General features: G+C 36.8%; 5 protein-coding genes across 7 annotated transcripts; 4 read left to right on the top strand and 1 right to left on the bottom strand.

Moving 5' to 3' along the window:
* The first annotated feature begins 12831 nt into the window (after positions 1–12831).
* On the top strand, positions 12832–30655 carry LOC149787957 (uncharacterized). Its single transcript, XM_089974223.1, has 2 exons — positions 12832–12855; positions 28989–30655. The coding sequence occupies exon 2, from the start codon at positions 29009–29011 to the stop codon at positions 29972–29974; it is 966 nt and encodes a 321-aa protein (XP_089830349.1). The 5' UTR covers positions 12832–12855; positions 28989–29008; the 3' UTR covers positions 29975–30655.
* A 12005-nt stretch (positions 30656–42660) lies between these two features.
* LOC149787956 (uncharacterized) lies at positions 42661–61681 on the top strand. 3 transcript variants are annotated; one of them, XM_089974222.1, is made up of 2 exons: positions 42661–42733; positions 60037–61681. In XM_089974222.1, the coding sequence occupies exon 2, from the start codon at positions 60057–60059 to the stop codon at positions 61017–61019; it is 963 nt and encodes a 320-aa protein (XP_089830348.1). In that variant the 5' UTR covers positions 42661–42733; positions 60037–60056; the 3' UTR covers positions 61020–61681. The 3 variants fall into 3 exon arrangements, with proteins under 3 accessions (XP_089830348.1, XP_089830346.1, XP_089830345.1); XM_089974220.1 differs by lacking the exon at positions 42661–42733 and adding an exon at positions 52888–53151; XM_089974219.1 differs by lacking the exon at positions 42661–42733 and adding an exon at positions 52888–53332.
* A 17470-nt stretch (positions 61682–79151) lies between these two features.
* LOC149787955 (uncharacterized) lies at positions 79152–102511 on the top strand. The gene is made up of 6 exons (XM_089975690.1): positions 79152–79375; positions 80538–80659; positions 98559–98646; positions 99336–99366; positions 99745–99852; positions 100545–102511. The coding sequence occupies exons 1-6, from the start codon at positions 79219–79221 to the stop codon at positions 100666–100668; spliced, it is 630 nt and encodes a 209-aa protein (XP_089831816.1). The 5' UTR covers positions 79152–79218; the 3' UTR covers positions 100669–102511.
* A 6084-nt stretch (positions 102512–108595) lies between these two features.
* Positions 108596–137792, bottom strand: LOC149787954 (proton myo-inositol cotransporter-like). Its single transcript, XM_089974218.1, has 9 exons — positions 137155–137792; positions 133741–133900; positions 128040–128245; positions 127464–127575; positions 123183–123346; positions 122232–122346; positions 120896–121149; positions 114058–114210; positions 108596–110371 (listed from the first exon to the last, which is right to left on the bottom strand). Exons 1-9 carry the CDS (start codon positions 137672–137674, stop codon positions 110202–110204), a joined length of 1854 nt encoding a protein of 617 aa, XP_089830344.1. The 5' UTR covers positions 137675–137792; the 3' UTR covers positions 108596–110201.
* A 13739-nt stretch (positions 137793–151531) lies between these two features.
* LOC149787953 (proton myo-inositol cotransporter-like) lies at positions 151532–211629 on the top strand. Its single transcript, XM_089974217.1, has 9 exons — positions 151532–152019; positions 188054–188213; positions 189529–189737; positions 198562–198676; positions 200064–200224; positions 201102–201231; positions 202377–202627; positions 205207–205359; positions 209370–211629. Exons 1-9 carry the CDS (start codon positions 151623–151625, stop codon positions 209636–209638), a joined length of 1845 nt encoding a protein of 614 aa, XP_089830343.1. The 5' UTR covers positions 151532–151622; the 3' UTR covers positions 209639–211629.
* The last annotated feature ends 35172 nt before the right edge of the window (positions 211630–246801 follow it).

The raw sequence follows: 246801 nt of genomic DNA, 5'->3' as shown, positions 1-246801 counted from the left end.
TCAATTACACAAATCAAAGAATGCGATTAATTAAATGCCTTAACTACGCTACTTTCAGCGAATACACACATTCAAGTCTTTATCATACGTGTAATCATCTAAGATCGGTGAATACACACCGATTCTCGTAACTCATATCAACTAAAGTAATGCATGAAATCTTAGAATACCCAATTCCAATACAAACAAGATGATAACTTCAACCAGTTTGTCAAACTTATATAAAGAAGATAATTTTACGAATTCAGATGAACTCAAGCACAGTTATACTCATATAAAAAAGTTGTTCTACGAATTTCAGCAAATAAATTCGTGCAAATATAAGCAATAAATTCATGCAAGTCATCATATTGGTATCAACAAATTATATGAAATTGACGCAAATACTTAGTGCTTCACGCTTTTATCGCATATACCGTCAGAAATGTGTCCCTTGACTTTCAAGACATCCGGCCCCTTTGATAAATGTTTTACGAGAGAATTTCTTCCAAAATTACTCGGAGTCTCTTATCGTTTGACTCTTGCAGGAACAATGCAGACTGATTAGATTTTTCGATGGGGTGGGTATATTTAAATCCCAAGGAATTTTGTGTGGGAAACACGCCCCTTTTTTAACGCAACCATTTAGGGTTAAATGCATTTACCGCCTTCTATAACTAGGCGCAAAAATTGGTATCAGCCCGACCTCAACTTTCCCGAATAACTGTTCTGGAGAATTTCAATTTCTAACAGCTCCGATATAAATTCGAAGTTAAACGTCCCCTTTCTAGTCGTCTAACGCCTAAGTCAATGAAGGCTTAATTAAGACTCACCTTCTCTCCCGACACAGACATTAGAAATTATTGCAGTATAGCAATTTAACAAGCACCTGTCCCCATAAATCTAATTAATTGTTCTCTGGCTGAAAGTAGTGTGCTTTTCATAGATCTACAGATATTTGCATCCCCCACATAGTCCCTCCCTTGAAGAGTAAATTTCGGAGATCTAACCTGATTTATTTACACATCCTCAGGTGAACCCTTCACCTCAGACGTCCCTAGTCTACTCAAGCAGTCAGCCTCTACGTTCTCGTTGTCCTTAATTTACTGTACCTGGACTTGGTACTGTTGTAAAAATAATGACCAGCTCATTAATCGTTCATTTGTTAACTTAGCGTGAGCTAAATAGGCGAGTGGTTGGTGGTCAGTTTCTCAAATAAATTTTCGTCCATACAGGTAACGTTGGAATTTAGATATTCCGAAGAAAACTGCCAAGCATTCTTTCTCAGAGACTGCGTAATTGCGTTATGCAGTTGACAATTTCCTGTTACTGTATGCAACTGGGAATATTTTTCCCTCGTGCTCTTGTAATAACACTGCCCCGAACCCTCTATCACAAGCGTCAGTTCGTAAGACAAAATATCGTGTCATATCAGGCAATTTCACTACTGCGTCTGACGTCAGTCTGTCCTTCACGTCTGAAATGCTCGTTCACATGCGTATGTCCATATAACTTTCGTCGGAGCCTTTTTCCGAGTCAAGTCAGTCAATCGGCTAGCAATAGCGCTGAAGTTAGCAACATGTCGAGTATAATACCCTGCCAATCCCCAAAAAGATCGAACTTCCGTCTTAGTGGTCGGTCGTACCTAAGTTTGAACTACCTGGGGTTAACGTGTGTTCGCTGAGGGTATGACCTAGGTAGGTTAGTTTCCTGAACCCTACATGGCACTTAGATGGCTGTGCTGTCAGTCCCGTTTGTCGAAGTCGCTCTAAAATGTTTTCCATCTGTCGCTAAGAGTAAATCGTTCATGCAGTTTGAAACTCCAGTCCCCCTTAACGGTTCAAGTAATTTTTGCACACGCGTGAAGATACTAGGTGCATGCTGGACCCCGAATGGCATGACTACCCACTGGTAGGTCCCATATGGAGTTACGAAAGTAAGTTTTGCTCTGTCTTCATTTCAGACTGGAATTTGCCAGTATCCCTTTGACAGATCAATTTTCGAAAAATACTTCACCCCGGCAAATATGGACTCAGGATCAGGTAAAAGTTCTACCTGGAATTCCGTGATCCAGTTCAACTTCCTGTAATAGACGCAAAATCTGTGGGTACCGTTTTTCTTCTGTACCAACACGACAGGAGAGCTATACGCTACTCAGTAGCTTCTATGACTCCCAAGTCTATCATAGCTGAATTTCATTTCGGACAGTAGCGGATATGGTTTTAACTTCACTGGCTTCTCATCCAGTAACTTCAGGGTGAACTCCTCCAACTCCATCTTGCCAGATTGTTCTGTCAAGATTCTTGAATCATCTTGGAGTAATGACTCCACTTCCATACGTTGCTCTTTGGCGATAATGTCCCGTCAAGGACAACGTCGACGTAGCTATTTCCTCGTCAAACGAAGACTAGGGAGCACTTCCGCCTCTTCTCCGTTGTCATCGAGTTCTTCAGTTACAACCTTAGCAACCAAGAACTCAGTGGCTGTCTCTCTTTCACGATAACGTTTCAGGAGATTTCCGTGGTACATCTTCTCATTGTCTCCTACCCGGACACGGTAGGTCTGCCCACCTTTTTTCTCCGTTACCACGAATGGTCCCTCCATGAGACTTGAAGTTTGTTGTGCTCTAACGGCAGCAACAACAACAACTTGTCAACCACCTCGAAGTGACATTCCTGCGTCATCTTATTGTAATATTTGGCTTGACGCCCCCATGCGTCGTGGAGATTCTCCTGAACCAATTTAGAAACCTCTTCTTTCTTGTTGTGCAGTCAACAATACAGAAATTTGCACTCTCACATAGCCAAATCGATATTAAAGATAATGAAAAAGCAGGTAGCCCTGCTAAATTTATTTCATCCCTTGTTTTTTGTTTTTGTTTTTGTTGGCATTCGTTAGTCTCGAGAGACGATGGAAGTGCGCCTATGACATGTCCCGGTTGGGGGTTGTGCAGCGTCTGCTGTGGCTATGAAGCCCAACACGGGAGTGGCAGTCCTTGCTTCACTTGCTGCACTTGAAGGTTGAGTCTGGTGTGGGTTGGAGCTGCTTCTTCTTCCTCTGCGATCGCTGTTCATCAACTGGCAATCGTAGCTTGTCCTCGCCGACTTTCAGACAAGTGATCAGAGCATGTCGCCAGCTGAACCTGTCTAGAGCGAGCTCTTCCCAGGTGTTGACATGGATGTCAGGGGCTTTCATGTCGCGCTTGCAGACATTCTTGAAACGGAGACGTGGCTGTCTGATCGAAAATTTCGAATAAAGAATGTCTTTGGAGATCCGTCCGTCATCCATCCGACGTACATGGCCTATCCATCTGATGTGGTGTTGGCGGATGAGAGTGACCATGCTGAGAATCTTGGCACGTTCAAGCACCTCGTTGTTTGTTACTCGATCGCTCCAGGTGATCCCGAGTATGCGTCGGAGGCATCGCATGTGAAAGGCGCTAATTGTTTTCTCTTGTGAGGCGTACAGAGTCCAGGTTTCACTGGAGAGTGCTTAGAACGCAGGCACGGTACACGCAGATCTTAGTGTTCAGGGTCAGCACACTCTCTGCAACATCCTGGAGAGAGTTGTTGATGCCTTTCCAATCCGCTTGTTGAGCTCATCGAGCGAGAGGTTTCTGTTGATGGTAGAGCCGAGGTTCGTAGTTGTTGATGATGATGCTTGGGGGGTCTGCGTACGGAACCATCACGTTTGTTTTCTTTAGGCTGATGGTCAACCCAAACTCATCGCATGCTTTAGCAAAGAGGTCTATCAGGCGCTGTAGCTCAACTTCTGTGTGAGTGGCTAGAGCAGCATTGTCTGCAAAGAGCATGTCCCTGATGGTTGCCTCACGCACTTTGCTCTTTGCCTTCAGTCGTGCCAGATTGAACAGTCTGCAGTCTGATGGCCTGGGCAGGTAAATCCCTTCTGTGGACGTCCCAAAGGCGTGCTTAAGCAGGACTCCGAAGAAGATGCCGAAGAGCGTGGGGGCAAGGACGCAGCCCTGTTTTACTCTACTGCGGATGTCAAATGGGACGGAGGGATATCAGTCTTCCATTTTCTTGTTGGCAGGGTTCTATCATCCCCAGCAGAGTGTTCCTGACAGCGAATCCAACACCAAACTCTCTGGCTTCGTCGGCGATCTGTCCTTGGCAGAAGAACGTATAGTTCTTTTCTCTGAGGGACCCGGAATCTGGTAGTCGTGTCTCCTGTAGCGAGGCGATGTTGACCTGGATTCTTGCAAGTTCGTCGTTGTTGACTGAAGTCTTTCGAACATCACTGATTGTCTAGAGATCATCTGAAAGCCCAGTCATCATGGTCCGGACATTCCATGTACCTAGCTTGAGGATTGAAGGTTTCCTTGTTGTTTTCTTTTGTTATTTCTTGGTGAAGTTGTTGCAATCCGCTTGTCAAGTACTCACGTGCCTTACGCCGTACGCACCCAGTAAGGCAGGCGAACTGTGGCAGGACGGCACCTTATTGGCTGGGGGCTGCCCAGTTTGGGGCGGACGGTAGCTGTTCAGTGAAACCTGTTGGTCTCTCACACCGTCAGAAACAACCCCAGGCGTCTGGCTCTACGCCAATCGAGCGGTGACTTATAACTTGTAAACTGCTGCTTCCCGTGTTGTGTCGACGCTGTAGAGCGAAGCTGGCGTGTCCTCTCCATGACGCAAGCCTAGGCAGGGTGATATGGAGAATCAACTGTTGCCCATGCAGCTGATCCTCCTCTTGACGCAGCTGATGGATCCAAAGGAAAGGACAAGCCGATAGGTCATGGCACCACCTGCGTCGCAGGAGTTGCCGAGATGACACTGAAAGCAATGCCAAGTCAACTTAGGGACTCCGTCTCCGGATTTTCTGTTGGGATTTATTCCCTTAGCCTTTCACATGAGAGGGTATAGTCGCAAGGCAGCGAAGGTTTGAAATTGGAGTTCGCCTTCACCCAAGATTAACGAGCCCCATCTGCCCGAAGCGTCTGGTTTTGAGGCGCCAGAAACTTGCCTGTCATCCCTTCTCCAGTCAATTTAAACAGGTTCTACCACTCGTGAAGGTCTGGAGCTGGATTTGGTTGTCAATTGCTTTATCAGACGCAAGCCATTGTGGGATTTCCAAGGGAAGTGTGTGCTTATCTCCCACATCCGCTCCCGGCGATGACATCCCTTGGAACCCACTTTATATCTAGAACCATCTGATTTTAAAATGCCATACACTGATTTATAAACCAAGGATGAAAAAGTCTTTTCCTGACAAGCGGCAGTCGTCATGGAATGATACAGTGAATAGCAAACTGCATGCGATTAAACCAATCCAAGGCGATTGGACTACTTCCTACAGAACCATCCGTAGGGACGAGGTAGTCATTGCAAGAAATAGAATTGGTCATACTTATATAACCCACACCTACTTACTGAACGAAGATGACCCGGATGACTGCGTTTCTTGCAATGAACTCTTCACTGTGAGGTACTTTTTGACAGACTATTTCAATCTCCAAACTCTACGCGATTGTTACTACAAGGTTCAACACATGAAATAACCTTGTAATACAATGAATGTGTCATGCATTTTAATATTCCTGAAAGAAGCAAATATCTATTCTAAGAGAAAATTTCTTAGAGTATTTTCAACCGAGTATATGTACTGTTGTTCATCTCAAGTACCTTTAGTTATTTAATTATTCATCGTCACACATCATTTACATGCGACGTTTATTGGAAAACCTCACATATTACCCTTGCCATCTCATCGTTTTGGTTTTAATTGATTCATTTTATTTTCGCTTTTCGATAATTAACCTTTTTTCAAGTGTAAATGATATAACATACAACCTTTTCTGTGACGCTAAATAGCCTTGCAGTGCTGCTGCTTTTCCTCTACAAATCAGAGGAAAACAATATTTGTTCAAGCTTTAATAGGGTCAAAAGTTGTCCAAACTAATCCCAGTCGCCCCATCCTCCCGTTTTAGATGTAAGTCCCTTAAAATTGATAAAAGAAACTGTGTGTGCTAAGAATGGACCAACAGGAATATTTTCAGATGCTTTATCTCCTCTGCTTTGCTGCTATATGGGTGAATGTATATATCAGATTTTAAGATTCAGTTCAGAAGGAGTGAGTGCGAATGCGGAAAGGTAAAATTACCCCTTTCGATCATGACAGTGGTATTCTACATTTCCATGGTCCAACATCATCGATCAGATTTAATTCCTAGACATTTTTAACAACGATAACTTTCGAAACATTCTTTAACTACATTTCATTAATAGATTTGAGTCTAAGAACTTCTGATACCTGAGTCTCAGGGAAGTATCCCATCAATACATTGTTTTCGCACATTTTCGTCTATTAGATCGTCAAATCTCTCCATCTGTGCCTTGAAACAAGACCACTTTTATTTCATTTTTCCTAAGTGCCAACATACTGCCAGTGACTCTTATTTTGTTCACAGGAATTTTCTGTGTACATGTTACACCAGATGCATACGACATTCAGTCTACGGACCTGACAACACCAGTAATTTAAAACTCCCACTATATGGACACTAATAGTCCTTAAACGTAAACTTAGCCATGAATAGATCTTCCATTACAAAACCATGTGAGTCAGGAAATATCTTCCGTGCTTAAGTTTTCTTCTCAACATCGGCTCATAGAACCATCAAGTTTTCGTGTACTATTTGCCATCAAGGTTGATGGTGGAATTAGGCAGCAATCTGTTGCAATAAACCAAACACATGGTTACATAGTAGCTGCATGAATATAAAAAATGTGTTTAATATACAAGTCTTGACACTTCCTTTACATGCCGTAAATTTGGCCTACCAAACAGTTCCAGTTGCCTTTTGAGAAGTATTAGAAGACTCAGCTGAAATACTTCTCGCACCTTCAAGGCTTGGATACTAATGCTAAGTCGGTGGATAGGAGTAATTTATCAAAATCAATTGGTAGTAGCTTCACTAGTTCAGACTGTACTCAGACGTATCTAGAATTTCCAACGTCACCGATACCAGTTATGCCAATCTTCAAAGAAACCATCGACCGATCCCAATGTTTTCAAGCCCAATGAAGAAAAATCTCACACAGCCACTGGCAAAAATCAGATTGTCGTTCCTATATGTCCAGATTGATATAACTGCTACACTAAAAGAAACGCAAGTTTTTAAAATGCTTTCGATAATTTTCGCGCCGACATATGTCGGTGATTGTGAAACTTGACTTAACGTCTTTACTAGAGATTGCGAATATATACATATATTAGCAATCTCTGGTAAAGGCGTTAAGTCAAGTTTCACTATATATATATATATATATATATATATATATATATATATATATATATATATATATATATATATATATATATATATATATATATATATATATATATATATATATATATATATATATATATATATATATATATATATATAAAGTGGTGATCTCAATACTTTCACATTTATGACCCAGGTGTCAAGTCCTAGATGTGATAGATAGAGAACCTGTTACATCATATAGTGGTCGTAGTCTGACGTTAGACAGAGTTTAAAGCGCTCGCCTTTACCGACTGATGCCTCATCTCTATCCGCGTGGGTTCGATTCTCGATGACGGCCAATGTGTGTATGTGAGAAAACTTGCCAGTAGCTTTTCGTAGGTCTGTAGTTCTTCCGAGGCTTTCCCTAGTTGTTCTTCCACGAAATATACTGGACGCCATGTATGGTTATTATGTGCTACCCTTACAAACTAGCCCCAGCCCCTCGGGCGAGATCAAACTTCCAAAATGTGTTGGCACAATCAATACCTATAGGCCTATCATGGTGCTTTTGTCCCATTTATGTAGAATTCATCTTTATACTGGATACTGTACTCATATCCGAATAGTAGTGACTAAATAGAACTTGCATGCTGACTAATACATGAAACTAAGGCCCGGCCAAATTCATGATTTAATTTAATATAATGTTATAATGTTATGTTCTTTGAATCTTTGTGACTTTATGTTTTCTTTATTGCAAACATTGTAAAGTTATTTTGGTAAAAAATGAATAAGAAAATAATTTTAAAATTATGATGTTCATATCTCTTCTGTTCTGATTTCAGCTCCAAATTTACGAGAAATAGTCCGATTACATATGGTGAGTCGACCGGTATTGTAAGAAATATTTTACGTAAATTTATGAGCTGAAAATCCACTTTTCACATTCTCTAAGTACATCTGCAAAAACAGGAATAACTGCTGAACTAAAACTGGTACGTGTGCACCATTTGTTTTCTTTCATATAAAATATTTCTCGTGGTCCGAATCAACCAGCACTCATTTGTGCAATGTATGGTACAAATCGATTTTGGCAATGCAGATAGTTGGGGCAAGTCCCACAAAAATAAGCGCCAAACGTAAGGAACGTATCCTTGAGTAAGTTTTCTTTAGAGAAGACGGTTACAATAATTGCACATAAACCCTTAAAATGAAGGAGCTTGCGGGATTCCGTCCCACAAACAGCTCGCCTATTTGTTTAGGCTTCCTCTAGGATTCCCTCTAACGATATTTATAGATCTGCTCCTTTAAATGATCGAGGAATTTAAAACACGATAGAAAAATATTCATAAATTTAGCATTCAACATCATGAACGAGAGATGACAAGGTTACATGAAAATGCCGTATTAATGGGAAGTAACTGTGAAACAATTCGTCTCTGTAAGGATTATGCCCCTTTTTTAATTTATTATTAACATGACTCATATGGCAGTGTTTTGCGCCGATTGTAATCCAGATGCGTGTGATTTACATTTTAACGTATCTTTAACGATTTTTTGTCATATAGCTACCATGTCTGCAGTGTAGCAGTTTATAGTGATGTCTATCTAGTACTGGGACATCATGCTACAGACATGTAGCACTATGTCCCACCCAGTCACTTTATCTTGACACCAGACCGAAGAAGTCCTAACACTAACCTCTTAATGCTGTACGCCTAGCGACGGAGCCGCTAGTACTATTTTGTAAGTCTTTGGTATGACTGAGCCGCGGTTCGAACCCGCGACCTCCAGTATGCAAGGCTCCAACCATTGTAATCTAGCAACCAATTTAAAAAATATATAAGTTTAAGTTCCTTTTATATTGTATCATTTACCAAGCCCATCTTTGAAGTTATCAGTTAAATGACATAGTACTAACACTTATACGTTTTAATTAGATGATTAATTTTCTTAAACGTTAAATCCCAATATATGCAAATTAATTATGAAAAAAATAAATAGTGTTGTATGCTCAGTATTATTTTTAATGCTGTATTAATTCCTCATAGTAAAAATTTAAATGAATACAGGATTTTGTCGTAATTTTAGATAGTTGTAATGAACTCATGAGGGGTAAAATATCAGCAAATTTTAAATCAATTTGATATGCCATGCATTTTCGAAGGGATAAAAAAATGCTTGGCTGTGCGATTTTTAATCAGTGATGGTTATTTCATTCTACTACTGCATGCATTTTGTGCTCGCATATCGTTTAAAAACAACGAGACCTATACATTCAATGGGAGATGACCTCCGCTGAAGACATTTTTCGACCTAAATTGTGTATTACGTAATGAGTTATGTAATGTTAAGCATGTGGCATACGCAACGCATGTGTAATACAACATTAGCACGAACCATCCGTGATGGCATATCTAGTTCACGCTGTTACAGTCTTGCAGTTCGTCTTAGAAGTTCTACAGAAGTGCGATTCACATCCTGACAGGAGAGTAAATTTGCCTTAAATAGGTACCACTAGACCTGCTGAAGTTAAATTCAAAATCAGAGGTAAGTTTCTATGCAAAATATAATTTTTCCTATTTTCTGTTCTGTTCTGTCTATTTCGCTTTATGCAAGTATAATTTTGGGATTATGACAGATGGATTCTAACAAAAATTAAATTAACGTGTGCATATGTATGCGTGTGGGTGTGTTCATTTTTGGTAATTAGGTCAAATCTTGGCACTGAATGTAATGATCGAGTCGATCAATTACTTTTGCTTTTGCATTAATTATGATGGTTTTTTGTCACCATACCACCACCACCACTACTATTGCTACTGATTCTGCTTAATTATACAACAATAATTTGTTCATAATCGTTGTTATTGTTGTTGCTGATTCCTATTGGTGAACATTATTTCCTTCAAAGCGAATATCCTGACGGTTGTAACATTTTCATTCCAGCACAAATAGAAAACAAAGTTGACGGTACGCTACCGTTCGGGGCCCCGAGTGGCCGAGTGGTCTACAGCGCTCATCGTTACGGATCACTGCCATCTCACCTCTGTCTGCGTGAGTTCGAGTCTCAGGCTCGGCTAACGTGGGTACGTGAGAAAGCCTGCCAGTAGCTTCTCGTGGGTCGGTGGTTCTTCCCGGGGTTTTCCGGGGTTCTTCCTCCACCAATTATACTGGCCGCCATGTATAGCCTATCTTGTGCTGAAAAATGGCGTTAAACCATACAACAACAACAACAACGCTACCGTTCCTCTTCCAACATGTGTTTTGCGGACAATTTTATGTTTTGTACATTGTTATTTATTTATTTATTCATTTATTATTACTATCGTCATCGTCGTCAGTCGTCATCATCGTCGTCGTCATCGTCGTCATCATCACAATTATCACCACCATTATTATTATTATTATTATTATTATTATTATTATTATTATTATTATTATTTATTGATGATATTTTGTTCTCGCTGGCTTCGTTAATTTTGTCGCCGTTATTGAAATGATGGTTGCGGGTGGTGTATGGTTAAAAAACAATTGCACACGAAAATAATAGTACAGCTTTGCAGCAGTTTTTCGCTCGAAAACAACAGAATGCAAGAAAATATATCACCTGCTCATTAACCTTTCAACCTTAACAACAATAACAAACTAGAGTTACTTCCATGACTCGTTATAACAAATCATCAACGCTAACTTCATGGCGTGGTCCTTATCCCATCTTATGCCCCAACCCCTGCCTTCTGCTGGACCGTGACCCAAGGGTTCTGACTCAACATTCGTTGCATATCTTTGTATCATCAAAGCACACAATTATGCGTAACGTTCGGTTGAAAAAAGAGTTAAAATGTGACTGTGCTCGCAATTTGTGGATATTTTCCTTTCTTGGCTGCTCCAAGGGTAAGGTTCGAACATTATGCACAACTTGTATTTCGGTTACTATATTCGTACACGTGTACTATGATGATTAACGAACTTCTGCTAATCCGTTTAGGTGGAGCCGAGTTACGGATAATCGGAGCCAAACACACACAAGCATAGGGACAAAAATATATCTAACAGTTGAATATCGTGTCTAAACCAGACACTTTGAGTCTAGGTTGCTAACGTCATTAAAGCGCATTTACGTATGCGGTCTTTCAGTTACTTGCTAAATATGGAATAAACATTGAAAAATAGGATGTAGGATGTAATTATGATTGCTTAAATAAAGTGGATAATGTCACTTATCTCACTTGCTCGGAAGGCATACTTCCCGCCTGTATAGTACGGCAGGAATATCTATCTATCTATGTCTCTATCTATTCATCTATCTATCTATCTATCTATCTATCTATCTATCTATCTATCTATCTATCTATCTATCTATCTGTCTGTCTGTCTGTCTGTCTGTCTGTCTGTCTACCTGTCTGTCTGTCTGTTAAAATTACGTTAAAATTTTAAATTACACACACTGTCTGGCTGGCTGGCTGGCTACCCACCCATCCATCCATCTATCTTTTAATTTCTTTCCTAGGCGTCGATTTTATGATCTGGAGTCTGCGAGTTGTTTGATTAAATTAGTTGTAAACACATACTTGTAAAAGCTTTGCATCACATCTTTAATTTACTAGAATTATGAGTTTGTAAACAATATATCATCGCGCTTCCCCGTTTTTGGGGGGTGGGGTGGGGTGGGGTTGGGAGGGTGGTCTTGCACCAAACATTTGATCCCCTTAAAAATTATCCCAACGGAAAATGAAAATGTCAGTTGCAACTGGATTTGAACATTTTCATGCCCAATACATGTGCACGTGGTTATATGGTGGAGTCTCAATAACTTCCAAGTTATGGCCAAAGATTTAAGTGAATTGGGGATTTGGGGTGGATCCCAGGGGCCACTGTCAGTTGCACGTGTGTATATATATATATATATATATATATATATATATATATATATATATATATATATATATATATATATACCGACTGATACCTCATCTCTATCCGCGTGGGTTCGATTCTCGATGACGGCCAATGTGGGCAACAACAACAACTTTTCTTGTAGTAGTATCTAGGACTTTTAAATAAAGTTACTTGTACTATATAACACAGCTACTTACTAAATATTCCGCAATTTTTTTTAAAAAATAGGATGTATGATGTAACTTTATTTATATTTCTTAATGGCATGTATCTCACGTGCTCATAAGACAGGATTCCAAAGAGTCATTCAGGCTAATCCGTATAACATCAACTTCTTTCGTTTTCGCTGTCTTTAGTAATGGTGGTGGTGTGGTATGTAATTACATTAATTGTATAGACAGATTACTTACAATAGCTTTTCATCGCACCGTTACGTATAGCATTTACAGATTAAATTGTTCAAGAAAGTGCACGTTCGAGGCGATAAAGAAAAGAAAAAGGGAAAAAATCGGAAAAAGAATGCCTATCCAACATCCTGTTTTTATTTCAATATAATGCACTTAACTAGTTTGGGTATTAAACCGGCTTAATTAAAGCCAGTTGTGCGATATGGTTCAATTACTTGCTGAATAGTCCTAAAATCGGGACAAATAGGATGTTGGTTGAAATTGTTGCTACTTTATTTAGAATCATTAAATTCACTTCTCTCATTTGATCAGAAGGCAGGCTACTAGCAACAGCAACAGGTATGTATGTATGTATGTATGTATGTATGTATGTATGTATGTATGTATGTATGCGTGTGTGTGTGTGTGTGTGTGTGTGTGTGTGTGTGTGTGTGTGTGCGTGCGTGCGTGCATGCATGCATTTATGTATGTGCCGGGGCCCAGAGCGGCCGAGTGGTCTAAAGCGCACTCTGTTACGGATCACTGCCATCTCACCTCTGTCTGCGCCGGTTCGAGTCTCGGATTCAGCCAATGTTGGTATGTGAGAATGCTTGCCAGTAGCTTCTCGTGGGTCGGTGGTTCTTTCAGGGGTTTTCCCGCGTTCTTCCTCCACCATTAATACTGGCCGCCATGTATAGCCTATCGTGTGCTGAAAAATGGCGTTAAACCCCACAACAACATCTTTGTATGTATTTATTTATGTATGTATGGGTGTATACGCGTTTAATGTCTGATCTCTTTATCGATTTGTTTATCAAGTATTTACTTATTTTATCATGGCATTCTTCATTGCAAAACACCAATCGACCCCCTATGCAATATACTTCAATACTGCAACATTTTATAGTATGCATTCAGAAATTAAATGTATTGACACATGAAAGCATATTCTCTTATTCCCATTTCCTGAATAGACTTAGTATCACCTTACTTTTCTTAAAAATACACAAAAATGTAATTTTAAAAAGTATTTCATACAGCAGATTTCAACAATTTAAAGTTACTGTGAGTAAAGATCTGGACAGAATAGTATTTTTTAAAAATTGCTAATGGGTTTTTTAAACAAGGAATATAGCTTCAAAAACACATGTTAAGAGAATATAAATTGTTTATCCATATAAATAATTGGACGGCCTATAGTCAAACAATCTGTGCTCCTCCTTACAAGAGGCCAAATGCCTCAGGTCAAAACATAGCTGCATCCCTTCTTATAGTATTTTGTTATATAATATGTCAAGAACCCATATTGATAAGCACCCACTATTCCGTCCCCGTTTTCTATTGATATACCTTTACAAAATAGAACTCGTGCCCTCTCAACTGTTTAGACTTTTCAGATTGTGTTTTTCGCAGGTTATGCTGTTTAAATTAGTGGACTTTTCGACTAGTATTGTGGTCACCAAGATAATTCCGTGCCATTTTTTTTTTTTTTTTTTTTTTTTTTTTGAGGGGGGGTCATAGTTATATGCACACAAAAAAGAATTTACCTTAAAACTACAATATACAAGACAGTGTAGTCATATATATATATATATATATATATATATATATATATATATATATATATATATATATATATATATATATATATATATATATACATACATGGGGGGGGAAGACTTCAGATATTATTTGACTCCTCCTTGGACTGCTTGAAAATCGTCTTGTCGTTTGTTTGGGGTTTTCTTCTGTTTAACTGCTTCAAATCTCAATCAGCTCTTTAGCCAATACAAGTTAATCCAATTTCTGGGATATTGTCAGCAATAATCCTTTCTGAACGAAATGTCTTACGTAAGAATGTAATTGATATTTTGTTACAGTATGCTAAGTACGTTTCCCACCTGCGTAATACTCCATGACGTCAACAAGTGACAAGTATGTTGTTGACAAACTAATCCATTGTATGGTACAATTGAGATAGTGTACGTGACTTGTTTTAAAACAATGTTTGGAACTCCGTTTGGTGCCGGTGTGTAGATTAGGACTGATTAGTCTTGTTTAGTGTTTTACCGTACAGCAACACATTTCCCAAGGATACACCACCGCAGTGCCCGACTCGGGGTGATCTGACGGTGGATTTGAAACCGCACCCTTTCGATCGCAATTCCGACGCGCTAACCACGGACCCACGATGGCTCCTGTCTCTGTTATTATTATTCTCCTTTTATAATATGCAGGAGGGTGCACCTGGCCGATTTTACATCTCGAGCTTGCAGGTCAGGTGGGTGTGATTAAGATCGAGAAGATGAAATGTGCTTAAGTGTAGTGACGTTGTATAGGGTGGGTGCAATCGGTTGTTTAATACTTCGACGGCCTCACTGTGGAATAGTTTCAGCACGGTGAACACCGTAAACCACAAAACAAACTAATTACGCAATCGAAATGTTGTACCTTAGTTTTAAAGTAACCGACGATATTTTCTTATGCAACATTACATTTTGACAAGATTTTTCCCCAGGGGCTCTATGCCTTTCCAGACTTTTCGACGTAGTTATGCAATAAATAATCAACGCTCTAAAGTCCAATATGAAACCCTTTGTCTTTTTCCCCTTACGCTTAGATTCCTTGATAAAACTGGCTTTTTATGAGGGTTCGTTTAACATTTTACTTTTAGTTGTAGTGTCATCGATGTGCTTTTCACGGGGAAGAGCCCTTTACGGCATTGTGTGCCTGCTGGCTTTATTTTTGTTTGTATTGCTTTCTTGTTTTGTTTTACAAAATGAGAGCAGTGTGTCTTGCCATAACATATAATATGTTAGGTGACCAGGCCTGCGATTCGAACCCGGTATTCCATCAAATTAGGCAGTAGATTTATGGGAGTGACGTCCGAGGCGTTAAAGAGGAGCGCCTGGCTGTAGTCACTAGAGTAAATAATTTATTCTGATATGAATGCACAAATCCATGCTGTTAGTACAGGCTCACAAGAAGCTATCTTTCTCTCTCTCTCTCTTTGTCTTAATGCAGTAATATCCCAAGGACTGAACAAACTGCACTGTTTTAGATCCGTATAATTGGCCGGCTATAAAGACTGGTTCACAAACTGTTTAAGAACTGTATCATTAACAGTCTTTAAAGGTCCAAGTATCGTTGGTAGACTTGAAAGGTTGTGGTTAACTGAATGCTTGAAGGAGGTACCATTAGCAGACTTGATGATTTGGTTTGTGGGTTTGCCGCAATATTTAGCACATGATAGGTTATTCATGGCGGTCATAATACATGGTGGAAAAAAAACCGAGAAAATCTCAGAGAAGAATAACCGACCCACGGGAAGCTACTAGTAAGCTTTCTCACATACCCAGGTTGGCCAAGCCGAGATTCATACCCACGCACGTAGAGGTGAGATGTCGGTGATCTGTAAAGGCGAGCGATTTAGATGACTCGGCCATCCAGTGCGCTTTTTAACCGACTTGAAAGGTCGTGGTTTATAAACTGATTGAGAGCACTATTATTTCCCAGCTTGAACTGTTGTGGTTATGTCAAGATGAAGATATAAGTACCGCATAATGAGCTAACAGAATAAACAGTTTTCATTGTACCCACACACCTACGTGTACAGCATGCATGTTGTTTGTGTGCATATCATTAGGATTGTCTATCATTCCGTCTGCTTGCCATCTGTTCAAACTACGACTGTGGTTTCAGTGAACATAAATTTGTAAAACATTATTTAGAATAACTGTTTTTGAACTACCAAATTTGGTTATGATGACTCGTTGCTTACAGAAAAAATACCTATCGAAATTAGAAACAGATAGTTCGAATTTACTCGCAGACACAAAAAGTATATATTAATATACACTAATATACCGGCTGCCTGATCTCACCCTAATTGTTTGCTTTAAATGAAGAAGTAAAATTAAAATAAGATAACGAAAACTCTTACTTTTGCAGAGCTAAATAAATTATTGGTGCATATTGAAAATCCAAAACGAACTTGATGAGAAAATGTTGAAGTTTTTGCAACCATGCTCTTTTATGATCCTTGTTATTGAAATTATATATGATTGACACGAAACTGTCGCCTTTGTTGGCAACCCAACGACTACGATTTTAACGTCATGCATTTTAAACACGTTACATTTTTTAAATCCAAACGAATTAAATAAAGACTGACTATATACTTTTATGTTGGAATGTAAAACATTGTCTTTTCTACCTTATGGGAAAGTAGCTGTGGATGACCCGATTATACTAGGGGCGAATGGAAAGTTATCATCATGATGTTGATGAATAGTGGACATTGTCAATTTCGTTGCACGCATTACAGGCGATTACATTTTCTCTAATCGTTTTTAACTAAGCATAAATATATATTCATGACCGATTCCAACAGCAACTAAAACCCATCTTCTTGTACAGAATGGCTGTTGGGAGAGTGCAGGCCCGGCCCTAAAGGCAATGCGAACGAGGCAACCGCCTTAGGCCCCGCGCATTCAGGAAATCGACTCCACCATGCAATTTTTTTGCTTGGCGCCCCGCGCTCATCGCTTGCTGCATTGGTCCCCGCACATCCTAGGGCCGGGCCTTGGATAATGGATAGGATCAAAAGAAAGAAAAAAGGTATCAGATAAAGAAAAGAAGGTCGCGCCCATCTATGCGGGTAGAAAACAAGAGCACATTTATTTATTTTGTTTGATCAAAATTCGGATGGACTTGTCGTAAGTCAGTTATGTCGGAAAACTCGATTTTAATTAGATTCCAATAATTTATTTTATGTTTGGTTTACCATATGACTGCGGAGATATAAACCAGCGGCAATTATTTATTATAACAGTGTGAAAGATCACTGGTTGAAATATATTATGCTACAGTAATATGTTCTCTCTTAAATACACGCCACCTTTTAAGGAATTCATTAGCTTTTTTTAAATTTGGACAGAATAGTATTTTTTAAAATAGTTTGTGCTTCTCTTTTGGACTAACAGAAAGTCCATAAAGCAAACTCGATCAATGCCGAGATTTCACTACAGCACAGCAGATTTTGCCTTTGATGGTTTAGCAGCGTCAAGGTTGACAACATTTGGAATTTAAGACTGTTCCATCATTGCACTCAAATAACTCGTTTTGTTGTAATCTTTCGCGAATATCCAGTACTATTTACTCTGATATAGCGAGTTTAGCGTTCACACAGACACGTCACTTCTTCACGATTATCAGGAGGGGGTAAATTCTCTTCCAACTTTAGAGGGCTTAAAACGGGTTTATACGTTTTTAAAATTTAAAAACACTTTCAAACGGAAACCTCCATAATTTACCTTGAAAGTAACTGATTTGACATTGACATCGGTTTAGTTATACTTTTAAGGGGGAGGAGGATGCATATCCTTTCGCATTATAAGGCGACGGCTTCACAAACGCTTTGGTTGATCATTGTTGCGTGTTCGCGCGTGTCCAACAAGGGCAAAGGGAACTGTTCATTCACTTAAAACATAATTGCAACGCTGTGTGTGTGTGTGTGTGTGTGTGTGTGTGTGTGTGTGATTTAGCTTTATAACGTAGCTTTAACAATTTGCCAGCCATATCGCTACGATGTCTGCAGTGTGGCAGTTTGTCGTGATTTCGAGCACTGGAGCATCATGCCGCAGACACGTGACCTCATGTCCCACCCAATCACACGTGACCTCCTGTCCCACCCAGTCACATCATCCTGACACCAGTCCGACCAGTCCTAACACTAACCTCTTAATGCTGAGCGCCTAGCGAGGCAGATGTTAATACCATTTTTGTAAGTCTTTGGTATGACTCGGCCGGGGATCGAACCCACGACCTCCCGCATCCGAAGGCTTTGAATCTAATCGTACTCAAAGAAAGGAGGGGGGTGAAAGAGAACTACAAGAAGAGATATGGTAAAGTTTTATATTCCCTTATTAAAATTGCATTTGACATTATTAACTCTTGATAGTTTTCAGCTACTGAAGCTATTTTAAAAATATTAACACAAATCATTATTTTTTTTATGCACCTTTAAATTACTATTGATCCCTTATTTTGTCAAAATTAATTTTGTGTAAATTTTCGTTTTAATTACAGCAAGTATTATTATGACCTGTGCTAACTATGTAAGCAAGGTGTTTTATTTACAAGAAAATACTTTATATGCCGTTTACTAAAACATTGAGTGGGAGAAAGAAAAAGTGAAAAATATCATGAAATAAACACGAATTTTCCGCCCTTCTGAACGGACTGAATTTTACAAACTGCATTAACTTTTCCATGATTTTTGGAAAAGGTCTCCACACTGCCATAGGCATACCAGTATCATTTGGTTCCTTGTTATTTGTGTCATGATTATATAGTGACAGTAACCAAAGTGTGAGAGCAGATCCGAACAGTTCTCATTGAGGTTACGATTTCTCGATTACTCTAGCGTACAGCTACATAAGACGTTGCAAGAAAAACAAAACAATGAGTTGGTGCTTTGAAAAAGCAAAAGGCCTTACTCAGTATTACGCAATAAATTACTGGAGAACTCGTAATCGTCAATCACCTATATAGCATCAAGTTTAGTAACCTAATTGAGCGGAACTGTGTTGATATATCATATCCTATAGCTGACCAGCACGCGAATCATGGGTGCTAATAGGAAAGTATGACCCAGATATTCAAAGAAATTACAAAGCTTAACTATCATGCTTTTTGTAGTTGTTAATTTTTATAGAGAAAGAAATGTAGTAATAGTTGAATGTTTGGGTGTCTCATCAAAATACGTTTAAACTGCATCTTGAAAAAACATTTACCTTTAAGTGACTCAAGAAAACGTAGATCGGACTTATAGGTCTAAAAAATATTGTAAAAGCATAAATAATGATTCCAAAATCGAGTTTAAATATTTTTAAACATTTTTTTTATATTCCAAGATTTTTTCTTTATTCTTTGTATCCCCCCCCCCAATCAAAATTACCATTGTGACCTGTGTACAGTGTTGCATAAATTACACTGTAAAGGTCATGAATTAAATTACAATTACTATAAAAATTGTAGTAGTTATTTACAATTCAAATTACTCGGTTACACTGAAGTACTCAATTACAACTACTCTTTTTATTTGGGTGATAAGATCTACCATGCTTCTTTTCACTCTGTCACAAGTCGCAGTTCTTTGGTTAATTTACATTTTGCACGGAACAATGTTTTCCGCATTAAAAGAGTTCAGCATAAAATTTTGAATACAATACTATATAAATATTTTTTTTCTAAATTGTAAAGATTTTTTTCTTTCTTACAATAGAACAGTTTCTAAAATGTATAACTATATCAAAACAAATTAAAAATTAGCAAAGTATTTGCTTTGCCGGAAGAGTAATAGTTTCTCAAATGTGTCATTATCCAGTGTATTGCAACGTTATACAGAATAATGGATCCGGCACTGAAAAGGTTCTCTATTGCTGCATTTTGAAGGAAGTATCGTCTTGTATCGGATGAAAAGTACTTTATCATTGGATAATGATGCATTATTTTAATGAATACTGTACATGTGTCACAGTCAATACTGGTCCTCGCAATTTGTCGCAGATTTCTCAACTATTCTTGCTAATTGTTGTTGTTATTGTTGTAGTGGGGTTTAACGCCATTTTTCAGCACACGATTTTCTATGCATGGAGGCCAGCATTAATGGTGGAGGAAGAACCCGGGAAAAACCCAGGAAGAACCACCGACCCACAAGAAGCTACTGGCAAGCTTTCTCACATACCCACATTCTAGACTCGAACCCACGCAGGCAGTTCTTGCTAATTGCCACCTACGTTTGTTGTATTGAGGTACTCACCAACATCTTAGATTTCTAACAGAATGCCAAATATAAATTGCAATTAAAAGTAATTAGATTCTTGCGTTACTTTTCCAGAATTTGTAATGAATTGCAATTACTGATTACTTTTTCATGCAGGAATTGATTACAGTTACATTTTTATATTTCAAGTAAGCAATTACCTAATTTTAGGGGTAAACGATTCGGCAGCGATATATCATTGCATCGATAGATACTTTTACTGTAACGATTCACATATCGACACACTAGCGATTAGATGGAGAATGGATACAAAACGATCCTTACCGATTGCAAGTTATTTTAGTCTTCAGTTGCAATGCATAATTATTATTTGTTTGCTTTGTTATTTTTTTAAATAATATAATTCATCTGAAACAGCATTTGCAATCCTAGACACTCATTTTTGTTAGTAAAAACTATTGAGAATACTCTCTCGCCGTCTTCAAATGAATACAAAGTGACACGTTTCGTAAGCTGCCCCCACCCCTTCATTCCATGCTAATTATCTTAACCCAGCAGCATGTTCAACATATACTACACATTCCAAATGTGGTCCACATGTATAATGAGGCACTCATCATTTAATAACCGTTTTTAAGCGAAGTTTTTGCCTTGAATCGTATCTTGTCTGCTTTGGTTGATTGGAAAGCTACACTACCGGTGTGTCACACGGTGAAGTATGCTACACTGAAATCTCATTAGTGGTTATTGCTTGTTCCGGTCCAGGTTAGATAATAGCTACCAATCAGAAATTAGCGAAGATTATTCCCTATGTGACAAACAGGAATTACTGAAAAAGCAGCAGAGAAACTTCGCGCAAAGTCATTAATTGATATGTAAACATGTAAAGTACTTAGGCAGAGATGCTGTTGGGGTGTGCGATTGCATGAATGGTGCAAAATTTGTACTAATTCGCATACTTGGAAAACAGTTGTTGTTGTTGTTGTTGTGGGGTTTAACGCCATTTTTCAGCACACGATTGGCTATGCATGGCGGCCAGTATTAATGGTGGAGGAAGAACCCGGGAAAACCCCGAGAAGAACCACCGACCCACGAGAAGCTACTGGCAAGCTTTCTCACATATCCACATTGGCCGAATCCTGGACTCGAACCCACGCAGACAGAGGTGAGATGGCAGTGATCCGTAACGGAGAGCGCTTTAGACCACTCGGCCACTCGGGGCCCCTACTTGGAGAACAGAGATGCGCAAAAACTCTGCAAATTTGTTGAAAGTCCCTCATATGAAAGTTCTTGTCGCGACATCTGTTTGGCGGGTAGGGAACTATTTACACATCTGGGCTCTTCAAGAATAACATAAATGGTTGTTAAACTAAATTTGATTTGCACATTGTGCCCTGGAATAAGCATTATGGCGTAGTTTGAAACTTCCATGAAAGAAGTTTTACATATGCGTGTTTAAAATTCGGTCTAACTTGAAAACCCAAAATGTCTGATTCCTGGTGTGGTTCATTACGTTTTCGTTCGGCATATACTGACTGATAATAGTGATGATCACAATAGCTTTTAAAATTATGAAGTATATCGGATTATTGGAGCTGGGAAGTTGTTAATGGAGATACCAGTGCGTGGTTTTGAGCCAGATAATACGAGTCTGATATACATATTGGATGGATAAAAATAGACGACATGACGGTCAATCTCCCTTTCAGCGGTATTTAGAAATTAAACATAGAAAGGACAAGATAATGAGCCTATTAAAAATACAGACAATTTAAAAGTATAATAAAATTTTCATTTTTATATAAATCAATTTAGTCCTGCGGATCATATGCTACAAAATGGAGACAACCCATCCATCCATACATTATATAATTCTATTTTGGAGTGGAGTCTGGCCATCAGAACTTGCCTATTTTAGAAATAATGCATTTCAATGCGTGAAATGTTGGTAAAGAGAAACATCTATGTAGAGTATTTTCGAGTGAAATTGTTTTGCTTTTTTGCATAGCCTGGACTTAGTTTAGGACTATAATTGTATTTTAATTCAAGTCACAAAAGTGATTCTAGTCTCAGACTTGACAGCCCTGCATATATGTACCTTCTATTTGCGTCCCACCTTCTGTCGCAAGGATTTGTGTAACGCTATTGCACAACCTTTGTTCCTATTTCTATGCTGTTCAAGGTCAAGGTTTACAACGGGGCGTTTGCGTAATAGTTGTTGATCTTGCGAAACGTTATGTGACATCGCATTACCTAATTCAATTCAGTCTTTTTTAAACTGAGACTGAAATCGACAATTAGAATAGTATCGGATACCGGGTAATCACAATAGCCATTTCATGGATCTACTGTCGAAAAGTCCGAAGGTATGGACAGGACATTTTAATAATTACACAATGGTTGCTGACCAACATTCTGTCAGTGCATGACGAGTTGTATTAGGTAACCCTTACACTCTTAATTAAAGGCAGTGTTTTGTAAAGGTTAGCTTAGGCGTAGTAGTTGTTTAAATTCAGGGATTGACTTTCAAAACAACAAACGGAGTCACTTAAAATCGAACAGACACATAAATACTAAAACACTTTTAATACGTTTAGTTTATAAAATCTCTCTCTCTCTCTCTCTCTCTCTCTCTCTCTCTCTGTAAACACGAGTGTTTAAGCAAGTATCGACGATTCCAACATACATAAATGCACCGTATTAGAATCTGTTGAACACATTATACATATACCGTTTTTATAGTATTCGACATTTATAAAAGAGTAAATATTGGGGTGGGGTGGGATGATGGTATTTTTTTAAAACAAGAATTATACTTATATTTCCACCATATTTTCCAAATCTGCATAACCTAATGTAAAACGTACACTTTACATAAGAATTCGACTAGAGTTTATGCAAACCGCGTGGACCAGAAACACGTTTCCATGTTTGTCTGTGAATCGAACGTGCATCTCTGTAGCGTAACACAGGTGAACGGACAACTTTATAACACCTGTTTCGTATTATGATAGATACACATATATATATATATATATATATATATATATATATATATATATATATATATATATATATATATATATATATATATATATAGATAGATAGATAGGGAGATGGATGCATAAAGCTTCATACATATTTTTAGCCCACCTCAATAAGACTGGCAGGTTATTGTACTAACTCCCTACCCTCGCCACCCACCCACACCCTGCCCCCACCCCCGGCGTTGCCACACAGATAAAAACACGTACATATGTACACCTTCGCTAAATCTCATTCATTCTTCCTAGATCCAATGTAACAATCTGGAGTGTGTTTTCATAGCACCTACCCCCTGGGGCGGGGACTGAGGGGGCTAACTTTCACTGACATGTACATTGCTTGCATAGATAATGAAAACTTTTATTTTCGTTTTTTATTTTACCTCGAAAAACGCGTTCTTTTACGTTTTTTATTTTTTTTGCGTTTTTTATATTTGGTACTTCCATTTTTTTTATCATCGGCCATACAGGCGGTCCTCTGTCATACTCTAGATCACTGCTCTAGATAACAAATATCGATCAATAATGAATCTATAATGCTAGCCTACGATACTTTACGTAAACATGCTACAACATAGTGCTGATATCTGGTAGTGTAGGCCAGGCGTGGTCAAATCAGACAGATGGTGATAACGACATTTAGTGAAAAAAAATTTCAATGTTATCTGGACTACGGTTTAAAACTTTTGACATTTTTTCATATTTGTATCACTGAAACTTTAAAACTGGTATGTAGTGTGTAAATAAGTAAAATATTGATTTTTGTGTTGCCTAAAAACTACTGGAACGTTTTTTTTTTTTTTCGTTTTTTATTTATTGAGAAAAAAATGCGTTTTATTACGTTTTTTTTAAAAATTTTAACGTTTTTAACATCTATGATTGCTTGCACCTGTTTGGCTAAGTTGTGTTTATCTCGAGTCTTTTTGCATACTGTATAAGTGCAGTTCTACCCGGAATCATGGAACTTGGTTATGGGACGCGTTCTCAGTCCTTATTACAAACGTAGGCCACTGATTTGCATTTAACTGGTATTGGTCAATTGTTGGGTTTTCAGTTTATGAGAAAGTTTTGTTATTTTATCATTAACGAGTATTTTAATAATACATTATCTTTTTAAAAAATTGTCCGGATTACTCTTGTTTGTTATTGTTTATTTTGACTATATTTATATCAGTTGTGTAGCCTGGGAGGCCGAGTGGTCTAAAGCGCTCGCCTTTACCGATCGCTGCCATCTCACCTCTGTCCGCGTGGGTTCGAGTCTCGGTGCTCGGCCAATGTTAACATGTGAGAAAGCTGCCATTAGGTTCCCGTGGATAGGTGGTACTTACCGCGGGTTTTCCCGGGTTCTTCCTCCACCACTTACGCTGGTCGCCATATATAGCCGATATTGCGCTGAGAAATGGCGTTAAACGCATAACAACAACATCAGTTATGTTCGATATTTGTCATTTGCAAAGTTAAACATACTGACGTGCTATGTAGCACGTCAGTTAACGATTAGTGGTGATGAATACAGTTTAGCATATGAAACTGTTTTTGTCCATTTTTTGTACAGTTTGTCGGATGGTTATTATATGTCGTCACACGATGTAACTGTTACGCTGTATAATGCGTGTCATGCATCACGTATAGAGTATCAAGTCTATCACGTAATTACGTCATATATGGTACACGTGATGGGTCTGATGGATCCGAATGTACCTGGGTGTTAAGACTTTCAGAGAACAAAATAAAACTGCGTCACGTTCGAAGTATATTATCACGCTTCTAATTATCATTTCATATGAAAGTTTGAGACACTTTAAATAATTGACATGAGAGTTTTATGTTAGTTCTTTTGAATGGAGACTAATTTTCTGATGGATTGAAGCTTCAAAACAGCTCGACACGTAAGCTTGATCAGGTGTCACTTTTTAACTGATAACATCTGTTTGACAAATAAGGGATTGCCAAATTGCTTCGGTGATGTTATGTTAATATGGTTTCAAATTTCGCTTGACTTATATTTGTGCATTCTTTGTGATAACAGGCACGTATTACCAACTCTCTTTAACGTAATATACCTTTTGTTGGTTTGTTTACTTGGACTGTAAGTCATATTGACTCTATCTTAGTTTTGTGGGTTTTTTTTGTGTGGCTGAAACAAGGGACAAATGCTGTTCTGAAATATCTATTTTGGAATAGAACCCCGTTTACATAAGGTAAAATTATTCGGTATGCTCATATTTGATCTTAAAAATTATAAAATTATGTAACATAGTATAATTTCTTAAAATAATCATGGAAATCCTTCGCAAATTAATGGTTAGGTTCTAACTTTGATACGTATTTGTAACCTAAGCAATACTTGTACTCTAAACAATACTGGTGATTACGTACTTTTTTTCTCTCTCGATGCAAATCATTTGATCCTTAAACGATACCGACGTTGTAGAAGGACTGCATTTGTCATCCAGGTCAATGACCTATACTGATACACATAAAATACATTACCTGTTCCAATAATTAAGGTTTGTGTCCCTTTCTGGTCATTAAGCAGTGTCTTTTCGCCGAATAACTTTTAAAAAAAGCATATAAGAAATTATAAATTATAAATTTCACGTGATGGGAGTACTTGATTATAAATAGGTAAGATTTAATCAACCTGCATTATAAACAATTTAATTTCTTCAAATTTAGATTTATAGTCATTTTAATTGGCACTTTAAATTTCCATTTAAAGTCCTTTTAATTAACACTTCAAATTTCCATATAAAGTCATTTTATTTGACACTTCAAATTTACATATAAAGTCATTTTAATTGACACTTCGAATCTCCATATAAAGTCATTTTAATTGACACTTCGAATTTCCATATAAAGTCATTTTAATTGACACTTCGAATTTCCATATAAAGTCATTTTATTTGACACTTTGAACATATATGTGCAATGTTGAGCTTGCTCATCCGTGACCAATATATTTGAAACACGACCATAATGGTGTCGCTACGTAAATTAGAGGAGTTGTTTCAGAACGGTTTTAAGATGTTTTTGGCTTGTGAAGTCTTAGAAACTACTACAGTATTCGATTGTTTATTCTAGATGGAGTTGATTAAATACGTCTACCTATTTGTAATTATGGTAATGTAGCCATGGTATTCCTATAACTTAGAATTGATTAAACTTACTAGTTTGTAATTAAATGAAATAGTTTGTACTGTGCTCACTTGAAGTCATATACAGAAAAATAAACGATGACCAAACCAGGAGGCAGACGTTTTAAGGCGAAGCTATCGAATAGCGATTTTAATCAGACCACACACCACTACGTTGTAGAGAAAAGCAGTAGTACCTCGGGTGTCAACGTAGGGCGAAGGTATCAACACTCATAAAATCAAACACATAACGTCTCTGCTTCTCAGCCAACAGTTAGGAGCAAGTATCAAAACACCTTTCCTCTGTGAAGTGTGTGTGTGTGTGTGATTTAGATTTTTAAAGTAGCTTTAACAATTTTCGAGTAATATCGCTACGATGTCTGCAGTGAGGCAGTTTAAAGCGATGTCTTGCACTGGGGCATCATGCCGCAGACATGTAACATGATGTCCCACCCAGTTACATTATCCTGACACCAGGTCCCGCATCCGGGGCGGACCCTCCTGTGAAGAGTGCTAAGGGGCTAATTTTGTTTTACATATTTATACATTCTTTGTACATTTATTTAGGAATCTAATTTTAGTTTACCTCGTGTTTTTTTTATAAACCCTGTATACATACTGTTATACGTGGAATCACAAACCAATGTGAGGTTGTATATTTTGAGAACTACTACATTTTTATCACAAAAGTAGATCGCTGTGGCCGATATTTAACTGACTTTTGCTCAAAGTTTGTGTTCTACGTTTATTTATTAAGCATAGTTCCTTTAGAATCATCAAACTAGATGATTAGATTAATCTCCACTAGCACTACACCCTCACAACCAAAGATAGATCACTGTGACGTCCGTTTCTAGTTTTACTGGTTTAGATTATGTTTTTCCGTTTAGATCATGACCACAGATTTGTTTTGCAGCTTATATAGACAGTTATACCAGGAACGATGCAGCTTGAGGAATACTGCACACCTCCATCACAAACGTATGTCACTGTGACCGATGTGTTACGTTGCTTTAACTGTTCAATCTACAATCATTAAACCAGATAATTATCAATTATTGACACGCACCCAAAAAATGTCACTGTAACCTGAATTTCATAGTTAACCGGCTTAGGCGTAGTTTTCTGCATTTCTGGTAAGGGTTACATCCTTGTGAGACTACTCCCTTGTTGGAAAAGTATGTAATTATACCATGTATTTTTACATTGGTTGACTTTTTATGTTTCATTTTTCGCTTGATATTCATCTCTCGGACATTTTTCATACTAGAATATTGGAATTGATGGCGATATTCAAATATGTTAGCACCAAACTGCAGAAACAAAATATATTCAAAGTGATCTATATTTTTCTAGGTTTAGATGTTGTTGTTTTTTCTCTCGCTCAGCACGTGACCAATTGATGTTTTGTGATGTCAGAATCACGAACCTTCATGATGGGATTCATTTTGATAAGTACTACACCATTGTAGGAAAAAGAAGTCTTTGTGACATATATTCATGATTCAGAGACTTCGTTGGATGTTTATCGTGTGTCGTTTATATTAGAAGAAGTAATCTTGATAACCCTGTACTTAGGTCTACTGTCCATCTTTACAAGCAAAGGTCATTAAATATGACTTGCATGGTATGCCCTAATAATTTCGATTCCGTTTTTGTGCTTTGCTTTTGATTATAGATTTTACTATACAATAGGCAAACTATCATACACAGAAGGTTGTTTCTGACCATTGTAGTTGCAGGTAGGAATAAACTTTTGCTTGTCGTACGTGGCGTCAGTGGGTAATCAATGTAATTGCCCATTATGAACTATGCGTCTGATACTTGTTGTCACTCGAGGTTTACTAAAATATGACTTTTATCCTCGATAAAATATGGCTTTTAGGAGTGGACAATGATAATAGTTCTGAAATAAATTTTAAGAACAATGATTTAAAAGAAAAAAAAACGCAATCAATCCATGACTTTAACCAACTCGTTATATCCGTCTTCTTTAAAATAATAGAAAATCATTATATATATATATATATATATATATATATATATATATATATATATATATATATATATATATATATATATATATATTGATCTGATATTGATGCAATGTATGTATGCATGTATGTATGCCTGCATGCCTGTCTGTCTGTCTGTCTGTATGTATGTATGTATGTATGACGTGTATATGATTTAACGGTAAACGAGAGCAATACTTCCAATATAGCATCAACTAAAAGTAATGTTCTGAAAAATGTAATGACAAAAAATGCATAAAAAAGGAAAAAAGAAATGGTGCAAACATACTGTTGTCAGAACTACCTTGTTCCGAATTTATTTTCGGCATGATAACTGGTGCTTACAATGTCTGTTGGGACAGCTAAAAGACAGTAGAGCGTTGATTACATTCTGGTTTGATTCCTTGATGCCACTAGGGTAAAATTATGAAAAGTATCATGTAATCATACAACTTGCGAATATTACGGCATTTGCTTCACCAATGTTCTCTTTCTCTCTTTCTCTCAGATCAAATTAAGAAAGACAGCATGTATCAAACATTTGTGCCGAATTCCAAGGCCTCTTTTCCAAACGGAGTAGACACGTCTTGCTTAAGGACCCATGCGTATGCTATTAACCAAAGGCGTGCCAAAAGGAACATCCCTAACAACCAGAAGGACGAACTGTACTGGGAGAGACGGAAAAGAAATAATATCGCTGCCAAGAAATCTCGCGAAAACAAACGTAAACTTGATCAAATTAAACGGGACAAGCTTGCAATTTTAGAGGAAGAAAACGCATTATTACGCAAGGAAATTGGTGTTTTGAAAGCGCGGTATGGAATCCCAACAGATATAAGTATCCTTACGGACGAAGAGCGCGAAAACTGCTTGATGATTAACAGAGTTTCTATGCAGGATAAAAACAAAGCTTTCTATGATGTGAACAATAAAGAAGAAGTAGTTGACAATAATTCCCCAGAACATTGTAGAGTAGATAGCACGAATGGATACGCTGATTCCGAAAACAGTCGAAATGGAAAGGCCGAATTGGATGCTGGACAGGGAGTAAGTGTGTACACACCGTTTGGGGGTGGTGTGTTGGCAATACCTTCGCATGTAGATTCCTTAGAGCAACATCCTTCTGCACATCCGGGCTACTTTGATGCTATGCCAAGTGCGATATCTTTAGGTAGACAACTTCCGGTAGCTTACCAGTCTAAGCATGTGAAGCCAGATTCTCCGTGCAGCACTGAAAGTTCGGATAGTGATTTGACCCATCAGGAACCTTTTGACTTATCGATAAATGGTAGCAAGAAGTATAAACCTAATGGAAGAAGTGTCCCCCAGTCATCTGAGTTGAACAAGTACGATATTTCACACGATCTTGTCAGTGATGAGAATCGTCAGCTTAAGAATGAAAACGACGAAATTAGAAAGAAACTGAAACAACTTTCTGAGCAGGTTTCCAGGATGCAGCAGTTAATTTATACCAAGCAAGAACATTCAAAATAAGGGTGCTAAACAAAACATAAAAGCCAAAGATTCGCTGCAGATGACATTTTCTGTACACCTCTTCGAAGATGAAAAGCCCGTGATTTTTTTTACTTGAGTTGTTTTGAGTGCAAGGCCAAACCAAAATATTTTGTTAGGTTGTCTTGCACGTAAATAACCACAGCTAGAAAATCTTGGCAATGAACATTTGAGTTGAAAAAGAAGAATATATTATATACATGACTCTCATTCGACCTTGGAACGTTAAGAATCTCTCTCTCTCTCTCTCTCTCTCCTTGCAACGATCATGCGTAGTAGAAAAAGTAAACAGGAGGGGAAACTATATATATATATATATATATATATATATATATATATATATATATATATATATATATATATATATATATATATATATATATATATGTGTGTGTGTGTGTGTGTGTGTGTGTGTGTGTGTGTGGTCCCTTATCCTTCTGTGTGACACTGACTTGTAGAATAACAGCAATTGTTCAAAGGGAGAATGTTCAATTACACGCATTCCTTTGTTATGTTCGTGTAACTCATATAGAGTTGTTTGAAGTAAGTAACTTTGATCTTATTTTCTTACTGGATTGAACTGGATTTTTATTTTTGTTCAAACGATCGGTCTCACTATATCGCATAATTCGGTATAACAATAAAGTTACTTTTAATAATGAATATGTCTTGATTTACAGCATAGCATAACATTGAAAGAAGTCAAGTTTGTTACATTTCAAAATTTTCTCGTCCTGCTCAGATGTTTGTGTTTCCATATATGAAACCACACAGGGACATTAGGCAGACTATGGGTATGCTCTATCAAGAGTGCTCCCCTCCCATATTAAGTATATTTAGCGGTCATAACAAAGCAGTTACTAGTATAATTCGGCAAAATACGGTAGTTTTCACATATATCTCGGTTTTCTAGACGCTGCTTCACGATGTCACGGATCATAGTCACGCTTCAAGTTAGAAAAAATGTCACAAGAAAAAAGTCGTAAATTAAATATGGATGAGATAAATTAACCATTGTAATACAAAATAGACGAATGCATAATTAGCTATGGATAGATAATAGATTATTCAAGCCGTTGGAAAACTTTATGTTCTTGTGAAATATAAGACCTTAGTATATATCTTCATCTACAACATCAATATTAACATTGCTCATCTTAATTTACATGTATGCTTTTTTGAACCAAATACAATAAGTTGTGTGTTTCTCTCTATTGGTTGTAAGTTTCCAGTTATCGCAATATCTATAAAACATATCAAGAGTACATTGCATGGCAGGAGGATTATCTGCAACAAGTACAGTGCCATCAGCCACCCCATACGACTCGAGTCGGACTCTTAAGTAGGAACTATACAAGGTCAGTATGTTCAGAAGGTACAGAAGCTACATCCATTTACAAAAAACAAAAAAAGAAAAGATAAAGATACCAAGTCAATTAGGAATAAAGAGAACAATATTGGAGATAGATTATCCCCATGTCTTACGCCCTATTTTTACACTAAGAAAAAAAAACCCACGAAAATTCATTATTTACAGACACATGATTTGATATCATTAAAAATCTTTAAAATAACATTAAAGTATTTCCCTCTGATGCCTACTGAGTACAATGTATGCCATAATCCAACTCTCTATACATTATCAAATGCACTTTTAAAATCAACAAACGTGCAAACAGTTACTTTTTGCATTTTCTATTAAATTCAGGAAGGCTTATGCAAAAGAAAAATAGTGTCTATTGTGGAATAGCCATTGTTGAATCCACCTTGAGTCTCGTATGATAACTTGCTATCGTCAAAAAATCTAGACTCTTCAGTGTTGCTGTAAACAATTTACCAAACCAACTTACTAAAGTAATGTCAATAATCCGACATATACAATGGCACAAAAACACCTTTAGTCCAACTGTCTGGTACATAGCCAAAATTCAAAATGGTATTAAAAAGTTGTACATGCACAATTAGCATTACAGCAATCGAGCGTTTTATATTTTCATTTAGTATATTATTGATTAAACCTTCTTTACTATTTTTAGATTGCTAACGATTGTAATATTTCTTAGCTGTAATTGGGTCATTCAAACAAGAATTATCGACAACATCACGCAATAAATGAACACTTAAACATAAAGTATAAGAAAAAGAATAATGACACATTGATCACAGAGACCACATTTTGCAGCAAGGACGTAGTACTTATCGAGTGCATCCCATCACCAAGTTTAAATACGAAAGCTTAAAAAGTCACAGTATGCTTCTTCTGTTATGGTAATAACGGATGCGAATCAACATCAGTTTCACGGATTTAGTATTAACAGTGTCTGAGATGTGAATATCGCAAACACAATTTAATTCAAGTCAATCAAGCGTAAAATATGAGGCATATTAACCTACTTCTGCAAAGAGGGTCACTAGGTTCCATGATTTTAGATCTGATAGTATGTTCATAAAAAAACTTGACTGACCACGAGTAAGCTCAAAATCTTAATCAAAGCCTGGAATATGTCAAATGTATGACATAATGACCAATTTTGCATGGGTGTGGTTCTAATAGATATGTCGAGATCAAGGTTGAAGATTATCGCATGAACAGTATTAGAGAAATGAACTTAATACACAAAGTGAAGCCCTTCAAACAATCCCGAAGCTGTGTCCAGTTATAAAATTTTGGCATGAGGATTGTGTACTTGTTATGATCCACCCCTTCATTAAATTTTCTGATTCTATGTGTAACGGTTTGCATACGTGATGCACAAGAACCAAATGCAAAAAAAAAGAGAAATCAATCTAGAAAAATGTTAAATGTACGTCACCTTGATCCATTTGTTATAATGTGCGGTATTAACAGAGGCGCACTCAGTCATCTCGATTGATAATTTCTGCATGAACAGAGATGCCGAATGAGCCATATTTTTTTCTAAATCCAACAAAATCAGTGGTGCGGGAAATATGTACCACAATGATCTATTTTTGTGATGAGGGCATGGTACGTGTGAAGATGCATCTCTTCACCAGGTTTCATAATTCCATCCGTAAACTATGTATACAGGGTGCAAAAATAACAAAACTAGCTTTACTCAAGAACTTAACCAAGAATGCTCGACTAATGTACATGGATGTACAAAGCTATCCTCTTCAGCCCCCACCCTAGAGAGAAGATGCTATAAGGCCAGTTCCAAACTGCTGCCTATGACCTAGGAAGAAAGAACTTTTAAGATGCAGAGAGGTGTTGGGGTTGACAGGATAACACAGTCGCTTGTCTCTACTTATTAAAGTATACTTGGAGTATACATTGCCAGTATTCATTGAAAAAGGAACGTTTGTTTTGAATATATTATCTTTCAGCCTTTCACCTGTGCAACAGAATCGTTTTGATGTGAGCTAATTTGATAAACTGTTTGACAATGCAACACCAAAAGGGACTCTGAAGGAGTTCTATTTTTACAATACATTTTGACTGTAAACGGTAAGACTTCGAAATGTTTTACAAGCATTTGTTTCATTTTCATTCAGTGGTGTAATATAGCCGCACAGTGCTGGTGCGCCGTAAAAACTAAAAATCTACAACCAACCAATCGTTTTATATATGTTAAAATATTTAAAATGTTTTACAGTTGATCGTTTTTTATTTTCTACGTTTATTTGAAAGGAATCATTTTCCAAATGTTTTTTTGTTGTTGTTGGAAGTGGGTGGGTGTGAAGGTGAGGTGGCGGGGGATTACCTTAATTTTATATTTTTAATCTTATATTAGATTTAATCTGCATTCTGTAGTCATATATATGATGAAGTGCCGTTAAACCCTGTACCTGTACATATTTAAAGTATTAAAAAACCGTTCAATTTGGGTAGGACAACGTATTTATTTAGTGTTATTTAATATTTTAAACGAAATATTATTTAAAAAAAACCTCACCAGAGGCCCGTTTGACAACTTCAAAAATAGAGACAACATATGCATATGTAGTGAGAATATATATTGTTTAACAGTTTATCGACGCATTTAAAGAGAACGCCATGGTATAAAAGTAGCACTGACTTAACTGTACAATCGCTTTTATTTTAAATCTATTTTTATACCAAAAAATTCTTTTTTGTGTTCTAATTATAACAGAACTGTCTTCAAAGAGTGAAACTCGTTTTATATATTTACATATAAAGTATGCAGTGTCGTATGCGGTGTCTTTGAAGCTGGAATGTTCAATTATTGGCGTCTCTTCATTGTGATAAATTAATAATGTAGATTCTTTTCTTCAAAATTTAAAGTTAATGGATGTTTGTTGTACACTATGATAACGCAAATAAAAAGGTCCTTGACAAAAGCCAGTGCATAGAGGTATTGCTTGACAGGTAAAATAATTGGGATGAGATTTAATGCAATTAGATAGATGAGTTAAGTATTAAAAAACAGCGCGAGTCTTTATTATCCTAAATTATAGTCATATAAAATTGGAGCAGAAAATAGTATTTTGATCGTTGTCTCTAGGATTAAAACTGTCTTGTGGATGCCTACGTTACGTCATTTAACAACGGCTTTTTCTAATAAAATACATCGACAAGAAAGAAAAAGATTTTAAGCATATGCTGTTTATAAAGTACGTATGCACAACAAAATTCTGAGCTTAGGGTTTCTACGTTTATCCTGAAGTCAAGTTCTTCGTAATCGCCTGACGATTCCAAAACAGTTCATTTTATCAGCTAGTAGAAAATTTCGGAGCCACCAGACTTCGTTTATCTTAGGAAAATCTACGAACTTAGATTTTTTTATAGCTAGTAATGATAATATGCTAAATTCCAGTAGACTCTTTAAGAAAAGTTCCGCAGAACGTTACTCTCGTTATAAAAGTCCTTGCATAAGATATTATGCATTTTAGAGTCTAAAGATCCAAAGAGATACTGGAATATGACAAATAATGTCGGCAAGGAAAAAAACCATTCCAGAATCTTCCAATTCAAGCAATTTTTTAAAAATGTTTTAAAGAAACAAACTCAGTGAACACTGTTACTGACGATCGTATAATCCCATAGCTGGAATTCGGTTGGAAAACCAGTCTAATTCAGTTGGAACTTCATACGTTTGGACTTGTGATATAACTTTTAGAACTATTTGGGATTTGATTCATAATGCTATAAAGTATTTTAAAATTTTTCATTTTATATTCTTGGGAAACAAATTAATTGCTGAATTTAAATTTTAAAAAACTTGTTGGTTTTGCGCTCCTTTCTGTTACGTAGTTTAATACGGTAGATTCGTCACAATATTAATGACAATAACATTATGACTGGTTACCGACAACAGGTTAAATGTATTTTATTTCATGAGTGGTCTGCATAAATTTCATGTGAGGCCTCATCAGTAGTGGCTGATCAGGGTAGTTACCGAGGCATGAGCTTCTTAAAGTTACCATGATAGCTGTCACTCACAGGCTACTCAAAACAGGTGATTTGTACCCGGGTAATTCTGCCTTCTAGTGGTTGACAATGAAAAAAAGTTTTTACAATGAAAATAGTTTTTAAACCAAATTTTATGAACAGGGAGTTAAGGAAAAAAGAAAGATTTGTCTACTTTGATATAATGGAGAGGAATGTTTTTATTGCTTTTTGTCTTTTTTGCCCTTTCACAGGGTCACCTCTTCGTTTTCACCTTCATATTAGTCTGAATTTGTTTTCTGCAAGATAACTAATATCAGCAATGACAAATGGAGCCAGGTGATTACTTCAAAGAGGTGAGCGATGTAATTGTTGATTACACTCGGACTGGTAAAGTTACAACCCTTACGTCTTGTAGCTGTATGTAGTGTATGATAGAATCTTTTGAACGCAACTCATATTCTCACATCATCCCGTTTGTCTGCACCCGCCTACCGATTATAAATAGAGAAGTCATGAAGGTTATAAAAATGTACAAAATTAATAATTTTGTTCATTGATTTAAAAGTTTTTTTTTACCTGATTGTCGCCAGGTTGTCTCAATCACTGTGCATTTATTGGCGTTCCGAATCGTACGGGGTTTTCTTTAGCAACACCATCGCCATATATGCCTGGGTCAGTCTGTTTTCACGTAACAGATTTGATGCAGTTCACCGTCTTTAAAAATCTCAATATTTCCGTAAATTTTGGATTTACATTTCTTTGAACACATGTAAACAAGAGTTCATCCTATTTATTTGTTCAATTTGTTTTAGAAATATTACAACCAGTTATTGCAAACATTGGACCAAGACGACGCAGTTTTCACTGAAATAGACTATTCGAGAAGCCATAAATGAACAGCGAGCAGTTCTAATGGTTAAAATTTTTTAAAGATATTTTCTCAGTACATTTTGTCATATTCAGCGTGACACTTTATCATTAATACTAAAGGATGGGCTAGGGTCGCAATAAAATGGAAGCTTGCGATGGTTAACGTCTCTTTTTTGGAAGCAATATTGTATATTATTTAAGGACATGCTAGAATAACGCGCCGACAGGTAAGATTGCATCAAGTGAAATGCAAAACAAAAAGTACAAAAAAAAAAAACAAAAAAAAACAACAAAGCAATGATAGTGACAATAATAACACGAAGATAGCACATACTCATTAGGGGCAAAACAAAATCTGTTTGAAGTCCGGTGTATTCAAAATGGTGGTAAATCAAGCAATAATGTACTTCACTTTAAAACAAATTTGGAAGAAAAAGAATATTATTACTTAGAAGGGGCCCCAGGTGGCCGAGTAGTCTAAAGCGATCTCCTTCGTTAATTACTGCATCTCACCTCTATCAGCGTGGGTTCGAGTTTCGAGCTCGGCCAATGTTGTTATGTGAGAATGCGTGCCAGAAGCTTCCCGTTGGCTGCAACGTATAGCCTCTCATGTGCCAAAATAAAAAAATGGGTTAAAGCTACAACAAGTACTTTAGAAATGTACCAAGTGAGGGCGCAAGTTCGAGGCATGTAAAACAAGTTGCAACTGACGTTAGTTTGCATGAAATATGTAAAAATGAGGAATTTAGCTGTTTGTTGCACACACACACACACACACACACACACACACACACACATATATATATATATATATATATATATATATATATATATATATATATATATATATATATATATATATATATACACATATATATATATATATATATATATATATATATATATATATATATATATATATATATATATATATATATATATATATATATATATATATATATATTTTTTTTATTTGCTAGGTTGTTTTGAAATGTAGCTTTGAGCAAATTACTTTGTATATGAAGTGTTGTCACCGACTGATATTTGGTAGCTCATGAACGAAAGAATCAAATACAGAAGAGTACGATATGGATCATGTTCTGGTGGCCTTTGAATTAACCAATGGAAATGCGGCTTTCAGAAATTTGAAAGTGAATCAATCGTTCCGCACACGTGGATGCTCTTTGCGATACTGCTCGGTCTCCCAAACGCGAAGGTATACGTCTTCATCTGACTGGATAATAAAATTAGCGATTATAGTAATAACATAGGTCACCTGAGCATGAACCCTAAGCGGTCGCTGTCAGATCTTCACGCAGGACAGCGGAGATCTGATTTTAATCAGATTGGTTCTCTAGAATATGAGCATTATGGTGTTGTTAAGTGCCCCCCCCCCCCTACGGAATTATTACCAAAACAATATTAAAAGATTAAATAGCTCAGAGACCCCAGTCAGCAAGGCCGACGGTCTATATGTATAAAATATAAAAATGTTGTTGTTGTGGGGTTTAACGCCATTTTTCAGCACACGATAAGCTATGCATGGCAGCCAGTGTTAATGGTGGAGGAAGAACCGCCGACCCACGAGAAGCTACTGGCAAGCTTTCTCACATAACCACATTGCCGAATCCTAGACTCGAACCCACGCAGAGAGAGGTGAGATGGCAGTGATCCGTAACGGAAAGCGCTTTAGACCACTCGGCCACTCATTGCGTGGGTTCGAGTCTAGGATTCGGCAATATAAAAATATTAAGATGAAAGTTATAACAGCTTAATAGTATATATCACGGTGGTCAACAGTTACCGGAATTTTTTTCAACGTGATTTCTTCCAATCACTACAAAGACATATTCAAACTGCCAGCTATGTCATCACACGAAACTAAAAGTGAGTGTGTTTCTTTCCCGTGTCCTTTTTATGTTAGTCATCTGTAACTTCCGCCTTGCATCCCGTTCGGTACTTTCGGTACCCTTGTTTCCGTCTCCAACCCTGCGCCTTCGCACAACTGCTTATTCTTCCAACCCTGCGCCTTTGCACAACTGCTTATTCTCTCGGCCCTGCGCCTTCGCAAAACTGCCTTTTCTCGCGTGCTCCCCACGTCTTCTCTCTCTAATCTTTGGGTGGCGTACTATTCGACCTGGAAAGCTTCCAGTGGTAGAAGGGACGTGCAGTTTTGTCTCCTTCATCGACCACACGAGAATTAGTACACTCTCACAGATCTTTCATCAGCATAATGGCAATTAAATCATTAGGTCAATTCATACACTCACATCTAAATATTCCATACACGCTTGTTCTATAATAAAGACTATAAGAACGCCAATAATATCACGACTTCTGATACATACACGCATATCCCTAATTCTCCATATAGTCAACTATCAAAATCAACAATATTCCTACACATTTCCTACCTTACAAATTATAAAGACACATACAAATATAAAAATGCATAATTATACGTGCACAAGGCCAGCAAGGCCTAACTCTGCATAATCCACAACAATATATTTAAATTAAAACAAGTACAAGTTCTATAAATTCAGTTATGCACCACTATACACCATCCACTACGATTCTATCCTAACAACTACATACATTAACCTAGAATATTATTAATTCGCTATAAGCTACATTACGACATGTTGATAATTCAGCTATACATAGAACATGAAATTTATACTATATTAAATGCACATACTAACGTATAAATCTTACAAAGCATTGCTAGGAAGAGAGATATATTCGGGCGAAGAAATTTTAACTCGAAAGCCTTTGTACCAAATCTCGTCCGAATTTCCTAGAACTCCTTTTCCCGCTCCCTTTTTTACGAGTGCCCAATTTACTCTCGGATTACATGATATTTCTTTAGTCACATCAAAACTGTACTGACACTTTCAAAATTAATGTAACAGATAATGTCTGGCTGCGTGAGAAACCCGCCCAAAATTTGACTATCTTAGTTCTGATAGGATACCGGTGGTCTCATTGAAAACTCATATATTCTGAGTACGAATATTTTGGACTGCTATCCATAATTTCTCTTGGGAGTATTTTTCTCTTTTAGATTTGACAGATAATCTGAAACACGATCGTCAAACTATATCAGGTACACTGCTAAAATGTTACTCAGTATATAACTCAGTGACAAAGCCGCTTACAAATTATTTATATGATTAAGATTATTTCGATAAATAAGTCATAAGCTGCGTTGTCATTCCCCCTGCTATACAAACATGCGTAGAGTTTGGTGGAATATTTTCAAATGTCAATATAATTGCATTTGTTTACTATTTGGGGTTTGAGGTTCAAACCGGTGACGTCACTAGGGGGATGCGGACCGCACAGGGTGAAACAATCAGAGTAGTTGACACCAAAATGACTGTCTATAAAATTGTTGAATGTTTGTGCAAGAAACAGGTCCATGGGTGGGTGAGTGACACCATGAATTACCGCACTGGGTGACACCAACCCTAGTGACGCCACTGGTTCAAACATCATACCCTTCTCTGTAATTGTTATAGCATTGGTAAGCTATGTATCACGTTTAAAGAACTTCCACAAAGCCATTTTCGGGCAAAGACATACGGACAGACAGACAGAGGGAACTGATCCCCAATGTGTGGGGATACAGATCTATCTAACATTCACTTATCATTTCCGAATCCTCTTAGCTTCTAGGGGCATTTACGTTATTAAAGCATACTTACGTGTGATATATATTCGAGTTACTTGCTAAATATACAATAACTTGCAAAAATAGGATGTAGGATGTAATTAGGATTGCTTAATTAAAGTGTTTAATGTCGCTTATCTCAATTACAAGAGAGGCAGGCTTCAACTTTTAGCCTTCCGCCTGATCAGCGCAACAGGAATCTCTATATGTCTATCTTATCTATCTGTCTTATCTATCTATCTATCTATCTATCTATCTATCTATCTATCTATCTATCTATCTTATCTTATCTTATCTTATCTTATCTATCTATCTATCTATCTATCAGTCTGTCAGTCTGTCGATCAGTAAATAAATATATAAATAGTTGTGTATATAAATGTGTGTGTGATTTGGATTTTTAACGTAGCTTTCAATTTTTTCAGTCATATCGCTACGATGTATGCAGTTTTGTAGTTTATAGTGATGTCTAGCACTGGGGCATCATGCCGCAGACATGTAGCATGATGTCCACCCAGTTAAATTATCCTGACACCAGGCCAACCAGTCCTAGAACTAACCTCTTAATGCTGAGCGTCAAGCAAGGCAGCTGTTTTGTACCATTTTTGTAAGTCTTTGATATAACTCAGCTTGGGATCGAACCCACGCACCCGAGGCGGACGCTCTAACCACTAGGTCACCGGAGCGGTCCACACCTGAGATTATCAAGTACACATGTTTAATCTAACGATCGGTGTATCATGGATTTAATGACGTCACACACGTATGTATGCACTTACTTGGGGACTGTATAACAAACTCTTCTGAGCTACTTAATTTATATATATATACAAAAGGCCACGTTAAAACGAGGTTGGAAACAAAGGAAAAAGTAAATGTAAAACCCTCCCCTACAGTCTGTTTTCATTTAAATACAAGTTACTTTGCTTGTGTGGTTATTGAGATCGTGAAGTAAAGTGACATGTTCCTTATAATTAAGCTACAAAATGCTCCGCAAATGTTGAAAAACAGGATTCATGATCTGTTTCAAATTTATTTATCTTGTCATCCCACATGTTCAGAAGACATGACTAAAAGTCATTTGGAATATCCTTGTCTCTTTCCGATGCGAGTTAAATAACGTTGACCCTCTGAAAGAGACTCGGGGGTAATCGTAGTGATACTTTTCGAATTGGAAAGTTTTTTTTATAGGACAAACATCTTTATATATATGCGAGGAACATATTCTTATAAGTTAATAGGCAATGAAAATAAGACTCTAACACGTTTCAACAATCAATTAAATACCTGCACTTTTATTTTTAGTGTCATTTCTGCAAGTTTGAAATGAAGAAATCGAACAAGTCGTTCGGTTGCAATAGCCTGAAACCGTTGTTTACGTTGCTTTATTAAATACATGTCATTTTGTCCTTGTGACGTCAGTGAAGTTTTATTGAAATAACGACGACCACGGGCTAAAGCAGAGGTCTCAACACGCGGTCCGCGGGCCGCATGCATTGTATGCTGTGGCCGCAAAATGATTGTCGTCACAACGTGTCAGGTTAGATAACAAAGGTGGTGCGCCTTTGGGTCATCAAAAATGTCCGCCTTTGGGCCATCAAAAATGTCCTCATGCGACCCTCAGGGTGGTTTGAGTTTGAGACCCCTGATCTAAACGATCTGAAAAATGGTCAAGATTCGTTTTATATGTCTTACTAATTCATCCTCATTCTTTCCTCTGTCAATGCAAACGTGGTTTATTATGATTCAGACTGCCGCTATGTTGTCGGATCTTTTCTCCTTGCCGGGAAGAGCGGACTGCAATTCACCAGATAGACCAGGGGTATTAAACACGCGGCCTGTATCATGTTGCCCGCAAATTGATTGGCATCGCAAGGTGTCTGGAGAAATAATAAAAGTGATGTGGCGCTTTGGACATCGAAAATGACCTCGTGCGGTCCTCATGGTTGTTTGAGTTTGAGACCCTGGGTTGGGTCGGTGGTTCTCTCCGGCGTTTTCCCGGGTTCTTCCTCCACCATTAATACTGGCCGCCATGTATAGCCTATCGCGTGCTGAAAAATGGCGTTAAACCCCACAACAACAACAACAAGACCCCTGGGCTAAAGAATAGTTAAAAAAACAACATACTAGCATGCGATAGAAAAGACCGAGGACATAAGGCCATGAAAAAAATGTGTGTGTTTCCTAGTGCAATGTTTTTAAAATTAGAGTAGGTAAGTCAATTTAAAAAGAAACGAACAAATGGACAAAACAACAACAAAAACAAAAACATACCAATAAATATCTCAAGTCGTCTTTGTAATTTTCTTTTACCATGGAGATAAACGTGCTGGGGTCTGCAATGAAAAACAGGAGCGGTCGGCTGACCGGAAACATATTTTTTGGGTGACCTGGTCCGTATTACGGGAAGGGTTCCTTATCCATCGTTGGTACCGCTGTTGTATAGTTTCTCTAATGGTGGTGATTCAGTTAATTTTAGCACAGATTACAATTTCCATAGAAAAGGCAACATGTAAATGAAGAAAGAAAGAACAGAGAAATGTCACAATGACAAAAATAAAGAAAGAATACCTATCAAACGGCCTGTTCTTATTTGAATATAATGTGCTTCAGTAGTATGAGTAATACTATCGCCTAACTAAAGCCAGTTGTGCGATATGCTTCAATTACTTGCTGAATAATCCTAAATTTGGACAAATAGGATGTTGAATGTATTTGTTATTACGTTATTTAGAATGTTTAAAGTCACTTATCTCACATCATCAGAAGGCAGGCTACGAGATATATCCTTCCGCCTGAACAGAACTACAAAAAGCTGGAAAAGGTATATATTTTCATCATTTATTTCTTAATTTATTTGTTTAATTTTTGTCATAATATTGGTTTTTGTGCAAAACATCAATAATAACATTGCAACATTGATGCAAGGCGAAAAGATAAATCACATTTACTAACACATAATAGTACATTTTCATTTATTGAATCGACTACATTTTTAAGGTTAAATAAGAAATAATATTCGTCCAGCGTGAAAAATACGTAACAGATATCATAGAGAGGGAACACGTGACATTTTATAATTATTTTTTCTTGTAAAATTTTTTATCTTGTATTTTGTTATACAGGTTTTAAAGAATTACAACCGATTGTTGTAGAATCTATACGGACGTGTACATTAATAATTTCACCATTAATACTGGCCGCCATGTATAGCCTATCGTGTGCTGAAAAATGGCGTTAAACCCTACAACAACAACAACAATAACATTAATAATTTTAGTGATACTTCCTTCGTCTTTTTCATCTGTTATTCCATTCTTTCTTTATTATTTCCTTTCATGTTCAAAAAATAAAACAACAGAAACACAATAGATGTATGTAACAGTCTCATCTGATGTAGTGGTCGACTTTACACCCGCATACCTGGGATGACCATAACTTTTAAGGACTCCTTAATTTTTAAGGACTGCAAGCATGTATGAAGACATAAAACGTGGTTTCAATGAATAAATAAGTGAACTGTCTCTATCTCTCTTTTTCAAAATGGAAACTAGTTGATTACTGAAAAACTAGCGGATTCTTTTTGATACGATCGCAGGATTTTTAAATTTTTTAAAAAGGGTTTGATATCGATTGAATATAGAGATATACATGAAATAAGATAAAATTCCAAAGGACTTTGAGATCATCATAAAGTGGAACGCTTACCTCCGCCTTATTGATGTGTTGTGTATAAACTGAATATCCTTTTTGCCTATGTAAATCTTATTTACCTGGATTCAGGACTGTCAGAAGTGAATATTCCCGTTACCTGGATCAATAGTTTCTGGTCATGGACTCTGTTTTCAAAACCAGGTCTATAGTACCCGATAAACAAACACTGATGTATTGTTTTTTATTGGTCTGTTAGTGATTTTTATCGATGTCGAATTTGACCGCTTTAATTTATTTTTCTTCGAAATCATATTGGGAGCCCAGAAATTATTGAGATCCATCAAAATATATGAATTACAAAATTGATAATGTTTAGGTATTTTGAAAATGTGGGAAGTGTAAATCGATTGGTTTCCAGAAAATATAATAATTCAATGTTTGTACGTTACTTGGTATTAATTATAGTATAGTATTTTCTCATACCGCCATTCACAGAAAAGATATACATCTCTCTCTCTCTCTCTCTCTCTCTCTCTCTCTCTGGTACAGCATTTGTCTGTTTCCTAACAGCAAGTTCTTATTGGTCACTTCTTCTTCTTCTTTACATCTGTAATTCACGTATCGATTTTGCCTTGTCGAAAATGTAAACTTTTAGTAGCGTTCTGGAGGGGAACATGTCAGGTTGTCCAACATCCAGGTAAATTGAGAATAGAATCACCTGCTGATGCAAAGGGTCTATTTATTCTAACAAGAATGGTCGTAATTAAATTGGTTTTCTTTAGTACTTTATAGCACAGCAACACAAGCAGGTTATTTAATGCCTAGACAATGGCAGTCAAGCTCCTTGCCCAAGGACACCCGCGGTAGCTGACCCAGGCTAGACCAATAATAGGATTAGAACCCTTACCCTTTCGGTCGTAAGTCCGTCACGCTAAGGATGTAGCCGACTCGGTTCCCAGAACATAATTATAAAGATTCTTTCAAATATTTACACTCCACAGACTACTCCTGATTGTGATAAAAAAAAAGATGTCATTATTTTCGATGCTAAATACCAAAGCAGTTCAATTTATACTGGTGACCAAGAAAGACAAATAATTCATAGTGACTTGACCCTCGGATTGTTCAGAAAGTTTCCACAAAGCTGTCAGATTTGCAAAGAAATTGAAAACTGTGCAGATATCTTGTAGGTTTTACATGAAAATTACAAGGATATTGATTAACGAGAAGAACGTTGCCTCTTGCTCCTGTTTATCCATGTCATTCAGTGCGAAATACCCTCAGTTTTGGTTTAATTTTGTTTTGTGTTCATATAGTAACTGCATGTGCGAAATCTCGCCAATAGCTTCCCTTGGTCATCGGATCTTCTCAAGATGTTTTCGGGATCTCCATCGACCGGATATACTTGTCTCCGTGTACAGCCTACCAAGTGCTGAGAAATGGGGTTAAACCCATCACCACCACCACCACAACAGCAATAACAATATTCATTGTTCTCTGCACACAGTAACACATCTTTGTGTCGGCATAAAGTGAGTCATTTGATTGTTCAACAATCTTGGTCAGCTCTTAACAATACCAGAGAAATTGATGCATTTATCCCTTAAGCAATATTGACCTCCCAGCTATTTGGCTTGAGTAAGACCGTAATTCTATTAAAGTAGCTCTTCATTTGCGTAATATTTCATAATACCAGCAAATAATAATCACGAATTATCCCCTAAATTACGGGATACTGTACACTTGAAACATATTGTGTTTATACTAACTATTGTATGTATTTCATTGTCCACGCATCAAATGGTGGATAAATTATGCAACTCTCTGAATATGAAAAGGGTTTTGTGTTGACAAGAAGCCATACAACGTGTCTCGAGATGGATTAGTACTTCTGAGTTTGTCTAAATACAATTCTCTAAGATGCTGATATTGTTTACAAAAAAAAAATGCTTGATATTTATCTTCTACCGTCGACTTATTAAACTATACTCAAAAGTATGCAAAACGATATGAAGTAATTGCACCATCATGTCTAACAGTCTCTTTAAGAAGATTATGACAAGAACATTTGAATCTCGAGAAAGCTTATGACCAAGACATCTGAATCTCGAGAAAGCTTTATGGACATACATTTATAATCCAGTGGAAGTTACTTCTCAACATTGAACAGTGTTTTAACATTTTGATAACATATATTTTGACGACTATGTGGTAGGATAATGCAAATTTTTCCTCATGCAACCATTCACTGTTTGAGAAAATGCTGTTACAAATATGCCGACATTTAACATACTCAGTGTAATGTGTATCATACAACGGTAGTCTGCCACATTCTTCAGGGGCAACATATTCACACGACGTCAAACACATATTTTGTTTACAGAAGGGGCTGCGAATACTTTCAGTACATTCTGAATAAGTGTAGCTCCAGATTTCAGAGCACAACTTAATATAGGTTTCATCTTTGTATCGACCGCTTCGGTGGCCTTAGTGATTATAGCGTCAGCCTCGGATGCCAGTGGTTGCGGGTTTGAACCCCGGCCGAGTCATAACAAAAACTTTTAAAATGGTACTAACTGCTGACATACTTGGCGCTCATCATTAAGAGGCTAGTTTTAAGTCTGGTTGGCCTGGTGTCAGGATAATGTGACATGATGCCCCAGTACCAGTCATCACTATAAATTGCCTCACTGCAGACATCATAGCGATATGTCTGAACATTTATTTAACGCTGCATTACAAATCCAAATCAGTAACACCCACACCTTAGTATCAACTATTTTAAAGGCATCTTCATAACTAATGAAATCAAATATCCTATGGTTAACAGTTATACATAACATAGTTGATACTCTGCACAACTAATATTTCTTTAGTCTTTGTACAAGATAATTTGCGTTTAAACACATGATCCTTTAAGTTGTAAAAATAAACAGTACCAGTTTGTGCCTTAAATAACATTTTATAATATCGCAAGAGTCTTCCATTGCGAAACACTCTCACTGTTTCTTATTCAAGTAAACAGCGGTTCCACTGGCATTATAAACTAGTTCCTTTATGTGTATGTGTTGTTGCATTGCAATTGTTATATCAACTTTTCCCAATCAATGTGATCCGAGTTTTGTGTACCATACATTGACAACTCCGGTAGCGTTTATATATAGTGAATATATGAGCTAGAGAAAGAACCGTGCCTAGTACGTTGTTTTTTCTCTTTCTTTTTTTAAAAAATGTTCAAATTATATGAAAGAAAAACAAACCAGTAAACGTAATGATAGACTACGTTATTTTTGTTGGCGGCACAACAGTCTTGAAACATCTTCGAGGAGGGTATCCGGTTGCCGAGTGGTCTTTACAACTCGCTAGGGTTCGAGTCTCGGTCTCGGCTAACGTGGGTATGTGAGAAAACTTGCCAGTAACTTCCCATGGGTCGCTGGTTCTTCGTGGGTTTTTCCTGGTTCTCCCTCCATCGAATATACTGGCCGCCATGTATAACCTAACATGTGCTGAAAATTGGCCTTAAATCAATAACATCTTCGAGGAAAATATTAAAGCAATTATTGCGTTATGGAATTATCATGGATATGAATTTTACAGTATTACGATTGGTGTGATCTTGCTATAAACATTTACATGAATGGCCAGTATATGACTTTTTTAAAAAAAAATCCATTAACAATATTGATCAATGTAGGGAGTTCTCGTAAACAGATTTACTCACGTATGATTCGCTTTATCGCAGATAAGAGGGCCAGATCGGATGCAACCTATACATCCTATAGCAATCTGTCATGAAACCTTTTGATAAAATGCGACTCTGAGCAATACATCAGTTATCGGTCGTGATCGCTGTATGATCAATTTATCGCTCCTGATCAATGCCGGTCGGAACACTCTCAACCTTTTCCATCGCATGCTAGAAAAAATTATTGGATTCGCATCGGAAAGATGCGGGGAGGTTCCGAATGGATCAATAGATGACACAATTATTGCATCTGAACGTTAGATCGGAGTACAGTTATCGCGCCTGATCATTCTGTAACAGCTATATGTGTTGCCGAATTTCAGATTTTGTTTTATCACGATAAGTTTAATATGCGCGCTTTAATTAATTTTTCGTGTCACTTTATTTTAACCAGAGATCATATATAACATCAGCTTGCTTTTGATATCGACTTTCTAAATTGATGACAAGTCAAAAATGAAAATTCTTCGGCTAGGAAGTGTCTGTTCTGCAAAGTATTATTTCCAAGTATTGTTCCCATATACTGTCAGCGGATTATAGCAAAATTAAATGAAATGTCTGGCATCTTCATGATATGTGAGTTTAATTACGATTATTATTGTTAGCTTGTGACAAATGACCTAGGGCGAAAACGTTTACTCATAAACTTCAGTTCCCCAAATCAGCGTTCTTTTCGTGGATCGAATCATATCAAGAACAGGTTATTATGAACATTTTGTTTACCTGATTTGACACAGGGTTGTAAAATCCGGGCACTTTACTTCACAAAATTTGATCGTAAGTTAATTTTAATTGTCTATTACCCTTTCAAACTTATAAGTTATAAGCTGTCTCTTATTTGTTTTTCTCTTCTTTTCTAAAATGTGTATTAATACAAATAGGGCCAGATGGGATGATTACGAGATGGGATACTTTTCTAAAATGTGTATTAATACAAATAGGGCCAGATCGGATGATTACGAGATGGGATACTTTTCTAAAATGTGTATTAATACAAATAGGGCCAGATCGGATGATTTCGAGATGGGATACTAATGTATTGTCATGTAATTCAAAGATGGTATACAATTGTAAAAATACTTTGATTCTAAGATGGGATACAACTGTGTAATACTTTGATTCCAAGATATAATACAGGATAATTCTTTGAGTACAAGATAGACTACGACTGTATCAATTTTTTTTATTCAAAGATAGACTACAGCTGTATAAAACGTCGATTCCAAGACCGACAAAACTACGTCATACTTTGATTCCAAGACTGGATAGAACTGTATAATATTTTTATTCCAAAACCAAACTACAGCTGTATAATACGTTTATTCCAAGACAGGCAACTGCCTCGTACTTTGATTAAAGACAAATTAAAGCTATATAATACTTTCATTCCAAGACAGACTAAAGTTGTATAATACTTTGATTCCAAGATGGGTTGTAACGATGTAATAATACTCCGATTCCATGACGGGATAGAACTATCATACTATAAGCAAAGAGTGCAAGAAAAATGTTTCAGGCCATGCATCCGGATGATGTAGAAAGGAAAGACGAGAGACCGGACAGAAAAACTCAACGAAAGTAAATTACGTCAACTTCAGTCTATGATCACGCGTTCACGTGACATTCATCTGTGTAATTCGTGGATTTCATGTAAGCCATTAATGAGCTGGTTACAGGACGAGTTCATTAGCCAGCACATCATTTCATATCCTTCTTTGTTTGTGAGCTCTGTACTTGATATACTGATGAAGTGGGCCATTGTATATTACATCCAGTAAAAGTGAGCGTTGTTTCAATAGGTCCGTCTTTACGATTAAAATATATATGGCTTCAGAGGCGTAGCTGGGGGGGAGAGGGGGCAGGGGGGTACATATGTCCCCGGGCGCCAAGGTACAGGGGCGCCAAAATGAGGCTTACAACGTTACATTATAATAAGTAAACAAGGATAATATTCAAAAATGTGATTAAACGGGGAGGGGGCTGGGGCGCCAATTTTATAGTTCGTCCCCGGGCGCAAAATATCATAGCTACGCCTCTGTATGGCTTTTATTCTTGTTCAAAAGACGTTTCTTGGCCTGTCGAAGATAATGTGACACCATACCATTGTTTCACCAGGTCCTTGCTGATCAACACCCGCTGTAGGCAAATATCTACATGTTCAGGCCCGGCCCTTGGGCAAGGCGAACGACCCCCGCGCTTTCAGGAAATCAACTCCAAAATGCAATTTTGTTTTGCTTGGGGCCCACGCTCATCGCTTGCTGCCTTGAATCCTGCATGCTGCCTTGGGCCCCTCACATCCTAGGGTCGGGCCTGTACATGTTTTTGCGGTATTTAGCATTAGGTTCAAGTCACTATGCAGCAATCTGCATAGATTGCAAAATTAACTTTACATTGCAGCATCGACTTACGGCACAGTCTGAACGAAGACCTTGGAAAAGGCGTAGAATAATTACTCGTTTGTCAGATTTCGAAATTTTCTTATTGTGTAAACTATATTATTATACCTAATATTTTAAAAGCAGTTTTGAAGTGTATATTTAACGTTGTTCATTTGGGCATAATTAATGACTTTCTGTGGAATATCGGCATTAATGATTCATGCGTACTCTATGGTGCATGTTATCACGTTGAAATCACACAAAGAGCTGTCGATATTTGCAAAGATGGTATTTAAATCACACTTTTATGCAAAATTCCTTACAAATACAATTGTGTTGACCGCTTCACTTTGCAACAACTTGCAGAAGAACTGTCGTGCGTTTATTCGTCGTAATGGAACATAAATACAATACATTAATGTTGCAGTAAAGTAGGGTTGACGCATCCTGAAAGTAACTCTGAGGAAGTACTTTCCAAATCCATGTGTATGTTCTTATCCTTACTTATGGAACATTTTTATTAAGCTTTCTCTACTATTACTACTATTACGAAGAGGACGACTGTAGCGGCGGCGACTACTAATATTTAACTACTTCGACTACTACTACTACAACAGCTAATACCACTACTACGATTACTACTACCACGACTATGACTACTGCTACTAAGAATACTAATACTGCTACTACTTCGACTACTACTACTATGACTACTACTACTATATACATCATTTTGTATATATGCTTTTTATACCATTTAGTCTATATATTTCTAATGCACATACACTCTCTAGTTATCCTTTCAGAGAGACTGCCAAGAAATGTAGATTATAAAATATTGAGTCTGGAACACAACACAAAAAAACAACAAATATACACAAAAGACTGCTAAGCTTGGTACTGCTTAAAACAAATCTTCCTCTCAACTTATAAAATGCACGTGTGCATAAACGTAAATAATATGACAAGATTTCAAGTATTATATTTTAGGATGAACAGAATATAGGTTTACACATGCTGTATGGTCGTCTTCATATTTTGGAATGCTCGTCTTATTTGTGGATTGAAAGTGTGTTGGGGAGAGTGGCGGGTAATAACATTTATGCAGATTTCTGTGAGGTATGGACAGTGATAGTTTCACTATCCCTTCTTAGCAGGGGTGTAGTGCTGTGGGAACGGAGTTCCCTAACTTTTTTCACGTTCCCTTACCTTTTTTCACTCGCCATTGTCCCCACCCCCACATCTGAGAAACATGCGTTCCCTCGCTTCTGCATTGCGTTCTCTCACTTCTTTATTTAGTACCACACCGCTAATTCTAAGTACAATGATAAACATATTTATTTCCGCTATAAATGCTAAAAAGAAAAAAAAACGACAACAAATAAACAACTTTTCGTTCTCTCACTTCTTTATTTAGTACCACACCGCTAATTCTAAGTACAATTAGAAACATTTATTTCCGCTATTAATGCTAGAAAGAAAAAGAAAAACAAAACAACTTTTGATTCTTAAAATCAGACGAATACAAGAATTCTGATATTTGTATCTGCCCTATAGTAATGAAACTACTTCAGCAAAGTATATTAAAATTTGCCAGAATCTTACAAGAAGAAAAAGATGTTTTATATCATTTTGTTCGGAATTAATTAGAATAATGTCTCCTTTCCATGATCTTGTTTCTTTGTTTCTCTATACATATGCACATTTTCTAAACAAATAGATAAATAAATAAATAAATAAATAAATAAATAATCATGCGACGATTCGATTGGCTATAAAATATTTAGACGAATCAATTGGTTACAAAATATTCGGACGATTTGATTTGTTTTGAAAATATTCGAACGATCGATGCGATCGGTTATAAAATACTCCGGACGTTTACAATCTCGGATTCGGCCAATGTAGGTACGTGAGAAAGCTTGCCAGTAGCTTCTCGTGGGTCGGTGGTTCTTTCTGGGGTTTTCCCGGGTTCTTCCTCCACCATTAATACTGGCCACCATGTATAGCCTATCGTGTGCTGAAAAATGGCATTAAATCCTACAACAACAACAACAACAAAAACAACAGCGATACCTGACTTTATTACGGAACCTTTCATGCATAACGTATAAAATAGGGGTTGCTGGCATTTTTTTTTTATAAATAAAATTACATGGCTCAATCGAGCTATATCATTATCAGTTATTTAGCCATCTCACCCACTGTCAGTCTATGATGAGGACAATAAAGAAATTAATTAGGATATGATATCGTATCCCTCTTTCTGGAGTATAATCTGACCCTTGTTACTTCTCTAAAAAAATAACGCATTTCGACGAGTAAAATTCTGAGTATGTGAAATATTTATGTAGAGTATTTAATAGCATTTTTTTGCAAGGAAATTCTTTTCGATATAATATCTCAGTTTTTCTTGGAATTAAACTTACTGTGTAATTCTAGTCCCACAGAGTAATTCCTGTTTCACGCGTTACATGTTTTACGTGTGTCTTTTGTGTGGACACCTTGAGACCTTTAGCTGTTGAAAAATTAGCAGACCTGTGAGCTGACTACCCAGCTTACACCCCCCCCCCGCATTGTTCTTAATTTAAAATGATTTTGTTTATCCCCCAAACACCACTCCCTCCACCGACCTGTGTTTGTGGGTTTCTTTTGAAGCAAAAAAAAAAAAAAAAAAAAAAAAAAAAAAACGAAAAAACAGCATTTCAAGTGTAAAAAAATATTAAAAATGCTTTTGATTGGGATTCTTTTTTGTAGGGATGTACATGTTCGGTTATCCGTTTCAAGGTTTCCAATAGTTCCTCCCCCAGATCTCAAGCTGATAAATTCAGTGACTATTTTGTAATGGTCCTCCTCAGACATTACATGATAACACCTTACGGCAAATTTCCTAACCCGTTACGAAACCTAGCAGTGATCCTTTACCTTGGATAGACTCTTTGTCCGTTTCATGTTTTGTGTTGAGTGTGCTATAATTATTGTGAAAATTTTAGTTAGCCCTTGCTCTATATACGTGTCTACGATGGCATTTACAGAGATCAGATTTATTACGAGATGTTTATTAATCGTACTATCAAAAAGAGATAGAGAACCCATCCCTACACACATTGTTTTAAGTGTATCTTTAATCTGTTACTGACGCTTTACCCCATCCCTGATTTAACACGTGGCCAAACCCACTGTTTAAACGATTGTCACAAGGATTTTTGTAACACTATTGCATGAGATCTCCCACTTCTATTTATATGTTGTCCAGGGTCACGGTGTACAACGAAGCGTTAGCGCATTTGCGCAATAGTTTTTGGCCTTACGAAACGTTTATGTAACACATCGTCTGCTTATGTAACTCTACAATTTAAATCTATTCAGCAACAAACGAAATCGCCTGTAGTACAATCGTAGTGGACACTGGGAAATCACCAAATCTTAGCAAGTCCATAGGTCGACTATGGAGCGAATCAGAAGGTATGGATATCATGTTGGAATATTACATAATGGTTACTGACCAACGGTCCGTCAGTGCGTAATGGCAGACACTCAGCTTTTAGTGTAAAACGGTATTTCTTAAATGTAAACACCGACGTAGTAGTTGCTAAAATTCAAGGATTTGCCTCTGAAATGGAGTCATTTAAAACTGGATTGACAGGTAGAAAGAATTACTTTCTTTTCAAAAACTCTCACATTGTATTGCTAAATTCTCTCTCTCTCTCTCTCTCTCTCTCTCTCTCTCTCTCTCTCTCTCTCCGGTGGCCTAAATGGTTAGAGCGTTTGCCTCGGTTGCAGGAGGTCATGGGTTAGAACTCCGGCCGAGACATACCAAAGACTTATAAAAATGGTACAAATTGCTGCCGCGCTTCGTGCTCAGCAACAAGAGGTTATTGTTCGGACTGATTGGCCTGGTGTCAGAACAATGTAACTGGGTGGGACATCATGCTGCATGTGTGCGGCGTGATGCCCCAGTGATAGACATCACCATTAAGCTGCCACACCGCAAACATCGTAGCGATATAACTGAAAAATTGTTAAAGCTACGTTAAAAATCCAAATCACATTCACACGCTCTCTCTCTCTCTCTCTCTCTCTCTCTCTCTCTCTCTCTCTCTCTCCAAGCAAATATTATTGCATACATTCATACAGGTAGGTATAAACGGATAGGAAGAAGAACAAATGAGCCATGTATCTCTCTGTGTGTGTGTGATTAGGATTTTTGAGGTAGCTTTAAAAAAAATCAGTCATATCGCTACGATGTCTGCAGTGTGACAGTGTATAGTGATGTCTAGCACTGGGACATCATGCCTCAGACATGTAGTATGATGTCCTACCCAGTCACATTATCCTGACACCAGGCCGACCAGTCCTAACACTAACCTCTTAACGCTGAGCACCTAGCGAGGCAGCTGTTAGTACCATTTTTGTAAGTCTTTGGTATGACTCGACCGGGGTTCGAACCCATGACCTCCCGCTTCAGAGACGGACGCTCTAACCACTGGGCCACCGGAGCGGTCGTGCCATGTATCTAGTTAGTCCTTAAGCATGTATGTTACAAATAATATTTACCTAGTTATTGTTGAATATATTCTACATATAAACCCGTTTCGTTATTTTAAGACATTTATTAATGATTTCCACCAACATAAAAGGTCCCCTCCACAACTATATGCAATACCGACTAGACTTTGCATGTAGACCAGAAAGTCTTTCTCATGTTTGTCTCTTTAGTACGACATACATAAATGGATGGCCATCATTTACTGTATAGCACAGGTTTCGTGTTTCTGTATTTAGATAGAAAGGAAGGAAGATGAGTGCATACAGCTTAATACATATTTTTATCTTTTCGTCATCCGACTATCAGCATCCTCTTTCAGAATATAAATAAATAAATACGAATATACTTTACCACCTTCTTTTCAACGGCCATACAACTATTCTGTTTGAAAACACGTACCCCCCTCTCTCTCTCTTTCCTTTACCACCTTTTCACAGTCCATAAAATTGTTAGACACGTTTCACCTCTCCCTCTCTCTTCTTTACCACATTATTTTCACAGGTCATACAATTTGAAGTAAACAAAATCGTCATCTCTCTCTCTCTCTCTCTCTCTCTCTCTCTGTAATCATGTATAACTCTTTCGTTGAAGATAGAATAAGAATTGAGCATAAATGAAAGAGAGAAACCGAATGTTCATACGATTGGGTAATATCCAGTGTGCGTTCAATGCACGCAATCTTGCATCCATTACGTTGCCTGTCATCGGCTCTAGCAACCTCACACTGACGAGGAGCTTTCAAATATAACTAAAATATATTTGCCCCTTGTTTTATTTTGTTATTTATTATCAATGCTCCAAGCTAATATGTCCAACACAGAAAAGTTAAGTTTCTAAGAGAATTACTTACCAAAGCGTAGCATCTCTTTCTCTCGCTGTATATACACTTTCTATACGAAACATAATGCTTAACTCTCTCTCTCTCTCTCTCTCTCTCGCATATATGGGACAGAAGGTGCAGGTGTATAGCTTGTTTTGTTTGACTATCAACCCATATTTTTGAAGTTTAAGGCCGTTTGTGACGTATGAAGATGTTTCAACTCGCTAACTGTTGTTTACATGTTGAAAAGTTGTGAGGTTTGTACGACTGTAGTGGAATCATACCTGATTATTTTAAATAATACGTTTTCTTCAAAACAAATGGAAAGAATATTTTATTTTTAAATCGATCCTTGTTAACGGAAACATTGTACGTTGGTTGATAGCGTATTTTGGTCTTACTTGCATATCGTTCAATTTAAATTATCGTTCAATTGAAATTTGGCATTTGTAAAGCTGAACCTGTATTCAGTGGTTGTATGCTGTGTAGCACGTGAACGATTTTCGATGAGTAGCTGTAACTATTTTTACCCATGATTCATCTGAGTCTTTATTCATCGGCAGCGTCTTGTATACATTAAGTCGGCTGACGATTAAACGTCATATAATGTAACCTTAATTACATTTTATAACCTGTTCATGCTTGAATGTATCAGGACTTATGCTACATCACGACGTCACATATAGAGCATGCAAAAATGTAGGATGTGTCCAAAGGTATTGTATTGTTTAGTCGTTAAAAGAACAAAATAAAATTGTCAGATTAGAAGTATAATATAGCGTTGTTTATTTTCATTTCAGATGAAAATATTAGACTCGTCAAATAATTGACCTTTCAAAGGAGACATTTTTATTTGGTGAATTGAAACTTCAAAAGCTTTACACGTGAGGTAGATCAGGTATCACTTGTTTAAAAAAAACAACACTAATATCGACGATTTGTCATGAACTGCCTCTCGGGTTTGTTTGGTGCTACTACGTACATTTGGTTTCATATTTCGCTTGATGAAATGTGATCACCGTGATGTGATGTGGTTCTTCGTGATAACAGGCACGGTCACTCTTTATGTAGTATGTTCTGTTTGTTTATCAGGACGGTAGACCCTATTGGACCTTAGTTTTCTTGTCTGTTAGTTGTTGTTGAGTTTAATTATAGTAGCGTTCGAACAATTGTGCATGTGCCACTTTTTTCTGACTGCACCGCAGCCTGCTAGTTGTTCCTGGGGAAGGGGATGGTGCCACCTCCCCCAGGCTTTTATGGATTCAAGGAACCCTGATAGTTTGGCCTCATTCTGTGGGTCCATAAAGGTCCCTACAGTTGAATGGCTGGCTGTCATTGGTGGGAAAGAGACTGTTAGTTGTTTTTATCTCCATGAGTTTCTCGATTTTATATTTTATTGCTGAAACAACGGACAGTTTTGAAATGTTGATATTATGAACTTAATGTGAACGTATCACTAATTTAAACACGCGGGCTAGAGCCATGTTTCCATTTGGTATATTTATTATACTCTAATTTTATCGTAAATTCTGTTTCGAAATTCTCAAAATCTTATACATCGTAAAAAATTTATGTTGTAAAATCAAGTCTAATGAATACTTACGTCCATTTTTTAAAATACTTATTTGCTCCTTAAACAATACTTACTTTCGCGTTCCTGTTTTGTTATTCATACACAATTTGTTCCGCAGACAATATCTTTCGATTGTCTCTCAAGTCAAGGACCTGAGTAGGCAAAACACCATGCTATTATCAATTTTCTGCTTGCTTTTGCTAAGCAGACGAGGGCTGTACTATTATGTTGCTCTTTGGCGACCGCACATATAAAAACTATGTCTTCCCAGTGCAACAGTTTGGAATCGTTAACCATTTGGGAAGAGGCAAACTTTGAAAATAAATATACATTAGTTCCACATTTTTGGTTTTGTGTGTGTGTTAACCGCTCCGGTGGCCTAGTGGTTAGAGCGTCAGCCTCGGATGCGGGAGGTCGTGGGTTCGATCCCCGGCCGAGAATTACCAAAGACTTACAAAAATGGTGCTGACAGCTGCCTCGCTTGGCGTTCAGCATTAAGAGGTTAGTGTTAGGACTGGTTGGCCTGGTGTCAGGATAATGTGACTGGGTGGGACATCATGCTACATGTCTGCGGCATGATGTCCCAGTGCTAGACATCACTATACACTGCCACACTGCAGACATCGTAGCGATATGACTGATTTTTTTTAAAGCTATCTCAAAAATCCTAATCACAGACACACACACACAGATACATGGCTCATTTGTTCTTCTTCCTGTCCGTTTACCTACCTGTATGTATTTATGCAGTAATATTTGCTTGGATGCCCCAGTGCTAGACATCACTATAAACTGCCACATTGCAGACATCGTAGCGATATGACTGAAAAATTGTTAAAGCTACGTTAAAAATTAAAATCACATCACATCACATTGGTTATGTGTTTGCGTTTAACTAATTCTCACTGATGTATCCTGTATAATACTGTAATACTAAATGATCCGTATTGGTGATGGGATGCATCGTAATGAATACTACCACCTCAACACAAAAGTGGGTAGTGACTCGCGACAGCTCAGTTGTTCATGCAGTGGACTCGTAATTCAAGGGACTTGCTCCGACTTTCTCGTCATGATATAGCCAATAGCTTGCTCAAGTGCCGTTACAGCCCCACCCCACCCCGCTGACACTAACAAATGCGAGTCACTGTGACCCATATTACCCACCACTAACGTTTGTTCTGTTGTATTTTAATATTATTTCTCAATCTCCGTTCACGCTGGTATCTTAGAACTTGATGGTTGTATGCTTCTCATTAGAATAAAATCTGTACAATAAAATGTCAGTTACCTTCATTTCATTGTTTTAAAGACTGACTTGGGTTAGATTTTTGCATTTAGCTAAAAGCCATGTAGGTTATTTTTGCATCTTATATACACAGTGTTATGCCTCAAATCGTGACACTTGGTGAGTGGATGCATCTTTTATATACTACACTTCACCACATCACAAAAGTAGATCACTGTGACCCATGATGAACGCATAGCTAATTTTTGTTAAATTTTGTTTTATCTGTTAAGAATCATTAAACTACATTATTATATACATCTATGTTAATATTAACACTTCACCAGAAGGTCACCGTGACCAACAAACATCTCAGTTTGTTTCCTATTTGCACGCCATGTACACACTACCATATCTAGAATCATAACACTTGATTAGGGCATGCTTTTTGATGACTACTACTCAATCATCGCAGAAGTAGGTCATTATGGCACATATTTTACGCTTCGTTGACTTTTATTAAATTAAGTATTAGATGGCCATTTTCACAAGCACTGATTATGTTAGATTCATTAAATAGCTGATCATGCATCTCTGTTAGTATGAAACTTATCCCCCCAACCCCCCCCCCCCCCAACCTCGTTGTGATCTATATTTCACCCTTTGCTGGTTTAAGTTCACGTCCTGTTCATGTCCATATAACGTTATGGCATGCTATATGCGTACCATCCTACCTAGACTAATAAAACTCAGCGAGGGGATGCATCTTGATGAGGAATAAACATTTATTGGAAAAAGAGGTACGTGTAACCTCTATTTGACACTTAAGTAAATTTGCTACAATTTATTTTTATAAGTTCATTTAAACTGTAATTTTTATCTGAAGCTAAAACGTGATAATTGCCTGCTAGTACCAAACCCTCGCAAGCAAAGAAAGTCACTGACTTGCATTTTTATGTTGTACTACCATAGGTGCAGTATCTGTGTTCAGCTCTTGACCACATAATTTTTCATGTTATATACACCCTAGCCTACTTAGAAGGCCCTTGCTGACCAGTGCATTGGGATGTAGGAATTTTAAGAATAAATATGTTTATTCAGTGGTCAACTTTCCATATGAGACTTATGAGTGGCTATATATTGCGTGCTGCTACAGGTTAACTGTATTGTATTATACATGTTAGTGGCTATATGAATTAGATGAGTGGACAGCATGCGTTGCACGTGTGGACACGTATCTGTTGCCGCTGATAAAATTCGTGTATGAAATATGTATGTACTAATTGCTATCACTTGCCGTCACTGCAAGATGACCCAAGCCTGTGACTTTCACCCATACTGCGCGTCGATAATGACAATAGCTTCTGAAATCGATTTTAATAACAATAACTAGAATAATTTATCAGTTACAACTTGAAAAGAAGTTTTTTGTTGTTGTTGTCATTGTATGTATGTCACTTTTATGGCTTGTCAATGTATGTATGTATGTATGTGTGTGTGTGTGTGTGTGCGTGTGCGTGCATGTACGTACATACGTACATATGTGGTTTAATGGCATGTCAGTACTATATTGGTCATATAGTCCCGACTTGTTTAGTGATATCTAAAAATTTAAAGGTAAAAGTTACCACCAAAACAAATCAATAAGGACGCAAATGTTTTGTTGTTAAGATAACTTGATTCTGAATTTATTTTCTGCATGATAATTAATGTCAGCAAGGTCCACTGGATACTACTAAAAGCTTCTGTGAGATGAGCTTTGTAATGGTGGATTACATTCTAGCTGGGGCCCTGAGTGGCTGAGTGGTCTAAAGCGCTCTCCGTTACGGATCACTGCCATCTCACCTCTGTCTGCGTGGGTTCAAGTCTCGGATTCGGCTAATGTGGGTATGTGAGAAAGCTTGCCAGTAGCTTCTCGAGGGTCGGTGGTTCTTTCTGGGGATTTCCCGGGTTCTTCCTCCACCATTAATACTGACCGCCATGTATAGCCTATCGTGTGCTGAAAAATGGCGTTAAACCCTACAACAACTACAACAACATTCTAGCTAGATTCCTTCAGTGCCAGTGATGACATTAGGATAAACTTATTGACTATGTAAGCGAAAGAAGAAACCATAAAAAGTTAAACCAAAAATGTGATATTTACGTCATCGCTATTCTCCCTCTCATTTTTCTTTCAGATCAAAATAAGAAACACACCATGGACCATACGTTTGTGCGGAATTTAGAGCCCTCTTTTCCAAATGGAGTAGACATGGCTTGGGTAATGACGGATACATATTCCGGTAATCAAAGACGTGCCAAAAGGCCAATTCCTGACAACCAGAAAGACGAAATGTACTGGGAGAGACGGAAGAAAAATAATGTCGCTGCCAAAAAATCACGCGAGAACAAGCGTAAACTTGATTTAGTCATCAGGGACAGGCTGGCAATTTTAGAGGAAGAGAACGCATTATTACGCAGAGAAATGTGTGTGCTGAAAGTGAGGTACGGAATTCCAGCAAATATATCCATCCTTACAGATGAAGAGCGCGAAAACTGCTTGACGAGTGTAAGAATTTCCATGCAGAATGCATACGCAGCTGTTGATGACGTGAACATTAAGAAAGAAATAGATGGCGACCAGTCTCCAGAACATCGTACAATAGTCAGCTCGAATGGATACACTGAAAACAGTCCAAATGGAAAGGCTAATTTTGAGGCAGGACAGGGAGTAACTATGTACACACCGTTTGGTGGTGTAGTGTTAGCAACGTCTCATCCGCACGCGCAGTCCTTAGAAAAATATCCTTCCGAGTATCAGAGTTACTGTGACGCTATGCCGGACGCAGTATCTTCCTATACACAACTTCCAGTAACTTATCAATCGAGGCATGTGATGCAGCACTCTCCTTGCAGCACTGTAAGTTCAGATAGTGATTCGACCCATCAGGAACCTTTTGACTTATCCATAAATGGTAAAAATAGGTATGATTCTGACGGAGGAAGTATCTCCCAGTCACCTGAATCGAACAGAGGTAATATTTCACCTGATGTTACAAATGATGAGACTCGTCAGCTCAAGAATGAAAACGACGAAATTAGAAACAAGCTGCAACAGCTTTCAGAGCAGGTCTCGAGGATGCAGCACTTAATCTGTACCAAACAAGAACATCCAAAGTAAGACGGACCTATGCGGAAAAAGATAACAATTAATTTTGGATTTAAGATCTGATGTGTCCATTTCAACGGCAAAGCAAAATAATTCATTTGGATGGTTCTATTGCATGAAAACAGCCTCAACTGGAAAATAATGGCAGATAATGCTTAAGGAGAAAAGAAAGATTATGAAATGCGTGAAACTATTAGAAACTATTGATTTCGCTAGGGGGCGTGGATATTTCTATATCTGAACACTTGCACCACTCATGTGTAAACAAAAGGAAGTAAACATGACAGAGCAACAAAGCAATCCTAATAAACTCGAGATTTCCGACATTAATGTATCTTAAATATAATCTGATGGCGAGAAACGTTTATGTTGTGATTTTTATACTAAAAAGAGTCTCAGTTTGGTTGGACAATACAACTTTGACGTGTGGTACGACAACAAAGATTGAACGGGAGACTGTTCAGTTACTTGCATTCCTTTCCATGTTCATATATATCATTCACATCTAGTTATGTAGTGCTATTTAAAAGTAAGGCATACTCGATTTTACTACGGGTAATAATTCTGATTTGTATCCGTTTTTTTTTTTATATGTATAATTTATTTGTTTATTTGTTTCAATATATTTCGTTTCTTGTATAATAATAAAGAGCAATAAAATCGATTATAATGCATTTGTTTGTTGCCTCAGGCATATTTTAAGATAGTAAGAAGCTCTGAGCTTGTTACATTCACATTTGACATTATATATAGATTGAAACGTTCATGTTTTCATGACTTATGTTAATGTTTTCGTAGTGGTACGATTTTTGTTACAGTACTAGTCAGACTAGAACGCTGAGAAAGACAAGAATATATCATATAGATGCACTCATAAACATAGTACACATTTAGGTAGTCCGAGTTTCCTCGGACCCTTGCCACCCCATTTTTGATATTTGGATGTTTATGTTGGGGTGTAGCAAACTTTAATGAACTTTCACCGAGATATACCTGCATGGAATCGATAGGAATATGATTTATTTTCTCAGATATTGCGAGTAGAGCATTTGTTATATCTTTAATCGCAGACAGACTAGCACGAACAATAGCGTTGATGAAATTTGACCTGGAACTAGCCATTTGCATTCCGAGTCACATGACTACAGAAATCTCGCGACATACATGTCAATGATATCAGAGCTCAAATAGTCACATTTAGGAGTTTTCTCTTCTATTTTATGAGATCAAAATCTGATTGGATGTGCGAAAAGGTCAAACTGTCTGATTTTGATAAAAACTATTTTTTGGGGTTAATTTTTTTCTTTTTTTCTGTGAACATTTAGCAATCGTACTGGGCTTTTTTGCACAGTTTAAGACGATTTACTGCAAAGAAGGAAATACTGTTGTTATCAGACTATCAAAACATTGGCAGGAGACTGATAGTCATTCCCAAATATCACAAACGTTATTAAACCTTCGATAAAGTGGCGATTGACGAGACGATTGGCCAACCAGCATCGAACATGGGCTGATCGAAGTGGAATCATAAGCACAAGATAATCACTTGTGACTCAGACATTGTCTGCAAGTTTGTGTCTGGATGGGTTTAGGATTCGTGGCTGAGAATAATGGTGTTTGGATTTACTTGGGAATATCATCGTTTTTCTATTTGTGTGGATTTATGTTTAAAAACACCGTTATTACATGTGTTTTTTCACAAAACAGTTTCATCATAAAACCATGACTAAAATGCACGTTTGTTATCTCCAAAAGTATTTTATTTAGGCTTGTTAAAAGCGTTTTTAAATTGTACAATGAAACACAACCTATAAAAAATATCTTAAGTTTTTAGTCAACGCATCTAATTGTGTGTAAATATTTTCCCTGTCAAGCTGTAGCAAATGTCTGTATACGTTGGCTTTGGTTCTTTTCAAGTCATTTTTTTAAAATTTTCATAAGCGTATACATGCCCGCAGAGTACATGATGCAGTATTGCCTGGTTATTGAAAGCGATATCTCCAACGTTAAATACGAAAAAATATCATCAACGAAAGCTGCAATGGACAGATATAACTATATAACAAATTACAAATAATAAATAATATCGAGCGTATTTTAAATGCTTCATAAACAAATTTAACCTGTGAATGTATTGTTCTTATTAACTGAATGTACATATAAAATGCTTGTTTATTCCATAAATTAGTTTTGATTGAGCTGTTTTATTGGACATCTTCAGTGTCATGGTTGTCACATAACTTGGATAGTTTTCACTTCTATTCCGTGGTTACATATCTCCTATGTCCAATTTTCAAATGACGAGAAGACAATCGAAGTTTTGTCAAAGCTGATCTATGTTTATGGATAGACAGGAATTGATATAATCTTCGAGGCCGAAATAAGTTTGTATATTTTCATACAAAGACGATTTGTCAGAATTCTAAAATTTATTATTCCGGTCTGATAGAAAAGAATATGTAACCCACTGTTCAAAAACTGAAATAAACTTTGGACAATTTACAGACTCTTGACGCATCCAAACTCCACCACATTATGATTGCTTAAAGTATCTTTGGAAAATCAACACAGTTAAGACCATTATTTTTTTTACTGACATTCAACAAATTATTGCATATATGCAGTACCGTAATCTGTATAATATTTTTACAGAAATTTTAACCCTTAGCCAATATTTAACTAACATTGGTCATTTTAAAAATATAAGTGGGATTCTTCCATTAACGTATTCATTGTTTGATTTACATCATCAAAGTGTAAAAAAAGTAACACCCATTAACTTCCAGTTTATCACAATGATGACAAGTTAATTATTTAATTAACCCATCTTAACAGGAACTGTCTACTTTTTATCAGTATTAACAATGAATTTCACTCTTTGAAGTCAGTTCTGTTATACGTGGGCGAGAAAGAAGTCAACAGCTAAGGAAAAGCAGTGACACAGCTCAGCTAATCCTGATTTTATGTACCGCCCCGTTTTGCAACATCTTTGTAAACTGCCGAACAATCTATCTACGTGGGCCACATAGCGAAGCATGATCTACATTGCACTGTATAAACGTTAAGCCTGTTATAAACGTATTAATATACAAATTTAGTTAACACTACGGTGAAGTAATGACCGGCACATCTTAACAAGATGATATGTAAGTAAGTCTCGCGCAGCGTAATTGAAAATGCAGTAGTACGAACCATAAACAGAACTTGAGACGTATGTGTCAAAATATGAATTACTATGATTTTATACTCTATGTTAATTACTACAAATAAACAATAAAAAAACCCCACAAAAACCGGAGAGTAGAAAGAAAAAGGAAAATACAACAACAACACAAAACAAAACAAAAACAATTAGCGATAAAAAATAAGTGAGTACATTATCCGGAACTGAAGCAGTTAAAACAACAAATGTACAAATATAAATATCATCTTTTTTTAGTACTTGGTTTGGACTGCTTGAAAAATTGTACTTTGTATTAACGATATGATTGATAGATTATCGTGCGGAGTTCAGCAATTCATTTTGAGTGGCGCAAAGATCTTAACATAACAATTCTAAAATATATTATAATCTTCTTATCATGAAATAAAAGCAGGCTAACACGTTTGTATTTGGATCTCTCATGTAATATATTTCATGTAACGCTGACATTCTAATATAAATTGAAATTCGTCCTACACCATTTTGCAAAAAACGACATTTTATATTTTTTCATATGCTCTCAAATTAGTTAGTGCTGTTCTAAAATTCTCAATAGAAAGGATGATATTCTTTAAGAGAATATAGTTTTGTTCTGCTAGAATTCTCAAATCTAAACTTCATTTATTTAACCAATTTATCTTTCAGTGTTGCTTTACTACTTGTAGGAACGCACATTGTTGCAACCATAGTTGTCCTCACCCCAACTCACTAAAATGGGCACGAAATCAAACAGAACGTTTCCAGGAGTAAATTTTATCTACAGTCAGATGGATAAAATACAACTATGTTCTGGAAACACTTCAAGTGCAAGAGCTTCTGGGGATTTTGCCCCCTTCGCCCCCAGGGGTTTCATTTCACTGTCCTCTTGCCTACCATCTGACGCCCCCTCTCGCCCAAACGATAATGCTTGAATTGCCCCTCCCCTGGGTTTTTAACGTATTTTAATTCTTACTATCCATGAAATTTTATTTCCGCTTACTGTACAATGTAAATTCTTTATATTAAGTTGTATTTCCGGTTACTGAACTTTATAAATTCTGTAAAATAAATTTTATTTCCGCTTACTGTACATTATAAATTATGTATGTAAAATGCCATACATAATATTTTATATTTCCTGCTACTGGTGCTAAACTTTTTTTGACAAATATTTACTATTTCTAAAGTTCTAAATTCTAATAGGAACTCTTCTCTATTCACTATGTACAATATCATTCTTTGTTGATTATTCAACATTTAAAATATTTGTCGGTGCTTATCTAAAACATTTTTATTATAATGCATACATTAACTTTATCGACTTTTTGTGTATTGTGATGTTATGTATGTAATACACATAAACACAGAGCTGACCTTAGAGTACCAATTAAATGCAATAAAACGATGGAAAGACAAAAACAAGCCAACCCCGACCCCCACCCCCTAAAAAATTCCGGAAGATAATCCCTTCAAAATAAAATCAAAACGTCCACGAAGTTAAACGATCAAAATGTTAAATATTTTAAACATACGTAAAATGAAACAAAGATTATTATAGAATTCTTACTTTATAAGGTCAGATATATTACATAAACAGCACTCGACGACTCACTCTAGGGTTATATCATTAAAAGCTTTTAAAGTTAATTCAAATGAAAGTACTTTTGTCACGCAGGGTGAAAGCGATCCATTAGACACGAATCAGTTCCCCAGTCGGTTGACATTTGTTGGATACTTTTCCTAGCTAATTTTTGATGTTTAAAAGGAAACACGAGTCCGATATAGGTGTGTACTATATGCAGCCTTGTAAATGTCCCATCATATATATATATATATATATATATATATATATATATATATATATATATATATATATATATATATATATATATATATATATATATATATATATATATATATATATATAATCGTTCTATATGAGGATGCCGCTCTCCATTAGTTTGATGTTCCAAAGCTAGTTTGTGGAGTTTGCATTCAAATTATTTTGCAAAGTATATACATAATGCTGATTTGTATAATCTATTAAGTCACAATTTATAATCTTCCATTCAGAAACGGATGACTGACGGATTCTTTAGCTACTTTATTTTTCCTAGTGTTACCCTTTATTCCGACGTGACAAGGCAACCAGCAGTTTAGGGTAACCCCACCCCCTCCACGGTTTTATGAACAGGTCGCGTTTGTCTTTGATTTGAGATATTACCGGATTGTCAGATTTCGGGCTTTCATTTTGGAAGGGGAATCTGAAACGATACTGACATTTATTTTTGAGAGATTTAGCTGTAATTTCTGCAGTAAAAATGTTTAGCTTATCCATTAACCAGCTCAAGATGGAACCGTTGGCTGGTTACATAGCAGCTGCTGCATCCATGTTTCAGTCTTTTGAACCGTATGACCATGATGGGAGAATATAACTTGATTTGAAAAATGGGAGGGTTGGTAGTCGATTTTTTGTAATGGAAAATATCCATGCTACTTTTTTGGGATGGGGAGGGTAATAACAAATGTGGTCTTTTTGGAATGAATAATCTGGCAGCATTGGCACGATTAAAATTTGCTGCTCATAGTAATGTTACATCTTGTATCATTTGTATGAAGATATTGATGTAATTATGTACTTTTCCTTTTAAAAAGATAAGACAGTTTGTATCCCATGTTTAGCAATGTTTCATTTGAGGTTGCGTACATTTTCTGTTTTAAATAAAAATGACAGTATTTATATTGTGTATGTCTCGTGAATATTGTTATGTTCTTCATGTATCGTATTTTATATCCCCAACTCTAAATATAGAATCATACACCTCAAATATTGCACTTATTTTTACCAGTTTTAAACAGTGATTTTATTTCTCTATCATTAGGTGCATTAATCTGTCTGTCAAACAGAATTCATTCCTATAGAGTAACATACCCGCCTATGTTCAAAATTGTTTAGGACCCTAAAGTGACCTGTTCGTACTGTTAAATTCCCATTGGACCCCCATCTTTGCTAGGCAAGGTTCCAATGTGATAACCCTATCTACACCTTGGCGTATCGAGCAGATATTTCTGTGCTTCGGGTCTTAGAATTTCATTGGATGCGGCGGCAAGCCATCGCATCCAATCAAAATTAAGTTGTTCAGATTTGAACACTGTTCCTACATGATCGAGAAAAGGGGAACACACAGCTTGAATGGACTGATATGTAAGTAATTTTCACAGTGCTAGTGTTTGTGAAAATACATTTTACTCATATACATCTGTAATAGCTTCCCTCTGGTAAATAGTCACACTTTATATGCTAAACTTCCAAAGTGCCCTTTATATATCAATTACCTCCACCATTTTCGGTCGATGTACAATGCACCACGCTATTGGCTAGTTGATATTAAATACTAAGGGAACCAACTCATGAAATCCAATAGGTGTCCTTAGGACAAAGTACTAATATATATGTTCGATCCGCCAATGTGTAGATAGGATTATCATATCAGGACCTTATCTAGCGAAGATGATTAGACCCCATAATTCCAAACGTAATGTTAAAAATCAGTTGTTTCCATAGTACGTCGAGCTCTCCAAATTTCTTCCCATTCTGACCCAAATATTACGCTCTCCCAGCACTTCGATTCTTCCAGGCTTTTTAAAACTTACTTCCATAGTGGTCCATGTTTCTTCAGCCCCATCACCTCCAACCTTTCCTTTACGCCCAATCAGGGTGACTGTGTATGTGTCTTCAGTAGGGCCGTGAAAGATCATTAGAAGAAATCATACCGTAAGCCTGAGGGTCATGCTGATGGCCGATTTAGGGTTGCAGCCAAAAATGGGTAGGAACCAGTGCCCTATATTATTTACATGTCATGGTCAGTATCTGAAGATGCGCGTAGTAATAACTCACGGTGCTGTAGAGTTCTTGTTTATGTGGTCCTGAAGATGGCTGCAGCGTTAGACAGAACCTTCTGAGCTAAACTTGTCATGCTATTGGCATGTTTTGTCACATACCAACACTGGTATTGATGTGAATATTAGTGCATACTATGGTCGTCATCAGAAGATATGCCCGCTTGTTGCAGTCACACTATTTTCGGAAGAGTTATATTTTTCTTTTACAAAATCTAACAGACTCGTCTTCATCATTGAGGTAGTAGTGAAGTGCTGTGGATTTTGATTGTATACAGTGGCTTGCCGCCGCATCCATTGAAATTCACAGACCCGATACATAGTAATATCTGCTCTATACGCCAAGGTATAGATAAATTTAACATATCGGAACCTTGGCTAGCGAAGATGAGGATACCAATTTTAGATCTTACTTAATTTTCAATTAACTCAAAGAATTATTGTTATCAATAATGTTTGAAAATAATTAACATATCAGACGACGACAAAATAATTTCTCTAAGAGTGTGAACGGAAGTATTGAACATCTCTAATGTGATAGTGATATTACTTCAATTTTCGGGGTACTGTTTTATTAAACATTTTGTATCCTGTTGCATGTTGTATACTTACTCAGAAAAGATATATTGTAGATGACAGTCACATCCGGGTTCTGAAAGTGAAAACTGGAAGAAAAATATTAACGGCACATTGCATTACCGACTTTGCCTGACAGATCGAAAAGCCCGACACACGTCTAAATACGCTGATCGGCATGATTTGAAAAAAAAATTGTTTTCATTTATTATAAGATATTGTAACTATTTTCATATCATTCAGTCAATCATTTTATAAAGTTTTGTTATTTTGTAGATAGATATACAGAAAGAGAGAGAGAGAGAGAGAGAAAGAGAGAGAGAGAGGATAATCTAAGTTGGGTAGCATTATACATGTATTTACCTAGGCATTTTAAAGTTGTTAACTCTTACATTTTTAATAATTTTAGTAACTTATACATGATATTCAACAGTAGCTTTTGTCAATATGTTATAACAACAGGGGTTAATTGTCATTTGCAATAAACACGAGGACCATTGCTATCAACATAAAACACAGTCTGAGAGAGAGAGAGAGAGAGAGAGAGAGAGAGAGAGAGAGAGTTTAAACATAAATAGGATATGTGATATATGTATAGAGCAGACATACATTCATAAGAGCCCGCCTTTACAACTGATATTAGCGTTTACTGATTTCCACACACCTTCTTACATAGCGCATGTAAGGCATATCTAGTGTTTTGAGAAGATACAACGAAATATTTCACGAGTGAAGTTTCAGACATTGTATTTTCACCCGTAGCGAAGCCACAAGTGACAATACAGAATGTTTCCATTTTACTCGTGAAATATTTTCAGATCTTTACTAACAAAAGCATATGATAAATTTATTTTATATTTGTAAGTCAAAAACCGTCGATTTGCATAATTTGTTTCTGCATTATGTGACAGTGCGATTGACGGCTGCATTATTACAGCGCTAGAAAGAAGTTCCTAAATGTACAATAATGTTAGGACAGAGACCTTTGACAAGTTTAGCTTGCACAGATAATGCTTCAAAATGTGCCTTTTGTCAAATTAATGGCTGGTTTCAAATGGAATTTAGGAAATTTTTATTTCGAGCGCGGATTGATACAGCGAACATTGTTGGGGTGGAAATATGGAAGAAACATCACAGAACGATCACATCTGACAGATTTCGTGAAAATAGTTGTATTGATTTTTTTTAGGTTTCTTAATTTCTTCATTTTGTGGCTTGGCAATCTTGCAGTCTAGTTTAGGAACCGACTCTGCATCAAAAATTCGATTCTCACTTAATTTCGGTTTGCAATCAACATCCATCAAAACCCGATTTTTCTATTGCTATCAAACATGATTACGACTGCGTTGAGAGTTAGAATCGTTACTTAAACACATTTTATTACTATATGTAACCTCATGTATTTTCTAAAATTCTGTCCGTTTGTCGTAGAGGGAAAAGGGCATACGATACTGTGTGGGAGACAGAATATCGAACAGCTCATGTGAGATCAGACACAAACAATTTGCAAGATTCAACAGGAAATCTAATTTAAACAAGTTAAAACTTGAAGCATACATTTTATTGCTTGGTGTTCGTTGTTAGGCAATTTTGATGGTGCCTGCTTATTGCCTAAATAAATTTGTACTAGACGGTCATCTGTCTTGACACATTTTAAAATCTGTTCATCCTAATGGATGGAGAGAGAGAAGGGTGAGGGAGAGAGAAAAAAATCATAAATACGGAATAATAGATTTGAATAACATACATAAGGATATATATATTTCATAAATGGGAAAAGAAGTAGTTTGAAAGATGATATCGCCACTGTGGTGATAAAAGTGGTATCGCTGCTGTGGCGATATCACTTTGCTCCCACTGATATATTTAATTACCTATTTATGAAATATACAATAAAAGGGAATGATTGGCCAATAACTTTATGATCCGACGTGTTTATAAAATAAGGCAAACCACGTATATATATATATATATATATATATATATATATATATATATATATATATATATATATATATATATATATATATATATATATATGGTGAGTGTTTTTAGCGCTAAATAGTCTAGCCCAAGTCTCACGAAAATCTCAGAATTTTATAATTAGTGAGGTTCTCCAAATTTAAACATTTTATTTTATTTCCATTTGGGTGGATACTCTGTAATCTTAGTTTGTGGAGTTTCGTCTAATTACTCAGCTAAAATTGTCAATGCCTTCTAGAAAAACACCTTTAAAGCAGGCTGAACCCCAACAAAAGAAAATGCTGGTGTGCGTCTCTGATGTACAAAAACAAATTGTCAATGGGTCCGTGAAAAACGGGACATTTCACTTCAATACATTTATTCATAGGTAAATTTAAAATTTCGGTTACCGTTTCAAGGTTGTAATATACGTGCTATTTGCTCTTCTTGTTTCAGCCATCTGTATAAATGTCTTTCGCGTACACTGCATTGGTTGATTGAAAGTCCTGGGAAATTTTTCGCTATCGTGGTGGGCCAGTCCGACTATACGTGTAAGTATAGTTTTGTGTGGGACGTGATACATTGTCGTATTTAACACCTGCATTCGAAACTTCCAGACTGCTTTGTCTGTGAATAGAGATGACGATCTCATTCACTTCATTAAGAAATTGTTATCATTGACGTCGTTTTTTTCTGGGTGTAACTGAAACTCGTGTAAAATGATTTATATATGTTCCACAGCAGTTCTTACCGTAAATTAATCAGTCTTAATTTGTCACTATATTTGTAATTGTATGCAACAAGTTCATTCATTTCATATATATATTGTGACAACTACTAATTATATGAATAAAAATGTGTACCATTCGCACGGGAGGGTGCATTTAGAGACATTGTCTGTTATCCGATCACGATCAACGTGTGTAATAAATAAATTTTAAAAACAGAGGTTGACTTCATTGCAGAAGTCAAGATTTCTGGTCGGGGTAAAAACAACATGAAATAAAATACAACTGTTCTTCATACGTTGCCTGAATTTATAGTACAAACATAATATGATTGCTTTCAAAGGCAGGATGAGTGAAGTCCCGAGTCTAGCTTCAGAGAACGCCAAAGTTCAGTCACAATTTGCAAATGAAAATGAACACGACATCTGCATATTTCATATGCGTATAAACATAGTTTCAATATTATAAAATAATCTGGTAAATTTTATGTACTTTTGTCTCAATGTCAGCTTTTTAAGACACATCAAGTGTGATTAATTAATTGACCTTTGAATCTATGTCATATAATTGATCCGACTGTTTGATTTTTATCTGTGTTTTGAGGAGTTAGATCGGAGATACGAGACTGTTCACAGAAAACTACATTGAAATCAGGTTGTCTGGAATGTTGAGACTAACTTAAATGAAGTTCCAAGTCCAAGATGAACTACAACTACATAATACTTTCAGGAAAATTTTTAAGCAGACGCAAGAACTTTCCGAATAAGTCGATGGATCTGTCATATTCAATTAATTGTTGGTTCGGACACAAGAAAACATTAAGAAAAAAAAAGAGGTCAGACAATCTACTGGGATTACTTACTGCTATCAATAGGTGACAGTGATCGACTTTTTATGTTCTAGTGATGAATGTAGGCATACTCGAGCAGGACTGGTTAATACAATCGGAAGTTCCCTCCCTTACACGTGTTGAACGGGCATGTATATTGATCTTAAACTTTTGTATCCCCCTTTTAACTTATCCCATCTCATCCCGTCCAATCGGCTGGGTCCGCCAAAACTATTATGGAACAATTTTCTGCCAGTACCACAGACCGCAGACCACCAAACAGGACCAACGAAAGTATTGCGGGCAAGGTGGGTCCAAAACCTTAGTAACTTTAAAAGTGGTGTGCTGTAAAAGCCAGCTAACATCCCCCTCGCCACATACATTATTAAGACATATATTAGCTGGCTAGTGCTTGTTAACGGACCGCTTACTGAATAAATGTGGAGTATTTTCAGTTTCAAAAGGGATCAATGTGTATGTGGGAAGTAAAGGCTGTCTTTTACGTAGACATATATTACGTGGTGGTTCGATTGGTTCTCGTTACCTAGATCGACCACGGTGCTATTGTCTGGATGGAGTAAATTATAAAATAAAATATGAAATTAATGGATAGAATAAACAGAGGTCTGAGCAGATGTATACAACAACACGAGCCCCCGTATATAAAATATAACAATTGAATCAAATACTAAACAAAATGAAATTGAACATGAAACTTGAAGTATGCACTTCTCTTGGAAATAGTTGCTAAATTTATATTTTAAAAAAGCAAGTTAGCCGTCCGTTCTGTTGCTGTCGAAGCAATCATATAATGCACTGATAGGATGGGAACCACATGGGCCCAGAATCCTCACGGCAATGTTTAGGACCAAGAAGGAGAACATAAAGATGAACTTCATACCGTGTTACGCTCCAACAACAACAGACTACAGAACATAGTAGAGAACTTTCCAGACAAAAACATCAGCATCCTCATGGATGACTTAAGTGCCAAAGTTGGGTCAGACAACACCAGATATGAACAAGCCATAGGGATCCACGGCCTGGGCGAGATGAACGAAAATGGAGAGAGATTCGCAGATCTTTGTGCACTGAACAACCTGGTCATCGGGGGTATCATCTTTCCTCACGTGAGAATCCACAAGAACACATTGATATCACCAGACCTTGTGACATGACCACATCTGCATAGCCAAGAAGTTCAGAAGATCCCTGAAATATGTGAGGGTGAAGAGGGGATCAGATATGGCATTTGGCCACTTAGTTGTCGCAAGGCTGAAACTTAAGATGAAGAAGAACTGGATGGGGACAAAAGAGAAGAAAACAAAGTACAACATCAGACGGTTGAAAGATGCAAAAACTAAAGAAGAATACAGACTGACGCTTAACAACAAGTACCAAGTGCTACAAGAGCTTCTTGAAGATGAGGAAGACAGTGCGAACAAAAGATGGCAGAAAGTTAAGGAGGCATTAAAATCAACATGCCAAGAAGTACCAGGCCCCATGACACCAGCAGAAAGAATCGATTAAAGCCGAAACATTGCTCAAAATCCAGGAGCGGAAAGATAAAAAATCAGCAGTAAATAGCAGTAGGACAAGAACAACTAAAAATGTAAAGTTACCAAAAGAGTACACTGACGCCCACAGAGAAGTGAATAGAAGCATCAAGATAGACAAGAAAAACTACGTTGAAGGACTGGCAGCAGAGGCAGAAGAAGCCTCCTGAAGTGGAAACATGAAGAAGCTGTACGACATCACCAATAAGCTGTCAGGCATGTACGGCAAAACAGAGAGGACAAGCATGGAAAGACCATAGCACGTACATAGCACCAAATTAATAGATGGGCAGAACATTTTGAAGACCCGTTGAATAGGCCAGCACCACTAAATCCCCCAGAAATCCACATAGCCAACGCAGATCTCCCAATAAGCGGTGTGAATCCCACCAGAGACGAGATCAGGAAAGTCATCACCCAGCTGAAGAACGGCAATGCAGTTGGACCTGATGATATCGCAGCAGAAGCCCTCAGAGCAGACCTAAATGTTTCAGTGGAAATGCTATACCCCCTCTTTGAGAAGATCTGAGAGGAAGAAGAAATACCGACTGACTGAAAGGAGGGAGACCTCATCAAGATCCCAAAGAAAGGCGACATCAGCAACTGCTTGAACTACAGAGGAATAGCAGTCTTGACAGTACCAGGGAAAGTCTTCAACCGGGTCCTCTTGGAGAGGATGAAGGAGACCGTCGACCCACAGGATGAAGGAGACCGTCGAGATGAGCAAGCGGGCTTCCGGCAGAACAGATCGTGTACGGACCAAATAGCTACTGTTCATAGTCGAGCAATCGTTGGAGTGGAATTCTTCGCTCTACATCAAATCTCTCGAAGTGGACCGAGAGGCACCCTGGAAACTTCATCGCCACTATGGCAACCAAACCAAGCTGGTGAACCTGATCAAGAACACTTATAACGGAATGTCATGTAAAGTCATTCATGCAGGACAGCACACAGACATCTTTTGTACGGACTGGCGACTGGATTATGAAGACGCCCACCAATGGGCGGAGAAATGGGATCCAATAGACATTGTGGAGTCAACTTTAGGACCTGAACTTTGCCGATGACCTAGCGCTATTGTCCCATAGTCAGTTGCAAATACAGGACAAAATCGACGTACTGGCAGCCACATCAGTACAGGTTGGCCTCAACATCCACAAAGACAAGACCAAGATCCTCAAGATCAATTATGTCAGTAACAACAATTCACACTGCAGGAAAGTCCCCTGGACTAGATGGAGTCCTTCACGTACCTAGGCAACATTATCAACTAGCAGGTTGGTACAGACGCAAACGTCAAGGCAAGGATCGGAAAGGCGAGAGCAGCTTTCAAACAGCTCAAGAATATCTGGATCTCCAAAGAAATTTTCTTAGCTACCAAGATCAGACTGTTCAACTCCAACGTGAAGGCAGTCCTACTGTATGGAACAGAGACCTGGAGAACCACTAAGTCGACCGTAAAAGACCTTCATCAACAGCTGCATAAGAAGGATTCTCCAGATCCGCTGGCCAGACATCATCAGCAACACCAACCCGTGGCAGAGAACCTCCCAGCTTCCGGTAGAGGACAAGGTAAAGAAGATAATATGGGGTTGGATAGGACACACCCTACGTAAGCCGCCAACCAAAATTACCAGATAGACATTGAGGTGGAAACCTAAAGGCAAGCGGAGAAGGGGCCGACCAAGAAACACCTGGAGACGCGACCTCGAGGCAGACGTCACTAAGATGGGCCACACCTGGAGTCAGCTCGAGGGGATGGCAGATGACAGAAGCCTGTGGCGATCTTTTGTGGGCGGCCTATACCCCGGCAGGGGTGACGGGCAAAAGTGACTGAACTGCGTTGCGGTCGGTGGGTGAGGCTGTGTTGTTTGTAACCAAGATAAGCGATCGTCCACACTAATGCGATGAGAGTAAACAAGTTGTTGTTTGAGCTGTTCATTAGTTTCCGATGTTTCTGTTGTTTCGACGAACACCACATAGCTAAACAATCGAGGTGGCTTACAGGCAATAGGGTGGTGATGTCAAATAAAATTTAAGTTTCCTTAATTTCTTTTGGTCCGGAAATGTCATGTTCGTCACCAGTACATCCAGCAACACCCTTGCCAAGAGTAATAACTACCATGCCTTCTCTTTTGCAAGGTTTTTGACTGCGTTTTTTTCCCCAACCGATCACTGTAATGCGACAAAACATTTTCGAATATAACTCTGTTTTCGTCAGAAGAGCCATATACTAGAAGGCGTTACGTATCCCAAAGGAAAGGTTCTACCGAGAACGCTTAACTAAAAAATATTATCATTGTAGTAGCTAAGTGGTTTGGGACTTTGTTTCGGTTTCAGTGAAAGCACAGCTTCCCCTAGCTGTGCACAGGTTGGTTCAGGATCCGCTGGTTGGTCCTTATGCTCAGTTACTGTTTGGTCTTGCATCCTCATTCCATATGAATGTGAACCTGGCCATGTCAATCCCTTGTTGGTACAGATACTCTTCCACAAGAAGTATGTGTTCCCTGTCGACGTAAGGCACTTATTTTGTAAGCTGCTTAAATACTCCATCAAGGCCCGCTAACGTGCGAGTGTCAGCTTTTCCAGCTGGCACGAATAATTTATATTCCCCGTCTATGCTTGGTTGCTTCCCAGTGGCTTGCCAAGGCCTGCATATGCAGGGCCGGCTTAGGCCGATTGAACCTAGCTGGGCCAATCGGACAAGGCACTCACATTGGCCCCTCGCGTTAGCACTTGTTAAAAATATGTATATGGTGAGAATGCCATTTTAAAGCGATGGAAGAAAATTAAGTTCAATATCACATAAAACTTTTTTAAAAGTTTGTTTCAAAAAGCTGTGCTCACAAGGGGCCCCGCGCATAAATCTAGGGGACCCCGCGAAAATGATCAAAAACTGGGCTCTTGTCGGTACTGTACACATGCTATTCTAGAGCAAATAACAAAATTGTCAGTCGTTAAAATTCTGTTGGCTGTGCATTGATGTTGAGACCCTCACACTTAATGGTGTTTCTGACGGCAAACTTAGACACTGTGCAGCACCTTCCAGAAGAACTCTTCTGCTGTTATCCCCAACGCTCAGTTTCGAAGGAAGATAACTGAATACGCTGGTTAAAGGGACATAACTTCAGCAGTTTGAGAATAATTGGAAGACAACCCGAACAATATGATTATTATTCGAAGGTGGCTTGTCGCCTTAAAGTACTATTTTAAATCGGACACATGTCTTCATATTGCTTTTAATAAAAACCTAGAATACTGATGTCCATTCAAATCTAGAAGCATCATGCATGTCATGTAAATTTACAGTATTCCATCCTGTTATTTATATTTTTTTTTTTGTATGTAAAGAAAAGATATAAACAAATAAAATTACAGACTTTTATAGAATACAAATTTCTGATACTTTTGGGAACAATCATAAAAAGTATCCCCAAGCGATGAAACCATAATTTAAATATAATTCAAATCAAGAAGGTATCGAAAATTATACAGAAGTGTAGATCATGCTAATATCATTCATCTTTCACGCCTAGATAAGTGTAAAAGTTATTTACGTAACGTTGATTGCATAACGTGGTCTCTTAGCTTGTTCGACGCCCTTACAATGGCGTAATGTGGTTTCAGGATTGGAGAAGACCAGATAATTAGGATGGGCGACTATATAATCGTGCATATGGCGAAACCAGGGACAAAACCTGGTAACTCGTAAATGCCAAGCAATCATGCTATCATTCCATTTTCCTGACCTTAGCTCAGCTTTAGATTTGAGACCACGCTATCAGTCAAGGTGTATCAGGCTTAGTAGAGATTATCGGGCTAGTATAGCCCATTTCACACCGAATTTAACCGAGTTGCTCCGTAATTATCCGAATAATCTCCCGAGTTACTTTATACTCCAGCCAATCAAACGCTGGTGGGCTCATGTACATAACAAAATGGCGTCCATTGTTGTTTAGAAATATTTCAGAAATAAAATTAATTAAATGATTGAAATTTATATGTAAATTATCCACAGACTTTCAAAAACAAATCTGATAAACTCATATGAAACACATTTCATTACAGTGATGTTTCGTATGCACAGAAATAGTTTGAATAACTTGCTCTTTGATTGTCAGGATTAAATTTGTTTGCTTCGACACCGTTTCCTTACTTACATGTACATGTCCAGATGTAAACAACTCAAAGCTACGCTCTCGTATGGGTTTGAAATCCGCCCTGGCTTCCAGAAAATAAGACATGATGGTTCCAATATTAAATTTCGTCAATATCTGCGGCAGCATCGCTGTTGAATATGCATTTTTCAACTCGATAAACGATGTTGAAGTAGTTACAGAAGTTGATGCTGATGCTGAAGCGTCCGCCATATTTTGCCCACCACCTATCGAGTGACTATTACGGTCAGCTGCCCACCCGCCACGTGATCAAAATTCCGAGCAAATTACGAAGTTCACCGAAGTCTGCATGAAATAGGCTATTTATCGATGCCAGCCATAGCACTTACTGTGGATTAATTTACCCATTATAATTAAGGTCGTATGAAATGGTATACCATTCTAGGCACACATACTAGGTTTCATCAATATCGGTCAGATCCATAATATCTCTAACTACATGTAACAAAATATCAACTTTATCCCGATTAGGAATAAATTGCAAGAGACAGTATGTTATTGCTGTTTATTACCACATCTTAACGAAAGAGGCACAAGACGTAGACGTAGTAGAAACAGTAGTAGCAGAATAACGGAAAGAGGATATAAGTCTAACTGTCGCGGTCGATAGTCGAATCCGGTTTGTCTGTCTCTATCAAGTGCACACTATACTAAAAGGTCTGGACCAGTTTCCTATTCCATCCCGTTACATCTGGAGCTCCTCTGCATCTTAGTAGCTGGTAGCTAGGTTGAGTATGGATTTCGACCGCTAAAAAAGGTTAGTAAGCATGTCAAAGTGTGTGTGTAGGTAGGTAGGTGTATGACGCCATTTACCAACCAGCTTCGCTGGTCTCGACATTTTAGACTGGTGGTACGTGTGTCCGACTTCTGGTTAGACGAACCAGGTTTGATTCCTGAGGACCACAGTTAGGCTTTATATTTGTAGTATAAGACGTATTAATGAAAGAAAGACGAAGAACAACACAAACAGCGGTCATTAACGTGGGGAATACATTATGCACAGATAAAACCCACCTGAAATTGATTGACATAATTTGCCCTAGGTTGTGGTGGTGATAGTAATAAAATCCAGGTATAAGTTTGTGTAACGCTGGTTTTTACTACTGGAAAACGAATTATTCGGCTCTTTCATACCTCTTTTAGGTAATCAGTACCACTGTACTAGCTGACCAGTCATCGCCTGACATATCTTATCAAAAATTGGTAATAAGTTACAGTTAGAATAGATAAGCGACACTATGAAGACACAATAACAAAGTTAGTTAGAATAGATAAGCGACACTATGAAGACACAATAACATATGAACATTCACTTCAAGAAGATGAAACAATTTGCAATTGTCCTTATTTTGGGGCTTTTATGCCACCACCCAGGGGAGGCTGCACACATTTCCGAGTCTTTACATCAAGGTCTTTGCCTGTGTACAAATGAGCCGAATGTCGTTGTCATCAAAAATCGTGAGTAATGTCTAGAAAACTACATGTATAGTGGATAGCATTTATCGTTCTGAATGTAAATGAATGCATTTTTACCCCGTGGACAGGGGCTAACTCCAGCAAGGTCTAGTAATATTGACTGCCGTCAGAGACATCAATATTTCAATGTATGTTACACATTTATTTTTCAGTCCAAATGGATATAATGGGCGCCCCTTCCCCCATGGATTTCACCTCTAAATATATTTTGGCCTACATCCATAAAACTTAATAGCTGGTCACTATATGTTGGCCCCCTTCCCCTGAAAATAATTCTTCGGGCGCCCCTGATGGTTAAGATGTTAGCCTGAAATGCCCTTTGAGTTGTAGGAAACCCGGAAGCCCCCGGAAGGAATCGCTGATGTTTGGTCGATGACCACCTAAATTCGGAAGTACCAGAACCTGGGATCGAACCCAGGACCGCATAGATGCAAAGCGAGCTTGGCACAGTTGTTATCCGGGGCCAGTCATGGGTTGAAGCTTAAAGGTCTGTTCAAACAGTCTCGTGATTCAAATCGGCATAAAATACCATAATCATTTTATTGTTTGTGTTTGTGTTTCTACCTTTGACTATGCAGGTCTAGAGCTGTTGTTATTGTAAGAACTTGATTTTTAAATACTGTAAGAAGTGGGTGGGGGTGGGGGTCAGTGCATCTCTGACATTGTAATATAACTCACCCCAGCTGGGTTCTGTTTTTCGCAATCATTATACCCCATTTTAATAGCGTAAAATATATGTACCGCTCTCGTGGCCTTTGATACTGCACCGAGTTTGCGCATTTGATATTTGTTTACGGGAAACAGGACTGGCAGCGTACTCTCTTGATTAAACAAAGTTTGACTACAATAGTAATACTTAGCAGATAAACGAAGTAGAATTAAAAGCGGGATATCTGAGAAATGCATATGTAAATTTATTTTAGAAATCAGTCGAGACCGTTATTTTCTGCCTCTCATCAGAGCTGTGTTTCCGTTAGATGAAAGTTTAATCGGTCCTCATTCTGTTCCCGCCATTAAGTTTCCTACTATGGTGATTTCTAAATTGTTTTAATAAATATCGATAAACCATGGAAAGTAATTAGTGCCTGCTTTGCTCAGAGAAATTTTTTGACACTGATGTAATAGACAAAATCTTTCCCTACAGCCGGTCTGAGAGACTCCGTTATCGGCACTCTGGACAGCGGCAAATGTTACGTCACCAATGGTGGGGTTCTACACGTGGATGGCAACACGTGGTACGAGTTAAGAGCTGTTGGAGGAGCGCAAGTAAGGAGAGCAATACGAAAATCTCACATTTACGACAAGTCCTTTTTTGTATACACGCATTAGAAAATACAGAGTTTCTAATTCGACCATACTGTTATATTAGAAAATCAGTTATGAATATTAGATAATGGGCTTATTTTCTTATATCAGATAATAATAATAATAATAATAATAATAATAATGATGATGATGATGATGATGATGATGATGATGATTTCGTACAGCGTCTAATTTTAGAGGCTTTAAGCGCTTTGCAATAGTAGATAACACATAAACACATATACCACGACATGTTTACAAAACAAACACCATGAATTACAAAAGAAAACAATGCTGACAGTTGTTAGTAAATAAACATGAAGTCCTTAAGTCTGTTCTTGTAATCGCAATAAGTGAGTTTTAAGAGCACTCTTGATCGAGATCACCGTGTCCTTGTGTCTAAGATCAATGGGTAATTCGTTCCACGTAGCTGGATCATGGTACGCAATTGAATGTTATCCGTATGACTTCGTCATTGTGGGAACAACAGTGACGTAAGAGGAGCGAAAGTTTCTAGATGAGATATATAAGTGGGTGAGGTCAGGTAGGTATATTAGAATGGAGCCAGTCAACGAAATGTAGCCTGGTGAACCGCTTTTGTGTTTGATTCTGGATCGAACGGGTAGCCAGTGAAGCTTGGAGAGCAGACGGAGGTGTGCTCAGTTCTTTGTACTCCAAGGATGATCCTAGCAGCCGTGTTTTGATACTTTTTTAAAAAAGTTTTTGTAATAAATACAGAGAATAACCAGATAGTTTAAGTGAATTACAATAGTACAGTCTTTAAAGTACTGACGTACACAGAGTGTTAGTGGCATCAACCGAAGGAAATTGCGAATGGAGCTGTTGCGTCACAGCTCCAGACATGCAGCCTTGCGTATGTTTATTACAGGCTGGTGCTTCATTACATGTTTGTATAATAAGAGTGTACTTTCGAGAGTGACTCCTAGCTTTCGTACTGACTGTAAAAATAATGTTGGCATTGCTGATACTTACTGTTCGAGGTAAACAATATGAAAGAGAAGTCTTTGCGTTTTAATCAGATCGCTTCAGTTTTATCATCATTCATCTGTTACTTGTCATCAATAACTTCACATCGGACATACACCTCTCTACGCCTTGGATGGTAGCTTCAGATTCAGCTGGGCAGGTTTTTTATATTTGAGTGTCGTCACTGTACCAATGGTGAGACACTGGATGCCGATCTATGACACTTGAGAGCGGCTGAAGGTATAGAATGAAGACAAAAGGGGCCGAAAACAGAGCCTTGTGGAACACCCAAAACATAGATCAGCTGGGCCAGTATGTTTTCCATTTAAGGACACAGTTTGTTTCCTGTTGACCAAGTAGGACTTGAGCCACAGTAAGGATGTATCGTGAATACCAAATACATACTGGAGACGGTGAAGTAATATAGCCTAGTCTATTGTGTCAACTGTCCCAGGCAAGTCAAAAAGGGTGAGGTCTGTAATCTTTCCACTATCCAAAGCACAGAGAAGGTCATTAACTATTCTCAAAAGGGCAGTTTCAGTGCTATGGTGAGGGCAATATCTAGACTGTACATTGCGAAAAAGACTATTCGAATTCATGAGATTCAAGTTGGGACAGAACAACCTTTGCTAAGATTTTTGAACTGAATCAGACGTTAGAAACAGGTGGGTAGGTCATTAAATCGTTCTGGTCAACTGTCAGTCTCTTCAACAATGGCTTAACTATGGCAGTTTTGAGTAAGATGGAATTCCCATCGGTTAACAAAGGCAATATTGAAATCTAAGCACTCAGCTAGCAATGATGTCGGAATCGGATCGAGTTAACATGAGCTTGGGACGCTCTTTATCACAATCCATTGAAACACGTTCAATGCTGTTTAAGGGTGACGTACACATTCTGTATCACAAGTATATGGTGACGATGAGTCAACTGACATTGTGTTCTAAGGCTTATTTCTAATAGATTGAAGTTTGTCACGGAAGAAATTTGCAAACAGGTCAGGAAGATCGACCGGAGAGAAGGTCGTTGGAAGTGAATAAAGTGAAACCCATCTTCTATATTTCCACAAAAAGAGCACAACCTTTCAACACGGGGTGTGGGGTGTGGGACATTTTCAAACCTAACAATATTTCCGTGAAAGGTTCCGATTCTGGATATACATACTGAGATAACACAGACAGTATACAAAATGATTTAATATATTCCTCAATCTATAGAGTGCTTTCACTGCTTGTGCTACTAGTATTTTTTGACATAAACCACAAGTTTGTTTTAGAAGACAATACACAACCAAGAGTGTTTTTACAAGATACCGCCTCTATCAGGGAATCACCAAACTACCAACTTTTATATACTCTCAGATAGGATTATTTGTAAGACTACAAGTTTATGTTGTTTTTCTTCTTTTTCCCATGTTATCTTTAGCTTCTATGAAGTACAACTAACGATAGTATTAAAAGCTTTTTTTAATATATAAAAATGACACAGATCCTTACATTGTTGTACACATTAAATACAAAATACACATTAGGATCTTAAATGAATCCTTTTATTCGTAGAACATTATTTCAGTCAAATGCAGCGCTCTTTCACTGGTAAATTTAATCGCATCTTACCTGTCTATATCTTAAGAACTAACTGTTCATTATTTGGGTAAGTCATGTCCATTCACATTGTTAATGTACTGAACGTAGCGATATGACTGACACACACACACACACACACACACACACACACACACACACAAAACTTGATATGGTAAAATGTATGGTTTGCCTATCGTGTACATATATCTTAAAGTCACGAGTCAAACCGTAGTCTATAGGCACCATTACTTTCAGCGCAGAATTGTGCACTGATGTATATACATGTTGATCATTTAATCACTTAGTAATTTATGTATCATCCAAATTCAAGGAGTTAAAGATCTTGTTATTTGAAAATAGTTATTACTGAGGTGCATTACTAACATCCTCAATTCCTCTTCCCAAGAGTTTATCCAAACAGATTATGTACGGCGAAGGGGTGAAAAGGTTAATTTAAAATATTCTGCTATTATAATTTAGCAGAATAATACCGTAATTAAAACGTTGATTTATACAAAGATGATAACAAAATCACTTTACTTTCCAATAACCAGAGTCTCTGGTCTGAACAGAGTTTTAGGCCGAGGAGTTCTGGACTCTTTACTCGTAGTACTCGTGGAGCTCAGGTTTCCCCGACCTATTTCTGAGGGTCCCAGAGCATAAACTCAAGATTCCCTTACTTTTTCAAGGCTAGAAAGGAAAAGGAAAAAGTGCACCAATTCTTATTATATATCTGGAAAAAATTTATTATTCAGTAATTGTCCACATTTTTTTATATCATACTGCACTCGATCATCTGCAAAACTAGTTTTTCAAATGAGTTAGTCTCTTCACATTTTATAAATTTTATAACTTTTATAATAATAATATAATAATAATTTTATAATTTTTATAATAATTTACATTTTTCAAATGAGTTAGTTTCTTCACAGGTATAAGTAGTGAATAGGGGCACCCTAGCGTCAAGGGGAATCAGCATTACAGACCGCCCCTGGGCAACTCTAGCGTCAAGGGAAATTTAACATGGGAAAAAATCATGGGCAACTCTAGCGTCAAGGGAAATTGAACATGGGAAAAAATCATGGGCAACTCTAGCCTCAAGGGGAATGGAACATGGGAAAAAAGTCTTGGGCCACTCTAGCCTCAAGGGAATTTAACATGGGAAAAAGTCTTGGGTCACTCTAGCCTCAAGGGGAATTGAACATGGAAAAAAAAATCTTGGGTCTGTTGAGCAACAAGGGAAAATGGAACAGGGTTGGGACCCTATTTTAATACGGTCCCGACCTGATGGGTCTATGGAAATGGAACAGGGGAGAGGGATAGAAGACACACACACACACACACACACACACACACACACACTATAAAATAGATAAAATTAGTAACTACTTACAATATCAACTTCTGTGACGATCGTGGATAAACACCCATGTATCTATTTATAGTTATAATCAGCTTAAATTCCTATGAAAGCTCACTATCTATTTAAAGCTACAACTTGTGGGTTATTCCTTTGGAAAATCCCACTATCTTTTTATAGCCTCAGCTTGAGTGACGTTCCTGTTTATGAACTCTAATACATATGTATAGCTACAACCTGTGGAAATCCCCAAGTCAATATTTATAGTCTCAAAATTTCCAGCGTCAGTGACGTCACTGTACTGAACACTAGGGGATAAATGACAACAGTGTTGCAAGTGGCTGACCTGAATACGCGCTACTGTAGATAGGTAGCTAGAGTGTATTTGAAAGGGATAAAGTGAGTTTTATAGGAACAAACAGAGACCAATACATACATCCACACAAACAAACACACACACACACACACACACACACACTATAAAATAGATAAAATTAGTAACTACTTACAATATCAACTTGTGTGACGATGGTGGATAAACACACACACACACACACACACACACACACACACACACACAGAGGGAAGAAGAAAAAACAAACCCCAAATATATTATCCATACGACGTCGCTAACGCGTACAAACCCCAAATATACTATCCACACTCGGGAGAAAGAAGAAAAAAAAAACAACCAAATATACGATCTACACAACGTACGCGAACACACACACACACACACACACACACACACACACACACACACCACAGAGGGAAGAAGAAAACCATTATACACTATCCACACGGAGTGAAGAAATAACCCTTTATATATACTATCAACAGAGAGTGAAGAAAATAACCCATTATATTCCATCAACACAGAGTGAAGAAGAAAAAGTTTTTTGAAAGCACCTAAGCCCTCACCTGCAATGACCAACTCTGCCAAACACCTACACCCCACCCCCACCCCCAACACTACAAAACCCATTTAACCCGTTATTTTATGGCATCAGTGTGTGATTTAGGAAACATCAAGACACAAAATGATGGATGAATAGACTGACTATTGTTTACGGACTTGCATGCCTAAAGAGCGTGCGTGAAGGAAAACATCCTTCCATTTCAATTCTAACTAAAACATGATCCAGAGGGATAGAGAGAGGTGAAAGAGCATAATTTCATAAAGTGTGAGTAAAAACAAAACACGCCATCCTTATTATACAATGTCAAGACCAAGAGACACTTACGTTTTCTTTCTGGTCTATTCTCTTTTAGAAGTTAGTATGAAATTTCACATCAGGGCCAACGCATCGGCTCACATTGTCAATTTTTCCATTTCCATGTCTTCACTGGCACAAGTTCTTCCTCATCTTCAATTTCTTCTTCTTCTGAATCCCTCTTCTCTTTTTCGTCTTGTTTCTGTTTCTTCTCTTTTCTCTTAGGGCACTCTGAATCCCAGTGTCCTTTCTCCTGACAACGATATTAGGTATCTTGACTTTTGTCTCTCTTTCTTAGACGAAGCAGGTATTCTGGAGACAAATACCCATTTACCTTTGCAGATATAGCAAACTTCATCAGCACTTACACACTTTCGTATGACTCTCATCAAATCAACGACCAAAAGAGTAAGTTTTGTTGCCACTTTCGCCTGTGAATTACGCTTCCGTATGACTTTTAGCATATATTTGACCAGCAGGTCGATCTGTGCTGACTCTTCCATCTTCTTGATCGTTTGAGAGTGGAATGAATAATCTGACGCTAAGACACTCTCCCTATATACAGGGACCTGCTGTTTATGAAACCTAGTCAAATTTAATTTTGCAATAAGATCAAACGATTTCATTGAGAAAATAAAAGGCAATGACGTGCCGTGTCTATTCACACAAGACCTGAAGTGTTAGCTCAAATCCGTGTCAGCGATTTCGAAGACGACATAACTGAGCTTTAATCAATGCTCTCCAATTATGCCACAAAACCACGAGTCCTGATTCACGCCAAAAGAAATTTCGTTCGGTCCATAAAAAATAGTATCACATCTGAGAAACGCAAAAACGAACTTCCAGAAAACTGAGAACGACGGCTTACACCTACAACGTGAAATGTATGAGTTCAAGTAGTGCGTAAAACTTAGTCAAATGAAATTTTTATAGTCAAGACGAAACGATCTCTTTTCGAAGAAGAAAGCAGACACCAAGCGACAATGGCGATCCGTGTCACACAACACTTTTCAAAATGTGTATTATTAGAGGTTTGTTCTAGCGATCTGAACGGTTAAATTAAATGTTGATGTATTTTGCAATAAGACGGACACAATTTCCATGGGATCGCCCATGGTACCATTGTTCGTGCATTAGTTTAATTTTTTTAAATATTTTTTTATATAAATTGCCTTTAGGATAGACAAAGTAAAGCATGGCCATTCTCGTCACTGTGTGAATAGCTACTCAAGTCAATTCAAAGTGAACGCGGTAAGAAAATAAGTATAGCCAATGAAATGGATTACAACGGGTGATGCATTGTTTTGTTCTAAGACTGTGTGGCACAATAATCCCTACGCTCTTGCGTTGTTACCATTACAGTGCAGACAGACTGGAATGTGAACTTACAAGCCCTCTTTGTGTATTGTACCATTTCTTCTTACCACATCAAAATACTGAGCGTCACAGTATTGGTTCGCGTTTTCAAGCTGACCATTTTGTTATATCTCATTTAAACATTTTAACATAAACACTCACACTCACATCGGTAGAGTCAGAACAGACGTGTTACAGTATTGAGGGCATGTTATCTTTTTTTCTTCAAACTAATAAATTTGGGGTTTGTATGAAGTAAAGAACCGAAAGTACAGTGAACCTCAAGGATGATGACCCAATCTGTCTGTCTATTGACGCGTGTATTTACTTAAGAAGAAATATGACCTCTAAAACACAAAAAGATACGGCAAGCATGATTAGAATGAACACAACGATGTTTTCCTTCACGCCCGTGTAATTTAGAGTTTCAATCGTCTTTGAAGACAAACTTGGACTCCTTTTGTAGGGCTTGAAATAAAAAAAAAATGAAAAATCTTAAGCACTTTGCTATAGATAATTTCATCAACAGACTAAACAACATAAATACCGTTACAACACCAGAAAGCCTTAAATCTTCTATCAAAAAGAAATGCATAAAAAAATTAAAGATTAACGATAACTAACCAATGAAACCGAATTTAACAAAGGCAATGACATGCGAAGAAATGCCTCTCACTTTGGAAAGGTAGGCGAATGTAATCTGTCATGCACCATCAACTTGAAAAAAATTATAAACAGAGAGAAATCTGAATTCAAAATTCATTTTTTTTAAAAAGAAATTGTTTCGTTTCTTTTTTCTTTTTTGGAACAAATCTAAGCACTAATATAGAGTGGAAAAGGGAAAATGCACATAAAAGCTTTGATAGTTCTGAAAAAACGAGGGGATATTCCTAACGTTCATAATCACCTATATATGCTTGGACTTGACTGTGACTTGTCCACAAAACAAGATGTACATATTTCTGGTCAAGCTGCAAGTGTGTACGTGATTTGGAAAATGGTAAAAATTGGATATACAATTTTCTCGTGACACTTATAAAGTGAAGAGTCTGTGCAAGTGTCAAAAGCCAAAGTCATATAAGTTTTGTATTTTGTACGGCGTGTAAAGATTTCCACTTTAGAAAATGTGAAGTATCACAAGTTATTATCACAAACAGAAGTGGAACATAGGGGCTTGCAAGAAAGAAAATAACCCAGACAGTTGGTGTCATCAAGATTGCTAGAGACGGTACCCGAACTTGCTTGCTTGCTTGCTTGAATTAAAGTGACTTTCGCTCTAATGGAGCATGTATCGCTGGTTTAATAACGCAACGCGTGATTTTTAATTACTCCTAGGGGAAGCAAAGAGAGCCTCATCCCCCAGGCTTTTATGTACTCACAGACTACTTTTAAATTTAGCCACTCAGGTGTAGGACTGACTAGTCCTTAACAACCTGACTGAAAGGCTTAAACATGAGTGGGAATAGTCTCACCACACACTCATTTTTCTGCCCGAGCGTGGTAAAGGAGGATAAAGGTGATCAGCAAGACAGCCATGGGTGTTAAGTACTGAACAAAACGCTAGCCCGTACTTATTTCAAGTCAAGTCCCGTTTTTGCCAATGGACAATAAAAAGTACCAATAATGTGTTAACCACCTGTGCAATTAGTTCAAATCTAACGATTCTGTTAAATTTCCTACTTCCTAACATATCTATCTAATATTAGTACTTAGTGTACATAAAAATAGCCATACTGATCTTATTTAAATTATTATGTCTAAGCGACATATACCAGTTTGGTCACTGTTAGGTTTAAAAAGTTAAATTTGTTGCGGTGTTCCAATGGGTCAAGTTTGTTTCGAGAATAGTTTAGTCAAGGAGGGATACCAAGCCAAATATGGTTCCTTATTTAATAAAAGGCAATCTTTTGGAGCCCTAGAAAAGGCTGTTTTTTCTGTTAGAAGGTAACACGTCTCTCTTTTGCTTTCACTTTCTTTCCCCCACTCCTAGTCTCATGATTTTTGATATCAGGAAATGCGTAGCCATGATGGGCGCAATGTAAGCAGCGGCTTCTACCAGTTGACTGAGGGGGTATCCAGTGTAGGCTTGTCTGTAGAATTTGAGGAGAACTCTGACCCATAATCCCCATTGAGAAGGTCTTGGTTTAAAGGTGTCTAGAGATTTGTAGGCAACGTACTGTATGGCTCTTATACACTGTCTTGCTTTGTTGACGTCATACAATGCTTGATCTAGCCCCATTTCGGTGTACTTCTCAACGAGGGTCAGCGTCCCTTCCTCCTCCTCAACCGCATATATTTCCTCTTCTGATTATGATACTAATTCTTCAGTTGAGGTAGATAGTTTCAAATCCGCTGCGATGGTGTCTGTCGCTGTTATTGTTGTTATGGTTGTTATTTCAGCTGGGATTGCCTGTAGTATCGGAGTGAGAGAAGAACGTAGTGCCTTCGATAATTGAGTCTGAGTTTGCCATACCGTTTGTCTAACATAATTGGCCCTTTGTTCTGCCACCACTCTTTCCGGGGTGGGTTGTTTGTTAGGTATAGTCGGCTGTTGACTAGATGTTATTTGTGGTCTCGAGGTGAGTGGAGTGCTAACTGTCTGGGTCTGCATTTCTTGCTCCCGCTGCTGTTGCGTATATTTCTTCCCTCCACACCGAGTTCTGGGTCTAATTATTTTAATTTTGTTGTACCCGAACTTACATTATCCATATTATCACAAAAAAACAAAAAAAACCGCACAGACCTAAAAGAAACATTCACTCACTTTTTACTGACCATCACTATTTTAAAAATTTTGATAGGCGACGGAAACGAAGGGCTTAGAGTCACACTTGCTAACCAATATAAAGAAATCATGTGCTTATAGACTCACTTCTGTTTTTTTATTTCTAACTGACTAACATATTATAGGCAATGGAATGTTATTTCTTTTCGAGAGTATGGGGTAGCCCTGAAAAGTTTTTTTGTTTTTATTTTTTTTTTTAATTTTTTTTTTGGGAACTTGAAGCTATGGCGATCTTTTAGGTTATAAGATTGCGGCCTCCTTTGACGATAGGCTTTCTCGCAGGATAAGGTCTGCTTCTTCGGAAAGAGAAGAAGAACTCTTTGGTATCGATACGACAGTCGACAAAGCCTCTGTCAGGTTCATGCTGCTGCTGCTGTTGCTGCTCTCTCTGCTGTTTATGAAGTCTGTACTTCTCCGTCCATTCTTCTTTCTCCTTCTTGATTTCCTCCTTGAAGAGCTCTTCTTTCAGGTCTTCAGTGACTTTCAACATTCTCACATTCTCTATCTCTTCAGGTCGCGATATCAGACTTGTCATGACCCTATGCAAATTCACATAGGTTTCGTTCAACTTAGCTAGTCTGGAGTACATCTTCGTAGGAAGATGAGTCGACAATGGATGGGCATACTGGAGACTGCTCCGTTTTTATGGTCAAAGCGCGGACGCGAAGGAAAACATCCCTACACGGTTTTCGAGTCGGAACGTTCAATGAGTGTCATGAGAGGGATAGTAAGAAGTCAAAGAGCATGAATCAGGATACCTATAGCCAAACAAATCACAAAGGCATTTTTTCTTTATTCAAAACACAACATTTTTTATTCAAAATCACTTAACACTAACAATATTTAAACAATATAACATCAAACATTTTTTTTTCAAATCACAAACATTTTTTCTCAACTAACACATTATTTTGGACAGGGCTGACAACGTTGTGAATGAAATTGTGATTTCCACTGTTGGAAGTCGTTAGGCCATTGATGGACACTACCTTTCCTACCTTGAGACAAAAGATAAGCATAATTGTCACAAAATCATTTATCTACTTTCACATCGTTTCTAGAAGAACGAGGATCAAAATGAGTCACTAAATGTTCTAAGGAATAGCCCAGGCTGCGATGATGCAGAAAATACACACAATATTGTCCACACACCAAGGAATCTGTGCCTTGTAATTTCACATTATTGAATCGGATGGTCTGAGCATTTCTTCTCATAAAGTCGATGATATCGTCTTCCAAAGGAGGCAATCCATAGGAATCGAAATATTCCACACATCCTTCTTGAGGAAAGTAGACGGCTACCCAGTGAGTTCCTGGGAGATGACTGTCGTCCGTGTTGATCACATAAGCTTGATGGTCTTGAGGTTTGCGATGAGGGAGTTCATCTTTTGCACAGACGACAGGATTCCAAGAAGCCGTGTACGAGCTGTGGTTCAAAAGGTAATAAAGTTCCCAGGTATCCATGTTTTTTTCTTCTTCACAGGTAATGATAAGTGATCAATTCGATCCTGACTTTTTGCTTGAAAATGTCTGACAAGGAACCGTTTAATCGCCTCGTCTCCCAACTCTGATCCAAGAGAGCTTCGATGCGATGGATCTCTTGAGTGGTTAATGGAGGAAAAGAACATTCACGCAAGCCTTTATACCACTGTTGCAACACGTCTTCTTCCGAGATGAGACTCCAAGCTTCGTCCAGATATTCGTCCAATTTTTCTTCTTGATTCAACATCAGGCATTTATCGTGTTGAATTTGACTGGGATGATCGTTATGACATCCACAGCAATCTTTCTTGATCAATTCCTTCATTTTTTTCTGCCAAGACTACAGCATAACAGGAAACTAAATGGGCTTCTTGTTCTGGCCATCTAGACTTCATCATGGTGACTTCTTCGTCTTTGTCTTGGGTTTCTCCTTCCTCGGGATCTTCACATTCCATGTCCAAAGAATCCCTACTATATAAACATTGATAAAAGATTTCCATGACTTCTAATAGTCTAGAATGACTTCTCTCAAACTGTTGATTTCTATCGCATTGTCAAATTCAGCATACAGGATGACGTTCACCATATTATCTGCGCTTAGATTTTCTGCAAACTGAATTTCCACACGAATCTGGCCGGATTTTATAGGGTGGAAATGTCCCTCGTCGCTGTCTTGACTTACAATTCGTTAGAGAACCGTTTTCGAAAATGGAGTTTCACTGTAACTTTCCCTTTGGTGAATGGAATATTTTGTCCCAGATCTCCTTTTATAGCAATGTTGACAGTGTCCAAATACGACTTACTGACGGGCAAATAATGAGGATGTACAAATTCCCGGTGTACGTGATAGGTGTTTCCATCTTCCTGGTCACTGGTCGTGGCACTATCCACTTTGAAAGGAATGACACGCAGTAACGGTACGGAGGTGTGTCCCACCACGTTGTACTCCACCACATCGGAATACACAAAGATCAAATTCAGTCCTTGGTTCAGTTCTATCGGGTTTCCAAAAGCTCTGTAAAAATCCATATTACTGTTGATCTTGGGGCTCAAATTGTTTGCGACGATTTCTGCATGTCCAGCCAAAATTTCAAACAAACTACCATTGAACCTGAGGGACAATGTGTCCGTATCTTGAAATTTGATCATGAGACGATGAGCCACTTTATGGTATTCAATCTTCACACTTTTTTGGCTCTGTTCAGTGCTTTGCCAAAGGCTAAGTTGAACCTGTCCGCAATAGTGTCCACCAAATGTTCACCACTAAAATAATAACCTGAAGGAATTTTCAAGGTGTAGATAATGAAGGCTGGATTGCTGGCTGGTCTTGTGTCCCCTAAAAACCCGATTTGATTGATTTCTTCTTCCAATTGGGCATTCAGGATTTCCACCTGGAAAGTGTTTTGCTTTTTGGTGATGTTTTTCATTTGTGTTGGGTGAATGATTTCCACCAAAGCCACTTCCCAATGGGCTTCGTGATCTAATTGGATGGTTTGAGGTAACTTGACCGTGTAACAGCACAAAGTGTTGTTGGGAAACACCTCCATAGAACTGTCACTGGGTAAGGTTAAGTAAAATTGGTTGTTATTGTTCATAATTCCAGAGGTCTGTGACTGTCCGAGGGGTTACTGGAAGTCAGGGAGTGCCTCCGCCCAAAATGGGTTGTTGTTGTTGTTAGAGTGGTGACTGACACTGGGCGCAAGATTCCCGTTGTTCCCGTTCGAGGAGAATTTCAGGGAGGGATTGGGAAGCAGGTAACCGATGCAACTGCTCAATAAAATGGTCCACAATTGTTTGTCCCCTTGTTGCAAACTCAAATTGGCAATGGCTGCCCCGATGACACAATACACCACGAAGATTTAGCAGAAAAAGACGATTTGCGTTTTAGGCACACGTTCTCCACACCACACCCACAAGGGTTGTTTTTGCAAATCTTGCAGAGAAGAATTGGGTGAAGGAGTGATCGCAGTAGCTGAATCTGTGCGAAAGGGCATGATGGTCACTTCTTTTTTATAGTCGATGACTTGCGAAGCGTCGATCCAAGAATCAAAGCTGGGTGAATATCCTTTCCAACGTACTTTGACTTCTTTGACACGTCGTTTGCCCACTTTACGGGTTCTGCGTTCGAGAATGCCTTCGATATCATACACGTCTTCTTTTTTGGTGACACGACTTGATTTGAAATAAGTACGGGCTGGCGTTTTGGGGAGTACTTAACATCCATCGCTGGCTTGCTGAGCACCTTTTTTCCTCCTTTACCACGCTCGGACATCGTACACGTGGCAGAATGTGGAACGATTTCCACCTGCCACACGCCCATGTGTCCTAATGTGACGTCATCGCTACCGACCAACCGTAGCGGGCTTTACATACTGCTTGGGTTGACACCTGAGGCTTTTCAAACCAACTAAGAAAAATGAGTGTGTGGTGAGACTATTCCCACTCATGTTTAAAGCCTTTCCGTCAGGTTGTTAAGGACTAGTCAGTCCTACACCTGAATGGCTAAATTTAAAAGTAGTCTGTGAGTACATAAAAGCCTGGGGGATGAGGCCCTCTTTCCTTCCCCAGGAGTAATTAAAAATCACGCGGTGCGTTATTAAACCAGTGATACATGCTCCATTGGAGCGAAAATCACTTTAATTCAAGTAAGCAAGCAAGCAAGTTCGGGTACCGTCTCTAACACTCTTGATGACACCAACTGTCTGGGTTATTTTCTTTCTTGCAAGCCCCTATGTTCCACTTCTGTTTGTGATAATAACTTGTGATACTTCACATTTTCTAAAGTGGAAATCTTTACACGCCGTACAAAATACAAAACTTATATGACTTTGGCTTTTGACACTTGCACAGACTCTTCACTTTATAAGTGTCACGAGAAAATTGTATATCCAATTTTTACCATTTTCCAAATCACGCACACACTTGCAGCTTGACCAGAAATATGTACATCTTGTTTTGTGGACAAGTCACAGACAAGTCCAAGCATATATAGGTGATTATGAACGTTAGGAATATCCCCTCATTTTTTCAGAACTATCAAAGCTTATATGTGCATTTTCCCTTTTCCACTCTATATTAGTGCTTAGATTTGTTCCAAAAAAGAAAAAAGAAACGAAACAATTTTTTTAAAAAAAATGAATTTTGAATTCAGATTTCTCTCTGTTTATAATTTTTTTCAAGTTGATGGTGAATGACAGAGTACATTCGCCTACCTTTCCAAAGTGAGAGGCATTTCTTCGCATGTCATTGCCTTTGTTAAATTCGGTTTCATTGGTTAGTTATCGTTAATCTTTAATTTTTTTATGCATTTCTTTTTGATAGAAGATTTAAGGCTTTCTGGTGTTGTAACGGTATTTATGTTGTTTAGTCTGTTGATGAAATTATCTATAGCAAAGTGCTTAAGATTTTTCATTTTTTTTATTTGAAGCCCTACAAAAGGAGACCAAGTTTGTCTTCAAAGACGATTGAAACTCTAAATTACACGGGCGTGAAGGAAAACATCGTTGTGTTCATTCTAATCATGCTTGCCGTATCTCTTTGTGTTTTAGAGGTCATATTTCTCCTTAAGTAAATACACGCATCAATAGACAGACAGATTGGGTCATCATCCTTGAGGTTCACTGTACTTTCGGTTCTTTACTTCATACAAACCCCAAATTTATTAGTTTGAAGAAAAAAAGATAACATGCCCTCAATACTGTAACACGTCTGTTCTGACTCTACCGATGTGAGTGTGAGTGTTTATGTTAAAATGTTTAAATGAGATATAAAAAAATGGTCAGCTTGAAAACGCGAACCAATACTGTGACGCTCAGTATTTTGATGTGGTAAGAAGAAATGGTATAATACACAAAGAGGGCTTGTAAGTTCACATTCCAGTCTGTCTGCACTGTAATGGTAACAACGCAAGAGCGTAGGGATTATTGTGCCACACAGTCTTAGAACAAAACAATGCATCACCCGTTGTAATCCATTTCATTGGCTATACTTATTTTCTTACCGCGTTCGCTTCGAATTGACTTGAGTAGCTATTCACACAGTGACGAGAATGGCCATGCTTTACTTTGTCTATCCTAAAGGCAATTTATATAAAAAAATATTTAAAAAAATTAAACTAATGCACGAACAATGGTACCATGGGCGATCCCATGGAAATTGTGTCCGTCTTATTGCAAAATACATCAACATTTAATTTAACCGTTCAGATCGCTAGAACAAACCTCTAATAATACACATTTTGAAAAGTGTTGTGTGACACGGATCGCCATTGTCGCTTGGTGTCTGCTTTCTTCTTCGAAAAGAGATCGTTTCGTCTTGACTATAAAAATTTCATTTGACTAAGTTTTACGCACTACTTGAACTCATACATTTCACGTTTTAGGTGTAAGCCGTCGTTCTCAGTTTTCTGGAAGTTCGTTTTTGCGTTTCTCAGATGTGATACTATTTTTTATGGACCGAACGAAATTTCTTTTGGCGTGAATCAGGACTCGTGGTTTTGTGGCATAATTGGAGAGCATTGATTAAAGCTCAGTTATGTCGTCTTCGAAATCGCTGACACGGATTTGAGCTAACACTTCAGGTCTTGTGTGAATAGACACGGCACGTCATTGCCTTTTATTTTCTCAATGAAATCGTTTGATCTTATTGCAAAATTACATTTGACTAGGTTTCATAAACAGCAGGTCCCTGTATATAGGGAGAGTGTCTTAGCGTCAGATTATTCATTCCACTCTCAAACGATCAAGAAGATGGAAGAGTCAGCACAGATCGACCTGCTGGTCAAATATATGCTAAAAGTCATACGGAAGCGTAATTCACAGGCGAAAGTGGCAACAAAACTTACTCTTTTGGTCGTTGATTTGATGAGAGTCATACGAAAGTGTGTAAGTGCTGATGAAGTTTGCTATATCTGCAAAGGTAAATGGGTATTTGTCTCCAGAATACCTGCTTCGTCTAAGAAAGAGAGACAAAAGTCAAGATACCTAATATCGTTGTCAGGAGAAAGGACACTGGGATTCAGAGTGCCCTAAGAGAAAAGAGAAGAAACAGAAACAAGACGAAAAAGAGAAGAGGGATTCAGAAGAAGAAGAAATTGAAGATGTGGAAGAACTTGTGCCAGTGAAGACATGGAAATGGAAAAATTGACAATGTGAGCCGATGCGTTGGCCCTGATGTGAAATTTCATACTAACTTCTAAAAGAGAATAGACCAGAAAGAAAACGTAAGTGTCTCTTGGTCTTGACATTGTATAATAAGGATGGCGTGTTTTGTTTTTACTCACACTTTATGAAATTATGCTCTTTCACCTCTCTCTATCCCTCTGGATCATGTTTTAGTTAGAATTGAAATGGAAGGATGTTTTCCTTCACGCACGCTCTTTAGGCATGCAAGTCAGTAAACAATAGTCAGTCTATTCATCCATCATTTTGTGTCTTGATGTTTCCTAAATCACACACTGATGCCATAAAATAACGGGTTAAATGGGTTTTGTAGTGTTGGGGGTGGGGGTGGGGTGTAGGTGTTTGGCAGAGTTGGTCATTGCAGGTGAGGGCTTAGGTGCTTTCAAAAAACTTTTTCTTCTTTACTCTGTGTTGATGGAATATAATGGGTTATTTTCTTCACTCTCTGTTGATAGTATATATAAAGGGTTATTTCTTCATTCCGTGTGGATAGTGTATAATGGTTTTCTTCTTCCCTCTGTGGTGTGTGTGTGTGTGTGTGTGTGTGTGTGTGTGTTCGCGTACGTTGTGTAGATCGTATATATGGTTGTTTTTTTTCTTCTTCCTCCCGAGTGTGGATAGTGTATTTGGAGTTTGTATGCGTTAGCGACGTTGTGTGGATAGTATATTTGGGGTTTTTATGCGTTAGCGACGTTGTGTGGATAGTATATTTGGGGTTTGTACGCGTTAGCGACGTTGTATGGATACTATATTTGGGGTTTGTTTTTTCTTCTTCCCTCTGTGTGTGTGTGTGTGTGTTTATCCACGATCGTCACACAAGTTGATATTTTAAGTAGTTACTAATTTTATCTATTTTATAGTGTGTGTGTGTGTGTGTGTGTGGATGTATGTATTGGTCTCTGTTCCTATAAAACTCACTTTATCCCTATCAAATACACTCTACCTACCTACCTACAGTAGCGCGTATTCAGGTCAGCCACTTGCAACACTGTTGTCATTTATCCCCTAGTGTTCAGTACAGTGACGTCACTGACGCTGGAAATTTTGAGACTATAAATATGGACTTGACTTGGGGATTTCCACAGGTTGTAGCTATACATATGTATTAGAGTTCATAAACAGGAACGTCACTCAAGCTGAGGCTATAAAAAGATAGTGGGATTTTCCAAAGGAATAACCCACAAGTTGTAGCTTTAAATAGATAGTGAGCTTTCATAGGAATTTAAGCTGATTATAACTATAAATAGATACATGGGTGTTTATCCACGATCGTCACACAAGTTGATATTGTAAGTAGTTACTAATTTTATCTATTTTATAGTGTGTGTCTTCTATCCCTCTCCCCTGTTCCATTTCCATAGACCCATCAGGTCGGGACCATATTAAAATAGGGTCCCGACCCTGTTCCATTTTCCCTTGTCGCTCAAAAGACCCAAGATTTTTTTTTCCATGTTCAATTCCCCTTGAGGCTAGAGTGACCCAAGACGTTTTCCCCATGTTCAATTCCCTTGAGGCTAGAGTGGCCCAAGGCTTTTTTCCCATGTTCAATTCCCCTTGAGGCTAGAGTTGCCCATGATTTTTTCCCATGTTCAATTTCCCTTGACGCTAGAGTTGCCCGGGGGGGTCTGTAATGCTAATTCCCCTTGACGCTAGGGTGCCCATATTCACTACTTGTATATATTGCGTTCTAATCACTGAAGTCTTCGAGTTCAATATTTCTTATTATCCAGATTTTATCAATGTTATTAATTGAGCGCAGCCATGAATTCAGTTACTTGAGTTTTTATTTTGTGTTTAAACAAATACCCGTCATTCGTAATTTTATTGGTTTTTGTTGCATTTGTGTAAAAGCGAGTTCCATTTTGAACATCACAATAACAGAATTCTAATTAATTGCCATTTTATTTCAGCTGGCTTGGGTTGACGGCTTCTATATGACTTTATCCGACATAAAAACATGTAATCCCAACCTCAATTTCACAAGCCCTATTAATACAGGTAACTCAGGTGTACTTTATTCTCTACTGTATTACTCTACATGTAATATAGGTAATTAAAGTGTACTCTGTTCTCTCCTGTAATACTCTACATGTAATATAGGCAACTCAAGTGTACATTATTCTCTACTGTAATAATATACATGTAATACAGGTAACTCAAGTGTACTTTATTCTCTACTGTAATACTCTACATGTAATATAGGTAACTCAAGTGTACTCTATTCTCTACTGATAAATCATAGTCCGAATTTACCTTCCCTGAATCAGTATAATATGTTAAGATGTCGCAAGAAGATGTTACTTGGGAATTAGATTTGAAACGAGCCACCCAAGTTTTCATCTAAAGGTTTTTATTGTTTTTCTTCTTCTAATGTGATGCTTGTAGACTATGCCTATAAAAGCTCAGAAAGAGAAACAAATTATGAGCAATAAATACCAATGACACAGAGGGAAGGCATATGACACAGATTGTAAATAATTTTAAGAAATACTAATAGACAATGATTTCAAATCAATAAAGTTAATCTAAATGTTTGCATCATGTTCGTTACTTAACATCAAATTTTGTCATTATCAGGTGTACATTACGCACACTCGCGTCTGTATATGCAGAATTAATAACATTTTGACATGACGATAAAGACATTGATTGTTCATCATTTATAAAGATTTTAATTTTATTCATAGGTTCAAGAAACAGATGCATTATTTATGGAAAGTAAGTAGAATCTACCTATTTCTTCCTTGTTGTTTTTGTTTTATGGAAAGGGGTAATGACTGAAACATATTAAGCTGTAAAGGCTTGCATTTTGTCATCGGCAGTTATAAGATATATATATATATATATATATATATATATATATATATATATATATATATATATATATATATATATATATATATATTAAACGTGTAAACTTAATGAATAATTTTTGTTGATACCACCATGAACAGGAGTTAAAAATATAAAAGGCTTTGTGTGTGTGTCTAATATATATATATATATATATATATATATATATATATATATATATATATATATATATAAAGAATTTGACTAAAGTAATCATCTAATTTTAATCGCATTGACTTCCAGCACATTTATACATGGGCAAAAATTTCAAGTGCATGGTCTGTTCTGTACGTGCGATAACGGATTACCAGCATGCTCGTTCACCGGACACCACTGCGAATCAGGAGGAGGGTAATGTACTCTCTCCCTCTCTCTGAATGTTTGCATGTACATAAGCCCTATCAATAATTTTCCTTGTAATTTTAAACTAAATGCCAAATAACAACAGAACCTGAACGTATTGATGTTATGCTGTAGCAGTGGATGCACTTTGAAATCAATTATTTCGATTTAAACAGTTTGGAAAGTGAATGTGTTTTAAGTGTCAGCTCCAATGGCTCAGCTGGTTGAAACGACCATCTTGTCGAGTACACGTTTCCAGATGTTATCTACTGTCCGTCTGCGCATATTTTTCTTTCACCTATAACAGTGTTATTAAACTGTTTGCTCCATCCAAGGTTAGACATGAAGCAAACTAAGTTATGTACATGTATTTTTAAGCGGTTTACAAACGTATTTTAAGACTTCTTTTTATAAAAAGCAACAAAAAGGAAGAAAATCAGATCAGTGTTGTTATGATGTTATTTAATTATGGAGCTTTTCTTCAGAATTGTTACTTGTCATTCAGAGGAAAAAAAATTGTCGGAGACATATTTTCATCTCATCTTACAAAAGGAAGTTGGGATATAATTCTATTCACAGAAAGAATCAATTGCCAAGTAAACAACCATAACACTGTTTTCGCTCGTTCTAAAGTACCCGTCGAACAAAATAATTGCAACATTCGTACACCAGTTAATAACATCTTGTTAATTTATCTTCAGCTTTTATCCAGATCGATCGACATTTGTGTCAAATGGTCAAGTCTGTACATGCGCAAACGGAACTGCCACTTGCAAGAGTTTGGATCCGAGTTCTGGAACCCACCCCGGAGACTTGGTGGGCTAAGTCTTCAAATGACACCCAGTGTGGACTTGACTGGCTAAAATTTTACATGTTATAAAACGTTTTCAGTCTTTATGTAAACATATCTTGGCGGCAACTTTAAAAGTTTCATAGTCTTCTATAACAAGTCCATGCCTCTGTATTTTAACTATTTCCTGGGCATAATTTTAACGATGTAACTATATGGAAAAGTTAGTATAGTAAACGTTCCGATTGTTTCGAGTTCATATGAATGATCAGTCTCCCATTTCACCATTTTGCAGAATTACAGCCCTTGATTGTCAGACCTACCCACCTTCTTTCCTGCATAATGACTACTTTAAATATTTCAACCCAATTTTACAATGAGGCTCGATCTGGAGTTGACCTAGGCCGAGTTTGATTGGCAGCATGATACATCGTCATCGTTTAGCGGAGTTACAGATCCTGACTGACAGACCCAGACCCACTATAATTTCCATAAAACAAATTTATTGGATTTCAATTAAATCTGGTAGATAATTTTGTACTGATACGATCATGCCTGAGGTTGATTATCAGCATTCTACGTCGTTATTTAATGGAGTTATATCATTTTTCTGGCCAGTTCACTTTCTTATCTTCACAATAAGGTAATTAAAACTGGATTTCAAACCAGTTGGGTCTGCAGCTTGATATAGATGATACAGTTGTCAGCATTATATGTCAGAGGCGTCCAACCTCTACTGGTTGCAGGCCAAAACAGAAGAAAAAAATGCTTAACGTCATGGGCCACATGAGCAAGATAATTATGTATAATAATTAAAATGCATATTTTTCAAAAGGACTGCCTACATGGTCACGGTCCACTCAATGCGAAGGACTGGACTGCATGCAGCCCGCAGGTTGGATATGCATATTTAACGCCAATTAGCAGAGTTATGTCCCTGATTATCAGTCTCTGCCACTTTCGTTTCTGTACATGATTGGATCTTAAACAAATTTAGTATTTAGTAGGCAGTTTGATATTAGTATGTCCTTTTCTGAGACTGACTGTCAGTGTTGCTTTGGATAATGTTCAACAATAAGCAGCAATATCGATTTTCCATCAAACGACCTGCATAATCGTTTAGCAGTCTCACTCTTTTCACGTTCACTTTGACAGTAAAGACCTATTTTCCAGTGACAACGTGAGTCAGGCAATGAGAATGTGTCTTATGCACTTTTAAGTTCACATTTATTAAAACAACTGGCAAACTTCTAATCATTTAACCATAAATTTTGAGTTATTTACCGCCGTAGCAAACATATGTAAGCAAGTAGGCTGTTCATCAGCAGCCCAAATTACGCATTTGATATCCAATGCTAATCTAGCTGTGACAGGCAGTCACCAAACAAGCCATCCCATTTTCAAGCCTAACTCAATGTAAACCAAATTGCCGATTTTGTTTCTGTGTGAACTTACAAGCAAAAAGCTCTAGCTTTTCAGGCTAATGCATTTTACCTTAAAAATTTTGGAGGATGTTAAAATACGAACTATCCAGTGAGACCCTGTTCCTCCCTTGCTCAATCATAATACACTCACATTGGGTTACCTCCCTTCATTAGGATAACACTTCTGCAACAATGGAAATTTGGTTGTAACATACAACCTGGAGAAAAGCAATGTTTTGATAACTGCACCATATTTAATTTAAACTGCATTTGCTGCAACATTTTGTCTACAATGGCTTTAGAACAGATTGGGAAGATTTTGCATAATATGTTGGAGGGAAAGGTAAAGAATTCCTTGTAATTATGGAGCACCAGATTCTTTATGTTACAAGGCAATATGTGGCACAGGTCACAATATACTCATGACGACACAATAAAAAGCCTCGAAACACAACCTGTTTTTTTCTGCCATGATTTTGTAAGGATTTCAATCTGTGAAAATATACACAAGGTAGGATCCTATCAATGTATTAATACAGAAAGTCCATACACTAGGGTTTAGAAGACCCTCTGGGTTTAAAACAGCAATATATTCAGAAAGAGTATTACCTGTGAGATGCATGATGATCAATGATCAAAAACAGTAGACAAGAACAATAATTCAGGATATATAATACAAGATGAATCATGAGCAGGCTAAGTTGATTATTATCAGTTATATAATTAACATGGCCACTACAGATTGCTCTCATATCATATTTCCTTAATACACATATCTGGTAATAATAATAATAATAATGTTAAATATTTAATAAATGCATACTAATATGTTCAGGGCAAATGCTGACAAACTCTTCAAGGATGTTGTAACCACAGCTACTCTGCCAAGTTTTGTTCGATATCATACCGCTGATATTTTGTAATTCATTTAAGTATTATTAATATTTCTTCAAAAATAATGAATGGAACCTAAATTATAACATTTACAACTGAATTTAAAAAAAATGTCTTGTAAGATTTATATAAATAGTGAACTCCATAAAAATAGTATCTTTCACAGCTATCACTGATGCCTGAAACTGAAATGCCAGCAACATGAACTTAAGAAATTAGCATAAATAATGGGTCTCAGTCATTGTTTCTTTAAAATGTATCTTCTTTTATCTTTCATTTGCTGCAGAGATATTAGATCCAAGCCTAATAAATGACATAAAATGACACAGGTTAACAGCTATACCAATTGTTTATTTTACAATGAATCTCTGGAAAAAGCAAACGAACTGAAACTTTCAGAAAATTCATGATTGTAAGCAGCTTAACATAGAGATTTTTTGTAATTGCGGTATGATGTTTAAAATATTAATATATATATCTACCTATGTGAGTAAAGATTGAACACATGAACATATATGCATGTGTAATGAAACCTAAACCATAGTATCCCCATTCCTCAGTGTACCGTATATACAAGCACTCATTTATAAGTAAAGTCCAACTGCACCAGACCCAGATCTATCATCACGTACTGTGCCAGTAGATTTGAGTCTATGCAGTTTGTTTTGAAGTAAAGAGTAGAATAAACAACATAGACCTTGATCTGGTGCCACATTATGCTTTTAGTGAAAACATGATGTTCATATGACTATCCATTTGATCTTCAAGTGGAACTATTTTTATTTTCAACAACTAGACTTTATGTTGAGTATTCTGGTGAAAACCTGGATTCATTATGAATTTTCATTCAGAAGGAGTGGTGACAATTTCTAGAAATCTACTCTGGTGGCCATATATCGGTAAGCTGCAATCTGCCAAGACTTGACAGAACAACTAGAGTAGCCATAGCATGTTTGACCTGTTTCACAGCAGTGCTGCTCAGAAAGATTATTGTCAATGCTTAGAAAAATTTAAGTAGACGTTTGGGAAAGTTTAAACAGTACCGTCATAGCGACATATGTAGTTCGGACAAGAAACTGAATAATTAATGGATGAATTGATAGTCAAATGGATAAAAATGTAAAATGAAATACTGAAACTGAAGATTTCCTAATAGCAAAAGGCCATTAATTTAATATATGTATAAAGTTTTACTGAGATATCTAAAATGTTTCTGAAGTTTTACATTGTACAGAAAAGAGTAAATGATGGATAATGAACAAACAGATAAAAAAAAGCATTAAAAAGACTGAAACTCAAGAATTCTGAACAGCAAAAGGCATATTTATTGCACTCGACAAACAAATGAACAAAATCTCAAAGTAATATCTTTACCAGTTTTGGAGTTCACCCTGGATACAAAATCCTGGATGATGGATGGACTGATGAAAAGACAAATGGACATCAACAATAAAAGTATCAGAAATGAAGAAATGAGTAGTAAAAGGCATATAGACCACATATCTAACATCTCAAGCAGTATTGGAGTTATACTCCGGAAACAAGTGTGTGAATGATGGATGGATGGATGAACTGACAGATGAAAACATTAGAAATATTAGGTAGTATGTGTTGTTGTTGTTGTAGCATTTAACGCCATTTTACAGCACATGATAGGCTATACATGGCGGCCAATAATATTGGTGGAGGAAGAACCAGAAACCCCCCGGAAAGAACCACCGACCCATGAGAAACTACTGGCAAGCTTTCTCACATACCCACATCGGCTGAATCCAGGTAGCATGTGTACCAAATGTCACAGAAATGTCTTAAACAATTTAGCAGTTTTGCCCTATTATAGAATTATGCATAATAGATGAAAAGATGGAAAGACAAATGGACAAAGGCATTACAATTATTAAAACTAAACAACTGTCAATAGCAACTACATCAGGACCATTTATCTAACAGGTATACCAAATTTCACAAGGATATTATTGGGTATGACTGGTTTCTGAGTTATGCTCTCGAAACAAAAATGTGATATATGGACTACTTCTACTTCACTTTGTTTCTATGATGTTTTCATGGTAACATAAAAAATGTTGAAGGGGAACAAGTTCCATGTCTACGTTTCAAAAGGCATTAAAGGTAGAGAGCAGAAAAGGAAAGAATTGATAGTGTCTTTGACTTCAGAGATAAAAGCTGGATTACAATACATGAAATTAAACAGAAACATTTGTGTACCAAGGTTCATCACTGAACCTCTATAGTCTGATAATACAAATCCGTTTTTTGTACCCACCTACCGATTTAAATAACAGAAACCTTTAATGTGATAAAAAGTGCAAGGAACTTAGTCAATTCATTCACTGATTTATAGTTTCTAACCTGACTCTGAGTAGAGTGGCCCTAACACTGTCATCTTATGTGCGTTTCATGCTTAACGGAAGTTTTCAGTGTAATAGACGGACATGCTCGGATCCATTTCCAGTTTATGGACAAGTCCATTTTCAGCAAAGGGATGTATCATGACTACAGATGTGCATACATAAGTTGTCTGCTTCCGATATTTACAATGTCGAATCAAGCAAAGGAAAATAGTGACAACTACAAATTTGCTTTTCATGTGGATTTAACAAGCAGTTTCATTTCTATGTTCATATATGCAGAGGGATATAATTCCAAATTCTCAACGTTATGTAATTTACGCAATTATTCAGCAGTTACCAAACAGGATGAACTATGTCATTATGTTGTCTGATGGAAATAAACTAGCCTATAGTGTATGCAATATGGCGCCATGTTAGTATGGAAAGTCTGTTAAGCATGAAATGGTGCTGGGGATGCCAGCATTAGTGCCATTCTGGTCACAGTCAGATTAGAAATTATAAATGAATGATTCAATTGACTTAGTTCTGTGCACTTTTTATCACATTAAACGTTCTCGTTTTTGAAATCGGTAGGGGGGGTACAAACGGGTATGTAGAATCAGAATATAACAGATTTTAGGATACACAGCACAAAACTAATGCAACAAAGAAACACATATCTGTGGAATGCAACACGTCCTCTAGCGACAGCCAAGTGTACATTTGTCTTAAACAACTTACAAGTTAAGAAGCTGATGGACAAATGATACTAAAATCTAAAATATTTCCCTGTGACCTTGACCCTGAAGGTAGGACCCCCCACAAGATAAATATACCAAGTTTCATCCTTTAATTTCAAATGGCTCAAAAGTTATCAAATGGAAAGCATGAAGGAAACCTTGAAATGCTGGCCAGTGATCTAAGTCTTGAAAATTGGACTCCACAAGTGACAGACCAGCTAATGATGATGTATACCTAGTTTTTATCTCTTAATCTCAAATGGCACTTAAGTTCTAGACAGGAAAGGAAAGTGTTTTGAAGAACTTAAACTGCTGACCCATGACCTTGACCATACAGACTGGAACCCAATGTGGTACAAGAAACACTTTATGATGATAATGTATAATGATAACAAAATTCATCCCTAAAGCTATTAGGGCCTTAAATTTAAACAGCAGAAAAGTGAGGAAAACTTAACACATTGACCCGTGACCTTAACCATGAAGACAGAACACACAATGTGGTATACAGCACACATTCAAATAATGACGTATAAGTGTACCAACTTTCACACCATAAGTTCAAACAGCTTTAAAGTTAGAAATGGGAAAGGACAGTGCAATGAATTTTTTAAAATATATATTAAGAATGATCATTATCTTGAAAACTGTTGCTTACAACACACCTTTTAAAATGACATTAAAAAATACTAGATTTCATCCTTTAACCTAAAACAGATCTAAAGCTATAAAGCATACTGGAAAATGTGATAGAATACTTTAAAATTGACACATGACCTTGACTTTAAAGATAGGATCTCAAGTGAGGTAAATAACACCTTCTCCTGATCATATATATATATATACAGAGTTTAATCTATTAATCTCAAATGGATTTAAAGTTACTGAGGAGAAACAAAAATGTGATTGACAGTTGAATAGACAGATGTAATTATGGATACCATGTTCCCCTGCTTTTCTGAAAAATGCATGGGACAAAACATTAAATACATAACAGACCTGCCAACCCTAACATGATCATCTCAGTAAGGCAGCAGATTCTTTTTAGCAAGCTTGACCAGTTTTCAGTAAGGAGAAATGAAATAATGATGTACTGCTATTATCAAGTTGGAAAACATGTATTTAAAAAGTTCGGTATTCCAAACTGATGCATCGATGGTAAGAGTTATGTTCATCTGAAAAGTTTGTAAAGTACACGTACACCTTATTAACCTCTATTCAAGTTGCACAAACTTCAGTTCTAAACCCTATGCTGCTCAATGGCTGGTTTCCATCTCTCACCTTGACATAATTCTTTTCTACATTACACACTATGGCAATAGTAACTCTCCCCATGTGATATAATCAAAACGACATGTGAACAATATGAATATTCCTTTAGCTGTGATTAGTGCATTATGTAAGAGTTGCACTTTCTATTAGGCTTTTAAAAAAAAAAAATTCAGCCTCTTGACAATATGTGAAATTATGTTAATTCATATCTAGATCACATTTTGTATTTTTTAGGATTTTGTTAAAATGTGGTACACGTGACTGAAAATGTGTCTCTTTTGACTGAATGACTCTTACCCATCTGGTTCCAGCAGAACCATCTCTTTTAAATGCAGTGGAGTACCTGGTTTTGTCCTTGTCATATTGACAATCTAACATTGTTCTCTATGTGAGTTTGTGACATGCATGATGAGGTAGGATAGAAAATATATTTATTGCACAAAATATCAGCAATGAGGTCAATGGAAAAGCAATTGGTACCGTGATACCTTAACATGTATCGGTAGCTGTATCCCATTAAAAAATTATTTTATAATCAACATGGAAAAATATTTGCCGTTTAGGGGCTTCTGAGGTACAACTATAAAGCTAGTCTGGTTCTCTAACTCCATTAAAGATAATGTGAAACTCAGATCCAAATCAAATACAGACATGCCAATTATCTGGATTTTACCTCAACAATCATATTTCTGTAGTTTTTCCTTTAATTCGTTAAGTCCATATTTTAAGGGTAATTTTTACGAGACTTACAGCAAAATTGTAAGGCTTGTCAGGTCGGACATAGTAATCAAAAGTTAAAGGGGTAAAACATATTCCTTTCTTTCCGAAAGAATGTGACTAGTAAAGCAATTATTTTGCAGTGAAAAATTGTGTGCTTGTAACCATATGTTTTCGTTTTGTTGTGTTTAAAATGTGTGCTGCTGTTCTCCATTATATACTATTATTAATAACATATTAACATTTTATTATTAATAACATATTAATAATATTATTCTAATATTATTAATAACATATCAATAATTCTATTATAATACTATAATACTGTTATTAACATATTCATCAGCTTGGAATTTTTCTCCAAGTTTCATGTGGTTTTAGTTTTGTTGAAGACTGCTGAATTGTGAATTTAGCAAAACCAAAACCCTATGTAATCAACATCAATATAATGAATTAAATGTTTTAAATAAAAGCATTTATGACAAGTCTTGAAAAAATAAGCATTCCTATTAACTTCCAAGAAAAATTTATTTATATATGTCATTAAAGAACCACAACACACAATGTAATTTCAGACAGAATGCTTTTATATCAAAATTAATATATATGGTATAGTATGGTTTACATCATTTCTTTTTCTCATATTTTAAACATATAATAGCCATATGAATGAATAAACACACCATTAAGAAAACTGTTCCCACCATTTGTACCACAAACCACAGTTACTAATAATTCCTATAAACTTTGTAGCAAGATACATCAGTTACCAACAGAATGTAAAAATATTTGTTAAAATATACTTCATCTTTTATTTGAAATTGTACATACAAAATCTAAATATGATAAAATAAATAACTCTGTAACATTTAATGAAACCTGAAGTAACAATTGCACTTTACCCCAATTTAGTAAAAATTAAAAAATATATATGCCTCCTTATTTTTATACCCATGATTACATAACATACCACTAACAGTGGTATCATTTCATAACATTTAATGCATTCCTACTATTATCATTACCACCGGAAATGAAAATTACTGACAAAATGTTTCTTCCTCAAATTAAAATGTAGATGAGGTCTCTGAACCTTCTACATGTGTCTAATTTAAACTTTTTTCTAATCGAATAAAATTCTTCTGTTGAGAAGGGAGAGAACTTATTTTACACACAAGCATTGACAAGGCCATAACAAAGTCATTGCAGCTAAGGGAGGTAAGCAAATATCATTTCTCATAATTGGGAGTTTTACTATATTTTTGCAGGTATCCAATACAAAACTGTCTTTGATGGTTATCAGAAATTCATATCTGCATGTTACTTGTTTGGGTAAGTGATTTTTATTATAAAATTAATCTCATGTCTTTGTTCCTTGTTTGTGTTACATAGCAAATGTGCCACCACTGTTACATAATACCTGAACTTCATATCTTAATGGATCGATTACATCAAGAAGCTTGAAAACTGTACACAAACTGCATGAACAGCTGTACAAAACTGAAGACTTTTTAAGCTTAGCGTGTAACAGAATTTTACGCTTCATGACTTCAAGAATCCTGTCAAATATGAAATTCAGTGCTTATACAATTAATTACAAATAGAAAAAGAATAATAAATTTCAAGAAATAAAATAACAGAACTATATTTTAAATATTGCTTTGTAAGTATTGACTTTGCTAGCATGATGAATCTAATCTATTGAAATTAATGATATACAAATACTATAAAATTAATAACTTGTCTAATGAATGTATTCTTTGGATTAGATAAAATGTTTTTAGTTATAGGACATATCTGCAGTTGAAACAGCTATAAAAATAGTCAGACTAGTTTTAACTAGTGCAGCCTGTCTTAACCAGTCAAACCTGTTTTAAGCAACCACCAATGGAAAGTGCTGAAGTTGATCCCTGAAGACTGGTGATTGTTTAAATGAGATTTATGACCACAACTATTTCTTTTACAGGACATTGTCAAAGTGACTGGGAAAGACAAGTGATTGATTAATAAAGATGACCTTGAAGGCATGTTAGACTGTATTGACTTTCGTATAAAAACAATCTTTTGTTAAGATTTGACAAGGAGTAGACTGGGTTCTGATTGGATAGGTTTCAATGGACAGAAAATTGATGGCATGATCTTGAAATGAACTTTTTCCTTGATCTTAACATCACTTAGTGATGTCAACACTTCTGGAATTTCTTCCAAAATCACACTTGCACCAGGGTTCCTCAAAGAGGGATTCCACTTCTTCCAATTTCTTCCCTTTTGTCTCTGGCATTGTCATCCCAATGAACAAAAGTCCCAGTATTACTATGCCCACAAACAGCCAGTATGTACCTGGTATGTTATAAAAGAAGAAAAATGTGGAGAATTTATTAAATCTAAAAAACTTCATAAGCATATGTGCCCCACCCCAGTGCCGGAACACTTACATTATCACCAAACCTAACTGGATTTAGCTTGTGTCCTGTATATATTTGCTTAGAAGTTTTATCTGAATGCAAACTGCACAGACCCAGATCTATCATTGCATAATGCACCACACACCTGGATCTAAACAGTCTGTTTGGAGTAATCAGTAGAACAAACAACATGAACCTGTATCTGCAGGTACATTATGCAACAGCAGATCAGGGTCTATGCTGTATGCATGGACTCAACGTACACACGAGTATGTATGATATACTGGGATATGGATATAGGCAGCACTGTATGTTACTAACACATTATAGTGAAACACATAAATAAACCATGATGTTAATACCAAGAATACATCTAAAGCAAAACATGATACTATAAAATATAAATAAATAACAAACAAAAAAGCAGATACTTCTCCACTGCAATAAATCTGACCTGATGACAATTTGATCTTCTGACTTATGTGCACAGTCTGATACAAACTTGACACTGCAATGTCTCACACTTTTGTCAAGGTTATGTGCACAGTCTGATACAAACTTGACACTGCAATGACTCACACTTTTGTCAAGGTTATGTGCACAGTCTGATACAAACTTGACACTGCAATGTATCACACTTTTGTCAAGGTTATGTGCACAGTCTGATACAAACTTGACACTGCAATGTCTCACACTTTTGTCAAGGTTATGTGCACAGTCTGATACAAACTTGACACTGCAGTGTCTCACACTTTTGTCAAGGTTATGTGCACAGTCTGATACAAACTTGACACTGCAATGTCTCATACTTTTGTCAAGGTTATCTAATTCCTTTTAAAGTGCACAAATCTACATCAAAACATTATACAAATTTCTCTGCATAAAAATATAAAAATAATTTTTGCTTTTTCATGAATTTAGAGCATGTGGAATATTAGAAGGTAGTTAAAAAAACCCAATAATATAGTCTATCTATTGGACTTAAAAATTAATTCCACCCAAAGTTTATACCAAATGGAACTGGATGAATTTGTGCCAACCTGTTTTGACATTTCTTTCATTCCTTAGATTTATGATAAAGTGGCATTCAGGTCTATTAATTTTAAATTTTCTTCCTATCAAAATCAAAGAAAGGAAAACCTTCCCAATTAGACCATTTATCAGAGTGGGAAAATGTGGAAAAAGATGTCTCAGCTGTGAGGAATTCTGGTCCCAATCTCATTATGATAGGTCTCAAAGTTACGACATTTCAGTGTCAGTGTTAAGTCAGACTTTCATTTCTGTAAATGAGGAATGTGGATTCTAAACATAAGCTTCACCCCAAACTCAAGTTATTTTGTGTGAAAACAAAACCCGATTTCTCTTTTACAGCATCAATAGGAAGAACCAAACATGGTTGCTATTAGGAAACGTTCATACAGCAGAATGAGAATGGAAGTGGAGGTGGTGGGGGTGGGGGTGAGAATAGTTTAGGTGGGAGGAAGGTTTGTGATTATTTATGAATGTTTTTCTGTATTTGCTCAGCATATTTTTATAAGAGCCTTTTCTACATTTAATTATGTTTATTATTTGATTCCCTGAAGGACAAATGAAAAATAAGATTTTCATGTGATATCAAGGTTCCACATAAATATTTGCTTAATGACTTTTATGGAATTGTATTACATATGGGTGTGTGCCATGCACTGGTTAATGCAGGACAATATGCAACAGCAGATAACCTGGGTCAATGCCAATGATGGCTGTGTGTGTGCCACACACTGGTTAATGCAGGACAATATTCAATAGCAGATAACCTGGGTCAGTGCCAATGATGGTTGGGTGTGTGCCATACACAGGTTAATGCAGGACAATATTCAATAGCAGATAACCTGGGTCAGTGCCAATGATGGTTGGGTGTGTGCCATACACAGGTTAATGCAGGACAATATTCAATAGCAGATAACCTGGGTCAGTGCCACACCAGTTGGGTGTGTTATATACAAAACAAGATGCAAAAAAATGAAAATCTGGGTAAGTATTATTTGCTGTTGGGTGTGTGTTATATACAGCTGAATACTCAACAATATTCAACAATGGATACTGTGGATCAGTACTATTGCTGTTGGGTGTGTTATACACTGCTATATAATGGACAATATCCACCAACAGATAATGTGATGTGGATCATTGTTATTTGCAGTTGGGGGTGTATTATACAAAGCTAACAATACAAAGCAATATGCCATGGCAGATAACCTCATCTGTCCCATCTGATGCTGAATGTTAAGTTAAACACAACTAAACACAGTATATGTTAGACATTCAAGCTCAGGGATTTTCTCCACTAAACAAAGTACATGTTAGACATTCAAGCTCAGGGTGTTTCTCCACAAACACAGTATATGTTAGCCATTCAAGATCAGGTTTTTTCTCCACTAAGCACAGTATATGTTAGACATTCAAGATCAGGGTTTTTCTCCACAAACACAGTATATGTTAGACATTCAAGATCAGGGTTTTTCTCCACTAAACACAGTAAATGTTAGACATTGAAGATCAGGGTTTTTCTCCATTAAACACAGTATATGTTAGACATTCAAGATCAGCTTATTTCTCCATGAACACAGTATGTGTTAGACATTCAAGATCAGGGTTTTTCTCCACTAAACACAGTAAATGTTAGACATTCAAGATCAGGGTTTTTCTCCACAAACACAGTATATGTTAAACATTCAAGATCAGGGTTTTTCTCCACAAACACAGTATATGTTAAACATTCAAGATCAGGGTTTTTCTCCACAAACATAGTATATGTTAGACATTCAAGATCAGGGTTTTTCTCCATTAAACACAGTAAATGTTAGACATTCAAGATCAGAGTTTTTCTCCACAAACATAGTATATGTTAGACATTCAAGATCAGGGTTTTTCTCCACAAACACAGTATATGTTAGACATTCAAGATCAGGGTTTTTCTCCATGAACACAGTATATGTTAGACATTCAAGATCAGGGTTTTTCTCCACAAACACAATATATGTTAGACATTCAAGATCAGGGTTTTACTCCACAAACATAGTATATGTTAGACATTCAAGATCAGGGTTTTTCTCCACAAACACAGTATATGTTAGACATTCAAGATCAGGGTTTTTCTCCAATAAACACAGTAAATGTTAGACATTCAAGATCAGAGTTTTTCTCCAGGACATCAGGTTAACACCAAAACAATATAACACTTCTATGCTGTCAAGAATATTATACATTTTGGTTCAAAATTAAATAGGATATAAAAAATTCAGACATGCACATTTTTTTGGAAGAAAGTGTAAAAATTCTTGTAACTGAGAATTTACATTTTTCCTTCTTTAATAAAGCTGTTTATCAATCTTTAAATGACTGCAACCTTTGCAAAAAGAAGGACTGCCAAATGTGCTATTACTAAATTTGGGTGTAAAAATCTTGAATACCGAAGGATGTGTCCATTAAGCTCTTTATAACCTATATGAAAATGTAACAATACACATCAATATTTGTAGGTCCTGATTTGTATTTTGTTACCTGCCAGTTACATTTCCTTAAATATTCAAGTCATAAAACATAAAGACTTTCAAAACCTCACTATATCTCTGCACTTACCATATTTGGTAATGGTCTCCGTAAGTGTGAGGAATGTCATGGAAACCAGTAAATTACTGATCCAGTTGGTTGCAGTTGCTACAGAATTACAAGTACTTCTTGCCCACAGTGGGTAAATTTCTGAGTTCACAGTCCATGGCATAGGGCCCATGCCTGCAGTATAAGTACAATATTAACATGCATTGAGTAATAACAAATTTGTAACAACATTCATTAAGAGATAATATATCCACTAGGCCCCCCACTTATACTACACCCCATTGATCAGAATTCTTAATTTATACACTGCATATGATAACTTTGTTCCAGAACTCTTCATTTATACACTAATAATGCTTCATTTTGTTTCCATGGTAACATAAATTTAAGGAATGCAGAGAATTCTAGGCATCAAACAGTACCTCTACATAGCTGACCTGACATTTGTACAAAGTTTGTCTGAAATACTCTGAATGAATTGAGACTTGTGCTTCAGAAATTAAAATGTTAATGGACAGAGGGACTTTGGACATAAAAATATGGCCACAGCAATAGTGGTAGTCCCATGTTACATGCCAGGGGGATCATAACTTCCTATATTCATTCCATAATCATCATTCTGTATTTTTTCAATGAAAAAGGCTATTTTCCAACCATCAACCAATATTTTTAACTACTACAATTCATCTAATGTTTTGTACATCATCTATCTATAATAAATTATAATTAATTAAATAATTACATATAACTTTGTATTTTTAATGAAATCCTTTACATTTTCTAACAAAAAAGTTTGAATGAGAAGATTTGATTCAATAATTAATTTATACACTGAATGAAATGAGACAAGAATGTGTTTCTGCTAATACTGCAGCAAAGACTTTCTTATTACTTCACAACTGCTCCAGTGATTTAGTGGTTAGAGAGTCCACCTTGCATGCAGGAGGTCGTGGGTTCGATCCCTGGCTGAGTCATACCAAAAACTTACAAAAATTGCACTAACAGCTGCCTCGCTTGTCGCTCAGCATTAAGAGGTTAGTGTTAGGACTGGTCGGCCTGGTGTCAGGATAATGTGACTGGGTGGGTCATCATGCTACATGTCTGTGGCATGATGCCCCAGTGCTAGACATCACTATAAACTGCCACACTGCAGATATCGCAGTGATATGACTGAAAAATTGTTAAAGCTACTTTAAAAATCCAAATCACACACACTTATTACTTCATCCTTCTTGTCATCATCATCATCATCATCATCCTAGTTACTACTAATGTTATCATGCAAGACACTATTTTTCTACCTTATTCATCCTCACCATCCACTTGAAGTTTATTGCTATTATATTTTACTTATACTGTCTATATGTAAAGTGAACTTAAATATAATCTGTGCCCACTGAAATATTTTAAATCCTTAAATTTTCCAGAATTCAACCATGCATTTTGACAGACACACATGAATCTGTAATACATATTTATGTTTTTTTTTTTTTAAAAACTAAACTGTTTCAACCTTTCTATCATAATTATGAAGTCATGGACTCTGTTAAATTGATTTGCATATATACATATACTATCTTTTAAGTGCTTGTTCTGTTTTGACTTCGATATAATCAAAATTTTATTGCAAATCTATTCTATGATATACCCCTCTATTATTTTATTGGTGAGTTTGAATAACAAGTAATGCACATGATCACTTGTCCTTAAAACGACAGATTTTCATTTCCCTAAAGAGAGCCTCATATCCCTACTGGCAGCCGCACTGATTTGACCTCTTCTGTCGATTCTTGCACTCAATATGGTATCAACTGGAATAACGAAAGCACTAAGCATGTATAATTACCGTGTAAATAACACTGCATAGCCATGTGGTTGTTGTGACAATGTACATCATAATTAATACAAGAATGAATTGTTGATTTAACGGCATTTGTTGATGATGGAATATAGAAGGGTCGTAATACACGAGGATTATCACAATCATAAGGTAACAGTCTTTTTTCTCTTTGCAAAAGATACAAATAAAAACCATGCTGAATAAATATGGTCTTGTACACTGACAACAATTTGTTTCATCCTTCTCTCGCTCTCTCTCACACACATGTGTGCACGCTTGCACGCATTAACTAAAACGTGATTTCAAGTTCTTTTTTTATATTGCAATTTGATAATGAGATTATTGTTGCTGTAAAAATACAAGTTACACTTAATTTCTTGACAATATGATCTCATATCATTGCATACTAATAAATAATACCCATAAATAATACATGTCCAAACCATAAATAATACATGTCCAACATTACACAACATAACAGCTACATATGCTCAAAATGCAGATGAGCTTGCACACTGAGACATAATTCTCTCTTTCTTTTGTTTACTATTAACAACAAAATTCTTTGAGTACTTTTATTTTTATTGTAATTAGATTTTTGTGTTGATAGCAGAATGAGACTGAAAATATACGTTTACTTTGCACAGTTGTACCATTAAGTTTTTGAGTAGCGTGTGTTCCATAGAACTTGTTCAGGTATGATCCCTTTATTTTTTGTACACTCTCAGTACCATCAAATGATAATTATTTATTTTACATTTAATTTTTTGTACACTGAAATTAATAATATGGTACATGTGTCTCTTTTTTTTATTTTATCAGCTGTCAGCCATTAAATGTTGATGTTGTGGGGTTTAATGCCATTTTTCAGCATACGATAGGCTATACATGGCGGCCAGTATTAATGGTGGAGGAAGAACCCAGGAAAACCATGGAAAGAACCACCGACCCACGAGAAGCTATTGGCAAACTTTTTCACATACCCACATTGGCTGAATCCGAGACTCGAACCGGTGCAGACAGAGGTGAGATGGCAGTGATCTGTAATGGAGAGTGCTTTAGACCACTCAGCCACTCTGGGCCCCCGCCATTAAATGCATTAACCGCATATATATATATATATATATATATATATATATATATATATATATATATATATATATATATATATATATATATATAATTTAATTTCTACTATATGTCAATTCAAACCTGGGTCTGCAATAATTAAATGGCATCCAAAGCCTTGCCTGTATGCACCAACTCTAATACCATCTTGACCATGCATACATACCGCATGTGTGTATTATTAATAGCAAATATCAAATTAAAAGCTTATTTTCATTTCCCTGCCAACAGTTTCACTAAACTGATCTCATCTGTAGACCTCTTGCATTAATTCTGGATATGAATAGAATTACCCTGACAAGTAATCTGGTCTCAACCAAACCTCTATTCATATTTAATTAGCACATAAAAGCCATTTGGTTTTTGGCATTATGTGACATGTGCTCTCACTATTTAAATGGGGAAAAAAATGCTTTTTTCTTTTCAGTGGTGTCAAATTGAAAATGGAATATAACCTGTTACTGACTTAGTAGTGCCCTTCAACATGAGGAAGATCAGTCCTGATCTAAATGAACAAAGATTACAATTGCCATATAACCCCGCCATTGCCAACATAACAAACTATAACAGCTTCAAACAAATACTGCTTTGAATACACATGATCTTATGCATTGGCATAATATTACAGTTTCATTCATTTCTATCTCTCTCACACATATCCACTCATAACAAGAAAAGTCTTTTTGACTTACGTTTTTTAAAACTGTAATTAGATTCATGAAATTTATACTACTGTAGAAATACAAGTTGCACCTAACCGTATCCAACCTGTTGTTGATGGGACAAATGGAGGAAGTATCTGTGTGCAATAAACAGAAGTTTCTTCTTCTTATTAATCATTAATGATTTATTACTTATTACTAAAACACCTGTTACCAAAGGGAATAGCGGTGTGTATGAGCAAAATGAGACAAAAAGTGAACCAGTTTTTTTTCTTTATGTTAATATAAGTAGCCTGGAAAGTATTGCAAGTCAAAAAGATCTTTTTCAGGTCCAATCCCTATATTTATTGCACAAGGCCAGCACCCCCCCCACCAAATATTATATAGTTAGTACCAAAATTTTCTCTTTAATTAATATCAAAGTAACTGACATAAACAGAACATGAAAATTTTCTAAAACTACATTACCTGTGCTTTACCAATGCAAGAAACTTACAAGTATTACAACTGATCGAAATCTTTTTTTTTTTGAGAATAATTTTGCTGTTTCTTTTTTTTACCCTAAATCTTTCTGCAATCAAAATTTTAATTTATTAAATGCATCTTGTTTTAGCAATTTTGAAAACTGTTAAGTCACCTTACAATTGCCAAATTTTCATTATAGTTCTATTCACATTATTTATGCTCACCTCATCTGCCCCCCTCAACATGAAATCACATATATATTTTATACATCTAAAGCTATTGCTCTGTAATGTACAAGAGTAACCTACAAATGACATATTTTTCTGGTCCCCCGGTTGAATAAAGATTCCTTCTGAAAATATCCTCTGTAAAGTAGGTTTTGTAATTATGCTTATGTCTCATGGTCTGGACCATGCTGGCACTCTCAATTTTATATGGGGGCCCCTAGTGGCTGAGTGATCTAAAGCGCTCTCCGTTACGGATCACTGCCATCTCACCTCTGTCTACGTGGGTTCGAGTCTCGGATCCAGCCAATGTGGGTATGTGAGAAAGCTTGCCAGTAGCTTCTCGTGGGTCATGGTTCTTTCCTCGGTTTTCCTGGGTTCTTCCTCCACCATTAATACTGGCCGCCATGTATAGCCTATCATGTGCTGAAAAATGGCGTTAAACCATACAACGACAATTTTATATGACTTATGCTAGCATTCCATGGTTCAGCACTCTCACTTTTATACTATTTATACTAGCATTCTATGGTTCAGCACTCAATTTTATGCTACTTATGCTAGTTTCTCATGGTACAGCACTCTCAATTTTATTTTACTACTTATGCTAGCATCCCCAAGGTTCAGCTCTCAATTTAATACTACTTTTGGTAGTGTCCCATGGTTCAGCACCTTCAATTTATATACTACTTTTGATAAACTTTCTTTCCATGGTAACATAACCTGAATTGGGAAAATTCTAAGTAGCAAAGGGCACTTCTATGCAGCATGCTTGATGTGGGCCAAGTTTGGTTTAAATAACTTGACTGATAAACAAAGCAATAGTTTTATTGTATTACATATTTGTGAGATAAGGTTTGTCCAATCATGTTTTAATTGGTCAAATGTACATGCAAGTTTTCAATTTTTTGGATTAATCATGGTTAATTGATGGCAAATTAATGAATGGTCTTAAACAACACTTATTTCTTCCACAGTTCATCATGATTTAGTCCATTAATTATCACAGACCTGCAAGTGAAACAAGGTGCCATCTGTATCGCCAACACCCAAATGATAATAATCCTAAACATTTCTCAGTAGTAAAGGTCACATCTAGATTACTATTCTGATATATATGAGTGTTGTTGTTGTAATGGGGTTTAACGTCATTTTTCAGCACAAGATAGGCTATACATGGTGGCCAGTATTAATGGTGGAGGAAGAACCTAGGAAAGAACCACTGACCCACAAGAACCTACCGGCAAGCTTGCTCACATACACACATTAGACAAGCCCAATAATCGAACACATGCAGAGGTGAGATGGCACTGATCCGTAACGGTGAGCGCTTTAGACCACTCGGGGCCCTTTGATATATATAAGTGAATGACATGGATGCATAGACAGGCCAATGGACAAAAAAAAAGCAGCATTCCTACTGAAAAATTCCAAGCAGCAAAAGGCAAATCTATACCAAAAGACTAATATGTGTATATAATTTCAATGTGATATCTTGAATAATTTTTAAGTTTTGCCTGGAAAATGAAAGTGTGAATGATGGATGGATAGATAGATGAACTGAGAAATGGATGAAAAACATTACCAATATGGAAACTGAAGAAATGATTACAGCAAATGACATGTACACCACTTGTCTAATATGTTTACCAAACTTCAAAGAAAGTTTGGCCCTGGAAAGTGCAGATAATGGATGGATGGAAAGACAAAAGTACAAAAGCAATAAATATGTGGAAACTAAGGAATGATGAACAGAAATGACACACCTACACCTCTGGACTAAGATGTTTAGCAAGCTGCACAAAAATATCTTGAACAATCTGAGAGTTATTCTCCTTTAAAGAAAATGTTTACTGACAGGTGGATTACATACAGACAGTTGGACAGACAAAGCAATTGCAATATTGTTCCATATTAATACCAGTGACACAAGTATGCATTTGACTGCATGTTTTCCCCATGATGCAATTGTTGGTTTTTTATGAAGGAAGAGTTAGATGATTTTTCAAACACTTTACACCTTCAAATGGCATAGGATTATTACTGACATTCTGGTTCCCCATTTCATAAATTCTGCTAATGATTAAAACCATATAAAGGAAAGAACCAGTCTAGAAATCCTTGCTATGCTCATGCGATCTAGCATGAAAAGAGTGATTAGTTCCACTACAACAAAATTCAAGGAGTGTATACCAATGCAGCTGCTACTATAAAATATTGGGGCCCCAGCGTGGCCGAGTGGTCTAAAGCGCTCTCCGTTATGGATCACTGCCATCTCACCTCTGTCTGTGTGGGTTCGAGTCTAGGATTCGGCTAATGTGGGTATGTGAGAAAGCTTGCCAGTAGCTTCTTGTGGGTCGTGGTTCTTCCTCCACCATTAATACTGGCCGCCATGCATAGCCTATTGTGTGCTGAAAAATGGCGTTAAACCCCACAACAACAACTATAAATTATTGGTGTTCTTTAAAAAGTTAAACAAAGGAATCTAAGTATTTTCGCCCCATAAAATGTAATAATGTCATCTTCTTAATGTGACTTACCAGGAGCAAAGAACATCAGATAAAGAGCAAGCCCCATTACAGCCATCCAGGAGTAGTCAGTGGGGCAATACCCATAGGCCCATATAAGGTCTCCCCCCTCATATATAACTGAGGATGAGTTACATCTCCCATACAAGGCATGACTAGAATCTTCTTCTGATGACACATGAAGGCAAGAGCCATTAACAGCTCCATTTCCAAAGTTATTAAAACAGAATCCACAATCCTTTTTTTTTATACAGCTTTCACAAATACTGAAAAAAAAGAGCTATGAAAAACAGCCTGTTACTTGAATAAGAGTCCTCCTTACAATATTATATCTCACCTGATGACAACAAAATCAATATCTCACCTGATTACTATAAAATCAATATCTCACCTGATGACTACCATATAAAAGGGGAGAGTTAAAAAATAATAAATATAATCAGTCAAGGCCAAGAAGATGCTTGCTTTTCCTGATTTGACATCATCAAAGTGCCTGCTGAACAAAGATTCAATCTCCATAAAAAATAGCTATAAATGTTTAGGTACTTTTACATACATTCAGTCATGATCAGGAGTGCATGTCATATGCCTATAATAAAGTGGGGAAAGCACATGCTTTACTTTTGGCTAGGTAAAGAATGCAGAAGGAAGGATGGGGAGAAAATGAGAAAAAAAATGTTTTTGACAAACTATTGCAGTTTAATTATGCAGAAGGAACGGTGGGGAGAATGGCTTAAAACAGAGACTAGCTGATGTTCATAGATACAATATATGAACGACAAAAGTTCTGATCGGCATGTTGAAATTTTGCTTACAGTTTGACCTGTAAACATGAGAAAAAGCCACATGAACATGAAATACAACCTGAATACAAGATCCATGTTGTGAAATATATTAAATATATACTGAAAGTGAGTCTACTTTCTCCTATCATTGTAAGAAAAAATCTAATTTATTTATTATATGCAACAGTTTCAGCACATATATAACATTTTAAAGAATATTCATTTCATTTAAACAAACATAAATATATTGCAATGGTTCAGTATTAGCATCAGTATCCTTAAATTAGATTAGAAAGATTTTATTTGCTTTGAGAACAGTCTTCACATACAATACTTGTAATATGAATTCTTGAAAATTAAATAATAAGATGAAAAAATGTTGAAGTTATAATTATTTTATTTTTGTATTTTAAAATGTCAATTACATGGGATGAGCAAACATTAGATCTGAATGCAGATTTTATGCCATTACATATGGACTCCAGCCAGCAATATTTTTGTCTAATGAAACAATTTATTGATGTTGATAATAGGTCAGTTACTTGCATCAATTGTGATCATACCTGTAATTACTGCACACATTTGCACTACTTTTGTCTTCATGTACTGTGACTGGGGGTGAGTTGATGGCAGCCAGCTGGAATCCAATGGCAAGTACAACCAGACTTAATAAAACTCCTGCAAAGACAGTGTATTATTTTGAGTAAGCTATTTTACCTCTTCAAGTTATGGGGAGGGTGGGGGTATGGTATGGTATGGTATGGTAAAGATGGGGTGATTTGGTGATAGTGGAATGCAACCTTCTTTTAAAATCACAAAACAAAAAACAAAATGGTGCAAGATGCCTAGTTACATCCCTGGTTAACCCACAGACCAATCCCCCAATTTTGTCTATTGTCTTTCCATCCTGTGAGAAATTCAAATTGAATAAGTTATATATAATCTGGGGGAAAATATATGTTTTTATAACATAATACGGTTAAATAATCTTAAGCATTTAAATAAAGGACACAAAACAAGTCAATGAAATTTACCGTTTGGAAGCATGCATCCCTTATATACAGGTTAAAAATCCAAATGAAATTACAAAAAGGGTTTTTCTTGGCGGAACAGGTGTTCTCTATGTAGTCATGTGATAAAATACCATGTCAGGAGTATTTTCCTAAAATATAGCACATTAGTCATCTGATAAAAATACCAAGTCAGGAGTATTTACATAAAAAGTACATTAGTCATGTGATAAAAATACCACGTCAGGAGTAGAATTATCTAAGCAACACATCAATCAAGTGATTAAAATACCATATCAGGAGTATTTACCTAAATAGTACATTAGCCACGTGACAAAAATACCACATTAGGATTATTTACATAAATAGTACATTAGTCACATCATAGCAGGAGTATCTACTTAAATACAGAAATAGTGCATTAGTCTTGGTCAAAAATACCATGTCAGGAGTATTTACCTAAACAGCACAGTAGTCATGTGATAAAATTTAATTGTTAATTACCTCCTAAACTGCCCATAATGAGTTTCTTTCTGCCAATTCTCTCCACCAGCCATACCCCAATTAGGGTGAAGAAAAAATTTATGAATGCTGTCCCTGCAGCAAGCCAGATGGCATCACTCTGTTTACGAATCCCTGACATTTTTATAATGGTGGCACTATAATACCTAAATAACAAAGATAATAATAATAATAATAAGAAGAAGAAGAAGAAGAAACAACTATTATATGTTAACATTTTATTTTACACATTTTTATTCTTAAAAAATCCCAGCAAAAATGTAATAATAATAATAGTTAGAAAGGTCAGCACCATTTTCATTTAAGACCAACTATAACATCATAAGAAGTCATTTAGTGAAAAGTCCATAATGAAGTGACCATCCATTCAACTGGAGTAGGGATAGCAAGATAATGAAGATGGCCACTGCGGTAGCCATACTAGATGTCAAGTCAGCACCATTTAACTTAGGACCAGCTTGATGTCTTTGGTGAAAACCCCATTTTGATATGATCCTGATGTTCTGGAAAGAAGTGATAAAGTTTCAAGATGGTGCCATGATTTCAATTTCATTTAGGACCAGCATGACTTCATAAGCAGGAACTGCAAGAGCTCAGTGTCCAAGGGTTGTGGCTTTGATAGTCATACAGAACAGATCAGCCCATGTTAGCTAAAACGGCATTTGGCTCCCATTTCACAGGCATGATATTGATATTGATGTGCTTAAAGTGCCATTAAAACCCACAAAAAGAAACAAATAATAAAGGCTTTTAGTTACAATCCCATGCTGATATAACTTTCATTTAGGAGCTGTGGCAATTATAAGATTTTCCAGATGGCTGCTATGGTGGCAATACTGGACGTGAGATTGATACCATTTTCATTTAGTACCATTCAGACATCATAGTAAGTCTTCTGGTAGATATTACTTTCCATCTAGAAGGAACAGCAGTAAGATTTTCAAGATGGCTACTAAAGCGGTCAAATTGGATGTCAAACTGGCACCATTTTCACCTAGGACTAACTATACATCATAATAAGTCTTTTAGTGAAAACCCCTTATTCAAAAGACCACCCATTCAGGAGAAGCAGTGATAACAAGATTGTCAAGATGGCTGCTGTGGTGGCCATATTCGACATCTGAGTATTGCCATTGTCATTCAGGACCAACTAAACCTTATGATGAATGTGTGTATAGAAAGAATGTCAAGTAATTTAGGAGGACTTCATGCTAACAGACAGACCAGTGTTGGACTTCAGACAACAGACCATCCCATGATCTCTGTCAACAGCAGATTTTAAAAAAATACAAAGACTTTTATGAAACAAATTTATCTATACATACATTCATGTTTCCTTAAAAGATTTTTGTAAGTTGAAAGGAATCTATCTTTTTCTGAGTACTGTCTCTCTGATTGTCCAGTAATAACAAAAGGCACAATAATGCTCAGCAGACTGAGCAATCAGGGGGAATAACTCTTCCACATCAAACCATGTGCTGTTTGAAGCAGACAGCTGAGAAAATGATCGATTCTGAGTGCTGAATAAGTATATTAATGTTATCTGTCAATGAAATACATAAATGAATTTTAAAATGTGACATTAAGTGCACTTAAGACATTTTAAAATATAAAAAAAATTAAAAAAGTGATAGGTTGTTTTGTTCTTTAAATAATTTACCTAAAAAGTCCATGGGGTAAAAACTGCCATGAAGAGCTAACAATCTTCTATAAAATGCACATCAAAAATCAAGCCTAGCTGTGAAATCTTAAACCCAAATCAACCCTATCATTTAGATGTCAAAATAAAGAAAATGGAAGATTCATTCAACTTCAACTGGGATATACACATTAATATTGAACAAAAAGGATTAACAGTGTTAATTCCCAGACCCCATGCAGAAGGACATTATTCTACCATATGGCTTCTAGGTATGTCTTAGGCTTGCTAAGTTATGCTGGTTACAAATAACATCCCATTTGAAGATCTCAAGTTAACTTTCAAGGGACATAACTCTATCCAAAATGGCGCTATGATGACAAAACTAATAAAAGGCAAAGCTAGGTCTATCAAACAACGTGAATGCCATACTGCATCAGAATATTCTAGATGGTTTGCAAGCTAGAATGGGTACATGGATATGCTATAGAGATGCATTAATGATAGGAAAGGGGTAGAGTTATTCAAATTAATTGAATTACTTTAGCATCACTTGTTTAACCAGTTCAATTGATCAATTGAGAATAAATTTTCATGATTGAGTTTCCTTATGGTAACGATAATTTTATTAAATTATTATTACTACTGAGTTGGAATAACCTCAAAATATATAAATTTAATAATACAGTAATAGAAATGATAGTATAGACTATGCTAAATTAATGACAACACAAAAAATATTTTGTTTGATTCATGCTTTTCATCCATTTTTTAAACATAATTTAGCCATAACATAAGAGCATGGCAACATGGCAAGCAACATTGGAAGCAACGATCAAAAGTGTGGGTTTACTTTGGGTTCCAGAAAAAGGGAGATGGTAAGACAATCTAAACCGGACAAAAGTGATTGATGTGGATGTGTTGGTGTTTCTCCATACGAATATGAAGTTTTGCAGTCTTACTCCGAATGCTGAATGACTCAGTTATACTTACATGTTTTACCAGTACCTTAGTCAACATGTTTAAGACTCTTCAGTGCAGAGTTCAAAATTCTAGAATTTCTAGTTAAAATACTACTGGTAATGTTAATTAAGTTCATCATCTAATTATAATCATGATTAAAGGTTTCTAGTCATGTATCTACTATCTAGTCATTACATCATTTACATGACAAATTATTTTACCTGCTCAACTGTTCTTAATTTTTTGTTCTAAACAAATAAACACAATTTTGATATAAAAAAGTATTAACTTGTTCTTGTTATAAAGAAATGAACACAATTTTGATAATTTCTTTCTACTTAAAGAAATATAATAAACAACAATCCTAAATAATTAAGTCCTATTACAAAATTCTGATTATATCTCAGTTAGACCCTAGCTAAATTTGATGCACTACTTTTATCATTTCAGTCAATTGGCAGCCATATTTAATTAATAAATGATCATCGATTGGTTGGTGTAACTGATGATCTACATGAAATTTCAACTGATTTCCAACATTAGAGAATGGCAATAACTCCATCAAAATTTGATCTAAAAAGGCAAATCAATATGCCACAAGTAATGGTATTGATCTATGTGCATGGGTTACAGACCTAGACTGTTGGTTACAACCATAAACCAATACACAAACACATATGGAGGCATTTGTTTTTTTGGGGGGAGAGAGGTGCAGAAAAATACTGATTTAGTCATACAGGGATTGTCATTAAGATCTATGATCATACTGTTTATCATGAGAAAAAAAGGTAAAATATACAAGGAGGGATGGGCATCTTATTTACCATCTTCATAACTACAGTGTATTCTCCAAGAGTTGCAGCAAGTACTTTTGACAACAAAAAGTTTTTTGATGCACTCATTTTCTCTTTGTGACTTACATGATATAATGGTTTGAAACTATATACAACCCATAATACTGTGTATTTTCCTCCCAGTAATTTCATCATTTAATTTTTACTACACATTGCTAATTATATTGATTGCATGTATAGCATTAGTCACTTTAAGTTCCTTAATTAAACTAACTTTTTGTTCCAAAGACTGTTGAAAGAATCTCATACTAACATAATCTCTATTCTAGTGATTTCGCTGTTCCTCTGATTTGTCATTGCCACTCGCATATCAGAGGAGGTAATGCCTGCTTTAACAATAGCGAAGTTAACAATTCTAAAAGAATAGATTACATATAATGCAACAGAATTTATAAGAACCAACTTTTTTTTATAGGATCTGAGGCATGTAGAATTGAATAAGAAATCAAACCAGAAATGTCCATATTTAAAGTTATACTGCACCAAGGCAACTGGAGTAGTGACTTGTACAAAGAAACCCTAAGGTAGAAGACCTGGGCTGATATTATGGGGGCTTCAAAATCTGCACTTTTTGGTAATGATGACAGAATACCAACCAATGAGATTCCACAGATCCTTAAAAAAAGTCTGTGCACATGTCTCAGATTAAGAATCTAAACTATCAATTATGTGCAGACAATAAACACTACATAATATGTTTAAGACTGGGTCCAACTTTAGAAAACAGTAACTTTACTTTAAACAGCACAGAGTTTTTAACATTAAACATATATAGGAATGTATTGAAGTAATGCAATAGTTCCTTACATGACTGTGTTGATGCCACTCAGCTGCTGAAACAACTGGAGACCACAGCCAACCGCAAGTGCCCTACGCACTGTCGGAGTCTTCAATACCCTCATAATATTTAGGCCTGACCCTGCAACATGAAGATGTAAATTATAGGAAAGAATCACAGAACATTTGCGAACCAAAAGCAAGTTGCAAAAAATGTAAAGTCATTGTCATTTTGCATTTAAGGTATAAGAGATATAAAGAGATAGCACTAGATGCGAAGGGGAGAGCAGGCAAGAAAATGTGAAAGAAATTGAGAAAGAGGGAAAAAGACAAAAGCAAACTAACTGAAAGATTGATAGATATTGGGGTAACAGACATGCATATAGAAGCTGAGAAAACTGAAGCAGAGAGAAAAAACAGATGGACATACAACACAAAAGAAAAGAACAACACAAAAGAAAAGAGACAAACTGATATAAAGGTGAATAAAGGTGGGGATGAAACCGAGACAGGCAAACAGAAATAGATGCATAGCTTCAAACACGATGTGAGAAAAAATAGACACATCACAAGACAGCAAAGCAACAAATTGATATATGTAAATACCATCAATTCCTTCTTCTTGTTTTACCAAAGAAAAGTTTACTTCTTCTAGTTCTTTATTTACATCTTTTGTCCCCCTAATCCTCATCAAGACCTCCTTTGCACGATCATTACGACCCTTTTTGATCAACCATCGAGGGCTCTCTGGCAAAAACAGAAAGCCAACAAACTGTATTGCTGATGGTATTCCTGCTAAACCCAACATGTACCTGAAGAAAAATAGTAATAAAACTTGAGAACTGCAAGTACAGTATTTTCTGTCTGATATTATGGGTAAGTCCACTGTCACAGACTGGACATTTTTTAGTCCTTTCTAATATCTCCCTCCTTAAATAGTTCAGGCAAAATATGTTTGGAAGGATTAACCCATAGAATGCTTCAATGGAAGCATACTGTATGTATTGCTTACAATTTCTGTTAAATATGGGATTCTGAAAAATTTGGTGTATTTTTGCCAAGTTTCACTTAATTCAAATCACCAATAAATCTAATATGCAAATTACAAAAAGGAAAACAAAATGAGAAACCACAGCCATCAGAATCAAATTTACTCTGAAAAATTCTGCCTTATGTTGGAACAGAAGTTTAATGTTCCTGTGGTGACCCTTTTTGTCACAGATAGGACAACATTCATCACAGATCAGAATCTTTATTTAAAGTGTTACTATTCTATGGTTATAAACTAAGTAACAGAAAGAAGCAAACCAACAAGTTTGGTAAAACTTCACAAATAATTTAATTATCAAAGTCATACATGAAAATGTGAGAGAAACTTAAAATATCATGAAGTACTCATGAAAGAGTTATATTACAGTCTAAAAGAAAGAAAAGTTCTATATAAACTTCAAAATTGTAATGTACTGGTCCACCAGGAATTGTGACATTGTCAAAGTAGCATTCTTCAGAACTCCTTTGAACAATTTGCAATAGTTCCAAAATAATATTATAGTCCAAAAAATGAGTATGAAAATGTACTGATGTCATTTATGTGCTTTATAGTTATAATTAAATTTGTGATGAAAGTGAAATGAAGAGTTGAATGAAAATTTTGTTCAGCAAACTTTGGTATATGCCTTTTCAAAACCATTTTGTATCTGTAACAGAGGAATAAAACTTCTATAGGTGTATTCTACAGGCATTAACAAATGGTGTTTCAACAACGTAACAGAAAAAGTGATAACCACTAAGTTTTGTAAAATTCAACAAATAAATTATGTCCCTAGAATAATACAAGCTAAAATTTAAAAAGGAACTTTATGTACTATGGAAGCAAATCCCAAAACAGTCATAAAAAAGTTCTATTGCAAGTCCAAAAAGTATAAAGCATTTTGAATTAATTCCAGTGGTGTTCCTAATTAATTCCAATCTTGAATATGTTGATGTGCTAGTAGCCTTAAATTGGCTAATGTACCAAGTCTTGATGTATCATGATATAACCCAGAATGTCCTTGAATGTGAACGAATTCAAAATAATTCCAAAACAGAGATTTTGTCCTAACAGCAATGAGCAATTTATAATTCCAATAAATCATTTAAATAAATAAATCTTCTCACATTATACTTGAAGACAATTAAAATCGATTCCAAGGACTGATGTTAAGATATGGAATGGGTAATTCTGAAGTAAACAACCTTTATATAAAAACTAAAGACACACTTGGAGGACCAGGATGAGGGTCAAAAGTTTGTTAACAGAACATTCAAGTTCTAAACAGGGTCAGGTCTTTTACTTAAATTTAAGTCAAGAACATGATAAACATCTGGTAGACCATACATTTGTGAGGGGAAAACCAATGACCCGAACTCAAACCCAAGTAAAAGTTAAAAACAATATAGTTACTGAATCAGTGGAAAAGAACAACTGGTTTTTTTTTTTATCTGTAATGCACCAAGGTCAATTTTCAGTACTGATCTCCTGTAATGATCAACCCCAAAAAGGTGAACCTCTACCTGCACCATGGTGCACAACATTCTTCAGTGATCATTAAATCCTCATAAAACCTCATCAAAAGTTTAGGTTCTCTGTTGGATTTTGAAAATGGAAGCTGAGACAACAAGAATGTACAATGTGTACTGCTTGTATCAGACATGCCAGCTTTGAAAACGGAATAATACATTAAAACTATGAAGTGGAAAAGAAATCTTGAACACTTAGTTGTGTTGTAAGTTGATGTTAAATACGGTTCTGGATTTCAACTAAATAAAATTTGGGTAGATTGGTCAGGATAATGTTTATGCTTTTAGTCATCCCTCAATCCATTAACCAAAAATGAACCATGTTTTCATGACCTAATTTGATTCCTTTGAGAAATCAAGGTTATACATTAGATATGTACTCTCTCTCTATATGATTATTTAAATAATTTATGTTTAATAAAACTAAGCTTTAATCAACCATACTATGAAAAGGGAGATACTGTTGAATTATCCATCTAGTCCAATGAATTATGCTTCTTAATTAGGTGCCCCTCAAAAAACTTGAGGAGAAATTGAAATGTGATTTTGTCACAACCTTCAGAACAAGGAGACTCCTTTATTGGGTTTTTTTATTAGTCAGAAAACTGCTATGGTCAACATCGGGAAAAAAGGAAGTGTTTCAGGAGAAAAGCATTTTGTTTATTGATGCTTTGCTTTATTATATTATAAACTAAAAATTAAAAATGAATTTTTTCTCTCACAAATAGTAACTATGATGAGTGACCAAATAATGCATATGCAGTGATCTCAAAAACGCTTAATTACGCGTATTTGGATGCCAATTTTTGATCTGGGATGCAGAAAATCTTGGAGGCAGGACTCATCTGTATGCATGTAATAGGTGTGCGGCAAAATTCAAAGACTTGCTAATCCTGCTTCAGCCACCTGCAATGTGGGAAAATTAGCTGTGCTGATATTTACAATGACAGAATTCACTGACTGAAAGACCTTTTGATATATACATCATTACATGTTGCCATTTTATAAGAGTACATGAAAAAAAACATGATGCAATAGCTGGGCGGCAAGTTCAAAGGCTTTTACTGGTGGCCAGATGGCAAATATAGATATTTACAGTGATTGAATTAAGAGGCAGAAAGACCCAGAGATGTACATGTGGTCATTTATAAAAGTACATCAAATAAACAACTTTAGCTTTAGTTATTGTGTTAATTTCCGAATGCAGCAGAATAAGCAGTGCACATGACCTCATAATCAAAACGTGTTGAGACTTAAACAAAATGCCATTTGTAAGTGGGTAACAAGTCGCCTAAAAATGTAAACTTCGCCCTATGCTAGGAAAGAGCAAATGACTTTGCCCTGTGATTATTTAAAGGTATATTGACTGACCATACCATATTTTTTTTTTAAATGCCCCTCGCCTTATTCAAGGTTAATTCAAGTATTTTAGCTTAGCTATAGTGTTGTAGCTAAATGTATTCATCAAGGCATCAGTAGCTAGGCCTAGTTTTTATATCAATTACGTTGACAAACAAACTCTTGCCCATTCACAAGCATTATGTTTTGATAGCTAATTGACCATTAACCCTTTTCCGAGAAAGGGAAGCAGCTATCAATTTCCTGCTATCCTTTGATGATAAAACATACAAAACATACAAACTTGTGTTTTATGATCAGAATGGGTGATCTGGATATATATTAACTGCCTCTAATACACTATTTCGTCATAAAATTAGTTTGAAACTGTAAGTGAACCAGTAGGCCTAATGGGAAATAATGGCGGACTTTGCTAGGTCTGGGATGTACCAGTTTATTAGATTGTCTGTTTTCTTAAATCATCGGGCAGATATATTCAGAACATATATACAAATCATTGCAACCAAAGCCTAGGTATTATTTTATTAAAGATTTAACTTTAAAATGCAAATCATGTAGGTCAGAAATGTATGGGACAATGCTATGTTGTGAAATTCGCAAGATGCGCTTTAAAGTCTAAACTGTCTTCTGACTTGACACAGGAAAAAACAGCAAATCAGATACTATTTATTTACCTAAAATTACTACAAGTACGTATACAAATAAATAAACCATAAATTTGGGATCCTGTCAATGGACTGTTGTAATGAAACTATATTATAATGAGTGATTACATTACAAAAACCTCTCCATAAAAAATAGATGAACTCACGTTTGTGTTGATTCTGTAGGAAAGAAGGAACTGCAACTTTTGATGGTGGAAAATGGGAGTCCTGGACTCCTATTTTTTAAATCCTAGCGAGACCTCTGATATGCATGTGATGATAAAAAAACAATTATTATATGCTTTTTTTTGTCCTCTCCATTACCTTTACATTGTCAGAATTGTGCAGTACCGGTATTACCCGATACGGAATCTGCATGCCAATACACATATAGCATTCATGTGTATAAAGGAACTACTTTCTATTGTAAACAAACACTGGACGCAGATGTCAGCACTTTTGATTTGGAAACAAATCATGTACACTCACGTAAGAGGCGCTTTACGTTGTGGTTGTTTAAATTTGTTTCTGAATGAACTAAAACATGTTTCGTGGACTGCCACATACCAGCTGCTATGGCACATTCCGCGTTGATACAATGTTTTGGATTTTGGCTAGCTACAGTATACAAGAGACACAAGAAAATGTCCTTACAAATAACATACAGGTGACAAGTTATATACTGTCTTCTTTAGCTGGTGATAAGAATGGCCAAAAAAAATATACTTACAGTTTTACATCCTGAATTTCCTCAAAATGTACTTTCTTAGTTCTGCAAATCCGAATTACATGTGCCATGTCATAGGTTCTCAATCTTGATTACACATTTCGAAATTGTACTGTAATTTCAATGACAAGTGCAATTAAATCCTCCTTACTGCACTCAAAATGAAATAAGCATTAAATTCCATAGCGTCTTTTTGATAATTGCAATTGAAAGACTTCATATTTTCCCCACATTATTATTTCAAACATTCAATGACAGAAACAGAAACATATCTGCAGATGTCAACACACTTCTCCCTAGCTTATTCAATCCCTTGTATTTCATGTGGGAATTGTCACACACAAATCCAGTCCATAATCACGAAATTTCGAAGAAATGAAAAAAATACCTAAATCTATTCATTCCAGATAAAATGGAAAAGTTGTTGCAATGCACATTCATTCACAATACAACTCCAAATTTCAATTTTAACTAGACACGACAATTTCTTTCGAAAGTTATGTTGAGCATGCGACTACATTCAAATTTATCTGGCCGGAGTTATGTGCGCAGCAATAATGTTGGTGTTGTGTAGTGATGAATATGCGCTTGTGTATTTAGTTTGCAATGTGTCATACATTCATTTACATTGTTTCTTGTAGTGTATTTTGTTTATATAATTAAGCCTTAGGTAGAATAAAAAAAAGAAGCATATAATAAAAAGGTTACTGCATTTGTATGATAAAATATGAATTTGTTTTGTCGGATGGATATAATGCACTCCCAAGGTCGTCCAGTATTCCATCCAAAAAACTCGTTTATATTTTCCCATACAAATGCAGTAACCTATAAATATTTGAGACATTTTAATACAATAACAACATTTTAAGAGTTTTAGTGGTGTTCATATCTTTAGGGTTATGAATGTGTCTTGTCAGGAGTGATCAGTAGAACAACAACATAGGGTTTGATCTGCCAGCACATGCGATAGCAGAGTAGGGTCTGTGTTGTTTGCAGTAGTACTCAACTATGTATTTACCTCCAACCATCTGTTGTGTCATAGCTGAATGCTCCAGCCAGAACACTGGCAACAAACTGACCACCAGTGATAAATAAGTTGTTGACAGTTACCAGTCTGCCACGTAAGTGAAGCGGTGCACATTCTGCGATATACACTGGCACTGTCATAGAAGCCAAACCTGTGGTTCAAATAGAAATTAACATCAATATACAGTAATGATGAATATCAGATTCACAGTAAAATCCTACTCTTGAATACTACATGCATTTTATTCATGTACCAGGGGCAAACATCTCCTAGCCTAGAACTTCATCATCTTCACTAGCCAAGGTTCTGATAACCCTATTTACACCTTGGCATATTGAGAAGATATTTGTGAGCTCCGAGTCTGTGAATTTCATTGGATGAAATGCAAGCCACAACATCCAATCAAAATTAAGTTGATCAAATTTGAACACTGTTCCTATGTGTCAGTCCGTGTTTGCAGAAATATCTTTCACCTGTAATGGCTTCCCTCTGGTACAATGCTATGCTTACAAAAAATCCTTTTTAGGTCAATTGCAACTGCTGTTTTTGGAGGATGTACAATGCACATCACTACTGGTTGGCATTATATACTAAGGGAGGCAACAACAACAGATGTCGCTAGGACAAAGCACCAATATAGCTGTTGGATCTGCCAAGGTGTAGATATGGTTATTGGAATCTTGGCTCAAAGGTGCTAGAATTTAGGCTATAATAAAATCATAAAAAAATTAAAACTATTTTCTTTAATATTGCATATAAATATTTGGGCAAGTGAACTAAGTTTTATCTATCAAGCAAAATAAAATGTTAATTAATTTGTCCTGACAACCAATCCTAATCTGATCACATGCATAATTAAACATGAGAACATCTTTCATGGACACATATCTAGATTTAATTCATAAAAAGTGTCAACTTCGGATTGAGAAGTTGATGGGTTTGATCCCCGGCCAAGTCATACCAAAGACTTATAAAAATGATACAGGCAGCTGCCTCACTTGGCACTCAGCATTAAGAGGTCAGTGTTTGGATTGGCTGCCTTGGTGCCAGGATAATGTGACTAGGTGGGACATGATGCTATACGTCTGTGGCATGATGGCTCCTAGTGCTAAACATCACCATAAACTGCCACACTGCAGACATCAAAGCGATTGGACTACAATTATTAAAGCTATGTTAAAAATCCAAAAATACATGCACACAATTCAATGAAAGTTTATCAAATATAACTATGATGGAAACATTCCATACCAGTTTTCCAATTAGCAAATCATGGGTGCAACATATGTGTATTAATATTATAATTATTTCCATCTGCGGGGTGGGGTGGGGTATTGCCTAGCAGAAGAAAACAACAGATTTACTAGATCACATGAATGTCAGCAAATTGCATCAGTACCTGCTGGAATAGGTACAATTCCCATAGTCAAGAATGGCACCGCAGAGATAAGAGGAAATGCATACTGTTCAGAAGCACATACAGAAAATAAGTCAAAATTAACCATATAAAACCCTCTGACTAACCTGTCTTACCTGAATATTGGTCCCAACAAAAGGAACATGTTTATAATTTTATATAAAACATGTTTTCATGTTTAGACCAGAAAAAAACTTGCCATTTGCAACTATCGGTACTCAACATCGGTATTTAATAAAACTGCAAAAATATTAAATGTTGCCTTTTATATCCTGTGCAGTAAAACCTAATGTAGAAGTCACCTATGTTAAACACTGTTCAATCGTAACAGACATCTTTACGTATACTAATATAACAAACAAATTTACAAGCCCACTTTTGCTACATCCATGAGTTGCATGAATAAGATAGGTCTGACTGAGCTAAAATGTTCTTATCCAGGAAATTATTAAATTAATAATTATTATCCTTCACTGTCAAACAAAAGTTTTTCAACCCTACAAGTAGGATGACACCACCATTTTGTCTAGAGTTTTATAAAATAATCTGCATCAAGAGATAACCAATGGGCAAAGCTGTTTACGATAGTTCAAATAATCAAGGTACCTGCAATTTTCATGGAATTTAGCCACAATTCATGACACTGCTGGTAATATTTTCAGTTTCAAAGATTTTATTTGTTTCCAACACAGCTCAACCTGGTTTAAAGGTCACTTCTGTTCAGCAACTACAAGTCTTAACCACATTTTCAAGGTCCCTTTAGAAAAAATCAACCTGCATTAAGCACTATCCAACTGCAGAGGCCACTTTTTTCATCAAATTTAAGGTGTCTGATAAACACAGGTATTGCTGCATGCTGCAGAAGAAGAAAATTAGGAAAAAAAATAAAGTTTAAAAAAATTAAGTTTAACAGTATGTTTTACTTGGATTGTGAACAACAAAAGTATAGCAGACTTAGATCTTTGTTTATACATGTATACTGGAGTGTCTGCAACTGCACCAAGAAAGCTCTATGATAGGAAACAAAATCAGTGCATGAGTAATCTCTGTAAACAAAAATGTTTATTTATTTTCAATACTGGCTTTAGGCTTACATCTAGCATGCCAATGCTCACTATTATCTTTTGAAAGAAATATTTATATCTCCCCAGCCATCACCCATACCTCTCTGCTAAAATTCACTTTACAAAAATTAGGAAATACAAATATGGTAAGTCCTAGATCATGGGGAACAAACAAGCTCATCTGCTTTACAACTTGTACTAATATCTTGCAAACACTGATTTAAGCCAAACAGTTTGTGCCAACTGTATATGCATCACATATAAATCAGTATATAACACAGAGGAATACAATTTATGAATACCAACATCTGAACCTTTTTTCATTAGCTCTCTGAAACAATGGTTTTGTGGATCAAATATTATTTTGCAAAAATAACAGAAAGCTAAAATAATTTCACATTACATACAATTAACACATTCTTTTATATAATGATGGCAATTCATTCAGCAATAAACATATGCAATGAACATTCTATGTACTCCCAGAACTGAATCACTGAGCAAGCAGGACTACATAAAAATTTACAGAAGGACTGAATAGGTACTAGGCATTGCAAATTAAAACAAAAGCCTATATGGAAAATTCCAAGGCAAATATTTGATAACAACCTTACAGATTTGATACTACTTTAGTGCTTTAAATAAATTTCAAACACTGAAGTTTAAGTAGAATTGGGCACTATTGCTAGTATTAGTTTTTTTGTTTAAATGTATACTTTTGAAACTTTCAAAAATGTTTTTTAAAATTTTTTTTTGCTGCACAAACATTATTAAATGACATTTGCTGTTTCAATGACAATGAAGTAACCCCTTAAGGGATTTTGACTAAGGGTTACTTTTTAAAATAAAACTAATAAAAAAAATACAATCCCGAGTGAATGTCCCTTAGTGTATCACATGAAAATGGTATGCAGATAAACTTACCAATCCCAATTCCTAATATACTTCTTCCAATAATCAGCATTGCAACATTTTTTGCAAAGGCTAAAACAAATGCACCGGCAGTAAAAACAACACTTGCTATCAATGTTGTCGCTTTTCGACCAAAAAAGTCATTTAGAAATCCGCCAACCAGTGCAAATATAAATGCAAATCCAATTGTCACGCTTACAATGATTTCCTCTTGTAAAGATGAGAGGTTGAAGTAATCTTTCAAGAGCAGCATCGCTCCTGATACCACCCCCGTATCATATCCAAACAGAAAACCCCCAATAGCTGAGAAAATTGAGAGGGTGTAAACAAAGCATGGTGTCCTTCTCGTTCCGGCTCTACTATCCAATTCAGGCCCCATGCTAACGTTGTCATCTTCAGAAGTGTATTGGACTCGTCTTTCCATGTTGCCAGGCCGGTCCGCTCCTGACGCATTATTAACCAAAAGTGTACGTTCATCACTCATTGAGACGGTATCTAATTCGAACTCTTCTTCACTATCAGATGTTATCATAATACGTACATGTATGCTTTATCAATATACACTGCTGATTTTATCTCTCAAATATCATTGAAGTCTAAACACAAGGATACTCCGAATGAAGTGCTTGTGGTCTCGTTCAATAAGTGTCGCGTGCCCAAATGAGATCTCCACCAATCGGGAGATCTCGAGGCTTTAACCGGTCTACATATAGACTGGTTTCCAGCCTCTACAAAAAGTTGTACATATGTACAAGTTCTATAGGGGACCGATCAAGTCTACAGACAACTCATACCATACTCCTCTCAGAGGGTTACATCCCTTTTATAAAGGAAACTGTCACGGTGACGTAAATTGGTTGTTTTAAAGAAAACTGCATAATTTTGATAACTTTACCATACTGTTTTCTGTTATATTTTCTGTACAATGGTTTTGATACGAAACGTTTAGATTGTACATTACGGGAAAGATGTCAGACATTATTTACGTGCAGAGACGGAGCACGTTTGACGTATAACAATGTAGCACGTGCTAGACGCCATAAATTTCTTCGGTCCCGCATTCGTTCACATTGTATGGTTAAACAAACGTCATAATACAGCACAGTATCAATTGCTTCTTATACATACATCAATACATTCCGTCACTTCAGTACATATTCCTAGTCCCGTTATACTAAACAATATCACTTATCAGACGCATTTCTTTACCTTACAACTCAAATAAAGTACGCAAATATTCAAATATCCATGCTCTGGTAATTGCAAACGTCCATATAAATAATCGTACAGACTTCAACCAGGTTTTCAAATTCACAATTCAAGCATGGTTAAATTCTAACATACCGCATTAATAAATGCACTGGTTTCCTACGAAGTTTCCTAATAGCGAATTACAATATGGATTGTGACCACAAGCTAACAAACTACTTAATTCCGCCTCGCATCTAATAATTCTCTACGTAAGCTCAAGCCCATTTCTCAAATACGCATGCAAATGAAACACTACAAAGGTAATTATACATACTAAACGATCCTAGTAATTAAGTGTTGATACCACAAATAATTACAATTATGATTCCGTAATATTCTGAAAAAATCGAGCAAATAAGGTACTGAACTATCGATGCATTGTCTTTCCTTAGAATCTACCTCTAAGTTTTGCCGCCAAATTACGAGTGGCTCTTTCTCGGAGTAAACCCTATTGATCTGCAATCCTTCCAGGCGAAAACTAAATTTTCTCTTACGAGTTGGGAAAGTATCATTCGGATCTGAGTTAATTACACTCTCTATCTCAATTTCGATTGGATATCGCTGTGAATCAATCCAATCAAACTTAGCGAACAATGTCCCTCTTGCTGTATGTCAACGTGGGGACGGATATGAACGTGCCCCGTTCAACCCGTGGACTTTCCTTTTGATCCTTGAAATAACCTTTAATATATAGGTGTGATAACGGCAAACCTTTGTTAAGTGATGCGATCTATAGCCGCCTTTGCAGATTCAAGTTTGCGGTCTCTGGCTGGTCCTGGTAACCTTGCGTAAGAGTTCAACACTATCCCCGCGGAAATCTTTAGACTTTTAAAATTGTTAAAGCTACGTTAAAAATCCAAATCACACATACACGCATGTTTTAAATGCGATAAAATATTTTACAAATAATGATGAGAAGACTCTATTGTTTTGACGAAATGCATTATTGATTATTTAATCTAATTCATTACAATGTTGAGTGCAAATAGATATTTAAAGGGAAAAAAGATCAACACATGGGAAACGTAAACATTTATAGTTCTTATAAATTTATTTTTATAGAATTTTTATCAACAATAAATACTTTTCTCTATTGTCAGCTTAAAATGTATATGTGCCATCTTTGCTTTGTATTTGCGCTTCTTCCCGGTGTTTAGTATGACAGAATGTCTGGGAGGGAGACATTATTATTCAACAATATTGTCTAAATGAGACATGGAGATATACGCTGAATGGAGAGGTCTCTAGTTCTATTACAGAGTTCGTTAATTCTGTTATAGGGTCTTCATAAAATTATAGAGGTCCAAAAATAAGACAAAATGCTGAGGTATATACATGAATTAAAGAGGTACATACTTGAAATATAGAGCTCTCTATTTAAATTTAAACCTTTCTAATTTTAATTAGATACCTCTCTCTAAATAAATATTTCACAATAAAGCCAATCTGAACATCCTTTCATAGTCTCGTTGTTTATGCTCGTTTTTGATTGCATTTCAAACCCGTAATCACACATTAAAAGTAAGGATTCAGTCAAAATATATGTGTATTAATGATCAAAGACGATGTACTTTGATTTAGTCGACCCATGCTTTAATGACAGCGATAAATTCCGACAGAGTATGGCCTGTTACTAATGTGGACTCAAACTCCGATCGGCACATCGTTTGGCCATTTCTATCAAGTCGAGAAATAATAACAAGTTGCAACAAGAATTACAATTGTTGATAGATCACTCTGGTTTCTAAGACACAAAAAAAAACAACCTCAACAGTCGGGTCAAGTACTGCAGCGTATTCAACTCTTTTACTAGAAAACTTCAGATGACAAGAGCTAAACCACTTCTGAGATATTTCAAGACGATACAAAGCGACCCCCCCCCCAACCCCCACCAGGCACAGTACGAGAATTGAAGAAGAATAAGACATACAAGAAGTGTTTCAATTTTCGTCTGCTCCAGTACCAAGTTAGATTCTGCTTCCTTGTTGACATTCTCCCTTTCTCTCAGATGAGAAGAAATAAAAGTTTGGGTAAATAAGATGATGTTTACACTTTTATCTGCTGAAAAAAGAGAAAGGAAGACAGAAGTGTTGAAAAGACAAAAAGACAAAAGTCACCACTACACAACAGGCTCTTCATTTGCTTGTCGGACACATCAAGCCTCATCCCAATCAATACCACACGAATCTAAGGGCAGTTTCGAACCGTGTGTCATTTATTGAGAAGCACCAACAACGATAGTTTGCCCCCCTTCATGGAGTCACCCTTAAGCAACATTTACTACAGCCTCCACATGATGCTATTTACGAAAAAGTTTTTAACAAATTTTTTAGAGCTGCGAAAACAAAACTTAAATATATACGATTACCAGATGTGCGACAATGTTTACAAGAACAATCAACGTATACATTACACAAACCCTTTCGGCGTCAGACTAAAGTGGCAGGCATTGATGATCAATGCCAATCATATTTAGCTGAGGTCTCTTAGCCAACAGTTGTAGTTACATATATTTGTTTTTCGTCATTAACGTTTTCAAAATGATCATTGGTAGTACCTTTGATTTCTAAAAGAAGTTCCTAGTTAATGAGAGGCTTGAACCTGGTTTTGAAACAAAGTGGTCGTCACACTCTGTGATGGTAAACGGACAAAGGCACGGAATTTCTCAGCTATGGTTTTTGAAAATAATTGAAAGCAGACAGCATAATTTTTTTCATCATTTAAAATTCTGCAACAAAAGTCAGATTCGTGGAAAAATTATAAATAAATCTGAAAGAACTTATATGGAAATATTTCACACATTAACACATTTGCAAGTAAACTGACGTGTTACCACGTTTCATTGAAATATACAATATTAGTATCAGATGTGACCCCTAAGATGTAACCCCTGACAACGAAGTTTGTTTGGAGCGTTCACCTACAACACCGAAAAAAGAAAGAGTGTTGAAGAGTAGAGATTGAGATCGTATTGGAAAAACTAATCGCAAATTTGACAATGGATATTAACTAACTGGATAATCAAATTGTTTGTTGTCGCTGGACAAGTACGTAGACGTGATCCTCATGTCTATAAATTAGAAGGCATCAACATAGTAGTGTTAAGTTGAATTTTTTACTTGCCTTAGTTACAGCTAGGGGCCAGAAAAGAAAGGCTACCTGTACGATCTCGAAAGCAATCTCAATCGAATAACACAAAAGTGGGAAAACGTCCATTTGAAGAAATGAACTTACGTTGGAAGGATATCCTCCTAGTTTTGATTCTTGGAATGCCGCTTCACAAATCATCAACTGTGAAAAGAAGGTATAACAAAGCAGCTACATCTCCTTCTCAAAGCTTCGTTCTCCAAGAACTACAAAACAGTCTCAGGGTGTGGCGTGGCGAAAGTGTTCTTAAAAACCAGATCGTGTCTTTCTCTTAAACTTGATGGTTTATTGGATCATCGGAGCAGCGATTAACAATTTGCAACAAGAGACAAATAACTGTGGACAAGTTTAGTCATCAGTTTTATTGGTTGTCTTTATCCCAGTCCTTCCTTGAAATATACTACCGACAGTAACAACATCGATAGCTTTTTAACCAACGACAGTTATCACCATTGCAGTTCTCGCAATCGCAACATTAACAGTGGCAAACCTCTTTTGTAACATGTGGAAAACTATTCACCTCTGACACTGAGTATCGGAAACAGAACCATGGGACTGTGAACAATAATTTGATTTAGACTCACCAAGTGACGGTTTTATGGATGTGTTTTCCACACGATACCTTATTTTGTTTCACAGCCAAATTATCTCAAGCGATAGAGTTGCATCACGAATCTCATTGGTAGATCGCTTTTGGTAGAATCATTCATCCTACGTATTCCTTCAGTGTCATGGTGCAAACACTTTCGTCGTCGAGATCCTAAACGAACAAGTTCAATAACTGTTTGATACAAATTATACTCTAACTTATAAACACCAGTCAGCCCTCAGTTCACTACCACCTTACTACCTATACCAGGAGAATTCCTGTTGGGTATTATTTTAATGCTCAACATTATTGCTACTAATTTTAACAATCTGATTGTCAAAGCCCTAGAGAAAGTTCACAAATAGTACTTAGCGAGTACCATAAAATTGCTCACCGTCTTATAATGCATTTTTCAAACGGTAGCATAATATCCGTTTGTTTTCTATTCTTGGTGCTCTCGTTCCTACAAAAGGCGTTTATACCAACAATTGATTCTGTAACCATTTTCGTTACAAAGTGGAATTGAACCAAGGACTAAAAATATTGTTGTGTTATCGATATCGTCGAGTTCAACGTGGTGGGAACACAGCCGCTCCGTTAATCAGAAGCATTCATTTCAAAGTGGATTCTACCATATCCACTTACGAGGAAGGTGGGAAACTCTATCAAGCTCACCGTGGATTTATAATCCTCATGATCTTATCTGTGAATCGTATTATAACAGTGTCAACATTATTATAAAAGGAGATCTTGGATACAATATTCTATTATCCGAAAGGAAAAGTCGCTGTGAAACTATATTTTTGAAAACAGTTTTCTAGGTGTACCCTGTGTACCACAGAGTCGCTCGACAAGGAAGGCATATTTTAGGTGATATATTAAAAATCTGCGTTTCGTCGGGTAGCACCCAGGATAATGATATTGCAAGAATCCCGATGGGTTGAATTTCATCCAGTGTCGTCTTTCACAACTTCGGCCCATATCGAATTTGAAATCAAAGGACAAACTGATAGCAGTCAGTTGTCCTTGAAAAGCAAAGAATCAAAGTTCTTACAGTGGATAACACCAATCCAGGGGAAGATGCCACAGTAGCTTCCGTCAACAATGTCATACATTCATTGTTCAGAAAATGGTAGTTGTACTTGAATTACACAGAAGTCAGCAACAGCATGGAATCTTACCCTTACCGAGCATACCAGAAAATCTCTTTGACGTAAGAATAGAAGTGAAGAACACATATCTGGATGCCACCGTAGACTGGAAACCTGACACGTTAGACTGTCTTCAAAGATACAGAGTTGATACAAGCTAAGATCCTCGCAATGTTGGATTTAACGACCGTGGAAAATAATCAAACAAGGACGCAGTTTCTAACTGATCGATAGTTTGCATTTGGACTTTGTGAACAAGACCGTCTGAACCGAACTTTGCCCAGAAAAACTGAGTTCTTTCTTTACAATGTTTGAAGCCAAATGGCAGTTAGCCATCAAAATCAGCCACGGTATTTCATACGACGACTATGCAGAAGATGTGCTTTGTTCACTCCAGACTGAGGCAGCGACAAAAGGACATTTCCACCTCATGAAATCGGACCAACATCGTACGGAACTTCAATTTGCATTTGATCTTGCCAAGAATTAGTGATATTACCAAAGAACAAAGTTATAGACGCCAAATGGACTATCCTTGTCAGAAACAACACGATAAATGTATGATGATGAGCCAGGAAGAAAACTTAGATTCATATCTGGAGGCATGGCCGACAGGAGGGGTGGGGGCCACCGAGAATATATCCATGAGGTTTGGACCCGTAAGGTTGTCCGGGCCGAAGAACACTTTTAAATTATACAAGAATTTTTTTAAAAACAAGAACTGGGAGAGACGCGTGTGTTTCTTACCCCAGGGCCCGTGATAGCTCTCTATGGCCCTGTCTGGAAGAGGTACAGACTGTCATCTCAGAAGAGTCTGAGAAAGTGGTATAAAGACTTGCGTGACCGTTCCATACCACCAGTGACTTCTCTGGAGTCCGAACGTATTGAAACTTTCTTGCTACAGAATGTATGGGTGGACGGTAAATTGACAGTCATGTTTGACTCCACAACATTATCAACCTTGTAAATACGCATATATTTAATATTGTTTGTTTGTAGTCATCTTTTGTGCCAGAGAAGCTTGGCATTATTAGTTTTTCTTTCGCGTTTCCTTAGCGAATACAAAGGAATGAAGATCTTCGCGTGCATGCTTTTCTCATGTAAAGCGGTGCGTTCGGCGGATTTTCCATCCACCATCACTTTTTGTGACAGTGTATGCATATTTGATACCTTAGTTTACATCCTACCACTCTTCTGTAGTAGTAGGTTTGTTCGTATGCAAGTTGAATGTGTGTAAAGCTCTCTTATCCTTTTTGTTGATTAGTATGTGTAATAGATCTTGATCACTTCAACATTGTGTTGGATAGTAATGAAAAGGTGGCTGTTGGATAGTAGGTTGCGCATCAAACAGAATATGTGATGAGTTGGATAGTAACCTAAAAGTGGCTGCTGGATAGTACTGCAAGACATTCTAGTTAAATATTAAAATGTCCAAAGATTGCTCTTCCTCAATTTGTTGCTCTCTTGCAGTGTTGGTTGGACAGGCAAAAGGCTAATCGATAGAGACACAGAGGGATGGACAATAAAAAGGAACATCTTATGGTAAGTCTCCCCCCCCCACCTACTTCGTTCTCTCTGTCTCCTAAACCATCGCTACTAGCTACAGAATTTCGCTTATTACATGCGACTGTGTCTCTGGATTTGTGAATGATGTTTAATTTTATAGACACGAAAGCCAACGTAAAGGGATAATAGATAGATGATAAAAGCAATCTTATGGTAAGTAGCAATGTTAATTCAAACGTAATAATGACTTAGATCAACTGTAAATAAATTTAAATGTTAGAATTACCTGCTCTTGTTTCTTCGTTTCGTTCAGTCTATAATCCCTGAATGGCTGCTCCTTCAGTGTTCAAGAAACCAACCATATAGTGTTTATAATGCGCGACGTCGTTTAAATCAGATCTCACGTTTAAACCATCAATATGTCTTTTATTTATGTAATCAGTATGAACGTGTATCAATATTATCTGTGTTATTTTTCATGATTATAGATATTAAGGGTCATTTAGTAACTGACATAATAATTAACTAATTTCTTCATGATCGTAGGTTTGTATTTTAAAAATGAGGCCATTTTTACCTTCGAAGCTGTAGAATAAACCTTGTTGATAAATTTGACCCGAGTTGTGTTCAGGTCATCGGTTTATCCCTTGGAAAACCAGGCTGATCTAATTTATGATTATCTATCTGCTAAAGTATTTGACCCTGTTAATATAGTTAGAATGTCCTGAAATGAATATTCGACACCCCCCCCCATTCGTTGCTGATACTGCGTCAGTCTTAGTGGTATAGGGCTTGATGCGGACAGACCAGGCGATATGTACCGTTAACCCGCGGACCATGGTTCGAATCTCAGTAGAGAATTACAAATTTTTTAACCTATACGATAACGAATATGCCCTCTACCTTCTGTTTGGTATATATCTGTTGCTATTAAAACTGTATACAGTTTTATACAATGCCGTAGTTTTATGGCCATTGGAGCACAAAGTATCTAACCAATGAAACCAGGAACTTTCTGTAATCAATCTGTTCATCTCGCCATGAACAATGGCGATTGATGTTAAATAAATATTACGCAAAGAGTTATTATTTGTATTAAAATATATTGAAATATAGCGGAAATTGAAAATCCGTACACATTTTTGCTAAGAAAACGGAGATTATTCATTGTTCATTCGTTTAGCAACTTGTTGAAGTGTTTGTCCAACACAATGCGTTTTTGTTTTGCAGTTTAGCACATCAATTGATATGTGAGTGTTTTAAAGTAGAGTGAACACGTAGGTACCATTTGATATGACGTGGTCAGCACAGGAATATGCACGATCATGTCTGATTTAGCGATGTCCAGAACTCCAGTACCAACCATTGGTTCTCACAATCCTTTGCGGTCGCGTGTATAAGGTTGTTATTTTAGTTTAACGCCATCTGTCAGCACATTATAGGCTATACATTGTACCAGTATATCTGGCGGAGGTATTACGAACGCTATGGTCTTAAACATAAGTAAAAAAGAAAAGCGAAACCACACTATTTTTAATATAAATTTAAGAAATAATCAAATTATTTTACAACGTAAATTTAAGAAGAACATTTATTATTGAGAATTTTCTCCAAAATAACCCTAAAAGTTCTCTCACAGGTAGAAAACAATAGAATGTTCCAAATGTATTCCATATCTTGATGTGCTGATGTACCAATAACCCTGAATGTGTTGAAGTGCCAACAGTCTTGATGTATCACAATGGCATGGTGCAGAACGTATTTCTATGAATTCTCCTTCATCCCAAAATGTTGTTTAACCCAAACAGTCATATGAGCATTTTGTAATTCTAATAAATAATTAAAAAAAAATGATTCCTTTCTTTCATTTTTAAAATAAACACAACATTAACTTCTTTTGCAGCCTGAACATAAAATAAGAAGAATAATAGGAATAGGAACAACAAATTGTTCACTTTTTCCTGTTTATATAAATCACCAAGACTCTGTTACGACTCTTTGTTGTAATACGTTACCGCTTGATCTACTTTGCAATACTCAACAATCGAGTCGGAGAATTACCCTAAACTATAAACATGTTCATGATCAAGGCTGAGTTTAAAATTAAAAGCTAAGTAAGCAACCATCTTATGTATCTAAAAATAGAATCAATACTTATATAAAAAAAGTGTATGAAGAACCCTGAAAATCGCGGAAAGGACCATAGACCAGAAGGGAACTACTGCAAGCTTTCTCACATTTAAGCTGGCCAAGCCGGCTGACTCGAACTCACGCGGGAAGAGGTCAGATATCGGTGATGTGTAAAGACGAGCGCCTTAGATCACTTCGCCACCCGAGGCCTAAATGTAAAAAGTTAAACGAATTTGACGATGTAGGCACGTGATAAGGCGATGACTGGAAGAGGATCAACCTTAAGGAACACATCCTTATTTCTTTACCTTGACATAGAGGGATTACCAGCTTATCCCCAGTGTGACAGATTGCATAAAACAGGTTTGCTTGTGGGAGTATAAACTGACTACGTACCACAAAGTAGACTAAAACGCATAGACAATATAATAACTCTGATCATGGGTAACTCAAACAGCATTTCATAGAGTTTGTTAAAATAAGCTTATATGTATTTAATGTAATAAGTCTCATTCATTACTTTTAATTATTTTCCTCCAATTAATACAACTTTTCTTGAGTGGGTGAGCCGACCATCCAGCAAACATTGGAAGTACGAAGAGACTATGTTGAATTCTTCCATAATCATTCCCTAACCAAATGTCATTATCAAGATATGAAGCCAAACATTTTTGGGACAGTTTATCCATATAATAGCCTTTAAGTAGAATGGCTGTTGGGATCCACACAAGGGGAATGTAGTTTCAACTTTAATGTTGGGATGACATTGATAATGAGGAAACGATTGAGGGATGACATTGAGGTTTCCGCAGGCGAGGGGAACTGGAACTGTCCAAATCTGCTTGACCCAAACACAACTAGATCAGCTTAATGTGGTCGAACAAACTAACACCTCGGTGAAAATAAAGTTATCCTAGTCAGAGGCGACGCAACTGCAAAAGACTGGTGCAATATTTCCATATCTTGCGGCAGTTCCAGCGTTGTTAGCAGCTATAAGCTCACTCGCTTGCAAAAGCGACTGCGTTAGGGGCCGTTGGAGTACCATCTGGGATGGGTCTGAAAAAGGCGATCGGTGGTAAAAATGTCCGCATAGCACACTGTAAACGAATAGAAAAGGAAAATGTCTTCGATTATGTGGACTGACACCCAGAATACCCACAAATATTTGGCTACATAGTAACGCTCGCAAAAGGCCTCTCCCGATGATTACCGCAGTGCATCCATTAACCTATCTTGTTTTACTCGCAATGGCAAAATCAGTTAAACGTTTTAGAGGGTCCTTATGCGGAATTAACTTGCATCGACGATCACACGCACAGATGACCCCTGGATTATTAACTTGGATTTGACAACAAGACCTGACACTTATTGGGTTGCATACATAGTAACGCGTTGACATCTTGTGTATTTTAAATCACACGGTCTTGCGTGAAGTTGATTACTCAATCCAAGCCGCTGTCACTGGTCGACCGCTGTCGTTTTCAACGCTGCTTTGGCAACCTCGACTGGATGGCCCGATACGTGGTCATCCTTTGCTGAAGCTTTGCATGCAATCGATCATTCACCAACAACTTGCGGATTTCACTTTGTCACTTAGAAAGTACACTTGAAAATATATTGAATACGCAGTAACATTTATGGTACGCGACTCAATCCGACGCGGCCTGACTAGATTTGCTACCAAAGCGTACTGAGTTTACCAGCCAGGTTATTGTTGACGTCGATCCTAGTAAGCGTGTCCAAGATCAATATCTAACGTGGACACTGAAGACGCTTTTTTTTATTTATAAAAGCTGTGAGGTGCCGCAGCAAAAATACGTGGCCGAAATAAATGTATCAGAGACACTGGTGTCTCGACAACGTTTATTAAAGATTGCGTTGATGTAGCCGAGACTGCAATAAGACAACGCATGGATACAAAGATTGCAGAGTTGCCTCCACCAACCAGGCGCAGTAACAGCATTTGGCGTATTAGTGCGTGGGAGGTGGATCTTAACTACCAATGGATCCTTATTACCTCTCTTTGGACTGGGTAAGAATGACATAGCAAGTGGTAGACTCACAGTCGATGTTTGTGTGAATGGTTTGATAGGCCTATATTATATTTATTTATCATAGTGGTTGAGATACAATGGCAATAATTACCAGAGTGAGAGACCATATATTATCCATGCTATGAGATGTGATAATGCTAAAACTCTTTTACGTATGCAGCATCCGTAAAATAGTTGCCGGAGATGAAATTCTGTTTGAAGAAGTCCACTTTATTTTGATGGATAGTTAAGCATCTTAGGCGTTTGTGTTTAAAATTAGATTTATAAGCACATATAAGTGATGAAGCTGTGGAATTTGCTGGCGGAGTATTAGATCGGCTGATCAGTGATGCCATCATCGATACTGATTTTGTTCCACTTGTCGATTGTTATCTGCCTGAAAACGGTGTTAACCAGCCATCGTATACACTAAAATATAATCTTGTCAATAATCAGAAAGAAACAAAATATTTGAGACCTCTGGTATGCAAGTGCCAATGCCTAGCCACAGAATGTACGGCCAGGAATGAAAACGCTCAGTGATTACTTTTTCAACGACAAAGTGGAGTGCACCGACAAATCCACCATGGTTACATCCCTCTTCATTATATTACACCATCATTTACTCGACCAAGAAAAGAAAGATCTCGAGGGTCATTCAGCAAGGACGCACTTATCCATTTTAATGTTCTTTGGAGCGGAAAAACAACTGAGAGATGAAATAATCAAGTGAACCGCGCTACTCGTGAAGTACAAATGCGTGTGTGTGGTTGTAGATGCTATTTGTGGAATCGCCATTGTTGGTCATGGTGTGGCAAAAAACGCCAGCACAGCGACTATTGTAGGCACACCAGTCGGAATTGTTGCTGGAGCCATATCAATAGTAACCGATGTGACTGGCTACGCAGGTAAAATAGTATTTTTTTACGGTTACGTTCGCGAATATGTGTCTATTCAGAAATTCTCACGGCACCACAAAACAATCTCATTGTCTCATTACAATCAGTAAAATGTATTCAGTAGATATCGAGGATAATATAATTACCATGGCGATGTTCGAGACAATGTTGTCTGAAATAATAAAAAAAAAACCACGAAGGACTTCGTGCCAAAATACAGAACAGAGCCGTTAGCGTCCCGAAATAGGTGATTGATTAATATGCCGTTAAAATCGACTATTTGCTAGTGTATGTAAATCTGCCTAGTAGTGTATTGGCCTGGCTGTGACACATGCTATAGTAACTTCGTTTGTGTGTATCTACGGGAAAAGCCCATCATGTGTTCATGTAAATTATGCACTCGCTTGTGATTCAAGGGTTAAGTCATGGGGTATAAGAGCCTTTGACCAAAATCATCAATAAAATCCAAAAGTCCCATAACGATACTACTCCAGACGATAAACTGAGAAGTAACTGTATCCACCCACCTTTAGATCAAAGTCAAAGGTATTAGCACTTTATCGTAATCAGATAATATGATGAAACTTGACACTCCACTATCATTAACAGGTGGCGTGTTTGCGATGAAGCATTAAGACCAAATTCATTCATTTATCGTGTGCAATTTAACCCTCAATTTCGATCTAATATCTGGACATTTCGAGTCAGTAACATTAAAATTATAGATTTTAACTCGACATTTCTTATTAGCTCGAAGTTTCTAACTGGCTTCTTTGCGGGAAAATTTATTTGGAACAAATGCTCTCGAGTACACGTTGCATGCTAAATATTAGTTGAATTTTGACGTTTTGTACACATATTGTCGTGACTTTGAAAGTTTAATATCTTGTGCTGGAGGGGATGTAAATATTCTTGTAATTAATTGTAAATCCCACTCCTTGTCACTTTTCAAGAAATAAGCTCAGTATCTCTTGAAGGTTCCAATTTTTTGTATCACGCAAAGTAAATTGTTATCGTTATTTTCTTTTACATAGTCCGACTCATGATCGGAATGGAGAAACAGTGTCTGTAAAAACTCTTCAAAGATGACATGAAAAATGTAATTTATAATTCATGGTTATGTTTCTGTATGATAGCAATGCTCATAAATTCGAGAAATTTAGTATTTACTTTTTAAAATGGTCTTTACTAAAAGTTAAGTATTTGGTACAGATGTGAAAATTGAATCTCTAGATATATTACAATTTTCAACTTTACCATTCCATACGGCACCCAAACTAAAAATGTAATGTAAAAATAGGTAATGTGTTATTGTAAAGTTGCGTCCAAATTGTAAATATGGGTAAATTTCATATAACGAGTTTATCAATTTCTCCATAGCGAAAATATGTATGCTCGAACATAAATACTGAATTGAAAAGTATGATATAGCCAAATATGTATATTAATGCAGAGTAACTCAAAAGGAATTTTTTTTTTATCTAAATAAACTCAAGTCATACATTTGTCTCACTGTGCGTATTTATATGGAAAAATATTGCATGATGATATGACGGTGATACTGGGCGATCGGGTACTTTATTGGCAAACTCCTATCAAAAGATCCTAGGACATGTAACAACTTCTTGTCCTATATTAAAACTGTACTTTGGGTTGAAGTAATTTTGCTTAATCAGTCGCTCCGTAATCAGTCCTCACCAGATTGCTCGGTATACAGATCACCGTGCCCTGACCGACCAGGAACTCGCAGTATTCTGGACTGACTGAGACAGCTATGGGGGAGAAAGCTAAGAAAAATGGCTCCACCAAGTACGATGGTGAAATCGCGGAAGAGGAAAAAGGTTCCTCGTTCTATGTTTATTATCTTACATGTTTTGCTACAATTGGTGGACTGTTATTTGGCTATGATACGGGGATCATCTCTGGCTCCCTTCTGCTCATTGGGGAACTCTGGAAACTGGAAACTGTCTGGAAAGAAGCCATTGTGAGTGCCACCATAGGGGCCGCTGCAGTATTTGCTCTTCTTGCCGGGTACTTGACAGATTTGTTGGGAAGGAAAAAAGTTATAATGTTGGCTAGCTTTGTCTTCACCGCTGGTGCGATAGTTATGGCAGTAGCTAATGAGATAATAGTGCTTCTCGTCGGCCGTCTGATTGTCGGCATAGGAATCGGTGAGTATCTCAGAAATCGTCCCTTCAGTATTTTCTTTTGGAATTCTATGTGTGATGGCAAATTAATCGCTTTCAGACCCCTAAATAACAGATTCAATACTTCATGCAGGAATGGGTAAGATCTTGATGTTCCCACATTTTCTCAACACCTTACATTGTTGTTTTTGCGTTCGCATTCAAAAACGTACCCATGAAGGTGGTTGCATTTACGATCAGTTTCTGATATTAAGTGTTATATTAATCGGCGTCTATTTGGCAACCCACCCACCTATCCTCCAAAAAACAAATACTCTACAGAAAAGCTTCAGAACATCAATCTTATTAGTGAAGAATGGCATCCTTCGTAGACTGTTCTAAAACGGTTTGTAAGATCGCGGCCATGTTCGTGTCATGTGACATTTGGTCGTTATGATAATACTATGCCAAGAGCTTGGTACTATAGAAACTGTATTCGTACGTAGTTACCATGAATATCCTTTATTTTCACATCTATTTAACTGTAAAGGGAAATAAATCAATAAGAAAAGATCTGCAGATAATAAAAATACTTCTGGTCCCAACATGTATATAATACACACACTCTCTCTCTCTCTCTGTGCTTGTTTCTAAAAATCAAAATCCAGTATATATATTTAATTATTCTTCGTAATTAAGATCAGAATTTACTTATCATAAGCATCATCAGGATCTATATAAGGCGTTGGAAGTGGGTCGGCCACTTAGGATATGGGTTCCGTTATAAATCTACAAATACACTCTGAAAGCAGTCCTTAAACTGTCTTTTTTATATGTTTGTACAAATTATAGCTATATGAGGCTGTGTATTAGAAGTCTGAGTGCGTTCCTTGCCAGTGTCCATTGACAGTGCGTTCCTTGTCAGCGTCCATTGACAGTGCGTTATTTGCCAGTGTCCATTGACAGTGAAGCACATTCCTGTCAAGTGCATCGACTGCTATCCTATGAGATATATATTTGTTATTTTTACTTGTGACACACGGATTAAACGAGTCTGTAACATCAGGCAAAAGGTTTCGACTTTGTAAGAGGCTGTAATTCATATTACAAATTTTGTCCTTGTATTTTACTTAGTTTTCTTTTTTTTCACTTTTATAGAATTTTTGATAATTGTAACGTTCTTAAAGTTTTGCTCTACTGGCCATACCACGAAAAAGCGTATGTGGTCTTTGCTTCGTCTGTCGGTACGTTAGTACAAGTTTGTTATTTCTACTCCTCCTATACTACTTTGAGGATTGTCATGAAACTTTACAAACAAATTCATCCCATAGCCTAGCTGGTCCTAAATGAAAAAAATGATCGGGATAAAAATGGTGCCCATCTGACATTCAACATAGCTGCCAAAGCAGCCATCATGAATATATCTTGTTATCGCATCTCTTCCTAAATAGAACGTCAAATTTACATGATGTTCAGGGATTTCTAATGATGTCAAGTCGGTCTTCAAAAGACTGATCTAACATACATCATCTTCTAAAATCTTCTTGTTGTTGCACCTCCTGAATAGATGTCTTATCAACCTAAGGTATTCTCTCAATGGTTCTTACATTTTGTTGGTTTTAAATGATGCCAATCTGACGTCCAATATGATTGCCCAATTTGCCATCTGAAATATCTTGTTGTCGCTACCTCCCCTGAACGGAATGTCATTCTGACAAGGGGTTTTCACCAAAGACTTCTTATAATGTCTAGGCGGTCCTAAATGAATATGGCGCCGATATTATGTCTAATATGGCTGCCACAATCGCCAAATTAAATGTCTTGTTATAACTACTTCTCCTGAATGAATTATCAACTCAGCACGAACGTTTTCAATATAAGAATCGGTATAATATTTTCTTGATCCTAAATTAAAATGGTATTGATCTGATGTCCAGTATGTGACTATCTTCAAAACCGTATTTTCTCTACTCTTAACTGGAAAGTAATTTTTATATGGGTTTTTCATCATCAGATGAAAATACTTCCTAACTGACACTTGGCTAATTTGAAACTCTTGCTCCCACTGACGAATATCAGATTGTTGCAACACTGAAGAGTTAAGACCATGGTCTGATCCAGAATTACTTTTTGCCGAAAAGGCGTCAGTTCCTTCGTCAGTGGTTGTTGCAGTGGTTGTTGAGTCCGCCCACAAGCTTTGGTAAAACGTTGTTCCACACATCATACATCATAATTTATCCACACACCAAGTAAGATTATTCTTTGGTCAAGTGTACCGTAGAAACTGACCAAACATTTTAAAATTTAAGTTATTCTAGGGCGTCGAATGACGGGCACGCATACTGATGCCAAGTGGTCACATTGTTGAGCTTATGTCAAGGCGAAAGTGACAAAAACTAACATAATTTTATTTAATACCGCTTCCCGTTTATACAGTATGAAACCAGGTTTGCGTTGGATCTAACGTGGACCCTCAACGGTTTCGTAAATAAGATGTTTGTACATAATGTAATTGAACGAAGAATGAATCTGATAAAATACTCGTGTGCATGAAGTCCAACAATGGATTTAACAGAGTAATACACAAAGAGTTCAGTAACGGATATAAGAAAATGATATCGTTCCTAAAAGAAACTAATAAGAACACGTAACTTCAGCAGGTAATCAAACGAGGAACAACGTATGTAGCTCATAAATAAATATGATTGGCATATGGTTCTATCACCATGGATGTTCAATGTAGTGTTTGTATATGTACGTGTGTGATTTGGATTATTAATGCCGATCTTACAAATCATTTCAGTCATATCACTACCATGTCTGTAGTGTGGCAGTTTATAGTGATGTCTAGCACTGGGGCATCATGCCGCAGTCATGTAACATGATGTCCCACCCAGTCACATTATCCTGACACCAGGCCGACCAGTCCTAACGCTAACCTCTTAACGCTCAGCCCCAAGCAAGGCAGCTGTTAGTACCGTTTTAATAAGTCTTTGGTATGTCCCAGCCATGGTCCGAACCCACGACCTACTGGCGATGATCAATGTAAAGAATCTATAGAAAAAAATAACAAAGGAATTATCAACAACACGATGCATGTTTAATTGATTTTCATTCGAATAGCGATATTGGATTATATTTTCATTCATATAGTGGTTTTCAATAATATTGTTTAAAAAATGGAACATAATATATCTCATGGCATCTAGTCGACGATCATGATGTATTTTCGGCCCCACACCTCTCGTCAAATGGTGAAGGAGCAACCACGCATGGCCCGCTCTTCACAGTCTGCCGAAAGATACATGGGGATCCTTCTTATTCTCTGAGCCTTTTGGTTACGAAGCTTTGGTTCCCTTACTGCGAGTAATCCAATACCGTCCTTCGAACCAACGTCCTCATCGACTGCAGCATCCGTGTTGTACCAAAACCCAGAGTTCTACGACTCCCTGTGAGACCCTGTGAGTCATGTAGTCCACTATACACGGTTAAGGGTGTTGTGACGTGACGGGTTATTATGCCTTCGCTGCGATGGGTGTGTTATGGTTGGGGAGGGGTACCCCCAATATTGTATTTAAATTGTTATAGAAGTCACACCCAGGCTCGATTTTGGTTGGAAGTTAAATTATTGAAAGATAGATGTAAATGTCCGAGCCCCCAGTCAGCAATGCCGACGGTTAAATGATTGAATATACAAAAAAAAGTGAAATTCAACGAATAACAATTTAATGACAATTCAATAGTCAAATCATTAAAACGTCCCAAATACACTCCTTCCGCTCGACCCTGTGATAACCTATTGCATCATTTGATTAGTAGTGTGAGAAAGCTGTCCATCTGTCCTTGTATTCTACTCATATGTGTATTTTTCTCTCCTATCCCTCCAATTCCTTCTCCTCTTCCTCGCCTCCTCCTTCTCCACTTTCTCCTCCTCGACTACTTTACCTCCTCCTCTTCGACTCCCTCCCCGACTAGACTTGTCGACTTCGATTGCTCTGCTAGTCTCATTTCCGTCTCCCCTCTTAGAGACTCGGGACTTAACTGAACCGGAAGATCTGTCCCCCCAAAACCTTCCTGTGAAAACACAAGGACGGTACAATATTTTCCTTAGAATCTCCTCTCTAAGTTTTTACCGCCAAATTACGAGTGGATTCCTCGGAGTAACCCTATATTGCTCAACAATCTTCCTAGGCGAGACTGAATTTTCGCCTTGTTGTTAGAAGATATAATTTGGATCGAAATTGTTATCACACCCTCCGACTAAATTCTGATTGGATGTCGCTTTGACCCGATACAATCAAATTTAGCGGACAATGTCCTTCTCGCTGTCTGTCCACTTGGGGACAGATTTAGAACACGCCCCGTTTCCTTGCGGGTTCCTCTGATCTTAGCACTAAGCTGTAACACATAGGTGGGAAGTCACTCGATCTAACGCCTGTGCTTATCCAAGATGCCGGGTCTTCTCTCTGGTCACGGTAATCTTGCGTAAGAGATTAACTCTAGCCTGCGGCAATGTTCAGACATCAAACCATGGCTTGTAATAATACCTTAGTTTATACACGACTTACGAACTGGGGTTGAGCAAACGTGACAGGTGCCTGAAACATTCGGAGGTGGATAATTCGGAGCGGACTATAACGGAGAAGGACAATTCCGAGACAGACAATTCGGAGACTGACCATTCGGAGTAGGGGCAATTCACAAGGATATGACAATATTATGACTGTGCATGTGTGTTTAACTGTTACGAGTGTTGTTATAGTTTTTAAACTTATTCCTAATCCTGATTATGTCACTGAATAAAAGTAACTGATCTGCAATACTTACGTAACCCACATAATTATGTGATGTCTCAACGTGCGACATAATCATTTTGATATTCAGCTGAAAATACGGTGTGAAATGATCAACAGTCAGTATAGACCATTCTTAATGAGATCCTCATGAATATTAATATATCGCGAAAACGAGGCTCAGATAGGCAGATTGAGAGAATCGAGTAACGATCTGAGCTGTGTGCCAGATATTTCTTTTACATTCGTTGAGAATTTCATCACGGGTGTCACTTCCAAAATGTTGTTATCCACCTTCTCTGCAATTGGTTGTCTCACTACAGGTGGTTTTCTTGCTTTCCCTTCAGTTGTCCAAGTAAAAATTGATGGAATAGCATCTCGTTTTAAGCAACGTCTGTTGGGTGTCCATCTATTGTCCTGTTGCTTAAAGTGTCTAGAACAGACAACTGTATGTGTGACAATCTAACAAAAGAAAAAATAAACCATGAGTTAATTGCAATAATTAGTTGTAAAAAAACCCAGTTATTTCAGCACAGGCCGTTGAAATTATTTCACTAGTAAATAAAAATGCCAGAATATGAAGACAAAAGGGAGGGAAAAAATCACACACACACACAGACATATATATATATATATATATATATATATATATATATATATATATATATATATATATATATATATATATATATATATGCTTCCCTTTGGAGGGAGATTCTCTGACATTAACTTACTACAATGATAGAATTTCAATGGCCTGTGATTTAAGTGTGCGTTTTTCCTTACGTTTACACACATCAATATGTTTTATCAAGAGTTTCATTAATTCTTATCCTCTCTCTCTCTCTCTCTCTCTCTCTCTCTCTCTCTCTCTCGTAATTTCATTCAACTTGTACTCTCATCATTTTCATTGTACTGGTGCTATCTCTCTTCTCTATCGTGGTCATTTTCATTCTACTTTCTATTTTTTTTAACGAGGTAATAAAGTTCACTTTTTCTGTACTTACTGCTCCTACGTAAATTCATAATTTCTTATATAAATGCTCTGCGTGGAGGTACGCCCAGTTTTCGATGACCCCGTTATGTGGAATGGGACTAGGGGTAACATTTTTAGAAACCTGTCATTATAAAACACACATACATACAATCAGTTGCTTCACCGACAGAATCTATTTTGCGTTTGGATTTCTCTTTCTTACATCATCCAGTTGCAAGAAAATATAAACACACCAACAATCATCCAGTTTCTTACCTTAACATTCGGCCCCTCATTACGACGTATTGCAACAATCCATTTTCTACGAATCTCCATCTTCTTCACTGATGGAATATGGTGGAAGCTTAAATCTTTGTGAATTCTAGCATTCCCATTGCACAACGGAACACAACAATAATTGTCACGATTTTTTCCGTTGCCGGTATCAACTGTAGCAGCCATGGTTGCGAGGTAAAATGAAGCGCCTTCTTAGCAATTACTAAATAAGACCATTATTTTATGTAAGCGCTGTTGCTATTTTCTTAAGTTAAAGTTTTTTTTTGTAATCCATCCGCCGAGTGGTCTAAAGCGCTCTCCGTTACGGATCACTGCCATCTCATCTCTCTCTGCGTGTGTTCGAGTCTCAGATTCAGCCAATGTGGGTATGTGAGAAAGCTTGCCAGTAGTTTCTCGTTGGTCGGTGGTTCTTTCCGGGGGTTTTCCCGGATTCTTCCTCCACCATTAATACTGGCCGCCATGTATAGCCTATCGTGTGCTGAAACTTGGCGTTAAACCCTATAACAACAACAACAACAACAACTTCATTAGCTACGGTCAATTGAAGATATAATATCTCAAACTTAACGACTACACAGTATTACTAGTCTGTCGACCCCCACTAGCCACACTACATTATACAGATAGTAATTTTGTATTCTTGACTCGTAAGTCAGAATGCATTAGTAGATTTAACTCAAGTTTTTAATTTAGCTTACTTTAAGCTGAATTAGTAAGCATGTACAATATCATAATTTTAATTCAGTAATGAAAGATTTTATGATAAACATGAGAGCGGCCAGAGTCTAGAGCAAATAATCCCATTATACTGGATCACATAGTACAATGTACATTAGACATATTGGAATATTGTTGAATGGCCACACATGACTACAATGCAAACCCATTATCATCATTCGGAACAGCATTGTATTATTCCGTATTTTGTTAGACAGATTTTATGTCAGTGGTATATATTTTGGATTTTCTTTCAAAAGAGGTCAAAAGTATATATGTTTATAAGAGCGCTTTGGGAAAAAATATGCTACAGATCTTTAATCAACAATTCACGTCTAAATGGCTTCGGAAAAGATTTCTGGAAAAATCCCAAGAAACCGTTGAACAGTAAGACCATACTGAACATTTGGCATATTTTCATTTCAAGTATGAAAAATTCTTTACATCCTAGGTTGTATTTTAACCCCACCCCACCACTTTCATTACTCAGAATGGGAAATGGTTCGGTTGGAGATAGAGTGGGATGAGGAAATTTCGTTTCACATATTAGGCTTATGTATAGGGAAAAGGTATTACAAAAAATGCTATACATATTCACCTTACTGGTTTCAAATGGAGGTACAGCAAAAGTCAATTTTTGTTGTGGTGGTGGTTCTTTTTTTTACCACATATCCGACTCAGTCTGATACAAAGGTGGGATTCGGACACGTTCTCTTCTGGTCACGATACGAAGGCCTTAAGCACTTAAACACCGCGTCTCCAGGGTAGACATTAAAGGTGTCCTCCTTGACCTACTTTCTATGTATATACTACAAACAGATAATCCAGTATTTTCGTATCCATGCTTTGCTACTGATTTGTGTTGGCGACAGATTGGTGTAAATGACTCTTTCAGATAACAGAGATAATGTGTACGGCTCGGACTTAAAGTTTTTATCTCCTGTAGCTATTACATGTGTGTGTGTGTGTGTGTGTGTGTGTGTGTGTGTGAGCGAGAGAGAGAGAGATAGAGAGAGAGAGGGGGTGGGTGGGTGGAGGTGACTGCATTGTAAATATTAGTTGTAAAGCTGTATAACGGTACTTGTGTTAGGATTATTACTATAAAATCATTATACGAAAGGACATTATAATTCTACGTAAGTGATAGTATATGGTAATGTTGTGTTTTCTTTCTTGCCACATACCTTATATCTATAAATTTTAAAGCACAAGCTTCCTAATTATGTTGAATTTTTTATACTGAATTCCATATTAACTGTTTACCACATTACAATCTAATTTCACACCCTAAAAGTTTTATATATGATTAAACAACCATTATAAAAGACAGAAATCATCGAGGTTACCATTGGATAAACCCATTTAAACCCAGCTACATGTTTCCATCCTTGAAGTTAAGAACGATCCTTAAAAAAAAGGACAAAAAAAAGAAGAAGAAAAACCCCAACAACATAAAGACTCTACGGCTTTTAAAGTAACTAGGCAAGATAATCAAATCATAGTTAAATCGAAGTGTAAATAAAGCTGATTGTTATTCAACGAGATCGCTCAGTTATTTACTCACGTGGTTATGAGGTTAAGTGAGTTTACTGTGTATGGCCCTACTTCGGTTCTTCGTCATCTGTCTTGCTTCCTTCAACAATTGCTTATTGCCACTCTGGAGTCCATATTTCTGATCCAGTTATGATAAAACTTAGAATATGGACTTTCACCAACATGGCCTTCCTGTATTTGGCTGTTTTTGGCTGAAGAGGTTGAACCTCAAGCAGACGAAATACGTGTGAGAAAGTGACATTTTATGAAAACTGTGGAGTATGGAGCGTAACCCGAATTTAATATAACTCTGGTACTCATATTTCTGATCCGAATTTAATCAAAGTTGGAATATAGGCTTAATGCATCAAGATCTTAGAGGATTTCAATAAGGATCAAGGTACATGAATAGTAATGAAGGTGATCTTGTATTTGAGTGCAGACTGGGCCTGTTACCACTTTATTATTCATCCAGTTTTTGGTCAGACTTGAAATGTGGGGTTATATCATGAAGGGGTATGATTGTTTGGAATATGAGTGACATCGGCTCATAATAATGAGGTGATTTTGCATCTTACTGGATGAGCTTGTTCTCGATCTGGATGCCATACTGCTAATTCGACTTTGATCACACTTGAAATATTAGTTTATATGATAAAAGTAGAAAGTGCTTGTGATTGGTTGAATTTGCTACCACTGAAAAGACTGTATTCTCATCTGTCTTTGACCAAACTTTTTAAACTGGTTAAAATCGTCAGGATTTCTGAAGAGTGCGGTTAGGACCGATATCCACGCATATTAATGAGGCGATAATGCATCTGCGTGTTCTAGGTTGTGAACACTTTATCAAATGCATTTCTGATCAGATTTCTTATTAAATTTGATAAATTGGCTTATATCATCAAGAACTAGATTACGTTGTATCTAATTGTCTGAGATTCTTACGAGTTGGAAAAGAGTATTTCGGACCCGATGTTTAATAAAAATTTATTGGAAAAGCTGTTTTTCTATTGAACTAGACCTATACATTTTCATCAGGTGACCTTGAATCTGATTGGCTGGGTTTTTAAAAAACAACATTCTTTTCTTTTTCACTGAAGAGACTGTATCTTTTATGTGATTTTAATAAAACTTGGTAAATAGGCTTATATCATTAATATCTCGGTTGTGTTAAATTTTGTGCGAGATCAACGCATATTAATGACGTGGTCTTGCATCAGATTGGCTGAGTTTGCAACTATTTCTCATCAGAATTTGATCAAACTTGTTAAATATATTATCAAGATGTTGGAGGAAATTGGTTATATGCAGGATCTACGCAAATTCATTTTGTATACTTGTGTCAGAGTGGCTGAGCTAGTTACTATGGAGATCTCGTTCAATCGACCTTTTTGTCCTTTACATATTCTATAATAAGTTAGATCTGCACATAATAATGAGATATGATGTTGCATGTGACTGGCTGACCTTATTACCTTTCTGAATCTAGAGATTATATCTCTCAGTCAGTTTAGATAATACTTAGTGAATAGATTTATATAGTATAAAGACCTCAGATGAATTCAATTATGAGCACGAGACAATGGATATAAATTATGCTCATTTCTTTGGAAATATAGATTATAAAATCTTGAAGATATATCGTTTGGGAGGTAATTTTAATAGATTGTGTTTTTACAACACTACAGCACCTTAAATGGTTAACTGTTAAGTTACGCAAGCTATTTGCGTCATATCAGGTCCACTTGTGCAGCTTGTTCTCATTCACAGAGAAATGCGGGAAGGCCGAAAGCTTAAATTGCAATGTTTACAATGTTGTTTGCTTCTCCGTTTGAATAAAATCCCAATAATACGATTACATTTCAATGTCGATATTATTTTCAATAAAATGCTACACGAAACATAAGGATAAAGGCAGATAGGCCACTGGTTCCATGACCAAAGAACAAGAGTCATAGTCGGAAGCCGAGGGAGACAATACGCAACGGTCTTGTATCGCCCGTGTCTGGCTGTGAGAAGATTTCGTCATATTTCATGCGTTCGCGTGCAGTTTTGATTCGAAATTTGCAATAGTTACATCAGCATATGTTCTTAAGACAATCCATATAATTTTGGATGAACTTTTCTCAATGGCTTAGTTTACAAAACTGTAAACATTTGCGATTTTCGAGTGTGTCTGAGAAGCACAAATACATATACCAGCGAATCTATAGCATCAGTTTTGGTGATGTGTGCATAGTCGAAATGGAATAGGGGTTGCTGTGTGCAAGAAATGGATGGGTCCCGTAACCCATGGACCAGGGTTCGAATATCGAAGGAGTGCGAATTCAAAATTTTCGAACCTGTATGATAGTAATATTTATTAGTGTTGTTTCGACGAGAAGGGTGAGGGTTTGGTCATTTAGTATTATTCCCAATCATGTTACGTATAAAATGGTAGAATCAGAAAGTAATAAATCAACTTTGTAAATGGAATAGAAACTAATCGTGACGTATATATACTTGAACACAACCTATAGTTTTGCAGAAAAATATATACCGGACATTTCATTTTTTAAGTACGTATAAAATCGCAACCAAATTACATCACCCTTATTTCTTCCCTCGCCTACTAGTTCAATACTTACCATTACATTATAAGTCGCCAGATGTGAAGAATTTTGTTTTGCTGTTTTGGTGTTTAACGCCATTTCTTAACTCAAGAATGTTTATGTATATTTGATTTAATTTATATTTGATTTAATTTAATTGTTTGTAAGTTTTAAAATCTTTTTAGTTTTAATTTCATTACATGTCAATGTAATATAGTTTTGTTTACTAGGAACTCGATATTTTTTCAGAAAATAGTTTGACGTTGACTCTTCCGTTGTAAACACCTAAAGCTGATCTAGTTCCTGATCTTAATTCAAAATTAGTAACAGCCATATGAACAAGTACTTTTTTTATTTATTTTTATTGTGGGAATAACAAGGGCGAGATCGAGATTGTATTAGATACGTGACCCTAGACTTGTAAATAGTTTTAGTGAAGTAAATAACTTTTTAAAAATTTTATTCTCGGAGTAAAATCATTGGTTTTTATCAAGGTCATACTGGGGCTACGTGATTTTTTTATATATAAACAGCCTCCATTTCGCAATTCTGGGATTTCCGAAATTGCGCTTTAGTTAGTTTTAATAGTGATGCTGAGAGAGAGAGAGAGAGAGAGAGAGAGAGAGATCTCAGTCTGGGCTTAAAACACTTGATGTCAATTTGTTTCTTCTGTTATAGCCAGTTTTCGAGTTATATGTTATTTTTTCTTCAGATTATTTGGATTCTAAAAGATTATTTCGTTTATCTGAAAAATTTTAGTGCTCATGCGGAATTGTTAGAAATCTTATTCGGATTTCCAACACCGGAGTGTTATTTCTTGTGTTTCTACAAGGAACTGTAGACAACAACACGGTACAATATACAGCGTACGTCATCGCCTTCCATCTTGGATTCTTCGTCGGTTCTCGAATTGAATTCATTAGAACATTTCATTATTAGGACTTCTAAAATTTTATTCGTAGATTATTCTTGAGTTATTTTTGGACTTGATTCTTAAAACCGTAAATTCTTATTTTTTATTATTTGTACAGTGTTTTCTCCAGGGAGATGTATTATTTTTTACGTTTTCAAAGCTTTTTTTATTATCATCTTTTGTTACTGTTTATTCGAGCCTAAACAATTAACATAAGATGGGCTATATATGGCGGCCAGTATAATTGGCGAAGGAAGAACCCGTGAAAACCCCTGTAAGAACCACAGACCCACTGAAAGCTACTGGTAGCTTTCTTACATATACACAATGGCCGAGCCCGGGACGTGAACAGACTCAGACAGAGGTGAGATGGCAGTGATCGGTCAAGACAACTACTTTACACCACTCGGCCACTCGTGGCCCCTAAGTTACAAAGACGTGAATTCTAGTGATATTTGAAGTGGTCTAAACTGAAAGGAAACTCGACAGGTACACAATGAAACTTTCAAACTCCTGATATGTTTGAACGTCCAGTTTACCTATATGTCGATTAGTAAGGGTGTGGTGGGTGGAGCCTTCGGCTATGCTGATAGCTTTCTACGATGCACTCGATTTGGTGCATTGTTTTACGCCTGGGGACACGTAACTATGTGTTTTTTAATAAATTCCCGTCACATGATTGGTACCCCATATCTTTCATGCTCAGTTCATGAATAGGTCCAGAATTAGGAATTTAATTTTTTTCTTTTTACTTCGAGACGAGTATTCTCTTGCAGTTAAAACTATATTGACTAGATTTGAGACTGTATCATATGCTTTGACAAACATAGGTTTACATAACGATTTACACTGTCCACTCAGGGTCGTTCCAAGCTTTCATCTTTAATAATTTTAATCAGCTCCTTTTTCATTTTAACATTTTTTTTAAACCCTAAATGTTTACAAATGGGATCGGGATATAAGTTCCCACAACTTAGAATAAGCCTTTCCCCAACAGTCAAAAGGAAATTTACATGGATAGTGGCAGTAAATCAAAATGATTTCATACAGTGATAAGAACAAATACATGATTCAGTTAAGATAGTTGTGTGTGTTTATGTGACAGACAGACATACATATAAACAGACAGATACAGAAAAGTTAATACATTGATCAATTAATGATCGTGGCAGACGCTGGGCAACAGTACATACACCAAAATGAATTTATTCGCTCAAATTAAGAATATTATGTCAACATTAAGATTAGCTGTAACTAATAGCGTAGAGAAATCAAACTGTGAATACTCCTTAATTAATAATCGCGTTTTTAATGTATGCTTGGAACAAGTCAAGTAAATTGTAATTAACATTCGCTGTAAAGTCAGATGATCCGGATAATAAATTATTAGTGGTCGCTGGTAGATGGAGACGATTTAGATTCTGAACCAATTTCCAACTCTGTTCAACATAGTATTTGCAAATAAATGTGTAATGATATGCATTTTTTATATCATCTCCACTCGCACTCAATGGATTATCTCTCAAATGATTGGCATATAAATTAGTTATGTAAATCACTACAATTATTTCTAATTTTAAATTAAGCAGGAATTTATATACTACCCTGTTTCCAAAAAAAAAAAAAAAAAAAAAAATGGGCAGGCATTTGTGTCATCTTAGTCTCTATGTTATTTCGGAAGAAAAAGAGTTACTTTCACGTTTTAATGAGTCTGGAAGTGAGTTCTATATATGTATAGAAGAGTGTAAGAAATGAACTTTTGCTTATTTCAAGTCTGCCATTAATGTGATTAAAATTATTCCTATTTCTAAGGGTATACCTGTTTGTCTTACCAACCAGTGGTGGTAATTGACCAGCAAGATAAGAGAGAGAGAGAGAGAGAGAGAGAGAGAGTCTCCGTATATAAATTTATGAAAGTATCATAGTTTATGGAAATTTCGTCTATTTAGAATCGGGTCACAAATAATTTTACTATATATTATCTACATTTGTTTCTGAGTACTGAAATTTCCATTGTGTCAAAATGATAACAAATCATATCTTATTCTAAAGAACCTTCAAAGATGAACTCACATTGAAGTGTTCTTGTCACAGGTTATTCGACATTTTTTGAGAAGCTGGACTATAAACAAATCACTATACATTGGGTCACATATTTCACTACCGGGTCATCATCAATGCCTCATTACTCACTGTGCACTGTCGCCAAAATGCACACAGACAAACACACCATAATGCGCAAATTCTAAAGAATAAACAATTACCTTTAAATCAACACCAATAATGCCTAAATCCAACTCTTGTATCACCACCAAAAGTACTCAGGACAAAATGCTCTAAAAATAGACTTGGACAACATTCGTGGGTACTGAACCGGAACTAATAATTGTGATCTGATTCCATTTGCCAGGGTAGATCAACCAGTTTCTTCATAAAGCTTATCTCATGTGACACTTCTCGTAAGCCCAGTTACAATTTTCCCTGCTTCTAATCGTAGTAATTTCTAATATGAGGGAGTTTCTGGCCGAACAACAATCCCATACACCATCAGCGTATTGTAATAAGAGGCGGATGTATGTAATATATATCCTTTCTAAAGCCTTTCCGCTAAATTTATATTTAAGTCTTTTTAGGGCAGTTATCCTTGTTGAGGATGACATAAATATATGATATATATGTTTGGACTATTTTCCTATACTAATGAATGTTACGCTGATATGTTTGTGGAACTCAACAAAAGAGATGATTTCGTTTTTGAATTTTAGTTCAGGGAAAACTGGTTCCAGATTACGCGAGAATAACATTGCTTCTGTTTTGGTTGGATTAAAGTCAACTGACCACTGTCTTGACCATTAGTCAACCATTTGTAAATATGTGGTCAGTATATATTTTATGTCATATGTATCATTAGGTGAATACGCCAGTTAATTATAATCAACAAAGAGTCTCGTTGCACTCAAGAGGTCATCGCCTATATCGTTTATATACATAATAAATAATAATGGACCTAAAACAGACCCCTGTGGTAACCCAGCCGGAACATAACTGTCTATTTGATTCGGCACTATTTATAAAAACTTCTTTGAAGTCTATTTGATAAGTAGTCAGGGAACCAATCAATACGAGAGTTATAACTGCCATTGCACTTTAATTGATGTATGAAACCTTTGTGCCAAACCCACTCGAATACTTTAGATACATCGAGAAAATACATGTCACCTTGTTATCAAGCGCAGTACATATACTTTGGTACATATCTATGAGCTGAAATACTGTAGATCTTTAGGGAAGAAAACGGGATTGATCTTTAAAAATAGTATCGCTAGAGTGTGGGTGGTTATAGATATGCTTAAAATAATTATTTCCATAACAACACAATTTAATGATGAAGTCGGCATGTAATCTGAAGGATCAATGGCAGTACTTTCACGGTTTAACAATAAATATGGGAACACGTTCGTTGTAAGGGACATATTGAATTGGATATAGAGTGGTTTTAACTATGAATGCGATGGTTTCTTTGAGCATATGGTGACTTACTGTATACGTGTTACATGATGTGTGGGTTGTTAAAATGTTGATTACATCATAAACGTCTTGTTCTGTTATTAATATATTAATATTAATATATTAATATATAAAAATACTTTCTGTTTCTTTCGACATCTGAAAACGCTACATGCAGATATCCATCCTCATTAATGCTTTTAATGGAGGTATTGATGTTGAAAACTTGACGCACACAATTTTTCAAGTTTACACCAATACAATAAATATTCTCCAAGCTACGAATACATTTTCCTTGCTCTTTTTTCTAGTTACTGATTTTATTGCGTGATTTTATTATGTTCTCCGATGACTTGGATTATTACTTTTGATAGCTATTTTCCCATGCGGCCGCACTTCCTGCTTTTTCTGCAAAATGTTCTGTCGTACCAGCATTTGTCCCTCGTCCAAACGGTTACTGTGCGAAGAGGTAAACAGTCTTTAGCAAACTGAATATATGACGATGTAAATGCTGCAACGGAATCATTTACATCACCGCAAGCTTCTAACGCAGTTGAGCAGTCGATACCTGATATAAGGTTATTAAACTTGTGGAAATCCACCTTACTGTGAAGCCATACTTTCTCTTATAGTTGATGGTACATTTATAATGCAATCTAGTAATTAGGAACGATGCCTCGTGATCACTTTTTTTGCATCCACAGAAATTATTCCAGAATGAAGAATATATATGGTTGGAGATATGGTAATAGGATCTAACAGAGTTCCAAAGGTATCTGTGACTCCATTCGGCTTAATTGTTATATTTTGCAAGTCATTTAGCCCTAGCCCCTCTCTGAGACTTCTGGATTCAGCATTGAGTAGGTCATCGTTTATATCACCCATAATTATCATATTATCACAGACACTGAAGCCCTGCTAGTAGTAAGGTGGGGCACTAGAGCCTCAATGGGAATTAGCATTACAGAGACCCCTGGGCAAATATAGCCTCAATGGAAATTTAACATGGAGAAAAATCGTGGGCAAATATAGCCTCAAGGGGAATTTAACATGGGAAATAGTCTTGGGCCACTATAGCCTCAAGGGGAATTGAATATGGGAAAAAAGTCTTGGGCCACTATAGCCTCAAGGGAATTGAACATGGGTTTTTGTTTTTAAATTTTTTTAAATTTAAATTTAAATTTAAAAAAGGGGTAGGCAATTGAAAGGCTATCTCTTTTCGAGAAATATGGCTGGCCCTGAAAAGGGCCTTTGGGTTTTCTTCTTCTTCTTCTTCTTCTGCTTCTAATTTCTTCTTTTTCTCCACCAAGTTCTTATTTTATCTCCTACACTCTTTCTCTTCTTCTCTTTCTTTTTTTTTCTCCTGCTCTTCTTTCTTCTTCTCTTCCTCCTCTTCTTTCTTCCTCTTCTCATTTTCTTCTTCTTTTTCAATTTTTTCGTTCCATTTGCTTATTCTTATTCTTTCCTCTTCATCCTCCTTCTCCTCCTTTATCTCTTTCATGACACCACTAATCTTGTCCTTTACCTTTTTTAAGTTATTAATTTCCATCTTTACACGATGGGGACTATAAGAATAATGGTCTTCAACGAGTCTTATTAACATCTGTTCCATCATTCCTAAGTTGTCTAAAACGTCTTGCAATGTTTGTATTTTGTCCATTTGGTTAGAAGCCGTCTTCTTTGTAGAATGGTTTGAACGACGAATACTGTGGGTTCTTATAGTGAAAGCGCGGACGTGAAGGAAAACATCCCCTAAAACATAAAATTGATCTTACCTAGATCATGACCAAAGAAACAGCAACGCGCGGACGTGAAGGAAAACATCCCCCTACTTTTCTCATTTCATATAATAAAACCCAAACCATACTCTCCACCTACTCTAAGAAACCCATAATCTACTATTCACACAAACTTACGTGAACAGTTACTAACACAAACACACAAACACATACACTCCCACTATTAATAAAGAGTTAGTGTTTATATTCACACTACTCTACCTACACACATTGGCAAATCGATCGTTATTTCTTTTCTAGAGTATTGGGTAGCCCTGAAAAGGGCTGTTTTTTTTTTGAACTTCATGGACACCTGGTTAATGGTGACACCTTCCAGGCCTGGTGCCACATGCACATCTCGTCCCCCAGTTACTTTTTACCTTTTTGGGGAAGAGAGTAGAGGCAGGATATGTGGCTTCAGAATCCCAATTTTCGGTTTCTGGGATTCTGAAATTTTTTCTTCTTCTCTCCTTTTCCTCCTCCTCTTCTTTGTATCTTCTCTCCTCCTCTTTGTATCTTCTTTCCTCTTCTTCTTTATATCTTCTCTCCTCTTCTTTATTTCTTCTTTCCTCCTCCTCTCTCATCCTTCCGTCTTCCACAATGGCTTCCGCGGCCAGTTCATTCAACAGGCGCCTGGCATATTCCAGATGCACATGAAGTTCCAACAGTTTAGACAGTCTCGTGTTCATTTTTGGTGTTGATCAATCAACAAGGGTAGCTAGACTGCCCAGCGAGTTTCAATTTATAGTGAAAGCGCAGACGTGAAGGAAAACAACCCCCTAAGAAACATAAAATTGATCTTACCTAGATCATGACCAAAAGAAACAACGCGCGGACCTAAAAGAAACACACACTTTTTTATGCTACCCATCACTATTTTAAATTTTTTTATAAATCACTTCAATAGCCTATTTACATACGCAAAGCAATCCAATCTAACCCCAAATCTACACCTCAAACACCGAAAAAAAAAAAGACATCATTTTAATCTACTATCCATACCAACTTACTTAAGCACTTACAAACACAAACACACAAACACATACCCTCACATTTTTAAAAAAAAAGAGTTAGTGTTTATTTTCACACTACTCTACCTACACACATTGGCAAATCGATCGTTATTTCTTTTCTAGAGTATTGGGGTAGCCCTGAAAAGGGCTGTTTTTTTTGTTTGCTATGGCATTCTTTTTTTAGTTTCTAAGAATGCGATGTCCTCTGAGGATAGACTTTCTGGCGATAGGTCTGCTTCTTCGGAAAGAGAAGAAGAACTCTTTGGTGTCGATACGACAATCGACAAAGCCTCTGTCAGCTTCACATTGCTGCTGCTGTTGTTGTTGTTGTTGCTGCTGTTGCTGCTGTCTCTGAAGTCTGTACTTCTCTGTCCATTCTTCTTTTTCCCTGTTCATTTCTTCTCTGAAGAGCTCTTCTATCAGGTCTTCAGTGATTTTTAACATTCTCACATTCTCTATTTCTTCTGGCTTCGGTATCAGACTGTGTCTGACCCTATGCAAATTCACGTAGGCTTCGTTGAGCTTAGCTAGTTTGGAGCACATCTTCGTAGGAGGATGAGTCGACAATGGATGGTTAGACTGGAAACAACCCCGGTTCTTAAAGTCAAAGCGCGGACGTGAAGGAAAACATCCCCCACACGGTTTTCGAGCCGCAACGTTCAGTGAGTGTCATGCGAGGGATAGTAAGAAATGAAAGAGCATCAATCCAACATTCTTATAGCTAAACAAACCACAAAGGCATTTTTTTCAAAACACAACATTTTTTATTAAAAAATCACTTAACACTAAGCAACAACTCTAACATTTTTAACAATAATCCAACATAATAACATCAAACAATTTTTTTCAAAACACAACATTTTTTCCACAGTCTCCTCACATTCCATCTTTAAAGTTTCTCCACTAGGTAAAGAGGGATAACAGTCTTCCATGGTTTCTAGTAATCTAGGATGACTTCTCTCAAACTGTTGATTTCTATCGTATTATCGAATTCTGCATACAGGATGACGTTCACCGTTTCATCAGGGTCTCGGTCTTTAAACTGAATTTCCACACGAATCTGGCCGGATTTTATAGGGTGGAAATGTCCCTCGTCGCTGCCTTGGTCTGGAGTGAAATCAAAAGTCCACAAAGCGTAGCCTCCTGCATAATCCTCTTACGTAATACCGTGACTGGTATTGGTTCCTAACTGTCCGGTGGCTTCGTACAGGGACAAGTACGATCTCAAGTAATTCTTCTTGGTAAAGTCAGGTTCGAAAGGTCGGGTACAAAAGGTCTTGCCATCGCGACTGACTTCGATTTTGGACACGCCAAAGTGTTGAAAGTAGAAAGGATTTTTTTCGGCAGCTCCGTTGAAGGCTGTATTCTCGACGATACCAACGATCAAACGTTTGGGTAACTGTCCTTGGAACAGATGATCTTCGATCAAAGATCGCTGTCCCTTGGGAATGGTGAAGGTTTTCACTTCCACGCGTCGTATGGGATACTTGGCGGTCGTTCTACTCAACGTCTGACTGATGTCGTTTCCCACTTTAGGTAACACTTCCACACGGCGTACGTAGAGCCTGGCTTCTTGGATTTTGGTTTTGTAACCGTCACTATCAGCCAATAAATGGAAAGCGGTACTGCTACGATTCAGTCTCAGGCGGACATCCACCCCGTTCAGCAAATATTTTTCTTGCAACCACATGTCCAAATGCAAACGATCCATCAGTTCTAAACTTGTGTCGGCTCCCGTGATTCTCTTTCTTCGTTCTAGAAATCCATCATTGTTGTCTTTCTTTTCATCAGTTTCCAATATTTCAAACTTGGTAGGTTCGTCAGCTTCCCATACCACACAGGCATTGAGATGAGTGTTCTTGGCATCTATTCCGTACGTCAAGAGATTTTCCAGGTAGGCACGATAAGGGTAAGTATCCATGCTGCTACTGACCAGTTTGTTATTCAAGTACAAGTCCACTCCACTGAACAAGGAATGCATGAAATTGTTGACGGGAGCTACTGCTTCATCGTCTATAGCACCTCCAGTCTTATCTAGAATTTTGACTTTCAGGTACAAGTAACTGCTTTTCAGATCGATGTAATCTTCGGGCTGTCCTTTGATTTCAAACTCGATGGGAGCGGAATCCGTCAGTGAGGAGACGGGGTGAAATTCCACCCACTGGGATTCTTGCATGGTCATCATGGTAGGGGGCATGGCAAACAGATCCAGTTCCGACTTGGAACAAGCGCAAGACTCTCGGTGCATCATTTTTTTGTTCTTTCTCAATAATCGAAAACGTCTAAGTCTCGAACGGTTCTTCTTTTCTTCGCCTTTCTCGCTTGAAGTCTGGTGAAAGGTTGTTTTCTTCGTCGTCTCTTTCTACCTTGTCCTTGCTGAATGCTTGACTCGGTAGCGTGCAGGGCATTTATAGGTGTGTCTTGTCGGCCCAAAATGTCTTTGCCCGTTTGCAGCAAGACATTTTTGCCTGCCCTCATGAAGGCTTCTTTAGGGTTTTGTTTGTCGATGATGACATTTTGGAGAAATTCTTTGCCTTGCGTCAGTGCCGCATCTTTCAAGGCGTGCAATCCGCGTGTCACCATCGGTTTCAACACTGGGGCCACCGAACGAAAGTCCGATTTTAACATGTCTCCTAAACCGTGTCCTCGCTATCGAGCAACCCCTCGGTACACTGGATACATGACTTACTTACGAGTCGTGAGAGAACCGTTTTCGAAAATGGAGTTTCACCGTGACTTTTCCTTTGGTGAATGGAATATTTTGTCCCAAATCTCCTTTTATAGCAATGTTGACCGTGTCCAAATACGACTTGCTGACCGGCAAATAGTGAGGATGGACAAATTCGCGGTGGACGTGGTAAGTGTTTCCACCTTCCTCGTCAGCGTTCGTGACAGAATCTACTTTGAAAGGAATGACACGCAGTAACGGTACGGAGGTGTGTCCCACCACGTTGTACTCCACCACATCGGAATACACAAACATCAAATTCAGTCCTTGGTTCAGTTCTACCGGGGCACGAAATAACTTGCTAAAAGACTCGTTGTCGTAAACGATGGGTAATTCGTTTTTCTTGATCATGGTCTTTCTCATGTCCATGTCTCCGCCCAACATGTCATACAATTCAGGACAAAATAAAATGGACATGATTTTACTCCGTTCAGATTTCATCAAGAAGCGACGAGCTGCTTTGTAGTACTCCATGGTGACATTTCTGTTGACATGCTCCAAAGCTTTCAGAAACACGACATTAAACCTGGAGGTTATGGTGCTGACCAAATGTTGACCACTAAAATAATAGCCTGGGGGAATGAACAAGTGATAGGTAGTGTACTTTTGATTTTGTGTACGGGTTTTCTTGTCATATTTGACATTGCTATCCATCCACTGTTGCATTTGCTCGTCATGAACTTCCACATCAAAAAAATTTTGATTGGGAAGGACATTGAGGACTTGTGTGGGGTGAATCATTTCTACTAAAGCCACTTCCCAATGGGCTTCGTGATCTAACTGGATGGCTTGAGGTAATTTGGCCGTGTAACAGCACAACGTGTTCTTGGGAAACACCTCCATGGAACTGTCACTGGGTAAGGTTAAGTAAAATTGGTTTTGGTGACTCATAATTCCAGAGTTCTGTGGCTGTCCGAGGGGTTACTGGACGTCAGATGCGTGTCTCCGCCCAAAATGGGTTCTGGTTGTGGTTGGAGTGGTGACTGGCACTGGCACTGGATACAAGGTTCCCGTGGTTCCCGTTCGAGGTGAATTTCAGGGAGGGATTAGGAAGCAGGTAACCGATGCAACTGCTCAATAAAATGGTCCACAATTGTTTGTCTCCTTGTTGCAAACTCAAATTGGCGATGGCTGCCCCGATGACACAATACACCACGAAGATTTGGCAGAAAAAGACGATTTGCGTTTTAGGCACACGTTCTCCACACCACACCCACAAGGGTTGTTTTTGTAAATCTCGCACAGAAGAACTGGGTGAAGGAGGAGTGGTCGACGTAGCTGCGTCTGCTGTGTGAAAGGGCATGATGGTCACTTCTTTTTATAGTCGATGACTTGCGAAGCGTCGATCCAAGAATCAAAACTGGGTGGATATCCTTTCCAACGTACTTTGACTTCTTTGACACGTCGTTTGCCCACTTTACGGGTTCTGCGTTCGAGAATGCTTTCGATGTCGTAGACGTCGTCTTCTTTTTGGTGACACGTTGTAACTCGGGCAAATAAAACGTTCCTTTGAGCACTTCTCCGTTCATGTCTTCCAATTTATAGACGGCAGGATGACGGCCATGCACTCGTCCAGTGACGCGAAACAGTTCGGTCGTCCAGTTAGGTAAGTAACCTTTGTCAAAAGTGCGTTTGGTTTTGCCAATGCGCACCCAATCTCCTACGGCCAACTCTCCACTTTTCTTGGGGACAGCCCTCGTCGGGGACGTACCAAACAGACGCTCGAACACCAGCACTTCGTTGTCGGGAGTCACGTCTTGCGGGGCACGTCCGATGCTTCGATGGTAAGATTGGTTGTACGCTTGCACCAGGTGCGGTAAGATGTCGATGTACTTCAGAGTGTGGTGATGCGTAAAATATTTCCACATGCGTTCTTTCAAAGTGCGTTGAAAACGTTCCACGATGCTGGCTTTAGTTTCAGGATTCTCGGTGGTAAAAAAATGAATGTCACGTTTCTTTAATTCTTTTTGGAAAGCTTGGTTCAGAAATTCGGTGCCTTTGTCCGTTTGCCATCGAAGAGGGTGACGACCGCTTTGTTTCAACACTCGTTGCAGGGCTCGCACTAACTCGCTGCTGGATTTGGAAGTCAAGGGCACGACCCAGGCAAATTTGGAAAAGACGTCGATGACACAAAACAAATATTTGTAGCCGCGATTGTAGCTGGCCAAATGAGAGACATCGGCTAAATCGGCTTGCCATTGATGATCGATGCCTTCCACTCGGGTGCGACTTCTGGCAAACTTGCGTCGAATGGGTTTGTGTAAAGTGTAGGTAGCTTGTTCTTGTAACCATCGTTGCACTTGAGGTAAACGGAGACTTTTCAGTCGCGTTTTGGCAGCACGATACAATTTTTGAACTCCTGCGTAACCTGCAGGATGCGAGGGATCGTAGTAAATGCTGGCTAAGACTTTTTCCATTTTTTTGTGTTGATTGGTGTGTTAATAAGGCACCCACTCTTGGAAGAGGCTACTCTTTTTCTCTTGAGGTATTTTTTTGGATTGCAACGCTTTGCGTGTGCGACCGGCAATAGGTGTTGAAGAGGAGGAGGATGTCTGAGCGGGGGATATCGGTTCTTGTTTCACTTCTGTCTTCACTTCTGTCTTCACTTTCTTTTTCTCTTGTGAGGAAGAAGGGGTGGCCATCATCTTTTTAATCCATCCAGTTCTGGAGGTAGGTGGTGTTGTTAACTTGCGTATTTTTTCGGATGGAGTTTGAAACCTTTCTTCTTCTTCTTCTTCTTCTGTCTTGGTCACGGGTACTGGTGGTACTGGTACTGGTGATGGTGCTGGACTTTTCATCAAGCTCTTAAAATCTTTCAGAGTGGGTAGAGCTGTTTCGTCTAAAGCTTTCTGGTGAAAGAGTTGCAGTCGTTGCAAGAGTTGACCGTACTTTTGCGATTTTTCTGTTTCGGACAAATCTTGGCGATCCATTAAGGACTGCAATTCGTGTTGTAACTGGGACATCTCGCTCAAATGGGGATTGGGAGGTAAATGCGGGGTGCGTTGTTCTTGCCACCGATGGTATTCCATCCATCGTTTGTAAGGCACTAAAGCTAGTTTTCGTCCTTCCATGGGGTTGTCAGGGGTCGATTCTGAGATCTTGGGACTTCCGAGGGCCTTTTTATCTTGCTCCCACCAGTCCTCCCAACATGGTTCCCAAGACTCCTTTCAGTAAGGGGCCTAACAAGAGAGGCAAAATGCCTCCACGTTGGACCAACATCTTCTTCTTTTGACGAATGGGAATTTTCTTTTGAACCATTTGGCGAAGAACGTGACGATGTTTGCCTAAGCATTGTTTCTGGTGTTTGGACAAAGGGATCGTGCCTTTCAAAACGTTCAAACAACATTCGCACACGGTATCGATGACCTCTTCGGAGGCCGTTTGAATGAGTTTTTTTCGTAGGGTGGAGAAGCTTTGGACAGGACAGATAACATGTCCCCACGTTTGACTAAACGAGGAGGCAGTCCTTTCCTTTTCTTTCCTTGGGGTTTTCTGGAGGGTGACATCTCTGAGTCTTCAGGAGCACCAAAACACTGATACCCCGACTTGGTCACAGGCCTTTTTTATACTGGAACGCGTCGCCACTGATTGTCTTTACGTCGTATCAACTTCATGACAGGCATGACACGTCGTGCAGGGGTACGCAACGGACTAAATCGAGCCAGTTCTTGCTTGGACAAATCCAGTAAACTTTGTAACATGCCCGATCTTTCTTGGACTTTGATTTTGGGAGAAGGTACTTTGTGAGCAGCAGCCACTGCCACTAAATTGGAGGGTCCTGCCACTGGGGAAGTTCTTTTGGGGGTCATCAACGGAGATGTTCTTGGTATAATCAACGTCTCCAAGTACTCTTCAGTTCTGGGTGTCATTAACGGAGAAGTGGATGAACGTGAGGATGCCGGAGACGCAGTCACTGCCGTGGCAGATCGTGGTTTGCGAGTGTAAGGTTGCGTCCTGGCCGAAGTGCCTCTCTTGCGACTAGTTTTCTTCTGTGGACTTTTCTTTTTCTGGGGACTTTTTCTCTGTTTCTTTTTCTGGGGGCTTCTTTTCTTTTTCCGGGGTGGTGGTGTCTGGTCAGAGGAGGATCCTGCCACTGGAGAAGTTCTTCTCTTTGGGGACCTGGTCTTTTTCTTCTTCTTGGGACTTCGTTGGACTTTTGTCTTGGGGATAACTTTGGGGGCATTAGGATCCCATCTTAAAAGTGAGCGAATGATGACCCCTCCTAGAGTACCGCTCCCTCCAGGTTTCAAAATGATTTGTTTTTTGGTTTGAGTGTCGATGCGGGGATCGGCCAGTTGGACCAAAGCGACTTTGTTTCGATCGAAAAAGCGTTTGGTTTGATGAGGAATCTGAATGATTCCTTGGAGTAATTGACGTGCCGTCACCGTGAACCATCGTAAGACTTCTTTGAGACTAGCTTCTAAGACACGAGCTCGTGTTTGTGGATTTTTTTCTCGACTGATGCCATACAATGCACGAATCAATTTGACGGGAAGATGCGACTGAAGGGACGTCATGTTCACACTGTGTGAGACAGACGAAAAAGGGTCTGAGGTTTTTATAGATTTTTTATGTGGAGTGAAATGAAGTCGAGGACGGAGACGTGTACAGGACAGGCCCTCCGTCTTGGCACCAGTGGTGAAACAAGTGGGTACGAAATCGCAAATCCTCGGGAGTCGTAGGTTTCAAATCGACGAGTAAATAGGCGTGTGGCGTTTGAGTGGCATCGTCGTACGCCTGAGTCAGCCAAGGCGTTCCTAACTGTTTGGCTAAGACTTGCACTTGCGATTTATCTCGAGGGCTTTTAAACAAGACCACGCAATGCGCATTGAGACTGATGGTGCGATGGGCTTTACTTTGTTGAAACAAATTTTGGGTGATGTAAACGACACTGGCATTACGGTGATGCCCTTTGCGCGTGAACCACAGTTTAATTTCTTCTTCGTCTTCTCCTAACATGTCGTCGAAAATGACCAAATGGGTTTGACGGGAGTCAGAGACGATGCCGTCGTCTTCTTTAGGAATGCCTTCCACAAACACGATGGAATCGCCTTGACTTTCTCGCAAGAGGTTGTACGCCGATTGCCACTCTTTGTAACACCACACGATCCGTTGAGGTGGCCGATCGATCAAATGATGTTTATGTTCGATCAAACGTTTGACGAATTCGGTTTTGCCTGAACCGCTAGGTCCAGCAATGAGCATGTTAAAGGGATGGCGAAGATACAAAGCCTCCCAACTGGCACGATCTAAGTGTTCGTCGATGACTTTGACAGTAGAGGAAGAGGGAGCAGAGACAGCAGAGGTAGCCATTGTGTGAGAAATGTCACTTGTGACACGAAAAAACAAACAAGACAAGAGTTTATATACTTTTTCAGAACAAGTTTATTGAATGTTTTTTTTTCAAACATGAATACGAAAGACAAAAATACATAAAAGCCAAAGGCTTAAGTACAAGAATAAAAGACACATGATAACCATGAACGTGGAATAAACACAAGTGTCTGTACAACATGTTTTGGGTAAAGTTCTAACCAGTTCTATAGTAGGGGGTAAGGTCACACAAGTGTCCTCCCGAAAGGGTCTTTCAGGCCTGTCCACGACAGTCCCGTCCTGGGTGACGGGTTCTTCTGGCACCGTCACTAACACGGGTTGAAAAGTAACTCTCGTGCATACTGGGCCACCTCTTGGGTCCAAGCCAAACCAATCTGGTTTCTTCTTCGTCAACGACATGGTAAGTTACTTCAATGAACAATGAACTATCGATCTTGCCTAGGGTTCCTTTTTATATACAGACCAATACCGACGTGACCGTACGGCAACGTAAAGTGTTTGGGAAGTCGCACTCGCTTCTGGTATACAATTTGATAGACTTTTACCAAGGGTCGACTGACGATGTGGTGAGTGGGTAAACGTACGATCTTGTTCGGTTGATAGGTGGTCACTTTAAAGTTTCCATCCTCTCCCGATTGCAAGGCTTCTTTCAATACCCCAAAGTTGACCACTCGACTGGTACGATGATTCAGAGTCAGTCCTTTCACTTTGCACGTCGTGTGCACTTCTTCTTGTTTGTCCCGGTATTCGTAGCCGTAATTTTTGGGACCGCCACTGACGAAACTTAGAATCTTGTCGTCGGGATGCTCGTCTGTCCAGGCTCCTAAACGGTCTCCTTCGATGTCAGGGTGATGTTGAATCGGGTGATGGATGTAAATGCAACTGTCCGTGTCAAAGTACAGGACGCGTTCCCCTAACAGTTCTAAAGCTTCGTACAATTTTAAGCGAGCATGGGCTGTCACGTAAGCCGCAATGATGACATTTCCAAAAGGGTCGTCTTGTACAAAGTCCAGATCTTCTTCGTAATTGACCAAGATCAAATCCTCTCGAACGACGTCCACGTGTTTCATGTATTTGGTTTTGTCGTGAATCATCTGGAAGTAGCGGGAAGGTTCTGTCAAATATTCCGTCTTGGGTAAACACGGTCGTTGTGCCATTTTACCCCACAAGCAATTTAACATCACTTTGGCAAACGATCGCCTGCCTTCGTTTTTTTCGATGTGGTCTAAAGAGATGCCTTCTTGTTCGTGGTATTTCTCTTTGAATTGTATTTGGTCTTCGGGAGTGTGACACCAGGAAGGATAGCCGCTGGCTTCTTGTTTCAGTTTCAAAAAGGCATCCATGTAGTCGGCGAAAATGCCTTTCTGAGTAGGGTCACCCTTGTGGTACTGTTGTGTCTTGGGAAAGTGGCAAATTTCGTACACTTCTAACAGTTGGTATCCCATGTCCAGAGCTTTGAACAATTCCACACTGACCCAGGTTCCCGTCAAGGCACGTTCTTCCTGGCTGTGATGGCAAGGTTGGTCCTGGTTGCACGTTTCGGCACAAGTACGGCACAAGGGAAACATCAGTTTGCCTTGACAATGGTGAGGTAAGACGGGATGGTATAGATTCGTGGGAGGCAAAACTTTACACTTGATCAAGCCTTCGTATTGTCGAATGTTTTTCAGGTCGATGTGTTCCGTCAGCAATTGCGGGTGCCCCACGGGAAAGCGACAATATTTGCATACGTAGGGATACAGCGAACACACGTCCAAGTATTTGATTTCTTCTCCTTTCTCTTCGTCGGCTTGGTACAGAAAACAGGTGGCATTGGTCCTTCCTCCGTACAAATTATCCCTCGGGTTCAGTGGGTCCATGAACTGGTAACTTTCCACGAGGCGTTTAAACTCGGGATCGGTTTTCATACGGTGATCGTACTCGTGTTTCCACATTTCCACCACTTGGTATCTTTGCTGTTCTAACTTTAGGCGCCGCTGACAAGTGTCCTGGTACAGGTCTTCCATGGTTCGTTGTAAAAACTGATTTTTAGTGCTACGGTCAGGGTAACAGACGGGACATCCGTGAAATAAGCAACCGTTAAACTCGTACACGATCTTGGGGTTTTCTAAGTCCCAGCCATCGACCGAATACGTTCCGATGGTCTTTTCACCCCCTCGTTGCGGGCATGCTGAATCCATTTGTCTTCCTTGTCGCACAAGTAATGTAACCAGCGTAGGGCTTTGACCGAGTATTGACGCTTGACATAGTGGGTCGTTTGAGGGCTGATGACAGCTACGGTGTTTTCAGGCATGAATCGTTGTCGGTACACTAAGGAACACGCTTTGGCAATGGTGCAAGCTTCTTTCAAAGGATCGACCCCTCCGTGTTCCATGAACAGTTCTCGAAATTTTCCACAGCAACGTCGTAAAATGTCCACGTCGGAACGACAATACTTTAGCATTTCTTCCTGAAAGTCGAAAGGGTCTGAGGCGTGAGCCTGGTACCAAGCGTAGAAAGCTTCTCGTTGTTCGGTACGCATGTTGTCGGGGTCGTAATAGTGATCCTCAGGCAAATGGGGTAGAACGGCGTGTTGATTGGCTTCCGTATTGAAAAAGTGTGGAAAGTACCCTTTAGCCATTTCTGTCATTCCAAACGTTTTAGGCATTCGACTCAAAGCCATGGCCAAATAGCTCATCGAATCTTTAAACTGCACTTGTCCCACTTGCATGAAAATGATTTTGGCTCCGTTCAAAGTGACTTTAGGACGTTCGGTGCCTTGTTCCGTATAGTATATCAGAAGAAACTGTCCATCGTATCCGGAGAAATTGTGAGCCATCACCGTGGCATGACGATGACAATCTCCGTAACGTTCGATGTCCTCTTGGCTCCACGTCTTGTCCATGGGGTCTAAGACCCATTGGGCAAAATCGGCTAACGTGTTCGGTCCCCGAAAGATTTTTTCACGTCCTCCAGGAATCTTGCTGCAGTGAGGGCAATGACTGAAGATAGGTTCTTGAATGCACTTCTCGCACGCTCGATGAGCCACGCAAAAATTAGGAATGTGAATGCCGGTCTCTTGCATGCATTCGAAATCGAAAAAGATGAAATTGCCTTTCTTCTTGTGACCGTCCTCTTTCTCTGGTGGGGGTTGGTATTTTTGCACGTAGCATTGGTGTTCCAAGTCGACGATGTGGTGACAAATGTGACATTTTTTCTTTCCTCGACATACGTGTGCCTTGGCATTATTGGTAAGTATGCCTTGTCCACAGGTAGGGCACAATCTCAGCAGTTGACAAGCACATTTCTTCTGTGAACCTTGTGTTTTCAAATGTTGTTGGTAACAGGTAGGGCTGACAAACGTGCGCAGACAAGTCGAACAAGGCACTGGTCCTTCGCTCAGACAGGGTGGAGAGGCCAAACATCCTGGGCATTTCCATCCACAATGCTCGTGTTGCTCTCGATTATTATGGCCATAGTCACATTTCTCACAGTAATAACTGTATCCCAGGAATCCGGTGATACTGGTAATGGTATCGAAATGGTCATCGTGATAATAGACATGAATGTATTTTCCGTCCTTAAAGTCTTGGCCTCGAAACAACAGAGGTCCGCGCACTTCTTGAGGGTGCACTTTCAAGGTGTATCGTGGAGCTAGGGCATCTTGCAATTTTTGCATCTCAGGAATGCCACAGGGTGTGTCTTTGGACAGTCCGGCTTGTTGCAACAGGAGTTCTGCTTCGTTTCGTTGTTTGGCTCGGTCCGATTATCGAATAGTTTTTCCAAGCTCTTTTCCATTCTGCCGTGTCGTTCTTGTTGGCATAGGTTCGTCCCACCACGATGGCTCGAGCTAAACACATCTGGTCTTGAGGATTGTGAATTTGGACAAGGCTACGCTTAATGCTGCGAAGCTCGTTCACCAATAACATCTTTTTGCGTCCAGTCCCTTGAGGAAGAGAGACGTGAGCCATTTTCAGTGTGGCTTTACCATCGGTGATGTCAAACTGGTCATTAGATTGTTGTACGTGTTGAATCTTGTCCATGATTTTGGAAGGGGTTAGTTCTGCGGGTATGCTAAACTCGATCCAAACAGGGGATTTCAAACCGTCGTGATCTATGGATAGTGTCAAGCGATCGTCTTCTTTGGGTTGACATTGTCGCTTGAGTGCGGTGAGCAAAGAATCCCACATCTCGGTGATAAACCCTTCTGCTTTCTCCAATGGTACGTCGGCCTTGAAATCTTTAAACTTCACCGTGTAGGTGTAAGCCGTGGTTCTAAATTTTCTAGAGGAGCGCTTTTCCGTCTCTCGAATGGAATAGTATTTTTCAGGGTTGACTAAGGGTGACGAACTTAGTTTAGAGGTTTCAAATTCTGGTTCACTCATGTGCTCTTCAAAATCACTGGCATGAATTTGTGCCAAGATTTCAGCTCTGGTACGAGGCGATAGATCACGTTTCTGCCTCTTACTTTCTTCTTCTTCTTTCTTCTCGAATGAATGGGATCGTTTCATCTTGAGTGCAAAACGTCAAATGACTCAAGTGTAAACACCATAGACTAATTTATAGTCATGGCAGACCAGCGTATATAAAAGGGTGTGTTTCTTGTTCTTTCACTATTCATTTCACTCTCAAGCCGAGCACAACGATGGAAGAGACTACCCAGATGGAACGTTTCGTCAGAGCTTTGCGAGGGGTCATTAGAAAATTCTCTTCAGACCAGCCGACGGACTACTCTCCTTCCTTTCGAGATAAAAGTCAAGATACTTGCTATATCTGTCAGAAGAAAGGGCATTGGTCTTCAGAGTGTCCAGACCGTCAAAAAAGAAAAAAAAAACAGGGGCTAAAAAAGACAAAAGTCAAGATACCTGTTATTATTGTAAAGAAAAAGGACATTGGTCTCCAGATTGCCCAAAAAAGAAACAAGAGGAGTCAGAAGAAAAGAAGGATTCTTCAGAAGAAGAGAGGGATTCTTCGGAAGAAGAGAGGGATTCTTCAGAGGAAGAAGAGGAAGAAAGAAGACAATTCTATTTAAAAGAAGCAAAGAAACAGGAGAAGAAAAGAAGAAGGGAAGAAAATGAGGAAAAAATGGTGAAGAAATTCAAAAAACAGAGAGACTAAACAACGAAGGTTCCGGAACAAATTCTTGCGAGGTAAGAAAATCCACAAAATCCCAGTGTACCTCTTCTGAAAGTAAGTCCGGGTTCCCTTGGGCAGTCTCCCCTGCTGGTGCACCCCAATGGATCGTTTTCTGAGTTTCCGTCATGTTGAATCACTGTCGCATAGATTGACTGCACACAAGCGCTAACGAATCTATATAGACCACGTGACGTCACAGACTGCTCTCTTCGGATTGGATGCGAGTTGACTGAATTTTGTAACGCGTGTTCGGATTGGTGAATGAATTCAATCCGTTTCAATCCTTCCTGTACCTATAAATAAGCGCAGTTCACTGCATTGATTCACCTATTCTCGTCGCTTCAAGATGTGGACCACAGTTGAGTCATCCACCCTTGTGTCTTCCATGATGTTTAGGACGGACATGCTCATGTATGTCAGGTCCAAGTGGACTGTTGTTGATAGGACAGATACTAGTCAATGGATGAGGAGAGTTTACATAGAAAGACAAGGATGTCTCAAGAGGGTACTTGTGTATGGACCGGCAGTTAGAAGGAGTTTAAGAAGAAGAAGAAGAAGATGTGACAGATGCCATCTATGTTAATATTAATATTAACATAAACCCAAAGGCCCTTTTCAGGGCCAGCCATATTTCTCGAAAAGAGATAGCCTTTCAATTGCCTACCCCTTTTTTAAATTTAAATTTAAATTTAAAAAAATTTTAAAAAATAAATTAAAAAAATCCCATGTTCAATTCCCTTGAGGCTATAGTGGCCCAGGACTTTTTTTCCCATATTCAATTCCCCTTGAGGCTATAGTGGCCCAAGACTATTTCCCATGTTAAATTCCCCTTGAGGCTATATTGACCCACGATTTTTCTCCATGTTAAATTTCCATTGAGGCTATATTTGCCTAGGGGTCTCTGTAATGCTAATTCCCATTGAGGCTCTAGTGCCCCACCTTACTACTCCTGCTCAATGGTGATATTGAACGAGTCCCAGAAGTGTGGCGATGCAGCTGGGGGCGATAGATCGCAAATAATTGGCATTTCACACCTTATACACATATATATGTCCCTGTCCTTCAAGGTTGCGTATCAGTAGATCCTTACATGATCTGAAAATCAAATTTTCTGAAATATAGACCATTACGAACCCCCCCCCCAATGGTTTGTTCGATCACACCTAATTGGTTTATGGTAATCTAACTTTAGCTCATCACCAGCAATGTTGTTACCCAGATGAGTCTCCGTAGGTGCAACAATGTCAAAATCATCAAAATATGTAGCAACGAAATCTAATTTAATTCGAACAGATCTAATATTTAAATTTACAAACGAACGTAATATCCGTTGATGAAGTAATTAAATCAGTACATAAGAATTCTTCATCACATAGTCGGTACACTTTGCCTACATTGTGTGCAGTTTCATAGTTTTGATATTATGCATGTGAACATATCACTTGATCTGATTCTGATTGATCCACCCTATATACAAGCTTGGTTTAAATGTGAACTCACTAAGTAAATAAACTCACCTTTGTTCACAGAATAATGCAGACATAAACCGGTTTTCCCAACTGACAGAACTTTATCCAACCAGAGCATATGTACGCGGTAAATATGTGATGCATGACCGACTCAAAAAGAGATGTGTTTACGTCTTCTGCACAATTTAATGTTCAAAAAAACCCCCCGGCAAATATCCGGTCACAAATACATTACAGGAAATATGTATATTTCTGCATCCAGTAATCTTGTTTTCACAAAAATATCGCAACAATATAATGTTTAGATATGATTTGGAATTTCAGCGTAAACACCGTCACTGTGTTGTGTTGGCCAAATTAAACCGTACTGTGCACCGTATCAAATAATGTGACATCACACGCATTGGAGCTTATGCTCGCCAAGGCTCACAAAATCTGGGCATTATTCAACTCACTTCATAAATTCGATATTAAATCATTACACATTTGAGATCTTCTAAATATCTTACTACTTGCATTGGCATTCTACCCTTCTCATTATAGATAAAAGCGTCTGGGGTGTATTTTCTGATACTAATAATATATTTACGTATGTACAGCTTTAGTGTCATTTGCTTTGTAGAAACCCCAGACTTCCAACTCATAATTAAAATTTGGTGCTATTTTATTATCAAATGTTTGGAATAGATTTTTTGTTGACAGTTTACCAAACCGATTTAAGTCCAGTCTTCAAACAATAAAGTGCCCTTGCCGCTTGTGCTGCTAGCGTTTTTTGTCACATATGCCATGAGTTTTAGAAGAGAATACACATCAATAATATTAGTGATGATGATGATGATGATGATGATAACAACAACAACAATAATAATAGTCTTCTTCTTCTTCTTCTTCTTCTTCTTCGTATTATTATTATTATTATTATTAATATATTATATTATGATAAACATTGAAATTAATACAAGGAAGCATCACACATACATAAAATATATTGTTATTATTATTATTTTGATTGGTTGATTGATTGATTGATTGATTGATTGATTTGATGGAGTTGTAATTATATTTTTCATGACGATTAATAACAATCTGATTCGCCATGGCCTTCTGAATATTTTTTATTTATACCTGTAAGAATGGAAGAAAAATAATAATTTAACCCCGCCCCTTCCGACATTAGCAGTGAATGACATGTAAAATGTTTGCAAGCTTCAATGACATAATAGTGATTCATACAAAGAGGTAAGGAAAAATAGAAATTCGACCTATATACCGATACCCCTCGAAAATGTATAACTTAAACTTGATCGACCACAAATGGAGAGAGAGAGGAGTCCGGGAAAATTCTCATCCAAGTAACATATTGACATGCATATTTAACATTATAACATCTTGAAAAGTCAAGGTGGATCGAGTGTTCACGATTATATTAGTAAATGATATTGTTTTTAAAAAAGTGTAGAAATAGTGAACTTTATTCGGTTCAGTTAATTCAGAACATTTATTATTTCTTGCAATAATTTATTCATGGAAATAAAAAATATAGCATTTATAAACATTTGAATATATGTGATTGTGTTTTTTAAAACATAAAATCGACTAGTTAGTTTTGTTTAGTGTTTTACAGCACATCAACACAATTAGGTTATTTAGTCGTGGCAATTTTTAGTAATGTGCCTTGTCCAGTGGCACACAACGGTATCTGACCTAGGCTGACCCAATAATAATAATAATAATAATGTGGACTTTGTATAGCACCTAATCTTTACAAGCTCTAAGCACTTTACAACATTAGACAACACCTATTAGATAAAAAAACATATAATGATATGGTTACAAAAGCAAACACCATGTAATTAGAAAACATTAAAAAAAACATGCTGAGAATATTTAAGGCAGGAAACATTATTAAGTCTTTAAGTTTGTTCTTGCAGTCGAAATAAGTGAGTTTTGAGAGCACTTTTGAATGTGATTACTGTGTCTTTGTGTCTAAGTTCAGTGGGCAGTTCATTCCACGTTGCTGGGCCCTAGTATGCAAAAGAACGCTGTCCATATGACTTTGTTTTCATAGTGGGAATAATGAGTATACGATTGTCAGAAGAGGAGCGTAAGTATCTTGCTGGTGTGTACACATTGGTGGGGTCGGCTAGGTATGTTGGACTAGAGTCCGACAGTGAAACGTAGCACAGAGAACAAATTTTGTGTTTGATTCTGGATCGAATGGACAGCCAGTGTAGGGTACAGAGCAGCAGGGAGGTGTGCTATGGTAATGTACTCTAAGTATGATCCGAGCAGCTGTGTTTTGAACTTTTTGAAGTTTCTGGAGCAGATATTGAGATGAACCAGACAGAATTGAGTTACAATAATCCAGTCTTGAAAGTACTAATGAACACATAAGTGTTTTAGTGACATCAGCTGAAAGATATTTGCGAACTGAGCTGATGCATCTCAGCTCAAGATATGCAGCTTTGCATATGTTCAATAAACTACCGCGGATCTTTCCAGTAGCTGAGGCTATTAGTGATTTGACCTATAAGAGTTTGTGGTCCAATTGTTTAAATGCATTTAAAAAGTGACCAGTTGGTTATAAAATATAATATTTTTATTTAATGCAAGTTTTATATATTACAAATTTAGACCAAATGCATTATAATCTCTTTTCTTTGACAATGACTAACATTACAAAAATAATAATTTGATATAGAAGTCGATGTGATTTTCTAATGTGGGAAATTATTTGTGGTCACGTAGTTAAATTTTTAATTTTATCCAGACTAAAATTCAAGTCTAGAACCAAGCAGTCTGAAAAGATGACGTTTAAGGATCATCTGTGTATAACCAATACTAGTTCTTAAAGTGTAGACTAAACCTCAGTTATGCTGGTACATCTTTACCATCACATATAACTCCTTGACTCCAACTAACACATTACCCTTGTCTGCTACTGGATGGCGTGAAAATAACATGTATAGTCTAGATTGGTTTTCTGCTTCAGTAGTGTTTTGCTTATAAGCAAATTTTCTTAACTAGTGAACAAAATGGTCCTAATACATATAGTCCGGCTACAAAAGTACGTGTGTTTGAGTTCCTGACTATAATTAACTATTGACTAAGATAGGAATGATAATGAACGTATTTTAATGTAAAGTCGTTTAAATATTAATCTACGAAAATAAAAATGATGATATTAAGTAAAAGTTAAAAAAATTAAGAAGCGAACTGTTTCTTTTTATTGATATGTGGCAAATTTACAAAGTCACATCATGATGTCCAACATCTCTTGAATGTTGAATTGTAAATGTTGCTTTCGTTTTCTAGGATTTGCATCCATGACCATTCCCGTTTACGTAGCTGAGGCGTCGCCGAGCAACATCCGAGGACGGTTGGTGACCTTGAACCAGTTGTCCATTACAATAGGTATCCTTATTTCCAGTATTGTGGGCGGACTTTTTAGTACTGACAAAGAAAACGGGTGGAGGTAAAGATCTATCATGTTTTGTACGTATTCATTTTAATTTCAGCTAGTGTATGAAAAATAATAAGAACAAGATCTAGGTGATCATCTCGAGAAGGAAACGGAATCCTAACTGGAAAAAATATTTAATTTTTTGTGTGCAGAAATACTAATTCATGAACAAATAAACCAACGAAATATAAGAGGTAATTAGACTTCTGTAAGGTTTAAAGTTTTATGAATCACATATGAGTTGAAAATAATTTAAATTATAACTTTCAACGACTTAAACAGATAAATTATATTATCCGTATCCTCATCCACAAACAAAATAAAAATAGATAATTTTTGTCGAATAAAATAAAACAATAATATTTAAAAGAAAATCTCGAATTGTTAATTTCTTTATAGTTTTGGATTTCTTACCTGACAATCTCCTATAATTACCCGCAGTAACTTTTTTTCGAGATATCGTAATATTAATGTCGATCTGTCCTTTCCAATGTTTGTAAAGAGCTACCATAACTTAAGTTTGCTTTAGTTATATGTCACAAAATTCTAGCTTATATTTTATTTTCATTTGTTCATGTGCACTTTTTAAGCTGTCGTTTGCATGCACTTTTATTCAAATACTATCCCAGCAATTCTTTGTGATAAAATTGTAACACTGAGATTATAAGATAGTGTAATATAATTGTAATACTGACATTATACAATGTTGTAATGTCGGGATACAATTGTAATACTGACATTATACAATGTTGTAATGTCGGGATACAATTGTAATAATGACATTATACAATGTTGTAATGACCTAGAACTCCTCCTACGCCACTAAAACTAAACACGCACACAGCAGACAGCGCCAACACTAGATTTATGTAGTTAGTCGCTGTTGGTTTGGCGTTAGGGCAGGCATGATTTTACATTAATGGCAAGTGACTTCTGATTTATTTGTCAGGCATGTCTGAGAATTGGCACATATGATCAGTGACCCAAGTATCGTTACATGTCAGACTGGAACTGGTGGTCTTTTTTGGCTATCAAGAATCAATAACGCATCAATTATTGAGATAACCATCATATTACAACATATACACGTACAGGGCATGAAAATACGAATTATATATGCATCCGACGTTGGCCGAGTGGTCAATTTCTAACTCGTATGGGCATGGCTTGTAGGTCATAACTCGTACTTTGTCGAAATCGCCGCATTGTCACGATATATGCACTTACTGGTCATAAAAGACAAGAATTCGTGTTTTATTTGTTATTTTTCTTAAACAAAATATGGTTTCTTTCTTGTAAATTATACTTTACTTTTAAATTTTCCCAGATACATGCTTGGTTTGGCAGGAGTGCCCAGCACCATTCAGTTTGTTGGGTTTTTTTTCCTACCAGAGAGCCCACGATGGCTTGTCAGTAAGAACCGCCAGGAACAAGCAAGGAAAGCTCTGTGTAAAATAAGGGCTTTGAATAATGTTGACACAGAATTGAATGAAATCATATTGTCAGTGGAAGAGGACAGGAAAATACAAGCAGCGAGTGGGTCTCTCTCTCTCTCTCTCTCTCTCTCTCTCGCACTCTAGTGACTAATGTGTACTGCCATGTCAATGTGTGCACATCGTCTACCTGAAATTCTTCTTAGTGTTATAATGAATAATAGCCGGAAGAAAGAAGGTTATACGCATTCTGACAACAATTTGCGAAGCATGTTCTATGACGTATACATAGATTATAATATATATTGAATTATATCCCTACAACGACCAATTCTACCAGATCCAGAATTAGGTTTCCCATCAGACAGCCGGTATACACCTATATGAAGACTTTGCAGTGTGGCCGGAATATTTTTCTTTAAACTGAAGACCATGTAAAAACTTGGTCATTATTTCATACATTAATACTTGGAATCGAATTTGATCCATCTAAGAAGATGGTTGCAGCCTGGTTTCAGCTTCGAAACCTATTTTAGACGTTATAGTTTTAGTTATAAGCATATAACTTGGTAATAGTTAGAAATAATTTATCCTTGGAGAGGAGTGTTTTGAAGTGCAAGTGGGACGCATCCAAGAAAGTCACAAACGCATCGAAGGTAGAGTAGATATATGTAAATACAAAAATTAGATTATGAAGATCTTTTAGAAGCAAGAATTTAAAAATAATAATATCAGCAGCCCCAACAACAAAGATAACGCAACAAATGTTATAAATAACACACAAGCCTTATTTGCTATTTGAAAAATTCTGCATCAAAATTTTGAAATAATGATATTTTGTCTGCATGCAATGGACAAGTCTCGAATACAAAACGCAGCGGATAAAAACAAACACAAGCACACATATCCAACTAGTTGTTATCATTAAAAAGGTACAGGACTCACATTTTCACCGCAAATCTGATTATCTTATTTGACCCTCTAACGACCAAACGCTCGAGAATTATTATTTTGTTGGGTGCTAACCCAGATGTTTCGTGGAAAAACTTTAATTCAGACATACAAAAACACCATACGGTATGTGCACCCGAATTTGAAACAGAATTTAGTCTTGGGACTTCTAAACGTAATCTTGTGTCTAAATTTGAAGACATTTGTTTGAGCAACTTGAACAAAATAATATTTTTGCAGATGATATTAGGATTACGCTGATGAAAGGGAATGGAGGCAGAGGCAAAATATGCCCATGGGAGAATGCATAATTTCTTTAAAATAGATGCTAACTCTGAACACTTATAGTCATTTTACCAGTACGCATACTGCATGTTACATTACTATCGCATTTATATTTTGTAAACACATTGCAATTGATTACAATGATGAATTGAAGAACGGCATATTTGTACTCGAAAAATACACTTGTAGACAATCTTTTTCTTGAATGTTTTGTTTACCTACGTACCTACCTAACTTAACATTTATCTATACATGCATCTTTCCATATTCATTTATGGCTATATAGATTTCAATGATTTAAGCAATATAGTGTATCATAAATACAAAACATATAAGTATCTTGGAATGCCGGTTCGATTCTAATGTTCTAACACTGATGTGTTACTTTTTTAGATATAGACGCATTTTGCGTTCTTAAACACAGTAAGCAATATGCTATACTTTTAAACATAAATCCATCATAAATGTACTATGCTTTAAGTTCAAGTAACAACCGACCTAAGCAAATTTAGAAGCGCTATAACGTTAGTTCTGAAAATCTAAGAATGAATTTTTTTTTTTAAAACCACCAGGATCAAAAACCACAAAACGAAAGTTTATTTTCTATGCCTCCGCCATCATAATTTTCAGAATCAGAAACCACTCCTAAGAAACATACATAAATGTATTCAGACTCAGAAAAAAAATTGTTTGTATGTACGACCAAGGACAGCGATCATCGTAAAACAATTAAATATGGAGTTTAAAAGAATTAAAGCATGCAAAACTTGTGATTTAGTTTATTTAGAAACATTATCATACACTTCAGTATAACGTTCCTGTTAACATAGATATCACACAATGGTATAAAGTGATAACAGTCTAGTAAAACAAAACACTATCTTTCAGATATTAACCAATAAACATTGATGGTAACTACGTTTTGAAATGGATCAGAGATGGTTACATAGTACTGTGTGCCATGTACTGTTGGCGCAGTCAGTTAAACGAGGCAGTATAGGTGAAAATAGCTGAGTGCGAAATATCGCATTAGCATCTAATAGAGCTGGTAAAATCAGTACACAGGTTTCACGTCTACATTCAAGTTAGTAAACTGTTATTTGGATGCCGTTCCCTGATGAACAAGTTTATACATGCAACCAACAACAATATAGAGCTGAATCAGTTTTACTTAATTGGGGCTTGTGTTTTGTAAAGTGCAGGAGAGTTGCGAACAGCTCTCTTCGTAGTGTCGAGAAGAGTTATTCACTCTCCTCAAATTTTTGTATGCATAGGCGCAAAGGAACAGTGATAGCTGTTAACATAAATGTCAGCAAAGTAAAATTGTGCGTTCAAAAATATAAACAATGGTTTGATATTATGATTCACCAAATAATCTAAATTGTTAGGAATAATGATTGAATCAAACATCATATCTGCTTTGGTATACCTTTTGGGTCTTAAAGTTAAAAACAGCGCATATACTTGACAACCCGTTTCATTTGTTCAGAATGTGTTAAGAGTTATTTGAGAAATTAAGTTTAGGAAAATAGGGCGATACAGATTCAGTTATACTGTCCGCCACGTATAGTAGTATATCGTGTGCTGAAAAATGGCGTTTAACCCACAACAACAGCAACAACAGCCATCAATTAATATTACATAAACTTTAATATTTCGTAAACTTAAGGGGTTGTATTGTAAGATAAAGTATTCAGTTGAACTAATTCCTGAAAATGGTTTCAAAAGCCAATTTAAAGATTGCAATGCAGACTGGGCTATTAACGGACAATACAAATACATAAACAATGTGTATGAGGATCCGGAATCCATGTTAAAACAATGCACAGAGAATATGAACCAGAGTTGAGAGAGGAAAACATATTGCAATGAAACGTGTTATCAGTGCTTGCATGAAAAAGCAGAGTTTGTGAATAATATATCAATAAATGCTGCTAAAATAAATTTAACAAAGGAAGCTTTTGTTTTAAAAAACAAACTTAATTCGCCCTAGAGACATCTTGTTTGTGAAAGTAAAACTGAATATGAAGAGCGGAATAATAAAGTAAGAGATTATAGTCATTGAACTGGTAAGTATACATGCCCATAATAAATGCAATTTATATTACAAATATAAAAATACATTCCTCTTTAAATTTACAGTGTCAGTCTTTATAAAAGTATGATTCAGGAAATGAAATATAATTATTACCAAATATTGTCGAAAATTCTACGTAAGTTTAAGGAACCTCGTTATGATACTCCCCACCACCTATGCTAACGTCATTTACTTAACGTGAAAAACATGTTACAGGCATACAGTGAAATTCACCTTTAATATTAATATTTAGTTCGTGTATGGTACCTCTTTGCAACTGTTTGTAAGACAATTATCGTTGTACGAGACAAAGCCGTCATGAAAAACATTTCCTACAGGTAGAAAATTTGGCAGATATGAATATTAACCGTTAGAGTAATTTTGGCTGTTTTTCTTCTGATCAAAGAAAATATTTACATTTTAGGTCTAAAAAGACTGTGTCCAATTAGTTAGATGCCTAAATAGTTTCGCTATGCTAATCTGTAGATCCGTAATTGGTTATATTCACTGTGTATTTATTGAATTTAATGACTAGAACTACCGAATTGTATTTAATGTACTCTGTACCACAGCTTTCTTCATTCACGTCGTACATGTAATAAGATATGTTTCTCAGTAAGTTGGAAATATTTAATAGCTAACAGCTAAATCCATTCTCTGTAATTAAAGTGATAGCTTACTATCTCAATTATCAATTCCATTTGTAAAACATATATTTTTCATAAGTTGTTTTATATCGAAATATGTATTCTGATTTATTTCGAGTCAATTAAAACAGCTAAGAGTCATAGATTTCTGTGCATTGCACTAATTTTGTTACATACACTTTCACAATAAGTTTAATTTGTTAAAGTCTTTCCTTGAACTTTCTTCCCACACATGTATTGTTTAGCTCTTCAGTGCTTAGATTCTGTTTTGTTTGTTTTATTCCCAATCTCTTTCGTTATATCCTTGTATATATTGTATTCGTTAAATAAAAAATACGTTTCTCATAGCTAAATTCATTTTAGCATAGTGTCTTACTCACCACATTACTGATTCTTTTTAATTTACTCATTTAAAAATGTGTCTCACCATGTTTCATAACTGTGCTGTACATCAACCTTTCAATTTACGCTTTTGCTGTAAACCCCCTGTAAAGTTACAGCAAACACACCAGTGATAGAGGGATAATACATCAGGTGATTTCTGCGACTCATACATGAGCAGAAGCTACACCATTTCTACCTTTAAAGGTAGCTATATCAAATTCCACCCAGTCTTGAAAAAGAAACAAGTTTATATTCTGTTTTGTTTTTATTTCTGGCACTGCTGTAATGTTCAATATCTCTAATCAAATAATTTTAAATTCAATTAATCATTTCGAACCAAACATTAGTACCACCATCAGCCAGAAGTGTATCTGCTGCCTCTCCTACTGATAGGTATGAAAATAAGCACTTATGGGTGTTCAGCATACTTTGTTGGCTATATTTAATGATAGGTTCCATTTTACTATCATGAAGCCAAATGTAAACCGGTTAAATAAAAATTTATAAAGTTTCATCAAATTCAAATCTATTCGGTGAGCGTATGAACATGTCAAACATCTTTTACAAAAGCACGCTGTATGTAAATATATTAGCTGGGTCATTGCCGGTATGCTTTTGTGTACTGCCTTAATATGGATTCAAAATACTCATGGAATATGTTTAGGTGTTTGTATTTTTGTATTTTCCACTAATGATGACCATCTTCATTGCAACCTTTCATTTGCTTAGCAATACTGTCTAAATCGCCATTTATTGCAAATTTTAACGTTTAACTTATGATTATTCTTCCTAATGCCTCAATATAAGTCCATTTTTAGGAATTATGCCAAAGGAATAATTTACATTATAGCACAATCCCTTAAGGTCGTGTAAAATTATTGATTGTTGTTGTTGTTGTGGGTTTAACGCCGTTTTCAGCACATGATAGGATATACATGGTGGCCAGTATAACTGGCGGAAGAAAATCGCTGGAAAATCCCGTTAAGGATCACCGAACCATGGAAAGCAACTGGCAAGCTTTCTCATTTATGCACATTTGTCGAACCAGAGTCTCAAACCCACGCATATTAACTTATGGCAAAAATTATTTAAACACTTTTACAAACTATATTTAGGCTGAGTTTTCCTTATCTGAGATTACATCTACTTTGAAAAATCATTTACCCACAGTAATAATTTTGTATGTCAAATAAAGTCGGCATGTTAACTCGGGAGTCAGTTTCTCTTTCTAGAATTTTAGCCAGTCTTGTTTCTCTCGTAACCTCCTCCTTTTACTCATGTATCATTTCATAAACATTTAGGCAGATATTAAATTATTCTCAAGTATATTAATATATTTTATCGGTTTTGAGCCACTGTTAATTTAGCTTTTGCAATGTTATATTTTGATAATGTGTGTTTGTTTCCTGTTAGAGAGGAAATAACTAATTAAATGGCATTCAAAACCTTGTAGACATCAATAGTTTTAATTTTAAGGCGTTTTTTTATATATTTGTCTGGGCATTCTATATATGATATTCCTCAAGTAGCTACGTCTAATGCTGCGTAATCTGCTTTACCACCTACCCAGTTTGTATCTACACTTTTTTCTGTCCACATTTGTATTCATCAAACATTACATTAAGTCGCTTGTTTCAATCTGACTTATCTTTCTATATAAAAGTATTGCATTCTTTGATAGCAGTTTTTAGTGAATGATACACGTGCTCCTGTTGTTCATGGACGTTTTTATTGTTGCAGAGAACCCTAAATGAATGTGTAAGGAACCAAACTTTCTCATCCTTATATTTATTATCTTCTTAAGAGTGGTTTAATTCCACCAAAAAGTTAATACGAATCTTGACTGTTTCCTGCATTTAAAAACAGTTAATCACTTTTTAAATTAATCCTTAAGCTTAATTGCAATTTTTTTAATTATCATTATACCCTCTATGTTTTAATTAATTAGGTACCATAGCTTTTATAACCGTAAAAAATGAACCTTTGCTTGTAGTGCGATATCTCTTGCATTTTTATAAATACATTTGAAATTGAAATTACACTCTAAATTACATTATGATCCTGAAAGTCTAGTTGCTTGAGCACATATGAATCAATTATGGAAGAAAACAAGTGATAAGGATATTACCCCTAAAAAAGGTTAATGTATTTAACATTGATTGTCAGTGTTAGGAAGATGTAGTTGATTTGAAAACATATGAAAAAGATCACAGGGGTATAGATACATTTTGTCTGTGATATATATTTTCTCCAATGCATGGGCTTAAACAAAATCAGAAAATGTTGATGCTAAATGTGAGGTCTTTAAGAGTATATTTAAAAGAAAACATCAAGAGAAGAGAGAACAGTAAAATAGTTTAGATGTACTCTAAAACAAAAGTCGTTATAATATAAAGATATAACAGAACTTTGAACACTAGAATGTCAAAATGTTTTACACAAATTGAAAGTAGATGTATTGCCAAAACTGATTGTGGGATGTAGCATATCATGGATCCATAACATAACTCCAGTAAAAAAAAAGCAAAGAAATATCAAACCAATCTAAGAACTGCATCAATTTATTCAGATATCTGACAACTAACACGATTAATAATAACGTTTAAATAATTACAGTTTCAAATGAAAATCTATATTGATATGGGGTTACCATCATAGTTTGATGGTGGAGAGTTTTGAAGTGAGAAATGTGATAATAAGTGATGCAGTTGTCTATAAAATGGAAGTGAGACAATATTCATGGTATATTTTAGGAGTTTTCTATCCACGACAGATAAGATGGCTTGGTCAAAGCTGAATAAAATTTAGAAATGACTGGCAGAACGAACATATTTGTACAATGGAAAGAATCTCCTGATTGTTTTAGCAGCAAAGAGCCATCTGAAAATACTGTGCTGTTTAAATAAAATAAAACTTTGCTCAGTTTATTCTAAATTTGTTCTGGCAAATTATTTTCGTTCTTTGCAAATTGCCTACCTGATCTATAGCTTAGACAAGAGCTCGTAAATTCATCCGTTGTAACATGATAGCAGCTTCACTGTCACATTTATTACATTCTAAATCAAGTAGTTCAATTTTTGAAAGAAACAGAACATTAATAATAACTAAAATTATAATCATATTAAATGATACACCTGTATATAAATTTGAAGTGATAAAATATTCATTGAATATTTTAGAGCGAGTGTTCTATCCACTACAGAAAGACGGAAATGACAAGTATAAAATATGTATTTGTACAATGTAAAGAATCTGATTCTTTTAGCAGCGAGGTACCATCTAAAAACATTGTTCTGTTTAAATAAATTAAACGTTTATTCAGTTTATTCCACCATTTTCTGGCAAATTTTCTTCGATGTTTGCATAGTTGATCTGCAGCTTGAGCATAAACTCTTTGAATCGTCTGCCTAACATGGCAGCAGACTGACTGGCATCGCTATTGTATTCTGATTCAAGTCGTTCAGTCTCTTAAACAAACAAAACATTAAATCATAACTGAACTCCTAATCGTGACTTCAATCTGCAAACAGTGACGAAACTGCTCAACTTAAATTACCATTCTTGAGTTCCGTTTGTGTTCTACTTTTCAGCGCAAACAGAGACCATACACGCAATTTAGAGTCTATGTACGAGTTCGATTTGAGGCCTAGGCAGCAGTATACCTCAAATCTGACGAAATTCTAAACTAAAAATCACAACCGTAACCAAGATTAAAATGCGCGTACTAAGTTAACAGACAAACTCGCGGATGTAAGGTTCTGTCAATGGGTTCCATTTTCTTTCTACGTCACAGTTCACAAAAACATTTTTACTTGATATCCGATAGTTCAAATACGATCTTATATATCTGACGAATAAGTAAAGAAAACCTGAACATTGCTGTATTTACGAATTTGAACTTGAAATTCCCTTTTGTGAAAGAGTTATGAAAATTATTCCTTAATCGAATAAGAAGGTAAGTTTTGTTGTACATAATAATTTAAAGGTGAAAAATCCCGCAATAACTTTAAATACCTTTTTTCAAGTTTACTTGTTTATATAATTACGTCACGTGCATATTTAAGTCTAAATCAACAAGGTAGAGCGTGACACGTTAGCATGGTTTACTTAACTGTGTTTTAGTGCTAAGTTATTTGTCCATTATGTATTTGCTCCATATATCTTACTTTGTTTGTACTCGTCGTGCTTAGAGGATGTTTTTATGTATATATTTTAATTGCTTTGCGCAACCAAACATGGTCGGGCATTAGTCATAAATATAAACTCTTTTAACCAATTGTCTTTGTCCTTTTTATTAGTTTTTTCGAGTACTTTTTGCAGGTAGAAAATGCAGTGCTGGTGGCTCAGAAAGAAATATTCATTCTGTGGTTTTATTCATGGTGGCATATACATATTTTGTCATTTGTATCTCTACAAAGTACCATTACTTACACGCAAAAACATGCTTGACAGCTCATATGGGTTGGCCGTGAGTTGTGCCTTAAATAATAATCCTAAATTTATGATGTTCGAATTAAGTATTAAAGTTTGTGTTTATGATGAACATATAATTTACGTGATTCCTTTCCTTTTAAATTTCAAAGCCGGTGATCGATTAGCCATCGTTCGAGTTTTTACTACACAGCCAGTTAGACGAGCCTTGGTTCTCGGATGTACTCTACAGCTAATTCAACAGCTTTGTGGAATCAATACTGTCATGTAAGAAAACAATATTGTAGCTAATTTATTAAGATTTATGATCAGTTGAGAGAATTGCAAGACACAGTCAATAATGACACAAAGACATCATGTGAAACAATTTTAATACGAGATATTTCCTTAGCAATCAAGCTAACATTGGAAAAGTTTATATTACTATTTAAAAATCTGGATGGTACGATGGTTAGTACAGTTGTTTCGCACCACTTCGGTTCTGCTATTTGGTTCTCAGCGGTCGCCCAAAGACAGCCGGTAGTTTTCTTTGCGTTCTCCAGTTCTTTTCACTTCAAAGACCCCGTGAAACCACTATATGTGAAGTCCAGAGTTAGCTCTTTACATGCAAAGCATACAAATAATAATTTACTTTGTACGGTTTATATAAAGAAGAAACACGAAATCAGAACAGTAAACATCAAATAATTTGAAAGTTGCTTTCATTAACTTAGCATTTTTAGTGCATCTGTCTTAACTATGTAAAACTGCTGATGTGGGAGGGTGGGTGGGTTAAATAACTTTTTCTATTTACAATATAACAACCAAAGCAGTGACAATCGAGCACAGTTGAGGTGATTAGTCGCCCATCTAACCAGTTTACTTCAGTTAAAATAAGTTAATTAACGGGCTGGAGAACAAAGATCATCGCCTTTGTGTAAAAAGCACAGAGAAACATAAAATGATGTAAATAGATACATAAATATTTGAATTTTCTTTGATCATCATAACATTATATGAACCGATCGAGTCGTCAGATCTTCAAGGTTAATGTCAACATAAGGCCAACATAAATGGCTCTTCCTGTGTTCACAATAATTCTCAAAATGTGCACGTTGTAAGGACGAAACATAAATGACACCCATATAACCGTTCTAATTTGTGCCAGATGCCAAATTCATGTACCTATTGAAAAGGTAACAGTAACGAAATTGCACGTACGTAGATTACGACGTCATTACCATTACTAGAAATTTGTAGATTCTGACCTCAGCACCAGAGCTGTAAAGCACGTTTGGATAATACAACAAACGTATTCCACGTATTCATCATCAGATTCAAAGATCAAAATGTTACCTTTTGACAGTTTAGGTCAAGGTTACATATTTGCTCTTGTGCTTGCTTCTTACGTTTGTAGAGCTCATCTGGTATACTTTGGGTTAATATCTGAAACCTCAGAAAAAATGTGGCATGCAGTTTATGTTCTAGAACTTCACAGCAGTAAAAAGTAAGGTCAAGTGATCGAGGTTTCTTATTGTTTTGATATCCATATATATTCAGCCCCAGTTTCTGTTGATTTTGTTTCTTCAGCTTCGATCTTTGGAATTTTCAGGCAATTGCCGTCAGATATGAAATGATAATAACATTGAAAAGAACTTTCTGTTTTCTCGTCCAGTTACTACAGTGCAAGTATCCTAAAGCTGGCTGGGTTCCCTACGGATCTGGCTATCTGGTTGGTGTGTGTGCCGAATGCTGTCAACTGCTTGGCCACTTTCATCGGTATTGGTTCGGTAGAGAAAAGGGGCCGCAGGATACTGACCCTTATCAGTTTGTTAGGTATGTGTCTATGTGGGTAAAAAAGACAAAGGAAATCATAAGAGCATTTTAACGTAAAGGCGAAATCCGTGTATATATTCTAATTCTTTCCCAAACGGTCCAGGAAATATATTAACTCTTAAAGCCGTATATAAACAATATTTATACAAAATCAACGAACTTGGGAATTAATATTTAACAATAACCGTCACCAAACTGATATGTTGTTAATTCTTTATTACTATATGTGATATAGAAACTTTACAATTATAGTACCCTGTTTGCAGAACTAACCCAAGGTTTTTTGGCCCATCGTGCGATTCATAAATATTTAACCGTTGTGTGTTTGACTATCATTTTAAGACCTTTGCCTTTTATCTCGATTGACCAAATATCCACGATTGTTTGGAGACGCTTAAGTATTACAACATTGTTTTTCGCTAGTTTTCCCGTATATTATTAGAACTAAACTTTTAATGGCACAATATAGCCAGACTTGTGCTAAAATACCGTTAAACACTATGCATCGAATTGCCTGTAAGGTGGGATGAGGCATATCGAGTAAATATGTTCCTAGTTATGAAAGGAACCACTGTGACTCATTAGTTTTAATGCTGGGATTACAATTAGGGGTTTGCTGGTTTAAATCACCGTGTGTCAGTTGTCATGATGTATTACTTACTCTTAGCTCTAAACAGTCTCTCAGGTACTGAAGTATCTTGTAACACCAGTCAGTCATCGTTATTTGTTTCAAGTTCTAACCCACGGTCGAATGAAAGCTACACAAACCTGGATGCACAGCGCAGATTCTTACTTTTTAACTCAACGTCTCCTAATTAGGTGGCCGTATTGTAAGATGGTTTTACACGCATTACCATTCTTTTGATCTATATTTCAGGTGTAATGATAGCCCTAGTTGTGCTTGCCGTTGGTTTCCAGCTTTCATCAATCCACACTCCGTCTATCAATACCACGGCCATCGATATCCTAGATGACAACGCTTCCAACGAAACTTGTGCCAAATACACGTAAATAGATCAATATACAATTTTACTATTGCATTATCTCATGAGAAATATCATTGTCCCTTCTCTTTAGATGTCAACGGTTCTTACGCAAGCAGCAGAGTATTTATGTTTGTCTGTCTGTCCAGAGATGCTGGTTAACAAGACTGCACAAAAAGTACTAAATGTAAACTCGGACTGGGAGATTTGTACCAATATGACCTGATTGGATTTTCAGGCCATTGCAGCGATTTTTAAATGTTTCAAACATATTTCTGAACCTTTTGTTTTCACTTTTTTTTACAAGAAGCTTATTAGCATCATCAAGAAACACCACTTGAGATATCCAAAAAATAAATTTGTGAAGCTGATATGTATTGTTATGTAGATAACCTGATTAGATTTTCAGACCATTATAAACATTTTTTCGGCATACATTTGTGAGAGTTTGGGATTTAGACTTCTTTTGCATATATATATATATATATATATATATATATATATATATATATATATATATATATATATAGAGAGAGAGAGAGAGAGAGAGAGAGAGAGAGAGAGAGAGAGAGAGATAGATAGATAACGACCTGATTAGCTTTTCATGCCAGTATAGTCATTTTTACGAGTTTTCCAAAATTATGAACGGTTGGAATTAGAATTCTTTGTCTGCACTCCGAGAAAAGAGGTTTTAGAAACAGCAATCTAGTTTTTAGTTTCCCTATTACCCCAAAATTACAGAGTTTACGGCTACGGATCATTCAAACAACTCTGTGAACTCAACATTTGTTAAATTTATGACGTTGCTGTTGCTTTACACTTGTGCTCGTTCAGGGCCGTGACGTAAGTAGTCTTAGGCGCTCGCTTCAACAGACTTCTGGAACACATCTCACCTCTGTCTGTGATTTCTATTCTCATTTGTTTGTTACTCAATCAAAGAATGAATTCATTTTTATTTATATGATAATTTTTGTCTCATCTGGTATAGAATGCGTTAAAGAAATCACTTATCTTTTGGTAAAGGTGTTGAAGGTCACATAACGTATATAAAGGCACTGTTTTGCAGTCAAATGTGTGTTATTGCGTTGACTTTACACAAAATATATTGCTTTGACTGCAAATAGAGCGCATAATAATTCTTTATTTCATAATTATAATATCTTTCACAGCAAATGTGAGATGTGTGTCGACGACTCGGGTTGTGGATTTTGCTATAAAGTAGGAGAGGAACTAACGACGGGAACATGCTTAAACGTGGACGAAAAGCATCCAGAGAAGTATGCTAATTTGTCAACGTCTCGTTGCAATGCTACCAATCTTGCTTTAAAGACATTCCATTGGGCTGATTCCTATTGTCCCACTGACTACTCGTGGATGGCTGTATTAGGCCTGGCTCTATTTGTACTCGGATTTGCACCGGGTAAATATTATTCTATTAAATGTGTGTTTTAATGCTGGCCTTGCTTCTAACCAACCATCAAATATGCACAGCAACATACCATTTTTGATAGGGATAAGAACGTTTTTAAGGTCATTTGACTTGTGGCTCTGGTTAACGTTTGTTGGGCAACGAGAGTAAAGTTTTGCCTAAGGATACAGTACGGCAGCCGGACTGGTCGGGAAATTAAACCCAGCGCAGCACACTGACCACTCAATTACCGACCCCCTTACCCCGCGATAATGAAAAGAGATATTAACTCGATAATGGACAGCACAATACTGAGATTATGTGTCATAATCCGTTGATAACTGGCTTGGACCTGCTTGAAGTTTAAGACTGCATTGTTAAAGAATATTACAACGTCGAACAATAATTAGCATTACAAAGAGGCATACTTTAAGATCAAACTTCTGAGATATTTTTTGTACATCACTACAATATTTGCTGCGTCACCAGGTTCAGATGTACACGCATTACTTTCTGTTAACGTTTTTATTTTATGACAATATTGGTTGATACATTTCAAGAAAAGGGACAAGGGCATCAGATCTTAATTGACACTGACACTGAGGGAAAACATTCTGCTCTAATCGGAAAAATAAGCCCGAGTTACGTTTCCCTCTGGCAAAGAAACACTTTTTACCCTTTCGAAAAAATCTAGATTAGAATTTCAGTGGCGAATATTTTGTGGGAATCGCACGTGGGATGGGCTAGGGATGTTCTATATAAGATCTTTACAGAAAATTTGTTCACGAACTATTTGTGATAAATGTTTGTCCCAAAAGCATCAAGAGGTTAGTGTTAGGACTGGTTGGCCTGGTGTCAGGATAATGTGATTGGGTGGAACATGATGATTTATGTCTGCGGCATGATGCCCCAGTGCAGGACATCACTATGAACTGCCACACTGCAGACATCATAGCGAGATATGACTTGACAATTGTTAAATCTACGTTCGAAATCCAAATCACACGCTTTTCCCAGAATGGAATGTCGTTGTGAATAGATGGTTTATATAGCTATGAAAAGTTCCCTTAGTAAAATCATTAACTCCAAACACATGAATTAAAATGGCGGCTGATAATAAGCTAGATCACACTGGTGATACAGTGACATAAATGATGGATTGTCCGAGCAAAGGACTCAGAAATTGTTTCAATAAAAATTCCACTTTTGTGATATATATATATATATATATATATATATATATATATATATATATATATATATATATATATATATACTGAAATTTTCATGAAAATTGAAGAAGAAATTTTGAAGTTATGACTATTTGAATTTCTATTTGTTTTAAAGAGATTGTCTCCAAGGTGTCGGAACTGCTCGAGTTAAGAAGCTCTTGACGAAGCTGTCATAACCTAATCACACACACATCAGTAGCATGGCTCAGCGAACCGTTTGTAGTTGTTAACCTTGTACTAACACATGGACGTTCAGCTACTGATTAATCAAATTACGGCGGAAATTATGCAGTTATGCGGTAAACTTGCCCCTCCCCACCAAAAAAAATATTAAAGAAAAGATTACATTATACACTTTTATGACTGTCAGGGACACACATGTGACAGTCAGAAATAAACTTCAAAACTAAAATTGAAATCATGCCGAGAATCATTTCACTCCAAATCCCCCCGTTCCCAAAACTAAATCGAACTGAATTTTCTTAATATCGGCTAAATCGTCATTCCTTGGATCAGAGGTACGAGGATCAAGGTAATGGTACCACACAGCGGAACCTCTCCTGATTTAATTATTCTGGATTAAGAGTGTATTTCTCTGGAAAAGTATTGCATTATTTTGAATTAAATAGAAAGCTAGTTCAGAACGTTGATCATTCTCGTATGCCTTCTAGCCTTACCTTACTTGCAAGCTTAGAACTCCATCTGAGATGCCTCATCTAGTTTTTTATCTGTACTTTTGAAATATGATAATCACCTACTATTCATGGTCTCTGCTTAATAAAATCAGGTAGGTCAAATACCATTTTGAGTAATGGTGATAACAGCTTTATTATATTTACTAAAAGTCTTAAATTTAATTGATAACTGTAATACGTTAATTTTTCTGAAATTTATGTAAATGTCAAGAAGGAAAATTCAAAATCAGCACACGGTATTGAGAATATATGGATTAAACAAGAATTGCAAAAACCATATTGCTGTGATATGAGGAAAGATTTTAATCTAATGGCCTTCCACCATATTGACCTAGATTTTTTATATTGCACGCATTGCATGTCTTCGGAGGAGCAGGTGCTACACAGCCAAATGTTTAAAGGGTTTCTTAAATCCTGATGCTTTGAAATCAGCACACGATACCCCTCCCCCGCACAAAAAATGAAAGAGATGTATTCACATATCACTGAAATAAAGATATTTAAAACGCCACAATCTTCAATCTGACATTAATTGTGTTCTAGTCGCAAGTGAAATTCGGATTTTCTTTCTTCTAACATAATTGACTGCGCAAAGGTGAATACTACAAACCAACGGAACTGGGCATGGTAATGGAGTAATTAACTTTAATTTGCCATTTTGTAGGTTTAGGGCCAATGCCATGGACGATTAATTCCGAGATTTATCCACTTTGGGCCAGGAGCACCTGTGTATCATTAGCGACTGTGACCAACTGGGTTTTCAACTTGATTGTATCTCTGACCTTCCTGACTCTGACAGAAACCATTACCAAATATGGTGAGTATTCTTTGGTGAAATAAAAATTGGAAGCTGGGTTCTTGTCACAAGAATTCTTGTTGGTACATTGACAGGAAAACTGTGAGGAACCTTTATTTTCTTTAGGGACAATTACTACCAACGTCTTCTGACAATTTGTATTTATTCCTACATTGCAATATCTGAGCAACACTTTATATAACTTAACATTACATTATTTATAGCAATTTTCAATCTTTATTGTTGCTTATATTTAAAAATATTATTATATATAATAAATATATGTTATGGTTCTTTTGATTTTATTGAAAATAAGTTACTGTTATTTGTAAATGTGTAATTATATTTTTTTTAAGAATAGAGGTAATATGAACCGTCCTCTTTCAACACAAACAAGACTGGTTATATGTTTTAAACATATTATCCAAAGAAACAAAATTTAAAAATGTATAAAACGGGTATCCAATTGGAAGACTATTTAACTTAAAATTGTACTTACCTATGTTGAAATTCTGGTCGTCAGACCATAAATTACCTGTTGAAACTGGTTGATAGAATATAATTATATATGAAGAAAGAGAATGTACCGATTATGAGAATGGCAAGAATGGCATTTTGGGTGATGAATTCCATTACCTCGATATTACATGTTATACCCCAAACATAAACACACACTCTCTCCGTCTCTCTGATCTTTCTGTCACTTTGCTTTACGCTCTTGTCCCTCATATTTATAGTACACAATGACGTCTTCTAGTATAATAGAACTCTGATTGTACTTCGCCCATAAATATTTAGCCATGTGGAAAATAACACAGTATATCCATACCCTTAAATAATAAGAATAAGGATAACAGTAGAAGTAATAGTAACAGTAGTTGTAGTAGGATCCACGTAAAATGATGACTGAGTAATGAAAGAGTTTCGGTCATAGTTTTATACCAAGGAAGTGCGGATAAAGTACCTTTGTTTAGATTTAACAGACTGACGATCCAAGTGTGACATAAAAAGATCACAGTAATTTAATACAAACAAAATAAACCACATTTCCTGTTATCTGGTTTATTCTAACATTTGGGTTCTATTTTAGTGAACAGTGATTGTTTCATCTGCTCCATGTTTCTAACATTGTATTTGAATAACATATGATATAAATTTTGCAATTTATAACTTAAATAAGTTATCAATCTATCAATTCTCATTCATAAAACGGGGGCTTGCTCAGTTCGGTTCGTAAGAGAAAGCTAGCAAAAAGCATAAGATATCTGAATCGGCTGAGTGGAATATGGGACAAATATAGCGTACGGGAATAGAAGATGGGACAAATATGGCGCACGGGATGTGGGAACAAATCATGTTAAGGAGACTTGATTTTGTGGGTTTAATGCCATTTTTCAGCACATGGTAGACCACACATGGCTGCCAATATATTCGGAGGAGGAAGAACCCGGGGAAAACCCGGAGAGAACCACCGACGCACAGGAAGCTACGGCAAGCTTACTCACACACCCATGTTGGCCAAGCCAAGACTCGAATGTACGCGAACAGAGGTGAGACTTGTGATTGATCTGTAAAGACGAGCACAAAAGACCACTCGGACACTCTGAAGTGGGGGGGGGGGAGTGTTTAAGAAGAATTCATTATTTTATATTGAAAAATGTAGGTTATATAACTAGGTGAAATTTGCAATAACTACAGCTGTTGGATGACACAAGAGATTTTCACTGTTTAATTTTGTTATTTAGGGCTGAACCGCCTGAGGCCGAAATGACAAAATCCGCGTGTCCTCCAAGAAAAGGCTTAAGAAACACAAAGTACTGAATAGGTGCCTTCGTTATGGAAACTTTTAAAAGCTGCTGAAAGTTGAAAATATTTCTTGCTGGGTTTATGTAAAAATACCAATCATACATGTTTTGTCTAGCTGGGTTGAAACTCTTGCTGTTTGGGCTCGGGATTCGCCGACGTTGATACTGAAACCAACAACAAAAATCAAATATCTGTGGTCGCTTTATTGTATGACGTTTCACTTTGGGTCAATCTGCAACATTCGCTGTAGGTTAAACAAAGGTCCAATAAAGGAACTGATGTTTTAATTGACAGCGTAAACCAGAGGGAAAATTCCAGCTCCACTTTAACAGTATATGATTTGCATGACGCACCCAAATTTGATGACACAGTCCAAAAAGGAAAATCTCATGAATGAACAAAGCTCCACGGTTTAAGTATGACTGTTCAGTGAACGAAATGTCCAGAGCCGAAAAGTCCTGTGGGCAAAAGGGCCTGTTCCAACGTTTGTGCTCGTTGGTTCAAGGCATATAAATAAGCAAATAGATAAATAGCAAAATCGATAAATTATAATAAGATCTAATGGATTTTCAAAGACTTTGCAGTGTATAATGTATTTGTTTGATATATTTATATGCTATCAAAAATGAAGCAAATACAAACACGGAAGAAGAAACCAAACGATAACTAAATAAGGAAAAGAAATAAATACTTATAGTGATATTTGTAAAACTAAATTAAAATATAGATATATATTTTTTAAAAACTTATAAATAAAGGAAAAGCTAAACTTCCTTACAAATATATAATATGGACAAGAATAAATTAATATTTACCTCCTTTAACTTCGAAAAAGACATTTGATTCTGTTTCTTTTAGATTGTTCATAAAATGTTGTCTTAATAATACATTTGGTCCTATGACTAATAATTGGAATAAAATAGTTACACAAATATTTCGTCAGCAGTGTTACAAAATGGATTTCTTCTTGAATTTTTTAAAAAATGACATGAGGTTATAGCAAGGTAGTGTATCTCTCCCTAGTTGTTTCTTTTATGCGCATCAATTTATTTTGTAATTTTGTTAATAAATGAGAAGAAAGTAAAGGGAATATTAAATATTGAAAATACGGAGTATTAATATAATAATTTGTGGCTGACACAACATTAATTCCAGATGGCACTTACTTTTCTACTGATTCAAGTTTAGAAATGTTCTGATAAACATGTACTTTATGGTCTCAAATCAAGCACTGCCAAAAGTAACCCTGTATAGATAGGCAGTAGAAAGTTTAGTGCTGACATATTCCATCAAAGATTTAAAATACAATAGGTAACATTATTACATTATTTGGAATGAAACTCTGTTAACTTGGAGAGGAAATTGTTTCTCTCCAAAATCAACCGGATCAAATAATACACAAACTGACAAAGTTTGAAACGAAATATTAACCCTTATTAAAAAAAGCAACAAAAGCTTAATTTCGTGAAGAAACAAAGTTATATGACTATCTGTAAAATTGACCAACTTAATTGGTAGGTAATTGGTACTAGCAAAGGTATAATCGTTTTTTGACCATGAGAAGCATAGTGGTTTGCGAGAGCAATTTCATCATCAAATATATCTAAGTCTCACTTAATTTCCAATAGTCACAGTCAGTCTATGCAAAAGAAGCATTTAACTTTATGTTGATTTACTTCACATATATGGGTACCTAGTGAACAGAACTTTAGGTCTTTTAGTTTATGGTTCAAAATAGTAAGTTACAACAATGCGATAGCACTGCAACCGGCGTCCAAGAAATGCGGTCCGAAGCGTGTAGATTTATCATTAGAATTTCGATCCCAGTGCTGTTTACATTATTTTAGACTCGATCCTTTTTGCTTGTTATTCATTAACCGAAAAAGTATTGACGAAGGCGATACATTAATAGAATCGACGGTTCATCTGTCTTTAATTACTAAAGGCTGGAAATCACTCGCTATTGCTAGATGGCACTGCAGACAGTGTCAACTCTCGTCGATTTTGAGGTATATTGTCGATTTGGGGTTACGTCGTCAAAAACTTAGATCTTTCCTTGATGTCTCAATACTTTCACTTTAGTCATTCCACTGCAGTGCATGTTTATTTGTCTACTTGTATTCTTATATATGAGGGCTTCAGAAGAGAATAGTCTTGGACAAATTTAGTCACCTACTCTAATTATATTATTATTATTATTATTATTATTATTATTATTATTATAGGTACATTCTGGCTTTTCTGCGGGATCAGCTTACTTGGATTCATCTGGCTCTTCTTCATGCTTCCTGAGACTAAGAACAAAACGCTGGAAGAAGTGGAGGAACTCTTTATGTCTGAAGAGTACAAAAAGTCGCATAAGCGGGACAAGAATCACGATGGAACTAAAGGCACAACTAAACAGGCCCATTCTACTTACGACGTTGTCAGCGGCTCACTAAAACAGGATCATCAATACAGTGTTATGTCAAACCCAGCTATTACAAAGTTTTAATGCATGTTGAAACTTTGATGTTTAATACCATTTAGCAATGAACACACACACACACACACACACACACACACACACACACACACACACAGAGTTCCTTTTGAAGAATATCTACTTAAGTGCAAAGATAGTACATATACGGTAATAATTGCTAGTATTTATTGATAATTTTTAAGTTCTGGCTCGGAAGAACATACATTATTTGGATAGTATTTTACATCAAATTTTCAATAGATTGGTTTTAGTTTCTTCCATTTTTGCAATAAAACTTTTCATTCCCACTTACAAGTTTTGTGTATATCAGCTGACATTTTTAAGTCAAATAGGGCTAGGTATATTTTAGCTATTGAATCTTTTTAGAGCACTTAGTAAAGAACAAGTTTTTGAAACTTGATGCATAAATAAAAAAAGAATTAATTTCAGTTTTCATTGTGAATCAGTACCATTTGCCATTCTTTCTTAACTATTTCAGTGCAAAACATGTTTTATTACTTTATTTTTATTTGGCAAATTCCTGTATTATCGATTGTCGACACGAGGACCTCCTACAAACAGAAACTGCACATTATTATATAAGTATCATCGCATATTCATTTATACTTTTTTACAGTATGTGAATGCCTCTATTTTCGTCTCGTCCTTTTACGTGAAACATCAGAGTCATTGCAAGCAAAATGTCATTCGTCCATGTCGTTTGCAGTGGTATCAACTCGAAGACTGTCTTAAAGCATTTATGGAGTATCATAGCTCAGAAAAAAGGTCATACCCAACTTTTATTAAATCGCACTTAGCATAATATAAACAAACTATTTTGCACGTGTAAATATTTAGGGGAGTTCGTGGGAAGACCACGTCCGCGAAGTAACGAGAAATGACAAAATAATTGATGTATAATTACTTTGATAACATTCAGTTCCTGCACAGATTTCGTTCTTGTGAATTGTCATTGGGATGATGGCATTAGTGCTTTATGTGTACAAATGTTCAAATTTTCTATAAATACAATGTTAGTTAACTATTAAGAAAACATTGTCATTACATATAAAAACAAACATTTCAATTCTAAATCCGTCTTCTGTTTTTATATTGACAATGTAGGGTTTTTAAGAATATAAAAAATGTAATATCAGATTTTGACATCAGGAAACTTTAAATTATTTTTACTAATTATTTTGATACATGTTTTCAAAATAAGCACATAGAGAGAATTTACAATTTTATCTTGCATATTAGTTTATTTATATTTTTATAAGTTTTCTACAAATAATAAATAAAATTATGAAATTTGAATTCCATCGCTATGATTTACACTGTTCATATATAATGTTAGAATTTAAACTTTATGAGACAAGTTTTACTGAATACACATCAGTAGTAAAAAGAAAGTATCCCTGATAAATAAAAATGAACAAAAGCCTTGTTGGCATAAATACTTTATAGTCGATTCACCCCAAGCAGTTTTTGAATGTGCGTTTCTGAGACACTCAGATTGTAGACAGATGGTATCCAGTCGTTGTAACAGACGTTATTTTTCCGAATTAAGAATGCATACTGCCTTAACTGTAAAATTTTGTAAATTATGGAAACCGGCATTAAGTGTTTGGAGACATGAGATTACAACGATGGATCGTCACAATTATTTATGTCAAGTGTATATTCGTTCGAGAATTTAGATACTTGCGCATGGCTTTGTGCAACAAATTTACTTTTGCACCCAAACAAATAACTTTAGAAATTGACCAGTTAGTATCATAACACACCGTAAATGTTTCGTTGATATTGCTACTGATATAATAAATATTTTCATAAATGTAAGAGCAGTGCAACTATCAGAAACTATTATACTAAATTGATAAGCTGTGACTATTGAACATTTAAAAATAGTAACTAATTTAGTATTGAAATATGCTAAAACTGTGAAATCGGATGTCGAAAACAATATGTTCTACTCTCCATTTATATTTGTCATACTTAATAAATATAATTAAGTTTCACCTTCGCCTCCTATGTTTATTTATGCTTATGTACATATATTAAGATCTTCCATTCAGGTTTATTTCAACACTGTCTTCCTTATGGAATATGTATAAACCTACAAGGCAACGTAGGCAATTGTTCACTAACCGTTCTGTACTTATATTTTCCCCATATGTATGCTTCTAGTATACTCTTCTTTCTGCAGATATAAAACTTTCTCCTAGTTTGTGCCAAATAAGGGACTTTTCTGTACAATATAAAATAGTTTCATGAATTCTCATTAAAATACATATTGAAAATTACCCTTAAAAATATACCACGCAATAAAATGGTATATGCAACAAACAAATTAAATTCCTTCCTTTTGCATAGTATCCTCAATCACAACCTTGTTGCATGCTATTACTCTTGGGTCCTTTCTTTGTACTTTTGAAAATTACCAATCTTATTCTTGTAATGTTTTTATTTTGTTAATTTAAAATATAACCATGATTATGCTAACAATCCTGATTATGATGGTGTAATCCAGACTATGTTTATACTTGCAATCCTGATTCTGATGGATCAAATCCAGACTTTGATTATGTTGACAATCCTGATTCTGATGGCTCAAATCCAGATTTTGATTAAGCTGAAAGTCCTGAGTCTGATGGTTCAAATCGAGGCTCTAATAATAATGATACGATGAAACTTCGGATGAACTTCCATTTCAAAAAAGGATAAATCTTCTTAGTTAGCACTGTCTGATGATCATGACTAATATAGGGGTTATTCTTAGGGGCATACAAATAACTGCTATCACCCTGAAAATTTTATTCTGGCACAAGTTTCTGACTATGCACATAGAGATATATAATTTACTGACAAAAATGTTTAATTGAGAGACGAAAATCGCAAGCATTTAAAATTATATGACTTTCACAGTAGCTGTATTATGTCTTTAGCTTCTGGTAAAAATAGGTCACTTTAATAGCAATAATAGATTACTACTTCTATTGCATTGCTTTCCTTTCCTTCATCTAAACTACACGACTGCATAAACCAATTAGTATTGGAAGGTTCTAGAACTGAAAAGAACAGGATCTCGGTCCGACTCCTGCATCACAGACCCCATATGAAATATTCCGTCTTCTCCTTGAATGACATAATTGATAGACGTGTCCATTATCGCTCGGTACAAATTGCCTTCATTCATTGAAAAACAATATTTGGTATTCCACCTATCTTTTTTGATCAAGTATTAGTCTCCATAGTCCTTTTTATAATTTAGTCTTATCGTTGCCTTTTTTCGAAAACTGAAGTTATTTGTGTTCTGCTTGATGAGTAGTGCTTTAGTTAATTGTATCACCCTTCATTGTTAATGTGGTAGGGTATTTATAGTCTAGCAGGTTTTGTTTCTTATTTTGAATTTATTTTACTTGTTTAAATTCTCAATACCAGAAAATGTTTAATCAGCATAGGAGACAAAATTACCATGGAGGCAAGAAGCCGAGTTTCTCCGCCTTCAAGCCTCCTAATAACAACCGTTGACATGTTAACTCCACCTCCCGTAGCCAGCCTACCGGCGAACAGCCATCTCCAACATTTTTACTCTCACTAGATCACCATTTTTCTTCAAGACGACTGGGTGATCCAAGTCGTTTAAGAAGGCCTTCCCCTTTCTTCTTCATCCCTTCTCACGCAAATACCATCAGATGACAGATGTTCTTTTGCAGCAGGAGATACGTTCACTTATCTTAAAGAGGCCATGGAGATTGTGCAAAAACCACGGTCTCAGGGGTTTTATTCAAGGATTATGTTCTTATTCAGAGTGATGATTGACCTGAGTCGTGAAATTTTCATTCTACCCCCGAAATTTAAGGTGAAGCGAGGTCAATTCGCCTCTTCACCGGGACAGACGTGTATGTTGTTAATCTCGATCAGAACGACGCCTATTTTCACGTCCCAATCTCCAGCGTCACGATAATTCCTTCGGTTTTCTTAGCGGGACGAAGTTTCTCAGTTCAAAGTCCTAAATTTCAGCCTCAATATCAATCCTTGGGCTTATACCAAGATTATTGATTGCGTCGTCACCTTGTTCCTGTCGACTTCATCTGCTACGAAGACATTGTATTTGGACGACATTTGCCACAAATATATAGTACATTCAATTCAACTCCAAGGCTCCTTTCACTTTAACATAACCTAGGATTTTCTTTTATCAAATCCGACCATCATCCATCGCAGAGTTATGTCCACCTGGGAACGGATTAAAGGTTTTCATTCAGTCTGGAAAGATACTCTTACAACAGCATCAGGCTCGGACCTTTCGTTGCTACCGCAGTTAGCGTTGGCCTGGGAGATTACACAGACATTTTCCCGGGTACACGAATTTGACAGGCATCAGTATGGAATTTCTCAGTCACCTCAAACGGGTACGACTTCCACGCGATCGTGTAACCGGGACCGTAGTCAGTTTCTAACATGACTCGGATTTCAGCATGAGAATTCTTGCTCCTCGACAGTGCGGGAGCGGAGTTGATTCCGCTCAGCCGTGTTTTTATGCGCTTCGTACAGATGACATTGTTAGCTGAGTGGCGACTATTCTCTAATTCTCTTTAACAATAAGTCACGATCACATCTGCAGTACGATCATTCTGCAGTCAATGGCTCAGACGGGATTGACTGATGTCGAGGTCTCTCTGGAGAAGACACACACATGATGGTGTGTACTGATGTCAGTAAAAATGGTAGGGATGCCCACCTGATGCTGGATGTTGCTACAGACGGCGGCACGTAAGGCGCCTGGGGATCGGAAACTCCACATCAAACTTCTAGAAATTAAAGTTATTATCAACGCCTTCCAATGCTAGAAGGATCGTCTCTCAAGAAAAAAACGATTTCATCATGTTGGACAACTCGGTACTGATGACCTACCTCCTCAGACAAGGGGTCACCAAATCACCCGACCTGTGTGTTTTGATTTGGCATTTCTTTGTCGGTGCAAAGAACGCAACATCAATGTACAAATCCAACATATTTTCGGCATATACAGTATCTATAAAGGGTTAAGTCATTCGCACAGAATGGTCTCTACTCTCATAAGTCTTTCTTCGGATCTGCATACTTTTAGGGCTACCGACCTTTGACCTTTCTGCGACAAGATGGAACCACAAATTGCCCACCTTTGTCCCCCAAGTTCCAGACCCAGAAGCGAGGACCGTTTGCTCGTTGTCAAGAAGATGCAAGGGTTATATTCCTTTGCTTATCCTCCTACTGTCTCGATATCGAAAACAGTCAAGGCATTACGTTGTCAGGATCGCAAAGTGATTCTGAAATCCCCCCCCCCCCCAGATAGCACAAGTCCTGGGCCACATATCTATTAGATCTAGCCATAGACGACTACCCATGAATATTTCACTCAAGTAGAATATTCTCAAAAATCACGGTCGCATGTGCTCCACGCCTGTTCGGAACGTCTTATTCTTCACTAATGACTCTTATCCGGATATCCTTGTGTAACAAACAAGCCTTGTATTGTAGAGAGAATATCACTAGTAAGAAGCCCCCCCCCCCCCCACTCTGAAGTTTATGAGAGATAATGGCAGGTGTTCTTGGAATGGTGCCAATTAATTGCATTGTCTCTCTGAGTGCCTCAATTGCCCAACTCGCCAACTTTTTCTCTTGATTTTGGAGGATGAAAGGTTGGCTCCAGTTACTATCAAAGGCTACCGCTCAATTATCTCTAAACATTATGTCAGACACTGTATTGGTCATGAAAAGACCTATTAGATTTGCTAGCTAATTTGGATTGTCAGCGCCTTCAGTTAAGATCAGATGGCTCGATAGATCTCTTGACACAACCAAGATTTATAGCCATGAATATAGTACCAGCGTCCTCTGAAATATCACAAGATCAGTCGTGTCTCGTGAAAATTTGATCATATATTATTGAAGCGGTCTCTTCAAATGCAGTGTTTCGATCCGATACATAGTAGAAGAGGTTGGATGGTATGCAGAGTCAACAATTTGTCTCAGAGATTTGGCTTCGCAGAGACAAACTCTAGACCTGGTGGATCATGTCCATCAGAACCTGTTAATAGGTAGCACAGCCTATTAGCTTCCTTGGATTCGCTAGTGACATTTTGTAGGTAACAAGATATCAATTCTCAGGATTTTAATTGCATAGATGTGCAATCATGTGACCTTAGGCTGTGCTGTTCATTAATTAGGAGAAAGGGTTATGATTCACTTGGGGAATCCAGGTATATTTCTCTGGAAATCTGGAAGGACACTCGAGTTAGATTCAGGCACATTTCTACCGAAGGATACTCGAGATAGAGGTCGATGCTCAACATCCCCTCCTCCTATTACCTGTTTTTCTAAGGAAATGTGATTGGGAAAAGTATTTAAAGGAGAAAGCAAATTTTAAATACATTATGCTTCTCCGAGAATATTCGCCCAATCACATTACTTAAAACCTTCCCAATCACCCCGCCATGAGGAAATCCGTGTCCACATCTCGCTCAACTTAAAACTAGCGACACTTTGCGGTGGAAAGGGGAGGTAATGGGCAAGAACTATTGCCCTTTGTCTATATGAAGCAGACGGAAACAGCCTATTTTCGTCTTTTGTAGTACGGCTGGATTCGGGAGGTAGCAAACTTATATCTTAACGTATGTGACTGGATAAATATTCTCGGAGAAGCAAATCATTTTAGAAAATGATTTCTAACGTGACAAGTTGTTGCTGCGGTTTTGGGTTATGCACTATTTTTCAGTAGATGATAGGCTCTATATGGAAGCCAGTATATCGGGAGGAGGAAGAACCCGTGAAAGCTCGGTAAGATCCATCGAAGCTATTGACAAACTTTCTCACATACCCACGATGGCCGAGCCACAAAATCGAACCCATGTGAACAGAAGTAAGACGCCAGTGTTCTGTAAAATTGAGAGCTTTAGACAACTCGGCTAACCGGGGCCCCAACATCACGTAGAACACAATCTGAACTACTGTTGTAGATACAGCTATGTTAATCGAGGAGGCTTCATTATCGAGTCATCAGGGTTATTGATATGCTTTCAAGATTCTTATTTTCCTAAATAGCTTCACCGTTCGTTTTCTTTTGTAGTGTTACATCTGTTATTTAAATCTATCTTATTATTTAAATAGATTCGTCCTGTAATATTTGAAAAAAGCATGCAAGCCGTTTCAAGACTTTAGCAAGGAAAACACAGTCAAGTATGCTTTTCATTTGTATTTTGGAAGCCAGTATTATAAGACTTTGTTGGGATTTTAAAAAAAAACAATAACTATATCCTTCTGCCCACCAAAAACGAAACAAACAATTGGTTCATTTTAAGAGAAATGGAAGTAACTCATAGTAGTATAGCCTACACACTCTAAGAATTATCTTCCATTGACCTTTCTTTAGGTTTTCAGGAACTCGGGTGTTTGTTGTTACATGTATTTAAAAATTTTACAAATGTGACAAATACATTCTCATTGTTTCCTTGGAACATCGTCATTTCGCAGTGACAGAAGAACTTTGCTTAGCATATGTTTATGGGCGAAAATAATATAAAGATTTTGGGAAAAAGTACGCTTTTTTTGTTATGATCTGATTCCTGTACACAAGATGGTAATATATATATTTGGAAAAAGTTCAAGGTGTGTGTACACTGTCTGTCAGATAAATACTACTATTATGGGTTTTTCCAATTTTAAGAGCATTTTGGAGAGACAGACAGACCGAGAACATTTCCAGCGAAAATTTAGAATTCCAATATATTAAGGTGTATTCGTTTTTTTAAATGGTTATATTTTCCTTCTCAATAGACATCTATTAATGCAGAAAATTGAGTGCATTGGGATTGTAATTACGGTTGCTGCACTTTCTTCATTGCAAATCAACCCTGAAATAGTCTTGTTTTGCATAAATGTCAAAATATTATATGGCATCATATGGATTTTAAGACTGACCATGCATTTTGTTCAAATGTTTGTGAAAAAGTTTAAAAGTTTTAAAATCCTAAAGCAAAATTAAATTTGCATTTCGTTTATGGTTTTGTTAGAATCACATAAACAAAACAAGTATAGACATTTGTTTTAGTTGGTGGTAAAATCATGTAACAAAACAAATATACATATTTGTTATAATGAATATTATGTACCATCAACAGTAAACCAATTATGAAAATAATTATATCACCAATTTTCTGTACCTATGTGTCTTGATTCCAGTTTAGTTTATCATTGCTTTATGAATGTTTGGATATAGGGAATACTATTGAGAGGATTCTTTTTATTCTTGTAATATGCAGTCTTGTGCAATCTTAGGTAGAAAACGACTTTGCCGCATAAAATTCTTGTAGATATGTTAACTCGAGCCAGTAGGACTGGAATTGATCAGGGGAGACAGATGTCGTATGACTTTTCAATATAGAATAGACTTGTGTCCCTTGAAAGACATCCTACACTTCTACTAATACTACTTTAAGTTTGTTTTGCTGTCTGGAAATCATAGAAGTTCATCAGATGAAGTCTTATAAATTGTGACATTTGAAGAGAAATATATGGAGTCAGTCATCACACACATTAACAGAATAGTATAGGTGTGAGAAAGGAGAGAATTATACTCATCAAATGACCACAGTCTATATTAGTAAAAGTGAGTTATGCAAACAGCAAATATACTAATTCGATGACCACACACAAGTTAGTAAGAAAGAGGCAATATTTGGTGAGAAAACATCACCAAAGATAACCCAAATGAAGCCGTTTAACTGCAGTGCATCCCAATGTCAAGGGAACTTCTTTACCTTTATACAACTGGCTTGGAAAACAAATCTTCTCAGAGGACTGGAACTACATGTTGAATTTATAGGTATTTTAAACTCATGAAAATGTATTATAGATGAAATATGTAAGTAAAGAAATGACTAATGTTAGAATAGTACGATAACAATTGAAGTTCTTCATTTAAGTAGAGAGTTTCAGTTCAATTTAACTATATGTATCTTAAAACTCGTTAACTACAGAAGCGGATTAAATCTAAAATTTAAATAAAAATCATGGCTTTTTCTATCGACTCTGAAACAAGACCATTACCTGCTACTCAGTGCCATAAACACACAATGAATTTGGATTTTAAACATTCCGTAGTCTCATTTTTGGAGCGCGTGCTTCCTGGCTCCCGATTCGAACATTCTCCGGCCTTAAATACCGTATTCTTAGAATTTAGCTAGAAAACCGATAATAGTTGGAAGACTGTTGGAAACGTGTTGGAGTCTTGAGAACTTGAACAATTTAACAAGTTTCGTGAATTGATCTTATGTCTATCTATGAACAGACATCAGTATAGGGTAACATAATAACATCTTGCACTCAATATTTATCATAAACAAATCCTGTCATAAAAGCAAACTGTTTCAGACGCTATGCTTGTGTCACTCTTCTATAAATCTACAATCTATAAATATACTTTCGACCTGAAGTATCGTCTAAAATTTTGCAAACAAACCTTACTCTCATTTCTTATTGTAAATCAGATGGTATTTTTATCTGGTTTGCACGACAGAAAACTCACATAAACATGTTGTTGTTGTAGGGTTTAACGCCCTTTTTCAGAATTAATGGTGGAGGAAGAACTCGGGAAAACCCGGGAAAGAACCACCGACCCACGAGAAGCTACTGGCAAGCTTTCTCACATACCCACATTAGCCGAATCCGAGACTCGAACCCACGCAGACAGAGGTAAGATGGCAATGATCCGTAACGGAGAGCACTTTAGACCAATCGGCCACTCGGGGCCCCTCACATGAACATGTACTCTGTAACACTGCTCATGGAAACTTAGGGCATGACTTGCATTTTTGAGGGTTACCTAATACAGAGGCATGTTCCAGCCGGGATTAGCATTAAATAGATATACATATTCTTATCTGCTTCAACAAATATAAATAGATATATCAAGCCAATGTGGCTTCCAGGCAATTGACACATTACCTTACTGTACCATATTGGATCCTTTTTTCTTCCTTTCGTTCTGTACTTCTTTATTTATTTGTAAAGAGCATACAAGTAGTTTTACCTCGCTAAAAGAGATGAAAATGTACTGCTGGCATTTATTTTTATAGTTTTATTCACGACTTGTGAAGAAAGTCAAATGAAGAAATTAATAAACATTTTGCTCAGCAAACATTTGTATATATCTCTTCTAAACCACTTTGATCCTTCTGTATCTGTAAGACAGGTGTATATAGACGAACACGTGTAATACAGTTGTATATAGACGAACAGGTGTAATACAAGGGTGTATAGACGAACAGGTGTAATACAGGTGTATATAGATGAACAGGTATAATACAGGGGTATATAGACGAACAGGTGTAATAAAGGTGTATATAGACGAACAGGTGTAATACATGTGTATACAGAAGAACACATGTAATACAGGTGTATATAGACGAACAGGTGTATATAGACGAACCCGTGTAATACAGGTGTATAGACGAACATGTGTAATATGGGTGTATATAGAGGAACACCTGTAATAAAGGTGCATTCTACTGGCATTAGCAAATGTAATGATATTACTATTATTTCGATAGTTGTTCACTTTAATTAATTTTTCTCATTAAAAATGTAACAACTCAGTTAGAGGCCATGATGATAAAATTTGATTTCTTGTTGAAGACCTATTTTCAAACACAAATTGTTGAAAATTATACCAATTAGTAAGTATTTAAAGAGTTTGCGGTTCTGCTGATGCAGCTTAAGTTACTTTTAATCTTTTGTGATATAAAAAAGTAAGCGAAACAATAATCACGCCAAATTTCACCTTTATACCCCCCCCCCCCCCCCCGCGAGGTAATACAGAACCATGTAAATAGTCTCATGGCTTACGTGCCATGCTGTTCCATTGACGGCTCTTGTGCTTAAACTCTAATGACAAGAGGCATCATTTGTACCTGGCACATCAAAATGTAGTCAGACACGGGTTCATAAAGTTCTTCAATATGGTTCCTTGCGTAACTCTAATCCGAGTTGCCAGCATGCATATGTACATACTGTATATTAGGACAGAACTTTGATCATGAATAATGGTGCCACTCTGCATAATTATGATCTACGGAACAGACTCGCACCGAAACTCTTGCGACCATCAGACTTCACGCCGTCCAGCTGTGCTACATCAACTCCGGAACGACTGGATAACTTTTTTTGTGATTTTAGTACTTTTTGCCCACAAGAAGGTTCTATTCTGAAACATCAGCAATGGGTTCATCACAACGGCAACAAACCCAATTACTGAGACGATTTTCAGCATAAAATGTATACATCGCCGGTGAGAATTTTTCGTGCAGTAACAGCTGAAATTCCAGACATGTCAGATGCATACTATGCCCATTCCAGCCATGAATTTGGGCTACCTATACCCCAGGCTGAAATACATCTATCCATCCATAAACATATTTCCATGGATCCAACAGCGACATCACCGCCAGGTCCCAAGTCAACGACAACCGCATTGACAGACTCCTCTCCAGTGATAGTGACTTTAACTGTACAATTTGAACTCGTGCTGTGTTACAGACAGTACGTGTATTGTTTACTATTCAATTAACATAAAATTCGTTCATAGGAAGAATATATCTGGACTGTGGTAATTCTCACATATGTATGTTTTTGCTATACCATATATTGTTTCTTGAAGTATAAAATTCAAGGTTAGTGCATTAATTTCAAAATATTTCCAAAAACGTATCAAATTTATGCTACATTTAATTTCTTATTTAGTAACAATAACTTTTTTTTATATACCTACTTCAGTAAAATTCATCGCACTTGCTAAGGTCTTACTACAGAGAGTGTGAATGAACCTACTGACTTTAACATGCATTCCATAGATTAAGGTTTTACATCAAACCTGTTCGTACTGAAATTTGAAACCAGTGTATACATGTTTTGCTACCTAAACACATAACAGGGACTTACCGTATTTGCCTGTCTTAGGGAGAATTGTAATTTCCGCCTAGCCATCTCAAACATATTGATGCAGATGATTATTTTGTCAGCCCAGTGGGGTTCGATAATGTTACTGAGGTTTCTCTCTCATTTTTTCACACCAATCGTATGAATGTGTACCTTATGGTATCGGGTCTCAGCGAGAACGCCGTAGAAACGGTTCTAATGCTTTCAAACCAGTCAGAAGAGGTGCTTCCTTCTCTCGTTTGGCTACATCAACTGATGTTGTCGTGTTGTTCAGGTCTCACTGGATAGTTTCGTATTTTGACAACCCCCTAATTTTAAGGTAGAAGGCATGAACCTAATTATCACAAGCCTAGCATTTATAAATTCACACATAAGCTAAATCTATAATGTGGTTCAGATTTACTTTGAGTTAGGCTTGGAAATAGGTTGGCTTGTTGGTGACTGCCTGTCACAGTTAGATTTGCATTGGAGATCAAATGCGTAACTTGGGCTGCAAATGAGCTGTCGACTTGGCTTACGTATTTATGTGTGTCTGCTACAGAGGTAAATATCTAAAAATCTAGATGGTTGAGGGGTGATGAAAAGTATGCTAATTTGTTATAGTACTAGTGAACTTTATTCATGCATAAGGCACATACTGATTCTTTTAGCTGCCTTGTCACAGAAAAATATTCAAAATGGCTATTTCTTGTCAAAAATGAATGTAAAATTTAGGGGTTGGTGGCAGTGTTGGTTCAGTATAAAAACCACCAGTTGCATCAGGAATTAACCTGATTACTGCAGTCAAAATCTCACATGTATGCTTTATACAAAAATCATTAGTATTTTTTTTATTTGTATCTTCAGTGTAAAATTATTCTCATTTTTCTGTAATTGGTCATCGCCGGATGAAAATTCACCAGATAAACTGTCCAGTGAGACCTCATTATTGTATATATGTATGCTGAAATGCAAAATTAGTCAAAGTGTCGGAGCGATTGCTCGACACCGGGTTTTCCATGTTGCATAGCTCTCATAAGACATTGGCCGACATACGGAGAACTTCTAAGTCAAATTTGTTTGAGACCATAACGGCGATACATTCTCTTTTACTCGTCAAAGGTAAGGTAACGTCGGTACTACACGTCCATTTCAAAGTTGCACTGGACGTCACCGAACCAGTTTTACGATTATAATGATATTTTCACTTATTACTCTTTGGTTGGTTTTAATGCGATTTCTATTTCATCCACCCTTGGGTCAACGTTTGATTGCAAGTGAACAGACGTCATTGTTATTAGAGTAGGACTAACACAACACTCAAAATTCCACTTTCCTTACTCTTGGTTAATACCAAATTCTTACGCCATTCTCTTCGCACATATTTTTACTTCAGTGTCGCTGGTATCTCATTGTTGATAGTATGTATGCAATAGGAAGATAAACTCAAAATTGGCTCACTAGTAATATCAAGAAGAATGAGAATTCATTTCACCACACTTTGCTGAAGCAAAATAATTACAGTAGTCACCCATAAATATGTTCTCAAAAACGTTAATAAAAGAGTAAGCTAAAATGTAAAAAGAAAAATAAAGAAAACAAGAACTGCATGTTACTATTAGTGTTATAATTATATAAGATAACTAGTCGTAAATGTAGATAACGTAGAATTTTATTGGAAAATGTAAAAACATTTTTTTGGTCATTGTATTGTTTCAATTTTTATGTAGTGTTGTGCCATGCTTTTTCCTTGTAATTTTGAATTTTATTGAATCTCGTGAAGTGTTCTTTTCATTCTATTTTTATTTGAATGTTACTGTTGCATTATACTGAGTATTTTGCAGTTTTCTCGTTGTATTTTTGAACTTCACTAAATGTCTGGCAATTTTGTTTCATTGTATATTTTGAATTTTACCGACTGTTTCAATTATTATTGTATTTCTGATATTTCACCTTCATGAATGTAACTTTTATTTCCTCTATCGAGCCTCGAGGACTCGGTTCAAATGACCCTGAGGGTATTATTAGGATAAAACTTTTAAGTAAAAATATTAAGATTGAAATTTTCTCCAAATTGTATTAAAAGTAATTTTTTCATTAAATTATATTGAGATTAGTTTTCCACTAAAACATATTGAGATAAATTGTGTCTATTTGTGTAATATAACTGTATGCTATTTTATAAAGATCGCTCTTTACGAGCAGGTGCAGAATTCCATGAAATACATTTCGCTTGTATCTCAATGTCAGCAATTGTCAGCATAAAATACATTTCGCTTGTATCTAAATGTCAGCAATTTTCAGCATAAATAATTTCGCTAATTTCGCTTGTATCTCAATATCAGCAATTGTCGGCATAAATACATTTCGCTCATTTCGCTCGTATCTCAATGTCAGCAATTGTCAGCATAAACTACATTTCGCTTGTATCTCAATGTCAACAATCTTCAGCATAAAATACATTTCGCTTGTATCTCAATATCAGCAATTGTCAGCATAAATACATTTCGCTTGTATCTCAATGTCAGCAATTATCAGCATAAAATACATTTTGGTTGTATCTCAATATCAGCAATTGTCAGCATAAACAACATTTCGCTTGTATCTCAATGTCAGCAATTTTCAGCATAAATACATTTCGCTCATTTCGCTTGTATCTCAATGTCAGCAATTGTCAGCATAACACGCATTTCGCTTGTATCTCAATATCAGCAATTGTCAGCATAAATACATTTCGCTTGTATCTCAATATCAGCAATTGTCAGCATAAATACATTTCGCTTGTATCTAAATCTCAGCAATTGTCAGCATAAATACATTTCGCTTGTATCTAAATGTCAGCAATTGTCAGCATAAAATACATTTCGCACGTATCTCAATGTCAGCAATTGTCAGCATAAATACATTTCGTTTGTATCTAAATGACAGCAATTGTCAGCATAAAATACATTTTGCTCGTATCTCAATGTCAGCAATTTAGATTTAGGGGGAATCTGCTGAAAAGGCAAATTTTTCAATTAATAATGGATGAGTTACGCAGATGATTCACACGGTGTCCCTGGGAAAGGTCGAGATCCTTGTTTTGACTGGACTGAGCGAAGGCAAAACCTGTATAAATAGAGAAGCGGGCTTACGAAGGGTTAGTTCGTTCCTCGAGTCAGAACAGCTCTGTCTTTTCCTTATAGGTAATAATCGTCTGTGTTCGCAAACATTTTTAAAGAATGTGAAATTTTTATATTTGAGACTTTTACGGTAAAGTTTATATTTTCCCAACATTTTTGTGAGATCTTTCTATTTTATATTATACTATAATGGAATGTCTAATTGTATTTATGGTATGTATTATTTTAAAAGATGAATGCGCTACCAGCTTCATGTTTAGATTTAATTTGGAAATAAAAGATTCTTAAAGTAATAATGAGTTATGTTTAGTAACCTATTCCAAATTAGTATTCTAATTTAAATATAGTAAAATACATTTCTTCAAAATGATTCTTGCATTAATCGCAACTATTGAATTTTATACTCATTGGATATCATGAATTTAATCGAGATTTAACTACCTGTATTACATTCTAAAAGGCAGAAATTATACAAATGAAGTTGGTAAGCTCGATGGGAAAAGTGTAATTTTATATGTATTTCTTGTATTATAAATATAAAGGATTTATAAATATATCTTTAAAATATAGCATTATATATATATATATATATATATATATATATATATATATATATATATATATATATATAAACGGTTCGTTCCTCGCGTGCTTTGTTTTCTGCTTACAGCGATTACGTACCTATTCCCCAAGATGTAGCCGTATCTACATGGTTATTGGTGACACCCTTGTTAGAGAGCCTGAACTCCTTGTTCTCTCTCTCTCTCTCTTTCTCTCTCTCTGACCATGAACAAAGACATTTCTCAACGTATGAGTAATCCCTTCTCATAGCAAGAGATGAGAAGAAGGTTATGATTAAAAATAACTTATCATAACACTCTACACAAAAACGCAAATAAGTAGGATAATAGATATTCTGAGTAAATAGTAGTGCTCAATGATTATAAAACACTATTTGGTAATGTATCTTTAGAGATTGTTGGGGCAGCAGGAGACAGAGTGGCTAAAGATGCTTGCCCTTACCGGTCACTCACATCTCACCTCTGTCCACGTAGGTTTGTGTCTCGTTTACGCCTACACGGGTATGTAAGAAAGCTTGCCGGTATATTACGACGGGTCTGAAGTTCTTCCCGGTTTTTGTCCAGGTTCTTCTTCCACTAAAATATACTGGCCACCAAGTACAGCAAATTATGTGCTGAAAAACGTCATCAAAGCCATAAAACCAAACCTTTTTATTGTGTCTGTCTGTCCATTACATGAAACCATTTTGGCATTACAATACCGTTCATCAGTAAAAACAGCTCATATAGAGCTAGTGTTTTAAAGCTATTAACACACCAACATTAAATCAAGTTTATCGTACATTGTTTCTGGTGAAAAGAAAAATAATAGTTTTGTCAATATTGTTGCTTGTCTTGCTTTTATTACAATTTATCATTTTAGTCATTTAATTCATTGAAGAATTCCATTGATTGAATTAAAATCCTTTGCTGGTACTTAAGTTTTGCAGTGAGTTTTTAAAAAAGTATATTCTTCGAAATTCACAAAAAGGTGTCTTCATACTTTTGACACAGAAGAACATAAGAAAATATGAAATCATTCAATAAAATAAATTACTTATTTTTCCTCTTGCTGCAAAGGATGTATTACACGCCCATCATTATAAAATGTTCCCGAAGATTGATTTAAAACTTTGTATCAGAAAATACATCCAACAACGATTTTCATTTCTGTCAAAAATTATATCACCTAACGGGTGGAATAACAGTTCTGCTCTCTCTCTCTCTCTCTCTCTCTCTCTCTCTCTCTCTCTCTCTCTCTCTATATATATATATATATATATATATATATATATATATATATATATATATATATATATATATATATGGAAAAACAGATATATTGAATGAAATTTAAAGAACAACAACATAAACTTGACGCACATCATTTTTCTATGGTCACTAAAGCCTCATAAAACCTGCTCAAAAGTCAGAGGTTTTGTTGGGTATGGAAAATGGAGTGAAGGACCATCATCATCATCATCATCATCATCAGTCTCATGACCTAGTGTGGTCGTCGAGGCACTGTGCTGCTGAACATCTGGCCAGTGAAGGACCTAGTGGTTCCAACAAGGCGTACTCTGTGTGTCTGATACTGCTTGCATGAGGCATGGTAATTTCTGAAAGCGAATTAATACATGTGAAAATATGCTTTATTCCCTACCGGTCACCCTGAAATGCTGACAGAAACCATCAGCGTGGAAATCATTAGCCAGTACAATGGAATCTCTAAATGCAAGGTCTTACCTCCTATCCGGGGACCCTGAGTGGCCGGGTGGTCTAAAGCGCTCTCCGTTACGGATCACTGCCATCTCACCTCTGTCTGCGTGGGTTCGAGTCTGGGATTCGGCTAATGTGGGTATGTGAGAAAGCTAGCAAGTAGCTTCTCGTGGGTCGGTGGTTCTTTCCGGGGTTTTCCCGGGTTCTTCCTCCACCATTAATGCTGGCCGCCATGTATAGCCTTTCGTGTGCTGAAAAATGGCGTTAAACCCTACAACAACAACAACAACAACAACAACATGTTCATGTGAGTTTTCTGTCATCAAAACCAGGATAAAAATACCATCTGATTTACAATAAGAAACGCGAGTAAGGTTTGTTTGTAAAATTTTAGACGATACTTCAGGTCGAAAGTATATTTATAGATTGTAGATTTATAGAAGAGTGACACAAGCATAGCGTCTGAAACAGTTTGCTTTTATGACAGGATTTGTTTATGATAAATACTGAGTGTAAGATGTTATTATGTTACCCTATACTGTTGTTTGTTCATATATACACATACGAACAATTCACGAAACTTGGTCTAAAGCGCTCTCCTTTACGGATCACTGCCATCTCACCTCTGTCTGCGTGGGTTCGAGTCTCAGATTTGGCCAATGTGGGTATGCGAGAAAGCATGCCGGTAAATTCTCGTGGGTCGGTGGTTGTTTCCGGGGTTTTCCCGGGTTCTTCCTCCACCATTAATACCGGCCGCCATGTATACCCTATCGTGTGCTGAAAAATGGTGTTAAACCCTACAGAACTACAACAACAGCATCAACCTTATATCCGTTTGTACTATCTTATCCTAATACGTCACTGCCAAGGAAAACCTTATGTGTACTGAAACATGTTTCCGAAACCAGCTTTGTTGCCATAAGGTTGAAGATTGCGCTTTGACAGAAATTGTGGGTAAGTCTAGAATTGTTTCATGCTCTGTATAGTGATAACAGCTTTTAAAAGTATACGAAAATGTAGCATTTTCATATCACTTCCCAATGCTGTAAAGACAACTCCAATCCAATCCAGGGATTTTCTTGTGCTGTGTCTATGAATGTCTCGAATTGAAACAAGAACCTAGTGGCTACCCATCATCGTGCCAGGTTCGATAACACAAAGAGACATTCAAAGAATGGTACCGATCCTTAGAAAACATTACTTTGGCACATGTGGAAAAGAACGAAGGGAGACGATAGTTTGCTAAAGTGCTATTAAATTGTTTGTGGTAAAAATTGACATATATCCAATATTACCCAAGACGGCATACTCGGCTGATAAAAGTCGCTACGATAAGATATTCCATGAACATCGGATCTTTGTCAATTACGAAGAAACGACGTAGTTTGCACCCCACCCTCAATTCCGACACTTTTGAAAATATCATCATCGCATCATCGCTGCATGCGTGATAGCCAATGCTCGAGTGTAATTGTATGATGTCTTACAGCTTTTAGGACCTGGAGTCCTCTACTTTGACACCACAAGTTTTAGAGACATAACATTTTGATGGCCATCAACCAAACCATTGAAGGGGGCCTGTTAAGTGCATGGACGGACGTGAATACAGAAGACGCCCCTGGCAATTTAGATAGCGAAGGCTCTAACATATTACGGATGCCAATACCGAGGCTGAGAAGCAGAAGCTCATACCAAATGCAAAGTCAAAGGAGAGACACTCAAATATCCAGTCAAGTAGTCAACTTTGACGTCCTGAAAGAAGCTTTACAGTTCGGGCATGATCAAGAAAACATTAGATCCACAAATTTTTCTTTACGTTGACACCCTCCCTTGCTCCCAGACGAGAAGAAATTAACGCTTCGGTTAATAAGAAGACGTAGGTACCAGATGAATAAAAAAAGAAAGGAAGACATAAGTAAAAAAAACAATACATCAAGAAAAGGTCACCACTCCACAAATAGCTCTAACTCATATTGCTCGTCTGACACGTCAAGCATCATACAAATCATGAATCAAAGAGTAGTATCGAACAATGGGTCACTTAATGAGGAGCAAAATCAACTACAGTTAACCACTATCATGAGGACAATTTTAGCCAGCATTCACCACAAACCTACAGATGCTGATGGTTATGGAGGAGTTAAAAATTGTATGTATTGTCATCAATGTCTTTCCAGAATCGGCTTCGATAATTCCTGTGACTTCTAAAACAAGTTACGAGTAAGTGCGATCTTTAAACTTGGTTTGAAAGCAAAGTCGTCGTTACCCTCTACGAAGACAAACGACAAAGGCATCACATTTCCAAACCGAGGTTTTCACAAAGAATTGAAAAATACATTTTTTTAACCACGAAAACTCCTGAAACTAACTTCAGTGTCGAGGAATATTTATAGCGATCTCTGAAAGAACGTATTTGGAGATATGTTCCACATCAACACACTCTCAAGTATACCGACGTTTACCACGTCTCGTCCAAAATCAAGACCAACCGTACTATCGTAGCATCAGATGTATACCCAAAGAAGTTACCCGTATAAACAAAAATGATGGTGTTTGATCAACTGTTCGGAACATACCATTCTACCTAAAAGAAAGAAGGGGTGTTAAAGACTGGATATTGTGTTTGCATTAGAAAAAAATCAAACTCACTTTTGAGAAAGGTTATTTACATAACTATTCAACGGAATTGTTTCGCCTGGTTGTACAAGTACGTGGAAGTGATAAACTTAGAAGTGCTAATGGAACGTTTTAATGGCCTCAGTTACAATGAGTGTCCATAAAACGACGAGTACGATTTACAAAGCATTCTCCACGAAGTAGGCACACATAGACTTGAAGCGAACCTGCGTTGAAAAGGATATCCACCTAGGTTTGATTCCTGGATTGCCGCCTCACAATTTATCGAAATAAAAACAAGATGTAACCTGCATACCGTTAAACACAGCAGCTTTCTCTCCCTCTCAAAGTTCATATTTTAAAGAACTATAAAAACATCATCTGTAGGCGTGGTGTTGAGAAAGTGGAAGTCTCTTGAAGGACGGAACAGAAGCAAAGAACATACATCTAGGTGCCTCCGTAGTATGGAAACCTGGCATCTCGGATGTTTTCAACGATAAAGATTTCACTGAAGCTGACGATCCTCAAAATGCTGGGTCTAAGGATCGTAGAAAAAATGAAACAAGGATGCACTTTATAATTGACAGATCGTTTGCATTTGGATATGTGGTTGCGAGACAAGCATTTGTTAAATGGAGTGGATGTACCCTGAGGCTAGATCTAAGCAGTACCGTCCTTCATTTGATGGCCAAAGCTAACAAATACAAATCCACCATCGCAGAAGCCAGACGTTACGTGCTAAGTGTGGAAGTGTTACCTAAAGTGGGCAACGACATCACATTTTGAGTTAAACGACAATCAAGTATCCAATATCACGAGTGGAAGTTAATACCTTTACCATTGCTCTGAACTCAGATCCAAGAACAAAGATCATGTTTTCCAGGAACAGCTATCCAAACGTTTGCTCACTGGTATCATAAACATGATCTAAACTCTTTCAATTCCATCAGTTCAATGTGTCCAAGGTAGAAGTCACTCGAGATGACCAAACTTTGTGTCCCGGAAATATTGCATGAGATATTATTTGATACTGTTTGAAGCCACATGACATTTAGGTACTAACAGCAGCTATTATTTTGTACGACGATTATGCAGGGAAATATGATGTGCATGTATTTGATTTCACTCCAGACCAGGTCACCGACGATGGACGATTCCATCCTTTAAAAGTAGGCCAACTTCGTATGCAACTTCAGTTTGCGTTGGCTCTGGACAACACAGACAACGTCATCTTGTTCGCATAATTTGACAATGCCCTGGAAATCAAGTCTGAAAGAACTGATCATAGATAAGTATGACAAAATATGGGACACAAACAATCTATGAAGACAGGCAATCAGGATGGTTTTGATCTGGAACAGGAAGGTAAAAATGCGGTCATGATATCAAGATAGTTGAAGAAGAAGACCGTATAGTTTCCACTTTTGTTCAGGAATTGGGTGCAAAAATTACAGGCCTGACCAAAGACTTTTGTTGTAGCTGTCAAATCGATCATCCTTGACAGGACCAACACGACAAATTATAACGATGGTGCAGGACGAAACGTTGGACGACTATCAGGAAGAGGCATGGACTCTCATCTCACAAGAATTTCCTTTGAAAGTGATATAAAGACTTTTATGACTATAACAAACGTCCAATGTCTTCTCTGGAGACCAAATGTATCTAAACTCTTATAACAGAGTCAGGAGGCTACTTGGGGTTAATCTACTAATTTGACAGAACTTTGCAAGGAAAAGGTCCGGCGTGAATTGACAACTTATCATTATCTGTGACAACAGAAAAGAATAAAGGAAGAATATCTGGTATTACCTTCTGACACAGTCCGTACTCACCTTCGTGGGATCCTGTGGTGTGTACTAACTTGCTTAACACAAACCTGTAGACGTTGAAAGTTATGTCATCAACACAGAAGGCAGTCATCGACCAGGAACTCACTGGGTAGACGTTTACTTTCCTGATATATTTCGATTCCTCCGTATTACCTCCTGTGGAAGACATCATTGACTTTACGAGACAAAATGCTGTGTCGACACAATGTAATAAATGTGAGACAACATTGATCAGATCCCATTGTTGTATTGAGAATATTTTGTGTAATTTCTTCATCAATGTGGTCTTGGATTTCCCTTAGAACACTTAATGATTTTTTTATGATCATAGGTATTCTACAAGGGCATGCAATAGAAATATGTTTTAGCGATAAATGTGGTGATCTCCTGTCTTTATTCCAGAAACATCGAAGTTTGCATCGATGACAAATTGGCATTGCCTTCAATATTTGGAAGTCAAATTTGACTCAAGAACTTTGTCAACCTTCTAAATAAGTTTATTTTTAATATTTGCTTTTTTCTTGTTGTATTCAACTTTTGTGTTAAGAAAGCTCCTTATTAAACATGTTGATTTTGGCGAAAATGATGTGTCTTGCTTTTAATTGATTGAAAACAAATTCTAGTGATATGCACTTTCATACTTCTATATTGATCTCAATCGCGTTTTCTTTCAAGTCCGTGTACCGAATCTATGTGATGGTTTTCTTCTTGTGCGTACTATTTTCATATAAAGCGAAACGTTCGGAAGATTTGCCTTCCACCCACTCTTCTTTGTAATAGCGCGTGTATATTTCATACCTCCTTTTACATCCAACCACTCTTTAATGATAGTAGGTTAGTATGTATATTAGTATAATGTGTGCAAAATATTCATACCCTGTTTTTTGGTTTGCAAGTGTTGGGGAATTTTGAGCTCTTCAACAGCGTATTAGATAGTGATCACAATGTGGTTGTCTGATAGTAATCAAAATGTGCGTGTTGGATTTAACTCGAAAAGTGATTACTTTTGGATAGTAAGTTTGTGAGATTTGATCCATTTTTTAAATCATACCCTTTCCGTCTGATAGTAGTTTTTATATACTATTTGAGGCGTTTCAAATAATATGTATAAAAGTGGGTATTGGATAGTAATCAAAAAGTGGGTGTTTTGATAATATTCCAAAAGGTTGTTGTTGGCCAGTACTCAAAATATGAATCCAGGATAGTACTAAAGATGAGTGTTGGATAGTCGGCGTGTGTGTTCGAATTGTAATTAAATAGTGGCTACTGGATAGTGTCGGTTCTGTGTTGGATTGATTACATACCTTTTAACATTACCATTCGCGTTGTTCCATAAACGTTCAACTCTTTTGTTTCCATTTCAACATTGCCGATACCGATTGTTCCCATAAACACTTTGTCTACATAATGTCCCATGTTAAATATTTGGACCATTTTAACATGATTTCCCGTGAATCTTTAAGGGATCCATAAGTCTTTGGCCATGGAACATAGGCTTTTATGTTTGTCCCGAAGTGACCCTCGCAGTTATCGTATGGGCTAATTTATATTCTCATACGCACTCCAATACAATTACTCTCTTTTTTCCTGAAAATGATAGTTTTTAATCTATATGTTTACTTAATTTCGTGACACACACACACACACACACACACACCACTTTCACTGCCATATTAAAATTGTCACGAGTTTTAAAAAGAGAAGATGAAGAAAAGAAAACAAAAACAGAAGTACATGTAATAATAAACCCGTAAAACTCGTGAAGAGGAAGGTGGATACCGCAGCATGCGGTTTGTGGAACAGGAACAGCGCAATATAAATATGAAAACCCCAAATTTAAATTTTTAGAAGAAAAAAAAGGATGAGGATGTTGAGAGAGATTAAATTTGTTAAAAATATTTGATAAATGCCTCACTCTTGAAATTGTTTTCATTTATATTTTGTCTTTCGAAACTTGTTTTGGTTATTTCAACACAACAATAAGCTGTATTAGTGGAACAGAAACAACGGGCAATACAAATAAAATATTGTAGATATTTAAGACAGATAAATTTGAATTCAAATATTGTATAATATTTTCCTTTGGAGTGGCCAAGAAAATGAAAGTATATGTCTGTCCTACTATCTGACTGCCTTTCAACTCCGAACATTCAAAAAGAATATCATGAAAGACAGATACACTCTTTTAAGTTTTCTACAACTTATAAAGTATTATGACTATGCTGTTTCCGTTGTCGTCATTATTAAAATGGATTGACATCGCACTGAATTCGTTTCAATTGAAGATTGAATGATTTCTTTTTATTAAGATAGTATGAATTAGATGAAGTCATAGAAGATCAATTGGTTACAAGTCACAAAAGAGAAAACCCTATATCGGTCGACAATAAATGTCGCTGATGAAGCTGCGATGGTCTTTCCGTGATCTCGGAGAGGACGGAAGCCCCTGATAGAAAGCACTAAATCCAGACTGCACCAGATTTAATAAGGTCATAGGGTGTTTTAATCGGCTAATGTCACTTCACCTTAAACTAATAATTAGGTAACATGTACTCTCACACAGAGGCAGACACATAGACACAATATTTGATACACAAGTTGAAATCTTTAAATGTTATGGCAAATGAAGTTTAACACAGAAAGCAGTCAGTGTCATATCATAATAACAGACGATACCTTTACGGGAACATATAATATTCCTTGCATATACAAAAATACATTACTAATTCCATGCCCTAATTCCCTACAGCAGGGATGTGCAACTTTTTCCAGGGCGCGGGCTGGATAAGCGATTCTTAAAGCCATACCCTATGATGTAAAGAAGTGGATGAAATCGGGTCACGGTACGTAGATTGTACATGTCTGCTCTACAGAAACCCAGTTCAGAATTCGAGATTGATAGATCAACACCCTACCCGCCAGCCAAGAGGCGCTATAGAAAAAGTGCCATGGCCAAGCGATAAGAGCATTATTAAAGTTAGACCCCATTTTTGCAAAACTGAAATGGAGACGAAGATAAAGGAAACAGTGAGCACAGTTCTTTCTGCACTAATTCTGTTTGGTTACTTTGTGTTTGTATATATAAAAATGAAAATAAAATTCTAAAATGTAGAAGAAAACATTTTTCGTGCTCACGTACAAATATAAATAGGTATTTTCATTTACACTAATATACATGTGTGTGTATTCATAAACATTTAGAACAGTGATCTTATTGGTTGGTGAATTACTATATTATCCTTATGATCGCACAACAACTGCAAACTGCATAGATAATGATCAGCCAGTGCATTAAGCATAGACCGAAATCTACTATCGCATAACTCACACGTAGATCAGGGTCAATGTTATTCGTTGTACGAGACGGCCACTTGAGCAATATATATATATATATATATATATATATATATATATATATATATATATATATATATATATATATATATATATATATATATATATATATATGTGTGTGTGTGTGTGTGTGTGTGTGTGTGTGTGTGTGTGTGTGTAGAAACATGTTGTGGGGTTGAAAGGATTGGACTGATCTAAAACAATCTGATTAAAATCAGATCTCCACTATCCTGTGAGAAGACCTGACAGCGACCGATTAGCGATCATGTTCTCGCGACCAATTTTATTTCAATAATCGCTAATTGTATCAGACTGTCAGACGAAGTCTTATATTTTCGCAGTTGGGAGACGGTGTAGTATTGCTGAAGAGTATCAATTGTGAAGAATGACCCGATTCACTTTCAGATTCCTGAAACGTGCATTTACATTGGTTAATTCAAAGGTCACTAGAACATTATCCATTCGCGGCCGCTACCCGATCTTCAGGTATGACAGTGGAGATCTGATTATAATCAGATTGTGTCTGAAAAGGACATATATTAAATCTGCGGTCAAGGATTGCGTGGAGTTGACAAGAACGTATTGTATCTGGTTCCAATGTCTTATTGGAAAATGAATCAATCGCCAAAGTCAGTCATAACATAAACATGTACTCGTATGCGACCAGTTAGTACTGTCGCTGGATATGATGTGTGGCATTACCTGATGACAGATACGCTCTTGTCGTACTTTCAAGCCTGTTGTCTGTATACGTGTACCAATTCAGACTGTCATAACTTTAAACATTTCATGAAACATTCACAGTACGTTCAAAATTAATACCCGCTCCTGTTGGCAGTCTATATTTTACACCAAAAATAATCATCTAATATGACGAACTTAGCAAAGAGAGTATGCGTGATTATCTCTGATTTGGCGATATGTTATATAAGGACCAGTATGAAGAACACCATGCCTTGGTTACCAAAAATCTTCGTTGACAATGAAGGCATATGATAAGACGGGGTATGGAACGAGGTCAAACTTACCCATCAAGTCTTTAAATTCCATTACCCTGACTTAGCAGGATAACCAGTTTTTCCCTGGTGTGGCTGATGTGTATAACACAGGTGCGCATGTGGGAGTATAAACTGACAACGTACCACAAAGTACCACAAAAGAGATTAAAGCACAGAGAGTAAACAACTCTGGAATTCAGTAACTCAACATTCTTACTTAAGTTAAGCCTATTTATACTTAAAGCAATGTGTCTCTTAAGCTTAAGGTTTTGCTCTCCTAGTTAATACAGATTTAATTTGCAAACGAGGGTCAGCTAATCTTCGCTAGCCAAGGTTCCGATAGCCCTATGTACACCTTGGCGGATCGAACAGCTAAATTGGTGCTTTGTCCTTGCGACATCTATTGGATTTCATGTGTTGCCTCCCTTAGTATGTAATACCAACTAACCAATAGCGTGGTGCAACCCTAAATGTAAGACTTTGGGTCATGAAACATAGGCTTTTTCTTTTGTCCCCAAGTGACCCTCGCATGTTAACATATTGATTAATTTATGTTCCCATACACCCCCCAAGTGACCCATACAATTACTCTCTTTATTCCTGAAAATGATCTATATGTTTACCTAATTTCGTGACACTACACTACATCGGCCGAAAACGGTGGTGGCAATTGACTTAAAAAGGTTATTTTATAAGTTTATAAGTTTAACATCGAAAGTATGACTATGTACAAGAGCGAAGCTATTACAGGAGTACTTAAGTGAAAGGTGTGCAAATACGGACCGGCGCTGGAAACTTGTTTATTTATCAGCCCATTTAAGTTGTGTGCTTCCCTTGTCTTAATCACGTAGGAGCACTGTTCAAATTTGAACAACTTAATTTTGATTGGATGCGATGTCTTGAAGTCGCATCCAATGAAATTCACTGACCCAAAGCACATAAATCGGCTCGATTTGCAAAGTATGAGGCGCCGTAGCGGTCAAAAGCTGGTCCAATCAGAACGTTGCTGTTTAAATAATGTCATATGCTCAGAATTCCAATTTCACGTGTTGTCTAAAAAAAATTCTTGTCCTTAAAGTTCCATTTTCTAGGTCGAGATTTTAGATTGTATCTGTTGAATTAAACAGCAGTGACTGAAAATTATATTTTCTATGTCGAGGTTTCAAAGCATGTCTTTCGAATTATACGGCAGTGGTTGAAATTTTAATGTCATACGTCGAGAATTCCTAATTTACAAATTGGTTAAAAGAGTTTATGTTGAAAGTTCCAATTCATATGTTGAGTATTTAGATTTCATCTGTGAATTACACGGCACCGGCTGAAAATTCGCTGTCCAATGTCGAGTTTTTAGATTGCATTTTCTGAATTACAAGGCGGTTGTTGAAATTTGAATGTCATATGTCGAGAGTTTCAATTTTATTTGTTGAATCACATTGATTGTACTGAAAGTTCCATTTCGTACGTTGAGTTTTGAGATTGTATCTGTTGAATTACACAGCGGTGTTTGGACATTTTATTGTGCTTGTCCAAATTGTTATTTTTATATGGTGAAATGATGTGTTGATGTTAAAAGTAACATTACACAATGTCCACTTTAACAATTCAAAATAATATCGAGTATTAAGATACATCATTCGTGTATTCAATTATGAGGTGCCATTACATTTCATGCATTTACAGTTTGAAAGCTACCATTCACAGGTCGAGAATTACTATGAATTTCTTCGCTAGAGGTCGCTCTCGTGAACGCATCGAGTTATATTTAAACAAGGAGGCTGCTTCTCGTTGCTGTGAAATTCAAGAGATGAAATCTAAATACTCGCCATAGGAATTGTAACTTTCATCACAAACAGTTGCATGCATTTCAACTACCGCTAATTCAAAATATACACTGTAAAACGTCAACATGGGAAGTATAACTTTAAACCACCACTGTATAATTCAACATATAAAATCTAAAATCTCGATCTAGAAAATGGAACTTTAAAGACATGCGATTTGATCCAACACGTAATATTGGATTTCTCGACATAGGACATCGAAATTTCAACTGCAGTTTTCTCATTGGTCCAGCTATTGTCCGCTACGGCGCCTCATATCAAAGGTGTAAATATGGCTTTCAGAACCTTGGCTAGAGAAGATAGGGTCAGTGGGGCATAGCGCAAATATTGGAAGTTCGAAGAGACTACGTTGAATTCTGTGATCATTCCCTAATTAAATTCCATTAGCAAGATGTGCAGCCAAATGTTTTGCTTACGGCTGTTCAGTAGCACATAAGGACTGTTGGGATCCGCGTAAATAGACTTAAGTATCAATTTATATTAATACAGTTTACAACGGTACTTATCGTGTAGATTATTTTAAATGTGTAATTCGTGACACTTTTGTGAAATTTCGTTCAAGGTACATTTGTGATTGTTACGACTGGTTAATATAGTTATCTATATAATAATTAAGCACACAAAAACTTGCTCAAATTGTATCTTTTGATTCTAATTTGATAGATCTTTTGCCTATAAAATAAATGGAATAGATTAAAGTGGTTGAATTCCGTAATTCTTGTCAACTATATCACTCACAAACACGAATTCATTCGATATATTTCATTTAATTGATATGCATAATATGGATAATAAATCATATTTGAAAATGTATGTGACAAATTTGATTTGAAGTAAAAGAATCGCTCTGAAATATTACAATGTATTAATTTGGTTGAACTTCATTGTTTCTTGTTAAGTATAGATCACAAAACATAAAAGCATTCGATTAAACTTCATTCCACTTTGAATGAAAGAAAATATATTAGGTATTAATATATTTATCACTGTCCATCAAGTTTCTCGCCTGGATTTTTATTTCCGCCGGAACTGTGTAGCATACTATAACATCGGGATGTGTCGGCTTAGGAAATTGTTTTCTCTTTCATGAATCTCAACCGGGGAGAGGTATGTCTCTAAATGTAGTAAAACATGACTCAGGAGTAAAATACTAACAAATCAACAACATTTACCCATTACTCACTAACTTATTAGCACGAAACAAACAGCCGCCTAGCTAGCTATCTTGGTGCTAGCCAGAGACACTGCTATCCAGATGACCACTCAACAAAGTTTCAATGTCAACGGAAAAGGTAACTGTTTTTATTGGCCGATCTCTACTATGAAATGAGGGCGAAGTTAAGAATGCGTGGAAAGATCAACGTATACATTTACATATCACGGATAGCCCTCTCCACTCTGTCTGGTGTATATGTTTAATTTCCTGTATAAACTTTCTTTCCTATGGCTTGATTTCTGACAGATGAATCCAGAGTGTCTGAATATGAGGATCAAATTTAAATATTGAGAAGAAAAAAAGCCTGGGCTGGAAGTAGAAGAATTAGTAATATTAAATACTACTCAGAGCACCAATTAGACTGGGATTCATCTGAATTTATTTACCTTGGCATAACATTTTGAACAGAGCTAAACAATATGGTTAATTAAACTATGATAACGATATGAATTAACTAAAAGGATACTATGGCAGTGGTCAAAGAGATAACGAACATATTTGTGGTCAAATTACTGTTATAATAAGTTTGGCATTATCAAAACTTACTCAACTACTAATGAGTTTACCAGATCCCCACACAGAGTACTCCAAGAACTAGATTCCCGTTTTAACACGTTTGTTTTGAGTGGGGCAGGAGACACAGCTAACAGAAAAATAATTATTTAAGGATGTTCTTAGAATGATTGATGTCAATATATTCATGCGTTTAATTAAGATAGCCTGGATCAAAAGAATAATTACGCTTGAGGAGTCTGTATCAAATGTGTCATTACTCTTGAGCCTGGATCTAAAGAATGAGTACTCTTGAGCATAGATCAAGAGAATCGTTACTTTTGAGCCTGAATGGAAGAAAAAAAAAACATCTTACTAACTCATCTCCCAAACACAGAAAAAAATTCCTTTTTGGAATAGCTATTTTGTTTTTACAAAAAAATATAATAAATGGGTGAATAACTTTTGAATATATATATATATATATATATATATATATATATATATATATATATATATATATATATATATATATATATATATATATATATATATATATATATTCAGCGTATATACAGTTTTGTAATAAGTGTTTTTCTTAAAAACAAGGAATTCATTGAAACACTACAATGAATGAATCCAAATATCATTATTAGAAATTCCAGTGTAGGATACAAACACTGGTTTGAAAAAGGAGTCTTCTGGCTTAATGACTAAGTAAATGACGATGGTCCGTGGATCAATCTCTATTAATTTCTTGATAAATGTAGATTCCATGTGAAGTACGTAGAATTTCCGAAACTTTTTAATGCCATCAAAACATTTTAAAAGTACATTTTTATGTAAGTATCGATTCAATATTTAAAAGTGTATGAATAGATAGATACAAGTATGTATGTATGTATGTATATATGTATGTATGTATGTATGTATGTATGTATGCATGCATGCATGCATGTATGCATGTATGTATGTATGTATGTATGTATGTATGTTTCAGCATAACAAAGGATATACATGACGGCCTGTATAACTGGTGGAGAAAGAACCAGGGAAAACGTTAGAAAGAACCACCGACCCACGGGAATATACTAGCAAGTTTTCTCACGTAACAACATTGGCCGAGCCAGATATTCAAACCCACGCAGAGGTGAGACGGTAGTGATCCGTAACGTTGAATGCTTTATACCACTCAGCCACCCGGGGCCCCATGTATGTATGTATGTATGTTACTGTTGTTGTTGTTGTTGTAGTTGTTGTTGAGTTTAATGCCATTTTTCAGCACAAGATAGGGTAGATATGGCTGCCAGTATAAATGGTGGAGGAAGAATCCGCGAAAACCCTGGAAAAAACCCACCGACCCATAAGAAGCTAATGGCAAGCTTTCTCAGTATGTATGTATCAATGTAAGAATGTAAGTATGTATATATGTATGTATGTATGTATGTATGTATGTCGGCATGCGTATATGGGTATTTTTATGTATATAATTATACATATGTATGTGGTTTTATGCTGAACGCATGGATACATGTAGTGTATTTCTCCACAGATTTATGCAAAAATATATTTGTGCATACATGGGTGGTAGGATGGATAACGTAAACCACTGAGCGGAAATGTTAGAATAGGAAAGTACTACCATGTAATATGTTTTTACGACTTGTCTCTTTCTAGATCTATGTATGGATAGTGCTCTGAGTGATCATGATGATGATGATTATCATTATCATAATTAGCATTACTAGTATTAGTATTATTAGTATTAGTATAATCTTACACAACTCAGTAAGTTCATCTTACTCTGAAAACAGTCTGAACAACCCTTCCCCATGTCTGGATGGTTGCTTTCAGTGGCTTTCTCGGCAGCTTTCTCGCATTGACACCCAGCTTCAAACAGTCACTGAAGTCAGCGCACAATTGCAAACTGTACACAAGGATCTCAAGAACGAACAGATGGTGAAAATTCTACAAGACGAAATCATTACCAGACTTTGTTTAATAATACATATTCTTCCATAACTGAACTAGCAAAATGTCAGTCACTGCAGATGGAAAAGTAGTCAGATAAATTCCCCCCCCCCCAAAAAAAAAAATATGTATTGATACTGATGGACGATGTGTGGACCTGACGTGACGTTTTCATTAAGATGTGCAATTTTGCTGCATGCAAATCTTTTCGGACAAACCCGCGTACACTTTAGACACATACAGGTAACTGGTGACAAGCGCGAAATTCAAAATGGACACAGGACAGATGGTTGTGCTATTCCAGGTGGATCTACAAGTCAACAAACATATGATTTGCTCCGGAAGTATTAATGCACGTCACCAAAAGAACCCTCAGCCGATAGAAGCTGCAGAGCCACGAGAAATACCGATAAATGTTTAAAATGTACTCCGATGTGTGCAGGGAAATTTTGATGCAGATAATTGCAGCTTTTAATGAATAGGTGATATCAGACCCTCTCCCGAAAATCAACATCATCACGGGTGAAGGGCTGATTTATCGGCCTTATGAAAAAGGTGATGACTATCAAGGTCAACAATAACTCCACTGCTGTGTCAGGTACTCAGCTGGATCACCTATTACACTGGACAACAAATTTTTACAAAAGTCATGTTACTGAAATAAAATTAGTCAATTCTTATCAATTTTTATGTGCTGAACACGAATATGACAGTCAAATTGCAAAATTGGCTCTAGTTTTTTTGTAATCTGCAAGAAATTAATGTTTACATAACGAAATGCATTCCAATAGTAAAAGGTCAACTGTAATAGCCTACCTATAAAAAATCAAGTCATTGACTACATCTTAGATTTCTTCGCCTGTCTCTTGTACAGCTGTTCGGGAGCATCTCTGAGGAGTGTCCAGCAGTAGTCAGCCAGCATTGTAGTGGACCATTTTCCCTGGTATCTTTGTTCCATTGTTGCGATATCTTGATGAAAACGTTCGCCGTGTTCATCACTAACAATACCACAGTTGCTAGGAAAGAAATCCAAATGGGAATGAAGGAAGTGAATCTTTAGAGACATATTGCAGCCAAGTTTCTTATACTTCATCAACATGTCTTCTACTAGTTCCTTATAGTTTTCTGCCCTAACATTTCCGAGGAAGTTTGTAGAAACTAGGCGAAAAGCATTCCATGCTTGTTTCGCGTCACCTTCCAGCAAGTTGTTGAACCGGTCATCTTTGAAAAGCTCTCGAATCTGAGGACCCACAAAAACTCCCTCTTTAATCTTTGCTTCGCTGAGTCGAGGGAATTTTTCATGCAGGTATCGGAATGCTGGCAAAGTCCGGTCAATGGCTTTCACGAAGTTCTTCATCAAACCTAGTTTGATGTGAAGGGGTGGTAGCAAGATTTTCTGAGCCTCAACCAGAGCTGGGTGTTGGATATTCTTCTCTCCAATGGCTACATTCTGCCTGTGAGTCCATTCCTTCCTCATGTAGTGCATTTCCCTTGCTCGGCTATCCCACTCGCATAAGAAACACATGTATTTTGTATATCCTTGCTGCAGTCCCATTAAAAGGGCAACTACCTTCAAATCACCACAGAGGTGCCAGCTGTACTTGTTATACTCAATGGAATTCAGTAGCTGCCTTAAGTTATCGTATGTCTCTTTCATGTGGACAGCATACGCTACTGGAATAGATGGAAGAATGTTTCCATTGTGCAAAAGCACAGCCTTGAGACTCAGTTTCGAAGAGTCCACAAATAGTCTCCATTCTTGTGGGTCATGAGTGATTTTTAAAGCATTCATGAGGCCCTCAATATCGGAACAGAATATCAGATTACTTTCCTTTCTGAAGAAAGGCTCCAATTGCTGGTGGCGCTTTCGATATGCAGTAATTGTGACATCTTCTTCTAGAAGATTCCATTGTTGGAGTCTTGATCCTAGCAATTCTGCCTTGTTCTTTGATAAGTCCAAATCACGAATCAGGTCATTTAGTTCTTCCTGTGTTATTCTGTGTGGGGTTGATGATGCACCACAGTGAAAATCTGGATCACTGCATGCTGATGGACCAGGAGAAGAACAGGTCGACTCACCTTTGTCTTCGTCAGATGAATCAAGAGAATATTCTGCTGGAGGTTCTGGAATAGGAAGTCCCTCACCATGTGGAACTGGTCTCAATGCAGACGGAATGTTTGGGTAGACTATTCTCGACTTCTTTCGCTTCGTTATTCCGCCGGAAAGAGGAGGAACCAAGCAGAAGTAACAGTCATTTAGGTGGTTGCTTGGCTCTCTCCACACCATTAGGACTGCAAACGGCATTGATGACCTTTTGCAATTCAACCACTGTGAAAGCTGTGTTGTACATGTAGCACAGCATATATGCGGAGCCCAAGGCTTGTCTTGGTCACCAACCTTGCATCCGAAGTAAAGATGATATGCCTTCTTCACTTGAGAATTGATACTTTTCTTCTGGTTGGCAAATGTCACTTCCCCACAAATATAGCAAAAATTGTCCGCGGTATTAACACACTTTCGAGGCATTACTGTTCTTTATTGTACGTAAATGGATAAAATAATAAGTTTTATGTAACAGTAGCTTGAACTGTCTCGCACAACGTCTAAAATATTTTAAATGCTGAACCTATCTGATTGGGCTTTATATAGTACACTGCTTACGTCAGCTTCAGCAGCCGCCTGGCATTAGTATAATAGGCCTACACATGTATAGTACACTGCTGACGTCAACTTACTTCAGCAGCCGCATGGCATTAGTATTGCATTGCATCAGAAAATGATGCAATCAACTGTGGATGATGTGAGCATGATGGTATTATGCAATGTTACATCATTATTCCGGATGTTGCTGCAGTCCTACTGGAGAAAATTACACAGTGAAACATAGAAAATGAGGTATATGAATATCTTCAAAACGAGAGCCAATACAAATTTTTCACGGTTATATTCGTGTTCGGCACACCAAAATACTACAGATTAGGGCCTTTTCAAGTCAGTAATGATTTCACTGTTGACCAGTGTTACCTATTCTAATGCAGTGATACCCTTGTTCCCAATTTACTGTAACCCGTATAAAGATAACGTCATTGTTTGATTTAATCCATTGTTTTCACAAGCCGTCACAAAACGTGGATACTTCCATATCCGCCATATTGATTCCCTAGCCACGCAAACCGACATCTAAAACATTGTACTTCCCACATAATTATGAAGACACATATCATTTTGTTCGCAAGGATGTCCTAATACACCACAATTTGTTGTGTGTGTCAACCGCACGATACGAATTCGTGACTTTGCCCCTATTTTCTTCAATTAAATACTAACATTTCAATCATCTTTGTTATTCTTTCATAAACAATTAGATCCATCAATGAACAGACGCATAAACAAATGGATACACAACAAGTGCAACATGTAATGATGTCAATTTTCATGGGCTGAAATCAATCATTTGCCTATCGTTCGAGTTAAAAAGTCAATTGTTAATATATAAATTCATATTCATATAAGCAATTCAAGAATACTTGATTTTGACATTCGACGCAAATTCATGTTCTGTTAGGCACATATTTCATTTTAATGCACTGAAGTGAGACATACTTGAACAGTTCTCACTTTCATTCAATATCGTCCTTCGTCCATGATCTCACCACTAATACAATATTTTACCGTACTAATTGTCCGGAAATACTCGTTCAAGATGACAATCTTGGGGACACGATACAACATAATTTATATTAAAAAAACCACCCAAACAAAGCTAATCACAATATTGTCTGTCAGTGATAATTGCACTGCTATTTGGTAGTAATATGAGTGATTATGATTCAACTTCAATATTCCGTCTTTCGATATAAGCCAGGGAATTTCCAACTTTATTGTCTTTCCAACTACAGGGGTTCTTAATTTCAAGTATAAGCTAATTATCCGTATCGACGATTAAATTAGATTTGTATCTTAAATATACGTGATGACTGATGGTGACAACGGTTTGACAGGGACTCAAAATGACGTCGCAAGGTGTGCGCGCGTTGCATTGTGGTTATTTGCGTACATATTCGTGACGTCTGTACAAATAACCAATACACAGATCAATAAGTCATAGGTCACCAAAAGTATTGTTAATGATCAGTTCCATCACCAAAGGTATTAAACAGCCGGACATCATTGACAATATATAATTACTGATTCTAACAAAGAGTCACTTTTAAAATTAAATTTAAAGGAAAAAAGAACAGCTAGATCTTTTGTCACAGTTTGTTGTAGTGATTTGACATGGTGATGCTTCCCAAGGGACATCACTACTGTCACTTGCAAGAGGCCACGCTGGCACAATAGACATAATACGAGAGACCAGATCAATAAATATATGTTGAAAATACATTATATTTGTTTTAAAATTTGGTGCAGTTTGATAATGCTTATTTTAGTATAAAAGGCACAAATATTATCCTGAACAATTTAAGTAATATTGACCTATTATTATACTTGCTGAATTCCAGGACTCCGGTCTGCAGAATTATAGTTAACAGAAATCTCTGAATCATCGTCTAACAGGCAATAAATCAAAGCCACTATGAACATCATTTTAACGGATACAGACGGTGCATTACCTTAACTAGACCACAACTACTCTCAAAGGATTCGGGGATCTCTCTCTCTCTCTCTCCAGCTGTGGAAAGGCTAACCGTACTGAACACACTTGTCAACAGGAGTTTAAACTAGAATAATAATTTTGTTTTGGTAAAGTTTCTAATGCAGTGAACTATGCGTCTCAGTGTGATTCCAGTAGCGACCATAGTATCTCTGAATATGAATACAGTTATCAGGGATTTTACTGTTAATGCGAAGAAGAACCAGTCTATATCCAAACTTATTATGAAGTGCTGAACTCTACACTGTGTAGCTGGTTGGTTCATTGGCCTCTCTCGTCAATTTCAACACATTAGTGGCTATATCATGTCCATGGCGTACGATATTTCATTGATGGAAAGGAAACGGAAGCATGCTCGAGCAACGTTGTTATTGGCACGATTATTCTGAGGCTCGAAAGATACAGTGACGATTATGCAAGACCCGCTGGCCCATTGTTCGTATTTCGCAAGGAGGGATCTTTCAATGCAGATGATATACAGATTACCATTGGAAGGTCAGAAATGCGGCGGAAATTGCTGAAACACAAGCTATAATTGCTATTAATCCAACTTACAACTTTCGTTTTCACAACGTCCAGGACAACTTAATGGAGGTTCATCATTGTTTGCGTGTGCGATTTCTCTTAGTCATATATTTGAGTTGGCACAGATGTTCGCAATGTTAGTTTTGGAGCAACACAGACTGTCACATTATACCGTAGGGGTGACCGTAATGATACATTTTGGCATGACTGCAGCCGTTCATGATGGTAAAGTTATGTAGTCGAAATTAACACTGAATGCCTGTAATAACTGAATGCCTGTAATAATCCCTTCAATGGTTGCAGAAACACATTTATTATTGCCTATGAGTTC

The sequence above is a fragment of the Sinohyriopsis cumingii genome, chromosome 11 (assembly GCF_028554795.1).
Source record: "Sinohyriopsis cumingii isolate HCF-2022 chromosome 11, ASM2855479v2, whole genome shotgun sequence".
In the NCBI taxonomy this organism is placed as follows: Eukaryota; Metazoa; Mollusca; class Bivalvia; order Unionida; family Unionidae; genus Sinohyriopsis; species Sinohyriopsis cumingii.
This window is presented reverse-complemented; position numbering and strand designations above follow the sequence as displayed.

Excerpts from the sequence above, each read along its gene's own strand:
- LOC149787956 (XM_089974219.1), top strand. The coding sequence starts at position 53,305 with ATGGAGTCATTTAAAACTGGATTGACAG. Across the intron at positions 53,333-60,036 it reads ATTTAAAACTGGATTGACAG|ATCAAAATAAGAAACACACC; the intron begins GTAGAAAGAATT and ends TTTTTCTTTCAG.
- LOC149787954 (XM_089974218.1), bottom strand. The coding sequence starts at position 137,674 with ATGATAACATCTGATAGTGAAGAAGAGTTCGAATTAGATACCGTCTCA. Across the intron at positions 128,246-133,740 it reads GACACAACAGATGGTTGGAG|GTACATGTTGGGTTTAGCAG; the intron begins GTAAATACATAG and ends ATTTTTCTTCAG. Across the intron at positions 127,576-128,039 it reads ACAAGAAGAAGGAATTGATG|GGTCAGGCCTAAATATTATG; the intron begins GTATTTACATAT and ends TTCATGTTGCAG.
- LOC149787957 (XM_089974223.1), top strand. The coding sequence starts at position 29,009 with ATGTATCAAACATTTGTGCCGAATTCCAAGGCCTCTTTTCCAAACGGA.
- LOC149787953 (XM_089974217.1), top strand. The coding sequence starts at position 151,623 with ATGGGGGAGAAAGCTAAGAAAAATGGCTCCACCAAGTACGATGGTGAA. Across the intron at positions 188,214-189,528 it reads GACAAAGAAAACGGGTGGAG|ATACATGCTTGGTTTGGCAG; the intron begins GTAAAGATCTAT and ends AAATTTTCCCAG. Across the intron at positions 202,628-205,206 it reads TGTACTCGGATTTGCACCGG|GTTTAGGGCCAATGCCATGG; the intron begins GTAAATATTATT and ends GCCATTTTGTAG.
- LOC149787955 (XM_089975690.1), top strand. The coding sequence starts at position 79,219 with ATGAACATTCACTTCAAGAAGATGAAACAATTTGCAATTGTCCTTATT. Across the intron at positions 79,376-80,537 it reads TGTCGTTGTCATCAAAAATC|CCGGTCTGAGAGACTCCGTT; the intron begins GTGAGTAATGTC and ends CTTTCCCTACAG. Across the intron at positions 80,660-98,558 it reads GAGCTGTTGGAGGAGCGCAA|CTGGCTTGGGTTGACGGCTT; the intron begins GTAAGGAGAGCA and ends ATTTTATTTCAG.